Below are 288358 nucleotides of genomic sequence, written 5' to 3'. Positions count from 1 at the left end.
AGTGAAGGATTCGAAGTAAAAAAACGTTGAATTTCGAAGTATTTTTTGGGCTAATTCGACCATCGAATGGGCTACTTCGACCTTCGACTACAACTTCGAATCGAAGGATTCGAAGTAAAAATCGTTCGACTATTTGACCATTTGATAGTCGAAGTACTGTCTCTTCAAAAAAAACTTCGACCCCCTAGTTCGGCAGCTAAAAGCTACCGAAGTCAATGTTAGCCTATGGGGAAGGTCCCCATAGGCTTTCCTAAGTTTTTTTGATGGAAGGATATTCCTTCGATCGTTGGATTAAAATCCTTCGAATCGTTCGATTCGAAGGATTTAATCGTTCGATCGAAGGAATTATCCTTAGATCATACGATCGCAGAATTTGCGCTAAATCCTTCGACTTCGATATTCGAAGTCGAAGGATTTCAATTCCTAGTCAAATATAGAGGGTTAATTAACCCTCGATATTCGACCCTTAATGAATCAGCCCCTTAGTGTCCTTCTATTTGAGTATAGTATGTCCTATATAGACCAGCGCACTATGACCATCACAACTATGATGATTTTCATACCTCAGTAAGTCCTGTGCTTGTTAGGATTTGTTATCAGTTGCTCCCTATTGAGCTGATCTATTATGGGAAGAAACAGCACTAAGTGTGAATTGAAAAGCTGCTTCTCTGATCCAGCTGAAAGAGAACATCATCTCATGTATCTGCCAGTAAGCAGGGCTGTCTGTATAAAAAAGCTGTAAGAAATGCTTCATCCAAGAGTAACTTGCATCTCACACTTAGGGTTATATTTATGGAAAGGGTAAGCCGAAAGCTGAAAAAGTCTGACAAAGAAGTTGAACTCCAACTTTCATTAGCAGGGAAGAGGTATTGTGATTGGAGGCAGTTTGTCTTTTGTCAAAAAATAACTCCAATAAGACATAAGTACACTGGATGGGATGCACCACTATCAAGCTGGCAAAGTACATAAATAATGAGGAATTTAGATTCATTTCAAAAGTGCTTAGAATGGCACCCTCATCAATTTCTCATTCACTTTATTTTAAGGTTTACTTATCCTTTAAACGTTGCACTATTTATTTTAAATGAGACCCATGGAATACCAAGAAGGATCAATAGATGGACCTTTTTACTAAGAATGTCTCTCGCTAACACTGTCTGCAGTAAATGTTCTGTGCACAAAATCAGCTATGACTTTAGTCTCTATTTTATGCAAATAAATACAAGACATTTAGGTCTTATGAGCAGGAGCATGTATAAACAAGAGTTCCATTATCACCTGCATTTTGGTAGAGCGGCCGGAAGTTACATTTCTTTATACTGCACACTTTATGGTCATAAGGGAGCTAAGTTGCCATGGAAATGTGAAGCAGGCGGGTGAAATGAGAATAGCAACCTCCATCTGGCACAGGCTAAGTATAACTGCTGTCAGGGTATTTGTGGGCACAAGTTTTACTGTATATGAAGATAAGAGGAAATATTAGGAGTTAGTAGACTCTACAGTATATAGTAAAAGGAGGATCAAGGGACAGCCTCTATGTTCAGTGCGAGCACCAAAGCAAAATGATTAGAGGTTTTCAATATAATCTCCACATGCTGGTGGTTAGGGTCGGACTGGGCCGGCCCAGATCCACACCCTGTTTTTTTTCCTGGCGCAATCGTTTGCAGAAAAAAAGCAGTGCGAGTGCGCAGACTAATGTGTGCTAATGTACATGCGTGAGTGCGCACTGAAGCACATGCTCACACGCGTGGCGGTAAGGTTGCCGGATGGGAGGCCCCGAGGCAGAAGCTCCAGTGGGCCCCGGGCCCCCCCAGTCCAACCCTGCTGGTGGTGCCAGTAGCGTAACTACACCTTAAAGGGGAACTATCCCAAAAATGAAATAAGAAACTTTCTAAATACAATCAATTAAATATTCTGCATAGTTTCTGAAATAATCAATTTATCTTCACTATCCCTCTCACAGCATCTGTTTCTCTTCATTCTCTCTTCATGCAGCAGTTGGGTGTCAGATATTCATTGACAGTTAGATCCAATATATCTTATAGGGAGGCTCCTTTCCTAGCAGATGTAGTAGAGCTCAGTCAAATAACTGATTCCAGTACAAACAAAATCTAACAAAATAACTGCCTTTTGCACAAATTCTGCATGTAGAGAGACATGATGTCTGGTGATTTTAATAGAGTGAGCTCTAATACATCTTCTAGGCAAAAGGAACCCCCCTATAAGATATATTGGATCTAACTGTCAATGAATATCTGACATCCAGGGCCGGATTTTCTTTTTTGGTGCCCCGAGGCTGTCTGGGTCCTAGCACCCGCTGGGAACACACACAGCCGCGCACCCCCCCCCTCTCTGTGAGCGCATGCGGCGGACCCCTAGCACCCGCGAACATGCGCACATCATGGCTCCCAAGCGCTCCTCTAAATGTCATTGGGCGTGCCGCCCCTCAAAATTTGCCACCCTAGGCCAAGGCCTTTGTGGCCTCGCCACAAATCCGGGCCTGCTGACACCCAACTCCTGAATGAAGACAGAATGAGGCGAAACAGATGTTGAGAGAGGAATAGTGAAGATAAACAGTACAGAATTTTTTAATGTATTTACAACGTTTCTTATTTCACTATGCAGAAGCTTATATTAAATTTTCCCCTTTAATGGGCCCTACAGCAAATTATTTTTCAGGCCACCAAAATGTCTAGAGGTTGACTTGTTATACAAATTTGTATAAAATTTGTATATAAATTAGGGCCTCGCGGGGCCCTATAACTCCTGGGCCCCCCCTGCAGCTGCAGGGTCTGCTTCCTCTATAGTTACTACTTTGTGCAATGCCCACGGAGCACCTGCAAAATGACATTATTGAACAGAGATGCAGTGGCTCTATGACGTGTGTTACCTGAACTCCAAAGATGAGAGAGCGTTTGCTGGTAAGTTATCTCCAATGGAGGAACACATAAAAAAATCCACTTTCTCAAATGATCCCAAATCAAGGTTCTGAGTGCTGGAGTCGGCTATGGAACAGACATGGGATAAGAGCTTTTGTGTCATGGCCAGCTGGGAGGGGCGGACATGGTGCCATTCAGTGTTATAACCTGCAATAAAGAAAATGATAATTTGTTTTTAATCAAAGCAGCCAAATGCAATGAACACACAGGGGCTGAAATATGACATTTTGATCTGCAAATTCTGCAGGTTTCTAGCAGGGTTTCCAGATATTAGAAAGAACTTTGATGGAATTTTCAGGAATCAAAAGTTCCCTCCAGTTAAAACTGACGAATACTGATCGAATACTTATCATTGTCTGAACTTTCAAGATCCCAAAACAGACAAAATAAAGACTGGTGCAGGAGGCTGAATATTGTAGAAGTCTACGGACAGTGATCAACTTTTTTTTTTTCTTTAGAACTCTATATACAGGTATGGGTCAATTATCTGGAAACCAGTTATCCAGAAAGCTCAGAATAACGGAAAGGCTGTCTCCCATAGACTCAAATAATTCAAATTTTAAAAAATTATTTCCTTTTTCTCTGTAATAATAAAACAGTAGCTTGTACTTGATCCCAACTAAGATATAATTAATCCTCATTGGAAGCAAAACCAGCCTGTTGGGTTTATTTAATGTTTACATGATTTTATTGTAGACTTAAGGTATGAAGATCCAAATTAAAGAAAGATCCATTATCTGGAAAACCCAAGGTCCCGAGCATTCTGGATAACAGGTCCCATACCTGTATATCAATATTGATCAATATTTATCAGATTAATGCTTCCATGGTAGATAGATCACACTTAAATCAAATCAGTACAGATTAATCGAAATTAAGTTGTGTTTAGGTATTTGACCATTTTTAAGGCAATGGCATTTTGCAGCCATTTCATTTCTTAAAGGATAAGTAAACCTTAAAAACAAGTGAATTTAAAATTGATGAGGGTTCTATGCTAAGCACTTTTGCAATGTACATTCATTATTTATTTATTTTTAATTCTAAGATATTAAGGGCTACATGCTCTGTCAACATGAATGAATTTTGTTACAACAGCGCCACCTGCTGGTCTTTTCCCCACCAGTTGTCAGGAGAACGAAAGAGACTGCTCTGATGTGCTTCTGGTTAGGAAAAAAATTAGAAACCTTTCTCAAGTCTTTCCTAAGCAGAAGAACATCAGAGCAGCCTCCTGACAACTTTCTTGACTACTTGGTGGTCAGACTGGTCTGAAAATGACCTGCAGGTGGCGCTGTTGTAATAGAATTTATTTATGTTAACAGTACATGTATCCTTAAATATCTTGGAATTAAAAATATATCAATAATGAATGTAAATGACAAAAGCGCTTAGCATAGCACCCTCATCCATTTTGCATTCACTTATTTTTAAGGGTTAAAGGGTTTAAGGGTTTCCATATAAAACCATACTGTAATCAGAAAAGACAGTCCTTGTATAGATGTGTGTATCTTGCTGTAAACCCTGGAGAATGGGTAGCTGGTAATTAATTCATTAATAATTAATAATTGACTACCTGGGGTAAACCTTTGTTCAAACATTCAGTAATAATCACGCTTTCTCCCCCACCTTCCCCAAATTTTACTTTATTTACATTTTTTGATGATTCTCTATTTACATTTTTCTACTCTTTTACATATATATTTGTATATTTGTATGTTTAAATATTTAAATATTCATATATCTATTATCTATATATTTGAACAAAGGTTTACCCCAGGTAGTCAATTATTAATTATTAATGAATTAATTACCAGCTACCCATTCTCCAGGGTTTACAGCAAGATACACACATCTATACAAGGACTGTCTTTTCTGATTACAGTATGGTTTTATATGGAAAACGAGGTTTTTACCTTTAGTAGACTGTTTTTATAATGATAATAAAGTATGTGTGTTTTAACTGTATTACTATATTGTGCCCAGCAGGGGCCGCTATCTACGTTTTGTATATAACCTGTCTGTTTGGCTCAGGATGCATGCCTATGATTAAGGGAGTGATTCGCGAAACGCGTAGGGCGTTGGATCCTTGTATGAATCTGGAATAAAAGCATATTCCATGTACCGGAGTGCCGTCCTTCTTTTTTGATGTCTAAGTAATATATATATATATATATATATATATATATATATATATATATATATATATATATATATATATATATATATATATATATATATATATTCCACGGGGCTACCAGCACTCACAACAAAGTTAGTAAGTATGCCTGGGTGCAGAAACGACAAAATTTCCACAATACCTTCAAAAGAATCCGCACTTTCAGGACTTATAGATGAATAAAATTGGTCTTTATTTGCAGAACTTCAGTCTGACGTTTCGGCCCTATCCAAGGCCTTTCTCTTTCTTTGAGAAAGGCCTTGGATAGGCAATAGGCCACAATAGTGCAAGCTATAACACTTTTTATTCTGCAGAATGCCTTACCATACCTGAGTAAACAGATACAGAAGATCTGTCTGTTTGTTTAGGATAGCAGCTGCAGTATTAGCTTGGTGTGACATCACTTCCTTCCTGAGTCTCTCCCTGCTCACTCATAGCTCTGGGCTCAGATTACAGCAGGAATGGGGGAAAGGGAGGGGGAGAGGGAGAGAGGAGCAAACTGAGCATGCTCAAGCCCAAGCCCTGGAGGTTTATTCTGAAAACAGGAAGTTGTTTACGAAATAATTTGAATGTCTAAAATATGATCGAATAGGAGCGACCCAAAAATTTGTTGAGGTGTGATAAATCTCACATTTTAATTTACATTTACATTCGAATGTACATTTTGCAAAGTACATTCATTATTTATTTATTTTTAATTCCAAGATATTAAAGGATTCATTTACTTTTAATGTCATTGAGTTTTTTTACAACAGCGCCATCTGCTGGTCATTTTCCAACCAGTCTGACCACCAAGTAGTCAAGGAAGTTGTCAGGAGAAAGAAAGAGGCTGCTCTGATGTTCTTCTGCTTAGAAAAGATTTGAGAAAGGTTTCTAATTTTTTTTCCTAACCAGAAGACGATCAGAGCAGTCTCTTTCTTTCTCCTGACAACTTCCTTGACTACTTGGTGGTCAGACTGGTTGAAAATGACCAGCAGGTGGCGCTGTTGTAACAAAATTCATTGACATCAGTACATGTATCCTTTAATACCTTAGAATTAAAAAAAAAAACAATGAATACACATTACAAAACTGCTTAGAATTAGGGATGCACCGAATCCAGGATTCGGTTCGGGATTCACCCAGGATTTGGCCTTTTTAAGCAGGATTCAGATTCGGCCGAATCCTTCTGCCCGGCCTAACCAAATCTGAATCCTTATTTGCATATGCAAATTAGGAGTGGGCGTGATTTTTTGTCATAAAACAAGGAAGTAAAAAATGTTTCCCCCTTCCCACCCATAATTTGCATATGCAAATTAGGATTCGGATTTGGTTCAGTATTCGGTCAAATCTTTCGTAAAGGATTCGGGGGTTCAGCCGAATCCAAAATACTGGATTCAGTGCATCCCTACTTAGAATAGCACCCTCATCAATGTCACATTCAATTATGTTTAAGGTTTACTTATCCTTTAAAGGCAGCTGTTGGAAATGTTACAATAATTCCCACAGATGCTGCTGAGAAATGGATCGACTAATTGTATCAACTAAATGTAACAAATTGTAACAGTTCAAAATCTGCTCCTGGATCACTGAGCTGCCAGACTGAAACACCAGAGACATGAACATTAAATTTTACATTTACATTTTGGAAAAATGGTAATAAATAAAACAAGGAAAGCGGTTGAAAAAAAGTCTTTATTTCTGCTGAACTTTTTTAAAACGTGTTTGAAAGGTGAATAACCCCTTTATTGGCTGATCCAGCTGGCAATGCTCCTTTTTATTTAATTATTCTGTAATTAAAGTAGGGATGCACCGAATTCACTTTTTCGGATTCGGCAGAATCCCCGAATCCTTTATGAAAGATTAGACCGAATCCGAATCCTGGATTCGGTGCATCCCCAAATTAAAGGAATTCTCTCATCACTAAATTCTATTTTTCATGGTTTCATTTTGTATACAAATTTGCTGTGCTACCTTCTCTCTCAACAGTGACGCATCTCATACATTTCTGTATTTTTAAAGTTCATTTGTTGTATTTGTTCTGCTTCAGGTAAAGGTGAATAGCAAAGGCAAGGCAGGTCAATTTGCAAGTATGGTCACATTAATCCCTTTCAGAAATCACAAGCATCTTCTTCCATTATTAATGGATTGTCACAGAACTTTCAGATAACATGTCCCTAGGCAAATTGAGATTATTGTCCTCCTTTCATGACCCTACGGAGTCATTTAAAGACACAGAGGGGCAAATTTACTTATAGTCGAATATCGAGGGTTAATTAACCCTCGATATTCGACTGTCGAAGTTAAATCCTTCGACTTCGAATATCGAAGTCGAAGGATTTACCGCAATTCGTTCGATCGAACGAAAAATCCATTCGATTCGAAGGATTTTAATCCATCGATCGAATGATTTTTCTTCGACCCAAAAAAAGATAGCAAAGCCTATGGGGACCTTCCCCATAGACTAACACTGACTTCGGTAGGTTTTAGGGGGTCGAAGTTTTTTTTTTTAAAGAGACAGTACTTCGACTATCGAATGGTCGAATAGTCGAATGATTTTTAGTTCGAATCGTTCGATTCAAAGTCGTAGTCGAAGGTCGAAGTAGCCAATTCGATGGTCAAAGTAGCCAAAAGAAACAAAAAAGTTCTATTCCTTCACTCGAACTAAGTAAATGGGCCCCAGAGTGTATCCAGTCTTCCAATGACCCTATTCTACTTCTCTCCATGCTAATAACCGTACTCTAATCATGACTAACTACCTTTTCCACAGTTACTTGAGTTAATAAAATTGCTCTGTGCAAAGCTGGCCTCTGTCGACGTTGGTGACTCTGGAGACCATCCTTTGTGACGTTTTTTGGGGGGCCCAGAATTTGTCAAATTTCCTATTAAGGAAAAAAAAAAAACCACAAATTTAGAAGCAGCCAGTCACCTAAATGTAATCAGTATGTGTGATGTATATGCCCTTCTATTGTACACCGCTGCAGAATATGTTGGCTTTGTCAATATATTATATTAATGATAATAATATACAGCTGTGCAATTAGTTATAACAATCAAACAACTCTAAGCGAACGGGACCTGAACTGATCAAAACTAATTGCTTATAGGCAATGAAATCATTTCTGTGAGACAGACTTTCCTGCTGGATGTGTGTCCTTCCAAAAGGGAGCTCTAAATTTATAAAGTGCATTAGTTCAGCTCTTTTATAATGAAAAAAAGTATAAAGGTGGCCATACACAGAGAGATCCACTCGCTTGGTGATGTCGCCAAACGAATATCTTCCCAGTATGGGCGATATTGCACTTATCCGATCGTGAGCCCAACGATCGGATCATAATGCAGGAGTACGGGTGGTCGGATCGTGGAAACGCATCAACAAACAGATGCGGTCTGTGATCCGACGGGAATTTTAATCCTGCCCGATCTACATCTGGACGTTTTCGGCCAGATATCAATCGGGGAAGCCCATCGGAGGGCCTCATACACGGGCCAATAAGCTGCCAACTCGGTATGTCGGCAGCTTTTACCGGTAGATGTTTGGCCACCTTAAGAGATTCCCAAATGTTAACAGAAGGACAGATAGTGTGGAAGAGTGTGCCCACCCCAGATATTCAGGGCTGAAATGGGCATCCTGCACAACTGTCATTTTGTGCAGAGACAAAAAAAAACAATTTTAAAAATATCAACTTTTCTTGATATTTTTTCCCCTTAAACAGACAATTAAGTCTTGTGTACTTATTGTGTACACTGAACATTCCTCATCTGCCTCTTTGCATTTAGGTGGAAGCTGTCCTATTGTTTGCCTCCTTGAGACTTACTTTTAATCATATGTTTGCCAAATTACAAATGACAGCAGCAATATACATGGCAGGCTTTACGTCCCCTTTGAAAGAAAACACATTTTTCAAGCGTACCTAAAACAGGGGCTCTCGCTGGTGCTGAAGGATTCCTCTTTGTGGATTGTTGGGGACACATTTATATTCTGGTATGAGGAGCTGACTTGTGAGTGCAAGTAGCAATTATCTACTGTAAAATAAAAATACATGTTATAAATACAATAGTTACATAGTTACATAGTTAAATTGGGTTGAAAAAAGACAAAGTCCATCAAGTTCAACCCCTCCAAATGAAAACCCAGCATCCATACACACACCCCTCCCTACTTTTAATTAAAATTCTATATACCCATACCTATATTAACTATAGAGTTTAGTATCACAATAGCCTTTGATATTATGTCTGTCCAAAAAATCATCCAAGCCATTCTTAAAGGCATTAACTGAATCAGCATCACAACATCACCCGGCAGTGCATTCCACAACCTCACTGTCCTGACTGTGAAGAACCCTCTACGTTGCTTCAAATGAAAGTTCTTTTCTTCTAGTCTAAAGGGGAGGCCTCTGGTACGGTGATCCACTTTATGGGTAAAAAGGTCCCCTGCCATTTGTCTATAATGTCCTCTAATGTACTTGTAAAGTGTAATCATGTCCCCTCCCAAGCGCCTTTTTTCCAGAGAAAACAACCCCAACCTTGACAGTCTCCCCTCATAATTTAAGTCTTCCGTCCCTCTAACCAATTTAGTTGCACTTAGTCTCTGCACTCTCTCCAGCTCATTTATATCCCTCTTAAGGACTGGTGTCCAAAACTGAACTGCATACTCCAGATGAGGCCTCACCAGGGACCTATAAAGAGACATAATTATGTTTTCATCCCTTGAGTTAATGCCCTTTTTTATACAAGACAGAACTTTATTTGCTTTAGTAGCCACAGAATGACACTGCCCAGAATTAGACAACTTGTTATCTACAAAGACCCCTAGATCCTTTTCATTTAAGGAAACTCCCAACACACTGCCATTTAGTGTATAACTTGCATTTATATTATTTTTGCCAAAGTGCATAACCTGCATTTATCAACATTAAACCTCATTTTCCAGTTTGCTGCCCAGTTTTCCAGTTTAGACAAATCACTCTGCAAAGTGTCAGCATCCTGCATGGAACCTATAGCTCTGCACAATTTAGTATCATCTGCACAAATAGAAACAGTATTTTCAATGCCCACCTCCAGGTCATTAATAAACAAGTTGAAAAGCAAGGGACCTAGTACAGAGTCCTGCGGTACTCCACTAACAACACTGGTCCAATTAGAAAATGTTCCATTTACCACCACTCTTTGTAGTGATCAAGTTTTGCTCATGTTTTACTATTCATTTAAGGTAACTTAAATGTTTGTATATTTTTTTTTTCCTAAATTTGCCAAATGTAATATTGAAATGCCACAATTTTGTTTCCACTGTTTTTCCAGAGAATAGGTGTGACTACTTACATACTGACAAACAGGACCCCTTATCAGGAATCGTGGGGCTCCATAAAACTAAGTTTAGCAAACATGGGCCCCTGCCAACAAGTGGAATCGGTCCCTAATGAAAACAAAATTACCTGCAGTCATATAGCCATTTTGTGACTGAGGGTGGGTTATTCCCATAATATCCCTTATGCTAAAACAACACCCATGGCCATCCCTAATCCCCGTCCCCACAAGCATTGCTCCCTTAGCAACCCACATATCCCACTTATGTATCTTGGAGCCACTAACTGTAGCACCCCCTGTCCCACCCTTGCTGACAAAACTATGTGTGTATAAATGTGATAGGGACCTTTGATTGTAAGCTTCACAGGACAGGGGCCAATTCGCAAAATGTAGTGATGGGGATATTTCGCATCACCGAAAACTTTGCAAATTTCCCGCAATATTAGTGAAACGGCGAAAAATTCACGAATTTCCCGCAATATTTGTGAAATGGCAAAAAATTCACAAGACACATTGAAGTCAATGGGCGTCAAAATGATTTAACGCGTGTCAATTTCAACACCGCAACAATTGTTATACGGGCGCCTATTTTTGGCAAATGCATTAAAGTCAATGGGAGTCCGAATAATTTTGACGCACAACAATGTTTCTGTTTCTGCTCCCAAATTTCTTCAACGCAGCGGATTTCTCACCAGCCAATTCTCACGGCAGTTTCTCTAATTTATTCATTGGCGGCAAAACGTGTAAATTCGCCGTGAATTTGCATCTGGCGAATTTATTCGCCAATCACTAGTAAAATGGAAAGGATTATGGATTGTTTCAGTGCTGTATAAAGACTTATAATATTATTATTTACCCACCAGAGAGCAGTAAAAAAACACTTTTTTAGAAAAGACTATAAAGACAAACAGGCCTATGAATCAGTTCAGGTTCTCTTCACAATGTTAGTTACGCCAGCGTTATTTATGTTGTTTTACAGTACATCCATATGTCTGGCAGACTTAGCAATTCAACAATAACAACATTAGGATGCAGATAAGAAAAGAACATAGACTTCTAATTGTTGTGGCTTTTCCTCCATACCATTTTGGACTCTGTTCATATACGGATTGGGGGCAGTGGTTGGGTCTCTTGACTTGTTCATGGATCCAGGTCCATCATGAATAGCAGCAGGTACAGTACTTGAGCACAAGTTAGCGGAAAGGTTCCGACTTCTCACCTCTGAAAACAAAACAAAGGGACTTGTTACAAGTACTGATATAGACGCTGGTCTATTTAGCTGCAAACTAAGAATATCAGGATTATTTTATCATTTAATTAACTGAAAAAAACCTGTAAGTTCTGAGCGAATTGGGGGCGGGCCAAGGGCTTTTTTTTAAGGGTATTACAAATTTACATTGCCGGTAAATTTGTAATACTGGCCCTGGCAGGTGTTTTACCAGCTAGGCTGTTAAAATACCGGCCAGGTGGCAGCCCTAGTTCCAGTGACCTACAAGGAATCCACAACCCCTGGCAAATTATGATTCAAATGAATGCTACTCAATGTAACTAAATGAGTCGCAGTGGGACATGGGTTTTTACTACTGATCATGTTCACATATCAACCAGGAAGCTGTTATTTGGTTACCTTCCAATTGTTTTGTTGTTAGGCTGCTGGGAGGAAAGGGGTGATATCACTCCAACTTGCAGTACAGCAGTAAAGAGTGACTGGAGTTTATCAGAGCACAAGTCACATGACTGGGGGCACCTAGGAAACTGTCAATATGTCTAGCCCAATGTCATATATCAAAATTAAATGTAAAAAAATCAGTTTGCTCTTTTGAAAAACGGGTTTTCAGTCCAGAAGTCTGCTGTAGCAGCATTATTAAGGCATGTTTTTCCATGACGTATCCCTTTAAGCAAGCTGCTAATCAGAGTTACTTTGAATTTACAGCTGTGTAGACTATGTGCCATACCCATATAGTATCCATCCAATATAGTAGCCATAGTCAAACAGTATCAAATCTATAAAGTAAATATATTTAAATCAATTTAGATACCGATCGCTGCACTTTGTTTTCCGAAACTTCGGGCAACTTCGGAAAACGAATCGCTCCGAGTGCCACCCCGCTGGAGTTTTACATTCTAGCCGACGGGAGGCAGTTTGGGGAGATTAGTCGTCCCAAAGAAGAGGAGGTTTGTTCGCCAGGCAACTAAATCTCCCAGAATCTGAGCGTGTGTCTCTGCCCTTATATGTGAGTAAAAAGGCAAGTAAATATAATAATATTGTAGAAAACAGGCCAAAGATTGGATTACCCATAAGCCACAGATAGCTTCTACAACCTGATGAGGAGCTGACCAGCAGCATTTTCCAACCTGCTCAATAGATATCTAAAAAGTCCTGGGCAGTACGTGCAGGGACCAATAGTTTGCACCTTTAGAACTTCCCATGCCCAAGAGGAAGTATAGAGGATAAAAAGTAAGGGCAACTCTTGGCGCTTTAAACAGTGTCTTCCTTAGAAGCAGCCCTTAGAGTTATGGAGGACACCAAATATTGCTGGAAACCTATTTGCCAGGGTGGTTTAGCCCACACACAAAACGTTGGTGCCCACCTGGAGTGGAAGCATTTGGTAATACCAGCACAGTGATTCTGAGCTTGATAGGCGCCTAGGGCCACATTTCTCTATGTACTCACCAGAGCCTTTCCAAGATATCAGTGCTCCCTTTGTCAGGTTCCCCTGTGTATTCCTGATGAGGTAATATTTCAAGTATTTCTGTGGAGTGGTGAGCTTCAGGTTGATATGATTGGAAAACTCTGTGAAATAGCGGAAGCCTTTTTCTCCACAGCCAACACAGTTGCCAGAAAACCCTTAAAGGAGAAGGAATGGCTAAAATGACATAAGCTTTATCAGAAAGGTCTATATAAATACACCAATAAACCCTAAAAGTAATGGTGCTCTGAGTCCTCTGTCAAAATAAACACAGCATTTCTTTCCTTCTATTGTGTACTCATGGGCTTCTGTATCAGACTTCCTGTTTTCAGCTTAAACCTCCAGGGCTTGGGCTTGAGCATGCTCAGTTTGTTCCTCTCTCTCCCTGCCTCCCCCCGTCCTCCCCTCCCTGCTGTAATCTGAACTCAGAGCTATGAGTGAGCAGGGAGAGACTCAGGCAGGAAGTGATGTCACACCAAGCTAATATGGCAGCTGCTATCCTAAACAAACAGAGAGCTTCTAGAGCTGTTTACTCAGGTATGGAAAAGCATTCAGAATAAATATAGTGTTATAGATTGCAATATTGTGGTTTATCTATTGGCAATGAACTACTTCTGTAGCTTTCCTTATCCTTTAAAGAGGATACAGTCAAAGATTTATTTAAACGCTAAAGTATTCTTTACATGTTCTTCTTCACTTCATCTATTCTGTTCAAGTTGTCAGTCATGGTTTAGGCCATGGTTACCTTGTTACTCTATGTCCTAAATGGGGGATATATTAGAGAAGATAATGGCCATATTGAACCTTCATCGTGACCTACACTATTGCATGGCTTGTGCCTAGCAACGGATGCTGCATTTTGTGGAAAGTCCAATGGCCGTAGAGTTCGGGTTACAAGTACATGCTGAACTGCTCCAATTTTTGTATTTTGCCTGCCCTTGTTGCACAAAATCAGTACTGACAACTTGAATAAATAATCTGTATCACAAATGTGCAACCTGCAGCTGCTCTGGTACACCTAGGGGATTATTTATTAAAGTCCAAATTGATCTCAATATTTCTGCTTATTTATACTTATTTATTATTACATTTTCCCAAAAATTTGATTTGCTGTCAAAAATCAGATTTTCATTATTTTTTCGGATTTTTTCATCCGATTTTTATGTTTTTTTTGGAATTTTCATCCTGAAAACTCCGAAAACTTTGGGGTATTGCACAAAACCCAGGGCACATCAAAAAATCATTGGGACTTCTCCCATTGACTTATATGCAACCTCAACAGGTCTGAGATGCCGGATTTTCATATTCAGATTTTTCCATCCTAGGGGTTTAATAAATTCCAAACATTTTAAAAGTCTGATTTTATTAAAAAAAAATTTTCGTGATTTTTGCATTCGGAGTTTAGTCAATAACCCCCCTAAACGTACCTAGTAGTGCATTGCATCCGTTATCATCCGGCAAAAAGCTCTTGTCCACTGCACACACTAATATGTGATCAGGTAAACTGGGAGACTTGACTCCAACCAATAAAAATCCAGGCGGCACATCAAAGTAGTCAGCAGATAGTGAGGAGAGTCTCAGATTCCTCCCAGCCTGACAAAATCCTACAAATCATGATTAAAAGATACATTTTTCACTCAACACTGATCAAACTCAACTGAGACACATCTTGAATTGTATTTATCTCATGGTGTCATAGAACATGCTTGGAATTCTCTGATGAGGCAGAGATTAATTAGTATAGTGGGGGCTAATAATTGGCAAATTTTCTCACCGGCTGCAAAATTCCACATTTTGCCATCTGCAAATTTTTTTCATGAAACTGCAGTAAAAATTTGTAGAGTCAAAAAAGTATCCATAAGAAAAAATGCCCATTGACTTTAATTTTTCACCGTTTGGAGAATTTTTTCGCAGTTTCGCAAATTTTTCTGCAAAGCGAAACAGCAGGACAGATTCACTCATCACTCAAGTGGGGGCATTAGCGAAAAGCTTAGCTGTATATTACAAGAGGGCAGGCAGAACAGTTACAGATACTATTGTACATTATACCCTAACCCCCATATGTAATATAAGGTGCTAAGTTTGCCCAGGAGCAGTAATGTATAGCAACCAATAAGATGTTTGCATATAAACAGGTGACCTGTAAATGCTTCCTGCTGATTGGTTGCTATGGGTTACTGCCCCTGGGCAAACTTAGTGCCTTTTATTACATATCCTGTTTTTGAGACAACTTCTAGTTCTTCAGTGTCAAGCTTTATTACCATAGTGTAATGTTAGACCATGGTGTTGAAAAGCAAGGCCATAACTACAGAGGAAGCAGACCCTGCAGCTGCTGGGGGGCAGGAGGTATTTGGGGAACCACGAGGCCCTAATTTCAACACATATTGGCAAAACAGGTCAACCTCTGGATATGTTGGGAGCCCTAAAAGTAATTTGAGAAAAACAATTGGTCAGGTCGAGATCACAGGTACATTAGAACAAACTGTCAGTGACCTTCAGGGTGGGAATATACAGCCTACAGTTAGGGGGTTATTTATCCAGCTCAGAATATCCAAACCTCGAATAATTCATAGTTTTCAGAGGGAAAAAAAAACTACGAATTTTTCGAGATTTATTAAAGTGCGATGGTCTAAAAACTCCGAATCTGAAACCCCAGCATCTAAAATCTCTCGAGGTCCTTTGTAAGTCAATGGGGACGGTCCCAGTGTCTGCGCTGATGTCAGTACCGATATCCGTCGAGTTTGTGGTTTCTGCGCCAAAAAACTCAGAAAACTACGGTAGTTTTCTGAATTTTTTACGCAGAAACCATGAACAATTCGGAGTTTTCGGGGAAAGCTCTGGAATTTGCCCAACCCTATTTTTTCAGGCTTTTTTCTTCATAAATAAGGTCCATTCTGGCAATCGCAGTTGGTCGGATTTCTAACTTAGAAATACTGGGATAAATTCATTAATAAATTATTATGTTCCTAAACCATTCCTTCCTTTTATATAAATGATCTGGAGCTTAAGCTGAGCATTCATTAAGACATACTGTATCCAGCTTTATGCCTTTTAGGATCATAAATTGCAGACAAGATATTTAGTTTGTAAACATATTATGAATATCTTTGCATGTAGTGAGGTTGGGTGCAATAGGATTCATTCATCCCATCAATTAATCTTCCAGTATTCTGAGTCTTACCATTGGTGGTACAACAGCCTTCTGGGGGTGGTTTACTCTGGTAGGAAAGGGATGGGCTGCTGGATCCAGATCCATCATCCTCATCATCATCTTCATTGTCTGCTCGACCACCTGTAGAAGAAACCCTATGTTGAGACCCAGATCCAAACAGTAAAAAAGATGGAAGGCAATGGCAGATTACGTGTTTTTCACACAGACAGACAAATGGCAGTTTGATGGGATCTCCCGAATACCCCTCATAATTTGGGACACTGTCATTGTAACCCATGCCCTACCATTAGAAGACATTGGGGTCTTAAAGGAGAACTAAACCCTAAAAATGAATATGGCTAAAAAAAATTTTATATACTGAACTTATTGCACCAGCCTAAAGTTTCAGCTTGTCAATAGCAGCAATGATCCAGGACTTCAAACTTGTCACAGGGGGTCACCATCTTGGAAAGTGTCTGTGACACTCACATGCTCAGTGGGCTCTGAGCAGCTGTTGAGAAGCTAAGCTTAGGGCTCGTCACTAATTATCCAGCAGAAAATGAGCTTCCCCTGTAATATAAGCGGATGCTACAGGTTTGCTGATTATTAAATTCTGATGCTAATTGCACTGGTTTCTGTGCTGCCATGTAGTAATTATCTGTATTAATTACTAATCAGCCTTATATTGTGACATTTCTATTCTATGTGTACTGTATATTGTGAGTGGGTCCCTAAGCTCAGTACGTGACAGCAGCACAGAGCATGTGCAGTGAATCCGCAGAAAAGAAGATGGAGAGCTACTGGGGCATCTTTGGAGACACAGATCTTTACTGCTAAAGGGCTGTGGTTGCCTTGGGCTGGTACAGAAGCACAAAACATAATGTACAACATTTCTACCTACTTCTTTAGTTTAACTTTCCTTGTCCTTTAATAATCTCTGTGTAACCAAGAAATGGACACAGTTAATTACTCAGAACTGGGCAGGTGGAAAGAGTTCCTTTGTCCCCAGCACAGGCCTGCCATCAGGGGGGTATTGGGGGTACTGCAGCCAGTGGCCTGTGGAAGAAAAGTCTCCAGAAGTAAACGTGCTTGCTGTTTATGGGTTGTAAAGAGGCTGGAGCTTGTGGGAGACAGGGTCGATTTTTAGTATAATGGCCATGACTGGGGCAGATCAGGTGCTTGGCCATGCATCAGTGAGAAATGTTATTTTCATTAGGGTCCCATGCTACTTCTTGGTAGGGCCCGATCAGGGGCCCAAGTGACCCATCAGTTAATAACTGGGGGTTGCACTCCCCCTCAACATTCTATCATGGTCACCATGATTCCTGATGATTACAAAGTATTGGAAGACTACTCTGAATAAAAGTCTGAAGTTCTAACCAGTGTTTACAAAATAACACAGAAGGCGCACACTCATTTGCAGGTTCGAGGTGCTGATCCAGCAGGAGGCTGCCCAACCAAGTCTCCAATATATATACTTAAAAATTATGAAAGTGGATCGCACACTCTATATCAAAAAAAGGTTTTATTTGCCAAAGCGGTTACAAAACCAAAGCATTTGCCCAACGCGTTTCGACTGTAAAACGTTCTTCATCAGGCAGACTTTTACTTGCTTTATTTTCATTTCCTGTGACCATGATGAAGACAGTTTTATCATCAACCGTTTTACGGGTGAAACGCATTGGTCAAATGCTTTGATTTTGTAACCACTTTTCTTTTTTGGCAAATAAAACATTTTTTATTGATATAGAGAGTGCAATCCACCATGATTCCTGATGGTAGCCCTGCCTCAGACGCTAACCGTGTAAGCTACATATGTTCCTTTTGTTTTCAGAAGAGTTTTCCCCTGAGAAGCAGATGCCTGAGCTAAGCTGTTAGACACCTTGTGGAATTTATTGTATGACAGAGTTGTGTTGGCAGCCATTGTTATCACATCCACATCAGTATGTCTGGATGCACGTGTCCCAGGCTGTGAAAGAGAAAATTTCACTTAACTGCTCCTCCTGCCGTCTCTTGGGGAGAAGACAAAAAAAAGGATTTCTAAAGGCACACGAGAACAACATACATTTCTATAACAGCTTATTCCTACTAGATTTAACAGGAAAAAGTTTCCAGCAAACCACCAGAGCCCAGATATCACACTCACGCTGCCATTAGACTTTAAATCATTATTTCCTATAGGATATTCCTGTTCCAGTGTAAATCCTAATGTTCGCTGAGAAGAAATACAGTAATAATGAGACACTAGGCACTATGGGGTTCTTGAGAAAAATGGCTTCAGTTAAGGTGGCCATACACGGGCCGATAAAAGCTGCCGACAGACCGTGTCAGCAGCTTATTGGCTCGTGTATGGGGCCCCCCGATGGGCTTCCCCGATCGAGATCTGGCTGAAAGTCGGCCAGATCTCGATCGGATGGGACGAAAAATCCCGTTGGATCGCGGACGCATCTGTTCGTTGATGCGGTCCCGTGATCCGACCGCCCATTACTATTCGTTAGGATCCGATCGTTGGGCCCTAGGGCCCACGATCGGATCAGCCCGATATTGCCCACCTCAAGGTGGGCATATCGGGGAGAGATCCGCTCGTTTGGCAGCATCGCCAAACAAGCGTATCTCTCCGTGTATGGCCACCTTTAGTTAAATTAAATACAACTCAATTCTGGGCTAGAGATGTCTAAAGGTCGAGATAAAGCAGTGATCCCTTTAATCAGAGGCTTGTGACTCGTGAGCAACATGTTCATTATTGATCCATTTAATGTTGCTCCCAGGGGCCTCAAAGTAGGTGCTTATTTCTGAATTCCTGGTTTGTAGGAAAGTTTTTAAGGTACAAAAATCATGTGCACTACCAAACAGAGCCTTCTGCAGACTGCCAGCCCACATAGTGCTACCAAATAGCTAATCAATGGCCATATTCTGCACCCCTATGAGCTTTTGTTCATGCTTGTGTTGCTCCCCAACTCTTTTTACATTTTAATGTGACTCACCAGTATAAAAGGTTGGGGATTCTGAGTTAGAGAATGCCTGGGGCAAAGTCTGTGCTTTATGTATATAATTAGAAATAAGTTCCATAGGATTAGGAATCACATAGATAGATAGACAGACAGACAGACAGACAGTCTATGGGAGATGACCTTCCTGCAGTTTGGAGCTTTCTGGATAACGGGTTTCCGAATAACAGGTCCTGTACTTATTAAAAGGGAATTCCTTACCTTCCAGGGATGAGAACTTTGGTTCAGCTTCCAAATACAACTGGGAAAACACAGGTCTGGGCACCAGGGTATTGGATCTCAGAGAAGTCTCAATGGAATTGTGCAGAACTTCTTCAAATCTCCTTGTCTTCAATTGCCCTGCATATGAATTTCCCATCTTCACCGCAAAGTAGGAACAGAAATTAAAAAAAGTTTAATTTTCAGTGAAAAGTGAACAGTAGCCCCCTAAACTCGGGGAATTTCATGGGGTTATTTTTTATGGTGTTCCAATTATCCTAATCAGTGATCTGATTCTTGGCACCAGGATTAAGTCTGCACTGCTAAAGGTAAGTCAGTGAGTCAGTGAGAAGGCTGAATATTCCTCCTCCTCCTCCTCCTCCAGAGAGATGAGACCCTGTTATAGATTGCACAAAACAATCCAGTCAGCTGCCTTTCCCCAATCTCAACACTGGCCAGGGTCTGACACCTTATAAAAGAACTTCCCAGCTCTCTGACCCTTATTGCTTTGCTCCCCATGGTTTACAAGCTGTCCAAGAACATCACAGCATGTGTAACAAGCCAGTCCTTACATTCCCTGCCCATTATTCAGGACACTGAGTCTATGGGGGGCAGTCACCTCCACTGCAAATAGTCTGTGGATTAAAGGGGCAGTTCACCTTCACAAAACGGTATTAGTTTCAGAGAGTACACCATAAAAAGATCTGCTTTTCATTTTTATTTTCCTAAAATGCAAATGCTTCAATGAACTGGTTTAATTTCTCCTGTTCGCATGTTTCCCAGTGGCAGCTCTTTAAGGGGCAGATTTACTAAAGTGACTAACGTTGGCAAAAATTCGCCAACGATAGAGACAGACGCTATCGGTCATTCGCACTCTATCGCCAGGCAAATTTTTGCGAATTACCCTGCAAATTCACTAAGATGCGGTTTTTACCTCTTTCGCCAGACTTGCCTTCGCCAGCTCAGACCAGGCAAAGTGCATTGGAATGCATAGATGTTCCTCAATTTTTAATGGGAAAAAGTCCCAAAAAAGGCTGGCGTCTTTTCCTTTTTTCAGAGTGATGGCCTGCAAAAGTCTGTAAAAATTTTTTTGGGTAACCGAGTTCTCCCATACATTTTCTAACATATGGAATATTAACTATACACTGGGCATTATAACAACTCTATTGTCTTTATTAAAGGGATACTGTCATCAGAAAACATGTTTTTTTAAAAAACGCATCAGTTAATAGTGCTGCTCCAGCAGAATTCTGCACTGAAATCCATTTCTCAAAAGAGCAAACAGATTTTTTTATATTCAATTTTGAAATCTGACATGGGGTTAGACATTTTGTCAATTTCCCAGCTGCCCCCAGTCATGTGACTTGTGCCTGCACTTTAGGAGAGAAATGCTTTCTGGCAGGCTGCTGTTTTTCCTTCTCAATGTAACAAGAATTGGAGTGAGGTCCAGTTAGTACAAGTCCATTACGAATATCTAATTGCATCTATTGCCTCCCTAAAGCTGAAGGTCTGGGGCTTGTGCACTTGGACCCCCCATCATCAATGGTAAGTCAACCCTGCTGTATACTATACCTGCTGTATAACAACACTTTGGGTTGCCACCTTTTCTGGAAAATATACTGGCCTTCCTATATTCTTGCCGTTTTTTCCCATTAATCAAGCATCATTGTGAAATTATGAGTGGTAAAATACCGGCCAGGTGGCAACCCTATCAACACTGGATACCAATTGAAATTTGTAATTCACCTAACTTTACCAAATGAACATTCCCAGCCAAAATAACCCCAACCCATGATCCAGGAACCCCAAACTTATAAACATTATCCTATCAGCATTATCCTACATTACAGTTATAAGGTATGATCTTATAAAAAGTCATCTGAAAGGGCTGCCTGGCAGTAGGCTCCCCCATATCTACCTGCTATGTGGCTTCATTTAAACCTACAGACAAACCCCTAAGGGTCAATAAAGAAATGAAGGTACAGTTGCTCTTTAATGCCATTTCTTTGCCCAGGTTATTGACAATCAGAGTAGATCAGTCTGTTTGGCTCGCCTCTAGGTACCATGGCTGCAATCATGTAATGCCGCTTGCTTAGCAGAATGAGCTGCTAAATGTACACTCAGGTCCAGGGCCACCATCAGGGGGGACAAGTGTCACTTTTGAAAGAGCCGGGCCCCCCTTCCGAGAGCCAAAGATTTGCGGCCATTTTTTAATCTGAACAGCCGAAAATGTGGAAGTGCCGAACAGCCGAAGTCCCAAAGCGGCGAAAAGACCCGAAGCGGCGAAAAGACCCGAAGCCACGAAAAGCCGAAGCCGAAGTCCCAAATCGACGAAAAGACCCGAGCAGCGAAAAAAGACCCAAAGTCACGAAAGGAGGCGAAGTTGAAGTCCTGAAGCCATGAGTGGGTGGGGCTTGGGCGCCAGGGTGGGCTGGGCCCCCGAATATGTTGTTGTAAGGGGCACCGTGATTTCTAATGGTGGCCCTGCTCAGGTCACCATGACATGAACGGATTCCATGCACAACAGGAGGCATTTTCAAAGCTTTCTATTCAGTGGGAAGAGCAACAACAAGAAATGCGCTGCATTCAGGCGACCCAATGTTTTCTATAAATGTGAATATGTGCCTTTTTGTCTAATTAGGGGATTTAATAACTCCACAGCGCTGAAGCAGTTGCCTGGGTCAAGTTGCCCTCAATCATTCACCTGTAACAATGTCATTGTGCTGGACAGTGGAACCCAGGATTGTTTTTCTTAATGGAGACTTGTCTGGATAAATGATAAAGGCATAGACTGAAATACTGTGTGTGTACCATGGAAGAATGCTACTAGGGCTTTAGTAGCATCAGCAGGCAGGGGCCACAGAAAAACTACATCACCCCACTGACTGCATTCAAGTTCCCTCTAGAGCTGGGGCCTCCATGTCCGACCCTAAAACCACCCATGTGTAACATGATGCATCAGAAAGCTTTAGCATCACCATGTTTATGTTTATCACACCAGATGGGATGAATAGGGGAGACAGTTTCCCCCAATTTCCATTGTCCGAACATCAATTCTGAGCATTTAACAGCTCCACTGGCAGCCAACACAATTTTCTGAATTGTTTATCTTTTGCTTGAAGCCATGTTTATCCATTAAAATGAATATAAAGCAATTCCAGGTGTTTGATTGCTGGCCAAAATTCCCAGAATATTTTCACGTGCCATTGCCCTACGACAGTGGCTTTCAGATATGTTGGGTTCAAACCTAGCTTTATCATTCCAGCTTTGAACCCTTATTTTATCGTTATATGTATACATACTGTATGTACATATACATTGTTATTAAAGTCATCCTTGTTCTTTCCAGGACAGTAAAAAAAGTTTTAAGCCAAAATCTTACTCAATCTGGCAGTCAGACTGGTCTTCCACCCACATCTAAATTCACCCAAAATCTAAATCAGCCCCATAGCCTGGCATTCATTAAGCTAAAGAGACTGTACTATTAAATTTGCCTGTACATTAAGGGGGTTATTTATTAAAGTACATTGATTGCCAAAAACTCAAAGAATTCAAGTTTTTTTTTACTATAAAATCTGAATTTTTACTGGAAAAGAGCTCAAATTTTTCAAGGTTTATGAAACCCAGAGGATGGAAAAAGTCTTAATCCGCAAATTCGGCATCTCAGACCTGCCCAGGTTGTATATAAGTCAATGGGAGAGGTCCCTATCCTACTTGGAAGTTTCTGAGGTCTGTGTTGGAATTAGCAGAAAATCTGACTATTTTGGACTTTTGGGGAAAAATCCGGAAAATTCAGGCTTTTTGGGAAAAAGCCAGAAAAAATAGAGTGATTTGGAAAAAACCTCGTAGATCTCGTACGATTCATATTTTTTGATAGATTTGTTCGAGTTTGTCCTCAATCTGATTAAATCTTGATTTTTTTAAAGGGGTGGTTCACCTTTAAATTAACTCTTAGTATGTTATAGAACGACCAATTCTAAGCACTTTTTAATTGATTTTCATTATTTATTTTTTATAGTTATTTGTCTTTTTCTTCTGATTCTTTCGCTTTCAAACGGGTGTCGCCGTCCCCTTCTAAACAAACAAATGCTCTGTAAGGCTACAAATTTATTGTTATGGCTACTTTTTATTACTGATCCTTCTCTTTAAGGTGGCCATACACGGATAGATCCGCTCGTTTGGCGATGTCGCCAAACGAGCGGATCTCCCTCCGATATGCCCACCTTGAGGTGGGCAATATCGGGCAGATCCGATCGTGGGCCCTAGGGCCCAACGATCGGATCCTAGCATTCACAAACGGGCGGTCGGATCGCGGGACCGCATTAACTAACAGATGCGGCCGCGATCCGACGGGGTTTTTAAACCCATCCGATCGAGATCTGGCCGACTTTCGGCCAGATCTCGATCGGGGAAGCCCGTCGGGGGCCCCCATACACGGGCCAATAAGCTGCCGACACGGTATGTCGGCAGCTTTTATCGGCCCGTGTATGGCCACCTTAAGACTCTCTCCTATTCATATTCCAGTCTCTAATTCAAATCAATGCATGGTTGCTAAGGTAATTTGGGCCCTAGTTACCAGATTGCTTAAAATGCAAATTCAAGAGTTGTTGAATAAAAAGCTAAATAACTCAAAAACCTTCAATAATAAAAAATGAAAACCAATTGCAAATTATCTCAGAATATCACTCTCTACATCATACTAAAAGTTATCTCAAAGGTAAAAAAACCCTTTATTAATAAATAAGGTCCAATTGTGGATTCTAGTTTGGTCAGACAACCTTTTTTATTATATATTTTATTTTGATAAATATGCCCCCCCATCAATCATCTGTTACTGCACAGACTAACTAACATGAACAGGACAAGATCTTTAAAATATTATTAGTTAGCTTTTCTCACCTGTACTAGGAGCTGTTGCCCTAGCAACTAGAAGGTAATTAACTAGTAATATAAGCAGAACAGAAACAAACGTACCAAAAATTTAAAATAGAAACGGCATAAGAAAGTTATTAATTTCCCCGTTAAATGAATTAGAGGTCGTAACCTCTGTCTTGCCCAGAATAGTGAAGGGCATTGAAGATGTCAAAAAGGTCATCCATTTATTGTAGGCATAGGAGATTCCCTTCTTTGCTTATTTATAGATTTAACCTACAAGAGGGTGCAATCTTAGGGGAAGTGAAATTCATGGTGTATTTCCAAAAAAAAATTTTTTTCAACCTTTTCAAGCATGTATTGTTTCAGACTTAACTACAGGTATAAGATCAATTATCCGGAAACCAGTTATCCAGAAAACACCGAAATACGGGAAGGCCATCACCCATTGACTACATTTTAATCAAATAATCCGAATTTTTAAAAATAATTTCCTTTTTCTCTGTAATAATAAAACAGGACCTTGCACTCGATCCAAACTAAGATATAATTAATCCTTATTGGAAACAAAAACAGCCTATTGGGTTTATTAAATATTTAAATTTTTAAAAAAGTAGACTTTACCTTTAAATTAACTTTTAGTATGTTATAGACTGGCAAATTTTAAGCAACTTTTCAGTTAGTTTTCATTACTTATTTTTTATAGTTTTTTCATTATTTGCCTTTTTCTTCTGCCTCTTTCCAGCTTTGAAATGAGGGTCACTGACCCCATCTAAGGCTACACATGTATTGTTGTTACTTTCAATTACTCATCTTTCTATTCAGGCCCTTTCCTATTTATATGCCAGTCTCTTATGCAAATCAATGCATGGTTTCTAGGGTAATTTGGAGCCTAGCAACTAGATTGCTGAAATTGCAAACTGGAGAGCTGCTGAATAAAAAGCTATATGACTCAAAAACCACAAATTATAAAAAATTAAATCCAAAGTAAATTGTCTCAGAATATCTCTCTTTACATCATACTAAAAGTTAACTCAAACATGAACAACCCCTCTAAGGTATGAAGATCCAGAGTACTGGAAGATCTGTTATCAAGAAAACCCCAGGTCCTGAGCATTCTGGATAACAGGTCCCATACCTGTACTATGTGAGCTCTGCAATGGCCTTAAGGGTCAGGGCACACGCTCAGATTCGGGGAGATTAGTCGCCAGGTGACAAATCTCCTCTTCTTTGGGGCGACTAATCTCCCCGAACTGCCTCCGGCAGCTAGAATGTAAATCGCCGGCGGGATGGCACTCGAAGCGATTCAATTTCTGGAGTCACTTACAAGGAAACTTCGGGCGACTTAGGAAAACAAATCGCTCCGAGTTCCATCCCGTTGGCGATTTACATTCTAGCCAGCGGGAGGCAGTTCGGGGAGATTAGTCACCCGAAGAAGAGGAGATTTGTCACCGGGCGACTAATCTCCCCGAATCTGTCCGTGTGCGTTGAAGGGGATATATGATCAAATGAGCATAGAGAGTGTGGGAATGTGATAAGGACCTTAAAAAACTAATGACTACATAACTAATAATTGTCAGACTGAGCAGGTTTGAGTGGTAAATATCCAGGGCTGTGTGGTTTCTATCAATCCAAACCAGAAAGGACAGATTTGTTCCATGGAGCATTAGATCACTTATCACGTTCAGTTTTGGAACACAACAGCTGACCCTGAGGCAAGGGAAGGGTCACTCTAACCCTGGAACAACACAGGGAGAATAGGAGCAGACTGCGGGGCTCTAATTAAAGGGATACTGTCATGGGAAAACATGTTTTTTTCAAAACGCATCAGTTAATAGTGCTGCTCCAGCAGAATTCTGCACTGAAATCCATTTTTCAAAAGAGCAAACAGATTTTTTTATGTTCAATTGTGAAATCTGACATAGGGCTAGACAGTGCTGGGCCAAGTCAGCCGGGCGCCCAAGGCAACCCAGCTGACTACGTAGCCCTCTTCTCAAGTGTGTGCGCGCGCATGATGGGAATTCCAGACTCAAGCGTGTGTGTGCACTTGCGCAGCCACATGACTGGGAGCAGCTGGGAAACTGACAATATGTCTAGCCCCATGTCAGATTTCAAAATTGAATATAAAAAAATCAGTTTACTCTTTTGAGAATTGGTTTTCAGTGCAGAATTTTGCTGGAGCAGCACTATTAACTGATGCATTTTGAAAAAAACATGCTAGACCCCTTCCACTTGAAATCTGAGCCCCTTGGCCTGGAGAATTTATCCCAAACAAAATGAAGCTGAGCATTAGCATGAGAAAAGCAGCAAGGTCTCAGCCAGGCGTCCACATAGACCTGACCCCGGAGAGTTGATCTTCTAATGTCACTGCTAGCAGAATACTCTGTATAATAAGTCACTAGGGAAGGCTAGCATTAGAAAGTCAGTGCTATTTGCTCTGGTTAATATGAGTATCAGATTGATGACCCTCCCTAACAAATAAATTATCAATGTAATGGGGATAACTAAAGAAGAAGAGTCATGTGACTGCTGGGGGGACCCAGGAATATAGGAGGGGACTGACTTATAAGAAGTTTCAGTACAGGTTTGGGACCTGTTATTCAGAATGCCCGGGACCTGGAGCTTTCCAGATAATGGATCTTTCCGTAGTTTTTATCTTCATACCTTGAGTCCGTTAGAAAATTATATAAACATTAAATAAACCCAATGGGCTGGTTCTGCGTTCAATAAGGATTAATTGTATCTTAGTTTGGATCAAGTACAGGTATGGGACCTGTTATCCAGAATTCTCGGGACCTGGGGCTTTCCGGATAACGGATCTTACCATAATTTGGATCTTCATACCTTAAGTCTACTAGAAAATCATGTAAACATTAAATAAACCCAATGGGCTGGTTCTGCGTTCAATAAGGATTAATTATATCTTAGTGTGGATCAAGTACAAGCGACTGTTTTATTAAAATAGAGAAAAAGGTAATAATTTTTAAAAATTTGGATAAAATGGAGTCTATGGGAGACAGTCTTTCTGTATTTCGAAACTTTCTGGATAATGGGTTTCCAGATCATTTATCTTTGATCTCCTGCACTTAAAGGGGTTGTTTACCTTTGAGTTAACTTTTAGGGGCACATTTACTTAGCTCGAGTGAAGGATTAGAATGAAAAATACTTTGAATTTCGAAGTATTTTTTTGGCTACTTTGACCATCGAATTGGCTAGTTTGACCTTTGACTACGACTTTGAATCGAACGATTCAAACTAAAAATCGTTCGAATATTCGACCATTCGATAGTCGAAGTACTGTCTCTTTAAAAAAAACTTTGACCACCTACTTCGCCACCTAAAACCTACCGAGCATCAATGTTAGCCTATGGGGAAGGTCCCCATAGGCTTTCTAAGTAATTTCTGATCGAAGGAAAATCGTTCGATCGATGGATTAAAATCCTTTGAATCGTTCGATCCGAAGGATTTAATCGTTCGATATATGATTTTTCCTTCGAAATGCGGTAAATCCTTTGACTTTGATATTCGAAGTCGAATTAACCCTCGATATTCGACCCATAGTAAATGTGCCCCTTAGTATGATGCAGAGAGTGATACCCTGAGACAATTTACAATTGCTTTTAATTTTTTATTTGTGGTTTTTGAGTTATTTAACTTTTTGTTTTGCTCTCCAGTTTGCAGTGTCAGCAATCTGGTTGCTAGGGTCCAAATTACCCAAGCAATCATGCATTGATCTGAATAAGAATATGGAATATTAATATGGGAGGGTTGGAACAGAAAGTTGAGTAGTAAAAAGTAGTAACAAAAAAAATTCTAGCTTTATGGAGCATTTGTTTTTAGATGGGGTCAGTGACCCCCTTGTGAAAGCTGGAAAGAGTCAGGACAAGAAGGCAAATAATTCATAAACTATAAAAAATAAATAATGAAGACCGGGTGAAAAGTTGCTTAGAATTGGCCATTCTATAACATACTGAAAGTTAACCTGAAGGTGAACCACCCCTTTAACACCCATAAAAAAATTAATTGGCAGGTGCACGTCAATACATTTGTTACAATTTAAGATAAGCAAAGAAACAATTGTAACAATTTAATATATGCAGGTCTCTTGGGTAAACTGTGACTTGCAGGTTAAAGGGCAATTCACCTTCATTAGCAAAACTGTAATAACACATATAAATACCGAAATGTGTTCAAACTTTCACATTTTGTAAAATGATCATGGCAATTAGGGGGTGTGACCACAAATATGTGTGTGGTCAAAATAAATGTCACCATGCTGCGTGCGGCAAATCTTTTTATTCCTCTTTCTATTTACCAAATGTCAACAATGAGCCCCCGTGCAGCCCAAATACTGCTCCAATTAGTCATTTGGTCCCAGCTCCTGTTCACTGCAGGAGAAAGTCGTGACATTTCTGTAACAATCCGGGACTGTGGGTTGAGCTGTCAAAATCGGGACTGTCCAGTGGGAGGGATGCAGTAGATTGCATAAATATGCTATAGGGGTTATAAAATGTAATAAACGGCATTAAGTTTGCCCGGGGCAGTAACCCATAGCAACCAATCAGCTGGTGGAGTTTACCAGTCACCTGTTTAAATGCAAACATCTCTTTGGTTGTTATGGGTAACTGCTCTGGGGCAAACTTAGTGAGTTATATTACATATGGGGGTATATGTTTAATGCAATGCATGCATGAAAAATAAGTGTGTTGCCTTATACATGTATTTTAGGACTTGTACGACTTCATACAAAGAAATAATGTGTGCAAGCATCAGGCATGACAAGTGACCCCCGCAGACAATAGATGAATTGGGAACACTCCCATTATTCTCACCAATCTTTCCAATATGCAGAGATTTCTCTAGGGCGACCTCTAGTCTCTCGCACAAACTTCTTCTCCAGCGCCCACAGTGTCAGAGGTCCTCTCCAGTCTGGCCAGCACAGAAAGATGGATCTTTTGGGAAAATGGTAGCGATCGACCAAGCTAACAAAAGGCAAGCTTCAAATCTGAATTTCATTAACAAAGGCTAAAAGCAGAAATCAATAAAAAGTCACCAGTTTTATTCTGCTCTCATGGCAGATACGGAAAGTTTCGCTCAGGTTTATTGTGGAGAAGAGACTGCTATGACTTTGCATGGAGAGTCTTTATAAAGCCTCTGCTTTACTTAGTAGCCTGTTACTTTTTTATGGATAGAACAGGCCACAAGTTGGATAACACTACAAATATACAATATAGTATGCCATTGGTTCTTTAAAATCATTACCCTAGGTGCTGGGGGCTAATGGCAAATGAGCAGGGAAGGGAAATTCTGTATGCTGCCAATGCAAAGGGAGTATTAGTCAGAAACTGACACTTTGAAAGCAACATTCAGCCATTGGAAAGAGCAATTTTGCCTTCTCTCATCAAAAGCCATAATGAATTATTTACTAAGTGCAGGGCCGGATGCAAAGTGCAAAACAGGGGCACAATCTGCAATGTTTTTCAGTCATTGCTCCATGCAATGCACATGTCTAAATTTCCGCAGGACTGTGTTAACCCCCCATGATTACAGAGCTGCCTGTGTTCAGCAGCATTACATACATGTGGACAGGCAGAATGTACAGTACTGTATGTGCAAAATCAGTGGCGTAACTAGCGTGCGAACCTTCAGATGGACCTGGCGCAGTCCTATCCCCATCCTCCCACCCACTTCCCGTCCACACCCACCCATGCCTGCCCCGAACTCCGCCCATGTCCCGCCCCAAGTTGCGTCGACTTTTTTTTCCAGTAAGAGAGTGGCTGGGGAGGAGGTGGTTTTCTTATTAGCTATAGAGCAGGGATCCCCAACCTTTTTTGGACCGGGGACCGATGCCAAATTTTTTTTCCTGTGAGAACCAGGGGGTGGGGTCGGGGATGGGGTCAGCAGGGTCGGTTTGAGGTCGGGGGAAGGGTCGGCGAGGGTCAGCGGGATTGGCAGCAAATTTGGATGCGCCAGTGTCCAATTTTGGCGTGCCGGTGTCCAATTCAGACACCGGCGTGCCAAGGTTTTTGCGCACTGGGCTCAGCAGCCCAGTATGAGAGTGTCCGCGGCCCGGCGGGTGGGGACCCCTGCTATAGAGGAAGCAGACACGCCTACCCCACGCCTGCCCCTACTCCGCCCATGTCCTGCCCCAACTTGCGTCGCCTTTCTTGCCGGTAAGAGAGTGGCTGGGGAGGAGGGGGTTTTCTTATTAGCTATAGAGGAAGCAGATCCCACAGTCCAGGCCCCCCCTGCAACTGCAGGGTCTGCTTCCTCTATAGTTACACCACTGTGCAAGATGCAGACTGCAGTGATGCTCCAGACGCAAATGCTTTTAGAACGAACTAAGGAGAGTGCTTTTGTGCCCCTTAGTGCTCCAGCGTCATAACCTATGCAGTCAAAATACAGTCAGTCTGTGGATAGCAGTACATGTAGTGGTTGCTTTTTCCAAGGCCACTACAGAAGATGGGAACCCCCTTAGCTTTTGCGATAATACGCCATCAATATATTCAAACTCCGCACAAGTCTCCCATTACTGATCTACCATAAAATCTCAAATCTATCTTAATATGATATGTAAAAATCCACAGTAACTCCTGCCACCCCATATGGCAAATACATCCATGTCAACAGGTGGTAGAAGAGTGGTGTTTAGGTTATCCTGTCTTAAAGGAAAACTATACACCCAAAATGAACACTTAAGCAACAGATACTTTGTATCAAATAAAGTTGCATATTAAAGAATCTTACCAAACTGGAATATATATTTATATAAATATTGCCCTTTTTACACTCTTGCCATGAACCACCATTTAGTGATGGTCTGTGTGCTGTATCACCTGACCAGAAATACTGCAGCTCTAACTGTAACAGGAAGAAGTGTGGAAGATAAGACAGAACTCTGTCTGTTAATTGGCTCATGTGACCTAACAAGTATAGTTTGTTTGGTATGTTTGTGTGCACCGTGAATCATACGATCCCAGGGGGCGGGCCTTATTTTTTAAAACGGCAGTTTTCTATTTATGATTACTCAATGGCACATTCTACTAAAAAAGTATATTATTATAAAAATGGTTTATTTACATAAAACAGGGTTTTACACATGAGCTTTTTTTTTCTCTTTTTATAGAGGTGTATATAATTTTCCTTTAACCAATGTGAGCTGTAAAAGTGAGCTGCTAGTTTGTCTCTATATAAATATATATCAACAGGCTTGGTAATTTGTAAATGAGCCATGTGCCCTTCAGTACCCAAGACACCCCCCAATGTACCATTCCAGTTATCAGGGTCCTAAAGCTACTGAGAAATAGAGAGAGAGGGGAGTTATAAAGGGACGTGTTAGTTAGAAGTTCAGCACCTTTCTGCAGCCCTTCAGTACTCTTCCTAAAGTTGGGATAGTGATTAGCAGGACGTGGGAGGAGAAGGATGAATAGACCCCAGGCCCTTCTGTCTGGGAATTACAATGCAGCTTCCATGTTTACTTCTGCATTTTAATAGCATGTCTGCATCCTGGAATGCTCATTTATACATAAACAAGGGACCTGCAGTCTTGGGGGGTGCATTTATGTTGGGCAGGCATTGTTATTGTATTTATATAATAAACATATTATGGAGTGATGTATATAGTTTGTATATTGAGCTTATTTTCCAACATTGGGCAAATTTACACCGGGCAAGGCAACCAATAACATTTTTGCTACCATTGTTCTGCTCAACAAAGCTCATTGTTGATTGGTTGCTATGGGATACAGCCCAGGTCCAACATTGCAAAGTGTTGGTAAATAAGAACATCACGAGTCTTTGCCTTACGGATGTTTTAGTCTAATCACAGTCATACTAATGATGGCGCAAGCATGGGCAACTGTTCAAAAGCACAAATTGTAGGGCAGAGTCACAAGCATGCAGTAAAGCAGGTAATCAGCCCTACACACAAGTTGGACAACAATGGTTTAAGAATCTGAAGCCTAGATAGAATATTGCATATGAAGGAATATAACTAAAGCAAAGCTGCAAAAACCACAGTACTATGGTTGCCTTGGGCTGCTACAGAAGCCCAAAACATCTGCAGCATTTCTACCCTACTTCTTTGTTAAGCTTTAGTTGTCCTTTAAAGTAAAATGAAAGCTACAAGCCCCTAGTAAGGAATCTCCAGTGATTCTAGTCACAATTTTGAAACTCGGGCCAGTAGTTGTCTTCATTCATATCTGTTGTCTGCTGCTCCACCATATGGTTCCAGTGTCCCAGGCATCGCTGGGGTGAAGATAACCTTAAAGTACATTCATTTTTTTTTTAATTACACTGTTTATACTGCAAATAATCCTTCGCTGATCTGTAAGTACAAGCTGAGGTGGAATAATCAGTGCAGACCAGACTGATGACTAAACGGAACCAATGTATTTAACAGGGCACAAACTGCTGAACTTAGGTACATGAGATAGTGGATAATGTACCCCCTAGTGTAATTTATAAAGATATTATTAGTCACCGAGGAGTTATGTGTCCATATAAAAGCACAAGCTTTTATACAGATCACATAATTCTTCGGTGACTAATAATGCTGATGCAGAATGATTTGGAACGGAATGTTTATCGAAGTGAAATACTATAGTAAAGGTGGCCATAGACGTAAAGATCACAATCTTTGCCGGAAGATCGTCACATATATAGGTAGAAACAATACAATTCTACCTGTATCTGACGATTCAGCACTAACAATGGCTGATGTTCAGGTGCCTTCAAAGGTGCCCCGAACAATATTTTCCGGCCAATGACAAGCCAACCGATATCCAAGTCTTCTGCAGATATCGGTCGGCTCGACTCCTACCATTCATGCAGCGAATATTGTATGAAAATTAGTTTTGTATATTATCAGTGCATCTATGGCCACCTTAAGATAACGTCAAACTCACATAAACCCTGTAAAACTATTTTTACAACTCGGATAAATTGAATCGACCCGATAAAATGGAATCTAATTTGATTTGAATTTTAAAAACTCGATGCGATTTTTTTTCTACCAGGAATGTCAGGAAGGCTGCAAACAACTCCAAATTGATCCCTGGACATCTCCTATTGACTTAAACAGGAATTCGGCAGGTTTTAGGTGGCGAATAGTCAAATTCGAGTTGTTAAAGAGCCAGAGTATGATAAATCATTCAAATTCAAATTTTTTTAAAAATCTTGAACTAGTCAAATGTGACAGTTTTAACCATAAAAAAAATTCTAAAATTTTAATTTCGAATTTTCAATTCGACCCTTGATAAATCTGCCCCCTAATGTCAATCCACCTGCATGACCTGGAGATTAGATTGTTAGCTCCACTGGGGTAAGGACTGTGGTATATGTTGGTGATATATATTAATAATGCATGCATGCTTTAATAATAATGCATGCTTTAATAACAATACTGATATAAATATCATACCTCCTAACATTTTGTAAATCAAAAGAGGTCAAAAAAGTTGGTGCATGTAGCACGGTGAATTTTTCCGACCACACCCATTTTGTGGCCAGACCCCCTAATTACCATGTTCATTTTACAAAATTTGGCAGGTTATGAAAGTTTGAAAATATTTTTTTTTTCATATTTGCTAATGAAGGTGAATTGCCCTTTAAGCTGTGAGTCTAACTTTTCCCAAGGGGCCTGTTATCTTATATTGTTACAATTACTTATCTCCTTATCTTGAAATTGTTATAAAAGTATCTTATAAGTAGCTGTGGCTGTTCTGGGCTCTCTGCCAAAAGCCAATTAAGTTAGAAACATTGTTTCTTTTTGTGGCTGTTCAGTGCAGAGAAAAACTGGACCAGTACAAATGAGGGACTGCAGGTTGAGCTGCCAAAAGAGGGACTGTCCCTCTTAAAAACAGGACAGTTGGGAGGTATGTATATGTTTATTTATATAGATATATATATGTCCCTGTGAGGACCGAAACGTTGATCCAATAAATAAGTTATTTTTTGCAAAATCCTGGTGAGCAGCATTTTTCTATGAACATGTATTTTTTCTGAATTTATAAGTGTGTGCCTAAGCTCTCCAGAGCGCATATATATATATATATATAGATATATATATATATATATATATATATAGATATATATATATATATATAGATATATATATATATAGATATATATATTTATATATAGATATATATATATATATATAGATATATAGATATATAGATATATATATATATATATATATATATATATATATATAGATAGATATATATATATATATAGATATATATATATATATATATATATATATGAAAGTGAATGGCAAAATAATGAATGAAAGCTGCCCTGAAGAGCTTCTAATCTAGCATGTGTGCAAACAGCTCAGTGCAGAACTGTTGGATCCTATAGATATATTTGTATCCATCATGTGGTGACTGACACATGCCATCATCCTGAACTCAGGTCTCCATGGAAAGTGCCTTATTGCCTACATCAAATCCCTTTCACCCACCCTGCAGGTCAGAAGGAAGGGTGGTGCAACTTACCTCACCTCTGGGTGCCCCGGCCGGATGGATCCCTTAGGAGAGAGTTGGAAAAGCTGCAGGAGGCAGTGTAGGGGATGAGAGCTGTCTGCTCACTTGAGGCTTTTGCTCTCCTTTTGCTGTGTTGCTCCCCTCCCCCTGCCCTGTTGCTCCTGCAGACACATCCCCTCCTTGCAATGGGCTCCCCCTCCAAAGCCAACAGCCTGTTTGCTTTTTAAGAGACAGCAGTTCTCCAGAGGAGTGCATGAGAAAGGGGGCTGGGTATCACTTGAGGAGAGAATAGGTGTTAAGAGGGCATAAAAGGGAGCAGAGCTGCTGGAGGGGGACCTTACAGCCAGAGGTCAGGAGAATTCTGACAGATTCCTACAGTCCCATCACTCTCTCACACACTGTGACAATAGCCCAGCCAGAGACATTCAGCCATTCCCACCATTAGGAAGCCATAGGGGTCTTGTCATTAAAAAGATGGTATATAGAGTGACCACCTGGCCCCCCACTGCTAGGGAACAGACGCTTCATACTGATCACATCACTTCTGTGCAAGCTAAGCATTACCTTGGGGCTGTGCATCACTTTCCTATTCAGAGCTGCCTTTCATGGGGTGCAAATAGGGGCAGTTATCCTGAGTCCAGCACAGCAGCTGTTGTGGAAAGAGTAGGAAGTAAAACAAGGCAACAAGATGGTGAAAAAGAAAAGCTGGAAATACACATGAAAATCCTCGGCCCCCGAGCCAGAGATCACATCATATGATGACCACTATAGCCCTTGTTTGAAGGGTTTTTCTAAGCTACCAGATATATACATTTTCTTTTTAGTATTAAAGGGATACTGTCATCAGAAAACATGTTTTTTTCAAAACGCATCATATAATAGTACTGCTCCAGCAGAATTCTGCTCTGAAATCCATTTCTCAAAAGAGCAAACAGATTTTTTTATGTTTAATTTTATAATCTGACATGGGGCTAGACATATTGTCAGTTTCGCAGCTGCCCCAGTCATGTGACTTGTGCTCTGATAAACATCAGTCACTCTTTATTGCAAGTTGGAGTGATATCACTCCCTCCTTTTCCCCCCCAGCAGCCAAACAAAAGAACAATGGGAAGGTAAACAAATAACAGGTCCCTAACACAAGATAACAGCTGCCTGGTAGATCTAAGAACAGCACTCAATAGTAAAATCCAGGTCCCACTGCAACGTCTCCACAGCTACAGATAGGGTTGCCACCTTTTCTGAAAATTTTTACCCGCTGGTGGAGGGGCAGAAACAAAAGGGGGTGGAGCAGCATTGCGCGATGGCAAGAAAGCTGAAAAAAAGGTAAGTTTTGACCAAATTGGGGCGGGCCAAGGGCTTTTTTTAAGGGTATTACAAATTAGCTGCAACTACATCCGGCTACGCCCGTCAAATATTGGGCAGGTGGCAACCCTACTTACAGACAGCTTGCAGGAACTACATAAAAAAAACAATGCATTGCACTGTGATCTTCTGTTCCTTACTGATATCACGTGTGCAGGGAATTGTGGGGTTTGGAGGATGCAGGCTGTTGATACAAAGTAACAGGCGTAGGGAACTCTCAGAAACCATTAAAAATCATGAAAAGTCTGCATATTTTTTGCAAAGTTGCTTGAAATCATGTTTACTTTTAAAAAAGCTTAAGTTATGTTTTTATGGAGTTCCCCTTTAAATGGGATCCTTTACTAAGGTTAATACGGTGGGAGATGCTAGCCAGTATTTTTCATATAATCAGGGGACAGTTACGGAATAAAAGAAATACTTTGTACACTATTCACTCCAGTCATCACCCTCAACATGTTGGCACTGAACTTGCAAAAACAGTAAGTTAAAGTGTCCAGTCCTTGCCCTGCTCTGAATTGTCTCTTTCCTTAACTGGCACCAAGTCTGCCTAAATGACGTACCTTCCTAGCCTTGGCTTTAAAAAATATTCCAGTCCAAGTTCTACTTGTATCTTTTCACTCCTAAGCCTCAACTCTCCTGAATCGTTTCTTTAGCCCAAATACTAGGCTGAAAGAAACACTTTAGGTAGGGTTGCCTTTCTATTCGGTTTTCAGCCTTATGAAACCCAAACAATAATCTGGCCAATTCATGAAAAGCATTTAAATACTAAGATACTCATCTCAACATGGCTTAGTTACTAACAAGTACAGTTCATTTTTATTATTACAGAGACAAAAAAAAAGCAAATCAATCAAAAATAAGTGGGTTTTTTTTTCTAAATTAGCATTGCTGTATTTCAGACTTTTCTGGATAACTGATTTCTGTATAATAGATATCTCATACCTGTAACTAAAGAATTGGGCTTAATCCTCAAGCAGAATATAGGGTTGCCACCTGCGTGGTTTTGAACTGGGCATCAACACATTGGATAGAAATCCAGCCAGTTGTATCTAAGTGATGCAATAACCTTGTCCTGGTGTCATAACTGCACCAGCATCATTGTGCCCACCTCTGATGTCATCATGCCTACCTCTGATGTCATCATGCCTCTTCCTACATCACTGCCCCACCCCCAATGTTATCTTCCCCATCCCCCGTGTTCGGGTTTAGTTATCAGCAAAGGTGGCAACCCTAAATTTAGGCCTCAGAGCTACATTATTACTATATACAGTAGGAGCTTTTTTTGGATTATGTACAGTATCATCCACCACATGTCTCTTTAACACATCATTCCCTCCAGCAGCATGTCTGATCCTTGAGCAGTATATCTTTGTATAAGTATTCTAGAGTCCTGCACGGAACAAATATTTGAAATATATTGGACCCACTAACCTTTCAGATACGTCCCAGCTTGTAAGAGCTTTATCCACAACTTGCTGACCACCATTAAAAAGTAAATGCTGTTGCTGTAAACCAGAAGTGACATCATCAGAAGTGGATGGGTAGAAAAAAAACATTCTAAACATTTTTTAAAGGTGTAAAATATAGATAATATAAGATAAGAAATATAGATAAGCCTTGCAACTTCCAATAGTCCTACCTGCAATCAACGGGGTATCCATTTTTTTTTTACAGGTAACCTGCAGGGCTCTAAACTGTACCCCGTTCTTGCTCTCTCTCTAAGAGTATGTGCCCTTTTTTTCAAAGTCTCTACACAGCAGTTTATTAATCCTTGGAGCAGTATGCCTGTTCCCCTAGCAGTGGGTCTCTCCTCTCCAGTAATATGTATCTCTCACCAGCAGACTGCTTGTTCATCTAGTTGGTATGTATGCCCTATCAATGTACCATGGCACAAACTTCATTTTATGTTAATTGATTCCTATTTTCATACCTCCCAACTGTCCCTTTTTCGGAGGGACAGTCCCTCTTTTGACAGCTCAACCCGCAGTCCCTCATTTGTAGTGGAAAGTCCCTCTTTTCTCTGCACTGAACAGCCAGAAAAAGAAACAAAGCTTCTCACTTACCGTATATACTCGAGTATAAGCCGAGTTTTTCAGCATCCAAAATGTGCTGAAAAAGTCTACCTCGGCTTATACTCGGGTCAGCGGGCAGTTGCCGATATTGCAGTCACTTTTAATCATTCCTATACCAACAGTTCACTTGGGGAGAGACTGCAATATCCCACAATGCCCTCTGTTGGTTTTATGAAAGAATAACAGTGCGCCAAACTGCAATAACACACAGCGCCATCTGTTGGTTGTATCAAAGAATAACAGTGACTGCAATATCACACAGCGCCATCTGTTGGTTGTATCAAAGAATAACAGTGACTGCAATATCACACAGCGCCATCTGTTGGTTGTATCAAAGAATAACAGTGACTGCAATATCACACAGCGCCATCTGTTGGTTATATGAAAGAATAACAGTGACTGCAATATCACACAGCGCCCTCTGTTGGTTATATCAAAGAATAACAGTGACTGCAATATCACACAGCGCCATCTGTTGGTTATATCAAAGAATAACAGTAACTGCAATATCACACAGCGCCATCTGTTGGTTGAATAAAGGATTAACAGTGATGGCAATATCACACAGCGCCATCTGTTGGTTATACGAAAGATCAGTGATGGTTTTATGACACACAGCACTCTCTGCACAATTCTCTGTCACCATCAACTTTGCAAAGAAGTCCGGTCGATCGCTGGGGGAGTCTCTTTGGCGGAAGGTGCGCTGCTGGGAGACAGGGCTGTAGTTGTGTCTAGGCTTATACTAGAGTCAATAAGTTTTCCCAGTTTTCGTAGGTAAAATTAGGTACCTCGGCTTATACTCGGATCGGCTTATACTCGAGTATATACGGTAATTGGCTTTTAGCAGAGAGCCCAGAATAGCTAACAGGTGCAAATAAGATACTTTGTAACAATTTTGAGACACAAAAACACAGTTTAGATAAGGAGAAATATTTTTAAACTTTCATAATCTGCCAAATTTTGTAAAACAAACATGGTAATTAGGGGGTGTGGTCAAAAAATTGCTCCGCTACATGCGGAAAAAAATTTTTTGTCCCTCTTTTTACTTCCAAAATGTTGGGAGGTATGCTATATTCCTAATTCGCATATCCTTGATTGGTCCAGTCAAAAACACAATGGATCTGCTGAACAGTTTGTCCTTGAGCAGGTTTATAATATATTCATTCCTTGCTTCTAAGCTTTCAGTAAAAGGAACCAGTAAGTTGTGGTTTTATAATGTAAAAAAGGAAACGTAAACCCTCAAAACAAATGATATACAACTGCTCAGAGTGCATGTTTTCAGCTTTAAGATATTTTTTCTTGAAAGCTAAAAACATAGTATAATATACTATAATGAATTGAAACCACAGTGCCACCTGCTGGGTATTTCAGTCATTAGAAAATTTGAGAGTGAAAGAATAAAGTTGAGATGTTGCTCTGCTCTGAAAATTTTCACAAATATCACAAGACTTTCCACTGCTCGCTAACTAAATACTGACACTTTCCTTTGAAAATCCAAAGGAACTTGCCAGTATGTTTTAAAGTACTATAATAAAATTGCCAGTACTATGGAAGATGGTAGGGCTCATTTATAAATACTGGGCAAATTTGCACATGGGCAGTAACCCATGGAAACCAATCAGATGTTGCTTTCACTGTTCAACCTACAGCTGGCTGAAAAAAGCTCATCACTGATTGGGTGCTATGGGTTACTGCCCGGATGCAAATTTGCCCAGTGGTTATAAATAAGCCCCGGTGAGTCTTATTTGACTGGGAAAGAAGCTGCACTAAAAGGCCATAGATCACTTTTCCACTGCATAGAGTAGATTTGGCCACACACACAGATATATGATTAACCATTGATGTACTGTATACAGTAAAATCTTGAGCTCTGACATGTTTCAGAGTAGCAGCACTATAGATTTTACATTTATGGTTTATAGTTTATTCAAAGTGCAGGGTTGTGACTTGCCTGTTTGTCGGTTCCTTCTACATACACATGTTCCAAAATTCCAAGCAACAATATCTGTACATGTGCCAAATAATCTGCTGCTATTGGCCAAAACATGGAAAGCATTTTTGCTCTTTTATATGCTGATCGTGCAATGGAAAATACCTGTGGCAATTCTCATTGTTTACTCTTCTGATGGGGAGTAGCAATCATTAAATATTCTGTGTGCCATAGATATGAGATAATATTGTTCAGGATACAGAAATGTTGCGTTTAAACAACTTTTTGTTTCATTTTACAAATGGCTATCCTGCCAACTAGTGACATTCTACAGCCTAGACAGAAGTATAATACTAACAAATTTCTATGCAACTCTAAGGGCTCTTACACACGGCCAGTCAGTTGCATTAAAGGACCAGTAACATCAAATTTTTTTAAAAAAAAATTCGTTAGTAAACATCAAAAAATAAACACCAAGACAAATAAAATTTTAAAATTGCAAAGCCTTTATTAAGAAATAACTTACCGAAAATGCACTTCCTGTCCTCTACAGAAAAGGCGACCATCCATGGTGCGGCGCTGGATTTCTCCTCCTTGGCTCTGTCTCATGCTGTATTGACAGCATGTGAAGCGGCTGCTGCATCAGGGAGCGTGGTTTCATTAACCGAGGATTGCTGGCTCATCGGCGCATCTGTAGAGTGGGGAAGCTGTTAAGAGAGGAGCTGGGCCACATCGTGGATGTTTGTAATTCCAGGCTGATCGGAGTTCCCAGTCACGTAGCCACTCTCAACATGCGCTGCTTTCCGTATCGAGCGCTTCTTACCGACCTGAATTCAATGCGCTGCTTTCTTAAACACGTGTGCACAGAAAGCAGCGCATCTGAGAGTGGCTGCGTGCTATCGAGCGCTAAACTGCAAGCGGACACACAGTGCGGGTTAGCACAGAAAGCAGCGCATTGAATTCGGGTCGGTAAAAAGCGCTCGATATGGAAAGCAGCGCATGTTGAGAGTGGCTACGTGACTGGGAACTCCGATCAGCCTGGAATTACAAACATCCACGATGTGGCCCAGCTCCTCTCTTAGCAGCTTCCCCACTCTACAGATGCGCCGATGAGCCAGCAATCCTCGATTATGGAAACCACGCTCCCTGATGCAGCAGCCGCTTCACATGCTGTCAATACAGCATGAGACAGAGCCAAGGAGGAGAAATCCAGCGCCGCACCATGGATGGTCGCCGTGTCACCTTTTCTGTAGAGGACAGGAAGTGGAGTTTCGGTAAGTTATTTCTTAATAAAGGCTTTGCAATTTTAAAATTTTATTTGTCTTGGTGTTTATTTTTTGATGTTTACTAACGAATTTTGTTTAAAAAAAATTTGATGTTACTGGTCCTTTAAATGTACGCCACTAGCGATGGATTCACAATAAAAAAAATCACCAAGACCAAATTGTTGCTTAGACAAAAAAGTCACCATATGAAAAAAAATGCTCATTAAATTTAATGCCTTTGGTCAAAAAAGATGCCACAAAAAAAAAAAACGCCCATTGACATTTATGCATTTGAAGTGAGAAAAAATTGTTCTGCTCGAAAAACATTTTGATGGTTATTTACCCATGCGTTTATTTATTTTTTTGGCGAACTAAAACAGGACGGATTCGCTCATCACTCACCGACATAAAAACTACATTACCCAGCATGCATTGGGAGACACAGGGTTCGGCAACAGAGAACTTTGGCTGGTTTCCAAAGTACAAACCAGCCACAGGCCCAAAAAGTAGCCCAAACCCGTACCTTGGCTAGTGTGTACTTTCAAAACCAGCCTGTGCTTTAAATTAGTAGCCCAATTTGGCTGGAACCGCGCCAACCCGGCATGGCAACCTTGCTTCAGTCCCACCAACACAAGTACAAGTTTCAGCGCGCACTACAAGAACCAATAGAAATCGCCAACCCAACCTCGTGACGTCATAAACACTCGCCCGCAGCCGCTGATTGGGCGGACACTCGTGTCGCCATGATTGAGCGACGCAGAACGTGAGTGGCCCACTCTTCTCCGTGTGTGTAGGAGATTCCTGCGGGTTTATGTTTAACATGTCTTCCACGACGCCGGAACTGTTCACCCTGCTGCCCAAAGCCACGACGAGTGACCTGGTAGAAGCCGAGGAGGCGGTAAAGGTAAGAACCGTGATCTCTCGCTGATTTACAGCTGCCGCTCTCAGCCAGTCCGGCTATGGGAAAGGATTTAGCCATTTACTAGTCTTTAATGTCAGTTGTGTTTGTCACAGATCTCTGTGTTTCTATTACTTCCCTTTCTTGTCAGACTCTTACAGCTGGGTGGGCAGCTCTTATATATAGATATATATAGAGAGAGAGAGAGAGAGAGAGAGAGAGATATTCTCATGAGCCTCCACCCTGCATCATATCTCCCAACATTTTGGAAATAAAAAGAGGGACAAATAAAGTGCTGCGAAATGTTTGCGTCCATGCCCCTTTTTTGGACACACCCCCTGATTACCATATTCATTTTACTGAATTTGTCAGGTTATTAAAGTTTGAACATATTTCTGTGTTTTTCTTTGCTATTACAGTTTTGCTAATGAAGGTGAATTGCCCTTTAAGCTGTGAGTCTAACTTTTCCCTAGGGACCTCCTTATCTAAAATGTACAAATGAATTAATAGTATAAATAGTCATGCACCATGAATCCACCCCCTTAATTGTCGCGACCCGTCCCTTTGCAGCCATCTCTCTCTCTCTCTCCCTCCCCCCCCCTTATGTGCTTCAGAACCTGTTTTTATTTGGGCTGATTGGGTTTGTTTCATGTGTGACTATAAAAGATAAGTAATGCAGTAACTCACACACGTGTCGCAGTAACTCACGCACACAGAAGAGCTCTCTCTAAGTTGCACGGCATCCTCCTCCCCAAATCCACCCCCACTCCCACGCAGGAAGGAGTAACGTTACTCACAGACACACAGTTCCATTCCAGCACAAAGCAGGCTTACTATTTCCACTCCTTTACCGAAGCGGCGGAGCCCCTGGCACTACATTGTGACTAACTCAAACTGCAGGGGGGGGGGAGTTTAGGACTAAAACGAAGAGCCCATCTGGGCACGCCTCCCTGAAAGCACGCCTCCCAAACACTGAAGCACCACCCGGAAGGTTCTGCCATTAAAAATTGTTCTACCGTTTCTGAAATAATCAAGTTTAACTTGGCTGTTCCTCTCTCCGCATCTTTTTCTCTTCATGCAGGATTGGGTGTCAGATATTCATTGACGATTTGATCCATTATATATTTTTCTGGGGACGAGGACTCTCTTTCCTAGCAGATGTGTTACTGATAATAGCACCAAAAAAAAAATATGTACAGGTATGGGATCCGTTATCTGGAAACCTGTTATCTAGAAAGCTCCGAATTAGGGGATGACTATCTCGCATGATTCCTTTTTTCTCTGTAATAATAAACCAGTATGTTGTATATGATCCAAAGTTAGATATAATTAATCCTTATTGGGAGCAAAGCCAGCCTATTGGGTTTATTTAATGTTTACATGTTTTTAAGTACACTTAAAGAATGAAGATCCAAATTACAGAATGAACCCTTATCTGAAAAACCCCAATTCCCGATCATTCTGGATAACATGTACCATACCTGTATAACAAAATAACTAATTTTGGCACAAACCCTGCATGGACATGATTTCTAGTGTGTTCGAAAGAATGAGCTCTATACACCTTTTAGGCAAAAGGAGCCTCCTCCCCAAGAGATATATTGGATCTGTCATTCCTGCATGAAGATAGAATGAAGACCGATGCTATATTGAAGAGTAACTGGATCATTTAAAAAACAGGTCAGATTTATTAATTAATTATATTTTAAAAAAAATCTTATTTCTGTATGACAAAGCTTCATTTTTTCAATTATTTCCCCTTTACGTAACTTCTACGATGGAATAGCCTATTCTCTGCAGCATTTTATTTGATCTTAATTTCTGAGTTATTTGCCTTCCTCTTCTGCCTTCAGGTGGTCGCTGACCCTAGAAGCCTAAAAATAATTGCTCTTTGAGGTTAGAATTCTATTATTTCTCATTCTATTTCAGTCCCGAGCTGCTAAACAAAACCCAAAATAATTCAAAAATCACAAAAGAAAAGTATATACGAAGTATATATTAAAAATAAAGGCATGTGTCTTTTCCTTATTTAATAATGCATTACTACAGACCCACACATACGTTGGATTGTTTGATTTATATTTTTGCTCAGCTCCTGCGCTCGCTGACAAAAACTGTAAATCCAGAGCGAGCGCAGGAGCTTCAAAGCTTCCCTGTGTCTCCAAGCAACAAGCAGGAGCGCGATTGGTGTCTGAATAAATGAGGTGGGGGCATAGAGGACAGCGATAACGAATGGAGGTATTACACGACCTCAACGTCATCGATTCGCAGGGAACACACAGGAGCCTAGTGCGCCTGCGCAGGGCACGGCAGAGAAGTACTGCGCATGCAGGTGCCCTATTGAGCAAGATTTCTTGACTGCAGCATAGCTATGTCTTTATATACATGTTTAAACTTTTGTAAAAAAAAAAAAAAAAATTGCAGCACAAAGATTGATGTAAAAAATTGAGGGAATGCATGGTGGTAAGGGTATTTGTTTTTCATGGTCAACACTTAGAGATTAACTTTATTTTATCCTTTCCTTCTCCTTTAAGGCCAAGGAAGCAATGCAGGACACAGGCCCAAAGAAAACTTACTTAATTATGTTGATTTGTTTTGCAGATAAAGACAGAAATACAACTTGAAGCAATAAAGATACCGACTAAAAGTATGTTAATTTTACTTTTTTTTTAGCCCACCTGTTGTCCCTTTATGGTGTAGGGCAGCACTTGGTTACTGATCCCTGCAGCCAGGAAGTAATCATAAAATCCTAGTGTTGCAGGCAGCGAGCGTTTCAGTTGGTGACCTTAGCCAGAAACTGGTTACATTTATTATTATATATTATAAAAACTATAACAAAAGACCAGATGCCTGGAATAGGTTACACTGTATACACTGTAATAAAAGTGAGAAACTACAGCTTAAACTACATTTTAATGAGACCGCATATTTGGGACAGAGGTTTTTAAAGGTGAGATTCAACAAGTGGCATTTTCTTCTGTCCTGTCCTAGTAGCTGTTAAAGTTTAATATTTAAAGGGGAACTCCACACAAACACAACTTGAGCTTTTTTTAAAGGTAAACATAATTTCAAGCACCATTGCAATATACATCAACTAAAAAATATGCAGACTTTTCATGATTTTTAATGGTTTCGAACAGTTACCTAAGCCTAGCCCCCTGCTCTCCTGCTGATCTGTCTGACTACTTTGCTGAGCTGTCTGACTACTGTTACTTTGTATCAACAGCCAGCTGTCCTCAGCCTGCCTCCTCCAAACCCCACAATTCCCTGCACACGTGATTTCAATAAGGAACAGAACATCACAGTGCAATGCATTATGGGTTATGTAGTTCCTGCATTCTGTCTGTAAGCTGTGGAGAGGTTGTTATAATTTGTAACATCAGTGTTTAGTCCCTCCTTCCCTGCCAGGATTTCAAATGATGCAGAAAGAGAAGAACCGCTGGATTTCAACATAGAAAACGGCATTTATTTGTACTTTTTAAAGAAACGGGTAATTGTTATGGGTATATTAGGGGTGTCTGTGTTATGTGGGCCTCTTTATCACATTTTGGTTTGGAAGCTGTAGTTCCCCTTTAAAGGAGAACTAAACCATAAAAACAAATATGGATACAAATTTGGTATTTTATATAGCGAACTTAGCCTAAAGTTTCAGCATATGTACAACCGTAATTATCCAAGCCTTCAATTTTGCATTAAGGAGCTCCCCATCTTGCATTTTATTAGGATTGCCAGTGACTCTGCACAGGCTCAGTGTGCTCCGAACAGCTTTTCAAAGCTAAGCGAAACCTCACAAATCATCAAGCTGAAAATTAGGGTTATCCTTCATAGAAGATGATGACACGGGGCTGATTATAATTTAAATTCTGATTCAAATGGTTTCTGTGCTGTCCTGTAATGAGAATTAATTACTAATCCACTTTGGGTCATGACTTTTCTTTATATACAGTATATTGTGACAAGCCACAGCCACTGCAAACCTTCAAACTGACCAATATGCTCTGACAGACAGTATAGTCAACTTGGCTAAACTTCTTGATCAAACTTGGGCATGTTTATCCAGCTTTTCTTCAAGTAAAGAATATATTCTACTGACAAATGTCCTTGATTGTGAGTAGGGATGGGCGAATTTGACCCGTTTCGCCAAAAATTCGCCGCGGGCGAAATGTTGCCAACGCCAATTAAAGTCTGTGGGCGTTAAAAAAAAAAAATTGTCACGCGGCGAAATTTTTTGACGCTCGTCTTTTTATTTTGACACACAACGCCATACAAGTCTATGGGTGTAATTTTTTCAGCGAAAAAAATTTGCCCATCCCTAATTGTGAGCCCTGAAAAGATCTAAGACACCGGTTAATGTCCTATAAAACAAGCTTCATTCAAATTGAGATGTGAAAAATGAAAAGCATATAAAGCATTACACTTTTTATACAGGTATGGGACCTGTTATCCAGAATGCTCAGGACCTGGGGTTTTCCAGGTAACCGATCTTTGTGTAATTTGGATCTTCATACCTTAAAGGGGTTGTTCACCTTGCTCTGAGCAGCTGTTGAGAAGCTAAGCTTAGGGCTCGTCACTAATTATCCAGCAGAAAATGAGGTTGGTCTATAATATAAGCTGATGCTACAGGTTTGCTGATTATTAAATTCTGATGCTAATTGCACTGGTTTCTGTGCTGCCATGTAGTAATTATCTGTATTAATTACTAATCAGCCTTATATTGTGACATTTCTATTCTATGTGTACTGTATATTGTGAGTGGGTCCCTAAGCTCAGTAAGTGACAGCAGCACAGAGCATGTGCAGTGAATCAGCAGAAAAGAAGATGGGGAGCTACTGGGGCATCTTTGGAGACACAGATCTTTACTGCTAAAGGGCTGTGGTTGCCTTGGGCTGGTACAGAAGCACAAACATAATGTACAACTTTTCTAGCTACTTCTTTAGTTACTGGGGTAGTTTGTCTTTAAAGGCGAACTAAAACTTTACGTCTACTAGAAAATCATGTAAACCTTAAATAAACCCAATAGGTTGGGTTTGCTTCCAATAAGGATTAATGATGAAACCAGTGTCTAATTTAAAAGCATACAATTCCAGCACCATGGCTGTAGTCCCATAATTCTATTACAGCCTATTTGACACTATACAGATGCCACTAAATCAGCCAGATCAGTGTCCAGAACATCAGGGATAAGTGTTGTTGAGTGCAATGGCTTCTGCTCTGTTCCAAGCAACTAGATAAGAGTGACAAGGGGCATAACAAATAAATCCAGCTTGCGTCATATGAATGCCTTCTTTAGAATTATCTCTGGGCAGTTGCCTTCTCATCAATGTCACGGCATTGTTCTAAAAAGATTTATTGGATAGAGGTGATCTGCAGTGCTGTAACAGGGACACTGAAACTTTAATTGAATTCGTTAAAGGGGTGGTTCACTTTTAAATTAACTTTTAGTATGTTCTAGAATGGCTAAATCAAATCAATTCATGGTTGCTAGGGGAATTTGGACCCTAGCAACCAGATGGCTGAAATTGCAAACTGCTGAATAAAAAGCTAAATAACTCCTAAACCACAAATAATAAAAAATGAAAACCAATTGCAAGTAGTCTCAGAATATCACTCTCTACATCCTACTAAAAGTAAATGCAAAGGTGAACAACCACTGTAAATGAATTGCAAGTGGGAGCTCAGTGGTTTCAAGTAACTTCCACTGGTTTTTCTGTGATGGTATCTCAATGGTTTAAAAAGGTTTTGAAGTGAATTCATTATTTTACTTCTCATGAACAGAGGTCCTCATTTTATATAAGATACACTATATGGGTGTGTGGACGCTTGCTTGCCTGCCCAACATCTCCTTCCAAAACCAAAGGAATTCCTATGACATTGGCTTCTTGACATTGGTTTTTTTTTTTTAAAGTAATTAAAATATCATGGACTGTTGCCCTGGACTAGTAAAACTGACGTGTTTGCTTCGTTTTGCTTCAGAAACACTACTATAGTTTACCGGTATATAAACAAGCTGCTGTGTAGCAATGGCAGAAATTTAATAAAGTCTATATGCCACAGGATAAATAATGGATAACAGATAACACCATTATGTTCTACAGAGTTTATCTGCTGTGTAACCTGAGCCTTTTCTCCTTTGAATGGCTGCCCCCATTGCTACACAGCAGCTTATTTATATAAACTATAGTAGTGTTTCTCAAGCAAACACACCAGTTTTACCAGTGCAGGGCAACACTGCATTATATTGTTATTGCTTAAAAACAATTAAATTTCTTGATGTAACTGGTCCTTTAAATCCTCTCCTTTTGCATTCTGCAGAGTCGCTGAAATTGCCGCGGCCTCGCTTCGACGTCTCCTTGTTCTACTTGACTCGGAAGTTCATGGACATAATCAAAGCTGCTCCGGACGGAATTGTGGATCTAAATGACGTCGCTAGTATGTTGGGGGTGCGGAAAAGGAGAGTATATGACATTACCAATGTACTTGATGGGATCAACCTAATTCAGAAGAGGTCGAAAAACCAAGTCCAGTGGATGTAAGTGAATGATCAAGGTCATTAAAGGACCAGTAACAATTTTTTTTTTTTTTTTTAAAAATTGTTCATATAGAACGAAAAAAAAACAAACAAAGACAAATGAAACTTTTAAATCGCTAAGTCTTTATTAAGAAATAACTTACCGAAACTCCACTTGTGCTCCTCTTCAGAAAAGACGATCCTGTGATCCATCGTGCGGCGCTCGATTTCTCTTCCCTGCCTTCCTTATAGGAGATAGCCAGGGAGGAGGAATCGATCGCTGCATGATGGATCGCCTTTTATGAAGAGGAGCGCAAGCGGAGTTTCGGGAAGTTATTTCTTAATAAAGACTTAGCGATTTAAAAGTTTTATTTGTCTTTGTGTGTTTTTTTTTTTTTTTGTTTTTTTTTTAAATGTATTACTGATCCTTTAAAGTGATGGCTGCATAAAACTCTTCACCAATTTTTTAACTGCTTTTACAAGTTAAAAGACCCAATTAATTTTGGAACACAACACCTGCGCTTACCTCACAAATACAGCGCTACCTGCATTAGTCAGAGCTGAATTGGGGAGGACGGGTGGTAGGAGGCACTTGGGTTTCAACCCCTGTCCTGCCAGGAATAGAGTGAAATGCTGGATGCGAATGCTTGTTAAGTAAGCATTAAAGGGGTGGTTCTCCTTCAAGTTTACTTTTAGTATATTATAGAATGGCTAATTCTAAGCAACTTTTCAATTAGTCATTTTTTTTATAGGCTTTTAATTATTTGCCCTTTTCCTCTGATTCTTTCCAGCTTTCAAATGGGGATCACTGACCCCATCTAAAAAACAAATGCTCTGTAAGGCTACACATTTATTGTTATTGCTATTTTTTATTCCTCATCTTTCTATTCAGGCCTCTCCTATTCATATTCCAGTCTCCTATTCAAATCAATGCGTGGTTGCTAGGGTCATTTGAACTCTAGCAACCAGACTGCGAAAATTGCAAACCGCGGAGCTGCTGAATAAAAAGTGAAATAATAAAAACCACAAATCATAAAAAAAATGAAAACCAATTGCAAAAAGCCTAAGCGCTCTGACTGCCATCCTGCCAGCGATTTACATTATAGGCGGCGGGAAGGCAGTTCGGTGAGATCAGTCACCCGAAGAAGAAGCGATTTGTCGCTGGGCAACTAATCTCCTAAAACATCAGCGTATGCCCTGGCCCTAAATCTACAAATGTATTGTAATTGCTACTTTTTATTACTCAGACCCTCTCCTATTCACATTTCAGTTTAATTAAATCCGTGCACTGCCGCTAGGGTAATTTTTTACCCTAGCAAACAGATTGCAGAAATTGTAAACTGGAGAGCTTCTGAATAAAAAGCCACATAAAAAAAAAAAAACACAATGAAAATTAAAAATGAAAAACAATTGCAAATTGCCTCAGAATATCACACTCTACATCATACTAAAAGTTCATTTAAAGGTGAACAACCCCTTTAAGGGCTTCCCTGTTGTGCCCCTGAAATGACCCTCTAGCAATTTTCCCCCGTAAATGATACACAACGTGTGCCTGTGTCCCTTCAATATGCATGTTGTAGTGAAATAAGGCATGCTATAATAGTCTTCTCAACCTACACTATAATAGGCAGCTCGTCTAAGCCCACCTGCACATATCTTATAGCTCACTTAAAGGAGAACTAAACCATAAAAATTAATGACTGAAAATGCCTTATTTTATATACTGAATTTATTGCACCAGCCTAAAGTTTCAGCTTGTCAATAGCAGCAATGATCCAGGACTTCAAACTTGTCACAGGGGGTCACCATCTTGGAAAGTGTCTGTGGGCTCTGAGCAGCTGTTGAGAAGCTAAGCTTAGGGGTCGTCACTAATTATCCAGCAGAAAATGAGGTTCCCCTGTAGTATAAGCTGATGCTTCAGGGCTGATTATTAAATTCTGATGCTAATTGCACTGGTTTCTGTGCTGCCATGTAGTAATTATCTGTATTAATTACTAATCAGCCTTATATTGTGACATTTCTATTCTATGTGTACTGTATATTGTGAGTGGCTCCCTAAGCTCAGTAAGTGACAGCAGCACAGAGCATGTGCAGTGAATCAGCAGAAAAGAAGATGGGGAGCTACTGGGGCATCTTTGGAGACACAGATCTTTATTGCTAAAGGGCTGTGGTTGCCTTGGGCTGGTACAGAAGCACAAAACATAATGTACAACATTTCTAGCTACTTCTTTAGTTAAGCTTTATTCTCCTTTAAGAAATAGACCCCCATCAGCAGACTTATTGCTGCTGCATTGACCGCTGTTACTGCATTGTGACCTCTTTATTTTATTTAGAGATTTGCCCCGTGTATAATGCCTTGGCACAAAGAGAAAGTTGCTCTCCTTTAATATTGTATACTGATCTAAAGGTACAGCCAATCTACCTTCTACTTCTTGTAATATGGTACATGTATTATTATAGGGGTACTGACCTGAATCACTCCGGAACAAAGATCCCTGAAGAACAGCAACTGCGCAACGACATTAGTGATCTCGCCGCTATGGAAGAGGCACTGGATGATTTAATCAAGGACTGTGCGCATCAGTTGTTCAAACTAACAGAGGATCGTACCAACAAAAAATATCCTTTTTATTGTAATGCCAGTAGTGAAAGCTGAACTGCAGCAACCTAGGTCCCCCAGAGGAACAGGTTCTGTCTAATAGATTTGCAGATTTAGTTGCTTACACACTATATAATTATCATTAGCTGCAAATATGTATGCTCACCAACTATTCCCCTTAATAAGTCAACGCTGGCGTATGTAACTTATCAGGATATACACAGCATTGAGGAATATCATGAGCAGATAGTGATTGCAGTGAAATCCCCTGAAGAAACAAAACTGGAAGTGCCAGCGCCCAAAGAGGTGAGTCAATAGAGATAAACGGATACTTCAGTGAATTATTAATGCTTCTTTATATCAAGGTTTTCTGACTTTTTTTTTTTTTTTTTTTTTTTTTGTTACTCAAGACCTTTTTGAGGTCCGGCATTTGATCTGGGTTCCCCCTTCGCTAACGGATACTGGGCAACTCTTAAAGCTTTAATTGTAGGGAAACTCCCTATCACATGTTTGAACTGAAGAAACCACTTGAATGTGCGTTACTTTAAACTTAATTCTACTAGATACTGTATTTGGTAGAAATTATATTTCTACATGCAAATAATTTACTAGTAGGTGTAGTAGAGTAATAGAAACCAGCAGTCATGACATGCTACTGATTCTGTGTCATTAATTGGGGCTTGTTCAAAATAATAGTTTGTAGTGTGGTTTTCAATTAGTGAGCTTATTCGTTCTCGGAAAATAAAAAGTGTAAATAATGGCCCTTATTTAAAAGGATAATGTTTTGGTTTTTTTTCAAAACACATCAGTTAATAGTGCTACTCCAGCAGAAGTCTGCACTGAAATCCATTTCTCAAAAGAGCAAACAGATTTTTTTTATATTCAATTTTGAAATCTGACATGGGGCTAGACATATTGCCAGTTTCCCAGCTGCCCCCAGTCATGTGACTTGTGCTCTGATAAACTTCAATCACTCTTTACTGCTGTACTTAGGGTTGCCACCTTTTCTGGAAAAAAAAATACCGGTCTTCCTATATATTTATCTTTTTTTCCCTATTATTAATATTGGGATCAACCATCATTTTTACCAGCCAGGCCTGTAAAATGCCGGTCAGGTGGCAACCCTAGCTGTACTGCAAGTTGGAGTGATATCACCCCCTCTCTTTCCCCCCCCCTCAGCAGCCTAACAAAAGAACAATGGGAAGGTGACCAGATAACAGCTCCCTAACAGTGCATTTCTCTCTGGAAATACAAGTAAAATTGCTAGTTCCAGACATTGTTCAGAAGAACAGCATTCTTTAATTAAAAAGTTGATTGGAATGGGGAAAACATGAGAAGTTTAAAAAAAGATTGGCTGCTCAGCTAAAATGATCTCAAATGCTTTAAAATGGCAACCAAAACCTGAAAGACATGGAAGACAACGAAAAACTGCCATTCGAATGTATAGAATAACAAGAATAGCAAACAAAAACCTGAATTTACACTGTGAAGCTGGTGGCACAAGCATCATGATATGGGGATGTTTCTCATACTATGGTGTTGGGACTATTTATCTCATACCAGGGATCATGGATCAGTTTCAATACATCAAAATACTTGAAGAGGTCATGTTGCCTTATGCCAAAGAGAAAATGCCCTTGAAATGTGGGTTTTAACAAGACAACGACCCCAAACACACCAGTAAATGAGTAACTTCTTGGTTAAACACCAACAAGATTGATGTTATGGAGTGACCAGCACAATCCCTGGACCTTAATCCAATAGAAAACTTGTGGGTGACATCAAAAATGCTGATTGTGAGGCAAAAGCAATAAATGTAGAAGAATTGTGGAATGTAACAGGTGCCAGAAGTTGGTGGACTCCATTTAACACAGATGTGCAGCAGAAACACTGATTATACAACTCAATATTAGTTCAGTCATTCAAAGGAAAGCAAAATCTTGAAACATTTGTCAGTCTATACAGTGAATGAGTTTGTAAAGAAGAATGCAGACACTGATATTTTTTTGGAACAGCCTAAAATTCCCTTTTTTCACTTGCTCTAATGGAATTACACAGATTTGATAAATTTTTCTTCGTGTTTTTTGATTTGGAATAGAATGTGCAGTGTTCCCAATGCATTTGAGAGTATGGAAATAAAAGCGATTATAAGGATTTTGAGCTTTATTCATTTTTTCTTTTAAACACACTGCTATTATATAATGACCTGGACGAATGAAAGTCTTTATAGCACTACTGTGTAGGTCATTCAGTAAACGGAGTTCAAAATATCTAGAGCAGCAAAAAAGTTTCCACTCTTATACTAATGGAACCATATAAATAGGCAAATCCCCCAATCTCATTCTAACAAGCCATCAGACATATCCCTCCTAAGGGACTAATCACACAATATGCAAGCCCCTGGCTTATACCCATGTGTACTTTGAGCATTTACAAACTGTTCCCTTTATTGAATAGTGCTTCCAGGAAACTTCAGCTTTTATTTGTCACTAAATTTAATTCTGTGGGGAGGCAGAAGTCAAGTGTCACTATATCGGTGCAATTCTTTTTTCTGGTAATTGATATGCCACAAACTACCGCTGTTTTAGGTGTAAAGATGTATATTAAACAAATCCTGTTTCAATGTCGAATTAACTTAGCACTTTTTCCTTCCTGAAAGTTTTAATGAGTTACCGTATTTGGCAGGATTGTATAGAAATCCATATCAAAAGCACTAAGGGACCCATCGACGTGTACTTGTGTGAAGTGGAACAGGAGATCACTGCGAAGAAGTCTTTTGAACGCTTGACCAAGACACTCAAGTTGGAACCGGAGCCGATTCTGATTGATGATGGTAAGAAGGATTGGGAGTAGTGATGGGTGAATCTGTCCTGTTTTGCTTTGCCAAATATTTGTGAAAAGAAGTGAAGAATTGTAGGGATGCACCGAATCCACTATTTTGGATTTGGCCAAATCCTTCACGAACGATTCGGCCGAATACTGAACCGAATCCTAATCTGCATGTGCAAATTACTGGTGGGAAGGGGAAAACATTCTTTACTTCCTTGTTTTGTGACAAAAAGTGACGCGATTTCCCTCCCCGCCCCCTAATTCGCGTATGCAGATTCAGTTCGGCCGGATACGAATCCTGCTGAAAGGCCGAATCCTGGATTGGGTGCATCCCTAAAAAATTGCAATGTAAATGTCACTTTCTGAGTGTCATATTTTAACACTTGAGCTATGTGGTCAGGGTGAAATCATTTTTACCCTGGCAGACTTTGCTTTTAATTTAAAGGAAGTATTGAGTATAAAAACTGGGTAAATAGGCTGTGCAAAATTAAAAAATGTTTCTAAATAGTTTGGCAAAAATGTAATGTATAAAGGCTGGAGTGAGTGTAACATAGTAGCCAGAACACTACTTCCTGCTTTTCAGCTCTCTTGTTTACCACTGATTGGTAGGGTTGCCACCCGGCCGTTATTTTACCGGCCTAGCCGGTAAAATACCTGCCGGGGCCGGTATTACAAATTTACCGGCAATGTAGCTGCCGGTAAATTTGTAATACAATTAAAAGGAGCCCTCGGCCAGCCCCCAATCCCCTGGAACTTACCTTTTGTTTACTTCTTCAAGCGTCTGTGGCGTGGCCCCGTCCCCTTTTGACGTCATGGCCCACCCCTTTGTGTCCCCGCCCCCCAGCAGCCGGTAAAAAAAATTTAAAAAGGTGGCAACCCTACTGATTGGTTACCAGGAAATAAACAATCAGTGACTTGAGGGGGGCACATGGGTCATAACTGTTGCTTTTGAATCTGAGCTGAATGCGGAGGATCAATTGCAAAGTCACTGGACTGTTATGTCCCATGTGGCCCCCCTTATAGTCACTGACTAACTCAGAGTTAGAGAGCTGGAAAGCAGGAAGTAGTGTTCTGGCTATTATTTTACACATCTAGTCACTACACTGAAATTTTAAAGAAACACACCAGCCTGGGGTACTCTCCTTCAGAGCAATGTGCTGCCCTTTTGTCCTTTCTCACAGCAGATTAAAATCCTGCAAAAAACAAAAACATGTATTGCTCATTCAGCCATGCAGGTCAGCATAAAGTTAACCTGGAAGTGTGTATAAAATAGTGGTGCGGCTCTCTGAAGGAAAATACCCTGGGCTGAAAAATAACCGCTGACCCCAAGGCCCTCCAACTGGCTAGCTGTTCTGCCCGGTAACAATTTCGTCACTAGGGCGTGCCTAACATTGCCACTCACTATTCGCTTTTCATGAATGGCACTATATTAAATAAAACTATACTATAATGTGAGACCTCTGAGGGTTTTATGCTACAAGAGAGCTGAATAAACACTCTGTTTGAAAAGCAAAAACGTGATCTAGCTTACCTTGTCCATTAAATATCCAGGTGCATTGTATATATTCCATTGTATTTAACATGTTGTTTTCTGCTATATTTCAGACTGATCTTCCTGAGTTTTCTGTTCCTCACTGGACAATGTGACTGATTTTCAATGCAGACGACTTTTGCACAGACACTTTAGTTTCCGGTTCTTTTCCATTACGGAGAATCCTATTGGCATTCTGGAATTAGTGCCACCCTAACTTCAGTCTCCCCAATCAGAATCCATTGATCCAAGATCCTTTAAATGAGAGAATGGCATTATCTGGATTTGGGAAGAAAGCGCTCATAGCCTGGAATGGTGGGACACAGTCCTCGCAACGACCCTCCAGCTGTAGGCAGAGGATACTAAACGTTGTTAGACGACCATGGTTTGTCCAACTTGTCTTGCTATTGTTTGTTAAAGGAGAACTAAACCCTAAAAATGAATGTGGCTAAAAATGCCATATCTTAAATACTGAAGTTATTGCACCAGCCTAAAGTTTCAGCTTGTCAATAGCAGCAATGATCCAGATCTTCACACTTTAAAAATATAAAGGCTGCCCCTTGGGATTGTGGGATTCACGGTGCACCCAAACAAACTATCCATGTTAGGTCACATGAGCCAATTAACAGACAGAGTTGTGTCTTTTGCTTCCCACACTTCTTCCTGTTCCAGTTAGTATTTCTGGTCAGGTGATCTGAGGCAACACCGAGAATATCATAAAATGGAGGCTCAGGGGAAATAACTAAAAGGTCAATATTTACTTAAATATGTTTTCCCTTTGGGTAAGATTCTTTAACATGCCACTTAATAGGATATAAATCTGTTCAGGATATGTAGAAGAGACAGGGTCGACTGTCACTCAGACAGATCCACAGGACCAGAGAAAATAGTTTAAAATAATATTTTTATTAGTACAAAGTTTATAAAATATATATTTGCATCTCCATCCGCCCTAGCCCATGACTAAGTGCCCTGAGTGGGTGCGAAACGCGTAGCGTGGATGGAGATGCAAATATACATTTTCTAAACTTTGTACTAATAAAAATATTATTTTAAACGGTTTTCTCTGGTCCTGTGGATCCGTCTAAGTGCCGGTCGACCCTGTCTCTTCTACATATCCTATGCTGTACCGCTCCCTAAAGCTGGGGGTCTGGAGCACCCGGACCACATTTACTATTTGGTGAGACACTTACAATTTATCCTGGAGCACCGCGTTTTTCCAAACTATCTGTCACTTGTGTTCATTTTGAGGGTAAAGTTTTCCTTTAAATTGAGGTTTGGAATTGGCACTAGATTTAGTTTGCCTTGATTTGCCAGTGCATATATTGAGCCTGACACTGTTAGAAGGATCGATTATTGTACCTTGTTTATTATGTGGAGGCTCTAAAACTGGATATAATAGTCTTCTCTTTATTTAGAAGCAGCACCCCAATCTGGTATCCGTGAAAGTATTTACAAATCGCACAGTCAGAAGTGGGTATGATTAAGTGCAGCTCTGGAAGTAAGGCAGAAAATGACTGTATATATGTGTATAAATTGTAGATGGAGCAGTAGAGATTATAATCATGTTTTTGGCTTATGATTCCCGCGGCTTCAGTACAAACTGGCCAATGTATTTGTATACAAATCTGCTGTACATTTGCTCTGAAAACTTTTTTTTTTTTTTATATATTTTTTTTTTTTGTAATTTAGATTTGAATATATATTGGGCAATTGGTGGGTTTCTATATGTTATCTATAGCTGCTAGAATGAATGCTGAGAGTTGTAGTTGGCCACATGCTGGTTAACATTCAATGCTGTGCAGGCGGCACAGCATTGAATGTTAACCAGCATGTGGCCAACTACAACTCTCAGCATTCATTCTAGCAGCTGCTCAATGTAAGTGGATATTAGCATCTCTGTCTGGCTTGTGATGTCCAATGGCAGAGCTTGGAGACTCTTCTATCCATCTTACAGGGAATATCTGTCTTTTTAATTATCTTAAAGGGGAACTCCGCACAAATATAACTTGAGCTTTTTGAAAAGTAAACATAATTTCAAGCAACTTTGCAATATACATGAATTAAAAAAAATATGCAGACTTTTCATGATTTTTAATGGTTTCTGACAGCCTAGCCTCTGATCTCCTGTTGATCTGTCGGACTACTTTGCTAAGCTGGCTGACTACTGTTACTTTGTATCAACAGCCATCTACATCCTCCAAACCCCACAATTCCCTGCACACGTGATTTCAATAAGGAAAGGAACATCACAGTGCAATGCATTGTGGGTTATGTAGTTCCTGCATTCTATCTGTAAGGGCAGAGACATACGATCAGATTCGAGGAGATTTAGTCGCCTGCCAATTAATAGTCTCTTCTTCGGGCAACTAATCTCCCCGAACTGCCTTGCCGCCGGCTAGAATGTATATCGCCAGCGGAATGGCTTTGTTTTCTGACTTTGCCCTAAGTTTCCTCGTGAGGCGACTTCGGGAAAACGAAGCGATCAGAGTGCCATCCCGGCGATTTACATTCTAGCCAGCGGGAAGGCAGTGTCGGGAGATGAGTCACCCGAAAAAGAGATTTGTCGCTGGGCGACTAATCTCCCCGAATCTGAGCGTCTGTCTCTGCTCCAAGCTGTGGAGAAGTTGTTACAATTTGTAACATCAGTGTTTAGTCCCTCCTTCCCTGCCAGGATTTCAAATGATGCAGAAAGAGAAGAACTGTTACACAGCTGGATTTCAGCATAGAAAATGACATTTATTTATACTTTCTGAAGAAACAGGTAACAGTGATGGGTATATTAGGGGTGTATGTGTTATGTGGCCTCTTTATCAAATTTTGGTTTGGAAACTGGAGTTCCCCTTTAAGTCCTTTACATGAACTGTTAGTATGATGTAGAGGGATATTCTGAGACAATTTGCATTTGGTTTAATTTTTTTATTATTTTAGCTTTTTATTCATCAGCTCTCCAGCAATTTCATCAGTCTGGTGGCTAGGGTCCAAATACCCCTAGCAACCATGCACTGATTTGAATACGAGACTGGAATATGAATAGGAGAGGTCTGAATAGAAAGATGAGTAATACAAAGTAGCAATAACAATACATTTGTAGCCTTACAAAGCATTTTTTTTTTTTTTTAAGATGGGGTCAGTGACCCCCATTTGAAAGCTGGAAAGAGTCGGAAGAAGAAGGCAAATAATTCTAAAACTATAACAAAAAGAAAAAAATTAAAAGTTGCTTAGAATTAGCCATTCTCTAACACTAAATGTTACTGTAAAGGTGAACCACCCCTTTAAATGTCTTTAACTGAACGGGAGCTTATTATAATAATACATTGGGGAAAAAATATGCCTTCTGCTACAATTCGCTTCATGGGAGGGAGTTCCCCCTTTATAGCCCTTTATGTATCCCAAAATGCAGGCAACTACCGGCAACCAATAAAAAGTACTGATTGGACATCCCTATGCTCTGTTTATCTTTGTCCAATCACTTTCCGGTAGCTTCACTGTCTGTACTACAGCTCCCAGCATCCTCAGCAGCTGCAGACATGCGCTTGATACTGTTACTACTGGTCTCTAACCTGTGGCAGTTGCATTACTAGAGTTCTGGGGCATATGCTGGGAGCTGTAGTTAAACAAGCGGAAATCTCTCTAGTGGTCCTATTTGATGTTATTTAGTTTCATGTGCTGGCAGTTGCACACGGTAACTTTCAATGCCTCTGTACAGCTTTTTGTATTTTGTTATTAAACTATTCTTTCCAGAAACCTGCCTTGTTGGTTTGTTTTTCACCCTCTACCCCACGTACATGATGGATTCCCTGAGAAAACAGTAAATATTTAGATATTCGATTTTCAGATCATAAGTTGAATCAGAAATGTAACCAGAGGAGAAGACTGGCGATTGGATCTTAGACACAATGTAACAGTATAAGTGACAGTTTAATCAATATTTAATGTAATAAATGTATAGTTTGTGTTACAACCAATAATCCAATCTGCCAGATTCCTGTGGGTCCATTAACATAGAGTCCAGCAAGAGATCAATGCCCAGACTGCCTACAGGTGCAACTGCCAGCTGCTCCTGAAAAATATTCTTGATTATAACAATACAACTGTAGCCTTGCAGTAACAATAACTCTGCTGAGTGCTTGGGTCAGTGACCCCATCTGAAAGCTTGAAAGAGGCAGGGCAAGAGGAGCTGGAAAACCGAATTGACATTTAGCTTGAAATTCTGCCTTTTTTTTTATTGGCAAAACTGTCACATTAGACAAATTCAATTCAAATTTTTTTCAAAAAATTTCATTTTCACAATTTATCCTACACTGGCTCTTTAAGAACTGGAATTTCACTATTGGCCACCTTAAACCTGCCGAATTGTTTAACTCAATGGGCGACATCCAGGGATCAATTTGGAGTTCTTTGCAGCCTTCCTGACATAATTTGAATTCGATTGAAGTTTTCAGGTCGATTACATTCATCTGAATTGAAAAAAATTAGATTTTTTTTTTTTTCAATAAATTTCAAATTTATGGGAGCTTAGTCTTAAAAAACTGGCATGATTTTGAAACTTGACCTTTGATAAATGTGCCTCTATGGAACAGTATAAGTGATAGTTTAATGAATATTAATGTATTTTATGTGTTACAGCCAATAATCTGTTCTGCCAGATCCCTGTGAGTCCATTAACATAGAGATCAATGCCCAGACTGCCTATAGGTGCAACTGCCAGCTGCTCCTGAAAAATATGCTTGATTATAACAATAAAATTGTAGCCTCGTAGTCACACAATAACCCTCCTGGGTGCTTGGGTCAGTGACCCCCATCTGAAAGCTTGAAAGAGGAGCTGGACCACTGAATTGACAATTAGCTTTCATTGCATTAAGGGGCACATTTATCAAGGGTCGAAATTTGAATGTTGGAGGTTTTTTATGGTCAAAACTGTCAAATTATACTAGAGAGTAGGGTTGCCACCTGGCCGGTAATTTAAAAAATTATGCTTGATGCCAATGTTATTAATAGAGAAAAACGGCATGAATATAGGAAGGCCGGTATTTTTTTTCCATAAAAGGTGGCAACCCTACTGGGGAGTTACACAAATTCGATTCGAGTGTTTCCGAAAATATGATTTTCAAGATTTATCATACACTGGCCCTTTAAAAACTGGAATTTGACTATTCGCCACCTAAAACCGTTTAGGTTTTAAAAATTCAAATCTAATTTGAATTCGATTCAAGTTTTCGGGTCTATTACATTCATCAAGTTTCATCAAAAACTTGATATTTTTATTTTTTTTTCAATAAATTTCGATAAAATTCACCAGCGTTCAGCTCCCAGGACGAAACTCGGCATGCCAGTGAATTAGCGTTGTCTTGGCGAATTTTTCATCTGGCAAAGTGTTGTGATGGGTGTGAAGTGGTCGCTGGTGACCGAATCTGCCTCTATGGGGTATATTTATCAAAGAGTGAAGTGAAGAGATCACCACAGTCCTCTAGAGCAGGGGTGTCCAAACTTTTAACAACGAGGGCCAGATTTGATGGGGTGAAAATGTGCGGGGGCCGACCATTTTAGCCTGACATTCTTTGACTCGAACCATTAAGTTTATTTTCATGAAGCTGCTGGGCTGCTGGATCCAGGCAAAATTAAATGTGAAGCTACTATGAAATGTTAGTGCCCTACTGCACTGATCTCCTTCTTTCCCCATAGCCAGCAGGCCCGGGCTGGCAATCTATGGGTTCTGCAAATGCCAGAGGGGCTGCTGTATGGTTCCATTGAAAGTTACCATAGAGTGGGCTGGTAGGGGGCTGTTTGGGCCTCTGTGTACTTGGAATGGCAGGGCCTATTTTGACTCCCAGTCCAGGCCTGATAGCCAGCCCCCACCCACCCCCGAATCCAGCCTCTGTAATCTTGTAATTTTTTATTCAACTGTTCATTCTCTCTCCGTTACACACTCACCTTCTGTAACTCCCCCTCCCTCTCAGAAACCAGGCATGAAAAAAAAGCTACACTACTAAAAAACCCTTTCTATCCCCTGACTCAAACCTCCCCCCCCCCCTCCTCGATAGTTTTACAACTCCGGTCTCCGTTACTCACAAGCTCCTCTCCTTCTGGAGCTGCCAGCTCCCCCCTCCCTCTCAGAAACTAAAGGTGGACTGGACTCCTTGACTGTCTTCCCTGCAGCTGCTGCACATTCATTTCTATGTGATCACTGAGACACTTGTTAGATAAGCAGGATCAAGCTGCAGCAGCACATTCACTTCTCACGTGTCTCAGTGATCACATAGAAATGAATGTGCAGCAGCTGCAGGGAAGTAAGTCACAGTCAAGGAGTCCAGTCCACCTTTAGTTTCTGAGAGGGAGGGGGAGTGACAGAAGTTTAGTGTTTATGTAACGGAGAGAGAACAGAGCTTTAAAAACTCACGGAGGCTGCTGGCTGCTGCAGTGGGAATGGGGAGGCGGGTTGGTGTGCCTGTGCTGTGGCATGTAAGGAGAGGTGGAATCCCAGTCGGCAGCAGTTTTCTCAAGTGCAGCAGGTGCGCGTGTGACGTGCTGCTGCGACGTTCTGCTCCTCTTCCAGCTCCCTCTCTGGCACTGCAGCAGACTTCCTGTTCACCGCTGGCCACTTCCACTGCACCGACTGGGGAGGGGGGTGGTGTGAAATGCTGCTGCCTGCGGGCCAATTAAAAATGAGTCGCGGGCCGCAGTTGGCCCGCGGGCCGTAGTTTGGACACCCCTGCTCTAGAGTGAAATTCCGCCACTCTCCATTCATTTCTATTGGATTTTTAAAAGAGTATTTATCAATGAGGGAAAGTTCGCATTCTTCTTCTTCTCCCTCTTCTTCTTCTGTCTCTTCTTTCACCTCCTCATATAAACAAACCTATGTAAAAAAAAAAGTTGCTAAAACCTCAAAAATTGTTAATGATAATAATTAATTAAAAAAGACCGTTAAAGTTTGTCCTTTGATAAATATGCCCTTCAAAATCCCATAGAAATGAATGGAGAGTGGTGGAATTTCATGGTAGAGGACTGTGGTGATCTCTAACTTCACTCTTTGATAAATATACCCCTATGCCTTTTCCACAGGTTCCTGTAGCATGCTCTGTTACCCACAGTAGTCCGTATGATCCAACCCACCTAAACTCAATGATCTACAACATATATTAAGTTTGCTTCACACTCCTTTCCTTCAAAAATTGTCAGACCTTCCTTGGCTTCTACAAGTGTTCAGTACAGAGAACAGGGTCTGTACTCGGCCGATTGTCAGATCCCAAATTAGTTATGTTCCTAGGAGAAGAATTAAAGTCTATGGGCATCAGAAAAAAATCGTCAATGTCAAGAAGGCTTCAAACAACTCTAAACTGATCCCTGGACCTATTCCATTGACTTAAACAGCAATTCGGCAGGTTTTAGGTAGCGAATAGTCAAATTCGAGTTCATAAAGGGTAAGGGTATGATAAATCTCGAAAATCAAATTCAAATTTTTTTGAAAAACTCTTATTTGAATAACTCCCTAGTCGAATGTGAATGTTTTGACCTTAAAAAAAAACTCGAAAATTCCAATTTTCAATTCGACCCTTGATAAATCTGCCCCTTAATATAGCCAGTGTTATACTGAGTCAATTTAAAATTGGTTTTGTTTTAATATTTTTGTTTTTTTTAATGAATTATTAACTAAATATTAAGGGGCAGATTTATCAAAGGTCGAGGTGAATTTTCGAATGAAAAAAATTTGAATTTCAAGCTATTTTTTGTATACTAAATTCTAATTCGGGCGAAAACTAACCTATTCGACAAAAAAAAGTAAGACTTAATTTCGGTTGGCCTTTTTGAATTCGAATTTCGCAGTTTTTTCAATTCGAAGTTTGACTCTTGATCAATATGCCCCGTACTGTCTCTTTAAAAATTCGACTTTCGCCATCTAAAACCCGCTGAATTGCAGTTTTAGCGTATGGGGGACCTCCTAGAACCCATTTGGAGTCAATTGGTGGGCTTTGAAAAATCTAAGTTTTTTTGGGGGAAAAACTTCAAATCGAATTCGATCAAATGCGCTATTCGTACGATTCAAATTCGGCGGAATATGGACCTATTCGATAGAAAACGGAACTATTCAACCAAAAAGAAAAAAACTTTGACTAGCGTCTATTTTGTTCAATTGCACTAAAGTCAATGGGAGTGCGTTTAGTTGTCGGCGGTGATGATATTGTTGCGGGCATCGGAACTGTCACTGGTGTCTAAAAACTTTTTAGCTGCAATTTTGCGAATTTATTCGATGGCGGAGAAACGCGGAAATTTGTTGCGAGTTCGCCCCATGGCGAATAAATTCGCCCGTCACTAATTCTCAATGATGTGCATTGGCTGCAGCTCAGTTGTTCCTAAAACTGGGAGCAAAGTACATGTGCTGCTATAGTATCTCCAGCCCACAGGTGGCGCTGTGTCATTTAATTTAAATGCAAAATGAATGGAGAAGTAATTGGATCTCAGCTCTGGGCCCTAGTTCAGTGGCCCTGCTGCTCAGTGGGGAGCTGACTGACGAGGGTTCCTCCCTTGAATAAGAGGAAAAGAATGCTTGGGCTAAAAATAGAGCCGGCCCAATCTCTCCACACCTGGGATAGGAAACAGATACGAGGGCAGAGGTCTCTGTCTACTCAATGTGCCGAGACCCACACATAGTATAATACTATTACCCCCTAATGTAATAAAAGGCTTTAAGTTTGCCCAGGGGCAGTAACCCATAACAACCAATAATATAGTTGCTTTTAAACAGGTGACCAGTAAATGCTGCCTGCTGATTGGTTGCTATGTGTTACTGCCCATGGGCAAACGTAGTGCCTTTTATTACATTACCCCCTTAGTATTGTATCTCAGACTCACCCCCATCTCTGGGCTGCTGTACAGCACTCACATTACTACTGCTGCACATTCTCCCCAGTCACACAGATTTATACCATTTCTTCCCTGGATTTCAGGCCATAAGAACAGCTCTTTGTGCTGAAAGTCCTGGAAATAGCCTGTCGTTCTATTATATATATATATATATAATATATAAGCAGGAAAATAAGGCCTTGTTTCTCCCACAGAAGGAAAATGAGGAAAAACTTATTTTTGAACCTCCTTTTATGGGAATGGCTTGCAACAGTCTCTTTAGTACTGAACAATAGCGAAGGGCTGTAACTATGGAGTAGTGTGCTAGTAAATAGTTAGGCCAGATGGTGCTGTTAGGAGAAGGTGCTGTAACCATGGTATATTATGCCTACAAGCAGAACTAGAGGAGTATATTATGCCTACAAGCAGGAGTAGAGGAGTATATTATGCCTACAAGCAGGACTAGAGGAGTATATGATGCCTACAAGCAGGACTAGAGGAGTATATTATGCCTACAAGCAGGACTAGAGGAGTATATTATGCCTACAAGCAGGACTAGAGGAGTATATTATGCCTACAAGCAGGACTAGAGGAGTATATTATGCCTACAAGCAGGACTAGAGGAGTATATTATGCCTACAAGCAGAACTAGAGGAGTATATTATGCCTACAAGCAGGGCTACAGGAGTATATTATGCCTACAAGCAGAACTAGAGGAGTATATTATGCCTACAAGCAGAACTAGAGGAGTATATTATGCCTACAAGCAGGACTAGAGGAGTATATTATGCCAAGCAGAACTAGAGGAGTATATTATGCCTACAAGCAGGACTAGAGGAGTATATTATGCCTACAAGCAGGACTAGAGGAGTATATTATGCCTACAAGCAGAACTAGAGGAGTATATTATGCCTACAAGCAGGACTAGAGGAGTATATTATGCCTATAAGCAGAACTAGAGGAGTATATTATGCCAAGCAGAACTAGAAGAGTATATTATGCCTACAACCAGGACTACAGGAGTATATTATGCCTACAAGCAGAACTAGAGGAGTATATTATGCCTACAACCAGGACAAGAGGGGTACAGGGGTATTGCAGTCAGGCACCCCCCTGGTTTATAGATTGCAAGTTAGATCAAACAGTACTAATCTCTGCTTGTTAAACACCCCTTTATATATGTAAAAAGCACCACTCCAGAACTGAGTACTAATACTAATGGAGGCTGCAGTGGTTTCTCTATGCAATGCAGAACTAATTACTACTCAGCCCATAAGGGTAAGGGCACACCTGGTGATTCGGGGAGATTTAGTCTCGGAACTAATCGCTTCTTCTTTGTGGCGACTAATATATTATTATATTATAATATTCGTATTCCGAAGTCGCCCGAAGTTTCCTCGTGAGGCAACTTCGGAATACGAAGTGCCGCGTGTGCCATGCCGCAGGCGACTTTTTATTACAGCCGGCGCAAGACCGGGGGAAGGCGTCCAGGGAGATTAGTCGCCCCAAAGAAGAGGTGATTAGTCTCCAGTCTCCAGTCTCCCTGAATAGCCAGGTGTGCCCTTACCCTAAAGAGAAAAGCCCCCCAAGCTAAAATGAAAAGCTGCAATCCAGACACTCTTACATTGATACCTGTGAGCTTGCAAGCATTTTGCTGTACTGTTTAGTAAAGGCCAAATCTGACCCATTTCACTTTACCAAAAATATGCCAAATGCATTTGTCTATAGGCAACTTTTTTTTTTTTTACATGTGACAATTTTTTCACCCATTGAAGTCTATGGGCATCTTTTTCACAAATTTCGCTCTTCTCTGCAGTGTTCCTTTAAATCTGAGCTGTTGGAGAATGGTAAGGCAACAGTCAGTCACCCGCAAAGTAAATGTGAGTGAGTGACATTACAAAAATGTTTTTCAGTCGGCTGGGAGACAAGTGTAACCTCACACTCCTACAGTCACCAATTGGGCAAGATCAAGGGGAAATCTTTTTTTATCCGCCCTGAAATAATGCTCAGTTATTCAGCATTACTTGGAATGGGAACCAGGGGGAGGCATGTGCCTGGGGTGCAGCGGTGGAGGGTGCTGGGACCCTAGACTTGTACCTGTGCTGCCACTAATAGTACAGGTATGGGATCCATTATCTGGAATCCCATTATCCAGAAAGCTCAGAATTAGTAGAAGGCCATCTCCCATAGACTCAATTTTAATCACATAATTAATGTTTTTTTTTTAATTATTTCTTACTTATTTTACCTGTAATAAAAAGACACTACCTTGATCCAAATTAAGATATAATTAATCCTTATTGGAGGCAAACATTTCTGTTGGTTTTAACAAATGTTTAAATGATTTTGGAGGAGACATAAGGTTATGAAGATCCAAATTACAGAAAGACCCCTTATCCGGAAACCCCAGGTCCTGAGCATTCAGGATAACAGGTATGGGACCCCTGTTATTGACAAGAATAAGATGCTTTTTCATCCAGCTTCCAGGACTGACTTACTCTAACTAGATTGTGTAGTGGCACAGTGTCAGACAGGGACACCAGGGGCCCACCCTCAGTATTATTTTTCTTCTCCTTACTCAACCTCTATTCTGCTATTCTCTTTTCTTTACATACTATAATCTATTATTCCATCTATTTAGCCACTTTATTCTCATAGAAATAGGGAATGGCCATGAAATAGGCCAAATGTTTAGAAGCAGGAGGGACCACTGACACCTGGGCCCACCGGGACTTTTCCTGGTATCCCAATGGGCCAGTCCAACACTGTGCAGCAGGGCCAGACTGAGACTGAAAATCGACCCTGGCATTCCAAATACACAGAGGCCCAAGAAAAGCCTACCGGCCCAATAAATATGTCATTTTACAGCAGCATTAGCCAGAATCTACAGAGGGCACAAAGTGACTATGCAGATATAGCAGCGTGTGGCATCATACAGTAAGTAGCCCTATGAGGATCCCTCTCTCTTGCTGTAAATGCTTTTCATTGCAGAATAATCGCTAGCAGAGCATTTAACAGGCAGCGAGTTGGAAATGGAAGACCACAAAAACCAGCGAGGGAGCCGCACTGTTCCTAAGCATGATTGATAGATTCCCATTTCATATATTAGCTCTGAAGTGTATTGATTCACTGTAGCCAACTAGTGTGGTTAAATGGCTTTGTGTTAATGGAATAATGTTATATCCATGGCCAGTGGCGTAACTACCGGGGGAGCAGGGGGTGCGATTGGGCCAGGGCCCGCACCCCCTTAGGGCCCCCCAGCAGCTCGCGCACCACTGTGTTTTTAGGCAAATGCGGCTGTATATGGGGCCGTTTCCCTTTAGTTGCGCTGCATGGCCTTCTCCCTGTTATGATGAATGAGATGTTAGAGGATATAAAGGGTGATGGTCTTTCTACAGAATGCCTAACTTACTCCAAATCAGACACAAGTGTGTATAGGGGAAACCATGGATTATTGTGGAAATAATGGTGGTATGGGCAGGGCTGGGTCCCCCACTGCTGTGACGCGATATGCGCATGCATGCGTACTGTGTTCTACGGGCCTCGGGCCGGTCGTGGCAGGAAGAGGAGCCATAGGGTGCCGTCCCAGTCCGACCCTACGTGCACACGCAGCACACACCACAAGAGCCAGCCAGTAGTCATGTTAGAATGACAGGGTCCCCTCCACTATCACTTGCCAGGCTGTGTGCAGAGTGAAGGTGGACAGACTGGCTGTCAAGCAGGCGGTTGGGTGGGCAGGGAGCCAGTGGACCACTGGTACTCACGCAGCAGCTGGCTCTGGCACAAGATGTACTGCGCCACCAATGCCGGCGCCCACCAGGTTTTTACCCAGTACCCCGACAGGCCAGTCCAACCCTGGGTATGGGCAGTATTGGACTGGGATGCCAGGGGCCCACCAGAAAACCTTACACCGTGGCCCAACTTTCCAACTATTATTCCTCCTCTCCTCACTCAACCTCTTTATTCTCCTAGTCTTTTATATCTACTTACTATAGTCTTCCATTATTATGCATTTTTTCCCCATAAAGAAATAAGGAATGACCATGAAAAATGCTAAATGTTTAGAAGCAAGAGGCCCACTGACACCTGGGCCCACTGGGCCACTTATCCACTTCTTCATTGAATTACTGCCTAACCAACTGGGCAGGCCTTCGAGGAGGTGACAACTTGTCTGTTCAAACTGGAAATCATATCTGCAGATACCCCTGCTTTACAGGTCCATAAAGAGGATTCCTTTGGATACTGAAGCTACAAATCCCAAGCACACCAAACTAGTGCTCAGGCTTTAACTGAACAATAAATCACATGCATATCAAACTCTAGTCCTCAACCTATAACTAAACTACAAATACATTGCATAACAAATCCTAGAACCCAGGCTGGAAGTGAACTACAAATCCCATGCACAGCAAACTCTAGTTCCTGAGAACTACAAAACCCTGTGAACACCAAATTCTAGAAGCTGTAATTTAACTTCACACCACCTTTCACAACACAATATCCCATATGTAAAATGTCAAGAATGATTTTTCAAGATGGTGAAAACTGACATAAATATGCGTTCATTGTAAAGGGTGATAAAGGGTTTGTTAACCTTTGAGTTCACATTTAAGAGTATGTAGGGAGTGATATTCTAAGCGAATTAGCAATTGTTTTTCATTTTTTATTATTTGTGGTTTTTGAGTTATTCAGCTTTTTATTCAGCAGCTCTCCAGTTTACAATTCAAGCAATTTGGGTCCAAATTATCCAATCACCCATACATTGATTTGAAAATGAGAATATGATTAGGAGATGTCTGAATTGTAAGATTAGTAATAAAAAATAGCAATAACAAAAATAGTGTAGCCTTGCAGAGCATTTGTTTTTTAGATGGGGTCAGTGACCCCCATTTGAAAGATGGGAAGAGTGAGAAAAAGGCAAATAAGTAAAAAAATATATAACAAATTAATAATGAAGGCCAGTTGCTTAGTTTTAATAATAATGATTAATATTGAGGGCCAGTTGCTATATTGGTACCGTACTCCAACTGTGACAATTCTGGAAGGACCAATATGAGTTACACAGTTAAGGTGGCCATACACGGGCCGATAAAAGCTGCCGACAGACCGAGTCGGCAGCTTATTGGCCCGTGTATGGCGGCCAGATCTCGATCGGATGGGGTTAAAAATCCCGTCGGATCGCGGCCGCATCTATTCGTTGATGCGGTCCCGCGATCCGACCGCCCGTTTGCGAACGTGAAGGATCCGATCGTTGGGCCCTAGGGCCCACGATCGGATCAGCCCGATATTGCCCACCTCAAGGTGGGCATATCGGAGGGAGATCCGCTCGTTTGGCGACATCGCCAAACGAGCGGATCTATCCGTGTATGGCCACCTTAAGGGTAATATGCGCTGAGAACTACTCACAGGCGGTTCGTAGAGTATCTGACAGTTTGGAAACCGTGATCGCTTCAGTGTTCTGTCGGAGTTGGTCTCATCTGCTGTGTAGCGTGCGGGGGAGGACAGAAAGATTTAGGCTTACCGGACGAAGGTAGTCAAACGAGGTTTATCCTCTGCTGGTAGCGGTCCAATAGTGCAGTCCTCCTAGGTTGATTAGCCAGTCTGCTCTATCGGACTGCACTATCGGACCGCTACCAGCAGAGGATAAGCCTAAATCTTTCTGTCCTCCCCCGCACGCTAGCCGACTGTTCTGCACTATCCTGAGATTTTCCCCGCTAGGTACACAGCTGATGAGACCAACTCCGACAGAACACTGAAGCGATGACGGTTTCCAAACTGTCAGATACTCTACGAACCGCCTGTGAGTAGTTCTCAGCGCATATTACCCTTAACTTAAAGGTTAATACACTATCGAGGTTTTTCTTCTTTTCTAGGTATATGTCATTCTAAAATATAGCGCACCTCACTCAGATTTACGATTATTTATATGTGGATTAGTGGATCCATAATTTTGGTGCAGCTGTAATCCCCCCATCCTAGCTAGCGCGGACTTTAATCCCCTTTACCTAATGAGTTACACAGGTTTTTCTCACTTTATCAGCATCTGTTTTCTCTAAACACAAGGGCGTTCTCTCATCTACCTACTGTATTTCCTGCACTGTGGCTTCACATCATTTCACTTTATCTTCCTTCATGTCAGTGTGCTGAGTGCAAAATGATGCATCTCCGTTAGAAAAGGGTGGTTGCAAAGGCATTGTAATGCCCATAGTTCGCCAAAAATGTAATGTATAAAGGCTGGAGTAACCGGATGTGTAACATAATAGCCAGAACACCACTTCCTGCTTTGCAGCTCTCTTGGTTTCCACTGATTGATTACCAGGCATTAACCAATCAGTGACTTCAATTGGTTGACGTGGGTCTGTTATGTTACACATCCAGTCACTCCAGCCTTTATACATTACATTTTTGGCTAACTAACTATATTAGAAACATTTTTTATTTTGCACAGCCTATCGATTTACCCAGTTTTTATTTTTACACTGAACTGTTCCTTTAACATGGCTAAACAGAACACAACTTCCTGCTTTTCAGCTCTCTAACTTGGAGTTAGTCAGTGACTTTTAAGGAGAAACAAAGCCCTTATTAAAGGGATACTTTATCAGTTGTTCTTTTCAGTTGATCTACCAGGGAGCTGTTATCTTGTGTTAGGGAGCTGCTATCTGGTTACCTTCCCATTGTTCTTTTGTTTGGCTGCTGGGGGGGAAAAGGGAGGGGGTGATATCACTCCAACTTGCAGTACAGCAGTAAAGAGTGATTGAAGTTTATCAGAGCACAAGTCACATGACTGGGGGCAGCTGGGAAACTGACAATATGTCTAGCCCCATGTTAGATTTCGAAATTGAATATAAAAAAATCTGTTTGCTCTTTTGAAAAATCGACTTCTGTGCAGAATTCTACTGGAGCAGCACTATTAACTGATGCGTTGTGGGAAAAAAAAGCCCTTGGCCTGCCCCAATCTGCTGAAAACTCACCTTTTTTCCGGCGTCTGTCCAATTGTGTGTCGTGGCTCCACCCCCTTTGACATCACAGCACACCCCTTTGACGTCACAACACGCCCCCTCCTGCCTGCACCACGGCCAGTGGAAATCTTTTTGAAAGGTGGCAACCCTAACAAAGACCCAGAAGATGGCTGCCATGAACTCCAATCCCTCAATATTTTTTTTGTTTAACCAATTTATCACTCGTAGGATGTCAAACTGCATAACAGCCTCTGTCCAGGCCACAAAATAAATATTGACTGCAATCACTACATATATATTGCCATTTTATCGCATGCTCAGGCAAAACAAACATATGAAGCAAATATCTCGCATAAGTCATATGACTATGTGCTGCCCTTTGAAAGTATAAGGAGAAAAAACAGGTTTGAACAGCACAGTTTTATGGCTGCGGGATTGTGAGGGCTGTGTTTATGGGCAGATAAGAGCTCTACATAGACAGGCTGGGTATAGAGATCATTGGTCTGTTGGAGAATAGGAAGTATCCAGGTGCTCTTTCAGGATCAAAGGTCTGGAGAAAAAGTATGTGCTAAAACCCATGGCTTGGAGATAAAGATAAACCTTATTTGTTACTGTATCTAGTTTAATTGCTCCACTAAGTATAATGATGTAGAAATCAGACTTCATAGAAGAGAGTATAGAGTTAATGTAATAAGAACACGCCAATATTATCATCCATGTTTTTCCTACAGTATGACTATGCAGTTTATTGTGTCCATGGTGTATTTATACACAGGAGGGTTGGTTGATATGTTGGTTGCCTGGTGCATTATCACAAAACTGCTGCGTCGCTCTTGCACAGATCCACCGACTTGATGCAACTTTCCATGGCATGTAAATGGCCTTCAGCCTGACCACGGGTTTCCAAGACTTCTTGGTATTATTTGGATTCAATATAAGCCCTTTAATATACTGCACATTGCTCAGGTGGCCCTCTACGTGGCACTGAATTTTATGGTTTAATTAAATCCAGTCTGTAGTAGTATCGTATGTGGCTGGCCAGACTATGATGCCAATCCTAATGAATATATCCTTCAGTGGGGCTGCGGTGGAATTAGAAACATGTGCATTGCGGATTCCAAGACTGACAAGTACTTCTAGCAGGACCTTGAGGCACCCAGTAGGGCAGTTACCATTTCAGATTGCTTAGAGGCTTATTAGTTGACACATTGGCTCTTCTGGAACAAATCAAAGGAGCATGATACCCAAGAGCCAATATGTGTGTTACTCTTGCTACTGACTCCAATTACTCAATAGTCAACTAGGGCAACCACTATTTACTTCCTGAGCCTAGAGTAAAATCCATGTGCCTTGAGGCACCGAGGGTACAGCAAGGTACAGAAATCAGCTCAATGACCCATCTCCCCCTCCAATGCAGTTTTTTTTTCTCCAGCTTCATTAGCTTAAAGGAGAACTATACACCCAAAATGAATACTTAAATATAGTTTATATCAAATGAAGTGGCATATTAAAGAATCTTGCCAAACTGTAATATATATTGAAGTAAATATTGCCCTTTTACATATTTTGCCTTGAACCCCTATTATGTGTGCTGCCTCAGAGATCACCTGACCAGAAATACTGCAGCTCTAAGGGTAAGGCCACACAAGGAAATTCAGGGAGATTTTGTCGCCTGGCAACTAATCACCTCGTCTTCTGAGCGACAATCTCCCCGAATGACCTCAGCTTGTTTTCCCATAGGCTACAATGAAAAGTCACCTGCGCTAATGCACACGCGGCGATGCGTTTTCAATAGTCACCCCGAACTTGCCTCTGTGTCATTGTAGCCTATGGGAAAACACGCTGAGGCAGTTTGGGGAGATTATCGCTCAGAAGACGAGGCGATTAGTCGCTAGGCAACAAAATCTCCCCGAATCTCCTTGTGTGGACTAGCCCTAACTGTAACAGGAAGAAGTGTGGGAGCAATAGACAGAACTCTGTCTGTTAATTGGCTCATGTGACCTAACATGTATGGTTTGTTTGTGTGCACTGTGAATCATAGGATCCCAGGGGGTGGCCCTTATTTTTTAAAATGGCAATTTTCTATTTAGGATTCCCCAATGGTACATACTACTAAAGAAACTATATTATTATTAATAAATGGTTTATTTACATGAAGCAGGGTTTTACCTATGAGCTGTTTTATTCAATATATTTTTATAGAGACCTACATTGTTCGGAGGTATAGTTTTCCTTTAATGTTAGGGTCAAACAATTACACATTTAGTGCCTCTATGCAGTTGAGCATAAATTATGCCACTGCAAATATGGATGTTATGGGCATTTTTGAGGCTTTTTAATGCCCCATTTTAGATGCTATAAAAAATAAATAAAATAAAGTAGCAGATAGGCAATTCTGTACCTATTCCTGGACAGTGGTAGGTGACCCAAAGCACTGGAACCTTGAGCCTGACGAGTAGTTTTAAGTTGAGTACAGGACCTTGATGCACCCAGTAGGACAGTTAGAGGCTTATTAGCCTAATAGCTAGAGCTGTGTTAGTTGACACATTGGGGCTCATTTATAAACACTGGGCAAATTTGCACCTGGGCAGTAACCCGTAGCAACCAATCACTGATTAGCTTTTTACAGTCAGCTGCATGGAGAACGCTAAAGCAATCCTCTGATCGGTTGCTATGGGTTACTGCCCAGGTGCAAATTTGTCCCGTGTTTATAAATGAGCCCCACTAGGTCTTTTGGAACAAATCAGAGGCAGTGTGTCAGATGAATCAGTGTGTCAGATGAATGCTTTTTCAGTAATGCCATATTTCAAGGATTTTAGCAAATACTTTTTCTCTGCTGTTAGATTTCATTAGCAGCTCCACCTAGTGGCAGAAATGGGTTTGTATGACAATTTGCAATTGCTATTTACTTTTTATCTGTGTGTTTTAACTGTTTAATTGGACAAAAAAAAATGACAGCATATAAGATGGCTGAGCACCTCAGGGCTGATAGCAAACACCAGGGCTCCTGAGGGCAAATAACACAAATAAATTAAAAAAGGGCAAATAACACAAATAAATTAAAAAAGGGCAAATAAATTAAAAAAGGGCAAATAACACAAATAAATTAAAGTGACATATAATATTTTGCAGATATTGTCTACTTATTCTGCAAGTCTGAAAAGAATAAATGGTAGTTTTACTGGTAGGGAGTTTGGGTGCAGTTAATCAATGAATATGTTATCTAAAGTTCCACTGAACACAACCGACTGGGTGTGGTTTTGTTTAGACAACGGATAAATATGGCTGAACACAGCAGAGCTAATTATAAACACACTGCAATAAAAACAGGACTTCTACCTCCTAACATATACAGCGTAGAAATGAACAGCATGCCAGGTCAAAGTCATCATTTTCATATTGGTAGTTCTGTTTAATACATACATCTATCTGCCTTTATGGCCTGTCTCCTTGATTGGAATGCTGCATGTTTTCAGAATTTAAAGTGAAACATTTCATAGTGTGTATTCCCCAACAGGGATTCAGCAGACATAAGGCCAAGTGTTATCAGTTATCTCTGTTGTCTGTGGAATGTCCAATGGGATGTAATGAGGTGTGACACTACATTTTTTGGTGTTATTGCAGAACAAAACATGACTTTGTAAAGTCCACGCATCATTACACAAGTACCGATAATGTGACGAGTTTGCCCTTATACATAACAGCATATTAATGGAATTACCTCTGGTAAAGAGCACAGAATGGAACTCAGGATTGTTATCGATGGATCTGGTAAAGTTTTACATTGGGAAATTGAATCCAGCACTGTGCAGTCTTTATTAAGGCAGAATGACTACTTAATCATAAAGCTTACAATCTAGATTTTGTTACCTTCTTTGACATACCGTATATACTCGAGTATAAGCCGACCCAAGTATAAGCCGAGGTACCTAATTTTCCTACGAAAACTGGGAAAACTTATTGACTCTAGTATAAGCCTAGACACAACTACAGCCCTGTCTCCCAGCAGCGCACATTCCGCCAAAACGACCCCCCCATCGATCAACCGGACTTCTTTGCAAAGTTGATGGTGACAGAGAATTGCCAAACGGATTCTCTGGAGGGTGCTGTGTGATATTGCCATCACTGTTAATCTTTCGTATAACCAACAGAGGGTGCTGTGTGATATTGCCAACACTGTTAATCCTTCATATAACCAACAGAGGGCGCTGTGTGATATTGCCATCACTGTTAATCTTTCGTATAACCAACAGAGGGCGCTGTGTGATATTGCAGTCACTGTTATTCTTTCATATAACCAACAGATGGCGCTGTGTGATATTGCAGTCACTGTTATTCTTTCATATAACCAACAGAGAGCGCACTGTTATTCTTTCATATAATCAACAGAGGGTGCTGTGTGATATTGCAGTCTCTCCCCAAGCGAACTGTTGGTATAGGAATGATTAAAAGTGACTGCAATCTCAGCTACTGCCCGCTGACTTGAGCATAAGCTGAGGTAGATTTTTTCAGCACATTTTGGATGCTGAAAAACTCGTCTTATACTCGAGTATATACGGAACTGAAAATGTTCTCTTTAGGTTTGTTTGATTGCCATGTTAAGATAGGGAGATCTGTAGGGAAATCAGCTGCTTCTGAGGATACAAGCACTCACCCTGGCCCTTAAAGGAGAACTAAAGTGTAACTAAAAAAGAAGCTAGAAATGTTGTACCAGCCCAAGGCAACCCACAGCCCATTAGCAGTAAAGATCTGTGTCTCCAAAGATGCCCCAGTAGCTCCCCATCTTCTTTTCTGCTGATTCACTCTGCACATGCTCTGTGCTGCTGTCACTTACTGAGCTTAGGGAGCCACTCACAATATACAGTACACATAGAATAGAAATGTCACAATATAAGGCTGATTAGTAATTAATACAGATAATTACTACATGGCAGCACAGAAACCAGTGCAATTAGCATCAGAATTTAATAATCAGCCCTGTAGCATCAGCTTATATTACAGGGGAAGCTCATTTTCTGCTGGATAATTAGTGACGAGCCCTAAGCTTAGCTTCTCAACAGCCAATCAGAGCCCACTGAGCATGTGAGTGTCACAGACACTTTCCAAGATGGTGACCCCCTGTAACAAGTTTGAAGTCCTGGATCATTGCTGCTATTGACAAGCTGAAACTTTAGGCTGCTGCAATAAGTTCTGTATATAATAACCAACATTTTTAACCACATTAATTTGTAGGCATTAGTTCTCCACTCACAATACTATGAGTAATCTTCAAATGTGGCTTGACTATCATGTCCTAGAAAGAAGCCAAAAATTGGTATGGCTTAGAACTCCATGGAGTTTTGTCTGACAATGTTGATTTTGTGGTAAAATGAACAGGCCACCAATGGAACTCTCCATAGCAGGGTGACAGGGTCAGCAGCCAAGGTGGGATGCTGTAAAAAACGACACAGTACTGAAATAAGGTAAATACTGTGCAAATATCTGAGTATTTTTACTGTTACTGATATGAACTGGAATGCAAAATGCCAAATAATGCACTTTATATGTTCTTTTCTAGAGTGTCCATTGTGTCATTGCGTGTGGGTAAAACTCAGGACATTCACCTGAAGAGGTGTTATCTTGAGATATTTATACTATATACCCCATAGAATTAGATTTGTGTGCCATTTGCATGTTACCCCTGCTACTGATACTGAATACAAGTATTTGCTCCCCAAGCCAAGACTGAATTCCCTGTGCAGTGAGACACTGAGGGTGCAGTAAGGTGCAAAAATCAGCTCAATTTTCCATTTATCCCCCCAATGCAGTGTTTATTTCTAATGCAAAAATGTTGTGCCTCTTTGTAGTTGAGCATAAATGACACCAGTGCAAATATGCTTTTTAATGTCCCATTTCAGATGCTGTTAAACAAAAAAGATCAGGAAGGCAATTCTGTACTTAACTCTCGGCCAGTAGTAGGTGCACCCAAAGCACTGTGGACTTGTACCTGAGTTACAATTTATACGCACAATGGAATGGGCATGCTAGGAGTTATAATATTGCTGCTTAACTCTATAGAGGCATGGAGTGCTTCTCAGTTTAAAAATGTCTGATAATTATATTTTTTGGCAACAAAACATCAGCAGTGTAGTGCAGCTATTAATGTAAGCCCAGTCAATTTACAATAGATTTTGTAAAACAACAAGCCCATAACTTGTTAAAGGGGTGGTTCACCTTAAAGTTAACTTTTAGTATGTTATAGAATGGCCTGTTCCTAGTTACAATGCAGTTGGCTTTCATTATTTATTTTCTACAGTTATAGTATGAATTATTTGCCCTCCTCTCCTGACTTGACTCTTTCCGGCTTTCAAATAAGCCAAGAATTATTGCCCCATCACGCTACAATTTTATTGCTATTGTTACTTTTTATTACTTACTGTTCAATGCAGGCCCGCTCCTATTCATATTCCTATCTCTCATTCAAACCACTGCATAATTGCTAGGATAAATAAGACCCTAGCAACCAGATAGCTGCTGAAATTGCAAACTGGAGAGCTGCTGAACAAAAAGCGAAATAACTTAAAAACCATAAAGAATAAAAAATGAAGAGTAATTGCAAATGGTCTTAAAATATCATTGTCTACATCATACTTAAAGTTAATTTAAAGATGAATAACCCATTTAATTATGTATGTATGTATCTAACATCCACCTGTCTTTCTGTCTGTCTATATGAATAGGGATGAGGCTTATTATAAATACTGGCTACTGGCCACAGGAATTGGTACGCAGCCCTGTGCCCTAATCCTGTATTTAAACTGGGATTTTCTTGTTCCAATTAAGAATATTGTTTTCTTGCATGCAATATCAAACACAGTATATAGTATATCACATATTGTTTATTTAAAGATACTTGTACAGTATGTGCATAGCAGACATTGTTCAAAAATAACTGCCATACAATCGAGTGGTGTTTAAAGGGGAACTATCGCTAAAATTAAAATTTAATATAAGCGTCATCATGTTGAAATAAGAAACTTTGTAAATACAATCAATTAAATATTCTGCATCATTTCTGAAATAATCAAGTTTATTTTCACTGTTCCTTTCTCAGCATCCGTTTCTCTTCATTCTCATGCAGGAGTTGGGTGTCAGATATTCATTGACAGTTAGATCAAATATGTCTAATAGGGGGGCTTCCTTTCCTAGCAGATGAATTAGAGCTCATTCAAATAACAAAATAACTGCCTTTTGCACAAAGTCTGCATGTAGAGAGACATGATGTCTGGTGATTTTAATAGAGTGAGCTCTAATACATCTTCTAGGCAAAAGGAGCCCCCCTATAAGATATATTGGATCTAACTGTCAATGATTATCTGACACCCAACTGCTGCATGAAGACAGAATGAAGAGAAACAGACGCTGAGAGAGGAATAGTGAAGATAAACTTGATTATTTGAGAAACATTACAGAATTTATAATTAGTTGTATTTAGAATGTTTCTTATATCATTATGATGAAGCTTATACTTAATTTTCATTTTCACAATAGTTCCCTTTTAAAGTATGGAATACTGGGCAACACTGCATGGAAATATGACGTGGACAGGTCAGTTATAGGGCAGATTGGGCCCCAGCATCAGCTCAGGGGATATTGGAACATGAAGTCCATGAACAGCTGAAGAGCTTCAGGCTGGATATCCCTGATACATGCCAATGCCCTCTCAGTTTCCCTAAAGACTTTCTAGGGATGCCCCCCACTCACTGACCATGGCCAACAACAATATTTATTAGCCAACAGCAATTATATTTCCATAGTAACACTCCCTCCTGACAGTGCCTTATGGCATTTCAATTGGACGTTTCATTTATTTAACTCAACCCCGTATGCCAAATGGGACTGAGTGATCTGCGTGGCTTCCAGCAGTTATTTTTGGAGATGACGATGTGTATGAGGCTTACAACTCCTGGCTGTTAAATGACTTCACTGCAGTTGGAATTCTGTTCTCTTAGTAATGAGTCATCAGGTGCAAATGGCATCTACTCCTTCCATTCATCATACCAGGAGACCCACAGGTAAGTGCGCACCCTAAAGGGGATGTTCACCTTTAAATTAACTTTTAATATGATGTAGATAGTGGTATTCTGAGACAATTTGCAATTGGTTTATTATTTGTGTTTTTTTTAGTTATTTATCTTTATCCAGCAGCTTCCCAGTTTGCAATTTCAGCAATCTGGTTGCTATGGCCCATGTAACCCTAGCGACCATGCACTGATTTGAATAAGAGACTGGAATATGAATAGGAGAGGCCTGAATAGAAAGACGAGTAATAAAAAGTAGCGATATCAATACATTTGTAGCCTTACAGAGCATTTGTTTTTTAGATGGGGTTAGTGACCTCCATTTGAAAGCTGGAAAGAATCAGAAGAAGAAGGCAAATAATAAAAAAGGTATACCAATTGAAAGGTTTCTTGGAATTAGCCATTCTATAACATACTAAAAGTTAACTTAAAGATGAATCGCCCCTTTAACCTCCCACTGGTTGTCATTGGTGAGACAGAGATCCGCTGGAATGTACAAGGAATAATATGCACCTTCCTGCCAGCTACAATGTAAATCGCTGGCGGGATGACAGTTGGATCACTTCAGCTTTCCGAAGTCGTCCGAAGTTTCCTCGTGAGACAATGGCGGGCAACTTCGAAAAACAAAGTATTCTGAGTGCCATCCCGCCGGCAATTTAGATTTCCAAAGAAGAAGCGATTTGTTGCTGGCGACTAATCTCCCAAAATAGCGGTGCGTGCCCTTACCCTTACATAGCATCCTTTTCTTAGATAGATCTGAAAGCTGGAAATAGTCAGAAGAAGGCAAATATTTCAAAAACTATAAAAAAAGAAAAAATGATGGCCAGCTGAAAAGTTGCCTAGAATTGACCATTCTATAACATACTAAAAGTGAACTTAAAGGTGAACCACCCCTTTAACTGATGATCTGACATCACTAATCTCTGATCATGTTCTATACATGGCTTTGGATTATGCATATGTAAAACTTTGTGTATCATTTTTAATGGTTTCCTAAACAAAGTTCAAACATGTCTCTGAAAGTACAAACTAGCCAAGATACGCATTTACGATTTTTCGTTCAACATTTGTCAGAAAATTGATTGGCAAGGTTAAAAAAAATGTATCGGTACGGAGGGCAGCAGGAGAGAGAGTGGGGAGAGAGAGAGTGGGCAGAGAGAGAGAGAGTGGGCAAAGAGAGAGAGTGGTTATAGAGAGCGGGCAGAGAGAAAGAGAGAGAGGGTGGGCAGAGAGAGAGTGGGCAAAGAGAGAGCGTGGGCAGAGAGAGAGAGAGCTTAGAGAGAGAGCCGGCAGAGAGAAAGAGAGAGTGGGCAGAGAGAAAGAGAGTGGTTAGAGAGAGAGTGGGCAGAGAGAGAGTGGACAGAGAGAGAGAGAGTGGGCAAAGAGAGAGAGATAGTGGTTAGAGAGAGAGTGGACAGAGAGAAAGAGAGAGTGGTTAGAGAGAGTGTGGGCAAAGAGAGAGAGAGTGGTTAGAGAGAGCGGGCAGAGAGAGAGGGTGGGCAGAGAGAGAGTGAGTGGGCAAAGAGAGACGGAGAGAGTGATTAGAGAGAGAGAGTGGGCAGAGAGAGAGAGAGTGGTTAGAGAGAGAGTGGTTAGAGAGAGAGTGGTTAGAGAGAGAGTGGGCAGAGAGAAAGAGAGAGTGGTTAGAGAGAGAGTCGGCAAAGAGAAAGAGATAGTGGTTAGAGAGAGAGTGGTTAGAGAGGGTGGGCAGAGAGAGAGTGGGCAAAGAGAGAGAGAGTGGGCAAAGAGAGAGAATAGTTAGAGAGAGAGTGGACAAAGAGAGAAAAAGAGAGTGGTTAGAGAGAGAATGGGCAAAGAGAGAGAGAGTGGGCAGAGAGAGAGGGCAAAGAGAGAGAATAGTTAGAGAGAGAGTGGACAAAGAGAGAAAAAGAGAGTGGTTAGAGAGAGAATGGGCAAAGAGAGAGAGAGTGGGCAGAGAGAGAGAATGGGCAAAGAGAGAGAGAGAGAGAGAGTGTGCAGAGAGAGAGCGAGGGCAGAGAGAGAGAGAGAGAGAAAGTGGGCAAAGAAGAAGTAAGCAGAGAGAGAATGGGCAGAGAGTGGGCAAAGAGAGAGAAAGAGTGGTTAGAGAGAGAGAGAGAGTGGGGGAGAGAGAGAGAGAGGGAACAGAGTGAGAGAGAGAAAGGACAGGCAGCTGCAGCAGGAGGAAGGAGGGGCAGGGATCGCGCACAGGGCGGGAGGGGGAGGCAGTTCCAGCCCCCGGAGGAAGAGGAGGGGGCAGCAGTGTGAGAGGAAGGAGACGGGCCAGTGCGGGAGCAGCGCATTCACACGGCAAGAGGAATTGTTTGGCGGATAGGGGAAAAGCCGCCTGGAACAGCGGATACTTTGGTGAAGCAGCAGCCACCCCTGCCGGGAGCTCACATTGGCCGGACCCACTGCCGGAACTTCCCTTTCTCCTGGCGCGAGACCTGTGGATGTACAAGTTACCTGGAGGGAAGGACCTATCAGCCTCCCCGGATAGTTGTGTCTGTGAGACAGAGAGGGAGAGAGAAAGAGAGAGCAGGCACGGGGGGCAGTGGCCCCCTCTTCTCACTAACATACACATGGGGACCCCCTTTAGCTGCCCACGCCTTCTCAGGGGGTAGGGACCTGTCCCTGTAACCACTACTCCTCCAGAACATCCTGAACTCCCTATACACACACACTATTGCTATTCTCTATCCCACATACACACACTATTGCTTTTCTCTACCCCAGATAGACTCACCTCTGTCCTTACTCCCACACTCACTCCTATCCCTGCACACTCATAGCTAGAAGGGCTACTTTGTTTATGGAAAGCTGCTGTACCACTTTAGGGGCCCTAAAGTTTAGCCATATCAAAGTGGCCCCATACACCCCCCACATCCCTACACTGACTCGATATCCTACAGGACTTACCCTTAGATCAGCTCAGTATCGGGGGCAGGCAAGGGGGACATCACATGGGATACAGACCTTTTGCACCTGGAGATAAAGAAGTGGCGAGAAGAGGCTGAAGGATAAAAAGCCTGTTACCCTTGAAAACAAGCCAAGGATTATTGTACCCCAGAGCAGAAATGTCTCCCCCGCAGGACGAGTACATGGGCACCCGGTGGCAGACGCTGGAAGCCATTCTACGAGACCCCCGCTCCCCTATCAATGTCGAGGGCTTGTTGGTAAGTGGGCACTTTAGTATCAAACGAGAGACTGCCGGCATGTCTGTGTTTACAAGCTGCAATGTGTGTATTGTCTAAGTTGATGTCCTTGGTTTGCAGCAGTTAAGCAGCACAAGGGTTAATGACTTGTCCCCTTTCCTTATGCTGAGCCTTAGCTTGAGCCTGATAAAGGATGCTGGGAGATGTAGTCCAGCATTAAAGCCTCAACACCTCTATGATGTGGTTTTCTAATGCACCGACAAGTCAATTTCTTGTTCTGCTCCTTAACAAGAAAACTGTCCCAAAGGCCAAACTAAATTTCTGCAGGGCCACTGAGGGGGCTAGCTGCTAGTGGTGGTCCTTTCTCAGCAAAGAATTCAGTATATTGTTTATTTAATGGGCCTGCAGGGTGATGCATTAGGCTGCTATTTACCTTGTATTGGGATGTGATGCAATGCAGGCAGCATAATGTTTATTTTTGGGGCTGATGTGTGTAGGTTGACAAGGGGCACATTCCCTTGAGTTCAACATTAGCCCCCTACTTGTAATGTGATTTTGCATCCTTATGAAAGTAAGGGCTCAATAGACTGTATGAACAAATGCTAACCCTTTTTATTTATTTTTTTTTTACTAAAGAAATGGGAAATACTCCAGCAAGCAAACTTTTACTTATAAAAATAAAATACTAACGATAAAATGATACAAATGAAGCCTGACATTGTAACAGTTTATAAAAAGGTAGAATAGATAGAGGAAAAAATAAAGAAACCCAATCCTGTTTTGCTGAAGGCTGGCCTTGCCTAGGCGAGTGGTATGGCAGCACCTACTCTAATGTATAAATATGCCAAAGAGGAATGTTTTGTTAATAAGCCCTGAGCTATGTTCTCATTCATAACTATATAAGGAATTCACTATTTATAATTCGGGTGTATTTTCTCTGTAAGGCTGGTACACATCAGTGCCCATGTCGGGCCCATAACCACATGCCCAAAAAAACATTGTATTTCCAGTCAGTTGGCAATAGCATGCTTCACAGTGATATACTGAGGTGTCACTTAATCAGCCAATATGCGAGTATTTTAATTTCCTTAATTTTTATTCTAACTCCCATTGCAGCTGTTCTGCACTCATTCATGAGTACAAGGAATCTGTGGGATGCATATGCAGAGCATGACTGAACTGCTGTATCCATTCAGGGTCAGAAACAGTGTCCGAGCTGTGTAGTGAGGCAAGTAGGACAAACTACCCCCTCATTTACTGTGTGTCAACAGGCCAGCAGTTTTAGGTAGTTAGAGCTTGGTAAACTACAATAACACACAACACATTCATGTTCTTACTATGTTGGCAGCTCCAATAGTAGCAGTGGTGTGCTGTGGATAGGGGTATAGTAGGAGGAGATGGTTCCTATAGTAGCAGTGGCTACTAGTCTCTGGGAAGGGGCTGTGGGATAGCAGGTATAGTAGGGAGAGATGGTGCCTATAGTAACAGTGGGATAATAGTCTCTGGGAAGGGAGTGTGGCTGTGGGATAGCAGGTATAGTAGGGAGAGATGATGCCTATAGTAACAGTGGCATAATAGTCTCTGGGAAGGGAGTGTGACTGTGGGATAGCAGGTATAGTAGGGAGAGATGGTGCCTATAGTAACAGTGAGATAATAGTCTCTGGGAAGGGAGTGTGACTGTGGGATAGCAGGTATAGTAGGGAGAGATGGTGCCTATAGTAACAGTGGGATAATAGTCTCTGGGAAGGGAGTGTGACTGTGGGATAGCAGGTATAGTAGGGAGAGATGGTGCCTATAGTAACAGTGGGATAATAGTCTCTGGGAAGGGAGTGTGGCTGTGGGATAGCAGGTATAGTAGGGAGAGATGGTGCCTATAGTAACAGTGGGATAATAGTCTCTGGGAAGGGAGTGTGGCTGTGGGATAGCAGGTATAGTAGGGAGAGATGGTGTCTATAGTAACAGTGGATAATAGTCTCTGGGAAGGGAGTGTGGCTGTGGGATAGCAGGTATAGTAGGGAGAGATGGTGCCTATAGTAACACTGGGATAATAGTCTCTGGGAAGGGAGTGTGACTGTGAGATAGCAGGTATAGTAGGGAGAGATGGTGTCTATAGTAACAGTGGGATAATAGTCTCTGGGAAGGGAGTGTGACTGTGGGATAGCAGGTATAGTAGGGAGAGATGGTGCCTATAGTAACAGTGGATAATAGTCTCTGGGAAGGGAGTGTGACTGTGGGATAGCAGGTATAGTAGGGAGAGATGGTGCCTATAGTAACAGTGGGATAATAGTCTCTGGGAAGGGAGTGTGACTGTGGGATAGCAGGTATAGTAGGGAGAGATGGTGTCTATAGTAACAGTGGATAATAGTCTCTGGGAAGGGAGTGTGTGTGGCTGTGGGATAGCAGGTATACAGTAGTAGGGAGAGATGATGACTATAGTACAGTAGAGGTTTATAGGTTACATTTCCCATCAAACTCTTATACTTTATATCGTGTGTGTGTGTGTGTGATTTTATACAGAATTATAGTCTCATACACTTCCTAAGCAGACATGTGACAACCCCCCCCTCCCCATGCTAAAAGCTGCTGGCACATTACTTTGGTACGCATCTGTATGTCTAAAAGCGCAAATGCTCATCTTTCCATTGCCCAGGGAAAAGGTTCCATGTTCTCCCACAGCAGAGGAGTTACACTGCCAAGATTGTGTCGGTTTCAGAAGAAATGAGCCAACTTCCTTTGCCTCTGGACTGCAGAGCGATCATGCAGTTTCCCATGCTTTTTCCTTCCCTCTGCACAGCTAGATGACAGTTTAGTCACAGTCACATCAGCTATTGACTTGGCTGCTTGTTTATTTCCCTTGTTCATCTGGAAGAGGACGTCACTTCTGATGCTTGGGATCGGCTGAGACTGGGCCTTTTACAAGGGCCACAGTGAGTGCCATGGGGTGGCGGGAGAAATCAGTACAGGTATGGGATCTGTTATACAGAATACTTGGGACCTGGGGCTTTCTGGATAATGGATATCTCTGTAATTTGGATTTTCACACCTTAGGTGTGGTGTGTGAGCGGTGTGTCCCCCTTCAGTCTGATATTTTTTCATTGTTCTATATGTTTATTTTTTTCATTATTTTGTATGTGTTTGATTTCCTTATGCTGTCTATTTCCACCCTAAAAATGCTGTCTGGTTGTTGGGGGTCACTGACCTCTGCAACCAAACAGCAGATTTACTGTGAGACCTCGGTTTTTATTTTTTAGATAGTTATACTTAGTTTTGTTTTCGGGCCTTCTACTATGCTTGATATCTCAGGTATATTAGGGAAAACAGTGTTTTTATATGGGCTCTTGGCACCATTTAGCCTTATTTGGCCAGCGTTCCTGTCTACAGTGCCCAAAGGCCTCATATTATCAGGGCTATGCCAGAGATGTATCCACTTGGGCTTTCTTTAATCAATTTGCTTTCGTATAGATTAATTCACTTCTTATCTGCCTGCGGTTCTGCCTTTTTTATATATGAGACATACACACCTATTCTACTGTATATCTGGAATAGGGTTTCTGATCAAGCTTTTTCCCTGCAGCACAACTATTCACAGACTTTGAGTTAACATAAGTCTTAGCCAGTACAGGTATGGGATCTGTTATCCGGAAACCCGTTATCCAGAAAGCTCAGAATTACGGAAAGGCCATCTCCTATAGACCCTATTTTAAAATATATAATTTCAAAAAATGACTTCCTTTTTCTCTGTAATAATAAAACAGTAGCTTGTACTTGATCCCAACTGAGATATAATTAATTCTTATTGGAAGCAAAACCAGACTATTGTTTATGCCTATGTTTACATTATTTTCTAGTAGACTTGAGGTATGAAGATCCAAATTACGGAAAGATCCATTATCCGGAATGCCCCAGGTCCCGAGCATTCTGGATAACAGGTCCCATACCTGTACTATGATACAGTCATGGTTATGACTAGGCAAAATCAGGGCATTTATCTCCCATTTTAATCCAATAATTATTTTTTTTTTTTAAAACCTATCCCCCTTTTCTCTGTAATAATAAACTTTAATAATAAAACAGTACTTTGTAAGTTCTAATCAACCCTTATTCAAGGAAAAACAATCCGGTTGGGTTCAATGTTTACATTTTAATTTTTTTTTAGTAGGCAAGCATGTTAAAGGAGAAGGAAAGTTTAATGTCTATATAAATACACCAGTAAACCCTCAAAGTAATGCTGCTCTGAGTCCTCTGTCAAAAGAAATGCAGCATTTCTTTCCTTCTATTGTGTACTCATGGGCTTCTGTATCAGACTTCCTGTTTCACCTTAAACCTCCAGGGCTAGGGCTTGAGCATGCTCAGTTTGCTTCTCTCTTCCCCTCCCTCCGCCCCTCCCTGCTGTATTCTGAGCCCAGAGCTATGAGTGAGCAGTGAGAGACTCAGGCAGAAAGTGATGTCTCACCAAGCTAATACTGCAGCTGCTATCCTAAACAAATAGAGAGATTTTAGAGCTGTTTAATCCGGTATGATAAAGCATTCTGCAGAATAAATATAGTGTTATAGCTTGCAGTATTGTGGCTATTCTATTAACTGCTTCAGAACTTTCCTTCTCCTTTAAACCTAAGTACAGAAAAACCCTTTATCGGTAAAACCTAAGGTCTGTAGCATTCTGGATAACAGATCCCATGTCTAATTGTTTTATTATCGGCACTGCTAATGGGTTGTGGTGGCCATGGGCTGCTACAGAATCCCGAAGCATAAGGCGGAACATTTCTAGTTTTCTAGCTTAATTCTTTGTTGTGTTTTTGTTTTAAACATGGGCCTAGATATATGTTTCATAATGGTTATTTGTTCAATTCAGGCCTTCTCCCATTAATCCTGATATTGACGAAGGTCAGATTGGATGGGTCAGTTTCTTACAATAATAAAGATGGCTAACTGATAGTTGGTTCCTTTTTTCTTTATTGACTTACAACCTGTTGACTTATAAAGGATGTAATATAAATTGCCTGGTGTATAATCCAAATGGTAAAGAAGAGTGTGTGCTGCGTAATTGAGATGGCAGATTCTGTGCAGGTATTGCGTGAAGTTATGTAACACTGTTTATGGAATAGAAACTCCTTAAATGGGTTGTTCTCCTTCCATAAACTTTTTTCCAGTTCAGTGGTTTTCAGATTGTTCACCATAAACAAAGACTTTTTTCAATTGCTTTCCATCTTTTATTTTTTACCGTTTTTTCCGAAATGTAAGTTTAAAGTTGAAAGTTGGTGTCTCTAGTGTCTCTGTCTGGCAGCTCAGTGATCCAGCAGAGCAGATTCTGAACTGTTACAATTTGCTCCATTTAGTTGAAACATTTAGTTGATACATTTAGTTGATACATTTAGTTGATACATTTCTCAGCAGCATCTCTGTAGTATTAGCAACTATTGTATCAATTCTAACAGCTGCCTGTAATGAAACTCAGGGATTCTGCTCAGCAAGGACAAAGATAACAGATGTATCAACTAAATGTATCAATTTAGAACATTTATAGAGTCAGCGACCCCCCCCCCTCCCAGAGCTGCTTTAGAAGCTGAAAAATGAAACTTTACACTTCTAATATAAGAAAAATGGTCACTAACAGAAAATAAAAAGTAATTGGAAAAAGTATTTGTTTCTGGTGAACTGTCTGAAACCAACTGAAAAAAGTGTTTGAAGGCGATCAACCCCTTTAAGATGGGAGGAATCATAGTGTGCAGCATAAATGTTTGACGTTGGGGCCCTGGGTAGTGTAGTATTTAGTGGGAGGAGTAAGTACTTACCTCTCTGTAATGTTGCCTTTCTAGTTTTCCTGCTCTCATAAACTGACCTTTCTTTGTTAATATAGGCCTAATGCACCCACGCAGCAATGCACAGAAATGTTCTGCCACGTGTCGCATGAAAACTGAGGGAAGATGAACTGTGAGGGATTCCTGGGAACCCATGCATCTGATGATGTTGTGATTATTGGCTCCTTACTGCTGTTTTATGTGACTAAACATGGCATGAGCAAGGATAGGGTTCACCCGCCAAGCCAGGGCACTTGGTATTGGTCTATATTTAATTGAAAATGCGCCTTAGTGACAAGTAGGCTGCGGTGTAGCTTTCCTGCGTGGGATATCACCGGGTCAGGACATATTTAATTGGCCTGAAGATGAATATTTGCATGTATGCTTTGTAGAGGAAGATGTTATGTTGTCAACATGCAAGTGCACCAGTCTCCATACTTTCACTCAAAGATCAGTGTTTCATGGGGTGTTTTGAATTGCCGCTGCCTGATCTCCTATACAAAATAAATACATGCCATTACCCTTGATGTAAATTGGTCTGATTTAAAGGGATAATTCACTTTAAAATGATCATTTAGTGCAAATTATACATCATTCACGCCAGCCCCTGCTCAGTGTAGGTCTAAAGGTGGCCATACATGGGCAGATTTTAGTTTCCGGTTCAGCACCTTCAATCCAAGTCAGCAGCTAATTTGCCAGTGCCCTCCGACAGGCCTAACTACCCAACTAGGGAAAGATCCACTCTTTTGGTGACCTCATTGTATGGCCAGTTTAAGGTCTCCATCCCAGTCTTAAGGTGGCCATACACGATAAGATCCGCTTGTTTGGCGATGTCACCCAACGAGCGGATCTATATGCCCACCAACGGCAGGGCGATATCGGGTTAATCCGAACGTTTGGCCCTAGGGCTAAAAGTTCGGATTATACAAAGGAAATGGGCGGTGATGGGTCAAAGGACAGTATCAACTATCTGATGTGGTCCTCGTTAGCAGGAAAAATCAAACCTGCCCGATCAATATCAGGCCAAGATTGATTGGGGAGACCCGTCGGGCACCCCCACACATGGGCAGTGTCTAAAGGACTGATATTGGCAGCTTTAATCTGCCCGTGTATGGCCACCTTTACAGTGGATTAAATAACTAAATAATCTCCCAGGTCAGAATTGAACTCAGGACCCCAACGCTGCAAGGCAGAAGCTCTATAACAAATTAATTTAAAGGGGGAAATGCAGTCCTACCAAATGTGAATGGAAAATGAACTAAAATGCTTGTAGTTACTGTAATGCCCCAGTGGTGGTCTTCTTTTAATCCCTCCCAGCTAGTATTTAAAGGGAATCGACTGTTCCTATGGTACATTAGCAGCCGTTGGATTACTCATGATACAGATTGCACTGGGAGTGACATAGTCATTCATCATGCCTTTAATGATTGCAAGTCTACCATAGTTTGAGAACTGTGCCGATTCCTTTAGTTTCCCACTTTCCTCCTCCTCCTCCTCAGCACATTCTAAATTGTTTGTGTAATTCCATACATTTCTGGGAATTTTCTTCCTGTCGGGGCTGCTGTTTTCTGTAAAATGCATTGGAATCCTGTGCTAGCTATGCACCAGGCTGTAGAGCCTCTGCGGCATCTAAAGGCAAAGTTGCCATGTTATATTTGTTGTTTTTTTCTCATATCCCTGAGTCATTTATGTTTGAAATTTATTATTCTGTTTTAGAAAAAAAAACAAGTATGGCATTAAAGTGCTGTGGTCACAGATATTTAATTTAATCTACAATAGAAGACTTTATACAAGGATGGAACCTTTTATCTAGAATGTTCGGGACCTGGTTTTTTTTGTTGTGGATAATGGATCTTTCCGTAATTTGGATCTTCCTACCTTCTACTTGAAAATCATGTAAACATTAAAAGAACCCAAATAGGCTGGTTCTGCTTCCAGTAACGATGAATTATAAGTTTTGATCAAGTACAAGCTACTGTACTACAGAGAAAAAGGAAATCATTTTTGGATTATTTGGATAAAATGGAGTTTATGTAAGACGGCATTTCTGTAATTCAGAGCTTTCTGGATAATGGGTTTCTGGATAATGGATCCCATACCTGGACTACGTCTATGTGGTTGTGTCCTAAGACCTTAAAGGGCTAGCATATTCATACCCGACAAAAGTCAAATGCTCGGATCATTGTCTTGTTAGGAGCTGATTTGTGTTGATCCAAGCAGATCAGCTACTAATTCTTATCTCTATTAGTATTTACAGCTCCATAATTAACTTATTAAGAGTCTTATTGGCAGCGAGCTAATGACTTGTGATTGTTCAGCACGTTGGTGTGAGTGACGTCTCCTTGAGCTGTGGGTTTATGTGCATGCACTTTTGATGATTTTATTTATTGGCCTGTGGCACCTGACTCCAAATTCTTGCCTGGCTAAGGGCTGTAACAGACGAGCGTTTTTACCTGCGCTCCGGTTTCATGCGTTCAGCCGCAGGAGTCGACGAACTGAATTCTTTTCAATGTGGCTGTACTCACACAGACGCATGTAAGCGCCGAACGCAAGTAAAATGCAACATGCTGCGTCCCAAACTGTGTTCGGCGCTTACATGCGTCTGTGTGAGTACAGCCACATTGAAAAGAATTCAGTGCGTCTACTCCTGCGGCTGAACGCATGAAACCGGAACGCAGGTAGAAACGCTCGTCTGTAAAAGCCCTAAATCACTAGATATGCTGCGTAAATTAGCATGCATGAAAAGGCAGGGAGCTGAAAGTGTGTGTAGAGTAAGGACTTGTACAGACAAGAGGGTTTCCCTGTGCTCCCTTGCATTCAGTTTTAATGCATTCAGCCTCAGGGGAGCACAGGAAGAAATGCAGCTTTCCTAGGCATGTACTTACACAGGCACATGTAAGCACCGTACACGGATGAAACGCAACATGCTATGTTCTACATGTGTTCTTGCTTACATACGCCTGTATGATTACGGGCCCCTTTAAAGGAATTCTTAAGTATAAGAATAAAAACTAGGTAAAAAGTTCTAATTTAGGCTAAAAATGTAATGTACAAAGACTGGAGTGACTGGATATCTAACATAATTGCCAGAACACTACTTCCTGCTTTTCAGCTCTCTTGGTTTACACTGATTGGTTACCAGGCAATAACCAATCAGTGACTTGAGGGGGGGCATATCTGCCATAACTGTTGCTTTTGAATCTGAGCTGAATGCTGAGGATCAATTGCAAACTCACTGAACATTTATGTCCCATGTGGCCCACTTTAAAGAGATACTGTCATGGGAAAACATGTTTTTTTAAGAAACACATCAGTTAATAGTGCTGCTCCAGCAGAATTATGCACTGAAATCCATTTCTCAAAAGAGCAAACAAATGTTTTTATATTTAATTTTTAAATCTGACATGAGACATATTAGCAGTTTTCCAGCTGCCCCCAGTCATTCACTCTTTACTGCTGTACTGCAAGTTGGAGTGATATTGCCCCCTCCCTCCCCAGCAGTTTAACAACAACAATGGGAAGGTAACCAGATAGCAGATCCCTAACACAATATTACAGCTGCCTTGTAGATCTAAGAACAACACTCAATAGTAAAATCCAGGTCCCACTGCGACACATTCAGTTACATTGTAACTAAAGTGCTGGCTTTTTCTGAAAGCACATGACCAGGCAAAATGATCTGAGATGCACCTACACACCAATATTACATCTGAAAAAAAATACACTTGCTGGTTCAGGAATGAAATCATATATTGTAGAGTGAATTATTTGCAGCGTAAACAGTGTCATTTAGAAATAAAAACGACACCATAAATATCATGACATAATCTCTTTAAAGTCACTGACTAACTCAGAGTTAAAGAGCTAAAAAGCAGGAAGTAGTGTTCTGGCTATTATGTTAGACATTCAGTCACTCCAGCCTTTATACATTACATTTTTGAATAACTAACTATATTAGAAACATTTTTTATTTTGCACAGCCTATCTATTTACCCAGTTTTCACTTTTACACGGAACTGTTCCAAACGAATAGAGTGTGATTCTAACTGCGGCTAAATGCAGAGAAAATCCATTTTTAAGGAAAAGTCGTTGCAGTAGATGGCTAAAAAAGGCCAAGTCAGCAGAATTCCGGTTATAGTAAGAGAGAGGAGGAAATTGGTGTAGCAGCTGATGAGGACCGGGAAGGCATGACTGGGCTCCTGTCTCTCTGGCTCGGGGAAATAGCAGGAAGAAGCCACGCCTGAGCCAAAAATGTCCCTGGGAGGTAGACAGTGGGCTCTGTCTGAGAACACCAGGATTCCACAACAGCCCCATTCTTCCTTATCCACGCTGCATTTGGGGTGGAGCGGCTGTACAAATACACTTTATCTGGGGTCTCGCTTGTCCTGACAGGCTACTTAATGTCTGGAAACAAGTTGCTTTTATGTAAAAGGTCCTTTTACTTGTCATTGAAGGCGACTGGGGCTGTTTGGCTGCCTTCCAGGGGAACTGCTAGGGGTTTTGCTTGTCAGAAAAGGTGTTATGTTCCTGCTGAACTGTAACTGTTGTTTTTGCCTTTATAGAGATGCAATCATGCACACGTTTCCCTTCTTTTCAGCATTTCTATTCTTATTATGTGCAATTCCAGCTGGGCTACTTTAATTCTAAATATATCCATAAAATGACATTGCAGAACTGCTTTTGAGTTGTTTCCTTTGCTATGCTAAGCTTTCTTATCTCAGTTTGCTTGTTAGTCTTATTAGTCTTATGCCTATTGCACACAGGGCATTTTGACTGCATTTTGGTTGGGGTGTTCCCTATCCTCCTCTCATAGTTATGAGGGGTTGCCACCTGGCCTGTATCCAGAATGCTCAGGACCTGGGGTTTTCCAGATAATGGATATTTCTGTAATTAGGTTCTCCATACCTTAAGTATTGTGTAAACATTACATAAACCCAATAGGCTGGTTAATAAGGATTAATTATATCTTAGATTGGATCACGTACAAGCTACTGTTTTATTATTACAGATTAAAAGGAAATCATATTTAAAAATTTGGATTATTTGTATAAAATGTAGTCTGTGGGAGACCGACTTTCCCTAATTCCGCACTTTCTGGATTACGGGTTTGGGGATAACAGATCCCAAACCTGTATTAATGTTATTTATAGAGAGAGAAAAAATATATGAAGGCTGGCATATTTTTTTTCCAGAAAAGGTGGCAATCTTAAAAGGATACTATTATGGGAATTTTTTTTTTTTTTCTCCAAAACGCATCAGTTAATAGTGTTGCTCCAGCAGAATTCTGCACTGAAATCTGTTTCACAAAAGAGCAAACAGATATTTTTATATTTAATTTTGAAATCTGACATGGGGCTAGACATATTGTCAGTTTCCCAGCTGCCCCCAGTCACTTGACTTGTGCTCTGATAAACTTCAATCACTCTTTACTGCTGCACTGCATGTTGAATTGATATCACCCCCCAGCAGTTGAACAACAATACAATGGTAACCAGATAGCAGCTCACTAACACATGATAAAAGCTGCCTGGTAGATCTAAGAACAGCATTTAATAGTAAAATCCAGGTCCCAGTGCAACACATTCAGTTACATTGAGTACAAGAAACAACAGCCTGCCAGAAAGCAGTTCCATCCTAAAGTGCTGGCTCTTTCTGAAAGCACATGACCAGGCAAAATGACCTGAGATGCACCTACACACCAATATTACAACTAAATACACTTGCTGGTTCAGGAATGATATTTTATATTGTAGAGTGAATTATTTGCAGTGTAAACAGTGTAATTTAGAAATAAAAACAACATCATAAAAATAATGACAGAACCCCTTTAAATGGATAAATACCCCAGAGCTGGCAATATTCAAGCCATACATGTCTGAGGCCCATGGTGCTCACAGTAATCCCTGAGAATGTGGAAAGTGCTGAGATTGCTGGAGTGCATGAGCCCTACGGGCGCAGGGAGCAGATGTTACACCTGTAATCATGGCTAGTGGAACAGGAAAGGGGCACATTTGTTTCCTTCCTGTCTATCCGGTTGGACCGCACTTTAACCTCTCATTTATCTCTGCCTCCTCCTTTTTTTCCCTTAATGGTTCTATTCACAGTCTTACGTTTTTTTTTTAAATTTTCAATTAGAGGAACGCTACCGCAATCCATTACCTTTGTAGCACAAATGCCATTGTACATAACTCTCAGTACATTGGGTATATGGTATTATTGTAGATTTGCTTTGAACTAACTTTTCATACACAGTAATCTCTACCCTTGATAGTGGCAGATGGGACACTTTGTCTTTCTTAATCTCCTCCAGAACCTCATTTTCCTGCTTGTCGATTTCCAACGACCCCTAAGCTTAGTTTCTCAGCAGCAACCCAGAGCACACTGAGCATGTGCAGTGTCACTGGCATTCTATATCAGATCCAAGATGGCGGTTTGCTGTGGGCAAATTTGAAGCCATGGATCATTACTGTTACAGACCTGCTGAACCTCTGGGCTGGTAAAGCGAGTTCAGCATGTGAAATACAGCATTTCTAGATGTATTTTTCTAAAACATTAAATTAAATCTTAAATGATTTTAAGACACAGATACGTTTAATGGTAGCTTATAGGACTTAAGTTAACCAATGGCCCTAGTAGAGCCCAAGTGCCTACCTTAATCATTTATATTTAAAGGCATACTGTCATGGGAAATTTTTTTTTTTTTTCAAAATGAATCAGTTAATAGTGCTGCTCCAGCAGAATTCTGCACTGAAATCCATTTCTCAAAAGAGCAAACAGATTTTTTTATATTCAATTTTTAAATCTGACATGGGGCTAGACATATTGTGAATTTCCCAGCTGCCCCAAGTCATGTGACTTGTGCTCTGATAAACTTCAATCACTCTTTACTGCTGTACTGCAAGTTGGAGTGATATCACCTCCCTCCCTCCCCCCCCCAGCAGCCAAACAAAAGAACAATGGGAAGGTAACCAGATAACAGCTCCCTAACACAAGATAACAGCTTCCTGGTAGATCTAAAAACAACACTCAATAGTAAAAACCCATGTCCCACTGAGACACATTCAGTTACATTGAGAAGGAAAAACAGCAGCCTGCCAGAAAGCATTTCTCTCCTAAAGTGCAGGCACAAGTCACATGACCAGGGGCAGCTGGGAAATTGACAAAATGTCTAGCCCCATGTCAGATTTCAAAATTGAATATACAAAAATCTCTTTTGAGAAATGGATTTCAGTGCAGAATTCTGCTGGAGTAGAATTAACTGATGTGTTTGGAAAAAAACATGTTTTCCGATGACAGGATCCCTTTAAATGTATGTCTGCTTCTTACGTTCTAGTGTAGCATTACTTTCCCTTAATAAGTGCTGGCTTGATCTTTAGTCGCTCCTGGCTGTGTGGAGTAGAAATAAAATCCTGGTATATGAGTCGGGCTTTAGCATAGAGACTTTGCTCCTGCTTGGGAAGTGGTGAGTTTTTATGGAGCAGACAGAAATATGTTATATGTATATGATCTTTGGTCCGGCCTTTAACAGAATGGAAGATAAGGGTGATACTTTTTTTTATTAAAGGATAGCGTAGTTCCATTCTGTGCCTGGGAGTGGCACTTAGTTCTGGTTAAATACCTGTGTTGTTGGACCTACAGTAGTATGTTGCTGCTACTTGTGCTGATGCAACTTTGAAAATACAACATTAGTAAGTGCCACCCAAGAATATCCGCTCCAAGGGTAACATTCCTGCAGTATTTGGAAACAGGGAATCACCGAATCCACTATTTTGGATTCGGCCAAACCCCCGAATCCTTTGCAAGAGATTTGTCTGAATACCGTACCGAATCCAAATTTACATATGCAAATCAGGGATGGGAAGTGGAAAAACATTTTTTATTTCCTTGTTTTGTGACAAAGTCATGCAATTTCCCTTCCGCCCCTAATTTGTATATGCAAATTAGAATTCGTTTGGCCAGGTAGAAGGATTCAGCCAATGCGAATCCTGCAGAAACCTGACCGTATCCTGGATTCGGTGCATCCCTAATTGGAAAGTCAATATGGAGTTGCCAGTACAGGTATGGGATCCATTATCCGGAAACCCGTTATCCAGAAAGTTCCGAATTATGGAAAGGCCGTCTCCCATAGACTCCATTATAATAAAATAATCCAAAATTTTAAAATGATTTCCTTTTTCTCTGTAGAAAGAAAACAGTTGCTTGTACTTGATCCCAACTAAGATATAATTAATCCTTATTGGAAGTAAAACCAGCCTATTGGGTTTATTTAATGTTTAATTGATTTTCTAGTAGTCTTAAGGTGTGAAGATCCAAATTACAGAAAGACCCGTTATCCGGAAAGCCCCTGGTCCCGATGATTCCGGATAATAGGTCCAATACCTGTATCATTATTTGTTATGTGACAATGTAGTTAGCTTTATTGAACACACTTCTCCAAATGTGTTACTTACTCTTGTGTGTGGAGTAGAGTGCCAGCTTTTTTTTTTTTTTTTTTTATCAAGTACAGCCGTTTCCTTTCCATTCCTATGAGTAATGTTTAACCACATGTTCTATACATTGACAAGGAGGCTACTTCTGCTTTTTTGTAGCTGAAACACTTAATTTGAGTACATTGTGGTGCTTATTAGTCCAGCAATGCTTGGTTGTTGCTGCTAGGACAATTCTGCACTCCAATTCTCCTTACTATAGGGCCACTGCCGGGACTTTAGTGGTAGACTGATATGGATGATAATTTTGTTGTAGGCAGTCTCATTCATCTTGACCTGGGTGCGGCTTCAAGGTAGATCAGGAGTGCCCATACTTTACTAATGCGAGGTCTACTTTTAGCGTTGTTGTCCCATTATGATCTACATCCATAATAGCATTGTTAGCATTTTGTATTACTTAAATACTATATTGACTTATGGGAAAGTTATATTGCAGTATTTAAGAATTTAATCATTTATAATGTATTATTATATTATTATGATAAATATCTGAATGAAAAAAATAAAACAGAAGGGTGATTTAGACAAGTCTACAGGTAGATCCCGATCTACCTTTTGGGCACCCCTGATGTAGATCATCTGCTGAGGCCTCCATGCTTGCTCACAGCAACCTACATCCAAGTGTGTGTTTGTGAACCCTTTAAAATCTTCCACATTTTTATAGAATATGAATGTGACCTAAAGGAATTGAAGAAAACTTTTCTTCAAAACTGATTATATTTGGTGATGTATTTATTGAAAGAAATTATCCAATTACATATCTGCTTGTGGCAAAAGTAAGTGAATGGTGCTCTCAGTACTTGATGTGACCCCCTTGTGCACTAATAACTGCAATTAAACGTTTGCGGGAACTGTTGATCAGTCCTGCATATCGACTTGGATGAATTTAAGCCTATTCCTCCGTATAGAACAGCTTCAGCTCTTGGATCTTAGAGGGTTTCTTCGCTTTAGGTCTTTCCACAACATTTCAATTGGATTAAGGCCTTTGACTTGGCCATTCCAGAACATTCACTTTATTCTTCTTCAACCATTCTTTGGTAGAACGACTTGTTTAGGATCGTTGTCTCGCTGAATGACCCCCTATCTCTTGATATTCAGTTCACCGACAGATGTCTTGACATTTTCCTTTTGAATTTTCTGGTATAGTTCAGAATTCCTTGTTCTATCAATGATAGCAAACCGTCCAGGTCCAGATGCAGCAAAACAAGTCTAAGCCAGAACACTCCTACCACCATGTTTCACAGATGGGATAATGCTGAAATGTAGTGTTTTTCTTTCTCCAAATGTAATGCTCCTCATTTAAAGGAAAACTTTAACCCCAAAATGAATACTTAAGCAACAGATTTATAGTTTATATCATATTAAGTGGCATATTAAAGAATTTTACCAAATTTTACCAAACTGGTATAAATATTTAAGTAAATATTTTACATCTCTATCCTTGAACCACCATTTCGTGATGGTCTGTGTGCTGCCTCAGAGATCACCTGACCAGAAATACTGCAGCTCTAACTGTAACAGGAAGAAGTGTGGAAGCAAAAGACACAACACTGTCTGTTAATTGGCTCATGTGACCTAACAAGTATAGTTTGTTTGGTTTGTTTGTGTGCAGCATGAATCATATGATCCCAGGGGGCTGCCCTTATTTTTTTTCCCATTTGTACACAATCTGTCGGACTGTTGGATGGTAGAGACCAAACTGTTTATAGATAGTATTGTAAGCTTTTCCAGTTTTATGGGCATCAACGACTCTTTTTCTGAGGTCCTCGGTCACCTCCTGAGCTGTGATACAAATCTGCTAATGTGTTGTATGTGTGATCAGGCTTTGCTGGATACCTATTCTTTAAATAAAACAGGGTCTCTCGCTCACACCATCCCTGACTAAAACCACCAGACTCTGATTTCACCTTCAAATTACATGATAATCCTAAGGATTCAATTACTTTTGCAACACACAGATGTCTTATTGGATAATTTTTTTTCAATAAATACATGACCAAATATAATAATTTTTGTTTAATTTCTTTAACTAGGTATTTTTCATCTACTTTTAGGATTTGTTTCGAAATCAGATGATGTTTTAGGTCACATTCATATAAAAATATAGACAAATTTGAAGATTTCACAAATTTTTACGCACAACGTACATGTGGGCGGGTACAGTGGCATAGCTAGATGTTACCAGGCCCGCAACAAATTAGAATAATTTTAGAACATACTAAAGTTTGTGGTTTTTATGAATACAGGTATGGGACCTGTTATCCAGAATGCTCGGATCCTGGGGTTGTCCGAATAACCGATCTTTCCGTAATTTGTATCTTCATACCTTAAGTCTACTAGAAAATCATGTAAACATAAAATACTGTAAATCCAATTTCCTGGTTTTGCTTCCAATAAGGATTGATTATATCTTAGTTGGGATCAAGTACAAGCTACTGTTTTATTATTACAGCGAAAAAGGAAATCATTTTAAAGAATTTGGATTATTTGATTATAATGGAGTCTATGGGAAATGGCCTTTCTGTAATTCAGAGATTTCTGGATCCCATACCTGTATACACTTTTTAGTCTGTGTCCTCCTGGGCACCCTTACCTCTTGGGGCTCCCAGCAGTTATGCTCCTGGGAGGGTAGTTGTATAAAGATTACATGGATATGCCACACTTTAACAGGGGCATTCCTAATTGACAATTTCTTTATTTTCTTAAATTATTCATCTTTGTTCTTGGGTTGTTCATGCCCCACAATGCAGATGCTTTCAAACAGAATAAAAATTTAATGTTGCTGCAACCTTCACTAGAATCTAATAGTTGTCATGTACATAGGGACACATGTAAGGAAATTAACTGTGTAGGTTTTTTTAATTGACTCTGCTGTTTTCTCTTACCCCTGGAATCCCATGGGTCCAACTTTTCCACTGATGAGGTTGCTACAGGCAGCACCTACTCCTCTGTGACTTATAAAGTCCAGGTTGTGCTTTTATGCTGCTGTTGCTTAATTTAAATGAATACCAGATCATTACAGGTATGGGATCTGTTATCTGGAAACCAGTTATCTAGAAAGCTCTGAATTACGGAAAGGCCACCTCCCATAGACTCCATTTTATCCAAATAATCCAAATTTTTGAAAATGATTTCCTTTTTCTTTGTAATAATAAAACGGTACCTTGTACTTGATCCTAACTAAGATATAATTAATCCTTATTGGAAACAAAACCAGCCTATTGGGTTTATTTAATGTTTCCATGATTTTTTAGTAGACTTAAAGGAATTGTTCAGTGTAAAAATAAAAACTGGGTAAATAGGCTGTGCAAGATAAAAAATGTTTCTAATATAGTTAGTCACAAATGTAATGTATAAAGGCTGGAGTGACTGGATGTGTAACATAATAGCCAGAACACTACTTCCTGCTTTTCAGCTCTCTTGGTTTCCACTGATTGGTTACCAGGCAGTAACCAATCAGAGACTTGAGGGGGGCCACATAGGTCATAACTGTTGCTTTTGAATCTGAGCTGAATGCCGAGGATCAATTGCAAACTCACTGAATAGTTATGTCCCATGTGGCCCCCCTTCAAGTCACTGACTAACTCAGAGTTAGAGAGCTGAAAAGCAGGAAGTAGTGTTCTAGCTACTATATTACATATCTAGTCACTCCAGCGTTTATGAATTAAATTTTTGGATAACTATATTAGAAACATTTTTATTTTGCACAGGCTATCTATATGCCCAGTTTTTATTTTCACACCGAACTGTTCCTTTAAGGCGGAAAGATCTGTTATTCGGAAAACCCCAGGTCCCGAGCATTCTGGATAACCGGTCCCATATCTGTACTAGGAAAACTGTGTTTTACTGGACCAGGGCAACATTATAGGACATTGTATTTACAGACATTTCATACAACAGACAAGTTAGGGATAACTGCTAATGGGTTGGTAGGTATCATACTTTGCACCCCATTACATGCCATATTGGATCATTATTTGGAGTAATCCCTGCCTTTGTGAATCCCATAACTTGCCGAACCCAGAGTTAGAACTGACTATTTCTGCCTGCCAGGCTTTGGAACTATGCAGGTGTCTCCAACTGAGTAAATAACGTTTAGAGAAATATGCACGTGGATATGAGGGTTCAATTACAGTAGTGCCATATGGGGACCAATTTCAGCCCCTGCACATGCAGCAGCCGCCTATTCTTTTTGCATCCAGCTGTGTTGGCTTTGGCCCAAACACACTCAGATGATTTTGTTGCGAAATTGCAAGGTCTTGTTTTTCTTTGTCGAAATCAGCTGAGTGTGTCTGCTAGAGTTCTGCGTGGAATCAATTTGTAAAACGCGACCCGCAACCCAGACCCGCAACCTGCATAAGTGCTGTCATTGTAAACCGGAAGTGACATCATCAGAAGTAGGCGTGATCAGAAAAAAAGGAGTAAAGCAGGAAGTGCTCAGAAAAAAAAGGAGTAACACTCGCTATTGAGACGACCCACGACCCGACCCGTGACGCGCAAAACCGGAGAACCGCTGACCCACGTCTATACCCGCTATACCCGCTCCCAAAACTTCTACCTGCAACCTGCAGGGTACCACAGGTTTTTGCGGGTAACCCGCGGGTCCCCGACCCGCTGCAGGACTCTAGTGTCTGCCCTGGAGCCGACACAACAGTTCTGGATACTAAAAGAAGAGGAGGCTACTGCTCTAGGGAATAAAATTGGCCTGTTTTTTCAGCAGGCTGATTTCTGTCCCTGTATGGCCATGGATCTTCAGAAGAAGCAGCTTCTCCAAAGGAGTTTCAGTGAGTTTTTGGTTACCTGTTTTTTTTTTTTTTTGTAATGCCACAGCTGTGGCTGCTGAAAAGAAAAAGAAGTGAAAGTGCCCAAAGCCCCACTTCTTTTTGCCTCTCCTTGTGACCTCATAAAGATAAAAACCGACATAGAGGAAATATCTCAGATCTGTCTTGTTTGGTTGCTGTTTATAGTTGCTAGAGTAATATTAGTGACTTGGGATGTTTATAGCAACTTTTAAAGGAGACATATAGGATAAATGAAAAAAAAAAACTAATTTTGTAGGCAATTATGAGTAATATATGGCGTTGCTTTAACATGGTGCTAAAAATGAATACTTTCTTTAAAAATAGCTCCTTTATTAGAGCTCCCTATATATGTTCACCGGTCCCTGTCTGTGTTTCAAATGAGGGGTGGGTGTGTCCTAACAGTCTCTGCTACGAGCACAGTAGGAGGGGGACAGCCAATCACAGCCCTGCAGTCACACAAGCAAAGACAGTCTTCAGTTCCCTATCAGGTCCTGCTAGCTGCTGATTGGTTCCTGTCCTACAGTGCAGTGAGCTGAGAGCTGCCGGCTCCCCTGCACAGCCTGGGAGGGATTATTAAAGGGATGGATCGCCTTTAAAGTAACTTTTATTATGTTATAGAACGGCCAATTCTAAGCAACTTTTCAATTGGTTTTCATTATTTATTTTTTATAGTATTATAGTTATTTGTCTGTTTCTTCTGATTCTCTCTGTAAGGCTACAAATGTATTGTTATTGTTACTTTTTATTACCGATCCTTCTATTCAGACTCTCTCCTATTCATGTTCCAGTCTCTTATTCAAATCAATGCATGTTTGCTAGGGTAATTTGGACCCTAGTTACCAGAAGGCTTAAAATGCAAACTGAAGAGCTGCTGAATAAATACCGAAATAACTCAAAAACCATCAATAATAAAAAATTAAAACAAATTGAAAATTATCTCAGTATATCATTCTCTACATCATACTAAAAGTTATCTCAAAGGTGAACAACCCCTTTAAGGCTTTTGCAGAAATTTTCAATAAATCAGCCTGAAACACTACTTTTTTAAGCACAATTCTTCTATATTTAATTGAGTAAAATGCACTGGCACATTCTTATTTTTCACACAAAATGTCACCTTTAAGTAAATTCCTAAAATTAGTTATTTGGGACAATTTATAGCCATTTTCAACTTCTTTAAATAAACGCCTAGTAACAGTTAATTTCAGATTTGGTGTGGTGCCCATGAGTACAGGGCATGCATTTGGATTATGAACCTTGCAGCCAGTGGTAGCGTGATGCTTACAGAAGGAAGGCTGCAAAAAATCTTTATTATATGACTAGATACTATGAAAACTATAACCCCAAAATGAACACTTAAGCAACAGATAGTTTACATCATATTAAGTGGCATATTAAAGAATCTTGCCAAACTGTTATATATATATTTAAGTAAATTTCGCCCTTTTACATCTCTTGCCTTGAACCACCATTTCGTGATGGTCTGTGTGCTGCCTCAGAGATCACCTGACCAGAAATACTGCAGCTCTAACTGTAACAGGAAGATGTGTTGAAGCAAAAGACAGAACTGTCTGTTAATTGGCTCATGTGACCTAACAAGTATGGTTTGTTGGTATGTTTGTGTGCACAGTGAATCCTACGATCCCAGCTGACGGCCCCTTTTCATTTTCTATTTATGATTACCCAATGGCACATACTACTAGAAAAGTATATTATTATGAATATTATGAAAATGGTTTACATGAAGCAGGGTTTTACATATGAGCTGTTTTATGCAATATCTTTTTATAGAGACCTACATTGTTTGGTGGGGGGGGTATAGTTTTCCTTTAAAGGGGTCGTTCACCTTTAAGTAAACTTTTAGTATGTGATAGAATGGCCAGTTCGAAGAAACTTTTCATTTGTTTTCCTTTTTTAATTTTTTAATATTATTTGCCTCTTTCCAGCTTTCAAATGGGCAACCCTGACCCCATCTAAAAAGCAAATGCTCTGTAAGGCTACAAATTTATCGTTATTGCTAATTTTTTTTATTTCTCATCTTTCTAGTAAGGTCCTCTCCTATTCATATTTCAGTCTCTTATTCAAATGAATGTATGGTTGCTAGGGTAAATTGGACCCTTTGATTGTTCAGAAGGAAAATAGAGGAGCTGCTGAATAAAAAAGCGAAATAAAAAAATTAAAAGCAAAATAACTCAAAAACCGTAAATAATAAAAAAATGAAAACCAATTGCAAATTGTCTCAGAATATCATTCCCTGTCATAAAAAAAGTTAACACAAGGTGAAAAACCCCTTTAAAATAGCCTTTCAATGCCACAGGGTTAAGTTATCCTTTAACACCAGCCCAATGATACAGATCTTACTAAGAGAACATGGGCATCAGGACTATGGGAGAAATATGCACTCTGTGTTGGAAACCTGGTCTCTCCCTCCAAGTGTTTTGCTCTGTGGATTATGAATTATAATGTATTTATTTGAGTTACAATTTAGCTCCAGGCTTTTTGCTTCCCATCCTCTGTCTGTTCCAAGGTGTCTGGGCTCACTTATCACTGCTCTTGCCAAAGACTTTTGTTCTGTTTGTTTTTTCGTTGCTGTTTTGTTTTTGTGGGGTCTCGGTATAATTTGTATCAACATGATCATATCTGATGTTGTTTATGTGTTTTCTTTCCACTGAAGCCCATAATTTAAACAAGTGACCCTATCCATGTTTTTGCTTATCTTCTGTACTTGCCTGGGGATTTGTCCTGTATATTTTATTCTCAAATAAGTTCATGTTTGACAGGGACCAGTTACATTGCACCATGTCTTCCCCGCGCCCTGAGAAATGCTTTTTTCAAAGGTTATTGCTCTGTATTACAAGCAAGCTTTCTACCCACTGAACACACTGCCCCTTTGTATATTGCACCTTGGCAGATGAAGCCAGCTTGTAAGCATCTCCAGGACATATATGCCTTTAAAGGGGAAGTAAAGTCTAAGAATAAGGCTAGACACTTGCCCGGATTTGTGGGAAGGCCACCTAGGCCCGGGCCTAGGGTGGCAAGATTTTAGGGGGGCGGCATGCTGCCCAACCACACCCACATTGGTTCAAAAACACTGGGGATGCACAGGAGATACAATCTCCATGAAAATTTGCACGAATAAAGGGGAGGGGACAGGGGCGACAAATTGCAGTGGGCCTAGGGGCGTCCGCTATGTAAATCCGGCCCTGGCTAGACATGCTGTATTTTGTATACTAAACATAAACATGAACTTACTGCACCACAGGACTAATCAAACAAATGATTTATGCTTTCAATGTTCGCAACAGGGCGTCACCATCTTGTAACATCTTTGCAAGACCAAGACTGTGCACATGATCAGTGTGGTCTGGGCTGCTTAGGGATCGTCATAAAATATCAAAACAGCACAAGTCAACTAATATCTGCCAGAAGCCAATACAGAATAGACAGACTACACTGGGTCCTGTGTTGTCATGTGATCTAATGTGGATTTTATAGTTTTTGTATTGTTTAATACTTGGAACGTTTCGTTTTCCAAAGTCGCCCTGAAGTTGCATCACAAGGAAACTTCGGGCTACTTTGGTAAGCCGAAGCGATTCAAGTGCCATCCAGCCAGCGGTTTACATTCTAGCCGGTGGGAAGGCAGTTCAGGGAGATTTGTCGATGGGCGACTAATCTCCCGAAATAGCAGCATGTTTCTCTGCCCTAAAAGGGTTGTAAAGCCAAAATAAATCCAATACAAATCTCTACACAGTTGCCGACTGCTCTAAAGGGAAACAAACAAAACTACTTGAGTTCTGCATGGCTGGGAAGTAAGGCGGGGGCCCCCCCTGCTGTTCATTTTTTAATTAAAGTATATTGGAGATAGGTTATTTTTTTGGGTTTACATGTCCTTTAAATTAGACTCTTTGCAATATACCCCAACTCAACATTTCACAAACTTTGGTGCTGTTCCCCTAGCAGAGCTCAAAGCAGTGTAACTTTAAGGTCAAACATCTCTGTAACATTCATGAATTCATACACCTGGAACTTTATTATGAGCTATGGTGGTGTTTTGTTTGGTGGGGGGCAAACAGAAAAAGCCTTATTAATCTCCGTAGTAAACCCATTGCGGGTATGGAACCTGTTATTAAGAATGCTTAGGGCCTGGGGTTTCTGGATAACAGATCTTTGTAATTTGGATATTCATATATTAAGCCTATGAGAAAATCATGTAAACATTAATTAAACCCAAAAGGCTAGTTTTGCTTCCAATAAGGATTCAATATATCTTAGTTTGGGTCAAGTACAAGCTTATGTTTTATTATTATAGAGGAAAAGGAAATACTTTTTTTAAATCTAAAATTATTTGAATAAAATTGAGTCTATGGGTGACCGCTTTTCACTAATTCTGAGCTTTTGAGATAACGGATCCCATACCTGTACCTTAAAGGAGAAGGAAAGCTACTGAAACAGTTTAGCCACAATAGTGCAAGCTATAACATTATATTTATTCTGCAGAATGCTTTACCATACCTGAGTAAACAGCTGTAGAAGCGCTCTGTTTGTTTAGAATAGCAGCTGCCATATTAGCTTAATTTGACATTACTTCCTGCCTGAGTTTCTCCCTGCTCTCTCATAGCTCTGGGTTCAGATTACAGCAGGAGGGAGAGAGGAGCAAACTGAGCATGCTCAAGCCCTAGCCCTGGAGGTTTAAGCTGAAAGTAGGAAGTCTGATACAGAAGCCCATGTGTACACAATAGAAGGAAAGAAATACTGTGTTTCTGTTGACCGAGGACTCGGTTGACCGAAGCATCTCTTTGAGAGTTTACTGGTGTATTTATATAGACCTTTCTGATAAAGCTTACTTAATTTTAGCCTTTGCTTCTCCTTAAATATTCACAGAAATAGAGAGTAATTATAATGAAAAGTAGGAGTATACATAAGGCTTGTTCCTATGGCTTTTAGCTGATAAAGGCCAGACTGTGTGTGTGTTTATACTGCTGGGGCTTGGAGGAGTTAAAGGTAAAGAATTTATTAGTCATTTTGTCCTTGTGAGTCTGTGATTCATTGGGCCCATGCAGAGCCTTCCAACACAAATAGTCGCTGGCCGTTTAATCCACAAAAATGCAGCACCCTCATCCACCCAATGGCTGCGCTTCCCAAGTGCTGGAGGGACACAGAGTTTGCATTCCTGTTATGACTGTGCATTCTAGGCATATCTTTTCCCAAATGCTATATATTTCCATGCCTTATAGTGCCAATACATTTTTGACTTTTCAATAGTGAATTCGGTAAGAAGAGAGTATTTAGAAGTATTCTTATTTCTGCAGGACTGTGAGAATTTCTATAAATGATCAAAGAACCTAGCCTGGTTAAGGTGAGATGGGCTAAAAGGAGCTAAAAAGCCCTTTGCGTGCAAAATATGCAGCAAAAATGTGGCCATAGACTCACCGATAATATCCTATGAAACTAATTTTCATACGATAAACAGTGTATTTATGGTGGGAGATGAGATCACAGATATCGGCAGAAAACTTGTTGACTCGTCTATCAGACTTTTTTTGGAAAATTTTGATCGGGCACCTTTGAAGGCACCATTGTTAGTGCTGAATCCTCAGATACAATTCTATTGTTTCTATCTGTATATCTGACAATTCAGCTCTACACGTGTGTGTATTTAAATAAATCAGCTTATATTACAGACCAACCTCATTTTCTGCTGGATAATTAGTGACGAGCCCTAAGCTTAGCTTCTCAACAGCCAATCAGAGCCCACTGAGCATGTGAGTGTCACAGACACTTTCCAAGATGGTGACCCCCTGTGACAAGTTTGAAGTCCTGGATCATTGCTGCTATTGACAAGCTGAAACTTTAGGCTGGTACAATACGTTCAATATATGAAATATGGCATTTTTAGCCACATTCATTTTAAGGGGTTCGCTCTCCTGTAAGGCCTTTTGAAAACAGAAAGTATTTACTTGCCTCGTGCCATCTGTATAGCACTGCCTTAATACCAAAAATGAGAGTTTAACACTCCCATAAGGCATGGGCAGAGACATGCAAATCACTCCTTTATGTCCCTTTGGCCAACTATGCATCCAGAACTGCTCATTTATAGCACAGATCTGATAGTTCATAGCCAAAGGGACATAAAGGAGTAGCCATCCCGCTGGTGATTTGCATTTTAGCCTGCGGGAACGCAGGGCGGCAGTACGGGGAGATTAGTCGCCCCGAAGAAGAGGAGATTTGTCACCAGGAGACTAATCTCCCTGAATCTGCCTGTGTGCCCTGACCCTTAAGGTGGCCATACACGGAAAGATCCGCTCGATTGGCGATGTCGCCAATCGAGCAGATCTCTCCCCAATATGCCCACCTTGAGGTGGGCAATATCGGGCTGATCCGATAGTGGGCCCTAGGGCCCAACAATCAGATCCTAACGATTAGTAATGGGCGGTCGGATCACGGGACCGCATTAACGAATAGATGCGGCCGCAATCCAACGGGATTTTTCGTCCCATCCGATCGAGATCTGGCCGACTTTCGGCCAGATCTCGATCGGTGAAGCCCGTCGGGGTGTCCAATACACGGGCCAATAAGCTGCCGACACGGTCTGCCGGCAGCTTTTATCGTGTATGGCCACCTTTAAGGTGGCCATAGATGCAAAGATCCGCTCGTTTGGCAATGTTGCCAAACGAGCGGATCTTTCCCCGATATGCCATTATCAGGCATGGTTATATCAGGGGTAATTTGATTGTTCGGCCGGGTCAAAATCAAACCTGACCGATCGACCAAACGACCGATCTCCGCCGGATGAAAGATGTTGGCACACGCCACACACGATCCGAAAATCGTACGAATCCTCGATTCGTACGATCGGATCTGTGTGTCTATGGCCACCTTTACTCAGGAGAAATCAAGCACTAGCCTTCCCTGTTGCTGAAAGAGATGGTTTCTGACAGTACTCCTGTACCTTCTTTTATTTTTCTTTTACATTTATAATAACATAATGAAAATAAATAGGGCCGATGTACATTACCCTATTGCAGATTTTCTCTCTAGTTTCTATAAAGAAACTGATCATTCTAACATTGCTTCTCATGCTGGTCACCTCTTGTATCCTCCTATTGTGTTCCACTCCGATTTAGGATAGGATCTGATGCCTAGGACTTTTCCTACCATAACAGTATGGAAGCTTTACACTCCCTTTTACTTAGCACAGTTCTTAGTGGCTTTATTAGAAAATTCACCCTGAATGAGAGGTAGGGTTTACATTTACTTTCTTTTGTCTAATTGTTTTGTTAAAGATATTTACGTACGTTATTCTGTGCAGAACGGCTTATTTATTTACTTTTTTAAGGGACAATTACCTTTCTCAAAGCGTAAAATCTCCAGAGAGTATGCCGCAAATATTTTTTCAGTTGCCTTTAACTTTTTTTTGCTTCTCCCATTGGCTCCATTTTATCCAAATTATCGAATTTTTTTAAAAAATTCATTCCTTTTTTTTCTGCAATAATTAAACAGTACTTTGTACTTGATCCCAACTAAGATATAATTAATCCTTATTGGAAGCAGAACCAGCCTGTTGAGCTTATTTAATGTTTCTAGTAGACTTAAGGTATGAAGATCCAAATTACGGAAAGACCCGTTATACGGAAAACTGCAGGTCTAATACCTGTATTTAAGTAGTGTCTTAAAAAAGTTGGGCATTTCTAAGGTTGCCTAATGAAGCTATTCTTGCATTGGCATTCCATAGGCTGAAGGGCAGATGGGGCCAACTTTTGGGCTTTTAGATGTGCCATTGGCTAAGCAACAAGTTCCGACTGGTATATAAAGGGGATGTTCACCTTTAAATCAACTTGCAGAGAGTAATATTTGAAGTTAATCTGATTTTGGGTTTTAATTTTTTATTTGTGGTTTTCGAGTCATTTAGCTTTTTATGCTGCAGCTTTCCAATTTTCATTTTCAGCAATCTGGTTGCTAGGGTCCAAATTACCCTAGCGACCATGCGCTGATTTGAATGAGAGACTGGAATATGAATATATGAGAGCCCACATACAAAGGTAGCAACAGCAATACATTTGTAGCCTCACATAGTATTTGTTTTTGTTTAGATGGGGTCAGTGAATCCCATTTGAAAGCTAATAAGAGTTGAAGACAAAAAACATTTTTTTTTTTTCAGTTCGGTTGTTTTCAGATTGTTCCCCAGAAATAAAGAATTTTTTCAAGTACTTTATATTTTTTTATTCTTTACCATTATTACAAAATCTAAGTTTAATGTCCCTGTCTCTAGTGTCTCAGACTGGCAGCTCAGTGATCCAGGAGCAGATTCTGAACTGTTACAATTTGCTCCATTTAGTTGATACATTTAGTTGATACATTTAGTTGATACATTTCTCAGCTGTATCTGTGGAATATCAGCAACTATTGTTCTATCAATTCTAACAGCTGCCTTTAATGAAACCCAGACTCTTCTCAGCAGGGACAAAGATAACAAATGTATCAACTAAATGTATCAATTTAGAACTGCTTAATGGGTCGGCGACCCCCACTTCCCAGAGCTGCTTTAGAAGGTGAAAAATGACACTTTGCACTTATTTAATATTCTAAAAATATTAGAAAAACTGTCACAGAAAATAGTGATTGGAAAAAGTCTTTATTTCTGATGAACAATCTGAAACCAACTGAACTGAAAAAAGTGTTGGAAGATGAACAACCCCTTTAAAGGTGAACTTTTTTTTAAGGCGATTTTGTGGGGGCTCCCTGATGTATCATCTTGTGCTTCTCAAAAGCAATGTCATGAGTTGTCATGGTAGTGTTCTGGGAGAGATATTCGCTCCCTAGCTGGGAGTATAACTGGCTGAACCAGAACTCTGAAAAATTCTACAATCCAGTGGTCCTACTGACTTCATTGCAAGGGGGTTGGCCTTAAAAAAGAAAAAAAGAGAGTGCAGAGCATACACCGCTGCTGTGTATCTGCTATGTGCTTCCATAGGTAAGGTCCAGAGATGCACCAAACAAACATGTACTAAAGAATACTGTCATACCTCCTATTGTGCAAACCAGAGGCCTTTGTTTTATCATGGGCTTTATTGACCATTCAAGAAACAATGCAAGTGCAGCAGACAGACACACACACACGCGCACACGCACACGCACACGCACACACACACACAAAAATACAGATATGTACAGGACCTGGGGTTTTCCTGATGACTGATCTTTTTGTTGTTTGGATCTTCATACCTTAAGTTTACTAGAAAATAATTTAAACATTAAATAAACCCAATGGGCTGGTTTTACTTCCAATCAGGATTAATTATATCTTAGTTGGGATCAAGTACAAGCTACAGTTTTATTATTACAGAGAAAATGGAAATAATTTTTTAAATTTGGGAGACGGTCTTTCCGTAATACGGTGCTTTCTGTATAATGGGTTTCCGTTAAACCCGCGAGTGCATCCAAGTGAACAGATGTAATAAGCCATAATTCCTTTCCCCATGTAAATAGTACCGCCTTTTTTTACGCAAAAAGTTACAATGACAGTGTTCCCAAAATAGTCTGACTTACACACAGGATCTTTATTTGGCTAACGGATATATAGATCAGCTATTTGGCACCTTATCTGCACATAACCTAGGCTAGGGATGCACCGAATTCAGGATTCGGTTCGAGATTCGGCCTTTTTCAGCAGGATTCGGATTCGGCCGAATCCTTCTGCTTGGCTGAACCGAATCCTAATTTGCATATGCAAATTAGGGTTAGGGAGGGAAATCATGTGACTTTTGTCACAAAACAAAGAATTAAAAAATGTTTTCCCCTTCCCACCCCTAATTTGCATATGCAAATTAGAATTCGGTTCGGTACTCTCTTGTATGAACTATTTCCTTTCTTTTTCTGACTCTTTTCAGCTTTCAAATGGGGGTCACTGACCCCATCTAAAAAAACAAATGCTCTGTAAAGCTACAAATGTATTGCTACTTTTTATTAATCATCTTTCTAGTCAGGCCTCTCCTATTCATATTCCAGTATCTTATTCACATCAATGCATGGTTGCTAGGGTAATGTGGACCCTAGCAACCAAATTGCTGAAAGAAAGCTGCTGAATGAATAAAAATCTAAATAACTCAAAAACCAGAAATAATAAAAAAAATCAAACCAATTGCAAATTTTCTCAGAATATTACTATATAATATATCATATTAATAGTTATCCCAAAGGTGAACAACCGCTTTAAGGGGACGGCCCATATATAATTTTTTTCCCCAGAAAAGTAAAAGACCTTCTTAAGAGAGTGCCTGAATCAAACCGGAGCTGGGGGCATTGAGGGGGCAGCCATCAAACGTTGGTTGCTGACACGTCACTCAGTGTAAGTGACATTGCACGCAGCCATGTACATCAATGGGCAGATTTATCAAAGGCCGTATTTCGAATTCATGTGAGTTTTTAAAAACTACCCTAAACTCCCATAGATTCGAAATTCGACCAATCGAAATAAAATCGAATTTACAACTCTGATTAATTGAATCAACCTGAAAACTCGAATCGAATCCGAAGCGAATTCAATTTGAATTTTAAAAACTCGATTTGAGGTGTTTTTCACAGAAAAAATCTTGAATGTCAGGAAGGCTGCAAACAACTCCAAATTGATCCCTGGACCTCTCCCATTGACTTAAACAGCAATGTGGCAGGTTTTAGGTGGCAAATAGTCGAATTCGAGGGTCAGAGTATGATAAATCTCAAAAAACTCGAATCGAATTTGAATAACTCCCTAGTCTAATTTGACATTTTTGAACATAAAAAAACCTTGAAAATTCACATTTTCAGTACGACCCATGATAAATCTGCCCCCAAGTGTTTCGTGGCTCACTTCAGCTTCTGCTAAAGATCATTTCTTTTAATTATGACTGATTTTTATGTTCCTTAATTACATTATGTACGGATATTGATCTCTTGTTGAAAGACTAACAATAGACGACTCGTCGCCAGTTCCAAATTGAACGAGTGATCGTGTAAAAGGCAAATTTAATTTTAATGTTTAACATGATGTAGTGGCACCTTGTGTGATTGGACATTACTTTGAGGCCAGGCTGTTCCTTAGAGTAATTGGCTGCATATGCCCTTTTGTTTATTATGGAAAGCACTGCCATTACTAGAGGAAAGAAGAGAGAGTGTCATAATTATGTAGAACTAATAGGAATAAATTCTCCTAGATACACCTGAATGCTCAGATTGAAGTCAGTTATGATGTGATTGTTGTTGAAAATCTGCTTTCTGCCGTAGATATTATTATAATCTATATTTTATTATACAGGTATGGGTTATCTGGAAACCCGTTATCCAGAAAGTTCCGAATTACGTCTCCCGTAGACTCCATTTTTTTTTTTTTTACAAATAATCCAAATTTTTTAAAAAATTATTTCCTTTTTCTCTGTAATAATAAAAGAGTCGCTTGTACTTGATCCAAACTACGATTTAATTAATCATTATTGGAAGCAAAACCAGTCTATTGGGTTTATTTAATGTTTACATGATTTTCTAGTAGACTTAAGGTATGAAGATCCAAATTATGGAAAGAAACGTTATCAGGAAAACTCCAGGTCCCGAGCATTCTGGATAACAGATCCCATACCTGTATCTGCAACATACAAGGTGAGCCTTAAAGGAGAACTAAACCCCCTTGCTAATAAAAACCCCTACCCTCCATAGTCCACCCTCCCTGCTCCCCCCCGCACAGGAGCCGGGGGGCGTAGGCGACCCTGGCCAACATCATTGGGCAGATTTATCAAAGGTGCAATTTCGAATTCATGTGAGTTTTCAAAAACTTCCCTAAACTCCCTTAAATTCGAAAATCGACCAATCGAAATTTATTAATAAAATCTAAGTTTTACAACTCTGATTAATTGAATCGACCCAAAAACTCTTAATAGAATTTGATTTGAATTTTAAAAACTCGATTTTTCACAGAAAAAAAGTCGAGTGTTAGGAAGGCTGCAAACAACTCCAAATTGATCCTTGGATGCCTCCCAATGACTTAAACAACAATTCAGAAGGTTTTAGGTGGCGAATAGTCGAATTCGAGGGCCAGAGTATGATGAATCACGAAAAATCAGATTCTGATTTTTTTTTTAAAACCTCTAATTGAATTTGAATAACTCCCTAGTCGACGTTTTGACCATAAAAAATCTCAAAAATTCTAATTTCAAATTCGACTCTTAATAAATCTGTGAGTGAGCTCCGCTGCCCTGAATCTGATTTATGTGGTGTTTATCCAAGAGCATACAAGGTTTCTAGAAATTAAAGTCAATATATGCACGGGATATGGGGAGTACATAATGGAGAAAAAAAGCAACACTGAAGTTGTGCTCTAATTGGAGGAGACTTTGAGGCTTTTGATTGGGTGTGCCTTGCACGTAGGTATGGTCAGAACCTGTGTAGCCCAAGTAGCAAGCAAGAATAGGATCGGTTATCCAGAAAGCTCTGAATTACGGGAAGGCCATTTCCCATACTCTCAATTTTGTGATTAAATATAATAATATTTGTACAAAATAAATAAACAGTAGCTTGTACTTGAAGCAAACTAAGACATAATTAATCCTTATTGGAGGCAAAACAATCGTACTGGGTTTATGTAATGTTTACATGGTTTGTCAGTAGCCTTAAGGTATGAAGATCCAAATTACGGAAAGATCCTGGATTCTGGATAACAGGTCCCATACCTGTACTTTGATTAGTACACATAATAAAGCTAGTAATTGATATGATTTTAAATGTGTATCCATTTAACTTCTGCCCTTTTTCATTCTGTCGGCACCATAATTCGGGCATAAATATTTGGACTTTTCACTATAGCCATCCTGGTACATCCCGCGTGCTGATGAGATAAAGCTCCACTGTTTATAGGAATCAATAAGCCAAGGAAAGTTCCAAAATGCTCTTAATTAAATATTGCAACCCCACTCCGAAACCTACATTGTTTGAGGGGTATAGTTTTCCTTTAACAACAAATTTCATACCTCCCAATGGTCCCCTTTTCTGGAGAACAGTCAACATTTGTGATCTCTAAAAGGATTGGGACTATTGGAGAATGAGCTGAGTTTCAGCCTGATTGGAGACTTTAGGGCATCTCCTAAGTCTCTTTCAGAGTATGTGAATGTCCCACTATTTTAAGAAATATGGAGTCACAGCACTCATTCTGGTTTTCATTCCGGGGCAAATAGGTTGGTTTTTCCATGGAAGCGGCATGGAAACCCTGAGGCACTGTGTATAACTAATATACATTACTTTATATATCAGAGCTGGAATATAAATGTGTAATGTATATTCAACTACTGGCTGCTTCCACTTGTTTTAAAAATGTTTATAACTGCATAGTTTCCTCTCTGGAAAACCATATAGGAATCCTGGTCCTTTTGTCAATTTTTTTTCCAGGCCTGGCAATTAAAAGGCCATTAGGATTCAATAAAAGTATTTAACACCTATAAACAATAAAGTGCACTGTTCAGTTCATTAGATTGATTTAGAATATATTGAAAATGATATGGCCATTTGTTTTAGCTGTGTGAAGGAATATACTGTATAATTTAGCTTTCATTTAGCCTTCGAGTACAGCACACATGGGAAATGAGCAACGACCTTTATTTAAATCGCTAATTATTGTTTTTAAGTCCAGCAGCCACATGTAAATCCTATAATTTGTTTTGCATGGGTAGATCAGCCCAGACGTGCCAAGGAATAAACAGAAGTGGCTGTAAGTTCTCAAACCTTGATTCTTAACCACTTTTAGGGTAAGGCCACACGAGGTGATTCAGAGATATTTTGTCGTCTGGCGACTAATCGCCTCATCTTTTGCGCGACTATCTCCCCGAACTGCCTCAGCGGTTTTCCCCATAGGCTACAATGCAAAGTCGCCTGCGCTAATGCATACACGGTGATGCGTTTTCTATAGTCGCCCAAAGTTGCCAGGCGACAAAATCTCCCCGAATCTTCTCGTGTGGACTAGCCCTTATAGGATGAATACTTCAGATGTTGTATTCAATTGTCTTTATTTTCAAAGGGGAACTCCACACAAACATAACTTAAGCTTTTTGAAAAGTGAACATAATTTCAAGCAACTTACATAAATTATGAAAAATATATGCAGACTTTTCATGATTTTTAATGGTTTGACAGTTCCCTAAGCTAGAGTACTGTGCGGGTCCATTTTTTGGAACCCGTTCCCGACCTGTATCTGCAAACCGGACCCGCATTCTTACCACTTGGCCCGACCCGACCCGCAAGTACCTTATCCGCAACCCGGACCCACAACCCGGACCCACAACCCGCTGACCATCAAGAATCAGAAAGTGCTGTCATTGTAAACCGGAAGTGACATCATCAGAAGTAGGCGTGATCAGAAAAAAGGAGTAAAACTCGCCATTGAGAATACCCGCGGCCCAACACGCAGACCCGCAGACCCGCATCTATACCCACACCCCGAACTTCTACCCGCAACCCGCAGGGTACCCGACCCGCTGCAGGACTCTACCCTAAGCCTAGCCCCCTGCTCTCCTGCTGATCTGTCTGACTACTTTGCTGAGCTGACTGACTACTGCTACTTTGTATCAACAGCCATCTGTCCTCAGCCTGCTTCCTCCAAACCCCACAATTCCCTGCACACAGGAACAGAACATCACAGTGCAATGCATTGTGGGTTATGTAGTTCCTGCATGCTGTCTGTAAGCTGTGGAGAAGTTGTTGCAATTTGTAACATCAGTGTTTAGTCCCTCCTTCCCTGCCAGGATTTCAAATGATGCAGGAAGAGAAGAACTGTTAAACAGCTGGATTTCAGCATAGAAAATGGCATTAATTCATCATTTTTGAAGAAACAGGTAACTGTGATGGGTATATTAGGGGTTTCTGTGTTATGTGGCTTCTTTATCAAATTTTGTTTTGGAAGCCGGAGTTCCCCTTTAAATTAAAATATAAATGGCAAATGATAACCCTATTGTAGACTCCAGCACATTCCCTTTCTTCATATGTATTTTTATAACATAAGAATTGGGCTGCTGTGTTGGCAATGGGCAGAAACATTATTTTGAATGAAAAAGTCAAGCTATTAGACTAATGGAGGTGTTGGTAAAGGGAGATGTTTTCTAATAAGGTACAGATATCCAGAATGCTTAGGACCTGAAATTTGATTTTTAAATCTGTCATATTGATATCTATACAAACTGGCAGCTACAATCTTCCTAAACTGTAGGGCACTGTAGGGCACCTCCATGGGGTGTTCTTCAGGGGCCAGGCAGGATTCAAGCTTAAAGGAATGGTTCAACGTGAAAATAAAAACTGGGTAAATAAATAGGCTGTGCAAAATAAAAAATGTTTCTTATATAGTTAGTTAGGCAAAAATCTAATGTATAAAGGCTGGAGTGACTGGATGTGTAACATAATAGCCAGAACACTACTTCCTGCTTTTCAGCTCTCTAACTCTGAGTTAGTCAGCGACTTGAAGGGGGGCCACATAGGACATAACTGTTCAGTGAGTTTGTAATTGATACTCAGCATTCAGCTCAGATTCAAAAGCAACAGCTATGACCTATGTGGCCCCCCTTCAAGTTTCTGATTTATTATTTTTACACTGAATAATTCCTTTAAAGGGATTGTTCACCATTGAGATGACTTTTAGTATGATGCAGAGAGAAATTCTGAGACAATTTGCAATTGATTTCCATTTTTTTATTTGTGGTTTTTGAGTTTAACTTTTCATTCAGAAGCTCTGCAGTTTCAGCTGTCTGGTTGCTAGGGTTTAAATTACCCTAGCAACCATGCTTTGATTAGAATAAGAGACTGGAATATGAATAGTAGAGGCCTGAATAGAAAGATGAATAATACAAAGTAGCAACAGCAATACATTTGTAGCCTTAAAAAGCATTTTTCATATGGGGTCAGTTCATTTGAAAGCTGGAAAGGGTCAGAAGAAGGCAAAAAATTAAAAAACTATAAAAAAAAAATGTATAAAATTATTATTATTATTATTATGTATTTATATAGCACCAACATATTGCGTATATGAAGACCAGTTGAAAAGTTAATTAGAACTGACCATTCTATAGCATACTAGAATCGAATCACCACTTTAAAGAAGATTTGTTGTTGTCATAGTCTATAAACTATTACAGAATGACTGATATCATACCTCCCAACTGTCCTGTTTTTCATGGGACAGTCCCAATTTTGACAGCTCAACCTGTCCCGACTTTCTCTTTGATCTCCTGCACTGAACAGACAGAAAAAGATACAAAGTTTCTAACTTAATTGATTCTTCGCAGAAATCCCCGAATACTCGGCAGGTGCACTTAAATACTTTTGTAACAATTTAAGATAAGCAAAGAAACAATTGTAAAAATTTAAGATACGCAGGTCTCTTGGGGAAACTGTAACTTGCAGTTTAAAGGGCAATTCACCTCCATTAGTATAACTGTATTAACACTCCCTGTATGTAAAAAGTCATTTAATTATATCCAGGTTTGTCCTTTTTATCGTAGCTCTAGAAATGTGTTCAGACTTTCATAACCTGCCAAATTTTGTAAAATGAACATGATAATTAGGGGGCGTGGCCACAAAATAATGTGCAAGGCCAATTTTTTTTTGTAAATCTTTTTGTCCCTTTCTGTTTTCAAAATGCTGGGAGGTATGTGATACCTCAATATTATCCTATGGATGTCCTCATTTCTTGAGCTAATCTGAACCCAAAGGTTGGACCTTCTTGGAGGGGCTTCAACTGAAAAAGTCTGACCTCAATCCTTTACAATGTAAAGATCAAAGGCTCAGGGCTCTCCTCTGTCTCTTTATCACTGGCCCAACATACATGTGCTGGAATACCCTGCAGCAGTCCTGTAAATATTGTTGTACTATAACTTCCACTACCTCACCATCGGCTTTTGGCTGTAAAATAGTTGCTGGTGCAAGTGATATGGCAGCTCCGTCTCCTATGTAAAAAATATAAACAAAAAGATGGGTAATATTAATGCTTAATGAGGTGGTTCACATTTAAGGTAGCTTTTAGTATGTTATAGAATTTAATATTTTACAGAATTCTAAGCAATTTCTCAATTGGTTTTCTTTATTTATTTTTTATAGTTTTTGAATTATTTACCTTTTTCTTCCGACCCTTTGCAGCTTTCAAATGGGCGTCGCTGACCCCTTCTAAAAAAGCAAATGCTCTGTAAGGCTACAAATGTATTGTTATTGCTACTTTTTATTACTGATCCTTCTATTCAAGCCTCTTCTATTCATATTCCATTCTCTTATTCAAATCAATGCATGGTTGCTTTGGTAATTTGGACCCTAATTAACAGATAGCTTAAAATGCAATTTGAAGAGCTGCTGAATAAAAAGCTAAATAACTCAAAAACCTTAAATAATAAAAAATGAAAAATAATTGCAAATTGTCTCAGAATATCACTCTCTACATCATACTAAAAGTATTCTCAAAGGTGAACAACCCCTTTAAGATGAAAGGATTCCTGTATATGTTATCGTGTGAAAGAAAATAAAGTGCATACTTGTTCCCATTAGTGGTAGCATTTACTGCCCATTCCTGGGTGAGTTGTCAGGCTTTCCCTTTCTGGCTGCCAAATCATTTGATTCCAGACATAAGGTGGCCATAGTCGCACAGATAATATTGTACGATACGGATTTTCGGACGATTCGCTGCGTGTATGATGGGAAAAGAGCCGACTGATATTGGCAGAAGACTTGGATATCCGTCGGCTCGTCGATCAGGCTGGACGGATCATGTTGACCGGGCACCTTTGAAGCCACCCAAATAACCATTGTTACTGCTGAATCGTTTCTACTTGTATATCTGACCATTCAGCTCTTCACGTATGTATTGAAACAAACGATCTTTCTTGGAAAGATCTTGTTCAAGAAAGAACGCAATTGTTACGTCTATGGCCACCTTAACTCTGAGTGGAAAGTTTCGCTACTCAGAGCCTGAAGCAGCTTCACCTTTGCTGGTGATTTGGGATGAGTTCATGTAGGGTAAGAGCTCCCAGTATCCTCCCAGGAGAGAAGCACTGACAGCTGATAAAGTACTTTATAGAGGCGGCAGAAAGCAGAGCCACATTTGTAGCATATTTGAGGTGAATGAGCATAAAACCATGAATGTGCCTTGCTCCTTATTGAACTGGAGAGGTGAAGCCTTCGTGGAGTCGGCAGCTGCAGCGCATCTGGGATATTGGGTATCCAATAATGGGGCAAATTCACTAAAGGGCAAATTTTTGCCAGTGACCGCTTCGGCATTCTCCGCGCCACCACTAAATACCACCAAGCTAACCCACTACAATGCAAAGTTGCGTCTCAGCAGCCGGACACTGGCAAATTTACGCTAGGCTGTGCAAGCATTTCATATAGAATTTTCACTTAGGGAAACTTCGCTAGCACTCTTGCGCTTAGGTCAGTTTGAATAAGGCGGGTACATATAGGTCATATATATGTCCTTATTAGAGATGTTGTGCAAATGCTTGAAGTGGTCACTTATTATTACACATGTCCAAGGAAGCAAATAAAGAAAAAAAGAGATCCTCTAATGTTCTAGACATGAGCCCATCCTTATATAAATGTGGCATGCTCCTCAAATTGTTCACATATAAGTCTTTAATAGGACTTTTGAAGGCAATCCTGCTTTAAAAATAGAAAATTCGCCAGCGTTTTTTTACAACCTTAATACATTTCCGGCATACAGTAAATGATGTCTCTGACATAAGATTGAGGAGGATGAAGCTTCTTCTTATCAGTCGCCTGGTCTGAGGTGGCGAAGTAACTCTGGTGAAAGAGGTAACGTTCAGTAAAATTCGCACTAAACTGAATAATTACCATTCACCAGAGCGAAAAGTCGTCTGGCGATAGAGTACAAAAGTCGTCTGGAGTTAGAGTGCAAAGGTTGTCTGGCGATAGAGTGCAAAGGTCGTCTGGCGATAGAGTGCTAGCGTCGGTCTCGTTCTCTAGCGAATTGTCCTCTACCCCTGTTAGTGAATTTAGCAATGTCCCTGCGGAATGGGATTTCTGGTGAATTGACGCTAGCGACGGCCACTTCGCACTTTAGTGAATCTGCCCCAATGTCTTTTCCCTTTAGGGTCGGGGCATACAGGCAGATTCGGGGAGATTAGTCGCCTCACAAAGAAACTTGGGGCGACTTCGGAAAATGGATCATTTCGATTGCCATCCTGCCGGTGATTTACATTTTAACTGGCGGGAATGCAGGGGAGGGAGTTCGGGGAGATTAGTCGCCCCGAAGAAGAGGAGATTTGTCGTCGGGCGACTAATCTCCCCGAATCTGCCTGTGTGCCCTGACCCTTAGCAGTCAGACCCCCGCATCCCCTGCTGGGTAGCAGACTCCTATATCTGTGCTCCTGGGCAATTGATCAACTGTTTGTCATCGTTCAGAGTAATGGAGCGATAATTGGTGTTATTGATATAGAAATAAGGCTGTTTAATTTCACATATGCATGATGCAAAGCCCTTGTTCCTTTATTGCCAATGTTCTTGTGTGTTTGTATAATGAATTAAGAAGTGATTGTGTCATTATTTACCTTTTTCACAACTTCCCCCCAGCTTCTATGATGGTGTTACTTGCTTAGATACCTAACTGCCATTATCTACCACATGTCAAAGCCTTCCTGTTATGTTACAATCATCTTTCCCAAAGCAATTGGCAGCATGGCCATAAGTACCCAGAGATTGTTCTAAGTCATCAGCAAGACATGCACATTGAATGGAGCTCTCCATAGCAGCTTCATTTCTCTAGGATGTCTCCATACAAAGGCCAGTACTAGTCAGTATGACTGATTGCCCTGTGGCTGGTCAAACTGATACAACATGGAACAGCTACTTTTTTATTGTTCATTCTTTCAATCTGACACCCCAAAAAAACAGGAACATCCGGAAAGGAAATTAAGAAATTGCTCCTCTTCAATTCTTCAACAGACAAAGCACCATAAACTGGATGACATGCATTGACATAAATGAAACTACAATTTGCCCATTCGATGAACTGATTAATATCTTTGGCAGTAAGTTATTGGCTAGGATCACTGCCCTATCCATACTTGTACTAACCATTGCACAATAGTTTCAAATGCCATGGCATCCTAATTAATTTATTAGAAAATGGGTCCTGCTGAGTAATGAAGTAAACCTCATTGACCAAATGAGGAGCCTTGTCATTTCTAAATACACCAGCAGGTACAGGTAAAGGATCCATTATCCAAGATCCCATTATCCAGAAAACTTAGACTTATAGGAAGCTCTTCTCCCATAGACTCAATTTTGATAAAATAATTACAAATTTTAAAACCTACTGTATTTCCCTTTTCTCTGTAATAAAAACACTACATTGCACTTGAACCCATCTAAGATATAATTAATCCTTATTGGTGGGAAAACAATCATTGGGTTTATTTAAAGGGATAGTGTCATGGGACATGTTTATTTCGAAACAATTTAGTTAATAGTGCTGCTCCAGCACACTTCTGCACTGAAGTCCATTTTTCAAAAGACCAAACTTTTGTTTTTTTTTTGGAATTTTTTTATATTTAATTTTGAAATCTGACATGGGGCTAGATATATTGTCAGTTTCCCAGCTGCCCCCAGTCATGTGACTTGTGCTCTGATAAACTGCAGTTACTGCTGCACTGCAAATTGGAGTGATATGACCCCCCTCCTTTCCCCCCCACAGCAGCCTATCAGCAGAACAATGAGAAGGTAACCAGTTAACAGCTCCCTAGTATATATAAGAACAGCACTCCATAGTAAAATTCCATGTCCCACTGCGACTCCTTCAGTTACATTGAGTAGGAGAAACAACACCCTGCCAGAAAGCAGTTCCATCCTAAAGTGCTGGCTCTTTCTGAAAGCACATGACCAGGCAAAATGACCTGAGATGCACCTACACACCAATATTACAACTAAAGAAAAATATATACTTGCTGGTTGAGGAATAAAATTTAATATGTGAGAGTGAATTATTTGCAGTGTAAACAGTGTAATTTAGAAATAAAAACTACACAATAAAAATCATGACAGAATACCTTTAATGTTTTTTCTAGGGTATGAAGTTCCAAGGTATAAAAAAAACTATTATCCAGAAAACCCCAAGTCCTGAGCATTCTGGCTAACAGGTCCCTTTCCTGTATTAGACCTCCAGAATGAAAATTTTTAGAAAAAGAAAAAGCCAGTGTCAGGGATGGAAGCTTCTGTCCGCCCTGTTCTACTCTCATTAGGATTAAGACTCTGGGACAGAGAGAGAGATTTTGCTTTCGGCTCAGTTTCCTTTTAGGTGGGATCATTAGTCCATACATTGGATTAACAGAAAATATTGTTTTAGGAAAACATGGTTATTTTTTTAGATCTAATTAATGTGACTATAGTTCCAGTGTATAGTTGTGATCAGAGTTCCATCTTGCACCAGTGGGACTCTGTTGACATATGACCTAATTGCTGGAAATGACATCACAAGCTTTATTCTGACCTCACATGGCATACCATAACAAACCACAGGATTCATTTCAGTGTGAAAAGTTTTGATAAAGATCTAAACATGGTATCTGAGCCAGAGGTGTACAATGCAGGATTATTGACCTACCAATTTAATAAGTTCGAAAAATTATGTTGTTCATTTTATAGGTTACAGTCCTTGGTTGTGTTGCTACCAAGCATTGGATGCAGCAAAGTTCTTATTGTGTCCCTTGCATTCCATGGTCTGTGGCTTCTCTGCGTGTGGCCCACTCTGGTTATTGTACGCTTAAAGGTAGCCATACATGGGCAGATAAAGCTGTCGATATCGGTCCTTTAGAGCAATTCGGCAGCTTATCTGCCCATGTGTGGGGCTCCCGACGCATCTTCCCGATTGATATCTGGCCACGATATCGATCGGGAAGGTTTAATTTTTCCGACGATCGACCCGCCACAGCCCATTGCTTCTCGTTGTGATCCGAATATTCGGCCCTGCCGTTGGTGGGCATATCGGGCAAAGATCCGGTCGTTTGTCAATGTCGCCAAACGAGCGGATCTCTTCGCGTATGGCCAGCTTTAAGAAGAGGAACTTGAAGAGATACTGGACCACAGTGTATGAAATTATCTACTCAATAACAGGAATAAACTTAAATAAGAAACCAGACCAGGCACTATAACGAAATAGAATCCCAAACATAAATACAAATATAAGAAAACGTATTACCCGCATATTTACAGCGGTTAAATCAGGGGTGCCCAAAGGTAGATAGGGATCTACCAGTAGACCTTTAGCTGGGGATCAGTAGATCTCAAGACTCTCAACAAACAGCCTGTCCAAATTACCCCCCTATTTCATGCTTTTGATTCCGATATTTATTATATTAAGGTTATGCAAGAAATAGTTGTTGAATATAGCAATATCATTTCTCTCATAAATCAATATAATATTTAAGAAATCACCATGTTATAAAGGGAATACAACGGTATAATTGGATGTCAGACGCCTGTAAAATACAGTCCCCAACTCCTTCTCCCCTCTTTCCCTTTTCACCAATAACAAAACAAAAATTGTCAATTTTGGAATGTATATTTACGCATTGATTCAAGAGTCTTGAAACACTCTGTTATTTACTAAACAATTTCAATATATAAAATAAAATAAATCTTAAAAAAAAAAGAAAAAAAAAGAAGGGGAACTCAGAGACCTCTATCATCTCCAAAGGCCTGTTCCTTGCCATGGCCACGTTCCTTTCATTCCATCTCTTTAGAATGACAAGATTCAAGCTGGGTGCTTGTGAGACGGCAGCTGTATTCCAAAGTACAGGTCGCATAGAGACTTCCGTCCAAGTGACCTGCAGTTTAAACACACCCAAGAGAGGCATTCCAGCTGTTCCGGATCAGATACCACATATGTAAATATTATTTTGGCTCAGTGCTTCATGGCAGCTTTTATTGCCACGCTTAATGGTTTGTTTGCTCAGAATAATACGTAGTTAAATTAAGAAAAGCTGGAAGCTACCTCTGTTTTGCATGACTAAGGTGTAATGTTTGGATTAATGTAGCATTTTTAGTTGGCAGCCATCAGTTACATGTAATGTCAATCCCTTGTCTTCTGGTTGTTGCTCCAACATTGTCAGCCTCAAAAAGTTATGATGGGGATGTTTCCCTCCTCTTGTTAGATTTCCTTGTTTAATAGTGATGCTCCAACCAGGGTCGGACTGGGTCAGCGGGACACCGGGTCAAAACCCGGTAGGCCTCGCTGGCCCAACCTAATCCCCACAGCAGCTCCTGCGCTTCCTAACCTCCCTCACCGATGATCGGAAGAAGAAATAATGTGTAGGTTCACGTTGGTGGGGGGAAGGGGAAAGAGGAAGCGTTTCAGTCTACAGTTGGCGGATATGCATCGGTGGTGGGGCCCCAAGTTGATTTTTGGCTGGTGCAGGGGGCCCACTGGTATTATTAGCTGGGGACCTGGGGTGGGGGCAGGGGGCCCTGATGTGGCAACCCGGTGGGCTAAGATCCCCCGAGTCCAATGATGGCTCCAACAAGCATTTAGTTAAAGGTCTAGGTCCTGGGTAGGGTATTTGCTCTCCAGTTGAGTGACAGTGTTGGGCTTTATAGTGAAGAGGAATACGAGAAATTATGAGAATACAGTGGAACCCCCATTTTACGTTTTTCAGGAGACCAGGAAAAAATGATGTAAAATCCGGGAAAATGTAAAACTAACTCGGAAATGTGTTAAACTAACTTTTTCTTCAAGTACTGAAAGGATATAAGCACAGGAGTCTGTTTTACCGTATATACTCGAGTATAAGCCGAGTTTTTCAGCACCCAAAATGTGCTGAAAAAGGCTACCTCGGCTTATACTCGAGTCAGTATACGGAGTTGCTGTGCTACTGACCGGAGTCCCGTGCCACTGCACCCCTGATGGGGCCCGCAACCCAACCGATGATTAAAACAGACCGCAGGTTCTCCATGGCGCTTTGCGAATGATGTTGCCGGCTGCGCATCATGTGACGTCACCGCCCAGCGCCAGCCAGCGCAGCGTTTCAAATTGACCGCACGCACATCCAGGTAAGCCCTGCCCCACATCTCTTCGGGTCGGCGTATCTGTCCAAATACTACGGTACATCTTAAGAACAGATCCCTATATTGAACCGCCAGGATTCTAAGCGCTTCTAATTTAACTGCGGGGTAAGTGCAGTCACTAGCTGCTCACAGTGAGCGCACCTACGATCCTGCTCTATTTCAGTTTTTTCCGATTAGGTACAACCTCTGACGTTCTAAATACCCTTTGTGTTGTGAGATTAATACATTATCGGTATTGCTTTCTGTTAGGCACAGGGAACCTAATTACCATACCATACTCCCTTTGATTGTAAGTATAGTTGCACTGTCCCATCAATCACCTCCACCACCCATGCTTAATAAAACATACCTTACTGTTATTGTATTACCATACTGGTAAAACACCATGTCCAACTGGCATTGTTATTAAAATAAAGGTAGCATAGAAGGCAGGGGGACGCACTGATAAGAGGCACCGACTGGCGGTAGATTTACTGGAGGCTAACTCTGCTAATTACAATTGTGCCTCAGGCAACGATCAGTAGCGGATTGTTATGGTCATGAAAAATCAATCTGACATTCGGATCCACCAAAACATCCAACCCCTTCACCCACGAGAGTCCCAAAATAAATTTTCAAAATTTTTTAACCCACTCATGCCTCATTTTTGATTATTAAAACTTACTAGTAGCTGCTGCATTTCTCACCCTAGGCTTATACTCGAGTCAATAAGTTTCCCCAGTTTTTGTAGGTAAAATTAGGTACCTCGGCTTATACTCGGGTCGGCTTATACTCGAGTATATACGGTACTTTGAGATACAATATTTACTGTGTTAATAACAAGGGTTAAACATTGCAGCGTCAATGTTACACTATGGGGGGCATGGGCAAGACTCTCTGTCACTCACATACACAACCTAAAGCAATAAGTGATTAGTGCAGGACTGTATAAGGGGCAGACTAATTGGAATTGACCATTTACAGGCAGAACCATGGCAAAATATACATCTGGTTAATATTTTAAACCTCTTTATTTCACAAATAATAACATTCATAGAGGAAAAAAAGCAAGGACAAAATTTTGATGTAAAATCCAGGAAAACATTACTTAAAATCAGCGAAATGCATCCATATAAATGCATTATAAATTGGTTGGACCACAAATAAAAAAATGTAAAATCCAGGAAAACTTGGGGGCAAAATCACTAACCTCCGAAAATTTGCCAGCAACGGCTTCGCTCACAGCGCAACACTTTGGCAGGTGTAGATTCGCATGGACAACGCTAATTCACGAAAATCCAAAGTTGCGTCCAGGGTGCCGAACGCTGGTTGCGCTAGCGTTAATTCGGCAAGCAAAGCGAAGTTGCGCTAGCGTTGGCTAATTTGCATATGGAGGGAAGTTAAAGTTGAATGGACGTATATGTTGCAGATTACATTACACAAGCCCGGGAAACCTTAATAAAAGAAAAAAGATTTGTTATATTGCCCTACACATGAGATCAGTGTATAGTTTATGTGCCATATGTAAGGAAATGTAGGGGGGAAGCCTGGTACCCCAGAAAAAATTTACGATCTTTTGCAGCCTATGACCCTGAAAAATGAAAAGTCGCCAGCGTTTTTTGGGACTTAGACTTTTTGAGGAACTCCTATTTACTCTATTGCACTTTGCCTGGTCTGAGGTGGCGAAGGGAAGTCTGACGCAAGAGGTAACGTTCAGTATCTTAGTGAATTTGCGAAGTAACACTCTTTCGCCAGAGCGAAACTTTGCCTGCGAAGTAGCGCTATAGTCTATCCCCTTCGCTAGCGAAGTTACGCCTGCGACCATTAGTAAATTGGCGAAGTATCAAAATGACGTCACGCGGATTTTTTCCAGCGTTAGTCACTTCGTCCTTTAGTAAATTTGCCCCTTTAAAATCATGGTACTTAAAATTGAGCTTTCACTGTACCTGAATAAGGGACCCCAGAACATAATTTTTACTTATCTGCTTGCAACTTGTGGTGCTCTTGCTTACCTAGGTACAATAATGTTTCTCTTAAATGAAACATCATAGATGCACCTATTCTAAGCTACTCTTTAATTGTTACATGTTGTACATTCGATTCCTATTCTGCCTTCATACGATATTCTGGGGGGTGTATGGCAGAAGACTCGGACATTGGTCGGCTTGTCACACTTTTGAAGGCACCTGAACATTGGCCACTGTTAGTGCTGAATCATCAGATACAGGTAGAATTCTATTGTTTCTATCTGTAAATCCGATGATTCAGTTCTACACGTGTGTATTGAAACAAACAATCTTTCTTTGAAAGATCTTCTCCATGAAAATATATATACTGTTTTATAAGGGATGCACCGAATCCAGAATTCGGTGTGGGATTCGGCCTTTTTCAGCAGGATTTGGATTCAGGCGAATCCTTCTCCCCGGCCTAACCGAATCCTAATTTGCATATGCAAATAGGGACAGAAGTGAAATTGCATGACTTTTTGTCACAAAACAAGGAAGTAACAATTTTTTCCCCTTCCCACCCTTATTTGCATATGCAAATTAAGATTTGGATTTGGTTAGGTATTCGGCTGAATCTTTCACAAAGGATTCGGGGGTTCGGCCAAGTCGAAAATAGTGGATTTGGTGCATCCCTACTGTATATACAACGTTGCAATGATTCAGCGGGGGGAATTGTAAAGCTGGCCATAGATGTAAAGGTTTTTAAAAGATCTTTTCGTTATTGTAAGACCAAGCTTATCTTGAAAGATCGTTTCAATTGTATGATTTGTCCATCAACTAAAAAGACCATTTCAAGCGATGTTGTCTTGTTGAAGTCAAGAAAACTGAGGGAAGCTGCCTGCTTGGCCCTGCAAACACAGATAGATGTCACTGGGGTCGATGAAATTTTTTTAACCTGGCCGATCAATTTTCTGATTTCTGATGTTGGACGAAAAATCGCTAGATGCACAATCGTTCGATTCCCACTAACCTCACGATAATTTGACAAATTGTTTGGATTGCACTAAAATCAGTCGTTCACCAAAGAAAAATCTTTGCGTCTAGTCTTGACAACCACTGCCCTAGTGCTTTCCCTTTACTGTATAGAGATATTTGCATTAAAACAGGCGACCAATGAGGCCCATAGCACAAGGGACATGTTCTTGCCAGAATTTTTTCAGCCAGAATGTGGTATTTCAGCCTTTTATTTATTGGTATAAAGTCCGTCTCTCACTCTTGCCCAAAAGTTCCATGGCCATCAAAGTGACCATCTATGCATTTAGAAAACATGATTCAACATAGCAATAAAATCCACTCCCCCCCACCCTATTTCACACGCTTAAAAACTATATTTTCTTTCCACTCAGATTCATAATTTCCTTTTCAATCCAAAACAGAGAATTTGTGCAGCATGTAAAGAGCAGCTTTTAGAGGCTAGTAGTGCTCTTCATGCAGGAGCTGAAGTATTTTGTTTGATTTAGTGGATCGCACAGCGCCATTACTTCACTATATCCCCGTCTCTTGTATAAACGCTTAAGGCTGCTGTATCATTACAGTTTATGTACAATCCGCTCTGCTAAAGAGTCTCTTAGGGGCTGCAACGCGGCGCCTGTTTTATATCAAAGCCAACGTATTGTTCTCTCAGAGACCAGGCCTCCTCGCTCATGATGACTGGAGGCCCTACAAACAGTCTGGTCTCTGAAGAGCCTTTTTTCCAGGCAATAGCTTGTATAAAGTAGCCTCTTACAAAAACACAAGGCTGAAGGTGCCATTAGTCTCGGCTCTAATCTCCCCAGGTTAGCACAGCAGATATCTGCCTGCATGTTTACAGTAACACATTCCTATAGGGGAATAAACAGAAGTCACTTGTTCTCTATACACATTCCTGACTGACTGAAATAAGCAGCCTTTGTAGCTACCCATTCCTTCTGATTTTATTGACAGGGATTCGGTGGGGTTTAAGAAAAGCAACGTGATGGGGGCACAAAGTTTAATTTGTTTAGCGACCCAAACACTGGCAGTATAATGCTCACAACTTCTTCACAACTTAAGGAAATTGTTCAGAATTAAAATAAAAACTGGGTAAATAGGATGTGCAAAAAACATTTTTTCATATAGTTGGTTATCCGAAAATGCATACCTCCCAACATTTTGAAAATTAAAATGTTTGACCACGCCCATTTTTTGTGACCACACCCCCTAATTACCATGTTCATTTTACAAAATTTGGCAGTTTTTTTTAGTTTTTACAGTTTTGCTAATGAAGGTGAATTGACTTTGAAGGGGAATTGACTCCCAAGGGACCTGTTATCTTATATTGTTACAATTACTTAATTGCTTATCTAAAAAATTGCTACAAAATTATCTTATCTGCTGCTGTGGCAGTTTTGGGCTCTCTGCCAAAAGCCAATTAAGTTAGAAACGTATCTTTTTCTGGCTGTTCAGTGCTGAGAAAAACGTGACTTTCCAGTACAAACGAGGGACTGCAGGTTGAGCTGTCCAAAGAGGGACTGTCCCTCTGAAAACGGGACAGTTGGGAGTTATGAAAAATGTAATGTATAAAGGCTGGAGTGACTGAATGTCTAACAATACAGAACACTACTTCCTGCTTTTCAGCTCACTTGGTTTCCACTGATTGGTTACCAGGCAGCAACCAATCAGAGATTTGAGGAAGGAGCACATGGGCCATAACTGTTGCTTTTGAATCTGAGCTGAATGCTGAGGATCAATTGCAAACTTGCTGACCCGTTATGTCCCATGTGGCCCCCCCTTAAAGTCACTGACTAACTCAGAGTTAGAGCTGAATAGCAGGAAGTAGTTTTTTGTTCTGTTAAATAAGACATCCGCTCACTCTGGCCTTTATACATTACATTTTTGGTTAACTAATCATATTAGATTTTTTATTTTATTTCGCACTGCTATTTACCCAGTTTTTATTTTTACACTGAACTGGTTCTATAATGGGTACTGTATTGTTAGAGCCATACACAGGCCACCATTTGCTCGTGTACAGGGGACAAAAAAAAAAGATGGCTGCCCTAAATTATATCTGACATAAGCTCCCTCCGCCCTTCCCTCCACTCTGCCCCTGCCCTTTGCTGCTTCCCCTCTCCTCTCTGGCCCTCCCCTCTGCCGCTTCCCCTCTCCTCTCTGGCCCTCCTCTCTGCCGCTTCCCCTCTCCACTCTGGCCCTGCCCTCTGCCGCATCCTCTCTGCCCCTGCCTTTTGCCGCTTCCCCTCTCCTCTCTGGCCCTCCCCTCTGCCGCTCCCCTCTCCTCTTTGGCCCTCCCTTCTGCCACTTCCCCTCTCCTCTCTGACAATTCCCCTCTCCTCTCTGGCCCTCCCCTCTGCCGCTTCCCCTCACCTCTCTGGCCCTCCCCTCTGCCGCTCTGACATGGGGCTAGACATTTTGTGAATTTCCCAGCTGCCCCATGTCATGTGACTTGTGCCTGCACTTTAGGAGAGAACTGCTTTCTGGTAGGCTGCTGTTTTTCCTTATCAATGCAACTGAATGTGTCTCAATGAGACATGGATTTTTATTATTGAGTGTTGTCCTTAGATCTACCAGGCAGCTGTTATCTTGTGTTAGGGAGCTGCTATCTGGTTAACTTCCCATTGTTCTTTTGTTTGGCTGCTGGGAAAAGGGAGAGGGTGATATCACTCTAACTTGCAGTACAGCAGTAAAGAGTGACTGAAGTTTATCAGAGCACAAGTCACATGACTGGGGGCAGCTGGGAAATTGACAATATGTCTACTAGCCCCATGCCAGATTTCAAAATTGAATATAAAAAAAATCTGTTTGCTCTTTTGAGAAATGGATTTCAGTGCAAAATTCTGCTGGACCAGCACTATTAACTGATTCATTTTGAATTTTTTTTTTCCCATGACAGTATCCCTTTAAGTGTGCCCTGGTGAGGTCTGTTTGACCCCTGTTCCCATACCACTATAATGCACAATATTATCTGCCCCTATAATTTAGGACAGTTACTTAAAATGACTTTCTGTTCTACTTATTGGTTCACAGTAGAATAGTGTTCTCTGTAAATATAACCAAGCTTGTGTGTGTTCCCACTGTGCCACAATTATTTGGGCAAGCATACATGTAGTATTTCTGCATGGAACATCTCATTAATCCAGAAGAAAACCCCTATACTGCAATTTGATGTACATGGACCTTTCAAGGACAACTGTTCCTCACAGAGCTTACAATCTTATTTTGTTGCTTGCAATGGCCAAAGATTTCTCAGAGCCTTCAGTGTTTCCTTGATTCCTGTATCTTTGTTGAGCCAGCAGCTTTCTCCAATAGATGCAGTTACTAAATAGAGAATGCTATAAACCTCAGCTCTGTCACGTTTTGCTTAAAAGGCACAAAAAAGTCCAATTGCAGCTGTTTCCATTTCTGCAGTACAAAATACATCACACTCTAGAAATAATATTTTTGAAAAGCGGTAAAAGGAGAAGCAGCTATTTCAAAGGCAAAACAGTGGCAGGATTAGTTCATTAGACTTGATTAACTTTTTAACAATATTTGCTTTTCTGAAGTGCAGATTCCATTGACGTGTACGGGCCACTTCCTTTTATTTATCTGGTAGGGTTTGTGAGAGAGGTGCAAATTGACATAGATGGTTTGATTCTTTTTTTTTGTTGTTGCCAGAAGGGCAGTGGTTGCCAAACATTTTCAGTTGAAACTCCACGTTAAGGTCATACCTCCCAACAAGGTCCAACCTTTGGTCGGGGGCCCTCCTTGAAGGTCCAACTTCTGGTCAGGGTCCCAATAGCTCATGGAATGAAAACAGATATAGAAAACTATTGGTGTATCAGCCATTCACAATATTTAGGACAGCAAGTATATATTTACCTTAAAAGGGGAACTATCGCAAGCATGAAAATTTAATATAAGATGTATTAGAGCTCACTCTATTAAAATCACCAGACATCATGTCTCTCTACATGCAGGATTTGTGCAAAAGGCAGTTATTTTGTTACATTTTGTTTGTACTGGAATCAATTTGAGTGAGTGATATCGGGGAAGCCTGTCGGAGGACCCCACACACGGGCCAATAAGCTGCCTACTCTGTCTGTCGACCGCTTTTATTGGTCCGTGTATGGCCAGCTTTAGTGTGCCCTTGTGAGGTCTGTTCGACCCCTGTTCCCATACCACTATATTTCAATATTCTCTGCCCTATCATATAGGGTGTGTGTATAATAGACTGTGGGATGGTATGGGTGGTTGGTGTACAACAGTATCTTTAGACAGTGGGTTGCACTGCTGCACATGGTTTCTTAAGATCTTGCCACCTAAATTGTTTCCAGACATGCTGTCTCCTAGATTTGCATTGGGGAAATAACCAAAACACGGCCAGATCTACTGATATTCCAAACCAGCAGCAGCAGAGATGGCGAGTTGTTGGGAGAGATGAAGGAAATAGTTAGAATTTCTTGGATCAAGATCAAAAAGTAATGCACAGCGTCTGGAGGGAAGGCTGATGGAAGGTAACGTGGGTGGGGGCAGCAGAGAGGAACATGGCTACTGTGCTCAGTACTGTACCCTCCCTATGTGAGCTCCCTTCTCATAGAGACACTATAACCAGTTTCTTAGCAGTGCTTAAAGGGATACTGTTATGGGAAAAAAATATTTTTCAAAATGAATCAGTTAATAGTGCTGCTCCAGCAGAATTCTGCACTGAAATCCATTTCTCAAAATAGCAAACAGATTTTTTTATATTCAGTTTTGAAATCTGACATGGGGCTAGACATATTGTCAATTTCCCAGCTGCCCCAAGTCATGTGACTTGTGCTCTGATAAACTTCAATCACTCTTTACTGCTGTACTGCAAGTTGGAGTGATATCACCCCCCCCCCAGCAGCCTAACAACAGAACAATGGGAAGGTAACCAGATAGCAGCTCCCTAACACAAGATAACAGCTGCCTGGTAGATCTAAGAACAACACTCAATAGTAAAATCCCATGTCCCACTGAGACACATTCAGTTACATTGAGAAGGAAAAACAGCAGCCTGCCAGAAAGCATTTCTCTCCAGGCACAAGTCACATGACCAGGGGCAGCTGGGAAATTGACAAAATGTCTAGCCCCATGTCAGATTTCAAAATTGAATATAAAAAAATCTGTTTGCTCTTTTGAGAAATCGATTTCAGTGCAGAATTCTGCCATTCATACTTACACAAGAATAGCAGCTTCAGCTTCTTCTTCGACCAGTGGAACATGGAGCATGTTGACGTGTTTTGTCGCCCCTGCTTTTTGTGGAACCATGGGCATCGGCTCCAAAACACCCATTCTTTAAAGGGATGGTTCACCTTTGAGTTAACTTTTAGTATGTTATAGAATGGACAATTATAAGCAGCTTTTCAATTGGTTATTTATTTTTTTTATATAGTTTTTAAATGGTTTGCCTTCTTCTTATGACTCTTTCCAGTTTTCACACGGGGGTCACGCACCTGTCTAAAAAACAAATGCTCTGTAAGGCTACACATTTATTGTTATTGCTTCTTTTTATTACTCATCGTTCTGTTCAGCCGTCTCCTATTTATATTCCAGTCTCTTATTCAAATCAGTGCATGGTTGCTAGGGTAATGTGGACCCTAGCAACCAGATGGCTGAAACTGCAAACTGGAGAGCTGCTGAACAAAAAGCTAAATAACCCAAAAACAAGTAATAGAAAATGAAAAACAATTGCAAATTGTCTCAATATCTTTCTCCATCATAAAAAAGTTAATTTAAAGTTCCAGTTGACCGAGAGCAGTGCAGTTTTATGCATTTTTTAAACTGACAAGGGCACTTTGTCCCCAATCCTCCACGCATCAGAACACCAATCTGCCATTGCTGAGCTGAATTGCAGAGTTCACCCCACTGAACTCTCTAAACCACCCACCGAGTCCAATAATCACCAGACTATGTAGGAAAAATATATTTGTTAGTGTAGGATATTTATATCCTATTGGGACGAAACTGGGCATTTATAGCTCATCAGGTTAAGAAGTGCTGTCTCATACTGTTCCCTTTTTCCTGCAAAATTCTCTAATTTTAGGTAATGTCCTGATTTAGGTTTACATTTGCAGCATCCCAATTACTGGAGAGTTGATTTTTTTTTTGGAAGTGTGGAAACTAAATGGCATATGATCCGAGAATGTGGGACAAGTTATTCTGCCTTTCCTTCTTTATTATTTATTAGCTTATTTTTATGTATTCTTACTTCGCTTTATATGTCCTTAGTTTTTCACCAGGCCCGGTTACCCATAGCAACCAGTTAGCATTTCCTGGTCTGCTGCAGTAAGCAAGCATCTGATTGGTTGCTGTGAGGGACTGACTGCAGCAAACTTTCGATTATTACATTTCTCCACAAGTGTTCTAAAAAAAATATTCCCCAGGGCAGTTTTCCCCTAGCCAACACATTCATTCTCACTGCGAGTAAGTACTCTGCCCGTGGCCAGTGCATTCATCCTCATTACCATTTAGTACTCATTGCCCCTAGCTGGTGGGTTACAGGTTGGATATTCACAATTTACAAAAAAAAGATGCTCTCAGTGCACACAATACACTATGCTCTCTTCGGTTGTGGTGCTAATTTTACCCTTTTGAGCATCTGCTAAAGGAGATTGTTTTGCTTTTCTGGCATGTTCTTACTCCAGTCGGCAGAATGGAGCACCCCCTCTGTGCTTTCTTGCATAATGCACCGGGACTGTGTGTGGTTTGCATAAAGATAGCCGTGTTATTGTACTGTTGGCGTGTGCTGGCACTCTCCCAACCACAGGACAAACACACAGTGGCATGCAGAGAACCCGTTTGTCTGTTTAAAGGCTTACCGCGTCAGCAGAGCACTGTGAGCCAAATGTAATCAAGAATAATTTATACAATGCGCTGGCAGCCTCCTCATTAAATCTTCAGCCATGCTCTTTGTGTTCTCTGCTAATTTATGCTGTTATTCTGATGGCCGGACCACCAGCCATGGTCCACTTTGTTAAGCTCTGATTGGGATCAGAGCTAATGTGTCTCTTGGTACGTCTATTTACCTTTTTCATAAGTTCTACACTTTTTGTACTTAAAGAAATACTGTCATGGCAAAACATGTTTTTTTTCAAATAATAGTGTTGCTCCAGCACAATTCTGCACTGAAATCCATTTCTCAAAAGAGCAAACTGATTTTTTTTATATTCTATTTTGAAATCTGACATGGGGCTAGAACTATTGTCAGTTTCCCAGCTGCTCCCAGTCATGTGACTTGTGCCTGCAAGTTAGGATGGAACTACTTTCTGGCAGGCTGTTATTTCTCCTACTCAATGTAACTGAATCAGTCTCAGTGGGACTTGGCTTTTACTATTGAATGTTGGTTTTATATCTACCAGACAGCGGTTATCTTGTGTTAAGGTGGCCATACATGGATAGATCCACTCGTTTGGCGATGTCGCCAAACGAGCGGTTCTCCCTCCGATATGCCCACCTTGAGGTGGGCAATATCGGGCAGATCCGATCGTGGGCCCTAGGGCCCAACGATCGGATCCTAGCATTCGGCAAACGGGCGGTCGGATCGCGGGACCGCATCAACGAACAGATGCGGCCGCGATCCGACGGGATTTTCTGTCCCATCCTATCGAGATCTGGCCGACTTTCTGCCAGATCTCGATCGGGGAAGCCCGTCGGGGGCCCCCATACACGGGCCAATGAGCTGCCGACACAGTCTTTTGAGAAATGGATTTCAGTGCAGAAGTCTGCTGGAGCATCACTATTAACTGATGTGTTTTGAAAAAACGTGTTTTCCCATGACAGTATCCCTTTAATGGTTACTGAGTGCAAAACTTGTTTTGATAAAACAAAGCTCCTCTTCTTCGGGGCGACTAATCTCCCCGAACTGCCTTCCCGCCGGCTAAAATGCAAATCGCACCCGGGGGCCATTTGTTTTCCGAAGTTGTCTGACGAAGAAACTTCAGACGACTTCGGAAAACGAATCGCTCCGAGTGCCATGCCGCCGGTGATTTACATTTTGGAAGGCAGGGGAAGCAGTTCGGGGAGATAAGTCGCCCCGAAGAACAGGACATTTGTCGCTGGGCGACTAATCTCCCTGAATCTGCTTGTGTGCCCTGACCCTTAAGGGGGCATACATGGTCTGACATTAGCAGCCTAATTGACTACTTTTAGAGGCCCATTAATCAAAGGTCGAATTTCGAATTCATGTGAGTTTTTTAAAACTCTCAAACTCCCATGAACTCGAAATTCGACCAATCAAAATTTTTTAAGGTCGGTGTTTAGAATCGACCCAAAAACTCGAATCGAATACTAATCTAACAAAAAAAACTCGATTCGAGTTTTTATCTCCGAAAAAACTCGAAAGTCAGAAAGGCTGCAAATAACTTATAATTGATCCCTGGACATCTCCCATTGACTTAAACAGCAGTTTGGCAGGTTTTAGGTGGCGCATTGTCAAATTTGAGAATTCAAGGGCCAGAGTATGATAAATCTCAAAAATCTAATTCTAATTATAAAAAAAACTTGAATGGAATTTGAATAACTCCATAGTGGAATTCAACAGTTTTGACCATTAAAAAACTCAAAAATTTTCAATTCGACCCTTGATAAATCTGCACCTTAATGGAGTCAGCACTTATTGGCCCCTTTATTGTTCCATGTTGTACTGTCTGCCCAGTATCCTGCCAGGGAGCATCCAGATATCCGTGCAAGAAATACTGCAAAATGATGCAAGGGTTAGTAACTGTATCATGTCAGTGAGATGCGACTGCTCCTCGCTGGATGGATAAGGCTTTATATTAAAGAAAGCAGAGCTGCTATTCCTACAAGTGCTGTTCCCTGTGTTAGTGCTAGCCATATAGAACTGGAGCAATCTGCTTTTTATTGCCCCAAGTGACTAGTCGGAGCTCTTTTGGCTTCTGCCAGAAGCACAGTATATACCTACACAGGACATTCTCCCCTGTTTATCATTCTGATTTGTACATTGACTTAAGACGCTGTAACTCGGCAAGCAGTGCTTGTTGTCTTGGCTGAATAGTGCCGGGTATATAACCTTACAGGCAGTTGGGGATTCTCAAATGCAGACTATAAATTAAACCAGTTGTACATTGTAGCAACAAAGAAGTATTTCTTTGTTATCTATGGAGTCAGATATTTTAGAAGTTCAATGCTGGGGCAGCAGTAGGTGGTTTGGGACGTGTGTCTGTAGTTTGTGTGTGTGCTGTCTGTGTGTGTGTGCGTGTGTGTGTGTCTGTCTGTCTGTGTGTGTCTGTGTGTCTGTCTGTCTGTCTGTGTGTGTCTGTGTGTCTGTCTGTCTGTCTGTGTGTCTGTCTGTCTGTCTGTGTGTGTGTGTGTCTGTCTGTGTGTCTGTCTGTCTGTCTGTGTGTCTGTCTGTCTGTGTGTTTGTCTGTGTGTGTGTGTGTCTGTCTGTGTGTGTGTGCGTGTCTGTCTGTGTGTGTGTGCGTGTCTGTCTGTGTGTGTGTGCGTGTCTGTCTGTGTGTGTCTGTCTGTGTGTGTCTGTGTGTGTGTGTGTGTGTTATAATCTCACCCAGTAAGGACCAAAAGTCTCACCAAAAACCATCTTTGTGGAAGGCAGACAGGGATGTTTTTCCATGTTTCCCTATTAGCTGTATCTAGGCCATTTATCTAGATGAATGTGGCATAACGTATGTTTTAGGAAATTATTATAGTAAAGAATGTTCTCCTACAGAGACTAGGGGATTATTCTAATTAAAGGGGTGCTTTACGTTTAGTATGTTCTCGGCAGCTACAGTCTTCATTATTTATTTATTTATTTTTACAGTTTTTTTCAATTTGATTATTTGCCTTTTTCTTCTGACTTTTTCCAGCTTTCAAATAGGGGTCATTGACCTCATCTAAAAAAAAAAAAATACACTGTAAGGCTACAAAATATTTATTACTTTTTACTACTCATCTTTCTCTTCAGTCCATCTCCTATTCATATTCCAGACTCTTATTTAAATCAGTGCATGGTTGCTAGGGTAATTTGAATCCTAGCAACCAGATTGCTGAAATAGTTGCAGAGCTGTTGAATGAAAAGCTGAATAACTAAAAAAAAAAAAAAAAACCCAAAAAGAATACAAAAAAATTAAAGCCAATTTCAAATCATACCAAAAGTTATTTTAAAGGTAAACAACCCCTTTAAGCTCTGCAAACTGAGGGGAAGACTTTGCTGAGGGGAAGAGGCTAGTTTTCCTGTACTAGAGACGGGCACATTTTTTTGCCATGAAAAAGCACCCATGATGCCAATGCATTATAAAAAATAAAAAAAAGTTCCACAGCTTGAAAACGCCCCATGACCTCAATGTGTTTTGGGATTTTTGTCTGTTTCATATATTTTTAAGGACAGAGTTGCCCATTGCTATTCTCTACCCATACACTTCAGCTAATTCTAGGGGATGAACAATTTGCTGAGCACACTGCCCCACTACACAAGTGATCCTGCACCCCCTCGCCCCAGACTGACCAGCATGGAGTATACCACTGTAGCTCCACTTACAAACTCCACTTCTAAACCTCCTTCAGGATTCCCCAAACGTTTGTCAATTCTACTTTGGTTTTTCCCTTTTGTGCTTGGTTGTTTTTTCTTTCTATAGCGTTTATTGATGACAACTTACAATAGTTTTTTTAAATCTGTAGCTGCAGGGAGGCGGAGCTACAAGTTGGGCCTCCCCTTTTACACCCTTTCTGTCCCGTGTTCAACCTCTTCTTAAAGGGGAACTCTGGCTTCCAAACCAAAATTTGATAGAAGCCCACAAAACACAGACACCCCTAATATATCCATCACAGTTACCTGTTTCGTCAAAAAGTATGAATAAATGCCATTCTCTATGCTGAAATCCAGCTGGGACAGTTCTTCTCATTCTGCTTCATTTGAAATCCGGGCAGGGAAGGAGGAACTAAACACTGATGTTACAAATTGTAACAACCTCTCCACAGCTTACAGACAGCATGCAGGAACTACATAACCCACAATGCATTGCACTATGATGTTCAGTTCCTTATTGAAATCACATGTGCAGGGAATTGTGGGTTTTGGAGGATGCAGGCTAAGGACAGATGGCTGTTGATACAAAGTAACAGTAGTCAGCCAGGTTAGCAAAGTAGTCAGAGAGATCAGCAGAAGAGCAGGGGGCTAGGCTAATGGAACTTCCAAACCATTAAAAATAATGAAAAGTCTGCATATTTTTTAATTGATGTATATTGCAAAGTTTACTTTTCAAAAAGCTCAATTTATGTTTGTATGGAGATCCCCTTTAAAAACCCTTTTGCCATGGCTGCTGTGATCCTGCCGGCGTGCTTTCGCTTTTCCTTTTCTAGACACGGCACATGGGTTAACATAAACTAGACGGGTGGGGATGCTATAAAAAGCCCTTGCCTGGAGCAGTTTAGTATTATCTAATGATTACAGGTAGGGCAGCGTGCCTAAGGCGTAACCTTGACAAACATTGCTATAGTTTCATTACACAACTGCCGTTTAACTCCTAGTGGTTATTAAATGTCATTTCTGTGAGACAGTGACAAGTCTGCGGAACAAATGACATTTCTGTTTCTTAGACAGGAAAATTGTAAGGTGGAGCCGCTATTGTGGGAGCAGAAGTGGGTTTGTAGCGGAGCCATACCACAGAGGAAGTAACGTGTGAAATCATTCATTTCTGTGCAGCTGTAGGACCTTGTCTTTCCTGCTCTGGGACAGTACAACACCACTCATATTTTCCTTTAATGCCTATATTATCTCTAACCATTACACACAGTTTCTTTTGGCTCTTGTACAAGTGAAAACCTTCTTGTAGCAGAAGCAATTCACGCACTGCATGCACATAGCATAGATGAGAGATTTTAATCTTCACTTAAAGGAAAACTATACCTCCAAAATGAATACTTAAGCAACAGATATCAAATTAAGTGGCATATTAAAGAATCTTACCAAACTGGAGTATATATTTAAGTAAATATTGTCCTTTAAAATCTGTTGCCTTGAACCCCCATTTTGTGATGGTCTGTGTGCTGCCTCAGAGATCACCTGACCAGAAATACTGCAGCTCTATCTGTAACAGGAAGAAGTGTGGAAGCAAAAGACAGAACTCTGTCTGTTAATTGGCTCATTTTTGATACATTAGTTGTTACATTTTTCAGCAGCTTCAGCCACTGCTGAGCACCCTCTGCATGCTTTGTCAATGCAAGCTTTGTTATAGGAACAGTAAGACCACAAAATAAGTGTTTTAAAGTAATGAAAATATCATGTACTGTTGCAATTTTTACATGTGTATATATACTCGTATTCATATAGTGTTTTTTACATTACAATGTGTCCTGATCAGAGACTAGATATCTGTCTGGAGGCACCTGAGCATTTCTTGCCTTCAGCAGAGCAAATGACTAAGCCCTGAAAGTGCTAGTAAACCTGCATGGGAGATAGAAAAGAAGATGACAGTTGGCATAGACATCTAACATTTGGTCTGTGAAGGAAGATTGCTCTCAGTGAGAGTGGACGTGTACAGCTGTCCTAGCTTTGGAAGTAGTTAGATGCCTCCAAGTCTCTTGGAGCCACCTATATGTAATAACTAAATATACAAATTTATTTTTATGAAATAACATTTAATGAGCTATGGGTATTGATATGGTAAAGAAATTAAACAAGTCAGCATCAGCCGAAGGGTTTCTATGTAATTAAGTAATTGTTATTGTGAAACTGTACCAACTGTACATTCTTTACATTATGTTTAAATTTGTTTTTTTGCAGGATGGCCTTAACTCAATCGTCCTGGACCTTGATTTCCCTGCACTACGAAAGAACAAGAATATAGATAACTTTTTAAATAGATGTAAGTAGATTTTTATACGATTGCCCATTGTCATTAAAGGAGAGCTAAAGCCTAAAAATGAACATGGCTATAAATACTGTATTGTATATAAGGAACTTACTGTAGCAGAAGACCTTTTCATGAATCTCTCATCCAGACCTTGTATAGAAACATGCGGACGAGTGCATGTTATTTATCTCAGTTGAACCCTTCCCCTTAGTGTTTAGAGAGTGAAAGGGTACAGATAAGTAAAATGGCAAGGGTATCTAACTGGTGGTCTGTAGGTCAGATTCAGCCCTTAAAGAGATTTCTGTCCCCTCCTCCTTTTATTTTATTACATTGTTGTATTTTAATAAGTCACACCCCTAACAAGTCAAATAATTGTCCCATGGGCGACTACTGTCCTATTGTAGGAAGGGAAGTATTTTTTGTGCACAGAATAAGCAGTGTCTGGGGACATTAAAGGAAAACTATACCCCCAAAATGAATACTTAAGCAACAGATAGTTTATATCAAATTGAATGACATATTAAAGAATCTTACCAAACTGGAATATATATTTACATAAATATTGCCCTTTTACATCTCTTGCCTTGAACCACCATTTCGTGACTCTATCTGTGCTGCCTTAGAGATCACCTGACCAGAAATACTACAACACTAACTGTAACAGGAAGAAGTGAGGAAGCAAAAGGCAGAACTCTGTCTGTTAATTGGCTCATGTGACCGTACATGTGGTTTGTATGTGTGCACAGTGAATCTTACGATCTCTGGGGGCGGCCCTTATTTTTTAAAATGGCAATTTTCTATTTATGATTACCCAATGGCACATACTACTAAAAAAGTATATTATTATGATAATGGTTAATTTGCATGAAGCAGGGTTTTACACATGAGTTGTTTTACTCAGTATCTTTTAATATAGACCTACATTGTTTGGGGGGTATAGTTTTCCTTTAAAGGGATTCCGTCATGATTTTTATGGTGTATTTTTTATTTTTAAATTATACTGTTTACACTGCAAATAATTCATTCTACCATATTACATTTGTAACCCAACAAGTGTATTTTTTTTTTAGTTGTAATATTGGTGTGTTGGCGCAATCTCAGGTCATTTTGCCTGGTCATGTGCTTTCAGAAAGAGCCAGCACTTTAGGATGGAACTGCTTTCTGGCAGGCTGTTGTTTCTCCTACTCAATGTAGTCACAGTGGGATATGGATTTTTACTATTGAGTGATGTTCTTATATCTGCCAGGGAGCTGTTATCTGATTACCTTCCCATTGCTCTGCTGAAGTTTCAGAGCACAAATCACGTGACTGGTGGCACCTGGGAAACTGACAATATGTCTAGCCCCATGTCAGATTTCAAAACTAAATATAAGAAAACCTGTTTGCTCTTTTGGATGGATTTCAGTGCAGAATTCTGCTGGACTATTAACTGAGGCATTTTGAAGAAAAAAAAACATGGTTTCCCATAACGGTATCCCTTTAAGCTTCATTTTTAGCCTCTATTATTATAAGTTTCTATGTCTTTGCCCACACTTATTCCTTGGTTTAAGCTATCTTTTCCTCATCACCCTTTTCACTGTATATTTGCATTTTGCTGCCTTGAGGTTCAGGGTGATTGCTGGGCATTTGTGCTAATACCCTGTACCCTGGGGCTGTATCCTTCTGTGAAACAGCAGGGTGCAGAGCATCTCTAGGTTAGCCTGTCCATAGTCATAATCTGTTTTTAACTTCACAAGAAAGGGTGCCATTCTTAATCTAGGTTTAATAATGATTCTGACAGCAGTGACCCCTTTAGCATTTAATTTGTTAATTTTTCAGATGAAAAAATTGTCAGGGAAGTCCGCAAGCTTCAGATGAAAGCCGAAGACTATGACGTTGTCAAAGTCATTGGAAGAGGTGCCTTTGGGGAAGTCCAGTTGGTAAGACTTTAACATTTTATTGGAGTAAAATGAGTCACTTGTTTTATTGCTATAATTTCACAAACCAATCTGTATGCATTGTATCCAACAAATCCTCAGACTAAATTCAGAATTTTGCTTATTACTTCCTTTTTTCTCTCAAGCCTTCTGAATTCCCCTTTGATGGGCATCAGATATCTGATTTAGATCTCCTTAAAGAAATTGTTCAGTATAAAAAAAAACTAGGTAAATAGATAATAAAAAACGTTTCTAATATAGTTAGTTAACCAAAAATGTAATGTATAAAGGCTGCAGTGACTGGATGTGTAACATAATAGCCAGAACTCTACTTCCTGCATTGGAGCTCTCTTGGTTTCCAATGATTGGTTACCAAGCAGTAACCAATCAATGACTTGAGGGGGGGCCACATGGGTCATAACTGTTTCTTTTGAATCTGAGCTGAATGCTGAGGATCAATTGCAAACTCACTGAACTGTTATGTCCCACGTGTCCCCCCTTATAGTCGCTGAGTCTGACTAACTCAGAGTTAGTGAGTTGAAAAGCAGGAAGTAGTGCTCTGTTCTGTTATGTTAAACATCCAGTTACTCCAGCCTTTATAGTTTACATTTGTTGATAACTTACTATATTAGAATTTTTTTTATTTTGCACAACCTATCTATTTACCCAGTTTTATTTTTACACTGAACTGTTCCTTTAAGCATTAGAAACCTGTTTATAAAATGCTTGGCTATGCAGAAACATGCTGCAGGTGGCTTCTGTTAGTACAACTCACACTAAAACCCGCTTAGCCTGGTATCTTTATATCAGGGCTGTATGGAGGTCTTCAAGGCTCTAATGAGAATCAGGTCGCCAGCAAAAATACATTTATCTATTCTTAGGCTTCAGTGTAAATGTATATATATATTATAATAAAGGGTAGCTATCATGGTAAATATATAAAAATGCTTATGGGTAATTCTACATTTTAATTCAAAATTATATATATATATATATATATATATATATATATATATATATATATATATATATATATATATATATATATATGGATTCCAATGGTTCCAGCACGCCGATGCTGAGGTATAATATACCCAGGTGCTATATATATATATATATATATATATATATTTAGAATTACTTATAAGCATATTTATATGTTTTCCTTTAAATAAGTAGTTTCCTGCTTAGCTTCTCTGCAGTCAGGCAGATTGTCTTGGCCAGCGCCTTGTATGTGTATATTGGACACTACCTCGTCTGAGGTTCCAGGGTTGCCCTGATGTAATTGCTACGTAACCCTACCCATAGGGTGAAAGAATGAGCTGCTTGCAGGTGTATTGCCTGTACCCAACTATATATAGTTTTTTTTTTTTCTTTTGCTGGCAAATTATATACATTTTTCATGTAGTTTAACAATAGAACAAATGTCATTGACAAGTGGGGCCTCTCAGGAAGCTCTGTGTTTACCATCCGGCCTGGCTCTGCTAGCTGTCACTCTGCTAGCTGTCACTCTCTCAGTGAGCTGCGACACATGGAGTCATTGTGGTGGTGTGTTCTGCAGTTTCAGATTTGTAGATTTTTTTCTCAGGGCTCATAACTGGTTATTCTGTAGGGCTAATTGTGATTCAACATACTTGTTGTAGCTTGTGGGTGGACATAACATCCTTCTATAGTCCCACCATACAGAAACAGTGCTGTAAAATATAGGAAATTGCCAACACAACTTGCTGCAATGCAACTGCCAGCTTCTTCTAAAATGGAGCTGTTCAACTCTCTAAATGGAATGGGCTGATTGTTTGTTGTGCCACATTTTCAGAGGCTATGTTAAAATGTTAATGGAATACAAATAATTCTATTGAGCCCTTGAACTGTCTGGAGAGCCATTCCATTTCCTTGCAGGGTCACGCCCAAAGCATGCTGGGTAGTGGTATTTACAGTAACTTCAATAGAATCCTAACAACAAAGGTAATAGGTAGCACCTCCCATTGATAGAGAGATATAACATATAATGGTGTGCAGGGTCACATGATATATAGAGCAGAAATACAGGAGAAAAAAGTGTGTCCCATATACTTGCACCATCCCATTATTAAGTCTGAAATCCCAACAATATAAGTTAAAACTTAACTTTTATTAAATCAACTAATTCAACACAAGAAAGAGAAAAAAAGAAGAATTAAAAACAAGGTTAGGTAGGGTAGCTATATCGACACAAGGTCATTAGCTAGTATACGATACAAAATGTCGAGAATGTAGCGTGGGTTTATGCTACAATAGCAACTATTGCCCACCATCAGTCTCGACTGCTGTCATGCTGGCATACCTCTGTGCATGTAAGGGGTAAATGGCATTTGGAGTTAAATAGGCGGGGGTATATGCACCTGGTCCCTTTTCTCGGAAGGGATAGTAAAGCTTGAGAGGCGGAAGCAACCTTCCGATATCGAGAGCCCTCGTATCCTCCCACACCACCCTTCCTTTGTGATCAGTTCCCCAGTATAGGACGCAAGTAGCCGATCGGCAAAGTGCCTTAAAAGTTTTGGTCGGCAATTTTACGGTGCCCTTTTCCAACCCTTCCGCCCTTCCTCCCTTCCTCCCTTCCTCCCTTCCACAGAGCCGCCCCAGCAATTGATCGTCCCTGCCTAACGGTTTTAAAATTAGATGCGCCTAAGGCTCATCTAATTTTAAAACCGTTAGGCAGGGACGATCAATTGCTGGGGCGGCTCTGTGGAAGGGAGGAAGGGAGGAAGGGAGGAAGGGAGGAAGGGCGGAAGGGTTGGAAAAGGGCACCGTAAAATTGCCGACCAAAACTTTTAAGGCACTTTGCCGATCGGCTACTTGCGTCCTATACTGGGGAACTGATCACAAAGGAAGGGTGGTGTGGGAGGATACGAGGGCTCTCGATATCGGAAGGTTGCTTCCGCCTCTCAAGCTTTACTATCCCTTCCGAGAAAAGGGACCAGGTGCATATACCCCCGCCTATTTAACTCCAAATGCCATTTACCCCTTACATGCACAGAGGTATGCCAGCATGACAGCAGTCGAGACTGATGGTGGGCAATAGTTGCTATTGTAGCATAAACCCACGCTACATTCTCGACATTTTGTATCGTATACTAGCTAATGACCTTGTGTCGATATAGCTACCCTACCTAACCTTGTTTTTAATTCTTCTTTTTTTCTCTTTCTTGTGTTGAATTAGTTGATTTAATAAAAGTTAAGTTTTAACTTATATTGTTGGGATTTCAGACTTAATAATGGGATGGTGCAAGTATATGGGACACACTTTTTTCTCCTGTATTTCTGTTCAATAGAATCCTACCTCCATGGGTTAAATACTGTGGTGCTCTATCTGGGAACTTTGCTGCTCTTCAGTTCCATACATGTAGCAATAACAAAGAGAAATCAGATGGCACTCACCAAGCAAAATGTGCTGAATTTTTATGATTTATTCAGATCTCTGCACAAGGTTTCAGGGGATCAACCCCCTTTCTCAAGTGCTCTTACTGTATTTACAGTAATAACTAGAAATCCAGTGTTTAGAACAGAGCTCTGCAGTTGAAGGACTGGGGCTGAAAATATCATGTGCTTCCCCTCCCAATCTTACATCTTTACAGGATTATTTGTACAGGTATGGGACCTGTTATCCAGACCTGAGGCTTTCCGGATAACAGATCTTTGCGTACTTTGGATCTTCATAAATTATGAAATAATGTAAACATTAAATAAACCCAATAGGCTGGTTTTGCTTCCAATAAGGAATAATTATATCTTAGTTGCTGTTATTACAGAGAAAAAGGAAATAATTTTTATAAATCTGAATTAATTGGATAAAATGGAATTCAGAGCTTTCTAGATAACGGGTTTGCAGATAATGTATCCGATACCTGTATGATAATCATCCCAGAAAATGGTAAAAGTTGGGTAGCACTGGTTTAGGCTGTGTAGCAAGTTTGTAGGCCATGTAAAGAGCACCTCTCCATTTTATAGTGAATAAAGTACCCCCTCTTTTAAAATACAAGGAAATTATAAGTTACCGATGAGTTTCATGACCATATAAAAACATGAGGCCAAAGGCAGAGTGTTTTTATATAGGTCATGGAACTCCGAGGTAACTTCTAATATCCTCATATTTTGCAACTGGGGGTACTTTATTGTTATATACACGTTTCAGTGAGTCATGTGACAGAAATGACATCAGAACTCACCGTTTATAACTGATGACATCAGAACTCACTGTTTATAAGGATATCATTTACAAGATATTCATGGCTTTTGTGTATTATAAGGATATTAATGATTTGGAAACTATTTAGAGGGCAATTTACCTTTAAATATATTATTTAGAGGGCAATGTACCTTTAAATATAATTTATAAGGGTATCATAGAAGCATCAAGACTGTAAAGCTACCTAGATACAGAAATCCTCATTCTGTGAGCTCACTAATAGATGCCATGATCTGTGGAGGATCACATTCATGGCCTGATGCTGTTAAAAAGGAAAAGTTGTAGGAACCTTGCTAATTAGCAAATTCACTTCCTGGAAAGAGGGAGGTGTGAAATGCTTAGGCAAATTCAATTTATAACAGAAGAAAAAGAAGTAAAACACCCCTCTTTTCTAACACCCAACCGATAATATACTGACCAGTGATTTTATACAATGTAACTCATATTTATTATCAGGTGTAATAAATTATCAGCTGCCCAATTAATTGTGTGTATGATTTAAAGTGCTTTTGCTTCCGCTTAATTGCGTATGCAACCTCTTAAAAGTGCTGCGTGCTGAATGAATAAATATAATAGTTCATTAATTTAAGCAACCATGAATAAATCACTTTATAAATGAATCCAATTAAAGTGCTAGTGCTGAAAAATTTATTGCAATCTCAGATTGCCCTTGTGCAAAAAATAAATTTTTAATTTTAAAAAATAGCAAAAGTTGTTGGGTGTTGGTAAATGAATTAAAAGTAATTTATGAATTAAAAATCAAAACCAGCATTTGAGAAATAAAAGTAGGAATATGGAAAATAGAATAGAGGTGGATGCTGTCCCTGCTTATTCAGATTTTCCAGTCTTCCAAGTCGATATCTGACTAACCTCTGATATCAGCATTGCCTTTATATGAGGGCAGCCAATACCAGCCACTGTATGGTTTACTTAAAGGGCAAGTAAAGTCTAAAATAGAATAAGGCTAGAAATGCTGTATTTTGTATACTAAATATAAATATGAACTTACTGCACCACAAGCCTAATCAAACAAATAATTTATGCTTTCAAAGTTGGCTACAGGGGGTCACCATCTTGTAACTTTGTTAAACATCTTTGCAAGACTAAAGGTGGCCATACACGGATAGATCCGCTCGTTTGGCGATGTCGCCAAACGAGCGGATCTCCCTCCGATATGCCCACCTTGAGGTGGGCAATATCGGGCTGATCCGATCGTGGGCCCTAGGGCCCAACGATCGGATCCTAGCGTTCGCCAAACGGGCGGTCGGATCGCGGGACCGCATCAACGAACAGATGCGGCCGCGATCCGACGGGATTTTTAACCCCATCCGATCGAGATCTGGCCGACTTTCGGCCAGATCTCGATCGGGGAAGCCCGTCGGGGGCCCCCATACACGGGCCAATAAGCTGCCGACTTGGTCTGTCGGCAGCTTTTATCGGCCCGTGTATGGCCACCTTAAGACTGTGCACATGCTCAGTATGGTCTGGGCTGCTTAGGGATCTTCATAAACAAAGCTGCTTGAGTTCTGCATGGCTGGGAAGTAAGTCGGGGGCTCCCCCTGCTGTTAATAAGTATGATTGTTTCCCTGCTCAGCAGTTAGGGACCATCTGACAATTTCTATCCACATCAGTAAATGAAGGGAGAATTTCACTGCATACAGTCAGGTTTCTGATAAAAACGGTACATATTTTTTAATTAAAGTATATTGGAGATAGGTTTCTTTTTCATTAAAGAAGGTAAAAATGGGATTTTATACATGCCCTTTAAAGGGCCATCATACTTACTTTTCAGCATTAGTTCCTTAAATAGGGTTTTTGCTTAGCATAATGTATGCCTTAGCATAATTTATATCTTTACAGGGAAAAATCTGAAACTGAAAGTAAAGTTACATTCTGTTTTCTAGCTTTACAAGAACAATCCAAACTAACCACAGAAAAGCCGTCTGTGTAACCAAACCCCTCCCTTCCCTAAGCTAAAGCCTTTGAGATACAACACAACTTGTGAGATATGGACAGGGGTACAATGTGACTTTATAGCAAGTAACAAAAATCATTGATATTTCTTGATTAAAACAAGTCTACACAAGCCCTTTTCACTGTACTACTGTTGAAATGGCAGCATTCTTCTATAATAAAATTATTATTATTAATTTGGAACAAAAGGTCCTGCAGACCCTTATACATTAATATAAAGAATATGGAACAGGATTTTATATAGAAGAGTTTACGTTTTAATTTTAGTATGATGAAGAGAGTGATATTCTCAGATAATTTGCAGTTGGTTTTTATTTTTTTATTATTTGTGGTTTTTAGCTTTTTATTCAGCAGCTCTCCAGCTTGCAGTTTCAGCAATCTGGTTGCTAGGGTCCAAATTAATGTGCAAAAAAATAGTAGTACATGTATAGGATTCCTTATCCGGAAACCCAATATCCAGAAAGAATGTCTTCCATAGACTCCATTTTATCCAAATAATCCACATTTTTAAAAATGTTTTCCTTTTTCTCTGTAATAAAACAGTAGCTTGTAATTGATCCAAACCAATATATAATGAATCCTTATTGGAAGCAAAACCAGCCTATTGGGTTTATTTAATGTTTAAATGAATTTCTTGTAGACATAAGGCATGAAGACCCAAATTACGGAAAGATCCATTATCCGGAAAACCCCAGGTCCCGAGCATTCTGGATAACAGGTCCCATACCTGTAATAACAATACATTTGTAGCCTTATAGAGCATTTGTTTTTAGATGGGGTCAGTGACCCCCATTTGAAAGCTGGAAAGAGTCAGAAGAAAAGAATAATAAAGACCAATTGAAAAGTTGCTTAGAATTAGCCATTTTAGATATTACATATTAAAAGTTTAATTCTGTTTACACCAGGTTCGCCACAAAAGTTCTCAGAAGGTTTACGCTATGAAACTCCTCAGTAAATTGGAAATGATCAAACGATCTGACTCTGCCTTTTTTTGGGAAGAAAGAGATATCATGGCCTTCGCTAATAGCCCTTGGGTAGTTCAGGTAAGGTGTTTGCTTATTGATACTCCTGGGTTGTTTATTGGTTGCATTAATATATGCTCATGTTCATGCCTCCTTTCACAAATCTGTACTTTTTGCTGCTTAAAGGAGAAGGAAACCCCCTGGGCGCAAAAACCCTCCCCCCTCCCCTGTGTTGCTTCCCCTCCCTCCTCCCCCTGGCCTACCTGTCCCGCTGGGCAAATGCCCCTAACTTGTTACTTACCCCTCTGCGCAGGTCCAGTCCACGGAGTTCACAGACGCCATCTTCTTCCACGCGATCTTCTTCCTGCTTTGACCGGCGTTTTGGCCAAAAGTCACTAAGTTTTCCGATTTCACTTTGTGACTTTTGGCGCATGCGCAGTAGATTCGGACCGATGAAATGCTCCTACTGCGCATGCGCCGGTCAAAGCAGGAAGAAGATCGCTTGGAAGAAGATGGCGTCGGTGAACTCCGTAGACTGGACCTGCGCAGAAGGGTAAGTAACAAGTTAGGGGCATTTGCCCAGCGGGACAGGTAGGCCAGGGGGGAGGAGGGAGGGGATGCAACACAGGTGAGGGTTTTTGCGCTCAGGGGGTTTCCTTCTCCTTTAAGGTGGCCATAGACGCAAAGATCCACTCGCATCGCCAAACGAGCCGCTCTTTCCCCGATATGCCGCTAACGGGCATGGCTATATCGGGGGCGGGACGGTCACAACAAAATCAAACCTGTCCAATCGACCAAACGACCGATTTCCGCCGGATGAAAAATGTTGGGACTCTCCACACACGGTCCGAAAATCGTACGAATCCTCGATTCGTACGATAGGATCTTTGCGTCTATGGCCACCATAACATGAAAGGGTTTTGAGATGTTGTACCATGTACATGAAAGGGTTATAAGTATACATACTGCAGAACATAATATTCCAGCTTAATCTGTTTCCCCTGTTCTTCCACAGCTCTCTTGTGCCTTTCAAGATGAGAAGCACCTGTATATGGTGATGGAGTACATGCCAGGGGGCGACCTGGTAAATCTTATGAGTAATTATGACATGCCTGAGAAATGGGCTAAGTTCTACACAGCAGAGGTTGTCCTTGCTCTGAATGCCATTCACTCCATGGGTTTGATACACAGGGATGTCAAACCTGACAACATGCTCTTGGATAAGTACGGGCACCTGAAGCTGGCAGACTTTGGCACGTGCATGAAGATGGACCAAGTAAGTATAACAGACAGCTGCTTCTTAGCTGCAGGGATCACCAACATGAAAATTTAATATAAACCTCAGCATACTGAAATAAGAAACTTTCTAAATACAATCAAGTAAAAATTCTGTACGGTTTCTGAAATAATCAAGTTTATTTTCACTATTCCTTTCTCAGCATCTGTTTCTCTTCATTCCGTCTTCATGCAGCAGTTGGGTGTCAGATGAATGCTCCAATATATCTTGGGGATAGGATCCGTTATCCAGAAACCCATTGTCCAGAAATCTCAGAATTCCAGAATTGCCATCTCCCATAGACTCCATTTTATCAAAATAATCCAGATTTTTAAAAATGATTCCCAACTTGATCCCAACTAAGATATAATTAATCCTTATTGGAAGCAAAACCAGCCTATTGGGTTTATTTAATGTTTACATGATTTTCTAGTAGACTTAATGTAAGAAGATCTAAATTACAGAAAGATCAATTATACGGAAAACCTCAGGTCCTGAGCATTCTGGATAACAGGTCCCCTACCTGTATAAAACAATAACTTCCTTTTTGAATTTTTAATATGATGTAGAGAGGGATATTCTGAGACAGTTTGTAAATGGTTTTAATTTTTTTATTATTATTTGTGGTTTAAAGAAGTAGCAAAAACCTTAAGTGGCCAATTTATCAAGGGTTGAATAGTCAATTAGAAAAGAATTACCCCAAAACATTGCGTTTGTTGACGTTAGTAATTAGATGGCTATGCTTGTTATGGCCTGATGCTGTTTGATGTACCTCAAAAATATCAGATTGCTTGATTTATATAAGTTTTGGGCCTAATTTACGAGGACCAATAATAATAGAACCATATATTTAATATGTCCTATACTAGTGAATATAAAGGGGAACTATCGCAAAAATGAATATTTATATATAAGCTTCAGCATAGTGAAATAAGAAGTTTTCTAAATATAATCAATTAAATATTCTGCATTGTTTCTGAAATATTCAACTATCCCTCTCTCAGCATCTGTTTCTCTTCATTCATTCTGTCTTCATGCAGGAGTTGGGTGTCATATAATCATTGACAGTTAGATCCAATATATCTTACAGGGGGGGGGCTTCTTTTGCCTAGAAGATGTATTAGAGCTCACTCTATTAAAATCACCAGACATCATGTCTCTCTACATGCAGGATTTGTGCGAAAGGCAGTTATTTTGTTTGTACTGGAATCCGTTATTTGAGTGAGCTCTAATTCATCTGATAGGAAAGTAAGCTCCCTTAGGGTCTGGCCACATGGGCAGATTCGGGGAGATTAGTCGCCAGCGACAAAACTCGTCTTCTTCGTGGCCACTAATCTCCCAGATTTGCCTTCTGCCGGCTAAAATGTAAATTGCCTGGGGGCAGGTATATGGAATGCTTCGTTTTCCGAAGGCGCCTGTAATTGCCTCACGAGGAAACTTCGGGCGACATCGGAAAACGAAGCACTTCGTGTGCCTGCCCCCAGGCTTTTTACATTTTAGCCGGCGGAAGGCAGGGAAAGGGAGATTAGTCGCCGCGAAGAAGAGGAGATTTGTCGCCTGGCGACTAATCTCCCCGAATCTGCCTGTGTGGGTAGACCCTTATAAGATATATAGATAGATAAATCTTACTGTCAATCTGACACCCAACTGCTGCATGAAGAGAGAATGAAGAGAAACAGATGCTGAGAGTGTGCCTCACAGTTGGGTACACGGATAAAATGTAAGACCGAAGTGGAGCTGCACAGACAGTTATTGTGTGAGGTGAAGAAAGGGGAAACATGCCTGCACTGCTGCTATGTGACCGGACAGCTTTTTTGAGCTGCACCTTCCTGTAAATAATTCTGAGATGTTTAGGAGCTTCCAGCAAGCCTGGCTGAGGATCTTGGGATTTGGAGCTGAGTCAGCAGCTGTAGAAGGGCATGCTGGGTATTAGTACTGCCAGACTGGATGGCTGCCTATACTGCACAGCCAGGAGCTGTTGATATAATCGTCTTTGTTACATTTCTACAAGGATGTCTCTCAGGCTCCATTTATGGTAATGCTGGCACCTTCATGCTAATGGCAGTGGTTTTAGTTCTCTGTGCTGGGATTGCCTCATTTTATGGGTGCATTCTGGGTAGAGACAGATATCAGCCCTGTTATATTTTTCCCGGAGTTCCCTTTGTACTGGCTGATGACTGCTCTCTAGTCTATGGACCCGGCTGACACTAGTAGCAGCAGAACTTTTATTCCTCCCCCTTCCCTGGTCAAGCTCTAATGTCCCATACATATCATACATATCATACATATCATACATATCATACATGAAGCCTTAAGTTTGCCCAGGTGCAGTAAACTATAGCAACCAATTACCAGGTAGCATTTACTGGTCACCTGTTTAAAAGCAAACATTTTATTGGTTGCCATTGGTTACTACTCCTGGGAAACATTGTGCATTATATTACATATGGGGGTAGACCCTTAATGCTTTCATTTCACTGCAGGAAGAGTTTATCTGTTCTGCGCATTTGTTTGAGCAACTGCCACCAATTCTGTCTCTTACAGCGCCATCTACCGTCAAACATTTGGTAATACTTTTTGAAGACTATTGTAATTAAAGGGAAATATGCCAGAACCCTGGAGGTGTTCTTGCACAAAAATCAATCAGACACAACACGCTTACACTGACAGCTGTACTTTGCTATTTATAAGTACCATTGTAGACGTGTACATTTTTCACCTGAAGGTAATAGCCCTGGAAGGGTACCAAAGGCACTAGCAGTGATGCCAGTGTTTATGGAAGCCAGATTTGCAGCAGTAGCATGTTTCACTTACATGTATTTCCATTCTTATTCCTGTATAGATAACCAAGATTGTGCCCTTTAGTATCCTTCTTCATCTGAACTTCGTACCACTGCCATTTTAACCAGCAAAACTGTCAGGTTAGAAAATACTTCTGGCTTTCCTGACAGGTCTGCATAGGCCTAAGTTATAATCGTTGGCCTTAAAGGAACAGTAACGTCAAAAAATAAAATTGTTTTAAAGTAATGAAAATATAATGCAGTGTTGCCCTGCACTGGTAAAACTGCTGTGTTTGCTTCAGAAACACTACTTTTGTTTATATAAATAAGCTGCTGTGTAGCAATGGGGGCAGCCATTCAAAGGAGAAAAGGCTCAGGTTACACAGCAGATAACAGATAAGCTCTGAAGAACATAAGGCTAGGGGCACACGGCGCGATTTCGCCGCGATTCTGCGCTGGGCGAGTTGTCGCTGCGTTTTTTAAGCCGAAATAGCTTTGCTAACTTTGGCGCTGGCGTCAATGCAAATCGCGGCGAAATCGCTGCGCTAATTCACACGCGGCGATTCTTTTTCTACTGTCGCCCGGAAACGCCCAGCGAGGCAACTTCGGACGACAATAGAAAACGAATCGCTGCGTGTGAATTAGCGCAGCGATTTCGCCGCGATTTGCATTGACGCCAGCGCCAAAGTTAGCAAAGCTATTTCGGCTTAAAAAACGCAGCGACAACTCGCTTAGCGCAGAATCGCGGCGAAATCGCGCCGTGTGCCCCTACCCTAATGGTGTTATCTGTTCCCACTATTTATCCTGTACCATATAGCCTTTTTTCAATTTGCGCCATTGCTACACGGCAGCTTGTAAATCAACTATAGTAGTGTTTCTGAAGCAAACACATCAGTTTTACCAGTGCAGGGCAACCGTACATGATATTTTCATTACATTAAAACACTTACATTTTTTGGTGTTACTGTTCCTTTAAAGTCAGCAAGTGGGTGGCCAAATGGGGGCAAAGACCTGCTTGTTTTGCAATCTTTGTGTATGCCCATTTTAAGCCTTAGGGTTTAGGCTTAAGGCATGAGCTGGACATACAAATTTTCGTACAGTATTCATTGTGTGTATGGTGGGAATAGAGCCGACTGATATCAGAAGAAGACTTGGATATCAGTCGGCTCGTCGATCGAGCTTGACAGAAAATTTTGATTGAGTGCCTTTGAAGTCACTCAAACATCGGCCGTTGTTAGTGCTGAATCATCAGATACAGGTAGAATTCTATTGTTTCTGTCTGTATATCTGACTATTTAGTTCTACACGTGTGTATTGAAACGAACGATCTTACTTGGAAAGATCTTTTCCAATAAAGATCGTAATTGTTACATCTATGGCCACGTTTAGACAGTAAAAAAAAAGTCTCACTTGGCTTCAATATTCCAGCGCTCTGGGGGCAGTGGTTTGGGTGCAACTGAAATAGGGTCTTCCATGAAAACCTTGAATTTAAGGAGGAGTTCCTCCCCAGATTTGCAGACATATGAGTTAGGCTTTTGTCCCTCGGGAAATTGATGCTCCTTCAATAACACAGATGAAGCCACCATGCTTTACAGTATATGAATAATGTCCCACATGGGCTCTATGCACGGGAACTGTCTTTAGAGGTGCTGGGTGACTTATGGCAAATAACATACAAAAAGTGCTTCTTAAAGGAGAAGGAAAGGCTAAAATTAAGTAAGCTTTATCAGAAAGGTCTATATAAATACACCAGTAAACCCTGAAAGTAATGCTGCTCTGAGTCCTCTGTCAAAGAAACACCACATTTGTTTGCTTTTATTGTGTACTCATGCGCTTCTGTATCAGACTTCCTGTTTTCAGCTTAAAGATCCAGGGCACGGCCTTGAGCATGCTCAGTTTGCTTCTCTCCCCCTCCCTCCTCCCATCCCTGCTGTAATCTGAGCTCAGAGCTGTTAGTGAGCAGGGAGAGACTCAGGCAGGAAGTGATGTCACACCAGGCTTATATGGCAGCTTCTATCCTGAACAAACAGAGTCAGTGTCTAGAGCTGTTTACTCAGGTATGGTAAAGCATTCTGCAGAATAAATATAGTGTTATAGTTTGCACTATTGTGGCTAATCTATTGGCAATAAACTGTCGTGGAGCTTTCCTTCTCCTTTAAAGGGGACCTGTCACCCAGACATAAAAAGCTGTATAATAAAAGTCCTTTTCAAATTAATCATGAAATCCAAATTCTTTTTATTAAAACATCCATAACAGTTATAAATGTGTTTAAATGTATCAGCTGTCAATCATATATTGCCTGCCCCTCCTCTAAGACTTAGGCATAGGGGCGGGGCAGGCAATTACTTTAACTTTCCATTCTACACTTCCTAGACATCACTGCAATCCCACATTCCCACTCGCTCCTCACCATCTAATTGTGTAGCCAGTGCATAGGCATGTACATCATGTTCCCTATTCTGATGCATAAACAAGATTTTGGCATGATGCAAAGCTTGCATTAATAGCATTGTCTACAAAATGGCACCTGTCTGCTTGCCATGACTGTAAATTCCAAGACTAAACAAAACAGGTTTGAAATCATTTTTATAGTGTAAGTGATGTTTATTTTGCTAGACTAACATCATAAAATAGGATTTGGAATTATTTCTTAGGTTGACAGGTCTCCTTTAATAAGATTCCAGTTTGGAATTGTGAGAAAATGTTGCTGGTTTTTGGAAAGAATGTTTGAAATTGGAATCCTTCTTGGCCTTTCTTATCTGCCATACAGCTTCCACCTCCATTAGCCCCTAATTCTCCTGCCAGCAGTGCTGATAAGTGCATATTCAGTGACACAAGGAAGACTTGGGCTGAGAGATGACAGAGGCAGGCAAATATAGAACTGGCAGTTGTGACTCACAACAGACTAAGACAACTCATATGAGACAGATAAGCAGAGCATAGGGGCTGTTCTTTATAATCCTACTCTTTTTTTTTTCCCAGCAGTTACAGCCCTTGGTATTCAGGAAATTCTGCATAAAAACCCAGTGTACATGTATATGTCTGTAATCTGGACTTAATCATACTTTTGCATAACCAAGGCAGGATTTTGCACTCACCAGAGGGTTTGCTGTAGCAATAATCAGGTGTTGCAGCTTCTATAGAAAGCTACGGTAAATGCGACAATGTCTCTGGCTGTTATTTTGGGTAGGGATGCAACGAAATCCAGGATTTGGTCTGGGACTCGGCCTTTTAAAGCAGGATTCGGATTCAGCCGAATCCTTCTGCCCACCCGAACCAAATCCCAATTAGCATATGCAAAGTAGGGGTGGGGAGGGAAATCGTGTGACTTTTTTTCACAAAACAAGGAAGTAGAAAATGTTTCCCCTTACCACCCCTAATTTGCATATGCAAATTAGTATGTGGTTCAGTATTCAGCAGAATCTTTCGCAACGGATTCGAGGGTTCGGCTGGATCCAAAATAGTGGATTTGGTGCATCTCTAATTTTTAGTTTCCATTTGCTCAATCTACCTGGTGACTCCAGTAACACCAAAAAATAACAATATAATGTACTGTTGCTCTCCACTGGTCAAAATGTTATGTTTGCTTCGACAAGCTGCTGTGTAGCTATGGGGGCAGCCATTCAAGCACAGGATATAAAGTAGATAACAGATAAGTTCTGAAGAATCCCATTGTATACTATAGCGCTATACTATAGATCTGCTATCTGCTGTGTATCCTGTGTCGTTTCTCCTTTTTCAGCCTTGAATGAATGCCCCCAATGCTATACAGCAGCTTGTTTATATAAACTATAGTAGTACTTATCTGTTATCTACTGTGTATCCTGTGCTTGAATGGCTGCCCCCATGGCTACACAGCAGCTTGTTTATATAAACTATAGTAGTACTTATCTGTTATCTACTGTGTATCCTGTGCTTGAATGGCTGCCCCCATGGCTACACAACAGATTGTTTATATAAACTATAGTAGTACTTATCTGTTATCTACTGTGTATCCTGTGCTTGAATGGCTGCCCCCATGGCTACACAGCAGCTTGTTTATATAAACTATAATAGAGTTTCTGAGGCAAACACACCAGTTTTACCAGTGCAGGGTAACCGGACATGATATTTTCATTTTTTTGGTGTTACTGTTCCTTTAATAATGGAAGAGACATCAGACCAAGAGCCCAATTGGGTTTCTTCTTTTTTTTTTTATAATTCAGCTGTAGGCACGAGGGATCTGGTAAAATACTTCTTGCTGCAGTAATAAGAACACCCTGGATCACTTCTGATTGGCAGCTATTGAAAGCAGCAGCAGGCAGAGCAGTGAAGGGGTCCGATTGCAGCCAATGTTTGGCACCCAGACCCCAAGTACTCTCTATAAAAACAATATTAACCCTGTAGGAAGCAAGTAAAACATATTCACTTTATAAATAGTTTTTTTAGTTTATTTTGTGCTGTCTTGGTTTCTGATTCCTGACATGTGCCTTCTTCCTCTAGACAGGCATGGTGCGCTGTGATACTGCTGTTGGGACCCCGGATTACATATCTCCTGAAGTTCTGAAATCTCAGGGAGGTGATGGATACTATGGCAGGGAGTGTGACTGGTGGTCTGTGGGGGTCTTCCTATTTGAGATGCTGGTTGGTAAGTGATTCCACTTTATATTTGGATCCTTTATGTTTATTAATGATGATTATTCACTATCTCATGCAGTTGCCTTTTTACTGTTACTTTCTGTATGTTGAGTGTGACCAGCAGCATGTGTTTGTGTATGTCTCCGGTTTGATTGACAGTTTGTATTAAGTACATACAGAAAACCTGCCTGCTTGGCCAGCCTTAATGTATTTGTTTTTTTTTTGTTTTAGCCCACACCCATAGGTTCAGACCACAGCCCTCCTGCATTGCCATGACCACCCTCATAATTAACACTTTTCCTAGTTTTCTTTTTGTGATGGCTGTTTCTAAGTAGAATTTATCTGATTCTTATAGGAGAAGAAAAGCTACCAAAGCAGTTTATTGCCAATAGATTAGCCTCAATCTATAACATATTTATTCTGCCGAATGCTTTACCACACCTAAGTAAACAGCTCTAGAAGCTCGCTCTGTTTGTTTAGGATAGCAGCTGCCATATTAGCTTGGTTTGACATCACTTCCTGTCTCTCCCTGCTCACTCATAGCTCTGGGCTGAGATTACAGCAGGGAGGGGAGGGAGAGAGGAGCAAACTGAGCATGCTCAAGCCCTAGCCCTGGAGGGTTAAGCTGAAAACAGGAAGTCTGATACAGAAGCCCATGAGTACACAATAAAAGGAAAGAAATGTTGTGTTTCTTTTGACAGAGGACTCAGAGCAGCATTACTTTGAGGGTTTACTGGTGTATTTATATAGAGCTTTCTGATAAAGCTTACTTAATTTTAATCTTTCCTTCTCCTTTTACAACTCCTGTTGGAAGGTTTCTCATACAGAATCCAGCATTACTATACAGATATCTTCTGCCCATGCTCAATAACTATTAAATAAAGGAAAAAAGAAAAAGCTTCAGATTCCTGCTGTGTTGGTGCAAGGTTATTAAATCATGTTGCTAAGGTGCCAAGCTATGTTAACTAGTGTGCCTTGGCACTGATCATAGAAGGTCAATATTGTCCTTGCAGTTGGTTGAGCAGATTAAATGGATTAGTGCTTTGCTGAGCTGGAAGTTACTGTTGACAGGTGTGTGCTAGGCTGGTGAGTCGGAAGTGCCTATTATCCAAGGCAAATGGCCTCTGTCAGGTTTGGGTCATGCTTATCTCATTCCCAGTCCCTCGTGCTTATTGTGCTTACCTGTCTGTATCCCTATTCAGGCATTGCCCTCACTCCCTGCATTCTTACACTGGCGTTGCCCTCACAAGGGATAAATGTCAAAAATTGCTGTATGTGCCATATGCATTAACGGAATCGTTTAGTATAAAAACAAAAACTGGGTAAATCGATAGGCTGTGCAAAATAAAAAATATTTGTAATATAGTTAGTTATCCAAAAATGTAATGTATAAAAGCTGGAGTGACTGGATGTGTAACATAATAGCCAGAACATTACTTCCTGCTTTTCAGCTCTCTTGGTTTCAACTGATTGGTTACTGCCTGGTAACCAATCAGTTACTTGAGGGGGGGGGGACACATGGGTCATAACTGTTTCTTTTAAATCTGAGCTTAATGCTAAGGTTCACTTACAAACTCACTGAACATTTATGTCCCATGTGGCCCCCCCTTAAAGTCACTGCTTAACTCAGAGTTAGAGAGCTGAAAAGCAGGAAGTAGTGTTCTGCTCAACATCTGTTCACTCCAGCCTTTATACATTTTTGCCTAACTATATTAGAAATATGTTTTATTTTGCACAGCCTATCTATTTACCCAGTTTTTATTTTTACACTGAACTGTTCCATTAAAAGGCATTCTAAATTACCAGGTTGCAGCTACCTGGGTATATTATAACAGTCACTGTCATCAGATCACCCCCTTGGAGATAAATTACACTTAAAAGTGCCAGCGATTTAAGGAGGCCATACATGGGCAGATTTAAGATACTAATTCAAGTCCTTTAGTCAGCAGATTCTCTGCCCATGTATGAGGTCCTCCGACGGGACTACCCAACTGTCACCTGGCCCAAAAGCAGCTAGATGTTGATTGGACGGGTTTGATTTACATGTAGTAATATAAAGGACTGCATCAATGAGCTGCCTCTTTTCTGGTTGCCTAGGGCCAAACGATCAGATTAGCCCAATGTCACCCATCTTTGGTGGGCATATTGGGCGAACGGTCCTCTTGTTTTATGTTATTGTGTTATATGTATGGCGTATTCCTGGAAATATTATAATCTGCATGGTGATAGGTTAATTGTAGCCTTGCTCATTTTAAAGGTGCATGCACACAGATACATGGTGGATCAGGTGATAAAAATCACAAAGTTTCATCTGGTCCAATCCAAACCAACCAACCAACCAATCAGCAGACTATATGTGGAGCAAACACTGCCATTTTCATTGTGTTTTTCTAACAGATCAAAAAAATTGTTACAGCACTTACAGTAATATATTGTTTTTATATTTTTTCCAGGGGACACCCCATTTTATGCTGATTCTCTGGTTGGAACCTACAGTAAAATTATGGACCATAAGAACTCACTAAATTTCACTGATGATGTGGAGATCTCCACGCACGCCAAGAACCTCATCTGTGCCTTTTTGACTGACAGGTAACCATAGAAAACGGGATCTAGCTGCATGGAGAGGGAAGTGGCACTCTTTTCTGTGATCGGCAAACCAATACCTTCTAAATTCCATTATTGTGTGTGTGTGTGTGTGTGTGTGTGTGTGTGTGTGTGTGTGTGTGTATATATATATATATATATATATACATATATATATATATGAAACTTAGTGAGGTCATCATTTAGGGGCAGATTTTTTAAGGGTCGAATTAATTTTTTTTATGGTCAAAACTGTTAAATTTGACTAGGCAATTATCCAAACTCAATTTGAGTTTTTTTAAGAAAAACCCTCAAATTTGATTTTTGAGATTTATCATTCTCTGGCCATTTAAGAATTTGAATTTGACTATCTGCTGCTTTAAACCTGCCAAATTCATGTATAAGTCAATGGGAGAGGTCTGGTGACTAATTTAGATGTTTGTAGCCTTCCTGACATTCAAGGTTTTTTCTGAGAAAGGACTCAAATTGAGTTCGGTCTAATTTGATTAGAGATCTCTGGTCGGTAAAATTTGTCCGAGTTTTAGATATTCGGTTTTCTTAACAAATAACAAGAAAATCAAATTTAAAGAGCTTAAAAAAAACTTGAATTTAAAATTTGAACCTTGGTAAATCTGCTTCCCCATTATACATAGTACTTAGTGATGCCACTTTTACACACATCAGACTTATCTGTCCCTAACATTAAAATAAAAAATTGTGGTATCAATTTATCGGAATCACTATTGAGTTAGCAGGGCCTTCCCCAAGGGGCCTCAATTGCCTACAATTAGTAACCCATTGGTCACATAGGCCCTTCAAACAATGTAACCCCAATGCATGCATGATCACATATCTGATTTATGCCTATGATTAAGTGTCATCGCAAAATGTGTAAGGCTCAAGATGATTGTTTAAATTTCTTCTTTTTAACTACTTGTAACTTTTTACTTTTTGGTCTGATTTATACATGGCTTCCCATAGATTAATGCCCTAAACCCATCTTGCTTTTGTATACATATATTTGATCTGCCACAGTCACACCCATTATGCTGAAGCCCTGCCCATAATTCACCCAAGCGCAGGCCACCAATCTTTTTTGAGGACCTTTCTGCTGTTGGGCCCCTGACCCCCCTTATGATGACCCTGATAAAAGCACTCAATATTCTTTTTATTCTTATTGGGGGGGGGGGTACATTATTTCCTGTATTAATTTGTAGGGGTGTTGTCTTAAAAAGAAGAACCTGGAAATTAGTGGGATTCGGGATCCCTCTGACACTATTATCTCACCAATCGGCCAGCTGGCAGAGCAGACTGATATTGGATCAGTGGCTGTATGTGTTAGAGTCCTGCAGCGGGTCGGTTACCCGCAAAAACCTGCGGTACCCTGCGGGTTGCGGGTAGAAGTTCCAGGTGCAGCTATAGACGCGGGTCGGAGGTTTTCCAGGTCGCAGGTTGGGTCTTCTCAATAGTGATTTTTACTCCTTTTTTCTGACCACGCCTACGTCCGTTGATGTCACGTCCGATTTACAATGACAGCACTTCCTGTTTTACTCCTTTTTTCCCCCCTGAGCATGCCTACTTCCGATGATGTCACTTCCGGTCTACAATGACAGCACTTCCTGATATTTTATGATTAGTGGGTTGTGGGTCCGGGTAGCTGATAAGGTACTTGCGGGTCGGTAGCAGGTCCAAGTGCGTAAGAATGCCAGGTTGCGGATTGCAGGTTGCGGGTATGGGTTGGGTTAAGGGTTCCCACGCAGGACTCTAGTACGTGTTATGGCCGATAGTCCAACCAATCGATACTGCAGAAGAGGAGCTGATCATGTGTCAATGTATGATGCATTGGCCAACATTACATCAGCAGATAACATCTTCAAACCCGCACGATCTGCAAATCTGCCAATATCATACATGTATAAAATATACATGACACAAAATGATACATGTATGATTGGATTTTGGCAGGTTAGATCCAAGTGCCTCAAGATGTATCTTCATGACTTCTTTCGTTGTTTACTTTCAACTTGGCTTTAAAACCAGAAAATCAAGAACAGCAAGTGATTTCCAGTTGGCAGCAGTAGCAAGAACAGGCCATTCACAGGGCTTACCAGAATTAGCAGTAGGTGTAACAAAACAGTTTGTGGCTGGCACGTGGCTCTGTACATACAATTAAATTCCCAGTATTCAGTATTCATGCTGCCGTCTAAAAGCTTCATCCTACTATTTGACAGAAAAAGAATCGAGTCAGCATTGTGACAATTTTTTTCCCCCCCCTCATTGGATTGGTGAACCTGTTCTGCAGAAAACACAGAGGCTGCACTCATTGATTCTCTCCCTCATTTATTTATTTAGCTTCACAATTCCAAAGAATAGGGTATTTTATACATCCTTAATAAATAATATATCATATACAGGTATGGGATCTGTTATCCGGAAACCCATTATCCAGAAAGTTCCAAATTACATAAAGGCTGTCTCCCATAGACTCCATTTTATCCAAATAATCCACATTTTTCAAAATGATTTCCTTTTTGTCTGTAAAAATAAAACAGTTCCTTGGACTTGAACCAAACTAAGATATAATTAAGCCGTATTATAAGCAAAACCAGCCTGATTATTTAATGATTTTCTAGTAGACATAAAGGGAAACTATTGCAAAAATTGAAATTTAATATAAGCTTCAGCATACTGAAATAAGAAACTTTCTAAATACAATGAATTATTAATTCTGTACCGTTTCAGAAATGATCGTTTATCTTCACTATTCCTCACTCAGCATCCGTTTTTCTTCATTCTGTCTTCATGTTGGTTGTAAGATATTTATTGACAGTTAAGCTCCCCATAGACGCGACGATTCTTCTTGCCGAACGACCGATTTTAGGTAAATCCGACCAATCCATCGAAATTATCGTGCGGTTAGTGGGATTCGAACGATCGTATATCTTATATTTTTCATCCGACATCTGTCAGGAAATAGATCGGCCAGGTCAAAAAATCTTTGTCGGTCCCAGTGCAATCTATCTATGTTTTCAGGGCCAAGCAGGCAGCTCCCCTTTGTTTTCCTGGCAAATTGGTCTTTTTAGTTGATGGTTAATTCGTACGATCGTTCCGAGAAAATCGTGGTCTCACGATGAGGATCTGATCTTTTAAAAATCTCAACATCTATGGCCAGCTTTAGATCCAATATATCTTATAGGGGGGCTCCTTTTGCCTAGAAGATGTATTAGAGCTCACTCTATTAAAATCACTAGAAATCATGTCCCTCTACATGCAGAATTTGTGCAAAAGGCAGTTATTTTGTTTGTACTGGAATCAGTTATTTGAGTGAGCTCTAATTCATCTGCTAGGAAAAGAAGTCCCCCTATAAGATATATTGGATCTAACTGTCAATGAATATCTGACACCCGACTGCTGCATGAAGAGAGAAAGAAGAAAAACCAATGCTGAGAGAGGAATAGTGAAGATAAACTTGATTATTTCAGAAACAATGCAAAATATTTCATTGATTGTATTTAGAAACTTTCTTATTTCAGTATGATGAAGCTTATATTTAATTTTCATCTTCGCGATAGTTCCCCTTTAAGGTATGAAGATCCAAATTGCGGAAAGATCCGTTATCTGGGAAGCCCCAGGTCCTAAGCATCCAGGATAACAGATCCCAAAACTAAGCATTCAGGATAACAGTTCCCAAAACTGTATTTGTCCCTGTTATAGCTGTTAGGCCAGTAGAAGGGAACACAGAGAAGTGACAAGATCATGATCAAACAGCAAAGCATTAAAAGAGCTTTTGAGTGTCGGATATGCAGTGACTTTCATAGATTTTAAGGTGGAATATTATTAATACATGCTGTTCAAAGCCCACACAGGATTGACAGGAAGGGGAATTACTGCTTTGCCGGCACAATTTTGCAAGCCTGTCAGCACTTTCTCTTTTTAGATACTTCTTTTTTATTTCCCAAAGTGGAGCTGGAAGCTACAGCCTGACACAGATTTGCAGCTTTGCTGATTTTGCTGTGTGTTAACCCTCACTACCTGGAAATATCTAAATTGCCCAGTGATTAATTCCCTGCCCACATATAAAATCCGTGCACCTATTGTCCTTTTGCCATATTGTCTCTTTTCTGTTCAGTATGACTTTAATCAGTTTACGACATCAAAGTGCATTAAGAAGGGCTGAGTTTAACGTTGTCCAAGAGAGACACTTCACTTTATAAGACTTTTGCAATATATCTACAAACTACAGAAAACAAAAAAAAGTGTATATTTTAATGTTGCATAGTAAGCACTACCCGTTCGACATGGGGCATGTAGTTGGGCATTGCAGGTGTTGTTGAAGCAACAAATGCAGCTGCCCCAATTTTTATTATTGCATAATGTTAGCAATTTGGTGTTAAAGGAGAAGCAAAGTTCCGAAGAAGTTTATTGCCAATAGATTAGCCACAATAGTGCAATCTATGACACTATATTTATGTAATGGAGTCTGAGTCAGGATTCCAAAATGGTGACCAAGATGGCGTCCAAGATGGTGGCTTCCTGGTTCCTCGCGGACGCAGCCGGATGACACCCTCCTCTTCCCGCACTCTGGTCGCCGGCGACGGAATGGGCGTCGGCATCAATAATCGGCGCCGGCGTCGGTCGCACACGTCAGCGCGTCCACGCACACGTTATGACGCCGATGCGTCCAAAATTGGCGCCAAACCTGGGCCTATAAGAAGGAACTCTGGGAAGTCATCAGTGCCCAATTATAGGTCTTAGCTTGCTATTCCTGGGTGTGTTCGTCTGATATTCTTGCTTATTGTGTACCGACCTCTTGCCTGGATTCCTCGACTTTGAACCTCTTCTGCCTGGACTGATATCATTGCCTGTTTGACCATTCTTTTGTCTCATCCCTATCTGTACTGCGAACTTGGACTTTTGCTACCTCCTCCCTTGGTCCTCACTACCTCTGAGGCCTTTGGCCTTACAATTTATTCTGCAGAATACTTTATTATACCTGATTAAACAGCTCTAGAAGCTCTCATTGTATGTTTAGGATAGCAGCTGCCATATTAGCTTGGTGTGACATCACTTCCTGCCTGAGTCTCTCCCTGCTCACTCATAAGTCTGGGCTCAGATTATAGCAGGGAGGGAGGGGGGGAACAGGAGGGGTAGTGAGGAGCAAACTGAGCATGCTCAAGTCCAAGCCCTGGAGGTTTATGTTGAAAACAATAAGTCTGATACAGAAGCCCATGTGTACACAATAGAAGGAAAGAAATATGGTGTCTCGGCAGCATTACTTTGAGGGTTTACTGGTGTATTTAACCCTTAAAAGGGATACTGTCATGGGAAAAAACATTGTTTTCTGACAGGCTGCTGTTTTTCCTTCTCAATGTAACTGAATGTGTCTCAGTGGGACATGGGTTTTTACTATTGAGTGTTGTTCTTAGATCTACCAGGCAGCTGTTATCTTTTGTTAGGGAGCTTCTGTCTAGTTACCTTCCCATTGTTCTTTTGTTTGGCTGCTGGGGGGGGTGGAAAGGGAGGGGGTAATATCACTCCAACTTGCAGTACAGCAGTAAAGAGTGATTGAAGTTTATCAGAGCACTAGTCACATGACTTGGGGTAGCTGGGAAATTGACAATATGTCTAGCCCCATGTCAGATTTCAAAATTGAATATAAAAAAATCTGTTTGCTCTTTTGAGAAATGGATTTCAGTGCATAATTCTGCTGGAGCAGCACTATTAACTGATTCATTTTGAAAAAAATGTTTTTTCCCATGACAGTATCCCTTTAACTCTACTAGAAAATCTTATAAACATTAAATAAACCCAACAGGCTGGTTTTGCCTCCGATGCGTATTAATTATATCTTAGTTTGGATCAAGTGCAAGCTACTGTTTTATTATTACAGAGAAGAATTACATCATTTTTAAAAATGTGGATTTTGTAGATACAGTGGAGTCTATCAGAGATGACCTTCTCGTTATTCAGAGCTTTCTGGATAACTGGTTTCCACATAGTGGATCCCTTAACTGTGCTTCAAAGTGGCAAGCCTACCTGCTGTCATTAACACGTGGATACACCTGCAAATATTCACTTCCATTGTTATAAACAAGGGAATCAACAAGTGCTAATTGCTGATTGGCTGTTGGGATATTGGAAAAAAAAGTTTGCCTCTTTATTAACAGTGCCAGTAACACCAAAAATGTGTTTTATGTGCACGGTTAAGGTGGCCCATGTCACCAATCTTTCCTCTGACAGGCCCAAACGTGGGCAATATCGTGGTAATGCAATTGTTTGGCCCTAGGGGGGGTATGAAAAGTAGGAGCATCAATTAGCCAATGTAGTCCTCGATCTGACAGAAAAATCCAGTCTGCCCAATCAAGATCTAGCCAATTCTTTGCCAGATATCGACCAGAGAAGCCAGTTAACTTCCGAATCGGTCTAAAGGACCCGAATTGGCAAATTAAATCTGCCTGTGGATGACCACCTTTAATCTGCACTGGATAAAAAATGTATTTGCTTCAAGAGTTTATTTAAAGGAGAAGGAAAGGCTAAAATTAAGTAAGCTTTATCAGAAAGGTCTATATAAATACACCAGTTAACCCTCAAAGTAATGCTGCTCTGAGTCCTCTGTCAAAAGAAACAGCATTTCTTTCCTTCAATTGTGTACACATGGGCTTCTGTATTAGACTTCCTGTTTTCAGCATAACCTCGAGGGCAGGGCTTGAGCATGCTCAGTTTGCTCCTCTCCCCCTCCCTCCTCCCATCCGTGCTGTAATCTGAGCTCAGAGCTATCAGTGAGCAGGGAGAGACTAAGGCAGGAAGTGATGTCACACACCAAGCTTATATGGCAGCTTCTATCCTAAACAAACAGAGACAGTGTCTAGGGCTGTTTACCCAGGTATGGTAAAGCATTCTGCAGAATAAATATAGCGTTCTAGCTTGCACTATTATGGCTAATCTGTTGGCAATAAACTGTCTTGGAGCTTTCCTTCTCCTTTAAACCAGCTGATATGTGACCGTATGGACATATAGAAAGTTCCAATAGGGCTGTAGTGGCACACAGATGTAAGAGCAGATGGATGGATGTAAAACCGAAGGTAAACAGGGGTCAAATGTAAGTTTTGGCAGTCTACACATCTGCAGAATAAAAGCCTATCTCATATAACATAGAACTGCTGCTCTTCTATACGTTACTGGCCTTTTTAATTTGGGCTGGCAGTGGAAAATGTATCATCCTGAGGGGGGCCATTTTGAAGGGATTTGGAAGCTGACCGGGATCTGTGGCAAGGACATCACAAAGCTATGTCACTGAGCAACGACTGCACAAAAATACAGAACTATTCTTCCTGTCATTTATCTTGGGCTTCATAGAAAAAAATTAAATAAACACCAGATGGTTCCGCACCATGCAGACAGGTACTTAGTGCTGCTGGTCTAATGAAGGGCAGATTTGTGTCGTAGCCATGCCAGGAAGGAAGAGATTTTTGTGTGGAAATGACCTGCTGCACTAACCACTTCCTGGTTTTGGTCCCATGATGTGACTCATTTCAGGGACCAAAATATCTATGTCTAAACTGAGGCGTCTGTGTTGGAGCAGCCATTTTACTTCAGGGCTGATGCTGGTACAGGTGCACTGGTGACAGTATACCCCCACCTTGTTAGGCTGACGGTGATCTATCCCCTCCCTCACCTTGTTGCCTTGGGAAGTGATGGATTCTGGGACTTTGCATTCCTCTTCTTTCAAGAGAATCTGGGCAATTACTGTGAAAATCCCAGAATCCACCACTTTGCAGTGGAACAAGGTAAGGGAGGAGTTTATTACTCGTTCAGCGGGGGATGTTTTCCTACAGTCTGTGGGATCAGCTATGTTTGAGTAAATATTTTTGGAAGTTCAGGTAGTGTTTATGCACTTTTTCTACATAAGCCAAACTGAATGAGCTCATGTCAAAAAAAAGGGGTGGTTCTCTTTAAAGGGATACTGTCATGGGAAAACATTTTCAAAACACATCATCAGTTAGTGCTGCTCCAGCAGAATTCTGCACTGAAATCCGTTTCTCGAAAGAGCAAACAGATTTTTTTATATTTAATTTTGAAATGTGACATGGGGCTAGATATATTGTCAATTTCCCTGCTGCCCCCAGTCATGTGACTTGTGCTCTGACAAACTTCAGTGGCTCTTTACTGCTGTACTGCAAGTTGGAGTGATATCACCCCCCTCCCTTTACCACCCAGCAGCCTAACAACAGAACAATGGGAATGTAAACAGCTCCCTGATACAAGATAACAGCTGACTGGTAGATCTAAGAACAACGCTCAATAGTAAAATCCAGGTCCCACTGAGACACATTCAGTTACATTGAGTAGGAGAAACAACAGCCTGCCAGAAAGCAGTTCCATCCTGAAGTGCTGGCTCTTTCTGAAAGCACATGACCAGGCAAAATTACCTGAGATGCACCTACACACCAATATTACAGCTAAAAAAAATACACTTGCTGGTTCAGGAATTAATTTTAATATTGTAGAGAGAATTATTTGCAGTGTAAACAGTGTCATTTCGAAATTAAAACGACATCATAAAAATCATGACAGAATCCCTTTAAGGTGGAGCTCCACCTAAAAATAGTTGAAAGAAAATTCTAAGCAGCTTTCTAATATGCATGGTTTTTCTAAGTGTTTCTAATTGCAGCTGAGAGCAGTATCTGTTTATTCCGTTTCTGTCCTAATCTCATTCTTGAAACCATGTAGTAGAAGTCACATGCCCTCCAGTTTTGTTACTGAGCTTCTGCTATATTGTTTCAGGAGTCAGAAGCAGCAGTGCAGAGAATACAAACATCCAGACACTGCTTTTAGTAGCAGTTACATTTGCAGGCCTGTTTTGAAAGCATTTAACTTACTTTACTAAATGTATATAGGAACGTTGCTTAGAATTAGAATTTTTCATTGTATGTATTTTTGGTGGAGTTCTTTAAAGGAAAACTATACCCTTCAAACAATGTAGATCTCTATAAAATATATTGCATAAAACAGCTCATATGTAAAACCCTGCTTCATGTAAATAAACAATTTTCATAATGATATCCTTTTTTAGTAGTATGTGCCATTGGGTAATCCTAAATAGAAAACTGCAATTTAAAAAAAATAAGGGCTGCCCCCTGGGATCGTATGATTCACGGTGCACACAATCAAAGCAAACACACCATACATGTTAGGTCACATGAGCCAATTAACAGACAGAGTTCTGTCTTTTGCTTCCACACTTCTTCCTGTTACAGTTAGAGCTGCAGTATTTCTGGTCAGGTGATCTCTGAGGCAGCACACAGACCATCACTAAATGGTGGATTGAGGCAAGAGATGTAAAAGGGCAATATTTACTTAAATATATATTCCAGTTTGGTGAGATTCTTTAATATGTCACTTAATTTGATATAAACTATCTGTTGCTCATGTATTCATTTTGGGGGTATAGTTTTCCTTTAAAATATTAAATTAGAAATCTCCTTGGATTTTCACTTTAAAATACTAGTAATTCCCCCCCCAAGTAATTAATAAGCCGTTTCAAATTAGAAAACTACTGATTTGTTTGTAAGTAAATTTCCTCTTTAATTCAGTGAAATAAATGGATTTTTTAAATAAAACTGGCTACATTGCTCTTTTCATGTATTTCTCAGAGAGACATCTAGTACATAGGAGGGAGCTCATTTCATCCCCACCGTAGCCTGTAGATGCCTAGAGAATTCTGATTTCTTTAGCTCAAATAAGGGACCCTGTGTATAGGACACCCTTGCACCCCCACAGATCACTGCCAGGCCTGTTTCCCTGACTCTCCTGAGACTCCCTGCGGCCAATGAAAATATTGACAGTGAGCCGAATTCAAGGAATCCAACGTTACTTTGCAGAAGCCGTTGATCGATTTGTTCTCTGGAACTGTTTGTTTATACATCGCTTTTTAGAACTTGAAGGGGGTTTGTGCATTAACCCGTAAGGAAGGTAGAAGAGATTCCTTTGGATTTTCTGCCGCCAAGGGGTTAATGAATATTGGCAGTGCAAGTGCAAACTTCCATATGCCTCCCTTGTCATATGGCTTGGCAGCAGCCTCTGAAAGGATCCTTTTTAATTTAAATGCTGGCCGATATTGGCTGAGCTTCCCTTTGCACACAGAATCGGGGTGGAAAACGGCTTCATTCTACACGTGGCATTTTAACAGGCTGCCTGTTTTCCCCCCGCTTGCTCTCATGTATTAATCGCATGCTGCAGGATCAGAAGAGGTGGGCTGAAGCCCACTCTATGGGATTGATATATAGTGCTTGGGGGATAGCTGCCTGGGAAGGCTCCTAGCCCTTTCGTACAATAATAAGACCTTCATTTGCACAAATGGATAAGTCGCCTTTTGCAAATGTAACCTTTTCATTGCTTTGCTATGTACAGAGAGGTACGACTTGGCAGGAACGGAATTGAAGACATAAAGCAGCACCCTTTCTTCAAGAACGACCAGTGGAACTGGGACAACATTCGGGAAAGTAAGTATGTGCGCCTCAGTCAGGTGGGTGATGCTGTGCTGTGGGTGGTCCTGATCTAACCTTGTATTTCCATCCACAGCCCCTAAGCTCAGCTTGTACAGGTTGAAATTGGAATCACACACCTATACTACTCTAGATCCCAGCACTCCCTGAAAGGCATATTGTAGTTCACTAGCTCAGTAAATTGGGCATTCGTGTATGCGTTATGCATGTCATGTTCATGAATATGCAATAAAAATCACATACCGCAGGCAGATATATATATATATATATATGTATATATGTGTATATATGTATATATGTGTATATGTGTATATGTATATATGTATATGTGTATATGTATATATGTATATATATATGTATATGTATATATGTATATATATATGTATATATGTATATATATATGTATATATGTATATATATATGTATATATGTATATATATATGTATATATGTATATATGTGTATATGTATATATGTATATATATATATATGTATGTATATATATATGTATATATGTATATATGTGTATATATATAGATATGTACATATATGTATATATATGTATATATGTATGTATATATATATATATATATATATGTGTATATATATATATATATATATATATATATATATGTGTATATATATATATATATATATATATATATATATATATATATATATATATACACAGTATATACATACTATATATACATACTATATATATTGAAGACCAGCAACACCAGGATTCCTTATGATTAAAACAAGTGTATTAAACAGTGCATATATATATACACATATATATGCACACACACAAATTATTAAATTATAAATAGGATGGCTTCTCTAATTCCTTGACTAAGTACTCATGTTAAAGTGAGTTTTTAAATAGTCTATGCCGCAGCCTGTGTAGTGGATCTGCAGGAAGAAGAAAAATGTTTGTGGTACGTGGAGGGAGATGGCAAGGGCTCTGACTAGTATTTAGCAATAGGAGGACAAAGATTCCAGTATTTTGGCTTATCAATGTCACCGTTGTGTAGCATTACTCCGCTGTCTGAATGCTGGGTACCTGTGCAGCATGACTTAAAGGGACACTATCACTAAAATTTGAAAAGAGAAAAAAAAATGTCTGTTTCCGTAATATATAGGAATGTATATAGGAATGTCTGATCTGTAGTTTTTCTGTTTTCTCTAACTAATTTCTAGTTCTGTCTTTGGTCATAAGAACTGGTTTAGAAACTTACGTCTGCCGCTCAGAACTCCTCCTTGTAAACAGTAGGGATGCAATGAATCCAGTATTCGGCCTTTTTCAGCAGGATTCTTATTCGGCCGAATCCTTCTTCCTGGCCGAACTGAATCCTAATTTGCATATGCAAATTAGGGGCGGGCGGGAAATCGCATCACTTTTTGTCACAAAACAAGGAAGTAAAAAAAGGAGACTTATCTCCTGGACTATGACTGGTCTAGTCACCTGACGCTTTTCATGCCTCATTCTGGCACTTCATCAGAGGCTTTGATTAAGTTCCATAACGAGGCATGAAACACGTCAGGTGACTGCACATGTCAGCTGTTTTTAATACAAGCTTGGTAATAAAGTTTTTTCAATTTTAACTCATTAGAACTGGAACCCCACCCCCAGTGTTCTACAACATATAAACCATTTCTCAAGCATATTGATACAGATACGGTGTTTTAGCATAAAGCTGAACAGGCATGTTCCCCATTGACTCTGCAAATGTATAACTGGATTATACGGAACCAATCTTTCCTGTGCTGTGGGTCACTTTAGCCGTTCATTATCCCTGGACCTCTAAGTTCTAGGCTGGAGCCAAATGTTTTTTCGAGAAGTAACTCATGCCAAGCTTTCTTTTCTCCCTGCTTCCAGCGGTTGCTCCTGTTGTGCCTGAGTTGACTAGTGACATTGACACCAGTAATTTTGACGACATCGAAGATGACAAGGGAGATGTGGAAACCTTTCCTATCCCGAAAGCCTTTGCAGGAAACCAATTGCCTTTCGTAGGTTTCACCTACTACCGTGAAAATCTGTAAGTCTGCCCGCAGTACGTAGTCATAAAAGCAGTGGCAAATATCAACATTGTGTACAGTGAAGCCTCGATTTTAAGTCCCCTGATTTGAAGTCATGTTTTTCCAGATTTGACATCAAAATTTTGTCCTGATGTTCCCAAAAACTGCTTTTTTCACCTCTATGAATGTTATTATTTGTGAAATAAAGAGGTTTAAAATACTAACCAGATGTATATTTTGCCATGGTTCTGCCTGTAAATGGTCAATTCAATTAGTATGCCCCCCTATACAGTCCTGCACCAATCATTTATGGCACTTATTTCCCTGATTTTTCATTTCCCCGGATTTTACATCATTTTTTCCTGGTCCCCTGAAAAATGTAAAATGGGGGTTCTATTGTATTTCATTTAGGTTGATAAAAGGGCAAGCATTTGTGATAGCTGTCCTTTGTGTAACCTTGTCATAGCTTTTCTAGAAGAGCTTAATTGACGATACCAATTCTGTGGCTCAGACAAGGCAAGCACTATAGCAGTGCACTGACTTATCTGTCATTTGGGAGATTACTTGAAGGTATTGTAATAAGATCCCATTTTCAGCCAAGTCAGATCACTATATAGTACAAGCAGGCAGTTGGAGAGAGGACTTCATCCATGAGCCAATGTGTTCCTCACCTCAACAGGATTTTTAAGCCTGCCTGATCAACATCTGACCAATTTTCAGCCAGATATCGAGTGGGGAAGGTTCCATACACTGGCCAATAAGCTTCCAACATGCTCTGTAGGCAGCTTTAATCGGCCCATATATGGCTACCTTTACTGACTTGACACCCCCAGACTGATTTGTATTGTAGTTATGCATAAATGCTGGTCAGCACAAGGCCTAAAGGTGACCATACACATAGAGATCCGCTCAGCACTAGTCAGTGCTACTTCTTCCAAGGTCTGTTCTGGAAGCAAAAAATGTCATTTTGGTGAGATAAGAATATGGAAGGCAGACATGGGTTTAACCCTTAGCTGTGCATTGTGTTTGCATCTTAACATGACATCATTGTTTAGCGACTAAACCATAATATAAATACTTGAAAGTCTGACATTGTTTAGGAATCTTGTTCTTTGACCAAGAATTTTTATGAGAGAGAGAGCTGTTTCATGTCTACTTCTTAACATTTTCTTTTAGATTGTTAAGCGAGTCTTCCCAAAATTGTAAGGCGAAAAATTCCTCTGTCCAACCAATGAAAGAGGTGAGTACGACAGCAGCACCTGGCGAGGAAAGACTTGCATTAAAAAGATTGCGCTAAGCGATGAGCATGCATAAAATAATTTGTAAGGTTGGATAACATAGAGAAATGGGCACAGGAGATGCGTGCAACATATCCACAGCTATGCCCACTCAGTTAAGGTGACCATATACATAGAGATTCACTCGTTTGTCGATTTCGCCAAACGAGCGGATCTCTCCCCCATATGCCCACATTGAGGTGGGCGATATCGGGCTGATCCGATTGTGGTCCCTAGGGCCCAACGATCAGATCATAATGTATGGCATAGGGGCAGTCGAATCGTGGGACGAACAGATGCAGCCGCGATGGATTTTTTAGCCCTGCCCGATCGACATCTGGCCGACTTTCCGAGCGCCCCACACGGGCCAATAAGCTGGTGACTCAGTCTGTCGGCAGCTTTTATCGGCCCCTGTTTGGCCAGCTTTAGTTAGTATGCTCGCTTCCTTGGTGGTGAGCTGGGGACTTACAGAGCTACAATCAATGCAATGAGCTGTCATCCTCTGCATCATTCTCTGTTTAATGGGCATATTTGCATATGTTGAAAGAAAAGAATGCCTATGCAGCCCAATGAGTTTTTTTGCTAGGAGTATGTGTAGAAGGGATACATACAGTATGTCACTGAACAACAAAACCATCCGCATAAATAAACTGTCACAGTCTCAAACTTATAACACAATGAGCAATTAAATAGATTCCCCAATACACAAGAGGGGGTGATACCACTCCAATATGCAGTACAGCAGTAAAGAGTGATTAAAGTTTATCAGAGCACAAGTCACATGACTGTGGCAGCTGGAAAACTGACAATATGTCTAGCACAATGTCAGATTTCAAAATTTAATATAAAAAAAATGGATTTCAGTGCAGAATTCTGCTGGAACACTATTAATTGATGCGTTTTGAATTTTTTTTTCCCCCATTACAGTATCCCTTTAATATTTGCTTAGTCGTAGCCTAGGCGCCAGTAAATGCATTACTTGCCATTATCTGGCACTTTTCCCAGTTGGGTGCTATGAAATGACAAAACTTCATGCTTAGCCCAATCTGATAGCCGCCAGCCTTTTGCAGTGACATTGTGACATTTCTCCCTCTCGCTGGCTCATTTTATCAGAAAATAGAATCATATTTACTCCCTCGGCAGAGCGTGGCTCTGTGTGTGTGTGTTTTGGATTAGCTTGGATCTGATTTCCTTTAAAAGCCCCCTCCCCTTTGCCTCGAGCGTCGGATTTTGGCATTTTTATGGCTGTCAGATCCTAACAAAAACCGAACTGATTAAAGATTAAAGCTGTTTAGGAGAAGAAAAGCGCCAGATGTCCGTGATTAGAGGGTGTCTGATTTTCTGGAATGCGAGAATTGTACTTGGTGTCCAGAGTAGTTTGGGAATATACCAGCTTTCATATCACGCTAAAAGCATAGGGTTTAATTCATAAACGTCCAACCTGCAGATAAGCAGCTGTCACAACTGACTGAGTTTGACTTGCAGGGGCCAATAACAGCCAATAGGTCCATTTTTTTTTTTTAAAGAATGCTTTTTATTGAATTTTAACAATTAAGTAAAGGAAGGAGAGGGGATAGGGTAGAAGGGGGGTGGAGGGAAGCGTTTTAATTAGCTCCTAAGAAGTTGGAGATACATAAACTCTTAGGGGCAGATTTATCAAGGGTCAAATTTCAAGTTTATGGGAGTTTCTATAAACTCCCATAAACTCAAAATTCGTAAAAGAAACTACCAATCAAAATCTATTTTAAAAAAAAAAAAAAGGATTTTTTTTTAGGATGGAGCTGCAAATTAGAATCAAATTCGATTCAAATTTTTTCACCAAATTTTTTTTTAATTTTTTTTTTAAAAAGTCCACCAAACAACTTCAAATTGATTGCATGAGGTCCCCCGTAGCCTAAAACACAAATTCAGCAGGTTTTAGATGGCAAATAGTCGAATTCTAATTCTTAAAGGGACAGTACATGATACATTTTGAATTTTTTTTAAGTTCAAATCAAATTTGGACTATTCCCTTGTCGAATTACACTAAAATAAACTCTAAATTCGAATTTTCAATTCTACCCTTGATAAATCTGCCCCTTAATGTATCTAGTAGAATAAAGTCAGACAACTGGACTTTTAGGGGCAGATTTATCAAGGTTTGAATTTCAAATTTGAAATACTTCAAAATTTGAATTCAAGTTTTTTTTTTTTTTTTTTTTTGATCGAATAGGTCCATTTTCGATCGAATTCAAATCGTATGAATCGAAGTAATCCCAAAAAAACCTTTGATTTTTCAAAGTCCACTAATTGACTCCAAATGGGTTCTAGGAGGTCCCCCATAGGCTAAAACAGCGATTTGGCACGTTTTAGATGTCGATTGATCGAAGCAGAATTTTTAAAGAGACAGTACATGATAAATTTAGAATTTTCAAATATTTTTAAAATCACAATTGAATTTGGACTACTCCCTGGTCGAAGTAAACAAAAATTAGCTCAAAATTCGAATTTTTTTAATTCAATTTTTCACTTCGACCTTTGATAAAACTGCCCCTTAGAGTATTTCTTGAAAAATTTTCACCACTCATCCAAGTGGCTTCTTCAGTTCAACTGAAGTGGTAGTGAAATTCCCCGTCATTTAAACCCTTGATATTAGTAAACTAACGGATATCCAATCACAATGGTTCCATTGAAGTTCAGTCAGCCAACCCCTTACTGAAGTTCAATAGAACCATTGTGATTGGATATTTGTGAGTTTGCTTACCTCTATGACTTCAGGTGAACTAAAGAAGCCAACTGGATGAGTGGTGAAACGTTTTACAAGAAAAAATCTAAATGTCCAGTTGACTTTGACTTATTCTACTAGATACTATATATCATGACCTGGATAAATTAGAATCTTCATAGACATAAACTCTTAATAATGGCTGCCTTGCTGCTAGAATATCCCAAACCACATATTGGCACCAAATGTAATTAAAGGAGAAGGAAAGGCTAAAACTAAGTAAGCTTTATCAGAAAGGTCTATATAAATACATCAGTAAACCCTCAAATTAATGCTGCTCTGAGTCCTCTGTCAAAAGAAACAGCATTTCTTTCCTTCTATTGTGTACACATGGGCTTCTGTATCGGACTTCCTGTTTTCAGCATAAACCTCCAGGGCTAGGGATTGAGCATGCTCAGTTTGCTCCTCTCCACCTCACTTCTCCCATCCCTGCTGTAATCTGAGCCCAGAGCTATGAGTGAGCAGGGAGAGACTCAGACAGGAAGTGATGTCACACTAAGTGAACATGGCAGCTATCCTAACAAACAGAGAGAGCTTCTAAAGCTGTTTACTCCGGTATGGTAAAGCATTTTGCAGAAGAAATATAGCATTCTAGTTTGCACTATTGTGGCTAATCTGTTAGCATTAACTGTCTTGGAGCTTTTCTTCTCCTTTAAGGTTTCTTGTCTGGATCAGATGTCCTTGAACTGCATTTAGCCTCACAGTTTGGAAACCTCTTCTGAAAGAGGTCAGATACAGTCATTTATTGAACAGATGGTTGGCGCCAGTAGATTTTTCTAATACCAATGCAACCTCTGTACTTCCAGATCCTCCTCCTTCCTTGTGCCCCTGTTGTGTTGTGTTGGGTTTGGTAATGGGTGCTAGCTGGATCAATATGCTGGTTTGGGTGTGAGTTGCAAATAATAAGTGCTGGTCTTAAAGCAATAAATGTTTTATTAACAATTAATGTCTTGAAATTAATTTATATCTTCCATACCCTAATTGCAGCAGTCAGCGCATTTGCAAAAAGTCATTAACAAGCTGGAGGAGCAGCTCCACAATGAGATGCAAACCAAAGATGAGCTGGAGCAAAAATTCAGGTAATTGGCCAGTGTCCCTGCAGTGAAGAACTATATGATTTGGTTTGAAAATAATTCTCTTTTCCTGCTGATGTGGGTGGGTGCAGGAACATTTCTTGCATTTGCCAAGAAAGTAAAGAGAGTAAATACTAGGTATAGGTAGTACTAGTAATGCATTAGTATTGGTATTGTTTTACTGCTCGTTACACACTCCATGTTTGAATGACCCAATGTGGGGTTTGCTTCATGTCATAGCTTTATAAAATGGGAACAGCTTAAAGTACCATTTAGTAACTAATGGTCAGTATGACTTAATGACTAGCTAGTCAGCTTAACTGCAACTAGGAAATATTCAAAAATATTCCAAAGCCTATTGGGAACTGTTCCTAGCCATGCTGTTTGTCGGTAACCAGTTTGTCAGCTGTTAATAAAAAAAAACATTTGAGGTAACGTTTAGTATGTTATAGAATGTCCAATTCCTAGCTACTTTGCAATTGGTCTTTATTATTTATATGTTACACTTTTTGATTTATTTCCCTTTTTCTTCTGATCCTTTCAAGCTTTCAAATGGGGGTTACTGATCCCATCTAAAACCAAATGCTCTGTAAGGCTACACATTTTTGTTATTGCTACTTTTTATTACTCATCTTTCTATTTAGACCCTCTCATATTCATATTCCAGTCTCTTATTCAAATCAATGCATGGTTGCTAGGGTAATTTGGACCCTAGCAGCAAGATTGCTGAAATTACAAACTGGAGAGCTGCTGCATAAAAACTAAATAACTCAAAAGCCACAAATAATCAAAAATGAAAACCAAAAGCAAATTGTCTCAAAATATCACTGTCTACAACATATTAAAAGTTAATTTAAAGGTGAACAACCCCTTTAAGTAGGCTCCATATGGCTGGACCAATTTCTGTAAAACACATGATCATAATATGTCAGTCTGATTCTGTCCCATTAGTACCAAAATTGACTAATCAATCATTTTGAGGTGGTTATACATACTCCTAGTGGGATAAAAGATGTGTTCTGCAGGTTTGTGATCTCTGATTATGACATATTTTGGAATGTTAGTGGACAGCAGATATTGGCAAACTTAATATTCATGGTAATGGTTCAAATCTTCGAATGTTTCCTAGAGCTGTAAATTTACGTTTGGAGAAGATCGTAAAGGAGCTGGATGAAGAGGTGAGTGCTGTGTACAGGGTAAAGCAATAAAAGATGCAAAGTTATTATCAAGTAGCTTGTTATTAAATTCCACCTGCTAATCAGTTTATATGGGTTACTAGACTAGTAGCAAACTTTTTATAACCATGTTCTGTATTCCTTTGTTGCATGTGAGGTCCTTCTTATGGTACATCTAGCATTTGGGCAACCCAGAATCTCTCGCAGCCTAGTTGAAACTGGAGCCATTTTTGGAATGGCAAAGAGCTTATTGCACATCCAATATCTACATGGCGAAATATGGATCTGAGCTGTCATTTTGTATTGTGGCTTTCAGGCAAAAGCTAGGAAGAGCATAGAGTCGACAACCAGGCAGCTTGAGCGGGAGAAGGCTCTTCTGCAGCACAAGAGCACAGAGTACCAAAGAAAAGCCGAGAATGATGCTGACAAGAAGCGGAGCTTGGAAAATGAAGGTCCGTATGGTATTGTGGAAAGTACTGAAACACTATTTACTACTGGAATAATAAACAAGGCCTGATGTGTAAGCACCACTGGGTACACCTAAATCAAGGAAGGGCTTAGTGAGAGATCAGAAAGGAAGAGAGGTCTGGGGGATTGCTCAGTAGGTGATTTCTATGTACCTTCAGTGCTAAAGCCTTTAAAGTATTAGGACACACATTCTTTAAAGGGGAAGGAAAGCTACCAAGGCAGTTTATTGTCAATAGAGTAGCTAAAACAATGCAAGTTAAAAAGCCATTTTGATTCTTTAGAATGTTTTTCCATACCTGAGTAAACAGCTTTAGACACTGTCTCTGTTAGTTTAGGAAAGCAGCTGCCATATTAGCTTGGTATGACATCACTTACTGCTTGAGCCTCTCCCTCCTCACTCATAGCTCTGAGCTCAGAGCTCAGATTACAAGAATGAGGGGGGGGGGAGGTAGAGAGGAACAAACTGAGCCTCACCCTGGATGTGCAAATGTAGATAAAAGTGAAAGGACATAGATTATGTAAACATATTAATGAGTGGTTGGTGAAATGGCTGGATGTAAATGTTACAGCTGTGGGGCCACAGGATGGGCACCTGAGATTTAGGTATCCCCCCTGTACCATTTGTCATGGGAAAAAATATTTTTTCAAAATACATCAGTTAATAGTGCTGCTCCAGCAGTATTCCACACTGAAATCCGTTATTCAAAAGAGCAAAAAGCTTTTTTTCTATTTAATTTTGAAATCTGACATGCGGCTAGATATATTGTCAGTTTCCCAGCTGCCCCCAGTCATGTGACTTGTGCTCTGATAAACTTCAGTCACTCTTTACTGCTGTACTGCAAGATGGAGTGATATCACCCCCCTCCCTTTCACTCTCCCCCCTCCAGCAGCCTAACAACAGAACAATAGGAAGGTAATCAGATAGCAGCTCCTTGACACAAGATAACAGCTGCCTGGTACATCTAAGAACAACACTCAATAGTAAAATCCAGGTCCCACTGCGACACATTCAGTTACATTGAGTAGAGAAACAACAGCCTGCCAGAAAGCAGTTCCATCCAAAGTTAGAAATAAAAACTACATCACAAAAATCATGACAGAATCCCTTTAAGCATTGTCCTTATTAACTAAAGTTATAAACGTTTAGGGAACACCGTGTTCCTTGCAGGATCAAATAAAGAACTTGTATTTTGCAGTGAACAGTTTAAAGGATCAACTTGAAGATTTGAAAAGGAGAAACCAAAACTCCCAAATATCGAACGAGAAGATGAATCAGCTACAAAGACAGGTGGGCAAGAGCTGCTTTAACAATATTGCAAACCCATCCAGCCCAGTACCTTTCTTATTATTATCCTTCTTCTGTGGCAGCTGGATGAAGCCAATGCGCAGCTCCGCACAGAGTCTGATGCAGCTGCCCGGCTGAGGAAGACTCAGACTGAGATGTCCAAGCAGATACAGCAGCTAGAAACCAACAACCGTGAGCTTCAGGATAAGACCTGCATGTTGGAGAATGCTAAGCTGAAACTAGAAAAGGATTTTATTAACCTGCAGTCTGCTTTGGAGTCAGAACGTAGGGACCGCAATCAGGGGTCAGAAGTAATAAGTGACCTTCAAGGTATGTGTTCTGCCAGTTATGTGTAATTGCTTGCTCACCTTGACTGTGTATTGTGTAGTTCAAAAAAACTACAAATATACCTTTCTCTAAATCAGGGGTCCCCAAACTTTTTTTACCTGTGAAACACATTCAAATGTAAAAAAAGTTGGGGAGCAACACCAGCATCCAAAACATCCAAGCCTGGAATTCAAAAATAAGCAACTGCTTTGAGAGATCAGTGTTCTAAATCATCTCTGCTTACAAGCAGAGGACCATGGAACAAGTAATTTAGTTCTCGAGTGGTTTGTCTAATCTAAATACTGAGAGGCAGTGCCATATTCATTTTCCTGTTGAAGCGTTTTCCCTAGTTCTAGAAACTGGTTACCTGCCTCTATATTCCGCTTGTTTCGGCATTTTATTTGGCTACAGCCTTCCTTAGTTCTTCCCAAAGAAGAATGTAATATTACCCTAATATGAAACCATCTGGTGTGCAGGCTATTGACCTGGGGGTTGGCGAGCATAGTCAGTCAGAATCCTATGCCTAGCATAGCTATAGTCCATTATGAATAATAAATATGTATAAAGTTTTGTGTATGTTAGAAGTATATATGTGAGACAATGGCAGAAGGGCAGTGCCTTCTGTGACACTGGCATCCTTTTTGTGATATAAGTCATGCCGTTAAAGCTTGGCAAGACCTGAGTCACCCTCCATTTTGTTTCTGTTGATAGGGAGAATATGTGTCTTGGAAGAGGAACTAAAGAAAGGCAAAGAGCTGCTGGCAAGAGCAGAAGCAGAAAAGCAGAAATTGCACGAAAGGCTAGCCATTTTGGAGAAGGTAAGAAGTTTGGGATTCATATGAAATATATGGGTGGGGCTGCCATTTACATAAAAAAGAGCATCTGTTTATAAAACCTAGCATTCTTGTTGCTGCTTTTGCAGTAGGCATGCACCAAATCCAGGATTCTGTTTGGGATTTGACCTTTTTCAGCAGGATATGGCTGAATCCAAGTGCCTGGCCGAACCAAATCTGAATCCCTAAAATCACATGACTTTTCATCATAAAAACAAAGACGTTAAAAAAAAAAAAAAAAGTCCTCTAATTTGTTTACTGCCATGGTGTTAAACTTGCCACAATATAGGATGGAATGGTTGTTAGTCCTTACACCTCTCCTGTTCTTTTACCTGTAGGAAAAGAGCAATATGGAAATAGATATGACCTACAAACTGAAAGCACTACAGCAAAGCGTTGAGAAAGAGGAATCTGAACATAAAGCCACAAAGGCCCGCCTGGCTGACAAGAACAAAATCTACCAGTCCATTGAGGAGACCAAATCAGAAGCAATGAAAGGTACAATATGATTGGTTAAAGGGGTGCTTCACCTTTAAGTAAACTTTTAGTATGTTATAGAATGGCCAATTCTAAGCAACTTTTCAATTGGTCTTCATTATTTATTTTTATAATTTTTTAATTATTTGTCTTTTATCTTCTGATTCTTTCCAGCTTTCAAATGGGGGTCACTGACCCCATCTAAAAACAAAAGCTTTGTAAAGCTACACATTTATTGTTACTGCTACTTTTTATTACTCCTCTTTCTATTCACGAGCTCTCTTATTCATATTCCAGTCTCTTATTCAAATCAATACGTTTGCTTGGGTAATTTGTACCCTAGCCACCAGACTGCTAAAATGGCAAACTGGAGAGCTGCTGAATAAAAAGCTAAATAACTCAAAAACCACAAATAATAAAAAATAGAAACCATTTGCCACTGGTAACTTACATCCGTCTGCACTGCCTATGATAACCTGTCTAAATTTTGATACGTATATATTGCATTTGTTTGTAAAACAATAAAAATATTGATGAAAAAAAAAAATAGAAACCAATTGCAAATTGTCTCATCATGCTAACAGTTTGTTTAAATGTGAACAACCCCTTTAATTCTTCTCGGTTGGTTTAATTTGGAACCAAATCTCACATGCCAGAAGCAGTGGCTTGTTAAAGTGATACTGTCATGGGAAAAAAATTTTTTTCAAAATGAATCAGTTAATAGTGCTGCTCCGGCAGAATTCAGCACTGAAATCCATTTCTCAAAAGAGCAAACAGATTCTTTAATATTCAATTTTGAATTCTGTCATGGGGCTAGACATATTATCAATTTCCCAGCTGCCCCAAGTCATGTGACTTGTGCTCTGATAAACTTCAATCACTCTTTACTGCTGTACTGCAAGTTAGAATATCATCCCCCTCCCTTTTTCCCCCTAGCATCCAAACAAAAGAACAACGGGAAGGTAACCAGATAACAGCTCCCTAACACAAGATAACAGCTGCCTGGTAGATCTAAGAACAACACTCAATAGTAAAAACCCATGTCCCACTGAGACACATTCAGTTACATTGAGAAGGAAAAACAGCAGCCTGCCAGAAAGCATTTCCTTCCTAAAGTGCAGGCACAAGTCACATGACCAGGGGCAGCTGGAAAATTGACAATATGTCGAGCCCCATGTCAGATTTCAAAATTGAATATAAAAAAATCTGTTTGCTCTTTTGAGAAATGGATTTCAATGCAGAATTCTGCTGGAGCAGCACTATTAACTGATTCATTTTGAAAAAAATAATTTTTTCCCTTGACCGTATCCCTTTAATGATTGTAATGGTTAAAGCTTTCGTCAACAAAATAACCCGTTCCACTAGTTTAATTGAGAATTAATTTACCCGTATCTGTTTTGTGGGATGTAGCAAAGAGATTACAGTTGTATTCTAGAAATCTCCATTGGCTTTTGAGTAGCTGCTGATGTGAAATTAAGAAGATGACGCACTACATGGCAATGCTATAAACGTTTAAGCTGTGCGACCGCAAGAGTCACGAGCAGCAAAACGTAGCTTTTTAAGAGGTCACATAGTGTCACGGTACATTCCTGCCTGCGAGGTGTGCAAAGAGCTCTATCTGAGAGTCTCTGGGAAAGCTGGACCTCACACATATAGAAGTACAGACATAAAGCTCTTGGTATATCTGTGCCAAAGTAAACACACTGAGCCATATGCAGGCCTTGGCATCTCTGAATAAAGCCAAGTAGTCTTACACTGCCATTAGATTATACTGCTGGAATGCAGCCTCATTTCTCAGGAGGCATTGGGATCCTTCTATCCTCTTAACTCCTTATGGCTTGTTTTGAGATCCAGTGTCACATCTGTGTTGCATTTTGTCAAACATTTTCGCTAGTTATTAACCAACGGAGGAGATCTCTACGACTGTTCTCTTGTTGGCGAACAGCCACTTTAAGAAATAACTGCCCCACTTCCTTTCAAGAAAATATGATACACTTGTGAAGGGCCCATTACTTTACTATGCAGTTAAACATTAAAGGAATTGTTCAGTATAAAAATAAAAACTGGGTAAATAGAGAGGCTGTGCAAAATAAAAAATGTTTTCAAGATAGTTAGTTAGCCAAAAATGTAATGTATAAAGGCTGGAGTGACTGGATGTGTAACATAATAGCCAGAACACTACTTCCTGCTTTTCAGCTCTCTTGCTTTCCACTGATTGGTTACCAGGCAATAACCAATCAGAGACTTGAGGGGGCCACATGGGTCATAACTGTTGCTTTTGAATCTGAGCTGAATGCTGAGGATCAATTGCAAACTCACTGAACAGTTTTATCCCATGTGGCCCCCCTTATAGTCTAACTCAGAATTATAGAGCTGAAAAGCAGGAAGTTGGTTTCTGTTCTGTTATGTTAGACATCCAGTCACTCCAGCCTTTATACATTACATTTTGTGGCTAACTAACTATATTAGAAACATTTTTATTTTGCACAGCCTATCTATTTAACCAGTTATTATTTTGACACTGAACTGCTCCTTTAAGGGAGACTAGTAATTAGTATTTAGTGATATGTTTCTTGTGGTATAGTTAGTGCGCTTGGATTCAGTTTCATATAAGACTATTTAACATGAAGGTGACTGTTTTGCGGTGTCCCCACAGACATGGAGAAGAAGCTGCAAGAGGAACGCATTGCCAAGCAGAGGCTGGAGAATATCTTGCTGGAGACAGAAAAACAATACTCCATGTTGGACTGTGACCTCAAACAAGCCAAACAAAAGATCAATGAGTTGGAGGCAATCAAAGACAAACTCAATGAGGACGTAAGTACTTGTATAACATACATAGTAAAGGAATTGTGTCTCTTAATATGAGGTAAATATATAATAGACTGTGGGGGCAGTTGGCTGAATAAGGTACAATGTAATGGAATAGTCCCATGATCTATTAATACAACAAAGCAATTTTGTTAGAATTATGTCATAACTTGCAGGGATTACAAGGCTTTTATGGTAAAAAAAAATAGAGGCAAAAAAACAACACATTGTGACATCAACAGGGCTCCATAGGATACACCATAATTACACAGTACCTAGCAGCAGTAATGCATTGCTGCACAAGAATTTTAGTAGAACAGGGCCCTTAGCATAGATTCCGTTGTAAAAGAACTGGGCCCCATTATAAGAATCATGAGCCAAGAACTTTGGCTCAATATGGCTGCATAGAACAGAAGCCTTATGATTAGGCTCTTGAAGAATGGTATGGTTTGAATCGGTGAATTCAGTGAATTTTGGGCCAATACAGTTACATATTGTTTTTGCTTCTCTGCTGAGTGTGCTTGGTTTTATGTTTTTTGCCTGCCAAATGGTATGATCGTTGTGGTGCAGCAGTGTGCTCACTCACGGAATTTAATATGGTATCCTCACTTCATATTTTAGTTTATTTCCTTAGTTGTAAAGGTTATGAGAGTTGGGGAGGATGTATTTTGCACCCCTTGTTGTAAACACACACTCACATACACATTGTGCATTATTTCAGGTTAAAAACTTAACGCTTAAAACTGAACAAGAGACACAAAAGCGCAGCCTGTCGCAGAACGATCTGAAGATGCAAATGCAGCAAGTAAATAGCCTGAAGATGTCTGAGAAGCAGCTGAAGCAAGAGATCAACCATCTGACAGAGATCAAACTGAACCTGGAAAAGCAGAACAACGAGTTGCGCAAGTATGAGAAACCAAACTGCTGCTGTAAATAGCAATAGAGGTCTCTTGAACAAGTAGAGAGTCTATCAAAGCACATATAAAGGGATTTACTAAGTTATAAGGGGGCAATCTGTGACCACAAAGCCCTTGATATCTGTCATTCAGCATTTCTGTCACAAGGCACTAGAGTTAATCATAACATTACGATTTGTTTCACTATTGGGAGACATTGAAACAATAGTCTTGTACTCATACACAGCAATAATACCAGGTTATGTGTAATTGTACTGTATCCGTATAGTTTTCTGTTTTGTTCTTGTGCAGAGAAAGAGTAGATGCGGATGGACAGATGAAGGAGCTTCAAGACCAGTTGGAGGCTGAGCAGTATTTCTCAGTATGTATAAACCGTTTTTCTGTCTGCTGTGATACCGTGCTTCATACATAGAACATTTTCTTCCATGCATAATTATCGATGGACAAGGCTAGTTAGCGCTCATTCCCAAGCTCTGCTTCATCTTGCAGTAATCTGAGTGGTTATCGATGTCTCCATTAGTTCTAGTTCATAGTGCACGTTTCCAGATACAATATCAGCTCCAGAAGTTTTCTGACCTGCAAAATTAAAGCTGGTGGTGATAAGGCTTCTCCTGTTGTCATGTTTTTGTTTTCGGCCTAAAGAGTGGCTTTTGAATAAATAGTTCAATGAATTGCAGTTTCTTGGATCCTTAAAGGGGAACTTGTCTAAAATGAAAATTGAATATAAGCTTCCTCATACTGAAATAAGAAACCTTATAAATACAATCAATTAAATATTCTGCATCGTTTGTGAAATAATCAAGTTTATCTTCACTATTCCCCTCTCAGCATCTGTTTCTCTTCATTCTCTCTTCATGGAGCAGTTGGGTGTCAGATGAATGATCCAATATATCTTATGGGGGGCTCCCTTTACCAGCAGAAGAATTAGAGCTCCCTCAAATACCTGATTCCAGTACAAACAAAATAACTGCCTTTTGCACAAATTCTACATGTAGACAGAGCAGATTTAATAGAGTGAGCTCTAATACATCTTCTAGGCAAAAGGAACCCCCTTATAAGATATATTTAATTATTAATCTGACACCCGATTCTTGCATGAAGAGAGAAGGAGGAAAACCGATGCTGAGAGAGAAATAGTGAAGATAAACTTGATTATTTCAGAAACAGTACAGAATTTTTAATTGAATGTATTTACAAAGTTTCTTATTTCATTGTGCTGTAGCTAATATTACGATAGCTCCCCCTTTAATATAGCTAAATAGAAAAGTTACATGCTGCCCCCCTTTTATTTAGCTTGAGTTTGCTTTCCCCTTTATAGACGCTGTACAAGACTCAGGTTCGGGAGCTGAAAGAGGAGTGTGATGACAAGGGCAAACTGTGCAAAGAGGTTCAGCAAAAAGTTCAAGAGCTCCAGGATGAGAGGTGAGTAATGATCCTTTGTGCTTGGGTTTAAGAACAGAGTTCATTGTGGCTTGGAAAATACCCTGCTGCCCACATCTGAGCAATAATAAGATTTCCTTTTTTGTCTTAGATCATGTCATCCAGCTTTTTTCCATTTTAATATATGGGAGGCCATATTCCTCATAAACCATTCCTCATCATTCTCTCGAGCAGTAATTCTAATGTATTACTGTCTTTGTGCCATTCCATATACCTCATTTTTATTTCTCAGCATCTCATGCCTGGCATCTTAGTTTTATGTATCTGACTAGATATCATGGAGCAGGTATGAGTCTATAAATGCAGATGTCCGGTGGAAGAGGAAGTGGGACATAGTAAGGTGGCAGATGGGGTGGCAGAAGGAAGAGTTTGACCGGAACCTGCCCATGGATACTGTGTGGATACTGGCTGTACCTGCGGATTTCGGGCCAGACCACACATCACTGCTGCCTGTATGTTCTTGGAGTGTGGGAGGAAACCCACACAGACATGAGCAGAATATACAGGCTGCGTACAGGCCATAATAAAGCTCGAGCTCACTGCTGCAGGGTAGAAGTGCTATCCACTGAGCATGATAATTAAAGGGATACTGTCATGGGAAAAAATAACTTTCAAAACGCATCAGTTAATAGAATTCTTCACTGAATCCATTTCTCAAAGGAGCAAACAGATTTTTTTATATTTAATTTTGAAATCTGACATGGGGCTAGACATATTGTCAGTTACCCAGCTGCCCCCAGTCATGTGACTTGTGCTCTAATAAACTTCATTCACTCTTTACTGCTGCACTGCAAGTTGGACTAATACCTTCAGCCCCCCCAGCAGCCTAACAACAGAACAATGAGAAGGTAACCAGATAGCAGCTCCCTGACATATGATAACAGCTGACTGGTAGATCTAAGAACAGGACTCAGTAGTAAAATCCAGGTCCCACTGCAACACCTTCAGTAATATTGAGTAGGAGAAACAACAGCCTGCCAGAAAGCAGTTCCATCCTAAAGTGCTGGCTCTTTCTGAAAGCACATGACCAGGCAAAATAACCTTAGATGGCGCCTACACACCAATATTACAACTAAAAAAAATAAAATACACTTGCTGGTTCAGGAATGAAATTTTATATTGTAGGGAGAATTATTTGCAGTGTAAACAGTGTAATTTAGAAATAAAAACAACATCATAATAACCATGACAGAATCCCTTTAATGCTGGGGATCAAAATCTTAACAGCAGCTGGAGGACACTCCTTTATGTCCTCAGACATTTTCTGTGGGGATACAGTATTCCTTATAATATAGAAGTAATGCCATGAATATCATGTAAATTGTTTCTTTATAATCAGTGTTTACTCATTTGTATCTCATAACCACGCACTGATTCTTGTGTATCAGCGTTCCATTACCTGTTTAAAACATATATATTCATAGAACTTGTCAGTGAATTATAATATCCTTATATTGTGGTCAGACCCGGACTGGCAATCTGTGGGTTCTGGCAAATGCCAGAGGGGCTGCTGTATGGTTCCATAGAAAGTTACCATATAGTGGGCTGGTAGGGGGCTGTTTGGGCTGGTAGGGGTCTGTTTGGGCCTCTGTGTACTTGGAATGGCAGGGCCTATTTTGATTTCCAGTCCAGGCCTGATTGTGGTACATTATACCCTATTATATTTACTGACCATAATAAGTATTTCATATATAGCAGATCTGGCAGTAGCTTAAATCTTCTAATATAGGATTCACAATACAGTTAGGGTCCTGAAAGCACCAAATTTAAATAATTCAGTGATCATCAATATTTCCCTTTAACAGAGACTCACTGGCAGCTCAGCTGGAGATCACATTGACCAAGGCTGACTCCGAGCAACTGGCGCGTTCCATCGCAGAGGAACAGTACTCCGACCTGGAGAAAGAGAAGATCATGAAAGAACTAGAGATTAAGGAGATGATGGCACGGCACAAGCAGGAGCTGGCGGAAAAATATGCTACAATTGGTTCTGTACGTAGAGAGGGTTTAGCTGTGTTTATGGCTGTCTTATCCTTGTAACTATAGCCATTCAACCTGCAGAGAGGCATATTAGGTTTACGTAGCTCTTATACAATAAAACCATTTCCTGATCTGGTTTGTTATTGGCCAGTGTCAAGTTTTCTGGCAGCAAAATAGTGATATCACGGAATGCAATCCAGATTTATTATATAATTGCAGTTTTATTTAAGGAATATATTCAACTACCTCTTTTAGTCAAATGTTGATGACGTGGGCCAGACAGGGATTGTTTTAAGGTAAGGAAAGGGCTTGACACCACTTTCTGCTTCTGTCTCTTAATTAGGGTTGCCAAGTGGCTGGTATTTTACCGGCCTGGCTGGTAAAAATTATGGTTGATCCCAATGTTACTAATAGGGAGAAAAGATAAATATATAGGAAGACCGGTATTTTTTTCCAGAAAAGGTGGCAACCCTACTCTTAAAGGAACAGTAACATGGAAAAATGAAAGTGTTTTAAAGTAATACAAATATAATACAGTGTTGCCCTGCACTTGTAAAACTGGTGTGTTTGCTTCAGAAACACTACTATAGTTTATATAAATAAGCTGCTGTGTAGCAATGGGGGCAGTCAGCAAAGGAGAAAAGGCTCAGGTTACACAGCAGATAACAGATAAGCTCTGTAGAACATAATGGTGTTATCTGTTATCCACTATTTATCCTGTGCCATATAGCCTTTTTTCAATTTCTGCCATTGCTACACAGCAGCTTGCAAATCAACTATAGTAGTGTTTCTGAAGCAAACACATCAGTTTTACCAGTGCAGGGCAACACTACATGATATTTTCATTACTTTAAAACACTTTTATTTAAGAAAGCCATGCAACATCTGACAGGTAATGGTAGTTTGAAATTACTACTAGCAGTACCTTGCAAAATATAGGGAATAGAGATAATATGTGAGCAGTAACTCAACAAAGAAAGTGAAATATGTCAGTGTCTTATGGTGAGTATCTTTCTCTCTCTCTCTGCAGTTGGAGGAAGCTAACAAAACACTGACTATCGATGTGGGTAATTTGGCTAATGAGAAGGAGGACTTAAACAACAAGCTGAAAGAATCCCAGGAACGTGAGTATCTCCTATATTGCAGAAAAGAAACTTTTTTTAATACTCCAGACCTTATATAGACATTGCCTGGAATAACATTGCTACTTGGTTACATTTGTGCCGTTATACATAGTAGCCATGTTAATGTCTTTCCATACAGAAATTCAGAAATTGAAAGAGGAAGAAAGCAGCATTGTTACCGTCAAGGCACAGTTTGAGAAGCAGCTGTTGACTGAGAGGACTTTGAAGACACAGGTAAGGGACACAGCAGGGAAGTAGGGAAGAGACTGCTGGGGCGGGGAAGAAGGTAAAAAGGTTCCAGTACAGCACTAACTGATAAACAGTTTGGTAAAGTTAGTTAGTTCCTAGAGAGCCTAAAATAATTTTGCTGCAGGGGATAGTATTTTCTAGTTCCACTCCTGTGACATAGGGTCAGGGAACTGTGTCCAGCAATGATGATCATTCTGCCCCTAAATCACTGGTGTGCTTTAAAGGCATTGTTCAATATAAATAATAAAACTGGGTAAATAGATAGGCTGTGCAAAATAAAAATGTTTCTAATATAGTTAGTTAGCCATAAATGTAATATATAAAGGCTGGAGTGACTGGATGTGTAACATAATAGCCAGAACACTACTTCCTGCTTTTCAGCTCTCTTGGTTTCCACTGATTGATTACCAGGCAGTAACCAATCAGAGACTTGAGGGGGGGCCACATGGGTCATAACTGTTTGCTTTTGAATCTGAGCTGAATGCTAAGGATCAATTACAAACTCACTGAACAGTTATGTCCCATGTGGCCCCCCTTCAAGTCACTGACTAACTCAGAAATAGAGAGCTGAAAAGCAGGAAGTAGTGTTCTGGCTATTATGTTAGACATCCAGTCACTCCAGCCTTTATACATTACATTTTTGGCTAACTAACTATATTAGAAACATTTTTTCTTTTGCACAGCCTATCTATTTACCCAGTTTTTATTTTTACACTGAACTGCTTTAAAACACACCTGAAGATTACATTTGACCACCAATGAGAATACAAGATCAGCAGAATAATCGAGTGTGACTTAGGGCCTGGGAAGTGTGTCCCACCAGCATTCCATATAGCCTATCATCTGTAGCACAGGCAGTGATATCTGACTGCAATGCATTGACTGCCTTCTCTAGAACTTGCTAGTTACATAAAACAAGGGAATTCTGTGTGACTAAAGAGTGAGTAAATATGTAAGCCATGGGACTGTCTCAGACCTGCAGCAAGTATAAACGTTATGCTGTAACATGTTGTAATGTATACTAGTGACATAGGGCCATCCCGTGAACTGGAACTGTGACTATAAAGAGAGTGAAAACACTTTCACTTCTTCACGTTGCCTATCTGGATATTGCATAAAACTTTGCTAACAGGACTCCGTCTTATTTTATACATAGAGATATGATAACTGTGTTTTTATCCCCTTTATAGGCTGTGAACAAGCTAGCTGAGATCATGAACCGCAAATTACCCACAAAGCGAGGGCCGGACACAGACGTACGAAGAAAGGAAAAGGAGAACCGCAAACTGCAGTTGGACCTGAAATCAGAGCGTGAGAACTTCTCCCAGCTTGTCATCAAGTACCAGAGGGAGATGAATGACATGCAGGCGGTAAGAACCCATTTCTATATCGATTATGCCAAACTATTTAAAAAAAAAAGAAAAATAATACGTATATTCATATATTCAATTAGAGATCCAGTGTTAAGACTAAACCGCTAGACATTGTGGTGACTTGATATGGTTTCTCAACAGCAAATAGCAGAAGAGAGCCAAGTCCGAATTGAACTGCAAATGGCGCTAGATAGCAAAGACAGTGACATAGAGCAGCTCCGGTCGCAAATGCAGTCTTTGAACCTCGGACTCGACAGCACAAGTATCGGCAGTGGACACGGTGACACCGATGCTGAAGATGGCTTTCCAGGTAATGTTGTTTTCTCCAAAATGGAAGGAACAGACAGGGAGCCAGGGATCAGGATTGGTGTAAGGCTAATTCTACATGGGGCTGATTCTCGGCCTCTGTTTTCTACTGTGTCTCACAGGCACTGCTTCTGCTTGGGTGCAGACATACGGAATGAATTTTGCCTTGTAAATGTGTGATTTTGCTTTTTCACAACAAAATCTGCTCCTTCTGTCTGAACCCAGTCCAACCCAAGTGCCTGTAAGTTCAGGCACGGTAGTAAGCGAAGCCAGGAGATTCGCTGATTATTGGCCTGTGTATAAACAATACAATGTGGTTAGAGTTCAAAGGTTCCTATGCAGTAAAGGGTCAGTGTTAAAATAAAAACTGAGTAAATAGATAGGCTGTGCAAAGTAAAAAATGTTTCTAATATAGTAAATTAGTCAGTGACTATAAGGGGAGCCACATGGGACATAAATGTTCAGGGAGTTTGCAATTGATCCTCAGCATTCAGCTCAGATTCAAAAGCAACAGTTATGATCCATGTGGCCCCCCTCAAACTGAAAATCAAAATAACAATGCTTCAAGCCCCGTGAGTTTTCTTTTATTTGGTGCTCAAGGCACACACATACAAAAAAAGTAACTCAGTATGGGAATTTTGTCTGAAGTTTAAATACTTATTCTCCACCGAACATTCCAATAGGCAGAAGAATAAAAAATAATCAACCACTCTGTGCAGTTCTTTTCAGCTTTTAACCTATTTAAATTTTTTTCGGATTTATTGTATTTGAGGCCAGAGGAATACTGTATTTTAAAACTGTTATTAATATTATTATTATTATTATTATTATTACACAAAGCCAACAGTGCAGAGATGTAACACAGTGTGTGTGCACAATAAGCCACATCCTCACACAATACAGGCATAGGGCATATAACTACTACTCGGAAATACAGGCTCCTTCCTGACTAATGTCCCTCCATATCACAAACGTCAAAAGAGTAATTGACTTTTCTGACGCTAGAACTCGCTTTTAAAAATCGCGGGCGACTAATCTCCCCGTGTGCCCCTACCCTAAGTCAGATGTCTTTTTTTATGTTGAATTCTTTACTTTGATAAATTTTAACATCTCCTTTGCCCTTTCCTCCCATCATTGCTCGGTTTCCAGTTCACATCACACAGTCCTGTACTACGGAGTCCATGTCCTTTACCTATCAGAGTTCTTCTACCTCTCTCACCATTGGCACTAAGCCCTTCCATTCTCGCTTGCTTCCCGACATTGACTCTGATTCAGATGTGGAACCCTTCCCTTGTGCACAAATCATTACTGAGCCCGATAGTGCTGATAGTGAAGGTGACGTCCCTGTGCACCAGTGTGTTTGTGATAACTCCTTTGATATTTTCTGCCCCCACTTAACACCAGCAGTGATACTGTGCCTCTGAAGTGACAATTTATTAACATTGAAAAGTGGATCCCAGGAGCTTGGCATGATTGCTGACCGTGCATGAAGCTGGGTTTGGCTGTTAAATGTTAAACTTGATGTTAAATGAGAAATGCAACTATGAAATTAAATAATTCTGCAAATGAAAGTCATCTAAGCAACTTTGCAACTGGGTTGTATGTTCTACCTGTAGCCCAATACCTGTACTGTAAATTTACTCAAAGAAAATTAGGTGTGTGGCCTGTGTTCAGTGGTTCCACCAACCTGAGAGCAGATATGTTGTGAGGCTATAGTAAGTGCTTCCACTAACCAGCGAGTAAATCGGTTGTGAGTCTATAGTAAGTAGTTTCACTAACCAGAGAGCAGATAGGTTGTGAGGCTATAGTAAGTGCTTCCACCAACCAGAGAGCAGATGGGTTGTGAGGCTATAGTAAGTGCTTCCACCAACCAGACAGCAACTAGGTTGTTAGGCTATAGTAAGTGCTTCCACTAACCAGCGAGTAAATCGGTTGTGAGTAGGGATGCACTGAATCCAGGATTCGGTTCGGGATTCGGCCAGGATTCGGCCTTTTTCAGCAGGATTCGGATTCGGCCGAATCCTTCTGCCCAGCCGAACCGAATCCGAATCCTAATTTGCATATGCAAATTAGGGACGGGAGGGAAATTGCATGACTTTTTGTCAGAAAACAAGGAAGTAAAAAATGTTTTCCCCTTACCACCCCTAATTTGCATATGCAAATTAGGGTTCGGATTCGGTTCGGTATTCGGCCGAATCTTTCACGAAGGATTCGGGGTTCGGCCGAATCCAAAAAAGTGGATTCGGTGCATCCCTAGTTGTGAGGGTATAGTAAGTAGTTTCACCAACCAGAGAGCAGATAGGTTGTGGGGCTATAGTAAGTGCTTCCACTAACCAGAGAGCAGATAGGTTGTGAGGCTATAGTAAGTGCTTCCACCAACCAGAGAGCAGATAGGTTGTAAGGCTATAGTAAGTGATTCCACCAATCAGAAAACAGATAGGTTGTGAGGCTATAGTAAGTGCTTCCACCAACCAGAGAGCAGATAGGTTGTGAGGCTATAGTAAGTGCTTCCACCAACCAGAGAGCAGATAGGTTGTGAGGCTATAGTAAGTGATTCCACCAACCAGAGGAGATGGGTCGTGAGGCTATTGGAAGTGCTCCCACCAACCAGAGAGCAAATCAGTTTTGAGATCTATGGTCAGTGATTCAGCTAAGCAAAACCACTGCAAATGATCTTCCAACACCACATTACAATCCAGTCTTCTACATAAGAAAATATTGTACATTACTCTGGTGCTTGACTGGTTGAAGCAATTATATGCTAGTCAGTGCCAATATTCCATTCTCCTCATTGTTTGGGGTCTGTTGTTTCTACTGGGAAATCCTATTTTATCTTCCCATAAGACTGGACTATTACAAGTTGGCATTGTTGTAGCAATGTAGATGGTACAATGCTGTATGCATTCAATGCATACATTAAAAGGAATATATGAAATGTCTACAACTCAGTTAAGCAGAGCCTGCGTGACATAGAGGATAAATATATATATAAATATATACAAGCTGGATCCCGATATTTCTGTGCCGTGCCGTTTTTGCTTTTCTGTTCTTTAACCACGGTTATGGACTTGGCTTGGGCATCACATCGAGTTAAGAAAATATAACATTGGAGGAAACATTTCCTAAGTTAAATCACAGAATCACTTGGTGTCCCCGCTTTGCCTGGATTTGCTTGTGCCTTGAATTATGTGCTGTGTAGAGTCATGTGTTTGGGATAAGCTGATCCGTTGAATTAACTGACAACAGACTGTCAGTCACTGACTTTTGCCCCTGTCTCCACAGAATCCAGGTTGGAAGGATGGTTGTCGCTTCCCTTGCGCAACGCCAAAAAGTTTGGTTGGAATAAGAAGGTAAGACTTTGGCGAGTAATATACATAAAATGGCGAACACTTCAGCTAATGCTGATCTACAGCTCTCATCACCCTTAGCTGGCCACAATATTGAATCTGTAGTTAAACAACAGGTGGGCATTTACTAGTGTCATTCCTATATTTTTATTATTCAGAGATTTCCTTATCGGCCCTACAAAAACAATCACAGATGAATTCATTGTAATGACTGTTGGTGCAGACTGATTGAGAATACTAACCTACTAACCATGTCACTGCTTTATTTAACTCTCTCCTTTTTGATGCAGTATGTAGTGGTGAGCAGCAGGAAGATCTTGTTTTATGACAGTGAGCAGGATAAGGAGCTGTCAAACCCATCCATGGTGCTGGATATTGAGTAAGTATGGAGTGAACCAAGGTACTTTGTACATCACCGGTGATGTTGCCCACAGCAGCCAATAAGAGCTTTGCTTTGTTTTCTAATGTGTAGCTGACTGTTGAAATCTAATTGCTGATAGGTTGCTATGGGCAACATCACCGGTGATGTTTTTTTTAACAATATTTTACAATGTTTTTAGCATGATAATAGGCCCCTGAATGTAGCCATCTGTAATATGTTATCCATTGCTCACTTAAGGGTATATAACTGAAATGTTAGTAAAGGGATTCTGTCATGATGTAGTTTTTATTTCTAAATCACACTGTTTACACTGCAAATAATTCACTCTACCATATAAAATTGAATTCCTGAACCAGCAAGTGTATTTTTTTAGTCGTAATATTGGTGCGTAGTTACTTACAGTGTTGAATGCTGTTCTACCAGGAAGATGTTATCTGTTTACCTTACCATTGTTCTGCTGATGGGCTGCTGGGGGGGGGGGTGATACCACTCAAATCTGCAGTACAGCAGTAAAGAGTGACTAATGTTTTATCAAAACACAAGTTGCATGATTAGGGGCACCTGGGAAACTAACAATATGTCTAGCCCCGTGTCAGATTTCAAAATGAAATATAAAAAAATCGGTTTGTTCTTTTGAGAAATGGACTTCAGTGCTGGAGCAGCACTATTAACTGATGATTTTTGGGAAAAAAATTCCCGTGACAGTATCCCTTTAGGGAGCTTGTTATTAAGCTGGGGTGGTGGTTTCTCTAGACTGAATGGCAGCTGTTTCAAGTTCATTATGTTAGCTGCTAATATCTTGAAAACTAGAAAACAATGTAAGTGGCAATAGTGCTTACAAGAGCAGTCTGAGCAATTGTATATCATTTGTCTTGCAGTTATACTTTTCCTTTATGTGAACAGGGTGCATGTTCTGGCAGCTGTATCTGTATAATAGAAAACTCCAGGGCCATATCTGTGACTGTTTCTGTCCCCGTTACTGGCTAAAGTTACCAGAGGTGGCTTTTTGACACCCCTGCTAATAGGCCGCTCACTCCCAATGACACCAATTATACTGGTACATACCGTATTATAAGTTGAGGAGCAGTTGAGGAGTATCTTAGCAGTCGGATACTGCTTGACAGAGCACCTGGAAAAGTACTTGTGGGGAGCAGTAGCGGTCCTTTTCTTGTTTCCTATCTTCTACATACCGTATTAGCCTAATGTCAGAAATTGTGTGTTTTTGAGACAAAATCTCAATCACGGCACTTGTTGCATCAAAAAATTGGGGTATTTTGACCCAGATCTCCATAGAATTCAATCAAATGTTTGCTTTCAAACAGCAGACCCGTAAATGCAACATTTCTTGCAGACCTGTATCTCACTCAGTCCCTTGTATATTATATGCTGTTACTGGCACTAACCTGGCTGCTGTCTCCATATTTTAATAATGTTGCGCTTTCTATTTGCAGTAAGTTGTTCCATGTGCGACCTGTTACTCAGACAGATGTATATCGAGCTGATGCCAAAGAGATTCCACGGATATTCCAGGCAAGTGTCTGTTTTACTTTTAATGAATGGTTGAAAAGAGAGTTTTGCATTTCTGATCATTTTTATAGTCCAAACAAAACCTATGGATCATTTATCAACTTAAAGGCCACAGATTAAAGGGGATGTAAAGGCAAAAAAATAAAATCCCATTTTTACTTTCTTTAATGAAAAAGAAACCTATCTCCAATATACTTTATTGAAAAAATGTGTACTGTTTTTATAAGAAACCTGACTGTATGCAGTGAAATTCACCCTTCGTTTTACTTGCTCTGACAGCTGCAGAAACTTCAGACAGTCCCTAACTGCTGTGCAGGGAAATGATCATACTTTCAAACAACAGAGAGACCCCCCCCCCCCACCTTACTTCCCAGAACTCGAGTAGCTTTGTTTGTTTCCCTGTAACAACTGTGTAGATTTGTATCCACAGACCCAGTGCAGTCTGTATATTCTGATTATTAATCAGTCTGGCTGTATCGGCTTCTGGCAGATATTATTTGACCTGTGCTGTTTTGATCATTTCTGACCTAAGCTTAACCTCCCAACTGAAGCCCAGACAACACTGAACATGTGCGTAGTCTTGGTCTTGCAAAGATGTTTAACAAAGTTACAAGATGACAGCCCCCTGCGCCAACTTTAAAAGCATAAATCATTTGTTTAATTAGGCTTCTGGTGCAGTAAGTTCATGTTTATATTTAATATACAAAATACACCATTTCTAACATTATTCTATTTTAGACTTTAGTTGTCCTTTAAGGGTGTTCTTGCCATTTTCCCTCCCTCCTTCTACACATAGTACCACCACACTTTCCTACTTTTTTTTGCCATACAAGACCTAATTATGTAGAGCAGTTGAACCTATTTATGCCCCCTAGAGGTTTTTCATACATTGCTCCTAGGCTTTTGAGCTGTGTATTTGTCTGACAAATATTGCCACACACCTCACTTATTCATTAATGCTTTACTCCTGCCATCAATGTGCTTTTCTCAGTTGCCTAAATGCCAAGAAACTAATGAAAGCTTTTCCCTTTAGATTCTATACGCCAATGAAGGAGAAAGCAAGAAAGAACAAGAGTTCCAAGTGGATCCGCTAGAGAAGTCCAATTACATATGTCACAAAGGACATGAGTTTATCCCCACTCTCTACCATTTTCCCACTAGCTGTGACGCTTGTATGAAGCCCCTGTGGCACATGTTTAAACCCCCTGCTGCTCTGGAGTGCCGGCGCTGCCATATCAAGTGCCACAAGGATCACATGGACAAGAAAGAAGAGATAATAGCACCGTGCAAAGGTTGGTGCAACAAGACCCTGATCTACAAAAGACATTCAGCCATTTCTGGGGGTCTGGATAATACATGTTTATCCAGGGGCATCTATCTTATACATGTATATCAGGGGGTATACCACAAATCTTTTATAAAGAGCATTGGGCTACTATTTGAAGTTGCATGTGTTTTGCACTACAACCTTTCCTTTTGCAATTGTAATTTTCGTACCATATTTCAATTCTGGGTCCCATCCTCTACTGACTCAATTGTCCGTGTATATATCATAACAATGAAACTCACTTTGTCTTCTATTGCAATTTGATACAAGTCCCATTGTGCAGCTAGAGCATATGTTCTATTCTCATTGTGCTTGTCTCCATCCATATTTATCTAGAACCTTATTTTTATTGCAGTAAACTATGATATTTCCACTGCAAAGAACCTACTATTATTAGCCAACTCCACAGAAGAACAGCAGAAGTGGGTGAGTCGACTGGTGAAAAAGATCCCCAAGAAGCCCCCAGCCTCTGACCCTCAAGCCCGGTCCTCTCCACGGCCTCCTGCTAAGGCTCCGCTAAACCAATCCATGAGGCGGCCAAGCCGACAGCTTCCTTCTAATAAACCCAGGTAACTTGGCATGTATTAACCTCCCCTCCTCTAATGATTACATTTCTGTAGCATCAACAACAAGGACAAAAATGGCATCTGATCTTTTGAATAAGACTCATTGTACAGAGCGATGTTGCAAAACTGTAAAAATAATGGCAATAAGAATTGGAGATTTGTCTCTGTAGATCAGGAATAAGCATAAGCTTGGGCACTACATTATCCCAAGTGTTTTGGTTTCCAAACACCCCCCATGCCCGTAGGTTTCCCTTAACCTAGTTAGAGTGTAAGCTCTTTAAAACAGAGAAATTATTTTTCCTTTCTGGGGTTTAACAAGTTGAAAGCTATTGTATATGATAGACCCTTCGCGATGGATAGTGAACACTGTAATCCTGGAAATGCTGTGAGTGTAGTTTGTACACATAAAGACTCTTCACCACTGTAAGGGGCACCACTCGGTGGGAAATCTTTATTCTAAAATGTTTGCTTATACTGTTGATAAACCATTTATGATCCTGTAAAGATTTTAGACAGAGCTTGGGCTTTAGTTACATACAAATCACATGATCCCTAGACCACCAAACACAGCCCTGTCACCAACCAAGGTAAAGAATTTGAAATGTTTTCTAGCCAGCAGTATGTGTTTTGTTTGAATGTGATGATTTGGGCAGCAGAACCAAGTGCATGTGTATGTGTAGAACATACCGGCTAGAGCATATGCAGTATGTCTCTTGTGTCTTGTGTCTCTTGCATATGCAGTATGTCTCTTGTACTACTCAATTGCATTGAGTAGTACAGTGCCATCATAACATTGTCCGTACATTACTGCATTATTTTAGTACATTGTCCGTGCATTACTGCATTATTTTAGTACATTGTCCATGCATTACTGCATTATTTTAGTACATTGTCCGTGCATTACTGCATTATTTTAGTACATTGTCCGTGCATTACTGCATTATTTTAGTACATTGTCCGTGCATTACTGCATTATTTTAGTACATTGTCCGTGCATTACTGCATTATTTTAGTACATTGTCCGTGCATTACTGCATTATTTTAGTACATTGTCCGTGCATTACTGCACTATTTTAGTACATTGTCCATGCATTACTGCATTATTTTAGTACATTGTCCGTGCATTACTGCATTATTTTAGTACATTGTCCGTGCATTACTGCATTATTTTAGTACATTGTCCGTGCATTACTGCATTATTTTAGTACATTGTCCGTGCATTACTGCATTATTTTAGTACATTGTCTGTGCATTACTGCATTATTTTAGTACATTGTCCATGCATTACTGCATTATTTTAGTACATTGTCCATGCATTACTGCATTATTTTAGTACATTGTCCATGCATTACTGCATTATTTTAGGTAGAAACCATACATTCACTTCTCTTCCTATCATGTTTTATGAGAGCAGCCACCAAAGGGCAACCAAGCCAATGGGGCTCATTTATAAACACTGGGCAAATTTGCACCTGGCCAGTAACCCATAGCAGCCAATCAGTGATTATCTTTTTCAGCCAGCTGCAGGTTGAACACCTGATCTGATTGGTTGCCATGGGTTACTGCCCTGGTGCAAATTTGCCCAGTGTTTATAAATGACCCCGGATACATTCCCTTGTTCTTAGAAGTTTTGCTTGCTTACCTGTAACTAATGATCCTGTCGCCCTGTGTTCATTCACCCACGGGCTAACTTATCAGCTTCAGTGCTCACCTTCCCACTCCCCCAATCATTTCATTCTGTTCTGTTACTAATTTTCTTTCTAGCCCTGGTCCTGCCCTCCAAATAATTCTCCATTGACTTTCTTTAACTCTTTCCATATACACAACTAAGTAAAAGGCTGGGTAGCGACCCATGCTGCCTTCACCCTGTGCTTTTCTTGTGAGTCTAATAATCTGTTCAGTGGTGCCTCATCTCTATTGCACCCAAGCTACTGCTGCTCCCTAAATACATGGGTGTTCCCATGTGTGTGTATGTATGTATGTATGTATGTATGTATGTATGTGTGTATGTATGTATGTATGTATGTGTGTATGTATGTATAAGCTTCAGTTTACTGATGTCTTCATTTTGTAACAGGTAATGCCTGTAGGCACAATACCTACTTAAAGGGGAACTATTGCGAAAATGAAAATTTAATATAAGCTTCCTCATATTGAAGTAAGAAATTTTCTATATACAATCAAGTAAAAAGTCTGCATCGTTTCTGAAATAATCAAGTTCATCTTCACTATTTCTCCCTCAGCATCTGTTTCTCTTCATTCAGGAGTTGGGTGTCAGCTGAATGATCCAATATATCTTATAGGGGGGCTCCCTTTCCTAGCAGATGTATTAGAGCTCATTTAAATAACTGATTCCAGTACAAACAAAATCTAACTGCCTTTTGCACAAATTCTGCATGTAGAGAGACATGATGTCTGGTGATTTTAATAGAGTGAGCTCTAATACATCTTATATGTTCCCTATAAGATATATTGGATCTAACTGTTTATGAATATCTGACACCCAACTGCTCCATGAAGACAGAATGAAGAGAAACAGATGCTGAGAGAGGAATAGTGAAGATAAAACTTGATTATTTCAGAAATGGTACAGAATATTTAATTGATGGTGTTTAGAAAGTTTCTTATTTCAGTATGATGAAGCTTATATTAAATTTACATTTTAGTGATAGTTCCCTTTTAAAGTGCAGCAGCCAGATAAGGACATGTGGCCAGTGCTAAGACAGGCCACACAAAGCTAATTAAGCTGAGCCTGTTAGAACAAGGGTGGTGTGCTGATGATATACTGTTCAGCTGCACTCACCTCCCTTAGTTCAGAGCGAGTTTGGAGCAGGAGTTTTGATCTTTTTCCCAGGATGACATTAGTAGTTAAAATGCTATATGTGTGAGAAAGGAAGAATCTGTCTCAGATGTGTATTTCCTTATTTAAGAGAATGCAATTCTAAAAACTTTCCTATATGCTGCACATTTGTAATTGTTTCAATGTTATTTGTAATCACTACTATATCAAGGAAGCGTTTGCCTGGAAGTCTTCCCCTGTGGTTCATTAGACAAAGTGGAAACACAACGTGCCACATCTGATGAAGAGTCACGCTTCTGAAACGTTGTGATTCCACTGCAGGGCAGTAACTACTGTTATTTGCATTGCTGCCATCAGAAAGCTCCCAAGCTCAAAAATAAACTTTATCTCAGGGTTTAGAATCAATGTAGACAAGTCAGAGCTGCTATAGCTATGCACATCAAACATAACAGAAGTAATAGAAAAAGCCGTGCAAGACTTTCAAAGTTGGGAAAACCTGCCGATTAACTACATTGGTAGACTTAACCTTTTCAAAATGGTCACCTTCCCAAGAATATACTATTAAATGCAAGTGTTACCGCTCATAATAAAAGCAACGGACATACAGGCCCGGATTTGTGGAAAGGCCACCAAGGCCCGGGCCTAGGGCAGCAGGATTTTAGGGGGGCGGCATGCTGCCCAATCACACCCAAATTGGTTCAAAAACACTGGGGATGCGCTGGAGATACAATATTTTTTTTAAATTTCCCATGCGCCAATCCCCATTGCTCCTGTCCCCCTGGAGGGTAGAGGGGCGACAAACGGCAGTGGGCCTAGGGGTGCCCATTATGTAAATCCGGCCCTGCGGACATAAATAAAATTAACAAAAAAACTACAAACGTTTGTATGGAAACACAAAAAACCAAAGATAGCACTATCCAAACTAGCACAAACCAAAAGCTTTCGTGTCACTTCTCAATCCTACCACCGGCACAATATACAAATTCCCGGAACTACAATCCAAACATGAACTTCCTAATAGTGATAAGCGACTACCACTGCAAATCGAGTACAAACACATACAACGCAGATGTGTTCATAATGTTACAACAAACAGACACTGCATGGTCCTTGGTATGTCACCTCTGTTATATCAATGTATTTTATTCTTATTTTTGAAAATACAATAAAACAGTTATATTAAAAAAAAAAAACTTTATTGTTACAAGAGAGTAGAAAGAAAACCCTAACTCTGTATTGTTTGTCTGCTCCCCCTCTTGAAGTCAATAATAATAATGCGTAACCCTTAGGTGAATACTAAAATGACTGTATTGTCACATTTTCCTTACACCGGGACACTCCTGTTGCAGATTGCTTGATCTGGCCTTTAAAGACTGGGACTGGTCTCTTGATGATGTAGAGGATGATGATGAGGATGTTTTTGATTTCTGAAGAGCAAAATTGGGTAAAATCAGGGGGTTTGCACAAAAAATCCTCTCTGGTCCCTGAGTTTGTAGTGAGTGTGTGTGTGTGTTTGTGCTGTGCAATCGCATAACTTAACCCTTTCTCTTTCAGCTGTCCCATGGCTCATGAGCAGCTGTTAAAGGGGAACTATTGTCTGAGTTTGTAGATTAAAGGGGAACTTTTGCAAAAATGAGAATTTAATATAAGCTTCATCATACTGAAATAAGGAACTTTCTAAATACAATCAATTAAATATTCTGCATGATTTCTGAAATAATCAAGTTCATCTTTACTATTCCTCTCTCAGCATCTGTTTCTCTTCATTCTGTCTTCATGCAGCAGTTGGGTGTCAGATATTCATTGACAGTTAGATCCAATATATTTTCCTAGCAGATTAACTAGAGCTCACTCAAACTGGTTTCAGTACAAACAAAATATAACAAAATAACTGCCCTTTGCACAAATTCTGCATGTAGAGAGACATGATTTCTGGTGAGTTTAATAGAGTGAGCTCTAATACATCTTCTAGGCAAAAGATATATTGGATCTAGCTGTCAATGAATATCTGACAACCAACTGCTGAATGAAGACAGAATGAAGAGAAACAGATGCTGAGAGAGGAATAGTGAAGATAAACTTGATTAATTCAGAAACGAGGCAGAATATTTAAGTGATTTTTTAAGAAAGTTTCTTATTTCAGTATGCTGAAGCTTGTATTAAATTTTCATTTACGCAAAAGCTCCCCTTTAAACTACAAACTCCGAGCATTGTGAAAGCAAATGCTTCCTGGATGATGGGAATTGTAGTGCAACAATTGCCAGTTTTTTTACATTTCCAGTTTGATATGGGGATAAATCTAACTGCATTGTCCCTCCATTACAGTGCCCTGTGCATTACCGCATGATTTTTTTGTTCTTGCTGTGGTGTAAAACAAGCCCCATACTGAATCTCCAGAAGCGACTGCCAGGTTTGATTCCTGGTTACCTGGCTCTGATCTCTAACCAGTAACGTGCAGTGACAGCCAGGGCCTGATCTTACCGTGCATTCTCTTGGTCTCCTTTTTTTTGGAGATTCAGTACTGGGCAGCAGTGTTGGATATGAGAGTGCTTTTGGGGTGGTTTGGGTGAAAGCAGTAAAGGACTGGCACAAATAGTTTAAAGGAGAAGGAAAGCTACCAGAGCAGTTATTAGCCTCAATAGTGCAAGCTATAACACTGAGCAAACTGAGCATGCTCAAGCCCTAGCCCTGGAGGTTTAAGCTGAAAACAGCCCATGAGTACACAATAGAAGGAAAGAAATGTTGTGTTTCTTTTGACAGAGGACTCTGAGCAACGTTACTTTGAGGGTTTACTGGAATATGTATATAGACCTTTCTGATACAGCTTACTTAATTTTAGCCTTTCCTTCTCCTTTAATGCATGCAGGGATTTACATCTCTTTAATGTTTTTCTATTATACTGACTAATTATCAACACTTGTTTATGATATATTTTCCTGGGTATGGCCAAGCAAAATTTCCACCGCTTTCGTGATCACTGGGTCAGGAGAGGGGTACCCTATCAAAATAATCCTGGCTGCTTCCAGTTATATAAATAGAAGCAGGGAAACAGATCATTAGAAATTAACTACGGGATTTTTTGTAACGCACAAGGAAAGGCTAAATCACTGGGGAGGGATGCTAGTTTGTTAGGCACCACCCCCAGTTATTATGATCAATAACCACAGACCCTGGGCTCGTGCTCCTCTCCACGGAAAACTGCATTGAACTGTGGGAGCACGGTGCTGTCATTCTGCTTCCAGTCCTTTGATCCTCACTTCTGCCTTTGTCGAAGCAATAGAACAAAATCAAGACTTGGAAACAACCTGCGCCATAGCGAGGATCTCAACATGGTGTCGGGCACCTCCTGCAGTGGTAGCCCAGACCAGTAATGGGGACTAGCAACTTCTCTGGGCTCCAGTAATGGGGACTGGCAACTTCTCTGGGCTCCAGTAATGGGGACTGACAACTTCTCTGGGCTCCAGTAATGGAAACTGGCAACTTCTCTGGGCTCCAGTAATGGGGACTGACAACTTCTCTGGGCTCCAGTAATGGAAACTGGCAACTTATCTGGGCTCCAGTAATGGAAACTGGCAACTTATCTGGGCTCCAGTAAGGGGAAACCAACCAGACCAGTAATGGGGACTGGCAACTTCTCTGGGCTCCAGTAATGGGGACTGGCAACTTATCTGGGCTCCAGTAATGGGGACTGGCAACTTATCTGGGCTCCAGTAATGGGGACTGGCAACTTCTCTGGGCTCCAGTAATGGGTACTGGCAACTTCTCTGGGCTCCAGTAAGGGGAAACCAACTTGCAGGATTTATTGTGGAGTACCACAGCCATAGGAAGACCCTGCAGCGCATTTTTTGAAGACTTGCTTCATGTCAGACGGCCCTTTAGGGCTTCACTGTTCCTCTAGATACATCCCAGCTGGAACCCACCCTTGCTACTTTCTGTTTATAGGGGCATGCAAATCCAGTACCCAGACTCTGGCCAGGGCATGGTGTGTCCTTCTAAGTTCTGCCAGGTGTGGTGATTTACATGATTTATGTGCCTTATCTCTTAAAGGGTTTATTGTTCTTTGCAATCCTGTTGTTAAAGGAACATTAACATAAAAAAATAAACGTGCTTTAAAGTAATAAAAATATACTGCAGCGTTGCCCTGCACTGGTAAAACTGCTGTGTTTGCTTCAGAAACATTACTATTGTTTATATAAATAAGCTGCTGTGTAGCCATGGGGGCAGCCATTCAAAGGAGAAAAGGCTCAGGTTACACAGCAGATAAGCTCTGTAGAACATAATGGTGTTATCTGTTATTAACTATTTAACCTGTGCCATATAGCCTTTTTTCAATTTCCACCGTTGCGACACAGCAGCAGAGAATCCATATCGTCGGCCCTGGCCTATAGTCTTACTGACACTTATAAGGTTAAAAGACAACTAAAGCCTATAAATAATACGGATATAAATGCTGAACTTACTGCACGTTAGCAGAAAGTGAGGTTCCATTTCACACACACTTTATACAGTATATTTAGAATGTACATTGTAAGTTGGTCCTTAAAGGACCATTAACTTAAAAAAAAAAAATAGTTTGTATATAACGAAAAAAAAACCCACCAATGCATATTTAACTGTAAAATCGCAAAGTCTTTATTAAAAAATAACTTGCCAAAACTAGGGATGCACTGAATCCTGGATTCGGTTCGAGATTTGGCCTTTTTCAGCAGGATTCGATTCGCCGAATCCTTGTGCCTGGCCAAAAGGAATCTGAATCCTAATTTGCTTATGTAAATTAGGGGCGAGTAGGGAAATCACGTGACTTTTCATCACAAAAGAAGAATTTGTTTGACTTTTTCCTTTCCTGCCCCTAATTTGCATATGCGGGTTCGGTATTTGGCTGAATCTTTCACCGGGATTCGGGCAAATCCCAAATAGTGTATTCGGTGCATCCCTAACCGAAACTCCGCGTGCGGAGAAAAGGCAATTTCTCCTCCCTGCCTTCTATAGGAGATAGCCAGGGAGGAGAAATCGTCGCCGCGTCACCTTTTCTGAAGAGGATCGCAAGCGGAGTTTCACTAAGTTATTTTTTAATAAAGATTTTAAAGTTAAATATGTCTTGGTTTTTTTTTTCGTTATATACAAACAATTACTGGTCCTTTAAGCTTGAGGTGCACGTGCAGTATGAAGTATTACTAAACACACAGGATTGGATAAAAAACACTAACCGATATATTTTCCCTCTTGCCTTTCAGCTAACCTTGCGTGAATGCAGTCCCCGTTTCAAGACGTTCGTTTCTTCCAGCTTAAATAAGACTGAAAGCCTTCAACAAATAGTGTCTATTAAAGAAAAAAAAACTAAATATATATATTTTTTTTCCTAAGAAACTGTGCTATATATAAAACAAAGGTTTACAAAATTGTTGCTGCAATATATAAATTTATATAGATATATATATATATATATATAAATAATAGAATAATGTATGATCTGACCCCGGCTTGCCAGAGAGCCCAGGGTGGGTCGGCTTTTTATCACACTGGGATAGTCGATCATCACTCCGGAATTTGATTGGTCGGCAGCAGATATACCAGCACCTTCCCTATGAATAGTAAAAGCAGGTCTGCGCCCCCCCAGTTTTGCCTGAGCATCGGAAGCTGTTCCACAAAGCAAACACTACATTCAGCCTAATGGACAAAGCTACTGATCCATCGCATTCAATTGACCTGCACATGGAAAGGCCAAGCCGGAGCCCCCTGCATTTAAATGACCGCTATACTGTGTGTGTATATATATATATATATATATGTATATCCTGTACTGTACACCACCAAGAGGCTTTGTGACAATGGCACAGTTTATTTTTGTATGCAACGACAGATGCAGTGAACTACTGCAGCTGCACCTATGCATGCGTTTGAAGCCATAGGGGGTTATGGAATAAAAGGCACTCAGTTTGCCCAGGGGCAGTAACCCATAGCAACCAATCAGCGGGAAGCATTTACTCGTCACCTGTTCAACATCTTATTGGTTGCTATGGGTTACTGCTCCTGGGCAAGCTTAGTGCCTTTTATTACATGTGGGGGATAGTGTTTATTAGGAACCCTCCCCACCCCCTTAAAGGAGAACTGAACCCTAAAAATGCCATATTCTATATACCGAACTTATTGCACCAGCCTAAAGTTTCAGCTTGTCAATAGCAGCAATGATCCAGGACTTCAAACTTGTCACAGGGGGTCACCATCTTGGAAAGTGTCTGTGACACTCACATGCTCAGTGGGCTCTGATTGGCTGTTGAGAAGCCAAGCTTAGGGCTCGTCACTAATTATCCAGCAGAAAATGAGCTTCCCCTGTAATATAAGCTGATGCTACAGGTTTGCTGATTATTAAATTCTGATGCTAATTGCACTGGTTTCTGTGCTGCCATGTAGTAATTATCTGTATTAATTACTAATCAGCCTTATATTGTGACATTTCTATTCTATGTGTACTGTATATTGTGAGTGGCTCCCTAAACTCAGTAAGTGACAGCAGCACAGAGCATGTGCAGTGAATCAGCAGAAAAGAAGATGGGGAGCTACTGGGGCATCTTTGGAGACACAGATCTTTACTGCTTAAGGGCTGTGGTTGCCTTGGGCTGGTACAGAAGCACAAAACATAATGTACAACAGTTCTAGCTACTTCTTTATTTAAGCTTTAGTTCTCCTTTAATTCTTCTTTTATTAGGAACACAAAAAAGCAAAAGTAACTGCATGCAAGTGCCTGGCAGCTTATCTCTGGTTTGATACAACCTGAAGCCTTTAACTGCAAGGAACCCTATCCGAATGCCTTAATTAATGTCTGTTTTTTTTTAACCATTCCATCACTACCTTCTCTCTGGGTTACACGAGATATTGTGCTGAGAGGGGAGCGGGATAGTGCACTATTTTTACACGTACTATAACATATACGATTGCTAGCCTATTGTTTTGAATGTATTTTAAAAAAGCAATTTTTGTGGGTTTTGTTCTGAAAACTGCTAGTTTGGCTGCAAACACATGATCAGAGCTTCCATGTTTTTTATGAGTACACCCCCCAACTACTTCTGTTCTTCAGATCCTCCGTATTAGTCACAGTTCTATTATAGAATATATAAGTGCTATGGCCTCATTCGCGTCCCTCCCTTTAATATGTTTTTATTCTTCGAAACAAAAAAATCTGATTTGTCGTCTTTTTTTTTTTTTAATCGTCCATAGCACATGCGCACAAGAGCTAACACACCTTATTCATACTGTAGATGTATTTTAATACTTTGGGAACTGTTCTGCATCACAGAGCTCTAGATAGAGAATGGCAATTCAAAAATGACTATTTGGCGGTTGTGTAGCTGGGATAAGTAAACCAATAAGGACTGAAGAATTATCTTTACACTGTCTTATAATTAAAGAATTAATTTATAGGGGATGGTTCACACTGTACTCCTGCCCCCTCCAAAGTGCATGTTTTATACAGAAACAGTAGGATACAATGTTCACCATATTGACAATAAAATATGTAGCCTTCAGCCCAGCCCCATGTTTATATACAGTGTCTTGACTGGTCCTTCTTCTCCCATGCCGTTTCTGTGAATGCTCACCGTTGCCTATTAACAAATATATCTGTATCATTGAATAAAGTAACTTTTTAATGTCATTTTCCTAATGAATCCTATACTTTCCTGCTTTGTTTCCATCGCCCCCATTTCTGACATCATAGCCTCAGCGCAGCAATTTTTTGACCACACCCCTTTCTGTGGCCTCACCCCCTAATTACCATGTTTGTTTTACAAAATATGGCAGGTTATGAAAGTTTGAAAATATTTCTCCTTATCTAAACTGTGTTTTTGTGTCTCAAAATTGTTACAAAGTATCTTATTTGCACCTGTTATCTGTTCTGGGCTCTCTGCTAAAAGCCAATTAAGTGAGAAACTTTGTTTCTTTTTCTGGCTGTTCAGTGCAGAGAAAAGAGGGACTTTCCAGTACAAATGAGGGACTGCGGGTTGAGCTGTCAAAAGAGGGACTGTCCCTCCGAAAAAGGGACAGTTGGGAGGTATATGATAGAATGTGCCATTTCAGAGGCCTGTGATGTCACAAATCACTTTTTTTTTTTTGTAAAATACTGAGTTTTGAAAATTGCCCTTGATCTGTCTTGTTACCCGTTCCTGTAAAACAGAGATTGTTGTTGCTGACGTTCACATGGTGCTGGTCGAATGCTATTCTGTAGTTATGCCTGAGTTCAAGTCAAATGTTGTCCATCCCCTACAGATACTTAAGTGCTCAGAATATCAAATACAAGTATGGGACCTGTTATCCGAAATGCTCGGGACCTGGGGCTTTCCAGATAACGGATCTTTCCGTAATGTGGATCTTCATACCTTAAAGAAGACATTTTGTGTAAAAAAAAAAGAACTTACCAGTGCGTTTTACTCATTTAGATATAGAAGAATTGTGCTTTAAAAAAGTAGTGTTTTATTGAATATTTCTGCAAAAACCCTAATAATCCCTCCCTTCTCTTCCACTTCCTGCTCCCTGAATTCCCAGGCTGTGCAGGGGAGCCGACGGCTCTCAGCTCACTGCACTGTAGGACAGGAACCAATCAGCAGCTAGCAGGACCTGGTAGGTAACTGAAGCCTGTCTGTGCTTGTGTGCCTGCTGGGCTGTGATTGGCTGTCCCTCTCCTACTTTGCATCTTGCAGGGACCGTTAGGACACGCCCACCCCTCATTTGAAACAGGGACCAGAGAGCATCTATAGGGAGCTCTAATAAATGTAATTCAAAATTCAAATTTTCGAATTTTTTTATGGTCAAAACTGTCAAATTCAACTAGGGAGTTTAAATTTGAATTCGATTTTTGAGATTTATCATGCACTGGCCCTTTAAAGGACAAGGAAAGTCTAAAATAGAATAAGGCTAGAAATGCTGTATTTTGTATATCAAACATAAACTTACTGCACCACAAGCCTAATCAAACAAATAATTTATGCTTTCAAAGTTGCCCACAGGGGGCTGACATCTTGTAACTTTGTTAAACATCTTTGCCTGACCCTGCACAAGCTCACTGTGGTTTGGGCTGCTTAGGGATCGTTATAAACAAAGTTGCTTGAGTTCTGCATGGCTGGGAAGTAAGGTGGGGCTCCCCCTGCTGTTCATAAGTATGATTGTTTCCCTGCTCAGCAGTTAGGGACCGTCTGACAATTCCTATCCACAGCAGTAAATGAAGGGAGAATTTCACTGCATACAGTCAGGTTTCTTATAAAAACGTGACACATTTTTTAATTAAAGTATATTGGAGAAATGTTTCTTTTTCATTAAAGTAAGAATGGGATTTAATTTTTTTGCCTTTCCTTGTCCTTTAAAGGAAGCAGAATGCAACGTATGCCTCCAGACAGGCTTGTAAACATTCAAGGATGTTTATTGAAGTACAAGAAGCAGAGACAGCCTTTTGTGTTCTTACAACTAGGGATGCACCAAATCCACTATTTTGGATTTTGCCGAACCCCTGAATCCTTTGCGAAAGATTCGGCCGAACAGAATCCTAATTTGCATATGCAAATTAGGAGTTGAAAGGGGAAAACATTTTTTACTTCCTTGTTTTGTGACAAAAAGTCACGTGATTACCCTCCCCACCCCTAATTTGCATATGCAAATTAGGATTCAGATTTGGTTCGGCCGAATCCTGCTGAAAAAGGCTGAATCCAGAACCAAATCCTGGATTTGGTGCATCCCTACTTACAACACCTACTCATAGAGAGCCTGGGTTTACCCGTGTCCAATTGTGGCCTGATACGGCACATGGCAATCACCATACCAATATTGATTTACACAGAATAACAGACCTTACATACATACATACATAGTAACACAGTAAGTCCGGTTGAAAAAAGACACACGTCCATCAAATTCAACCTTTTAACCTGTCTAACTGGCAAGTTGATCCAGAGGAAGGAAAAACCCAACTGAAGTCTCTCCAATTTGCCTCAGAGGGGGAAAAAATTCCTTCCTGACTCCAAAATGGCAATGGGACCAGTCCCTGGATCAACTTGTACTATGAGCTATCTCCCATAACCCTGTATTCCCTCACTTGCTAAACACCATCCAACCCCTTCTTAAAGCTATCTAATGTATCAGCCTGTACCACTGATCCAGGGAGACAATTCCACATCTTCACAGCTACAGTGGGGTCCACGTGTAACAGGGCTGCCAGGTCTAATTTTCCAAACCAGCTACAAAACCAGCCCAAAACTAGTCAAGAGGCACTTCAAAAGTAGTCCAAAAATAGCACAAATATGTGCACTGAAAAAAAAATCAAAAAAATAAATGAATGTGAAAATATGCCTTTTTCAAATTTCGCATATTTTTCCATGAAGCAAAATGGGACAGATTTGTCTGTCACCAGGGATGTAACTACAGAGGAGGGCCCAGGAGGTATAGGGGCCACATAAGGCCTTAATACATAAACAGTTTCAATAAATATTGATAAAAATTAGTGGCCAGCAGATTTTTGTCCCAAAATTTTCTGAAATTGAGGAAAGTCCCGGAAAATGTGAGAATGTTTAAGAGAGACTGGGAGCCCAAAATCTGGTAACTTCCGCCTTCTACACAAATCAGTCCCATTGCATGCTGGGTATTGTAGTCTTACACTAAACTTGACAGTCTGCAAATTGTTAAACAAAAACTACATTACCCAACATGCATTGGGAGACACAGGACTGGCCCATTAGGGCAAGAAAAAAAACTTTGGCTGGTTTTCAAAGTACAAACCAGCCAAAGGCCTAAAAAGAAGGCCAAATCTGTACCTTGGCTAGTTTGTACTTTCAAAACCCACTGGGCTTTAAATTAGTAGCCCAATTTGGATGGAAAACCGCCAACCTGGCAATCTTGTCTATCCTGGTCACGGGGGGCCGGAATGGCCACATTAGCTCCTCCCCAACAGAAGCCGGGTAGTATTTAGGAATGGGGAGGGGCATAGCTGGTCGCCTTATAAAAGGAACCAGGACAATTGTTTAGGGGGCAGGAAGGGGCAGAGCTCACCTGGAGTGATGGAATAGAGGGGCGGGTGCATAGGATGTTAGGGAATGTGGGAAGCTGCGCCCTGAGGTTGGGCGGAGACAGTAGCGGGGGGCGAGTCTTTGTTAAAGTGCGATGTAGTATAAGGAAACAGGCAGGTCTGGACTGGGAATCAAAACAGGTCAGAGTTATAGAAGAGGTTGCCACTGCCTTAGAAATGTGGGGCCTCCACTTGAGGGGGGTAAATACATAACAATAACACCTTATTAATTGCTGTCCAAAATGCAGCTGTTTTTGAAACACAACTCCCAGCAGCCTTGCCGACAGTAACTGCAGTATCCCCAAGCCTGACTTAGATGACAAATGATGTCTATACAATTGAATGAAACAAAACTTGCCTAATGAAACAAAATGTTATTTTAAGCAATGCTTCCATGTCCATTCATGAACCAAATGTAGATCATTTTGGACATATGTTAACGTAATTGCGAAATCGCAGCCCTACGCTCCTCCAGCCTAAATTCCATTTTCCACAAGGCTTCTGTGATTCTCTTTCTTCTCAATTCTGTTAATGTAGCAGTTGTCAGGATGAGCAGTGCAGGGAATAACAGAGGATAGACAGATACTACTTTCAACAGCCACATTTTTATTTTGTTTTATTTGGGTGGAGTTCCCTTTAATCACCTCCTGATTTGCATCCCTTGTCCCAGAGAAGAAGGAAGACTCTCCTGGGTGATCGAGGGCCTGTATCACTGCACTGTCCCACTCATTTGTGTATAATACTAAGGCAGAGTCCAAGGTGTCTGTCAGTGGGTTCCTAGCTGGGCAGCAGTTCACTTCCAAGCTTCTTCTTTTGGTTTCCCCCTGTGAGAAAATAATTCATATAGACCAGAGTCTTCCCCAGCTCCGTGTTCATCCGACTCCCAATAGTCTGGTTTGTGGTGTTGGGTATTCGGTCAGAAAAAAGAGGCACTTCTTTTGGTAACTCTTCCACTTCCTTCTTATTTCCCTGTGAGAAGAGGAGGAGGGAAGGTACAAGTGTAACATTTAGGGTCAGGGCACACGCTCCTCAGATTCAGAGATATTAGTCGTCCGGCGACAAATCTCCTCTTCTTTGGGGGCGACTAATCTCCCCGAACTGCCTCCCGTCAGCTAGAATGTAAATTGCCGGCAGAATGGAACTTGGAACATTTCGTTTTCCAAAGTCGCCCAAAGTTTCCTCGCGAGGCAACTTTGGAAAACGAAGCACTCCGAGTGCCATCCCACCGGCGATTTACATTCTAGCTGACGAGAGTTAGTTCAGGGAGATTAGTCGCCCCAAAGAAGTGACTAATTTCCCTGAATCTGAGGAGCGTGTGTCTCTGCCCCTTAGGTTTCCTTACACTCTGCGATGCATCAGATTGTTGGTTACTAGACCAGGGCAAACATTGCACCTGTAATTACATGTCCCATTGAGTCATACAGGAATATGTCATAAATGATGCAAAGTTTGTCCGTGTCTATTAATCCTTAGCAACCAGATGTTTACTTTAAATAGATAACCAGTGCATACTGCCTGCTAATTGGTTGCTAGCCCAGCAACAAACATTGCACCTTTTATTATGTGAGTGCATAGATGCATATATTTATAGAATGCTATTTGTATTTACAATTCAGTATATTCTTATAATACATTGATAGTCCAAGCTGGGGGAAAGGAAAGAAGTCTCTTACCCCTAAGAGCTTGCAATCTAAGCAATACATTTTGGGCTGCATTTGCTGGTCATATTTCTTGCAAGAGTCTCAATCTCATAATAACCCGGTCATTCACTCCTCATATCCAGTCAATTATTCAATCATGTCAGTTCCACCTAAGCAACATATCCAAAATACCATCATTTATTTATCACTCAAGATGCTGCAAAAAATCATATTCACTCTCTCGACATATCACGTCTACACTACTGTAACCCTCTTTTAATTGGCCTTCCCCTCCAGAGACTGTCACCTCTCCAGTCCATAATGAACACTGCTGCGAGGCTCATACACCTCAGCAACCGCTCCTCCTCTGCCTCGCCATTCTGCCAATCCCTGCACTGGCTTCCACTAGCTTTCAGAATAAATTTCAAATTAATGACCCTGACATTCAAAGCACTTCATTACTCTGCCCCACCCTACATTTCTGAACTCATCTCTATATACTCACCCAACTATGCTCCTCTACTGACCTGCTCCTCAACTCTTCTCTCATTACCTCCTCACATGCTCACATTCAAGACTTTGCAAGGGCTGCCCCCCCTCCTCTGGAACTCTCTCCCACGGACTGTCTGACTTTCTCCCAACCTTTCTGCTTTCAAAAGATCTCTTAAAAACACACTTTTTTTTAGAGAAGCCTACCCTCACTCTGCTTAACTACCAAATGCAACACCACATACTTAATTCTGGTCCTGTGAACTCCCATACCTTGTGTCTTATTCCCTTCCCTTTAGATTGTAAGCTCTTTTGCAAAGCGCCTTCCTCACCTTTGTACTGGTATTGGTTGTGATGTATGTAACTCCATATGTTCTATGTATGTAATTCATGTGATTTAGTTGTATAATCACATTTACTTTACAGCGCTGCAAAATATGTTGGCGCTATATAAATACACGTTAATAATAATCATCATCATCATCTTGTATTTCTAAAGTGCCGGTCAGTTACCCAGCTGTTTATATTAAAGGGAAACAAAAGGCATAATCAATGGAGGGTGCAAGTTCTTAGGCCTCCCCGATTATTTTAGTTCCTTCCTACCAGGAGTTGGTGCTCCTCTACTTTAAAATAAATGCGTTGGCCCAAAGTAGTTTTGCTATGATCACTACACTTGCATTCTGTATCTCAGGCACCACCTGTGCCTATTGAATCTGGATGCAGAATTTGGGGAAGAAGTTCTGTACTTTACATGCACTCCCCAAGGGCAGCACAGAGGATTCCTGGGACACTGAGCAGTATGGTGGTGTGACACTCACAAGCTTAGTACCGTAGGTCGGTGAATTATTTCAAGAAAAGGAGCACTGGTCTGGGATAGGAATCAAACAACTATAACCATTGAGGGTAGCTAACTCTTTGGCACCCCCAGTGATGTTACCCTTTGTTCTACATTAACAGCAAACAGGAGACTTGCAATAGACAGACAGTTGCAATCATGTGATACATTATAATCTCGAAAAGTTGCTGCAACATTTGTACATTTGTGACAAAAAGGGCGTGTAGGCAACTTGCTAACTAGGGTTTTCTCAGAACAGGAAAACAAAGATGGCGGCTGTGCAGTTGCCGGAAGCGCCCAGACTAAGATGTTTTTTAGAAAAGGTGAGAATATACCCTGGCTAGCAGGTGAGCAATTTGCATCACTGGTGGTTGCCTAACAAACTGGCCCCCTCAATGATTTTTACTGCTGTATGATTAAAGGGCCAGCAGGTGTGTGTGTCTTACCAGGGAATCATACTCTTTCAGGAACCCCCAGTTCTCATGCCTGCAAGAAACAAGAACAATCCAAATGACTGGCTGTTTAACAGCAGTAAATATTGATACTATTATACGTTTAGAGATAACACCGGGGCCCCAGCACTTGTAATGACCAATGAATCCACCTATTGCTTCTTCCCATGGAAAAGCATAAAGAAAGCTCCGCACTCACTGGCACCAACCAGCAGTCAGAACGTGTGAAAGTGTTTGCCATTGTCATATGATTTCTCATGCTTTGTTTTCTGTGTGTCAGTGTTGTGTTGTGCACTAGACCTGTAGTTATTGTGTATTACAGGCTTTGTTTGCTGTGCATCCATTAAGTTACAGGAAAGTTACCAACAGAAACGCTAGAATTTGTCGACAATTATAAATTGGCACTGTTCTATGTGAGGACTACAGTATGTAGGGAATACAGTGCCTCATACAGTACATGGGACCATAATTTAATAATACTTTTCTGGCACAGCCTCTGGCCCTGATAATACCTACGATTCTTGTCCCTGTTTTAGCAGATTGTCAGGCTGTTGGGTGCCGGGACATAAACACTGTTCTACCAGTGGCTCCTGGTGACTAGGGATGCGCCTCCATTTCTCTTGAGATTCTGCTCAACAGTAATGATTCTATACATGTGTGCGGCTGTATCATGCAATCTTATTTATTGTATATATAGTGAATAAAGTACCCCCTCTTGTAAAATATAAGGATATTATAAGTTACCGAGGAGTTTAATGACCATATAAAAACACGAGGCCGAAGGCCGAGTGTTTTTATACAGGTCATGGAGCGCCGAGGTAACTTCTAATATCCTCATATTTTAGAACTGGGGGTACTTTATTTATTATAATACACACATTTCAGTGAGTCATGTGACAGAAATGATATCAGAACTCACCGTTTATAAGGATATAATTTACAAGATATTCATGGCTTTGTGTATTATATATTTATATAATCTACAGTCTGGTCATTTCCCTATGGGACCAGACTGTAAATTATATCCTTATAAACGGCGCGTTCATGCGTCAGAACGCGCCGATTATAAGCTTAAAGAGACAGCACTCGCAGCTGCTGCCTTGCTTCCCACCGCTATAGCTTTCGGGGCTCCCCATCTAATCACTTCCCACAATGGATTTACCCGTTTTATGCGATGAAGGGCTTCTCTTTCCTTCATCGCATCTCTCACTCCTGTCACAAGTCTCCCTGCAGCTGCCTCCCTGGTGTCGCTTTCCTCACAGGATTCGGCTCCATTTTCACTCCCCCTCCCGTCCAGTGTCTGAAGTCTCGCTCCGCCTCCCTTACGCTGCCTAAATCTCGCTCTGCCTCCCTTACACTACAAAGTCTCGCTCTGCCTCCCGTCCACTCGCTCCCCCTCCTTCCCTGCATGACCGGTAAAAGAAAATGATGTGACACAGAGGGGGAGTGAAAATGTAGAGGAATCCTGTGAGGAAAAGAGCGAGACCAGGGAGGCAGCTGCAGGAGACGTGTGCCATTTAGAAAGCAAGAATAAAATACAGGTACCTAAAAGAGCTGCAGTTAAAGATAAAAATCAACTTGTAGAGACACTTCAAAAAAAGTAAAACTGAACCCAGAAACTGTAGATTATAATAGATAATGTACCCCCCACTTAAAATTTATAAAGATATTAATAGTCACCTCTGAGTTATGTGACCTGTATAAAAGCACTCGGCCTGCGGCCTCGTGCTTTTATATGGTCACATAACTCCTCGGTAACATAATATCTTTATAAATTACAGTAGGGGGTACATTATCCACTATATAACCAGAGGAGCAGCTGATTATACCTTGTGGGGTTGGCTCCTGTAGGGGAGGCCAGAGATGTGGGGTGGGTCCAATGTGAAGTCCACCTAGGGCGATATCTGGCATAATGTGTATTTGTCCTTGAAAGCCCTGGGAGCCTACACTGAGGGGCAGATTTACTAAGCTAGAGTGAATAATTTGAATGGAAAAATATTCGAATTTCGAAGTATTTTTTTGGGTACTTCGACCATCGAATTGGTCAAATTCGATCGAAGCGAATGATTCGAACGATTCGAAGTAAAAATCGGTCGACTATTCGACCATTCGATAATCAAAGTACTTTCTCTTCATACTTTACTTCAAACCTACCCGAGGTGCAATGTTAGCCTATGGGGACCTTCCCCAGCACTTTTCTAAGTTTTTTTTTGGTCGGATAAAAATCCTTTGATCGATCGCTTAAAATCGTTCGAGCTTTTGCGCTAAAATCCTTCGAATTCGATATTCGAATTCGAAGGGTTTTACTTCGAGGGTTTTTTAACCCTCGAAATTGGACCCTTGATAAATCTGCCTCTGAATGTCAAATAGAGTGAAACATGAAGACGTAATGGCTGATACTTAATCATAAAGTAAAAGGGGCCCTTGAACCAAAAAAGTCCTATAATTTGAGGTCTGTCCCTGAGCTCTGTTATGTAGGAAAAGACTTTGCAGCGATTCCTGACAGAGTTCATGTAGGACACACTGCCAGGGACTCACCAGCGTTTCCCGCCTCTTCTCTCAGCTTCCACAAATTCCCGCCAAACTTGGTCGTGCCTCACTGTATCCTCCCAGCAGCGATTCTCCTTCTCTTTGGTACTCGGCTGAGAGGTGGGCTGGGCCCCTGTAACAGACTTGTTAAAGGAGACAGAGGAGGTTGAGGCAAGTTGCTGTGCCGTCCGTCTGTCTGGCAGTCTGTACCCCGCTGAGGTGCTCCTTTGTATAGTGTCGTGCCGGCTGCCCATCTCCACTCTGTGTTACCACTGGAGCACAAGAAAGTAAATTGTGCCCCCCAGGGCCGATTTACCCAGATTCTCTGACTCTTTGCAAAGTCCTGGCTGAGTTGCGACTTCTAGTCTTGAGTTTGTTGTGTTGCTGGAGGTGCAGTGAGTAGAAGAGAAGGAGGCACACACACTTATCCCCAGTCTGTTTACTATCTCCCTTGGAAACCAGATCTAGGGCTGAGCTCATGAATATTCCGCTTTACAACGAGCCCAGGCAGCAGCCCGTAGTGATAAGGAATCCACCCAAGGAACCAATCTGCCCATGACTTCTGCTGCCACAGATATTGGGAAGAGAATTGACAATACCTGCAAAACAAATGGACAAAAAACAGATGAGTTCTGGTCAATTATGAGAAATGAAAAAGTATAAATGATACAAGATCAGACCTGATCATGATATATCATCTTGGCGTCTAAAAGCAGACAAGCAACTCTCTTTGGGGTAAATTTACTAACCTGCGAAAAATTCGCCAGTTACGACTTTGCACCCATCGATACATTATGCCAGGCGTACATTCTCTCAGAAAACGCTAATTTACTAAAATGCAAAGTTGCGTCCAGGGCGCAAACGCTGGCGAATTTTTGCTAGCGTTACTTCGGCAACTAAAGCGAAGATACTCTAGCATTCAATTATGCCTAGGGCAAATTCGTTAGAGGTCTTCGCTCAGGCTAATTAGCATACGGCTGGAAATTTAAAGTTGAATGGACGTATATGTTGCAGCAAATACATTACATTACACAAGTCAGGGAACCTTTGTTATAATGCCCTACACATGAGCCCACTGTATAGTTTGTGTTCTATAAGTTAGAAAATGTATGGGGGAACCCAGTTACCCCCAAGAAATTTAAAGCACTTTTGCAGGCATCAAGGAAAAGACGCCAGTTTTTTTCCACTAAAAATATGATGTAAGTAACAGAGGATTGAGGAAGATCTATGCACTCCTGGCACTTCACCTGGTCTGAGCTGGCAAAGGCAAGTCGGTCGAAAGAGGTAAAATTCAGTAAAATCCGCATCTTAGTGAATTTGCCGAGTAACGTCCATTTGCCAGAGCGAAAATTCGCCTGGCGATAGAGTTCAAATGAGGGCTAGCGTTGTCTATTTCACTAGTATTTCGCCTGTTAGTAAATCAGCAAAGTACGTAAAAACAGTAACGCCGGCGAATCGTCGCCATCGCTAGTCACTTCGCCCTTTAGTAAAATCTGCCCCTTTGTCTTCACGGACATCGGAATGATAAGTATACATATTACTCAGCATTTGGATATGGAGAACTTTTTCTTTGTGTGAACAATGTGTTTATGACACAGTCCAGATTTAGACATCGGAGTCTGCATTTTTAACAACCATACAACATCATAATTAATTTGAGCTCACTGCATTTGGGAATGGAGTTTTTCTAATTTCTCTATCAATCACAGCCTAAGAGACGGGTCGACTCACATTATCTGGTATTGGCAGATGGAGTGTTGGTGGATTACATACTTATCATTACAATACTTTAACGAATTTAGACACCAAGACTTAAGCTGGCCATAGACGGGCAGATTTACTTTCATATCAGACGAACGATCAGTGCCATCTCCCGACTTGCCACTAACCATTCAGATCAAATAAAGTACAAAAGAACAGATGAGCCGATGTTCTGCCCCTGACAGTAATCATATGAAAGTTATGTCTGACAAAAGCTGGTGACAGTCTCCCACTGATATCGTCAGATCGGCAATACACACAGAGAAATTATAGGTAGCCAACATAAATTTTCTAACCTGTCCTATTGTCTGAACAAACTCTGTACAAGATCACGTGCACACTCAGGCCCTTTCTCAAATGGTTCCGCTCGGTGCACAGCTCCTAAGAGAGACGGCCCTCCCAATTTCAACTGTAAAAAGCAATACAGGCTGGCACTCAAAGCGATTCAAACCAGGGTGCAACCCCTGTTACGTTTATTGTGTCACAACGTTTCCCCCTTCGTCAGGTGATACAGAACCCAACGTGCATACCCATTATATAGCAAAAAAAAACCTCCCCCATTTCAGCAATCAATATAAAAAAAAGTGTCCAAAAAAGTGTACAAATGTTGTTGCCAATTATTGTCAGTCCCACAAAAGTAACCAAAAAAAGGCTTGAAAAAAGGTAACTTGTTAACCTCACACAGTTATACAAAGTATTTAAATACAAAGCAATTATGTTAGTTTCAAGAAGATAAACAGATAACATCACAGGGTTATACTATGCTAAACTATTAGCTCTCCTTAAAAATGGTACAAATTTTTTTTTACCTCACCCTGGATGTGTTTTCGTTTTGTTCAATTAATATCTGCAAAGTAAGAAAAAGTGGTTTAATAACAAAACAATAATTCTATAAAAAGCATGATAAACTGAATTCCTCATTTAACCCTCTGGGGGTCTGTGTTTGTAAAGTCCATATCCAATAACTTTCTCGTTGTAAAAGTTTTTGCTTAAAGTCTAGTCCCTGTTTCTCATATATTTTTTCCAAAATTTGCCAACGAATTTGTGAGATCCTGTGTTTATTTTCAAAAAAATGTTTGGCCAAAGTTGTTTCCTGTTTTTTCTTATTAGTTTTGTCCTCAATCCCTGGTTGATAATTCCTTATTACTGATTTGTGTTCATTTAGACGGATTTTAATTGTTCTTTGTGTCTGACCCACGTATGCCATGCCACACGGGCATTTAATGCAATAAATGACTTCCTTTGAGCTGCAAGTGTGGAAACCCCTGGTCTTGTATGGTATACCTTTTAGTAGGTGCATTACATTTTCCCCTTTGATAATGCCTTTACAGTGGCCACAGTTATGGCATCGATATTGTCTGAACAAACGCCATGGCGCAAAAAATGTCGGGACAGTCGGGACACTCCACACACGGCACGAAAATCGTACGAAACAGAGATTCGTACGATCAAATCATTGCGTCTATGGCCAACTTTAAATAACTCGATATTAAATCCTTACTACATATGCACATTTATCTTTCAATCTAATGGACTACGTTCATCTGCAGAGTTATTTATGCTAAGGGGCCCCTTGATTCAATCTTCACTGTTTTTGTTTGTTTTTATGGGTTAGGGTACTTTTTTAATGATGCTGGTCAAAAATAAATTGATAAATTTGATAAAAATTAAACCCCCAGATGCTTGACCAGATTTTTAAGTCCTTAACAGAGTGGTGGTGTTTAATACAGATTATATAACTGGACACCCCAGATCCTTGTAGTACAGCATTTATTCCCCAACAGGGATTGAATACTTTATTTGTATTTCAAAGTATAAATGATCTTTCTCGATAAGAAAAAATGTAGTTCTTTTCTGCTCATCTTACCACTATGGGCACAAAAATGCATCTATGGGGAGAAATCAGATTTTCCATCAGCAGAATTGGTATGGCAGCTCCCACTGATATTACTAAACACAAACTAATAACTAAGGCTCTCTGTATACTGATCATTTAAAGTTATGATTGTAAAATTGATAAAGTGTATGATCTTTAAAATGATCTGATAACAAAATGATGACAGCTTTATATTTATATTTAACAGTGAATGGAGAAATCATCCTGATCAATGATGGTAAAATAACTATAGCAAGATCTTTTTATGTTTGGCAAGCCTGATGGTTACTAAATATCCTCAAAGGATGCTGGGAGCTGTTGTTCACCTTTGTAAAAATTGTTGCGCATCAAAATAATCTTGACACCCTTTGACTTCAATGCGTTTCTTGAACATTTCTCCATTTCGCGTTTTTTTTCGGACAGGACAGATTCGCCCATCACTATAAATAATATCTTTCTGGATCCATATCCATGTCCTTTTCTGCATTTAACCCTGTGGTGTTTATACAAATGGCCTGCGGGTGTCACTGTGCACAGGACTTTCTGTACAGCTTGAAAGTGAAAGATACTGTTGTGTAATGCCTGCATGACTCTGCTAATAAAGCTCTGTTATACTCTACTCATCTTCGGCTACCCAAAACATAACAAACCCTTTTTTGGTCTCACCAGTTTATAAGCTTTTCAATAGGTTTTACATAGGTTTCCTGGATTTTACACCTGCATTGTGTCCCGTTGTTCCCAAAAATGTTATAAGTGTATAAGTGAACTTAAGAGGTCTAAAATATTTGCCGTGGTTCTGTCTGTAAATAGTTCATTGCAAATAGTTTCCACCTACAGTCAGGTACAAGTCACTTATTGCTTTTGCTTGTACATGTGATGTAACTTGCAGAGAGACCTTGCCCATGCCGCCCAGTTATTTGCCTTCTCAATTGTTCCGCTTTCAAATGGGGGTCACTGACCCCATCTACTTTTTAATGTATTCCTTATCTTTCTGTTCAGTCAGTCTGTTGAAATCATTGCATGGTTGCTATGGTAATTTGGACCATAGCAACTGGACTGTTGAAATTGCATACGGCGTGCAGTTTGAAAAGCTAAATCACTCAAAGTACACTACATTTTTTTGTTGGTCCCTATACACCAGCAGAATTATTCATATCTATTGTGTGTGTCTGTAGTGTAGGTGGAGCAGGAACATTATCCATTAATATTATTGTCAGAAATATTGTCTCAGTGCCACTATTTATTGTCCAAAGTTGCATGAAAACATTCTCTTCATAAGACTAATGTTGCTGTGGACTAATATGATTGTGGACATGCATGAACTAGTATTCAGAATAGATTGGAATATGTAGTATGTATGTGATTAGCAAGCACATTAATCTTATATGTGTTAACTGAAACAGTTGCACTGCAGGCACATATTTACCCATTGCCCTTAGGCTAAGGGCACAAGGGGAGATTCGGGGAGATTTAGTTGGCCAGCGATTAATCGCCACTTCTTCTGGGTGACAATCTCCCCAAATTGCCTTCCCCTGCCTTCCCGCCGGCTATAATGAAAAATCACCAGCAGGACGGCACTCGCAGCTCTTCATTTTCCGAAGTCGCCCAAAGTTGCCGGACGAGGAAACTTCGGGCGACTTTGGAAAATGAAGCGCCTCAAGTGCCATACCGCTGGTGATTTTTCATTATAGCCGGCGGGAAGGTAGTTTGAGGAGATTGTCGCCCAGAAGAAAAGGCGATTAGTTGCAGGTGACTAAATCTCCCCAAATCTCCCGGTGTGCCCCTTACCCTTATGCACTTTTTCCCCAAGGTTCCTGCATGTAGAGTCCTGTTACATTTAAAGGCTATCTGTCCCTCTGACTTTATAAAAAGACAACCAACTTTGATGCTGTACCAGTTTCAGTAAGTAAAAAGAATTATTTAAATCCATTCCTATGGAATTTGGTCAGTAATGCTGTGTTCCAGCCCAATGCGTGGGGGTTAGGGGGGCCCAGTTGTAAATTTCTATACCAGGGCCCCAAGGGGTCAATTTACGCCACTGTTACAACACAATTATCACTAAATGGAGTTCTAAAAGGGGATGTAATTTCTTGGCACCACACTATGTTCTGCACATTTTTATAGGACCAAAAAGTCTAATATTTGCTATATTTTGTTGTCAGCCCTGCCCTTTTTTTTTTATTACTAAAGTATATTCATGTATAATGAAGTTTACTTTAGTTACCTCTCCAAGTGTTTTGCTGCGTGTGTTAATATTCTATAACCCAATGCCATTCCGGATTGTACTACGGCAGCTTACCTGTGGGGGTGTATGGGTAGGAAGGGGTTAATTTACCAGCGTTACCACGGTTACCACAGTTTCCTCCAAGGATGGAAGTCCACAATAATAAAGAAATATTTATTTGGTACACCTCGGTTCACTTCACACTCAGGGCAACAGTCACTCACATCACAGTAACATTCCAATTCTCCTTTTCTGGCTAAGCCGACATTTCCAATTGTACAGAGGTTTTACCCAAGACCGTTTTTCAGGACATCCCTTTCCAGGGTTACTCACCACCTCCCGGACTTGACATCCCAACATATACGCTTCGCCCCCTTGTCCTTCTCCGGGTAGGAATTTCCTGTGACACCTTCCGGTCCTATCAGTCCGGCATATGACCTATGCCCCTCTGGCCTACTCCGGCTAGGAATTTCTTACCCCTCCTTCAGGATGTCCTTTCACTACTACTTCCACCCTAACTGGCTTAGCCTTGGCACATATGCCACTACCTCCCTGTTGGGGTCTCAACTACCCGTACTAACTTTGCCCTGACTACCTGAAGTACCTAGTACTTCACACTGGTGTCCTATGACTGTATATATCCAAAATATGTGTACATACCTTTGGGTGTGTCTCCCCTTTAAATACCTTTCCTGTCTCAACTTCTGCTATAACATCTTCTCTACATGTGTTGTTCCCCAACCTGTACATCAGCACATGAGACTTTTCCCCAAACCATTTGCTTGACAACACTACCATCTAGTGGTGACACATGCAAATTACACTTTCGCATTTTAAAACATTTTCAATCACTCAATATTTACAACTTTCCATTTTACACAATTCACATACATTTAGCAGACAACATCCAATCACCCTCTTACACGGGAGCCTTGCAATTATTCCTTGCTGTCATCACTTAGTGCGTGTTCTGACTCTAATTTTAACTGTTTTGCTTCAGACAGTTACCAGAGAAACGAACCCAGAGCAAGAATAACGAGTTATTGTCCTTGTCGATTTCTCTAGCAAACTCCTACAAACAGAATCACGTTATAATTATTTAATTTTGCTTCCGCCGTGCCTGCCCGACTCCTGCTTAGTTGTGTCAATAGGAGGCTTCAGTGGAACAGGGCTTGTTATAACTTATGTTTGTTTAACCCAACACTTGTCATTTCCTCTCATTCACCACTAATTGTTGTCAGTATACAAAGCAAAGCTCTTGTGTGCAAACATGGCATTATTAATAGGGAAAGTATTTCCCTCTTTCTTTCCCTCTTTCTCTCCTTTCCCTCTTTCTTTCCTTTCTTCTTTCCCTCCTTTATTCTTTCTTTCTTTCTTTCTTTCTTTCTTTCTTTCTTTCTTTCTTTCTTTCTTTCTTTCTTTCTTTCTTTCTTTCTTTCTTTCTTTCTTTCTTTCTTTCTTTCTTTCTCTCTCTCTCTCTCTCTCTCTCTCTCTCTCTCTTTCTTTCTTTCTTTCTTTCTTTCTTTCTTTCTTTCTTTCTTTCTTTCTAGTGGTGGGTGTTTTAAAGGGGTAGTTCACCTTTAAATTAACTTTTAGTATGATATATACCAGGAAAAGTCCCGGTGAGCCCAGGTGTCAATGGGCCCTCATGCTTTTATACATTTGGCCTATTTCATGGCCATTCCTTATTTATATGAGAACAAACAGTCTCGATAGATGGAATAATAGATTATAGGATGTAAAGAAAAGAGACTAGGAGAATAGAGGTTGAGTGAAAAGAGGAATAATAATAGTACTGAGAGTGGGCCCCTGGTCTAAGGTTTTTGTGTGGCCCCTGATGTCCCAGTTTAACACTGCCCAAACCCATTCTTACCTGCTCCCTTTAAATGCATAGATGTTTGTAAAACAAGAAGGAAACTAAGAATGATACAGCTATGGGATCCAGAATACTCGGGACCTGTGGTCTTCCACATAAGGGGTATTTCTGTAATTTGGATCGTCTTACTGCGAAAAAAAATGTAAGTATTAAATAAACAAAATAGGATTGTATGGACTCATGCAGTTTAGTTTGGATCAAGTAGAAGGATTTAAAAATGACAATTATTTGCTTAAAATAAAGTCTATGGGAGAGGGTTTCCCCATAAATCTGAGCTTTCTGGATAAACGGTTTCCAGATATTGGATACCATACCTGTATAAAAAAAAATGTAACCAATGATATTGCTGGTGTGGGAAAAGGAACAGGAGAGAGAAGGGGAGAAAAGAGATTAGAGTAGAAAAGCATAGAGGAAAACCGAGGAAAATAAGTGGAACCCTGCTAATGAAGCAATTATACCATTATTCCGTTTATAACTAAAGGAAGTCATTGGGTGACAGCAGTATCCCTTTAATTGGAACAGTTACTTGGCCTGTGATATTTATTTCAGCAATAGCAGAGCTATAATTCCAAGCAAGAACCAGACAATAGGATTTGTGCTGCATTTCTGTTATTTATTATTCTTTATTCTTTGGGAACATTGTAATAAAAATGTATTTACAGAATAGGAAGATATCTTCAGAAGCCTGGCTGAGATACAGGCCGGCCAATTCATTATCTCCAGACACAGCAATAGGGAGAGCCGTGGGGTGTATTGTGTTGAACCTCACAGCACTTAGCGACTGATATATCTGTACGGAGCGTTTGTGTACCGGATGCTGGACAATTATATACAGCGCTAACACTAAATGCCTTTTCAATTCACTGGCTTGGGAAAATGGCTTTTATTCATGACTGACTCAGGCTGCATTCAATTTAACAGAAAGTTGGAAATAAGACTGCCAAAGTAATAGAATCTTTTCCTGGGTACAGCAAATTACTGATAAATGGAACAGTGTGGGTTTATTAGCTGCATATAATATTCTGTAATATAGTCCTATTCTCCGGGCAGGGTCTTGGTGTGCCCTGGGCAAAGACCCAACTGTCAGGCCTCTAATATCCTGCCCTCATTTACCAGGCCATCTTTTGCACATACACCTAACACCAACTAAACACCTTGTGCCTATATAATCACTACAGAATAAGAATAGTGAATATATTAACCACAGACATGCCAATATTATTACTAAAGAAAATGAATAACCCCAGCTGTGCCGGTATAATCACTACAGAAATAGCCAATGAGCACTTCATTAACTCCATTCATGTCAGTAAGATCAGTGGATAGATTAAAAAGCATTACCCTACACTTGCACAAGCAGAATACCAGTCGTGAACCTTTCTTCTTTCCCTGTGTCCCACACTCTCTCTTTCCCACAGCCTGCCTGGCTAGCTTAAAGGGAAAGTAAAGTCTAAAATAGAATAAGGCTAGAAATGCTGTATTTTGTATACTAAGTATAAACATGAACTTACTGCACCACAAACCTAATCAAACAAATGATTTATGCTTTCAAAGTTGGCTACATGGGGTCACCATCTTGTAACTTTGTTGAACATCTTTGCAAGACTAAGACTGTGCACATGCTCAGTGTGGTCTGGGCTGCTTAGGGATCGTCATAAACAAAGCTGCTTGAGTTCTGTATGGCTGGGAAGTAAGGCGGGGCTCCCCCTGCTGTTCATAAGTATGATTGTTTCCCTGCAGAGCAGTTAGGGACCGTCTGACAATTCCTATCCACAGCAGTAAATGAAGGGAGAATTTCACTGCATACTGTCAGGTTTCTTCTGAAAACAGTACAGATTTTTTAATTAAAGTATTTTGGAGATAGGTTTCTTTTTCATTAAAGAAAGTAAAAATGGGATTTTATTTTTTTGCCTTTACATGTCCTTTAAACACCTGTGTAAAAATCCAAGATGTCTGTGTGTAGTCACAATGGAATGCCTGTCCTTGGATCTTCTCCAAACAGAAGATGGTGTGTGTGTCTGGGTGAGGAGGGCAGCGGTGGTGGCAGCAGTATGGGGAACTATTTTTACAAAATAAATAGTGGCACAATAGGCCCCCAAATCAGTGGGCCCTAGACAGATGCCCCATTTACCCATTTAGTTATAGTAAAATTAGGGATGCACTGAATCCAGGATTCGGTGCAGGGATTCTGCCTTTTTTCAGCAGGATTCAGATTCAGCGGAATCCTTCTGCCCGGCGAATGCATATGCAAATTAGGATTCGGATTGGTATTCGGCCAAGTCTTTCGCGAAGGGTTCAGTCGAATCCAAAATAGTGGATTTGGAGTATCCCTAAGGAAAATCCATTTCAATTACACCTGCCAAATGACCTTTCTACAACAATGTACAGCATGATTAATGAAGCCCAGTATGTGTCTTCCCCAAACCCACCTTACTCAAATTTCCTACCTTGACCTCCCCTTCTCTCGCTTGTGTGCCTGCCCACTCTGACATACACTTGCCTTCTCAATACCTAATTGTGGCAGAATTTTAAAGGGGAACTATCGAGAAAATAAAAATTTAATTTAGGCCTCCTCATACTGGTAAAAGATATAAAAAAAAAAAAGATAAAAAACAAGAAACTTTCTAAATACAATCAACATTGTTTCTGAAATATTATATTCACTATTCCGTTCTCAGCATCGGTTTCTCTTCATTCTGTCTTCATGCAGCAGTTGGGTGTCAGATATTCATTGACAGTTAGATCCAATATATCTTATAGGGGGGCTTCCTTTCCTAGCAGATGAATTAGAGCTCACTCAAATAACTGATTCCAATACAAACAAAATCTAACAAAATAACCGCCTTTTGCACAAATCCTGCATGTAGAGAGACATGATGTCTCGTGATTTTAATAAATTGAGCTCTAATACATCTTCTAGGCAAAAGGAGCCCCCCCCTAAGATAACATCTCTTCTACCTGTACAACATTGCCAAACTATGAACTACAACATTATCCACATGAAAAATAAAAGTTATTTTTCTCCTCCTTACAAACTACTGTGGATTTCTCTAAGAACCACTGGTGCCTAATTCTTTTTCATGCATATAAATGTAGAGATGTATAGCTTAGCAGCATCAAAACTTTTCTCGAACACCCCTGGAAGGCCCAGCTAAGGGAGCCGATGTGAGTGTTCCATTGGTTAGCAGCTGTGGTACAGGAGGCCATTCATTATATGTATCTTCTGCCTCTTATAATTCTTAACTATAATAAACTCATTTCAGTGAGTCACATGACACAAGCCAAATCATTAAGCTCCACGTAGAGCTGTTGAAGTCACCAAGACCTCCTTAAGGATATTTTTTATAGGCTATGAAATATATAAAGTTGTGTTCAGAATAATAGCAGAGTGTTAAAAAAAATTGAATAAAGCTCAAAATCCTTATAATCGCTTTTATTGCCATACACACAAATACATTGGGAACACTGCACATTCTATTCCAAAGCAAAAAATGAAGAAAACGGTATCAAATTTGTGTTATTCCTTTACAGAAAGTGAAGAAAAGGGAATATTAGGCTGTTCCAAAAAAATATCAGTGTCTGCATTCTTCTTTACAAACTCATTCACTGCATAAACTGACAAATGTTTCAAGATTTTTCTTTCCTTTGAATGACTGAACTAATATTGAGTTGTATAATCAGTGTTTCTGCTGCACATCTGTGTTACATGGAGTCCACCAACTTCTGGCACCTGTTACATTCCACTATTCTTCTACATTTATTGCTTTTGCCTCACAAACAGCATTTTTAAAGGAGAAGGAAAGCTATGGAAGCATTTTATTGCCAATAGATTAGCTGCAATAGTGCAAGCTAGAATGCTATATTTATTCTGTAGAATGCTTTATCATACCTGAGTAAAAACCTCTAGAAACTCTCTGTTTGTTTAGGATAGGAGCTGCAGTATTAACATGGTGTGACATCACTTCCTGCCTGAGTCTCTCCCTGCTCTGGGCTCAGATTACAGTAGAGAAGGGAGGGGTGGGGGGAGAGGAGCAAACTGAGCATGCTCTTGCCCAGGGCAATGAGGTTAAAGCTGAAGGCAGGAAGTCTGATACAGAAGCCCATGAGTACACAATAGAAGGAAAGAAATGTAGTGTTTCTTTTGACAGGGGACTCAGAGCAGCACTTCTTTGGGGGTTTACCGGTATATTTAGATGGGCCTTTCTGATAAGGCTTACTTAGTTTTAACCTTTCCTTCTCCTTTAATGTCACCCACAAGTTTTCTATTGGATTAAGGTCCAGGGATTGGGCTGGTCACTAAATAACATCAATAAGGGCCGGAATTGACACCTGTTTTTTCACAGCATGAATGAGCTCACTAATTGAACTCCACACTGTTATTATTTGGAACAAACCTTAATGAATGATTCAATGACACAGAATCAGCACCATGTTATGATTGTTGGGTCTGTTGGTTTCTATTACTCTACTACACCTACTAGTAAACTATTTGCCATGTAGAAATATAATTTCTACCAAAAACTGTGATTGATCAGGTTAGTGAAAAATAGAGATGGCAATGATTGGGTCAAAGGCAGACCTTCTGAACATTTGGTTTGAAGACCTTTCTCTTTTTCACTCATAGCTATACCTTTTGAATTAAAATTCAGCACTTTTTTAATTGAATGCTTCTAAGATTAAGAGACAAGGTAAGAGACAGCAGCCCAAATGCCTGCTGAGAGGCCTAACATTATACAGGTACGGGGATGTTCTTGACCAATGATGATCAATCATTCTATCGAAGATTCTTCTGTCTAAGATCTGTAGGGTTGAAAAAAAAAAACACCCTACGTTTTTTTTGGTCCATTAATGTGTCACTTAAGACTAGTATAAATGCCAGGAGTAAGCAGAAGACATAAGGACCAGGATGAACCTTGAACAGAAGCCAACACTGCATACACTTTTTGCGTAGATATATATATATATATACTATGGCATGGAACCACAAACCACTGACAATCTAATTTGGCCTTTTGTCCAGAGGGGCCAAAATCCATCTAAACCTTGACCTTGACAGGTCTATATTGAAATTTCACACCACTGTACTATAGCTCCATACCAGACATAACTCCATGCAATAACTCATAGGTCACCAGCTGAACTTTAAAATAAGTGTCACAAAGGGGAGGAAAATGGCTTGGGATGAAAGAAACCAGAACATCTATTCTTCTGCACTATTAAATGAAAATACCAACCTCTGTGGGTGGGATTCCTTGGACAATAATCATGTCTGCTGAAAATCATGTGGAGCTGCCATTCTCCACTCAGGGAAAACACAACAAAAGACCTTTAAAAGAACCACGATGAAGCTTTTTCCAGTTTTTGAAAAGGAACTCTCTTTGCAATATAGAAAATACATCAGTAAGATGATAGACCGACACCTCTGATGAATTCAAAGAAATTTGGTAAAAGTTGCAAAATTGCACATAATACTGGGTAAAGGGTGTAGGACACTTTTAGGCCCAATTGCAGAGGCGTGAGCACCTACTGTAACTGTTGAAATTCAGACTTTAAATGGACAAGGTTATATAATGTTTAGCAAACCAATAATTACAATAGAGACAGCAGCAGAAATATAAATGTTTAATGCTAGGGGCATCCAACTCTTGTTGTGTGCAGAATGTATCTTCATTCTCCAACAGCAACATCATTTCATCAACCTCAAACAATGGAGAATGCCACAATGTTGTCTTCTCACACCCATATGGAAAAGTGCTGATTCCCTAGCAAACATTTCCCCTTTAAATCACATTAGGTCTTAAAGGAGAAGGAAAGGTTAAAACTAAGTAAGCCTTATCAGAAAGGTCCATCTAAATACACCAGTAAACCCCCAAAGTAATGTTGCTCTGAGTCCTGTGTCAAAAGAAACACAGCATTTCTTTCCTTCTATTGTCTACACATGGGCTTCTGTATCAGACTTCCTGCCTTCAGCTTAAACCTCATTGCCCTGGGCAAGAGCATGCTCAGTTTGCTCCTCTCCCCCCCTTCTCTGCTGTAATCTGAGCCCAGAGCAGGGAGAGTCTCAGGCAGGAAGTGATGTCACACCACATTAATACTGCAGCTCCTATCCTTAACAAACAGAGAGTTTCTAGAGCTTTTTACTCAGGTATGGTAAAACATTCTACAGAATAAATATAGCATTCTAGCTTGCACTATTGCAGCTAATCTATTGGCAATAAAATGCCTCCGTAGCTTTCCTTCTCCTTTAAGACATCAACAGTGAAAAATGTACATTATTCCATCAATAACTTCTAGACATCCTCAGCCAAGTTTCAGAGCTCTGTAAGGAATATTTCACACTGTTTTCTGAAAATTGTGGCCTAATTATTCCTTCAAAGAGAAACATGTATTATTTGCCAATGGGGAATGTGCTCGGGTATGTTGTTAACAGATGTACATTTTTTGCATTTTTAAATACAAATGTATAATTAATATGCCCAGTCTTTAAATGCATTTGGCTGAAATAATTTAAATTAACTTTTAATGAGAATGTGTTAAAAAAAACCGCAGATCTTACAAGACGCTCAGTATTGGTTGTTTTTATAGACCTATAACTAACAAAAGATGTTCATAACCGTGCCCAGCAGTGGTATAAGACTTGTTTCTAGAATGCTGGAACGGGATTGTAACATTTAAACATTTTCAGCTGCTCAAATTCCCACTCTGTACAAATCCTGAGCTTGTCACATAAACGAAAGGTAAAATATTTAATTGGGGTGGTTAAATGATGTCAAATATCTTTTTTTCATTGTATTACCTGACATGGAGTGAAGGTTAAAGGAAATTCTGTCCTGATTATTTTCTATAGTTTTTATAACTAAAGTACACTGTGTATATTGCAATTCAGTTTACCATTTAAAATCGTATTCTTGAAACAACAAATTTAGTTTTTGTGGTGTGTAGGCAGCCATCTTTTTGTGCCAGATTCTGTGTTCACAGAAATAGCCAGCACTTTCCAATGGAACTGCTTTCTGATAAGCTATTGCTTCTGCTACTTAATGTGACTAAAGGAGTCATGACTTAAGTCATGCCTTGGCTTTCATTTTGAGTGCTGTTATACCCCAATGTGGGGCATATGAGCATATTTAGCAATGCAAGTGTCAAGAAGGTATTATCTTGTTACACTTCCCTTGTTCTGTTGATGGGCTGCTTGCTCTGCAGCAGTTAAGGATGATTGAAGTTTATCAGAGCACAAGTCAGATGGCTTAGAGGCCAACTAGTTTTCTAGTTTTTTTTACTATAGAATCCAAATTTTTTGTGAAAAAAACTAAAATTTACTGGATTTATTAAATTTATATAAAACTTAGACCTGCCGAGGTTGAATATAAGTCAACGGAAGAGGTCCCTATCCTATTTGGAAGTTTCTGTGATCTGTGCTGGAATTAACCTGAAAATCCAAATATTTTGGATTTTTCAGGGAAAAAATCCGGGCATTTCGGGAAAAAGCCTGAAAAAATCGACAATTTGGAGAAAAAAAATCATTTTTTGTTAATAATAATAAGGTCCAATCGTGGATTCTAGTTTGATTGGACTTTTTTATTTAAATACTCGGATTTAAATAATTTGGATTTAAATAAATAAGCCCCTAAGAAATGGCCAGTGGTTGGCCATCCCCAAGCTTAATATAAATGGAATAGGGTAAGTAAAAGGTGACACCATCATATTAAATAGGGGCTTATTAATATACCCTACAAATATTGTAGGTTTGACGAAGTGGGATACATTTTAAAATTTCATTTATAATATGAATTAACTGAACAACTCACCTTTAGTTATAGTCAGATTTGACTTACAAAGCCGATGCCCAGGAGGGTTTAATGGTCCCTGGTCCAGAAATCCTTTCAAAACATCCAAAGCAGATGTATGAAAGCAATCACTGAAGTGCTTAATCAGTTTAAATAATTCTTCATCATTGTAAAATTTTGTAAAAATATGCTCCATAATTAAAAATAATAGCCGTCAAGAAAATGCAATCTCAATCACTTGAAACCACTTCAAAGTTTAAATTAGTAGAGGAACAAAGTTTCTCATTTTTGCCTCAAATGCTTCACATTTTTTTCAGACGTACAGTAAGCAATGTTCCGCTATTCGGAAATCCGTTATCCAGGAAGTTCCAAATAACGGAAAGGCTTTCTCCTATAGACTCCATTTTATCCAAATAAAACAAATTTTTAAATGTTTTCCTTTTTCTCTGTAATAATAAAACAGTAGCTTGTACTTGATCCCAACTAAGATATAATTAATCCTTATTGGAAGCAGAACCAGCCTATTGGGTTTAGTTCATGTTTATATGATTTTCCAGTAGACTTTGGGGCAGATTTCGAGATATTTTTGTGTATTTCGACTATCGAATAGGACAAAATTTGATTCAAGTTTGAAAAAAAAATGTACTATTCGAAAATCAAAATTGATCATGTTCTGTCTCTTTATAACTTCGACTTTGACCATTCGCCATCTAAAATCTGCAGAATTGCCGAAACCTATTTGGAGTCATTTGGTGGACTTTGAATTTTTTTTTCGAATTTCAAAGTTATGGTAGTTCAAAAAAATTCCCATTACTTCAAATTCGACGCTTGATAAATCTGCCACTTAAGGTATGGAGATCCAAATTACAGAAAAGCCCAAGGTCCCGAGCATTCTGGATAACAAGTCCCATAGCTGTACATCCTTCCAACACAACTGTAAAATAAAAATCATAGGTTATAAATGTATTTCCCTCTTCCCTTTAGATATATATACAGAGTATTAACAAAAAAATATCATTATACCAGTCACTATCGAAAACTATGGGGCCGATTCACCAAGCTCGAGTGAAGGATTCGAAGTAAAAAAACTTCGAATTTCGAAGTGTTTTTTGGGCTACTTCAACCATCGAATGAGCTACTTCGACCTTCAACTACGACTTCGAATCGAACGGTTCGAACTAAAAATCGTTCGACTATTCGAACATTCCATAGTCGAAGTACTGTCTCTTTAAGAAAAAACTTCGACCCCCTGGTTCGCCATCTAAAAGCTACCAAACTCAATGTTAGCCTATGGGGAATGTCCCCATAGGCTTTCCTAAGTTTTTTTGATCGAAGGATATTCCTTCGATCGTTGGATTAAAACCCTTCGAATCGTTCGATTCGAAGGATTCAACTGTTCGATCGAAGGAATAATCCTTCGATCGTTCGATCGCACTATTTGCACTAAAATCCTTTGACTTCGATATTCGAAGTCGAAGGATTTTAATTCCCAGTCTAATATCGAGGGTTAATTAACCCTCGATATTCGACCCTTGGTGAATTGGCCCCTATATGTGTGTAGCCCTTAACATAAGTTTCTGCTTTGTGTGACTAAAGACGCCTAACGTTTGTTGGCCAGGCAAACTAAGGACTCCTCTACAATGTAATTAGGAAGACTTGAAACTCAATTGTTGGTGCTTACTTAATATTCAACAAAAACAAATTGCCTGCCTTCTTCATATACGACCTGCCCTCCTTAGGTAAGAGATAATATCTTATCTTTGTCAAAAAAAAAAGTCCACTTCATGAGTTTGCACCTTTGAGAAGAAATTACTCCTCCGTAGAAGGTGCAAACATTAAACTGTTCTTTAAAGAGTTTTTTGCAATAAATACCTTAATGCTCTATAATATATTGATATGGGTGACTGTAAGAGATCTATTTTTCTGTTTGTTTGAATTAAGTGGCCACACACACATTGCACCCACATTTGCCTTGTTGTAGCTGTTCATCATTCCCAACAAGTGTCAGATGATCCCTTTGGTGTCCAGTAGTAAAGGGGAGCCAACCTGAAGTTCTAACCTTGAAAATCAAGCTTCAGGTGCAGCTTACTCTACTTTATTCTATTATTTATCAAAGTCCAAATTTATCTCAATACTTTCTGCTACAAACTCCAATCAAATCCGCTTGGGTTTTTTATGCTTATTTATTATTACATTTTCTCGAAAATTTGCTTTGCGAAATCTGATACGATTTTCATGGGGTATTGCACGAAACCCAGCGCAAATCAAAAAATCATTGTGATTTATATGCAATCTGGACAGATCTGAGATGCCAGATTTTCAGATTCTGACTTTTTCATCCTCGGGGTTTAATACATTCTGAAAAATGTGTTATTTTTTTAAAAGTCTGATTTTATAAAAAAAAATTTTTTGTGATTTTTTGGTTTGAAGTTTAGTAAATAACCCCCTACGTTTGCTTCAGTAGATGAACAACAAGGTCAAATCCAGTTAGGAGAAAATAGCAGAACAGAACCTAGGCTTCCTAAACCCAGGAGACATAAACCCAAAAACATACTGTAGCTGAAAAGTAGCCCAAGGAATTGTACTGTCTATTTGTAGTTCTATTTTTAAGATGTTATTTTTATCTTTAAAAGCCAACAGAAAAAGCATAGTGGAAAAAAAACAACTTAAAATTGATTGAAATATTTCCAGTGGGGTTCAGAGAAATTAACTCATTTATTTCTGGTTTTACACTAAATAATAGATACAGAAAACAGCAGGCCAGCCTTATTTATATTACAGAATAGGGCATGATGAGTACAAAAATGTAAATGAACATGTAAATGTGTGTTTATGTCAAATTCAAATGTCGATAACAGAACAATATTAAAGAAGTGAAAAAAAACCTGCAAAACGAATGTTTCAAAACGAATCTAATTGATGCAATATTAAATATTGTTTTCAGATGTTATTACATTTTTTACCACAATATTATCCCTTTAGACATACTTTTGTACATGCCCTTACTAATACACTGACCTTTATGGTATAGCATTTTGACCTTTATGAAAGAACAGTCGTCAAACCCAAGTCTAGAAGATACTGATAGAAAAGTAGGACTTGCGTATCATGCCATACATGTATGGGATCTGTTATAAGGAAATATGTTATCGATAAAGCTCCAAATTACGGGAAGGCCATCTCCCATAGACTACATTTTAATCTAATAATTCTCTATAATTCTCTATAATGTCAAAACCCTGTTTAATATAGGGATGCACCAAATCCACTTTTTTAGATTCGGCCGAACCCCCTAATCCTTTGCAAAAGATTTGGCCAAATACCGAACCGAATCCGAACCCTAATTTGCATATGCAGGGGAAAGGGGAAAGCAATTTTTACTTCCTTGAAGTCACGTGATTTCCCTCCCCATCTAATTTACATATGCAAATTAGGATTCAGATTCGGTTCGGCTTGGCAGAAGGATTCGGCCAAATCCGAATCGTGCTTAAAAAGGCCGAATCCTGGCCGAATCCCGAACCGAATCCTGGATTCTGTGCATCCCTATTTTAATATATACACTGTACCCTGTGCTTGATCCCAACTAAGATATAATTAATCCTTACTGGAGAAAAACATACCTCCCAACATTTTGGAAGTAAAAAGAGGGAAAAAAAAAATTTCCGCACGTAGCGCAGCAATTTTTTGACCACACCCCTTTCTGTGGCCACACCCCCTAATTACCATGTTTGTTTTACAAAATTTGGCAGGTTATGAAATTTTGAAAATATTTCTCCTTATCTAAACTGTGTTTTTGTGTCTCAAAATTGTTACAAAGTATCTTATTTGCACCTGTTAGTTGTTCTGGGCTCTCTGCTAAAAGCCAATTAGAAACTTTGATTCTTTTTCTGGCTGTTCAGTGCAGAGAAAAGAGGGACTTTCCAGTACAAATGAGGGACAGAGGATTGAGCTGTCAAAAGAGGGACTGTCCCTCCGAAAAAGGGACAGTTGTCAGGTATGGAAAAAAAACAATCTTATTGGGTTTAATATTGAAATTAATTTTTGTAGACTTGAGCTATGCAGATCTAAATTACAGAAAGATCCCTCATCCAGAATGCCCGAAGTCCCAAGCATTTGGGAAAACAGGTCCCATTTCTGTATAATAGAACCAGTAGTAGGATTCCAGGTTGCAGAGAATTTCTTATTCTTTAAAAAGTATTTGCCATTCTGGCGAGGAGACTCCCTATTTTCCATTCATGGCAGGAACAGCTTGGCTCCTAAATCATGCTTTTTTAAAGAATTCTAAGTCAAAATATTTTCTTTTTACTTTTAATTTAAAAAAAAAATTGCATTCCAATGGTTCTATAAAAATCTATATTCTAATCTACAGCATTGTTTGTGCGACACCTGTAACGCTAAGCGCTCATATAAATGGGGTTGACCTTGATTGACTTGATTATTTTCTTCTTTCCACCCAAATTAACTATTTAACCCCTAGCTATAATTTCAGTGCTGATGTTTCTAAAGACTCAGGCGACGATTATGAAGCCTTGGTGATAAATGAGCCTCTAGGCTACAGTGGAAGCAAAGAGGATCAAGTCAGTATGAATCCACACTATAAATACATTTACAGAATAGAAAGAAGGGCAATTCATTCTGTCTCCAGGGTGGAGCTACATTTTTACAAATGTTTTTTTTAAAAAAATCCATAGTTGTACAATTCTCATAGCTCACAGGAAGAAAAGGAATGTTTTTTTATACTAATGGTGGGAAAGGTAAGTCCTACAAAAATATTTAAAACAAATTGTGGCTAAATCATACCTATTATATGAGTTCTGAAGAAGGAAATAATCTTTCAATGTGATGCAAGCTCCTTTATCCTTAACTTACAATTTCACAGGTTGAGAAAAGAAAATCCCAAATACATCTTGGCCCAGAGTTGATTCTCGCTGCTTTGAAGAAGAAATGCGCTGGATTTTAATTTAATTAGAATTAGCATATGTAAGAACGCGCATCTTTTTTCCTAGTGGTGAATGTTATTAGCAGCTTATATGAAAACAGGTTTTCTTTAATTAGATTTTGGATAATATTGCTCATATGTACCTAAAAAATATGCCTAAAACTAGTGGCTTTTAATTACTCTGTAATATTTAATCTGTAAATATATTTATTGATTAAAATGTATTTCAACCTCACAATTTTTTCCTGCGTGACGTCTCTTATGTTCCCAGATTGATTTACTTGGCCTAGAAATCTATTCCAGCTGAAAGCCATAATTCCAGCACATGACATAATGCTAATTTCTTTGTCTCCTTACTGTCATGGGAAAACATGTTTTTTTCAAAACGCATCAGTTAATAGTGCTGCTCCAGTAGAATTCTGCACTGAAATCCATTTCTCAAAAGAGCAAACAGATTGTTTTATATTCAATTTTAAAATCTGACATGGGGCTAGACATTTTGTCAGTTTCCCAGCTGCCCCCAGTCATGTGACTTGTGCTCTAATAAACTTTAGTCACTCTTTACTGCTGTACTGTAAATTGGAGTGATATCACCCCCCCCCCCAGCAGCCTAACAACAGAACAATGGGAAGGTAACGAGATAGCAGCTCCCTAACACAAGATAACAGCTGCCTGGTAGATCTGAAAACAACACTCAACAGTAAAAGCCAAGTCCCACTGAGACACATTCAGTTAAACTGGAGAAATAGCAGACTGCCAGAAAGTAGTACCATCCTAAAGTGCAGGCACAAGTCACATGACTGGGGCGGCTGGGAAACTGACAATATGTCTAGCCCCATGTCAGATTTCAAAATTGAATATAAAAAATTATTTTGCTCTTTTGAGAATTGGATTTCAGTCTGCTGGAGAAGCACTATTAACTGATGCGTTTTGAAAACGTTTTCCCATGTTTTCCCATGACAGTATCCCTTCAAACACAGGGCGCAGCCTTTGAACTTGTCGTTGGCCATAAGGACCATTATATTGGCACATGAGGATGTTTAGGATTCTTGACACACTTAGGTATTCACATAGCTCCATGGGTAGTAAGCATGCAGTAAATGGACAATTTGTTTTTGTGCCAAAAATCTGACAATTTCCAAAAATAGTAAAAAAAAAAAAAAGTATCATCTTTGCCAAAATACTATATCGTTTTATGCTGTGTCCCAGGTACAGCATTGTTGTTAGTGAGGTTGCTAAACGAGTAGAATTTGCTCCGATATGCCCCTTGGGCACAATGATCAGATCACAGCACTATGAATGGAGGCCAATGGGGGCAGTGCCATATCAACAAACTGATGCAATCCTCTTCCCAATGGGGATTTAAACTTTGTCTGATCAATATCTGCCCAATTTCTGGCAGACCCATGTACGACTACCTTTAGTTACATGCACATTCTAATTGTGAATTTCCCAAGAAACGGGGAAAAATTTGTGAAACATGAATTTTAAGGCCCGTGTCAATTTGACTCTAGCTTAAAGTCAATGGATGTCCAAATAGTGTTGACGCACAACAGTTTTGAAGCAAGCGACTTTTTCGGCGCGCGTCCAAATATTTTTGACGCAGAAAATTTTCACAGTGGTTTAGTGAAACGCGGAAATTCACCACCAAATTCGGCCCTGGCGAATTTATTCACCCATCATTACTTATGGCGAAATGGTTATGGAGAAAAAACTCCTAGGGAACTATATACACTATATATATATTATAAGCTTTTGCTATACCGTATATACTCGAGTATAAGCCGATCCGAGTATAAGCCGAGGTACCTAATTTTACCTACGAAAACTGGGAAAACTTATTGACTCTAGTATAAGCCTAGACACAACTACAGCCCTGTCTCCCAGCAGAGCACCTTCCGCCAAAGAGACTCCCCCAGCGATCGACCGGACTTCTTTGCAAAGTTGATGGTGACAGAGAATTGTGCAGAGAGTGCTGTGTGTCATAAAACCATCACTGATCTTTCGTATAACCAACAGATGGCGCTGTGTGATATTGCCATCACTGTTAATCCTTTATTCAACCAACAGATGGCGCTGTGTGATATTGCAGTTACTGTTATTCTTTGATATAACCAACAGATGGCGCTGTGTGATATTGCAGTCACTGTTATTCTTTGATACAACCAACAGATGGTGCTGTGTGATATTGCAGTTACTGTTATTCTTTGATATAACCAACAGATGGCGCTGTGTGATATTGCAGTCACTGTTATTCTTTGATATAACCAACAGATGGTGCTGTGTGATATTGCAGTCACTGTTATTCTTTGATACAACCAACAGATGGCGCTGTGTGATATTGCAGTCACTGTTATTCTTTGATACAACCAACAGATGGCGCTGTGTGATATTGCAGTCACTGTTATTCTTTGATATAACCAACAGATGGCGCTGTGTGATATTGCAGTCACTGTTATTCTTTGATACAACCAACAGATGGCGCTGTGTGATATTGCAGTTACTGTTATTCTTTGATATAACCAACAGATGGCGCTGTGTGATATTGCAGTCACTGTTATTCTTTCATATAACCAACAGAGGGCGCACTATTATTCTTTCATACAACCAACAGAGGGCATTGTGGGATATTGCAGTCTCTCCCCAAGTGAACTGTTGGTATAGGAATGATTAAAAGTGACTGCAATCTCGGCTACTGCCTGCTGACCCGAGTATAAGCCGAGGTAGACTTTTTCAGCACATTTTGGATGCTGAAAAACTCGGTACATTGTAGATGTCTAGAGTGTTTTATTCTCAATCTAAAAAAAACATGAATATTCAACGCTATAGAAATATATAGCGAACAAGCCAGGTTGTCCCCATGAGAAATGGTCAGGTATCATCTTTGCTTACTAAAGTCCACTCAACAACAAACAAACCAAAATAGTTATAAAGTCTTATTGAATCACAGGATTCCAGGTTTGATTCCAGGTTTGTATCTCTCCCAACACACCAAGATTCCTCCATGTATTCTGGTTACCCCTCCAAAGTTTTCCCCTACTTTCCTCCAGGTACTCTGGTTTCCTCCCACACAAACAGACAAGTCAACTGGCTCCTTATAATAATGACCATGGTGTGTGAGATAGGGACCTTAAAGGAGAAGGAAAGGCTAAAATTAAGTAAGCTTTATCAGAAAGGTCTGTATAAATACACCAGAAAACCCTAAAAGTAATGCTGATCTGAGCCCTCTGTCAAAAGAAACACAGTATTTCTTTCCTTCTATTGTGTACTCATGGGCTTCTGTATTAGACTTCCTGTTTTCAGCATAAACCTCCAGGGCTAGGGCTTGAGCATGCTCAGTTTGCTCCTCTCCCCCTCCCTCCTCCCCTCTCTGCTGTAATCTGAGCCCAGAGCTATGAATGAGCAGGGAAACTCAGGCAGGAAGTGATGTCACACCAAGTGAATATGGCAGCTGCTATCCTAAATAAACAGAGAGAGCTTCTAGAGCTGTTTACTCAGGTATGGTAAAGAATTCCGCAGAATAACTAGTGTTATAGCTTGCACTATTGTGGCTAATCGATTAACAATAAACTGCTTCGGTACCTTTCCTTCTCCTTTAAATTGTAAGCTCCACTGGATCGGGAACTGAAGTGAATGATGTAAGCTCTGTGGCAGTGTCAGACTGAGATGCCAGGGGCTGGTACAGTATGTTGCTGAACTCTGGACTGTGTCTCCTGGGGTTTGGACTGGGTCTCTCAGGGCCCATCAGAGAACCAGACCTTGGTCCTGTACTCACAGCAATTAGCTACTATTAGTATATGAGAAAGAAAGAAGAATGAGGACCGCACTAGCTCACCGTTTTCCCCGCGATTCAGGTGCTCAGTCTCACAGTGTCCCCACTGTGGAAGTAGTAAAGATGCGAAGAAACAGACGATAGACGGCACTTCTGAAATGGGGTTTATTGGAGTAACTGCTGATGACACCTTACGCGAAACGCGTAAGGTGTCATCAGCAGTTACTCCAATAAACCCCATTTCAGAAGTGCCGTCTATCGTCTGTTTCTTCGCATCTTTACTACTATTAGTATATATTTTTTTATATAGGCTCTCTGTGAAAATAAAAGTGGGCTGAGAGCAATTCTCCAAGCCTTGGGCCCACCAGGAGATCCTCGGGCAGACCGGTCCAACATTGGCCCTGTAGGAGCTAAACCTCCAGATCAGCACAACGTCTAACAAGTTCATAACTTACCATTCAGTCATAGTTCCACAATTATCTAGGAGAGAAAATAAGTATTCACCTGAGATTTTACCCTTCAAGCTGGACTCTCAGGTGGATCCAGGAGAGAAAATGACCACTCTCCTCTATTGTCACCCAAATTGGCCTTCAAGTGGTTGAGCCCCATTACCACTGCTCCAGCCCAAACCATGGGTCAACCCATGCTTTGGAAACAACTAACCTAGATGCTGCTGCCAGCCAGAAGGATTTTATAGATCATTCGTTCTGTCCTATAACAGGAGATATAAAATTATAATTATCCATGGTGAGCCCAAGTTTGTTAGATATTTAAATGAATGGCTTATATAATGGTAAAAATTGTGTTATTACAATTAAACAGCACATTACATGTTTTCTGTATAAATAAACAGGTGCAATATTCGATTTTATAAGTGTGTTTGCGGTTTCGGCTCTAGTCTAGGATCTACAGTTACACGATTCCCCAGCTAAGGAAGCAGGTGGCCGGCACATGAATCATAACGGAGTAGGAGGCTTGGAAATAACATTATTAACAGAGGATTTAATTACCATGTTTGTTTTTATTTGATGTACTGATACTTGTTACTTTGCAAGTTCCCATTCTTTTCTAGGTGACCTTAGTCATCTCAGCTCCGTAAAAATAACATGGAAAAAGCATATTACAGGGCTACAGGCTTCTTTGGAATGCATTGAGTGTGGCCCTGTAGTATGCATTTTCATACAGCAGCTGTATACCATGCTGTTTATACAAAGAAGAGGTGGTAGGACATGAATTTCAAATTAGCCTTGAATATATGTCAGCAGACAATGAGTGTACCCCTATGAGTTAGAGAGCAACATTAGAAGCACCCCTCCTTCCTCTACTATATGGGGATTAGTCCTTGCTTTTAAAGGGTTCAACATTTGCCCTTTAAACCACCACTCCTATACAATCTGCATACGAAATTGGCAATTAGGAATGAATGTCGATGCAGGGTGCGTGTCATCCGATTAATCAGTGCAGCCTGCAGCGTGAGTTTGGATGAATACTCCTTTTGCCTGAGAGGATGAAGAGTTTAGATGTATTCACATTCAAATGGTAATTTGGCAACTTTACTGTATGAAATTTTAATTTATGCCACTGGTGATGTTTAAAGGAGAACTAAACCCCACATTAATCAAAAATCCCCACCCCCTTCTGTCCATTGGCCCTCCTCATTGCTTTCTCCCTCCTTAGTAACTCAGTGGAAAAAGCGTCCCTGTCATGTCCCTTGGCATATTCATGCAGAGTAGAGCAGCGGTGCTCTCCGGCGCCGTCTTCTGTATCTTCTGGTTCCTTGAGGAAGTGAGTGCCGGCACGGAGTTTTTTTGAGCATGCGCAGTTGGGACCATTCTGGTATTCGTGTCTACTGCGCATACGTGGAAAGCTTTAAAGATTGCCAAAGGAAAAGAAGAGCATCCAAAGATACAGAAGATGGTGCTGAAGAGCTCCACAGCGCTAGGGGGTTTAGTTCTCCTTTAATTAAGTATTGTTTAATGACAGTTACTATCCTTCTATGAATAGTATGAATTATGTTGAATGTACACTGTAGGGAAAGCTGACGTTTCTTTCCCCCATAGAATTAGACATGCAGCGTTTTATTAAGAAGCCAAGTTGGAAGGGTTATGTACAATTTTGGGATTATTTTTAAGGCTGTTGCTTTCTAAGGGCACTGGCACAATGGGAGATTGTGAGCATTTGCTGCCCACGTGATCTCCAGTTTGACAGCAAACTCTCACAATTGCCCCTCTATTAGCCTACGAGTAATATCCAGGAATCTGCTGATGCACTTGGGGCTGGGAAACGCTCACTGCTTTAGCAGCATTATATGGACAGGGCTGAGTAACTGAGCCGCCGTATGCTCCACCGCTATAAAGAGTAAAAGCCCAGTGTGATGCCCAACTGTACAAGTAACTGAGGCTTTAATAATACTGATAGTGGCTGAGAAATCCCTCTAAATGAAGACAGAGTGCACATCCAGAATTTAATACTAATGGGAGTACTGCTTACTCGTCTTACTAAACTGGTATTTTATACTGCATTATTTTTCAATACGTTATTAAATGGGCAATTCATCTTCTTTCAGCATAAGTAAAACATACTGATACTATTTTACCTGACTTCATTAATAACTTCAGCCAGAGTGTCCTCCTTCCTATCCAAAGAGAATTTTAATACGAGGCCCCGCAGCTTAAAGGGCCCTACTTATGGTGGACACATCCTTGATGCCCAAAACCTGATGCTGAGAAGAGCCTCTGAGTTGTCTTGTATGTGGGCTCTTTTACTAACACTGACCATTTTATCTTTTTTGTTTTTTAAACAGATTATCTATTGCTGGTGTTTGCAAGCATTGGTGAGAGAGGCATTGCATGAGGCGAGGCAAGAACCAAGGCCATCTATTCTAACCCCTACCATGAAAGGGGTTGGGGCACCAGGCATTGAGACAATAGAGGATTTTCTGAAGTCTGAAGTATGTTAAGCTGAGCCCTAAAATATATAAGAATATACAGTCAGGCCCATAAATCTTTGGACAGACACAACTTTTTTTTCTAATTTTGGTTCTGTACATTACCACAATGAATTTTAAATGAAACAAGTTGAACTGCAGACTTTCAGCTTTAATTCAGTGGGTTGAACAAAAAGATTGCAGACAATGTGAGGAACTAAAGCCTTTTTATAAAACCATCACTTCATTTCAGGGGCTCAAAAGTAATTGGACAAATGAAAAAACTGAAAATAAAAGGTTCTTTTCTAATACTTGGTTGAAAACCCTTTGCTGGCAATGACAGCCTGAAGTCTTGAACTCAAGGACATCACCAGATTCTGGGTTTCCTCCTGTTTAATGCTCTGCCAGGCCTTTACTGCAGCGAGGAAATTGTAAACTGCAACTGCCATTCCCTTTGATTTTTTTTTTGCAAGGAATATGGTTTATTGCCTTGCTATTTATTAGCGGCTTGACTGTTCCTGCCTTCCATTGTTGAATAAAAGAGAGGAATCCCTAAGGTGAGCATCTGAAATGGCACAGTCAGCTGTGAGTTGCATCAATCAGGAGAATGGAGCAGAGATCTGACCCTTAAAATTGTAACATTAATTAAGTCCATGTTTTGCCTGGCTTCAGATCATGTTTTTTTTTGTTATTTTGTATACTTAGAACGGTTGCTTTGCAGCTAAATTGTACTTATACTTAATCTCCCACACTTTAAAAATGGGGGAGGAATGTACAAGCGCCCACATCACTCTTTTATATGAGTGTAGCACTGGCTATTACAGAGGTGACAATGCAGGGGTCAATGCAAAAGAAAAACAGCCCTACTTGGATATCCCCAAAGATAGTTGAAATGGATGTGGGCTGTAATGCAGCCTGACCAATTCTGCAGCACTAGGAATACTAACAGTGGCTACCTTCCTTCATCCCAAATCATGCGTGAATTCTCATTTTCAGCAGCGTCAATCAAAGACTCTTCCGGAGCTGTAATTACCTATAGATTTCCCATAGATCAGGCAGTGTATGTCAGTTTGTTAGCAAGTGAGTAGAAAGAAATCCCCAGCCTCTCTACATCTAATGCCGACTTCTGAATAAAAAATCAAGTCTCTGTGATGCAGAACGTCGGGCCCTTTATGGAGCACCTTAACGCAATGATAGCAAATAATGCAGACTCGACATTAGTTTGACAGCAGTGAAGCACTTATGCAAATGGCTGCGTAGGTTTGCACTCACAGCGTCTCTGCTGAGCAGGGATCCCTTATTTTTAACGCATCTTAACAGTCGCCCACAAAACAAGGACACAAAACGTAAATTAGAAGTTTTAGAAGTTTTCCATTTTTTTTAAAATGGCATGTAAAGTATAACATTTATGTAAAGCTTTGGAACAAATATATGAAACTGCCACAAATAAAGCAAAAGAAATTTGATTTTGCATAGGAAAGGATGGAGGGGGATTATGATATCATACAGCACATCATTATAGAGCTGAACAGATGACATCACACCTGCCATTAAAAGAAATGGGGAATGGTACTTACCGATCACTTGGGGATGTCAAGTCAGTGTAAGTGTTGCTGGTTATTGATCTACCTGGAAGGTGATGCTCATTGTCTATTTTATCAGATTGCTTTTGCTTATAGTTACACTAGGGAACAGTTTTTCAGGCTGGATTTATGGCAAGACAATTGCCCAGGCCTAGATCGGGCCATGCCTCCCAGCCGCCCTGTTAGTTAGCCTAAGAGCCTAGTGTGATCTTGTAGGAAAGAGAGAGACATTGGCCTCCGTTCACCCTTGGGGTGAAATCCAGCCCTGGTGGTTGTTGAACCCAAAACAAGACTGTATCTGCATAAAATGTTTCTGATTTTGACATTCAGACATAGTTCCACGAATATCTAGGACATTCACCCCAGAACTTGTTCACGCCTTCAGGCTGGGTCTGTTCAGCCCAAGTCTCTGAGCCTTCCTAGTTGGGCAGCCTCACAATTTTGTAAACAAAGCTCAAGTGGGAGACAGAAACTAAGGATTATGCCCTCAAAAACAGAAAAAGCACATCAATTTTTTATGTTTTCACATAAACATGCACATATACTTTGCTATACATAAAGAGAAGATACAGCTACAGTATATACATGGAGGACAATGCAAATAAACATCCACATACCCACAGCTAGGCTCAGCAATACATCCAAGGTAGAGTTTTCACTTCTCCTTGAAATAACTTCCAATAACCTTCCAATATCGGAAGGTCCATGGTGCCCTCTTAACCCCCCACAAAAGGCGGCAAACATAACTATAAACCAAACAAACTTTGGCTTAGACTTTTGCAAAAGCAGATTCGTATTGTTAAAATTGTCTCTAGAAGTTATTATACTCCTAAATTAAGCAAAATTGATACAAAAAAAAATACAGCTGATCATTGTTGGAGATGTAAGAATGAAAGAGGATGCCATGCTTCACATTTTTCTGTTGTGCCATCTCGTTAGAACTTTTTGGGAGGATGTTAGGAAGTTGGCTAACCTAATACTGGGTTATGAGATCCCAGATGACCTATTATATGTCTTATTGTTCCCTGTTGATGTGTCACTCTCCACTTTTTTGAGCAAAGGAGAGACCCATTTGCATAAAGGAGAAGGAAAGTGATCGCATTTTCTTACCTGACACCCTGGGCCGGTGCTCCTATTAGAAGAAAACTGCACGGGCCGGGATTCTTCCAGTGAGCACCATGGAGCAATTGTTTTCCTGCTGCTTTCTTCAAATTTCCCAAGGCGATGCATGCGCAGTAGAAAGAAATAGCCGACTTTTTCGTTTGTTTTTCTTTTCTACTCTACTGCGCATGCAGAAAGGAAGAAGCCGCAAGACTATTGCTCCGTGGTGCTCACTCGAATAACCCTGGGCCGGTGTAGTTTTCTGCTGATAGGAGTACCGGGCCTGGGTGTCAGGTAAGTAAACGTGCTAACTTGGGGGTGCCTAACTTTTGGTATAACCGGTCTTTTCTTTTAATACTGCTAAATTACTGATTCCCCAACAGCAACACCAACTTTAAGGTCTAGCTCAATGCTGACTAGTATTGGAATAGTTTCATGGGGTTACCCCTCCCTTTCCTTTCATTTTCTTCTTCTTTTTTTTTTTTTTACTCTACTCTACTTTTTTTTAATTTTATTTATTTTTTTAGGCTGCTCTTTTTTATTTTTTTATGCTAACTGTCAACCGTATGTGGTTCCGTTTGTCCCAAATACATTCTGTATACAAAACTGTCCCTAATACACAGAATCAATGTCTCTCACTGTGTATTTGTGACCATACACAGATAAAAAAATATACAAAAGACTTAATTCTATTAAAGAATGAGAACAAAATCTGGTTAGTGCACAAAAGGATGTCGTTATATTACGAACTCCATTCTGTACAGTTTAACAAGCAATCTGTCGCACAAATGTATAACCTCCATGTAACAGACGCACTTATGTGCAAAGTTACTTACAGAATGAATTATGTAGAAAAAAACGTGGACATAATATATAATAGTGTAACTAACTAGTGCATGTCAAGCTAGATTTTAATGACAAAATAGATATTTGTGATAGAAAGCAACATTTTATAGTACAGGATTCATTCTTTCCAGAAAATGAAAGCTCAGTTTCACAAAACAGATAAAATATCCATTCTGTGAAGCAATACTGTCACATTCCTGAACCAATAAGAACAAAGCTTATTGCCATATGAAAAGTCGCCAGCTCTGCTCCACATGGCTCCATCATCCCTAAGGCATAGGATACTAGATATTTTTGTATACAGAATGGATTTGGGACAAACGGAACCCCAATTGCAATAACAATGTACATGCTGCTTTGGACAGGTACATACATGTAAATTCCTGTTGCTTTTGCGTTATTTTAGTTTGTAAATTTTTTAAAAACTATAATAAAAATGGAAAAAAAAGTAACACAATAAAAAAAAAATCTCTAAAGGTCTCAGTGTTTTTTGAACATTATTACGTCAAACAAAATTGATAAAGTTGTAAAACACAGGTAATGACTCTAACCACCCTAGTCAAATACTGTCATGTCAACTGTTTGTGCCACTTGTTCTTCCCGGAACCTTCAGCCTAGGGCTACATGGTAACTGGAAACGATACAGGCACCAAAATGTTGGTACTCTATGAATGGTGTATATTCAAACAAGGAGTGTGTCTAACTTGTACGGCTACAATGGCACTTAGCAATTGTAAATAACTTGTGCAGTGTGAGGAACATGTGTTGATAAATAGTTTTATTCAAAGCATAATGTACAAATGAGGGGATAGCAATTTTAATGGACACATTACTCCTTCTCTGGATATTCATATGAATATATTTTCGTGTGAGGAGTCATATTGCATATCACAGCTGCCCCTTGTGCTCAAACATTGTTGTCTTTGAATTATCCCTTAGCCGAGGCAAGGATTACAGCAGGGCCTGTGCATGTCTAAATCCCTGTATGTTGAAAAAGGATTAACCAATTATTTATCGGCAGTACCCCCACAGGCTATGGGGGATGTCATAAAAATCTGTTTTGTGGTCCTCCAATTGGACAACCCTAAATCATCTTATTCTAACTGGATCTCTTGTTTTTCCCGTCTCTCCACTTTTAAATGACCCTTCAGTGGGATGAGGGCAACCGTTTAGGAATTGACAGGCTTCACAGACAGAATATTGGGTGACTCTTGTACTTGATGGCACCCTGATTTATATAGTGAATAAAGTAGCCCCTCTTGTAAAATATAAGGATATTATAAGTTACCGAGGAGTTTCATGACCATATAAAAACACGAGGCCGAAGGCCGAGTGTTTTTATACAGGTCATGGAACTCCAAGGTAACTTATAATATCCTCATATTTTACAACTGGGGGTATTTTATTAATTATAATACACAAATTTTAGTGAGTCATGTGACAGAAATTACATCACTACTCACCGTTTATAACTGATGACATCACTACTCACCGTTTATAAGGATATAATTTACAAGATATTCATGGCTTTTGTGTATTATAACACAATATCTGGCATTGTACAATAGGAGAGACATGTTAGGATTAAGTCACAACACCTTATTTAAACCCCATCATTTCTTTCTACCCTTTTACCACTTTATGTTGCAACGCTATACTTTTTATTTAGACTGTAAGCTCTTGTATCTCATTGTGTTATCCCTGATTATGGATGTTTTTGAAAGGTCTGCACTTTTCTTATTCAAGTATCTTATTGTGCTAATGTGCATTATTGAAGATCAATAAACAGAGGGTCTCTTATTTAAAGAAAATCTACAGCTGAACACATGCGTGTTGGGGTCATTTGGAAATTGCATAAATATTTATTTAACATTTTTCATGTTGTTATTGATAACCAGTGATGTTAACAAGTGCTGTTTGTAACTAGACTTATTTTGCTCTGATGAGCCTCTGATCCCTGCTGGGCTCCACAATAGCCTTACAATAAGAGGCCAGGAGAAGTGAGGAGTACAAAAGGAATTTGCATCCCTAAGAACAAACTAGAGGGGGCTTAAACTATTGTGTTGCAATGGGGTCTCCCACATTACACGTTACCTCTGCAGGCCCATGGTAGTGGTTGTTCCATGGTTCCCCAGTAACGACAAAATTCATACTAGCAGACACTCCTAGCAACTATGCTGAAGTGCAAGGAAGAACCTTTAATAAATAAGCAATAAGCACACAGCCTTGTATCAATTTTGGCTTGGGTAAGCTTGCACTTGCAACTATAAATGAACCCTATTATATAATATAATTTTAAGTGCATCCTTATGAACCTTTGGAAGTGCATAAATGTGTGCCATGACTGGGTATTCATGCCAAATGAAATTATATTCTGTATCATCAAGGATGTTACATTCCTTTGCATACAGTAGCATTCCTTTCATTCTCTTTAATGCACTTCCAAAGGATTTTGCTTCAAGCATTCATAGGTATTTTCATCATTCAGAATACTCTCTACCATTTCAATATAAGAATTTTTATCTACAATGACCACTTTCCCACCCTTATCTGCTCTTTTTATGCAAATTTGATCATTATTCTGCAACTTACACAATTCTTTTTTTTTGATTACTGTTGATATTTCCCTTCTATACGTGATTCTGCCGTTTCTCTGAGAAAATTTTAATCTAATCTTGTTCAATTGCTTTTCTATACATCAGAATACCACTTCCTGGGGGCACATTGGGTTAGAACACTGAATTATGTTTTAGATCACTGTGTATTATCAAATCTCCATTGTTTTTCTCTATCTTCTTATCCACTGGCTGATATAGTTCACCTTCTTTCTGGCATTGTGCCATAAAATTAACAATCTCCTGCGTGTGTTAAAATCAAAAAGCATATCTCCCTCTTTAGATGAATCATCAGTACACATTACATCCTTTTTTTGTTTTTATCTGCAAAGAATGTTTTTTAATGCAATTTTTCTGATAAATTTCTGCACATCCATATAAGCATTAAATTGGCTCATTTCAGCAGTAGGGCAGAAATGTAATCCCTTTTTTAGAACTTCAATTTCGTCTTGATGTAGAACATAATGGGATAAATTCATAATCTATTGCCCATGCACAGTTATTAAATCATTTTCAGTTGATTCGTTTCTATCCACTTCATTTCGATCTTTTTTTTAAAATAAGTCAGTTCCAGATTTCATCAGATTTGTCTCTACATTATTATTTGTATCCATCACAATAGGCTTTTCATTTTTGTTAATTGTTTGTTTCTGTATTGCCTTTAGTTCATCACCTTGATATTCATTTTCCGCTCTGCATTCTGGGTAGAAATCTCCCGCTGGTGTTCGCGGGTCCCCGTTGCGTCACAGTCTCAAAATCTTTCCCCCCTTCCACCATCTTTGCTTGTGCAGGGGACGCCGCGTCCTCGTGGCTTTCTAAAAAACTAGCAGAACTGGTAAATGATGTATCACTATGAACAGCTACAGTATCATCTTTATCATTTCTGTTTTTCTTGTTTTGATGTTTAAGTGATGTTTAATAGTGATGGGCGAATTTATTCGCGATTCGCCGCCAGCGAATATATTCGCGAAACTCCCGCGAAAATTCGCGGAAAAAATTCGCCGGCGTCAAAATTTTTTTTTCGAAAAACAGACGCCGGCGTCAAAAACGGGCGCCGGCGTCAAAAATGGGCGCCGGCGTCAAAAATAAGACGCCGGCGCTGTTTCGCGAATTTTTCGCCGTTTCGCGAACTTCGCGCGAAATTCGCGAATTTTTCGGCGAAGCGAAACGGCGCAAATTCGCCCATCACTAATGTTTAAGCTCGATTCAGTACGTTCTATTGCTCGTTTAAGGTATCGAACAGTTCACTGGCTTTAAATTGGGACAAGTCTTTTTGTATTTCATTGATTTCAACATTTATATCTTTCAACTCTTTCTCTTTCTGTTTAACTATTAATGCTATAAGGTTCATGGAACAATTCTGCAAAATCTTTTTCCACTCCAGCATGAAATCGGCATCATCTCTGCTGAAGGTCGGCCATTTCTTTGTGATTCTTAGGCCCCTCGGTACTATCCCTTCAGCTGCATATTGTAAAAGAGTTTCTTTCTGCCACCAAGCCTTAATTTCTTTTTCTCTATAATTTTGTAAATTTCGAAAATGATTTCTTATATCTTCCTCATCTCCAAAATGAACCTTTCCTGGGTATATAAATAGTTTTGTCACTCTTTTCCTTACATCACTTAACATAGGGTCTGACAGACAAAAAGGTTGACTTTCTGCCATTGTGGTGATTAAAGGCTAAAATTAACCTGTTATTGAATTATATTATTACTCAATTTATTTCATTTATTTCAATGTAGTACTTTCCATAAAAATGTCTTTAATGCACAAAGGAATGTATTTGATAGCACCAGCCCATAGCCTGGATCTCCCGCAATTGGCCCCCGGGCTGCACTTTGGACATGCCTGATCTATCTCTATCTATCTATCTATATATCTATCTATCTATCTATCTATCATCTATCATCTATCTATCTATCTTTCTTTCTTTCTTTCTTTCTTTCTTTCTTTCTTTCTTTCTTTCTATGTATGTAACGCCAATCTGGGCTATCCAGACCACAGATAGTTAAAGTGTCCAGCTATTGGTATGAGCATGGGTTACATTGGACTCAAGGTGTAGTGCAACACTCACTCAAATGATTGGGTGCCAGAAGGTTCTTATGGTGCAAACAAAGTAACTGTTTATTAGTCAGAGACAATGACCTCAGGCTTACTCACATCACCAGAGGTTAGCGGAAAAAGGCACAGGCACATAACATTAAGCTTTCTCTGGGCCTTGCTGTACTCTGGCTCCCCTGGGCACACCCAGCCAGATCAGCATCCAGCAGCCAAAGAGGAAGAGACCACTCCTTACACACACTATAGTGCAGTGTGGCAGGAAGTTGTCATATCACCTCTTGGCCAATAACACTGAGCTACACAGGATTTTGCCTGGTAACTGAGAAAAGGGTAGGACCTTAAAGCCATAGGGGCAGATTAACCCCTATGGACCTCTACATCTATATAGGATTATTATTTACTGTATGCTTCTAGGGACACCGAAGGCTTTAAAAAGAGTCATTACATATTTGAATAATGTGCAAAAAATTGTAGCCTGTCTGAAGTAATGGCTTGAAGAAATACAATAATGAAAAAAGAGACAACAATTGCCTAATAATATTCCAAGGAAAATGTTTACATTTCAAAGTAAAGGGGTTTTTAGTTACAAGTTTATGATCATAAAATTGCCACTATAAATAGAAATCTATAAGCATTTAGCTACAATTATATGATCACAAAATTGCCAAGCCACCATACCACGGCAAGGTAACCCCCATATGGTGGATTTTTTTTTTTTTTTTTTTTATTTATTATTTTATTACTTAGAAATATTTAATTTGTGGGTGATTGAACCTTTTTCTCAGACTGATGAGATTTGATGACTCGAAGCAAATCTTTTATTTTCATCCTTTGTGCTCTTTCCTTCACTCGTGCCCCGAATACTGAACTGGGTGGAAATATATCATCTGATGCACACTCTTCCTTTCCTTCTATTTTCTGTGCATCTGCTTTTCTCTCTAAGGCTTTGGGATGTACCTTAGGTCCTTTGCCCAATCTCAGCCTGAAACACTTGGGGTTCCATAAAGCTGCATCTTCTGAGTTGGTGTCCAACTTTCGCTTTCTGGTTTCAGGAATTGGGTTCCTGAATAGAGGGCAATTTTCCTGTACTGAAAATGGTGACTCTCTCAGATGTTTCATTTGCTTCTGTAGAGCCACCTGCTGCTGATGTGCACGAGTGGCACGTTCCATGTCACTTAAAGTTATGTATTCATATATTCCCCTGGTTGTAGTAGAGGGAACATGACATTATTTTGAAGATTCCACTGATTAAATTGCATAAAATTATATTGTTGTTGTGTAGAATTGCCTTTCTGTGCCATGGAATAACTAATATTAGGCATCATTGTGTTACCAGTTGCTGGTAATGAAATTCCACCAACGTTCCCAGTGTTATTTGCATTGTGCTGTTCAAATCCACCTTTCTTCATCACCAAAGAGCTAGTACTTGGTATAGCGTTAGTATCTTTGGCTATAGTCATTGTTGGTGGAGCAGATGTTTGACTAGTGACAACACTAGTGTTTGCTGCACTGCTAGTACTTGGTATAGCGTTAGTATCTTTGGCTATAGTCATTGTTGGTTGGAGCAGATGTTTGACTAGGGACAACACTAGTGTTTGCTGCACTTGTAGATATTACAAGAGCTTTGGCAAACGCATCCTGTAATGCTTCTAAATCAGACTGTTGCTGAGTAGATGAACTGGGCTGTGAGATTTTCCTATGCCTCGTAGGTTTTTTAGGTTTTTTGCTTCTCTTTCTACTCTTCTTTTTAGCCTTTTTGTCTTCTCTATGTTTTTTCTCATTTGTTGGCTCTTCGTCACTGGAAGAAGCAGTTCTTTTTCTCACAGAGGAGCTGGTACTCTGAGCCTCTTGCCCCTGGGTCCTAGCAATGCTTTGCTTGTGCCAAGTGCGTCTTTTTATTTTTTTATCTTTTCTTTTCACCTTTTGCGCTGCAGCATTTTGTTTTGATACTGGGGACCATGATATGATATGAGGGACCGTGGAACTGGTCTTATCATCTTTATCAATTCTTCGAGATTTATTACTGCTAGTCTGGTCTTCAGCAGAATGAACTCTTTTCCTTACAGAAGAGGTGGTACTTGGTCCTGCAGTTGAACTGCTGGCCAAGTTTGTACTGGCTGATTGTCCAGTTACATTGCCAGAGTTTGCTCCAATTGGAGCCCCAACTGAGCTAGAATTAGATGAAATGCCAGGGGCTTTTTCAATGGCATTCAAAGCTGCTTCTCTTTTTTTTTAAATTATTTTATTACTTAGAAATATTTAATTTGTCGGTGATTCATCCTTTTTCTCAGACTGATGAGATTTGATGACTCGAAGCAAATCTTTTATTTTCATCCTTTGTGCTCTTTCCTTCACTCGTGCCCTGAATACTGAACTGGGTGGAAATATATCATCTGATGCACACTCTTCCTTTCCTTCTATTTTCTGTGCATCTGGTTTTCTCTCTAAGGCTTTGGGATGTACCTTAGGTCCTTTGCCCAATCTCAGCCTGAAACGCTTGGGGTTCCATAAAGCTGCATCTTCTGAGTTGGTGTCCAACTTTCGCTTTCTTGTTTCAGGAATTGGGTTCCTGAATAGAGGGCAATTTTCCTGTACTGAAAATGGTGACTCTCTCAGATGTTTCATTTGCTTCTGTAGAGCCACCTGCTGCTGATGTGCACGAGTGGCACGTTCCATGTCACTTAAAGTTATGTGTTCAAATATTCCCCTGGTTGTAGTAGAGGGATTCTGAGGGAACATGACATTATTTTGAAGATTCCACTGATTAAATTGCATAAAATTATATTGTTGTTGTGTAGAATTGCCTTTCTGTGCCATGGAATAACTAATATTAGGCATCATTGTGTTACCAGTTGCTGGTAATGAAATTCCACCAACGTTCCCAGTGTTATTTGCATTGTGCTGTTCAAATCCACCTTTCTTCATCACCAAAGAGCTAGGACTTGGTATAGAGTTAGTATCTTTGGCTACAATTATTGTTGGTGGAGCAGATGTTTGACTAGTGACAACACTAGTGTTTGCTGCACTGCTAGTACTTGGTATAGCGTTAGTATCTTTGGCTACAGTCATTGTTGGTGGGGCAGATGTTTGACTAGTGACAACACTAGTATTTGCTGCACTTGTAGATATTACAAGAGCTTTGGCAAACGCATCCTGTAATGCTTCTAAATCAGACTGTTTCTGAGTAGATGTACTGGGCTGTGAGATTTTCCTATGCCTTGTAGGTTTTTTAGTTTTTTTGCTTCTCTTTCTACGCTTCTTTATAGCCTTTTTCTCTATGCCTCTATGTTTTTTCTTATTTGTTGGCTCATCGTCACTGGAAGAAGAAGCAGTTCTTTTTCTCACTGTGGAGCTGGTACTTTGAGCCCCTTGCTCCTGGGTCCTAGCAATGCTTTGCTTGTGCCGAGTGCGTCTTTTTATCTTTTTATATTTTCTTTTCACCTTTTGCGCTGTGGCATTTTGTTGTGATACTGGGGACCATGATATGATATAAGGGACTGTGGAACTGGTCTTATTATCTTTATCAATTCTTTGAGATTTATTACTGCTAGTCTGGTCTTCAGCAGAAGAGGTGGTACTTGGACCTGTAGTGGAACTGCTGGCCAAGTTTGTACTGGCTGATTGTCCAGGTACAATGCCAGAGTTTGCTCCAACTGGAGCTGCAACTGGAGCTCCAACTGAGCTAGAATTAGATGAAGTGCCAGGGGCATTCAAAGCTGCTGTCTCTGATTCTCTTTTTCTCTTCCCCAAAAGGGAACTAGTGGGTTTTTTTGGATCCATATCACCAATGTTAATTGCAAGAGATGGAAAAGCTGCAAAAACAATGTACAGTAACTATAAAGTATGTAACATGCAAACTATTCCATCAGCTCGCTGAAAAGGTGACTGCATCCATCGATATCTAAAGATCAAATGACAGCTGTCGAAGCTACGACCGTCCTTTATATAGCCGTGGAAACTGACGCTATATGCCCATATATGGTCATGTCACTGTAAACGTTCTCACTGTGTCCATATATGGTCATATGTCATTGTACAAGTTCTCATCACAGCAGAACAGCTGGACACAATATGTCCATATATGGTCATGTCATTGTACATGTTCTCACTATGTCCATATATGGTCATGTCATTGTACACATTCTCATAATAGCAACTGGGCACTGTGTCCATATATGGTCATTTGTCATTGTAAACATTCTTATGAAAGCTTTGATGTCTAGTGATGAGAGAATTTGTCCCGTTTCGCTTCGATGCAAACTGGCGAAAAATTTCGAATCATTGATTTTGCCGCCTGTGACAATTCGCCGATGCCCATTAAAGTCAAAGGGCATCCATTTATCAGCTGTAGCGTCAAATTTGGTGCCGGTGTTGGAACCGTTGCCGGTGTCAAAAAACTTGGATGCCGGCGTCGAAACCATCGCAGGCGTCAAATGTTTTTTCTACGCTGTCGAATTTTCGCCAGCGGAGTGTTGCAGCAAATTTGCTAATTTATTCGCCGGTGGCAAAATGGGCAAATTCACCGCAAATTCACGCCTGATGAATAAATTCGCCCATCACTAGTGATGTCATTATTTTCAGCAGTGATGTCACAATACCACAGATATACAAAACAACAATATATGTTTTAACATGATTTGTATTTGTTTCTCACATGTAATCATACAAAATAAATTAAAAGATTTAGAACACTGCTGTGTGCCTTTTTATATGGTGTATCTGATATATTATAAAACAATCGAGACATACTTTGAACTGAGTCAGGGTTAAATTAAATGTAGAACAAGTGAATTAAAAACACAATAGAAATGAAACTATAAAATAAAAGCAATAAAACTATTGACATAAAATGGTATTTTCTTTACATAAGAGTGCTCTACACTATAGTAACAGTCCCTTGATGAAATATGAATTCATTCTATAACAGATTTTGCTGCTATTAAACCTGAATAATCACTTCAGAAAGCTACATTGTTCTAGTTAAAACAATCTTTGCATCTTCATCTTGACCAAAATACTATGCAGACAATAAAATACTTTACTCAGCCTTCTCCTCCAACCTTTTCTGTGAAGAATTCCATATTCTTTTAAAGCTGTAGATTTCAACACTTGTACAAAGTCCCCTGTTGATGAAGGGTCCCATCTGGTCAGATAAGTTCAACTGGCCTATGGCTGATACTGCTTGTAAGGCCTTAAATGATCATTGTTAGGACTGGGGTTTTAGAAAAGGGGGACCCCAGACAGTTTTATCTGTCGATTCAGCTCCTTCTGTCTGAGTCGGCAGCTTCTCTGCCCAGGCATGGGGAACTCCAATAGGCCTACCCAACAGCTATCTGGAGCAAAATTGAGGAGATATGGTTCAGACTGGTTAAAAAATCTATTTGGTCATTGCCCCAGTGGCCTGTATCCAATTGTTTGGTCCTAGGCCCAAATGAACAGATCAATCTGATATTGCCCACCTATTGGGGAAAGGTCCACTCATTCGGTGATCTTGACAAAACGCAAATTTATTAATATATGGCCAGCTTAAGTTTTGGACTTTTTCTGTACAAGTCCCACTTTACAGTCTGAAATTTTTGTTTACTGTCATCTTTGCATCAAGATGTATGAAAAAGATGTATGAAAGTACTGGCATATTTGTCATCCTACTGCATTTTTGAGAATATGTAGAAGAGTAAATACATTTTCACCTTAAACCTTTAACCGCCAAGCACATACGCCGTACGCGCTGGCGGTTCAGGGCTCAGGCTACCAAGAAGGTACCTCGTACGTTCTCCTGCAGCTGAGCCCTTCTCTCTGCATTGGTGGCTTTTTGCCCTGGGCAACGAGGCTGGGGGAATGTCAAGTCAGATCTGCGACATGATTGTCGGAGATCCGACTTCAAAGTGGCAAATACGCTGCAAATGGCTGTATGCTGCTACATACTCACCTCTTCCTTCCTGCACAGCCGCCCACACACTTCCTGCTGTGCATTGACTCTGCAGACTCGCTGTCCAGGTTGCCTCCATCGGTTCCAGCGATCCTCCTGCTACAAAAACGGTAAGTGCACGTTTTTTTACATACTTACCTGCACTTAGTTACATAGTTACATAGTTAAATTGGGTTGAAAAAAGACAAAGTACATCAAGTTCAACTCCTCCAAATGAAAACCCAGCATTCATACACACACCCCTCTCTACTTTTAATTAAATTCTATATACCCATATCTATACTAACTATAGAGCTTAGTATCACAATAACCTCTGATATTATGTCTGTCCAAAAAACCATCCAAGCCATTCTTATAGTCATTAACTGAATCAGCATCACAACATCACCCGGCAGTGCATTCCACAACCTCACTGTCCTGACTGTGAAGAACCACCTACGTTGCTTCAAATGAAAGTTCTTTTCTTCTAGTCTAAAGGGGAGGCCTCTGGTACGGTGATCCTCTTTATGGGTAAAAAGGTCCCCTGCTATTTGTCTATAATGTCCTCTAATGTACTTGTAAAGTGTAATCATGTCCGCTCGCAAGCGCCTTTTTTCCAGAGAAAACAACCCGCAACCTTGACAGTCTCCCCTCATAATTTAAGTCTTCCATCCCTCTAACCAGTTTAGTTGCAGTTAGTCTCTGCACTCTCTCCAGCTCATTTATGTCCCGCTTAAGGACTGGAGTCCAAAACTGCACTGCATACTCCAGATGAGGCCTCACCAGGGACCTATAAAGAGACATAATTATGTTTTCATCCCTTGAGTTAATGCCCTTTTTTATACAAGACAGAACTTTATTTGCTTTAGTAGCCACAGAATGACACTGCCCAGAATTAGACAACTTTTTATCTATAAAAACTCCTAGATCCTTCTCATTTAAGGAAACTCCCAACACACTGCCATTTAGTGTATAACTTGCATTTATATTATTTTTGCCAAAGTGCATAACCTGCATTTATCAACATTGAACCTCATTTTCCAGTTTGCTGCTAAGTTTTCCAATCTAGACAAATCACTCTGCAAAGTGGCAGCAAAACTTGCAGATACTTACAGTACATTTATACACTTACACACATTTTAGTAAAGATTGGTATTTTTTATTTTAGCACACTTGGTCCCTTTTGTACACTTATTTACACTTATTTACGTGTATTTGCACACTCTTTTAGAAGTGCACAAATATGTATACACAAAAACTCACAAACAGGTGTTTTTTGTTTCTTTTTTACTTATTCATCGTACCGTTTATTTTGCCTAAAAACATGTTATTTTGACAGCGTGACTATTAGATAATCGATTTCGGCCACTAATTATGCTGTCGGATCAATTATTTTGTTATTTCATTGATTTACGCTATTTTTGTGGTTTTGTTGCAATTTTATCCCTGCATTATTGTTCCTTATGTATATTTAGTATAGTTTTGCTGTTTGGTGCTTTGGTATAGAAAGATTTATTTTACTTTGCTTGAGTCGCCAGAATATATGCTTTCCAGTTTGGGGGTCTTACAGCACATAACGCACAATTGGGGCTCCCTTTTCTGCAGCTTAGTTGGCTAGCGTGAAAATTCATATGCATGTTTTTCATTTGGGGTCTGTACACACCACATACTTTGGTAAATCTATGCATATTGGGCATCAAACTATTCAGTAGACCTCTGAGGTCCATATTTAGGGTGATTTTTCTTTATACGTAAAACATTGTGTGCAATAAATGCGGCAAACTGCAACAATTTTAGACGATTTTCAGAAATGTTGTAAAAACCTCTACGTTTAGAAAAGCTTTGCAGTTTGGTAGTTTGGTGTAGAAAGACGTTTTTATCTTTGTTGGATTCGTCAGAATGTGTACTTTCCAAAAATATATGGTTTTGGGGAGTCTTTGCTGTTAGGAGGGTCTTGAGGCACATAATATGAAGTCATAATATGTTCACAGAAGGTGAATCGGCAGCAGAGAAAAATCATATGCACTATTTTCATTTGAGGTCCGCACATGCCAGCTGCCTTGGTATATCAATGCATATTGGGCATCAAATGGTTCAGTAGACCCTTGGCATCAGTATTTATGATGTTTTACAATTGTATGTAAGAAATTGGGTGAGATAAATGCGGCCAATTGCAATATTTTTAGGCAATTTTCAGAAATGTAAAAACTGTTGCTTTTATCGCCAGATTTAGGAAAGGCTTGTGACTTGGTACTTTGGAGTAAAAAGACATGCAGACCCAATTTGGATACATGGGAATGTGGACTTTCCGAAAATATCTGGTTTTCTGGGGTGAAAGTACTTTTTTCTACCTTTGCTCTCCCCCAAAACTATGTATATGTGTTGATTTTGCAGTACCTGAAATGACAGACTATATGGGGGTCTTTTTTGGGGCCCCTATATGCCTCGTGCTTGGGTACACCTATACATATTGGGCATCACACTGTTTAGAAGACCCTAGGCTTTCATATTTGTTTTTTTTTCTCTTGATACCTAAAAGTATGTGGGTAATACGATGTTGCAGGGTAGACATTTTGAAGTGATTTTTGGAAATGTCACCAAAATCACCAAATTTAGGAATGGTTTGCGGCTTGGTACTTTGTAGTACAAAGACATGCATACCCAATTTAGATTAGTGGGAACTTTCCGAAAATATATGGCTTTCTGCGGTGAACTTACTTTTTTCTACATTTGCCCCCAGGGGTGCTTCGCCAATGTGGCGAGTTGAGGCTGTCGCCTCAGGCAGCAGCGCCCCGCTAGGTACCAGGGGGCAGCAAAAATGCTGCTCCTGGTACTTTAAGAGCGAATTTCCAGGGGCGGGGGGCAGCAGCAACTGCTGCTGACTCAGGCAACAGAGGGGCCAGGATCGTCCCTGTTTGCCCCCCTCAAAACAATGTAAATGTGTTAATTTTGCAGTATCTGAAATGACAGACCACATGGGGGTCTCTGTTTTGGGGCCCCTATATGCCACGTGCTTGGGTACACCTATACATATTGGGCATCAAACTGTTCAGAGGACCCTTGGCTTTCATATTTGGGGTGACTTCTCTTGATACCTAAAAGTATGTGGGAAATACGATGCTGCAGGATGGAAATTTTGAGGTAATTTTTGGAAATGTCACCTTTAAATTGGGACAAGTCTTTTTGTATTTCATTGATTTCAACATTTATATCTTTCAACTCTTTCTCTTTCTGTTTAACTATTAATGCTATAAGGTTCATGGAACAATTCTGCAAAATCTTTTTCCACTCCAGCATGAAATCGGCATCATCTCTGCTGAAGGTCGGCCATTTCTTTGTGATTCTTAGGCCCCTCAGTACTATCCCTTCAGCTGCATATTGTAAAAGAGTTTCTTTCTGCCACCAAGCCTTAATTTCTTTTTCTCTATAATTTTGTAAACTTCGAAATGATTTCTTATATCTTCCTCATCTCCAAATTGAACCTTTCCTGGGTATATAAATAGTTTTGTCACTCTTTTCCTTACATCACTTAACATAGGGTCTGACAGACAAAAAGGTTGACTTTCTGCCATTGTGGTGATTAAAGGCTAAAATAAACCTGTTATTGAATTATATTATTACTTAATTTATTTAATTTATTTCACTGTAGTACTTTCCATAAAAATGTCTTTAATGCACAAAGGAATGTATTTGATAGCACCAGCCCATAGCCTGGATCTCCCGCAATTGGCTGCACTTTGGACATGCCTGATCTATCTCTATCTATCTCTCTATCTCTCTATCTGTCTGTCTGTCTGTCTGTCTGTCTGTCTGTCTGTCTCTCTCTCTCTCTCTCTCTCTCTCTCTCTCTATCTATCTATCTATCTCTCTATCTATCTATCTCTCTATCTATCCAACTATTAAAATACTATCACTATTAAAATCCCTTTCACAAAATAAAACACATGAAAATTTAAATATCTATTTATCTATCATCTATCTATCTATCTATCGGTTGTCTATCCATCTATCATCTATCAAATCTATCTATCGTTCTTTCTTTCTTTCTATGTATGTAACGCCAATCTGGGCTATCCAGACCACAGATAGTTAAAGTGTCCAGCTATTGGTATGAGCATGGGTTACATTGGACTCAAGGTGTAGTGCAACACTCACTCAAATGATTGGGCGCCAGAAGGTTCTTATGGTGCAAACAAAGTAACTGTTTATTAGTCAGAGACAATGACCTCAGGCTTACTCAAATCACCAGAGGTTAGCGGAAAAAGGCACAGGCACATAACATTCAGCTTTCTCTGGGCCTTGCTGTACTCTGGCTCCCCTGGGCACACCCAGCCAGATCAGCATCCAGCAGCCAAAGAGGAAGAGACCACTCCTTACACACACTATAGTGCAGTGTGGCAGGAAGTTGTCATATCACCTCTTGGCCAATAACTGAGCTACACAGGATTTTGCCTGGTAACTGAGAAAAGGGTAGGACCTTAAAGCCATAGGGGCAGATTAACCCCTATGGACCTCTACATCTATATAGGATTATTATTTACAGTATGCTTCTAGGGACACCGAAGGCTTTAAAAAGTCATTACATATTTGAATAATGTGCAAAAAATTGTAGCCTGTCTGAAGTAATGGCTTGAAGAAATACAATAATGAAAAAAGAGACAACAATTGCCTAATAATATTCCATGGAAAATGTTAACATTTCAAAGTAAAGGGGTTTTTAGTTACAAGTTTATGATCATAAAATTGCCACCATAAATAGAAATCTATAAGCATTTAGCTACAATTATATGATCACAAAATTTCCAAGCCACCATACCACGGCAAGGTAACCCCCATATGGTGGATTTTTTTTTTTTTTTTTTTTTTATTATTTTATTACTTAGAAATATTTAATTTGTGGGTGATTCAACCTTTTTCTCAGACTGATGAGATTTGATGACTCGAAGCAAATCTTTTATTTTCATCCTTTGTGCTCTTTCCTTCACTCGTGCCCTGAATACTGAACTGGGTGGAAATATATCATCTGATGCGCACTCTTCCTTTCCTTCTATTTTCTGTGCATCTGCTTTTCCCTCGAAGGCTTTGGGATGTACCTTAGGTCCTTTGCCTAATCTCAGCCTGAAACACTTGGGGTTCCATAAAGCTGAATCTTCTGAGTTGGTGTCCAACTTTCGCTTTCTGGTTTCAGGAATTGGGTTCCTGAATAGAGGGCAATTTTCCTGTACTGAAAATGGTGACTCTCTCAGATGTTTCATTTGCTTCTGTAGAGCCACCTGCTGCTGATGTGCACGAGTGGCATGTTCCATGTCACTTAAAGTTATGTATTCATATATTCCCCTGGTTGTAGTAGAGGGAACATGACATTATTTTGAAGATTCCACTGATTAAATTGCATAAAATTATATTGTTGTTGTGTAGAATTGCCTTTCTGTGCCATGGAATAACTAATATTAGGCACTATTGTGTTACCAGTTGCTGGTAATGAAATTCCACCAACGTTCCCAGTGTTATTTGCATTGTGCTGTTCAAATCCACCTTTCTTCATCACCAAAGAGCTAGTACTTGGTATAGCGTTAGTATCTTTGGCTATAGTCATTGTTGGTGGAGCAGATGTTTGACTAGTGACAACACTAGTGTTTGCTGCACTGCTAGTACTTGGTATATCATTAGTATCTTTGGCTACAGTCATTGTTGGTGGAGCAGATGTTTGACTAGTGACAACACTAGTGTTTGCTGCACTGCTAGTACTTGGTATAGCGTTAGTATCTTTGGCTACAGTCATTGTTGGTGGGGCAGATGTTTGACTAGTGACAACACTAGTATTTGCTGCACTGCTAGTACTTGGTATAGCGTTAGTATCTTTGGCTACAGTCATTGTTGGTGGGGCAGATGTTTGACTAGTGACAACACTAGTGTTTGCTGCACTGCTAGTACTTGGTATAGCGTTAGTATCTTTGGCTACAGTCATTGTGGGTGGAGCAGATGTTTGACTAGTGACAACACTAGTGTTTGCTGCACTGCTAGTACTTGGTATAGCGTTAGTATCTTTGGCTATAGTCATTGTTGGTGGAGCAGATGTTTGACTAGTGACAACACTAGTCTTTGCTGCACTGCTAGTACTTGGTATATCGTTAGTATCTTTGGCTACAGTCATTGTTGGTGGAGCAGATGTTTGACTAGGGACAACACTAGTGTTTGCTACACTGCTAGTACTTGGTATAGCGTTAGTATCTTTGGCTATAGTCATTGTTGGTTGGAGCAGATGTTTGACTAGGGACAACACTAGTGTTTGCTGCACTTGTAGATATTACAAGAGCTTTGGCAAACGCATCCTGTAATGCTTCTAAATCAGACTGTTGCTGAGTAGATGAACTGGGCTGTGAGATTTTCCTATGCCTCGTAGGTTTTTTAGGTTTTTTGCTTCTCTTTCTACTCTTCTTTTTAGCCTTTTTGTCTTCTCTATGTTTTTTCTTATTTGTTGGCTCTTCGTCACTGGAAGAAGCAGTTCTTTTTCTCACAGAGGAGCTGGTACTCTGAGCCTCTTGCCCCTGGGTCCTAGCAATGCTTTGCTTGTGCCAAGTGCGTCTTTTTATTTTTTTATCTTTTCTTTTCACCTTTTGCGCTGCAGCATTTTGTTTTGATACTGGGGACCATGATATGATATGAGGGACCGTGGAACTGGTCTTATCATCTTTATCAATTCTTCGAGATTTATTACTGCTAGTCTGGTCTTCAGCAGAATGAACTCTTTTCCTTACAGAAGAGGTGGTACTTGGTCCTGCAGTTGAACTGCTGGCCAAGTTTGTACTGGCTGATTGTCCAGTTACATTGCCAGAGTTTGCTCCAACTGGAGCTCCAACTGAGCTAGAATTAGATGAAATGCCAGGGGCTTTTTCAATGGCATTCAAAGCTGCTGTCTCTGATTCTCTTTTTTTTAAAATTATTTTATTACTTAGAAATATTTAATTTGTCGGTGATTCATCCTTTTTCTCAGACTGATGAGATTTGATGACTCGAAGCAAATCTTTTATTTTCATCCTTTGTGCTCTTTCCTTCACTCGTGCCCTGAATACTGAACTGGGTGGAAATATATCATCTGATGCACACTCTTCCTTTCCTTCTATTTTCTGTGCATCTGGTTTTCTCTCTAAGGCTTTGGGATGTACCTTAGGTCCTTTGCCCAATCTCAGCCGGAAACGCTTGGGGTTCCATAAAGCTGCATCTTCTGAGTTGGTGTCCAACTTTCGCTTTCTTGTTTCAGGAATTGGGTTCCTGAATAGAGGGCAATTTTCCTGTACTGAAAATGGTGACTCTCTCAGATGTTTCATTTGCTTCTGTAGAGCCACCTGCTGCTGATGTGCACGAGTGGCACGTTCCATGTCACTTAAAGTTATGTGTTCAAATATTCCCCTGGTTGTAGTAGAGGGATTCTGAGGGAACATGACATTATTTTGAAGATTCCACTGATTAAATTGCATAAAATTATATTGTTGTTGTGTAGAATTGCCTTTCTGTGCCATGGAATAACTAATATTAGGCATCATTGTGTTACCAGTTGCTGGTAATGAAATTCCACCAACGTTCCCAGTGTTACTTGCATTGTGCTGTTCAAATCCACCTTTCTTCATCACCAAAGAGCTAGTACTTGGTATAGCGTTAGTATCTTTGGCTACAATTATTGTTGGTGGAGCAGATGTTTGACTAGTGACAACACTAGTGTTTGCTGCACTGCTAGTACTTGGTATAGCGTTAGTATCTTTGGCTACAGTCATTGTTGGTGGGGCAGATGTTTGACTAGTGACAACACTAGTATTTGCTGCACTGCTAGTACTTGGTATAGCGTTAGTATCTTTGGCTACAGTCATTGTTGGTGGGGCAGATGTTTGACTAGTGACAACACTAGTATTTGCTGCACTTGTAGATATTACAAGAGCTTTGGCAAACGCATCCTGTAATGCTTCTAAATCAGACTGTTTCTGAGTAGATGTACTGGGCTGTGAGATTTTCCTATGCCTTGTAGGTTTTTTAGTTTTTTTGCTTCTCTTTCTACGCTTCTTTATAGCCTTTTTCTCTATGCCTCTATGTTTTTTCTTATTTGTTGGCTCATCGTCACTGGAAGAAGAAGCAGTTCTTTTTCTCACTGTGGAGCTGGTACTTTGAGCCCCTTGCTCCTGGGTCCTAGCAATGCTTTGCTTGTGCCGAGTGCGTCTTTTTATCTTTTTATATTTTCTTTTCACCTTTTGCGCTGTGGCATTTTGTTGTGATACTGGGGACCATGATATGATATAAGGGACTGTGGAACTGGTCTTATTATCTTTATCAATTCTTTGAGATTTATTACTGCTAGTCTGGTCTTCAGCAGAAGAGGTGGTACTTGGACCTGTAGTGGAACTGCTGGCCAAGTTTGTACTGGCTGATTGTCCAGGTACAATGCCAGAGTTTGCTCCAACTGGAGCTGCAACTGGAGCTCCAACTGAGCTAGAATTAGATGAAGTGCCAGGGGCATTCAAAGCTGCTGTCTCTGATTCTCTTTTTCTCTTCCCCAAAAGGGAACTAGTGGGTTTTTTTGGATCCATATCGCCAATGTTAATTGCAAGAGATGGAAAAGCTGCAAAAACAATGTACAGTAACTATAAAGTATGTAACATGCAAACTATTCCATCAGCTCGCTGAAAAGGTGACTGCATCCATCGATATCTAAAGATCAAATGACAGCTGTCGAAGCTACGACCGTCCTTTATATAGCCGTGGAAACTGACGCTATATGCCCATATATGGTCATGTCACTGTAAACGTTCTCACTGTGTCCATATATGGTCATATGTCATTGTGCAAGTTCTCATCACTGCAGAACAGCTGGACACAATATGTCCATATATGGTCATGTCATTGTACATGTTCTCACTATGTCCATATATGGTCATGTCATTGTACACATTCTCATAATAGCAACTGGGCACTGTGTCCATATATGGTCATTTGTCATTGTAAACGTTCTTATGAAAGCTTTGATGTCTAGTGATGAGAGAATTTGTCCCGTTTCGCTTCGATGGAAACTGGCGAAAAATTTCGAATCATTGATTTTGCCGCCTGTGACAATCCGCCGATGCCCATTAAAGTCAAAGGGCATCCATTTATCAGCTGTAGCGTCAAATTTGGTGCCGGTGTTGGAACCGTTGCCGGTGTCAAAAAACTTGGATGCCGGCGTCGAAACCATCGCAGGCGTCAAATTTTTTTCTACGCTGTCGAATTTTCGCCAGCGGAGTGTTGCAGCAAATTTGCTAATTTATTCGCCGGTGGCAAAATGGGCAAATTCACCGCAAATTCGCGCCTGATGTATAAATTCGCCCATCACTAGTGATGTCATTATTTTCAGCAGTGTAGTCACAATACCACAGATATACAAAACAACAATATATGTTTTAACATGATTTGTATTTGTTTCTCACATGTAATCATACAAAATAAATTAAAAGATTTAGAACACTGCTGTGTGCCTTTTTATATGGTGTATCTGATATATTATAAAACAATCGAGACATACTTTGAACTGAGCCAGGGTTAAATTAAATGTAGAACAAGTGAATTAAAAACACAATAGAAATGAAACTATAAAATAAAAGCAATAAAACTATTGACATAAAATGGTATTTTCTTTACATAAGAGTGCTCTACACTATAGTAACAGTCCCTTGATGAAATATGAATTCATTCTATAACAGATTTTGCTGCTATTAAACCTGAATAATCACTTCAGAAAGCTACATTGTTCTAGTTAAAACAATCTTTGCATCTTCATCTTGACCAAAATACTATGCAGACAATAAAATACTTTACTCAGCCTTCTCCTCCAACCTATTCTGTGAAGAATTCCATATTCTTTTAAAGCTGTAGATTTCAACACTTGTACAAAGTCCCCTGTTGATGAAGGGTCCCATCTGGTCAGATAAGTTCAACTGGCCTATGGCTGATACTGCTTGTAAGGCCTTAAATGATCATTGTTAGGACTGGGGTTTTAGAAAAGGGGGACCCCAGACAGTTTTATCTGTCGATTCAGCTCCTTCTGTCTGAGTCGGCAGCTTCTCTGCCCAGGCATGGGGAACTCCAATAGGCCTACCCAACAGGAGCAAAATTGAGGAGATATGGTTCAGACTGGTTAAAAAATCTATTTGGTCATTGCCCCAGTGGCCTGTATCCAATTGTTTGGTCCTAGGCCCAAATGAACAGATCAATCTGATATTGCCCACCTATTGGGGAAAGGTCCACTCATTCGGTGATCTTGACAAAACGCAAATTTATTAATATATGGCCAGCTTAAGTTTTGGACTTTTTCTGTACAAGTCCCACTTTACAGTCTGAAATTTTTGTTTACTGTCATCTTTGCATCAAGATGTATGAAAAAGATGTATGAAAGTACTGGCATATTTGTCATCCTACTGCATTTTTGAGAATATGTAGAAGAGTAAATACATTTTCACCTTAAACCTTTAACCGCCAAGCACATACGCCGTACGCGCTGGCGGTTCCGGGCTCAGGCTACCAAGAAGGTACCTCGTACGTTCTCCTGCAGCTGAGCCCTTCTCTCTGCTTTGGTGGCTTTTTGCCCTGGGCAACGAGGCTGGGGGAATGTCAAGTCAGATCTGCGACATGATTGTCGGAGATCCGACTTCAAAGTGGAAAATACGCTGCAAATGGCTGTATGCTGCTACATACTCACCTCTTCCTTCCTGCACAGCCGCCCACACACTTCCTGCTGTGCATTGACTCTGCAGACTCGCTGTCCAGGCTGCCTCCATTGGTTCCAGCGATCCTCCTGCTACAAAAACGGTAAGTGCACGTTTTTTTACATACTTACCTGCACTTAGTTACATAGTTACATAGTTAAATTGGGTTGAAAAAAGACAAAGTACATCAAGTTCAACCCCTCCAAATGAAAACCCAGCATTCATACACACACCCCTCTCTACTTTTAATTAAATTCTATATACCCATATCTATACTAACTATAGAGCTTAGTATCACAATAACCTCTGATATTATGTCTGTCCAAAAAACCATCCAAGCCATTCTTATAGTCATTAACTGAATCAGCATCACAACATCACCCGGCAGTGCATTCCACAACCTCACTGTCCTGACTGTGAAGAACCCCCTACGTTGCTTCAAATGAAAGTTCTTTTCTTCTAGTCTAAAGGGGTGACCTCTGGTACGGTGATCCACTTTATGGGTAAAAAGGTCCCCTGCTATTTGTCTATAATGTCCTCTAATGTACTTGTAAAGTGTAATCATGTCCGCTCGCAAGCGCCTTTTTTCCAGAGAAAACATCCCCAACCTTGACAGTCTCCCCTCATAATTTAAGTCTTCCGTCCCTCTAACCAGTTTAGTTGCACTTAGTCTCTGCACTCTCTTTAAGAGTGAATTTCCAGGGGCGGGGGGCAGCAGCAACTGCTGCTGACTCAGGCAACAGAGGGGCCAGGATCGTCCCTGTTTGCCCCCCTCAAAACAATGTAAATGTGTTAATTTTGCAGTATCTGAAATGACAGACCACATGGGGGTCTCTGTTTTGGGGCCCCTATATGCCACGTGCTTGGGTACACCTATACATATTGAGCATCAAACTGTTCAGAGGACCCTTGGCTTTCATATTTGGGGTGACTTCTCTTGATACCTAAAAGTATGTGGGAAATACGATGCTGCAGGATGGAAATTTTGAGGTAATTTTTGGAAATGTCACCTTTAAATTGGGACAAGTCTTTTTGTATTTCATTGATTTCAACATTTATATCTTTCAACTCTTTCTCTTTCTGTTTAACTATTAATGCTATAAGGTTCATGGAACAATTCTGCAAAATCTTTTTCCACTCCAGCATGAAATCGGCATCATCTCTGCTGAAGGTCGGCCATTTCTTTGTGATTCTTAGGCCCCTCAGTACTATCCCTTCAGCTGCATATTGTAAAAGAGTTTCTTTCTGCCACCAAGCCTTAATTTCTTTTTCTCTATAATTTTGTAAATTTCGAAAATGATTTCTTATATCTTCCTCATCTCCAAATTGAACCTTTCCTGGGTATATAAATAGTTTTGTCACTCTTTTCCTTACATCACTTAACATAGGGTCTGACAGACAAAAAGGTTGACTTTCTGCCATTGTGGTGATTAAAGGCTAAAATAAACCTGTTATTGAATTATATTATTACTTAATTTATTTAATTTATTTCAATGTAGTACTTTCCATAAAAATGTCTTTAATGCACAAAGGAATGTATTTGATAGCACCAGCCCATAGCCTGGATCTCCCGCAATTGGCTGCACTTTGGACATGCCTGATCTATCTCTATCTATCTCTCTATCTATCTATCTATCTGTCTGTCTGTCTGTCTGTCTGTCTGTCTGTCTATCTATCTATCTATCTATCTATCTCTCTCTCTCTCTCTCTCTCTCTATCTATCTATCTATCTATCTATCTATCTATCTATCTATCTATCTCTCTCTCTCTATCTATCTATCTATCTATCTATCTCTCTCTCTCTATCTATCTATCTATCTATCTATCTATCTATCTATCTATCTATCTCTCTATCTATCTATCTATCTCTCTATCTATCCAACTATTAAAATACTATCACTATTAAAATCCCTTTCACAAAAAATAACACATGCAAATTTAAATATCTATTTATCTATCATCTATCTATCTATCGGTTGTCTATCCATCTATCATCTATCAAATCTATCTATCGTTCTTTCTTTCTTTCTATGTATGTAACGCCAATCTGGGCTATCCAGACCACAGATAGTTAAAGTGTCCAGCTATTGGTATGAGCATGGGTTACATTGGACTCAAGGTGTAGTGCAACACTCACTCAAATGATTGGGCGCCAGAAGGTTCTTATGGTGCAAACAAAGTAACTGTTTATTAGTCAGAGACAATGACCTCAGGCTTACTCACATCACCAGAGGTTAGCGGAAAAAGGCACAGGCACATAACATTCAGCTTTCTCTGGGCCTTGCTGTACTCTGGCTCCCCTGGGCACACCCAGCCAGATCAGCATCCAGCAGCCAAAGAGGAAGAGGCCACTCCTTACACACACTATAGTGCAGTGTGGCAGGAAGTTGTCATATCACCTCTTGGCCAATAACACTGAGCTACACAGGATTTTGCCTGGTAACTGTGAAAAGGGTAGGACCTTAAAGCCATAGGGGCAGATTAACCCCTATGGACCTCTACATCTATATAGGATTAATATTTACAGTATGCTTCTAGGGACACCGAAGGCTTTAAAAAGTCATTACATATTTGAATAATGTGCAAAAAATTGTAGCCTGTCTGAAGTAATGGCTTGAAGAAATACAATAATGAAAAAAGAGACAACAATTGCCTAATAATATTCCATGGAAAATGTTAACATTTCAAAGTAAAGGGGTTTTTAGTTACAAGTTTATGATCATAAAATTGCCACCATAAATAGAAATCTATAAGCATTTAGCTACAATTATATGATCACAAAATTTCCAAGCCACCATACCACGGCAAGGTAACCCCCATATGGTGGATTTTTTTTTTTTTTTTTTATTATTTTATTACTTAGAAATATTTAATTTGTGGGTGATTCAACCTTTTTCTCAGACTGATGAGATTTGATGACTCGAAGCAAATCTTTTATTTTCATCCTTTGTGCTCTTTCCTTCACTTGTGCCCCGAATACTGAACTGGGTGGAAATATATCATCTGATGCGCACTCTTCCTTTCCTTCTATTTTCTGTGCATCTGCTTTTCTCTCTAAGGCTTTGGGATGTACCTTAGGTCCTTTGCCCAATCTCAGCCTGAAACACTTGGGGTTCCATAAAGCTGCATCTTCTGAGTTGGTGTCCAACTTTCGCTTTCTGGTTTCAGGAATTGGGTTCCTGAATAGAGGGCAATTTTCCTGTACTGAAAATGGTGACTTTCTCAGATGTTTCATTTGCTTCTGTAGAGCCACCTGCTGCTGATGTGCACGAGTGGCACGTTCCATGTCACTTAAAGTTATGTATTCATATATTCCCCTGGTTGTAGTAGAAGGAACATGACATTATTTTGAAGATTCCACTGATTAAATTGCATAAAATTATATTGTTGTTGTGTAGAATTGCCTTTCTGTGCCATGGAATAACTAATATTAGGCATCATTGTGTTACCAGTTGCTGGTAATGAAATTCCACCAACGTTCCCAGTGTTATTTGCATTGTGCTGTTCAAATCCACCTTTCTTTATCACCAAAGAGCTAGTACTTGGTATAGCGTTAGTATCTTTGGCTATAGTCATTGTTGGTGGAGCAGATGTTTGACTAGTGACAACACTAGTGTTTGCTGCACTGCTAGTACTTGGTATATCGTTAGTATCTTTGGCTACAGTCATTGTTGGTGGAGCAGATGTTTGACTAGTGACAACACTAGTGTTTGCTGCACTGCTAGTACTTGGTATAGCGTTAGTATCTTTGGCTACAGTCATTGTTGGTGGGGCAGATGTTTGACTAGTGACAACACTAGTGTTTGCTGCACTGCTAGTACTTGGTATATCGTTAGTATCTTTGGCTACAGTCATTGTTGGTGGAGCAGATGTTTGACTAGGGACAACACTAGTGTTTGCTACACTGCTAGTACTTGGTATAGCGTTAGTATCTTTGGCTATAGTCATTGTTGGTTGGAGCAGATGTTTGACTAGTGACAACACTAGTGTTTGCTGCACTGCTAGTACTTGGTATAGCGTTAGTATCTTTGGCTATAGTCATTGTTGGTTGGAGCAGATGTTTGGCTAGGGACAACACTAGTGTTTGCTGCACTTGTAGATATTACAAGAGCTTTGGCAAACGCATCCTGTAATGCTTCTAAATCAGACTGTTGCTGAGTAGATGAACTGGGCTGTGAGATTTTCCTATGCCTCGTAGGTTTTTTAGGTTTTTTGCTTCTCTTTCTACTCTTCTTTTTAGCCTTTTTGTCTTCTCTATGTTTTTTCTTATTTGTTGGCTCTTCGTCACTGGAAGAAGCAGTTCTTTTTCTCACAGAGGAGCTGGTACTCTGAGCCTCTTGCCCCTGGGTCCTAGCAATGCTTTGCTTGTGCCAAGTGCGTCTTTTTATTTTTTTATCTTTTCTTTTCACCTTTTGCGCTGCAGCATTTTGTTTTGATACTGGGGACCATGATATGATATGAGGGACCGTGGAACTGGTCTTATCATCTTTATCAATTCTTCGAGATTTATTACTGCTAGTCTGGTCTTCAGCAGAATGAACTCTTTTCCTTACAGAAGAGGTGGTACTTGGTCCTGCAGTTGAACTGCTGGCCAAGTTTGTACTGGCTGATTGTCCAGTTACAATGCCAGAGTTTGCTCCAACTGGAGCTCCGACTGAGCTAGAATTAGATGAAATGCCAGGGGCTTTTTCAATGGCATTCAAAGCTGCTGTCTCTGATTCTCTTTTTTTTTAAATTATTTTATTACTTAGAAATATTTAATTTGTCGGTGATTCATCCTTTTTCTCAGACTGATGAGATTTGATGACTCGAAGCAAATCTTTTATTTTCATCCTTTGTGCTCTTTCCTTCACTCGTGCCCTGAATACTGAACTGGGTGGAAATATATCATCTGATGCGCACTCTTCCTTTCCTTCTATTTTCTGTGCATCTACTTTTCTCTCTAAGGCTTTGGGATGTACCTTAGGTCCTTTGCCCAATCTCAGCCTGAAACGCTTGGGGTTCCATAAAGCTGCATCTTCTGAGTTGGTGTCCAACTTTCGCTTTCTTGTTTCAGGAATTGGGTTCCTAAATAGAGGGCAATTTTCCTGTACTGAAAATGGTGACTCTCTCAGATGTTTAATTTGCTTCTGTAGAGCCACCTGCTGCTGATGTGCACGAGTGGCACGTTCCATGTCACTTAAAGTTATGTGTTCAAATATTCCCCTGGTTGTAGTAGAGGGATTCTGAGGGAACATGACATTATTTTGAAGATTCCACTGATTAAATTGCATAAAATTATATTGTTGTTGTGTAGAATTGCCTTTCTGTGCCATGGAATAACTAATATTAGGCATCATTGTGTTACCAGTTGCTGGTAATGAAATTCCACCAACGTTCCCAGTGTTACTTGCATTGTGCTGTTCAAATCCACCTTTCTTCATCACCAAAGAGCTAGTACTTGGTATAGCGTTAGTATCTTTGGCTACAATTATTGTTGGTGGAGCAGATGTTTGACTAGTGACAACACTAGTGTTTGCTGCACTGCTAGTACTTGGTATAGCGTTAGTATCTTTGGCTACAGTCATTGTTGGTGGGGCAGATGTTTGACTAGTGACAACACTAGTATTTGCTGCACTTGTAGATATTACAAGAGCTTTGGCAAACGCATCCTGTAATGCTTCTAAATCAGACTGTTTCTGAGTAGATGTACTGGGCTGTGAGATTTTCCTATGCCTTGTAGGTTTTTTAGTTTTTTTGCTTCTCTTTCTACGCTTCTTTATAGCCTTTTTCTCTATGCCTCTATGTTTTTTCTTATTTGTTGGCTCATCGTCACTGGAAGAAGAAGCAGTTCCTTTTCTCACTGTGGAGCTGGTACTTTGAGCCCCTTGCTCCTGGGTCCTAGCAATGCTTTGCTTGTGCCGAGTGCGTCTTTTTATCTTTTTATATTTTCTTTTCACCTTTTGCGCTGTGGCATTTTGTTGTGATACTGGGGACCATGATATGATATAAGGGACTGTGGAACTGGTCTTATTATCTTTATCAATTCTTTGAGATTTATTACTGCTAGTCTGGTCTTCAGCAGAAGAGGTGGTACTTGGACCTCTAGTGGAACTGCTGGCCAAGTTTGTACTGGCTGATTGTCCAGGTACAATGCCAGAGTTTGCTCCAACTGGAGCTGCAACTGGAGCTCCAACTGAGCTAGAATTAGATGAAGTGCCAGGGGCATTCAAAGCTGCTGTCTCTGATTCTCTTTTTCTCTTCCCCAAAAGGGAACTAGTGGGTTTTTTTGGATCCATATCACCAATGTTAATTGCAAGAGATGGAAAAGCTGCAAAAACAATGTACAGTAACTATAAAGTATGTAACATGCAAACTATTCCATCAGCTCGCTGAAAAGGTGACTGCATCCATCGATATCTAAAGATCAAATGACAGCTGTCGAAGCTACGACCGTCCTTTATATAGCCGTGGAAACTGACGCTATATGCCCATATATGGTCATGTCACTGTAACGTTCTCACTGTGTCCATATATGGTCATATGTCATTGTACAAGTTCTCATCACAGCAGAACAGCTGGACACAATATGTCCATATATGGTCATGTCATTGTACATGTTCTCACTATGTCCATATATGGTCATGTCATTGTACACATTCTCATAATAGCAACTGGGCACTGTGTCCATATATGGTCATGTCATTGTACACATTCTCATAATAGCAACTGGGCACTGTGTCCATATATGGTCATTTGTCATTGTAAACGTTCTTATGAAAGCTTTGATGTCTAGTGATGAGAGAATTTGTCCCGTTTCGCTTCGATGCAAACTGGCGAAAAATTTCGAATCATTGATTTTGCCGTCTGTGACAATTCGCCCGATGCCCATTAAAGTCAAAGGGCATCCATTTATCAGCTGTAGCGTCAAATTTGGTGCCGGTGTTGGAACCGTTGCCGGTGTCAAAAAACTTGGATGCCGGCGTCGAAACCATCGCAGGCGTCAAATTTTTTCTACGCTGTCGAATTTTCGCCAGCGGAGTGTTGCAGCAAATTTGCTAATTTATTCGCCGGTGGCAAATGGGCAAATTCACCGCAAATTCGCGCCTGATGAATAAATTCGCCCATCACTAGTGATGTCATTATTTTCAGCAGTGATGTCACAATACCACAGATATACAAAACAACAATATATGTTTTAACATGATTTGTATTTGTTTCTCACATGTAATCATACAAAATAAATTAAAAGATTTAGAACACTGCTGTGTGCCTTTTTATATGGTGTATCTGATATATTATAAAACAATCGAGACATACTTTGAACTGAGCCAGGGTTAAATTAAATGTAGAACAAGTGAATTAAAAACACAATAGAAATGAAACTATAAAATAAAAGCAATAAAACTATTGACATAAAATGGTATTTTCTTTACATAAGAGTGCTCTACACTATAGTAACAGTCCCTTGATGAAATATGAATTCATTCTATAACAGATTTTGCTGCTATTAAACCTGAATAATCACTTCAGAAAGCTACATTGTTCTAGTTAAAACAATCTTTGCATCTTCATCTTGACCAAAATACTATGCAGACAATAAAATACTTTACTCAGCCTTCTCCTCCAACCTTTTCTGTGAAGAATTCCATATTCTTTTAAAGCTGTAGATTTCAACACTTGTACAAAGTCCCCTGTTGATGAAGGGTCCCATCTGGTCAGATAAGTTCAACTGGCCTATGGCTGATACTGCTTGTAAGGCCTTAAATGATCATTGTTAGGACTGGGGTTTTAGAAAAGGGGGACCCCAGACAGTTTTATCTGTCGATTCAGCTCCTTCTGTCTGAGTCGGCAGCTTCTCTGCCCAGGCATGGGGAACTCCAATAGGCCTACCCAACAGCTATCTGGAGCAAAATTGAGGAGATATGGTTCAGACTGGTTAAAAAATCTATTTGGTCATTGCCCCAGTGGCCTGTATCCAATTGTTTGGTCCTAGGCCCAAATGAACAGATCAATCTGATATTGCCCACCTATTGGGGAAAGGTCCACTCATTCGGTGATCTTGACAAAACGCAAATTTATTAATATATGGCCAGCTTAAGTTTTGGACTTTTTCTGTACAAGTCCCACTTTACAGTCTGAAATTTTTGTTTACTGTCATCTTTGCATCAAGATGTATGAAAAAGATGTATGAAAGTACTGGCATATTTGTCATCCTACTGCATTTTTGAGAATATGTAGAAGAGTAAATACATTTTCACCTTAAACCTTTAACCGCCAAGCACATACGCCGTACGCGCTGGCGGTTCAGGGCTCAGGCTACCAAGAAGGTACCTCGTACGTTCTCCTGCAGCTGAGCCCTTCTCTCTGCATTGGTGGCTTTTTGCCCTGGGCAACGAGGCTGGGGGAATGTCAAGTCAGATCTGCGACATGATTGTCGGAGATCCGACTTCAAAGTGGCAAATACGCTGCAAATGGCTGTATGCTGCTACATACTCACCTCTTCCTTCCTGCACAGTCTAAGATAACTCCTAGAGAGTCTAAGATAACTCCTAGGCAGCGTGCCTGTGTGGTGGAATGAAAGGTGGTGTTGTTTACGGTGAGTGATATCTGAGGGACAGGGGAAGATCTTGGAGGAAATATGATGAGTTCTGTTTTAGAAAGGTTCAGTTTCAGGTGGCGCTGTGACATCCAGGAGGAGACAGCAGAAAGAAAGTCTGTGACTTGGGAAAGGACAGAATTAGAAAGATCAGGAGTAGACAAGTAGAGTTGGGTGTCATCAGCATAAAGGTGATACTGAAGTCCAAATGACTGAATGAGTTTTCCTAGTGAAGTTGTATAGAGCGAGAACAGCAGGGGGCCAAGAACAGAGCCTTGAGGAACTCCAACAGAGAGTAGGAAAGTAGTAGAAGTAGAGTTAGAGAAGGAAACTTTAAAGGAACGGTCAGACAGATAAGATGTAAACCATGAAAGAGCAGTGTCCCAAATGCCAGCTGAGTGTAGAATGTCAAGGAGGAGTGTGTGGTCAACTGTGTCAAAGGCTGCAGAGAGATCTAGTAGAATTAGAATGGAATAATGACCTTTAGACTTTGCCAATAGAAGATCATTGGTTACTTTGGTGAGGGCAGTTTCAGTCGAGTGTGATGGGCGGAAGCCAGATTGCAAGGGGTCGAGGAGGGAGTTGTGAGTGAGATGCTGGATCAGGCGTTTATAAACAAGCCTTTCTAGTAATTTGGAGGCGAATGGAAGAAGGGAGACCGGTCGATAGTTAGTGGGAGAGCTGGGATCAAGGGAAGGTTTTTTGAGGATAGGAGTGATTAGTGCTTGTTTGTATAATGATGGAAAGGTACCAGTAGAGAGTGAAAGATTGAATAGGTGGGTAAGTGCAGGAGAGAGTGTATCAGAGATTGGGTGGAGAAGGCGAGAGGGTATGGGGTCAAGGGAGCAGGTGGTGGGTTTTGAGCTGGCTAGAAGTTTGCTGACTTCATCTAGAGTTGCAGGGGTGAAGGAGTGCAAAGTAGATGTGAGTGGACTGCACGTTGGTCTGAGATTGTTGTCGGACGGTATGCTCAGCCTAATGAGATCGATTTTTTCATTAAAGAAATGAGCAAGGTCTTGGGCAGTAACATTAATAGGTGGAGGAGGTGGAGGGGGGCATAGGAGTGAGTTAAATGTGGCAAACAGCTGCTGTGGTTTGGAGGACATAGTAGATATTAGATAAGAGAAGTATTGTTCTTTGGCTAATGATAGAGCTCGGTTATAGCAGGAGAGCATGAATTTGAAGTGGATGAAATCAGGATCAGTTCAGGTCCCCTGCTATTTGTCTATAATGTCCTCTAATGTACTTGTCCGCTCGCAAGCGCCTTTTTTCCAGAGAAAACAACCCGCAACCTTGACAGTCTCCCCTCATAATTTAAGTCTTCCATCCCTCTAACCAGTTTAGTTGCACTTAGTCTCTGCACTCTCTCCAGCTCATTTATGTCCCGCTTAAGGACTGGAGTCCAAAACTGCACTGCATACTCCAGATGAGGCCTCACCAGGGACCTATAAAGAGACATAATTATGTTTTCATCCCTTGAGTTAATGCCCTTTTTTATACAAGACAGAACTTTATTTGCTTTAGTAGCCACAGAATGACACTGCCCAGAATTAGACAACTTTTTATCTATAAAAACCCCTAGATCCTTCTCATTTAAGGAAACTCCCAACACACTGCCATTTAGTGTATAACTTGCATTTATATTATTTTTGCCAAAGTGCATAACCTGCATTTATCAACATTGAACCTCATTTTCCAGTTTGCTGCTAAGTTTTCCAATCTAGACAAATCACTCTGCAAAGTGGCAGCAAAACTTGCAGATACTTACAGTACATTTATACACTTACACACATTTTAGTAAAGATTGGTATTTTTTATTTTAGCACACTTGGTCCCTTTTGTACACTTATTTACACTTATTTACGTGTATTTGCACACTCTTTTAGAAGTGCACAAATATGTATACACAAAAACTCACAAACAGGTGTTTTTTGTTTCTTTTTTACTTATTCATCGTACCGTTTATTTTGCCTAAAAACATGTTATTTTGACAGCGTGACTATTAGATAATCGATTTCGGCCACTAATTATGCTGTCGGATCAATTATTTTGTTATTTCATTGATTTACGCTATTTTTGTGGTTTTGTTGCAATTTTATCCCTGCATTATTGTTCCTTATGTATATTTAGTATAGTTTTGCTGTTTGGTGCTTTGGTATAGAAAGATTTATTTTACTTTGCTTGAGTCGCCAGAATATATGCTTTCCAGTTTGGGGGTCTTACAGCACATAACGCACAATTGGGGCTCCCTTTTCTGCAGCTTAGTTGGCTAGCGTGAAAATTCATATGCATGTTTTTCATTTGGGGTCTGTACACACCACATACTTTGGTAAATCTATGCATATTGGGCATCAAACTATTCAGTAGACCTCTGAGGTCCATATTTAGGGTGATTTTTCTTTATACGTAAAACATTGTGTGCAATAAATGCGGCAAACTGCAACAATTTTAGACGATTTTCAGAAATGTTGTAAAAACCTCTACGTTTAGAAAAGCTTTGCAGTTTGGTAGTTTGGTGTAGAAAGACGTTTTTATCTTTGTTGGATTCGTCAGAATGTGTACTTTCCAAAAATATATGGTTTTGGGGAGTCTTTGCTGTTAGGAGGGTCTTGAGGCACATAATATGAAGTCATAATATGTTCACAGAAGGTGAATCGGCAGCAGAGAAAAATCATATGCACTATTTTCATTTGAGGTCCGCACATGCCAGCTGCCTTGGTATATCAATGCATATTGGGCATCAAATGGTTCAGTAGACCCTTGGCATCAGTATTTATGATGTTTTACAATTGTATGTAAGAAATTGGGTGAGATAAATGCGGCCAATTGCAATATTTTTAGGCAATTTTCAGAAATGTAAAAACTGTTGCTTTCATCGCCAGATTTAGGAAAGGCTTGTGACTTGGTACTTTGGAGTACAAAGACATGCATACCCAATTTGGATACATGGGAATGTGTACTTTCCGAAAATATCTGGTTTTCTGGGGTGAAAGTACTTTTTTCTACCTTTGCTCTCCCCCAAAACTATGTATATGTGTTGATTTTGCAGTACCTGAAATGACAGACTATATGGGGGTCTTTTTTGGGGCCCCTATATGCCACGTGCTTGGGTACACCTATACATATTGGGCATCAAACTGTTTAGAAGACCCTAGGCTTTCATATTTGGTTTTTTTTCTCTTGATACCTAAAAGTATGTGGTAATACGACGCTGCAGGGTAGAAAGTTTGAGGTAATTTTTGGAAATGTCACCCTTAAATTGGGACAAGTCTTTTTGTATTTCATTGATTTCAACATTTATATCTTTCAACTCTTTCTCTTTCTGTTTAACTATTAATGCTATAAGGTTCATGGAACAATTCTGCAAAATCTTTTTCCACTCCAGCATGAAATCGGCATCATCTCTGCTGAAGGTCGGCCATTTCTTTGTGATTCTTAGGCCCCTCAGTACTATCCCTTCAGCTGCATATTGTAAAAGAGTTTCTTTCTGCCACCAAGCCTTAATTTCTTTTTCTCTATAATTTTGTAAATTTCGAAAATGATTTCTTATATCTTCCTCATCTCCAAATTGAACCTTTCCTGGGTATATAAATAGTTTTGTCACTCTTTTCCTTACATCACTTAACATAGGGTCTGACAGACAAAAAGGTTGACTTTCTGCCATTTTGGTGATTAAAGGCTAAAATAAACCTGTTATTGAATTATATTATTACTTAATTTATTTAATTTATTTCAATGTAGTACTTTCCATAAAAATGTCTTTAATGCACAAAGGAATGTATTTGATAGCACCAGCCCATAGCCTGGATCTCCCGCAATTGGCTGCACTTTGGACATGCCTGATCTAGCTCTATCTATCTATCTCTCTCTCTATCTCTCTATCTATCTATCTATCTCTCTATCTATCTATCTCTCTATCTATCCAACTATTAAAATACTATCACTATTAAAATCCCTTTCACAAAAAATAACACATGCAAATTTAAATATCTATTTATCTATCATCTATCTATCTATCTATCGGTTGTCTATCCATCTATCATCTATCAAATCTATCTATCGTTCTTTCTTTCTTTCTATGTATGTAACGCCAATCTGGGCTATCCAGACCACAGATAGTTAAAGTGTCCAGCTATTGGTATGAGCATGGGTTACATTGGACTCAAGGTGTAGTGCAACACTCACTCAAATGATTGGGCGCCAGAAGGTTCTTATGGTGCAAACAAAGTAACTGTTTATTAGTCAGAGACAATGACCTCAGGCTTACTCACATCACCAGAGGTTAGCGGAAAAAGGCACAGGCACATAACATTCAGCTTTCTCTGGGCCTTGCTGTACTCTGGCTCCCCTGGGCACACCCAGCCAGATCAGCATCCAGCAGCCAAAGAGGAAGAGGCCACTCCTTACACACACTATAGTGCAGTGTGGCAGGAAGTTGTCATATCACCTCTTGGCCAATAACACTGAGCTACACAGGATTTTGCCTGGTAACTGAGAAAAGGGTAGGACCTTAAAGCCATAGGGGCAGATTAACCCCTATGGACCTCTACATCTATATAGGATTATTATTTACAGTATGCTTCTAGGGACACCGAAGGCTTTAAAAAGTCATTACATATTTGAATAATGTGCAAAAAATTGTAGCCTGTCTGAAGTAATGGCTTGAAGAAATACAATAATGAAAAAAGAGACAACAATTGCCTAATAATATTCCATGGAAAATGTTAACATTTCAAAGTAAAGGGGTTTTTAGTTACAAGTTTATGATCATAAAATTGCCTCCATAAATAGAAATCTATAAGCATTTAGCTACAATTATATGATCACAAAATTTCCAAGCCACCATACCACGGCAAGGTAACCCCCATATGGTGGATTTTTTTTTTTTTTTTTATTATTTTATTACTTAGAAATATTTAATTTGTGGGTGATTCAACCTTTTTCTCAGACTGATGAGATTTGATGACTCCAAGCAAATCTTTTATTTTCATCCTTTGTGCTCTTTCCTTCACTCGTGCCCCGAATACTGAACTGGGTGGAAATATATCATCTGATGCACACTCTTCCTTTCCTTCTATTTTCTGTGCATCTGCTTTTCTCTCTAAGGCTTTGGGATGTACCTTAGGTCCTTTGCCCAATCTCAGCCTGAAACACTTGGGGTTCCATAAAGCTGCATCTTCTGAGTTGGTGTCCAACTTTCGCTTTCTGGTTTCAGGAATTGGGTTCCTGAATAGAGGGCAATTTTCCTGTACTGAAAATGGTGACTCTCTCAGATGTTTCATTTGCTTCTGTAGAGCCACCTGCTGCTGATGTGCACGAGTGGCACGTTCCATGTCACTTAAAGTTATGTATTCATATATTCCCCTGGTTGTAGTAGAGGGAACATGACATTATTTTGAAGATTCCACTGATTAAATTGCATAAAATTATATTGTTGTTGTGTAGAATTGCCTTTCTGTGCCATGGAATAACTAATATTAGGCATCATTGTGTTACCAGTTGCTGGTAATGAAATTCCACCAACGTTCCCAGTGTTATTTGCATTGTGCTGTTCAAATCCACCTTTCTTCATCACCAAAGAGCTAGTACTTGGTATAGCGTTAGTATCTTTGGCTATAGTCATTGTTGGTGGAGCAGATGTTTGACTAGTGACAACACTAGTGTTTGCTGCACTGCTAGTACTTGGTATATCGTTAGTATCTTTGGCTACAGTCATTGTTGGTGGAGCAGATGTTTGACTAGTGACAACACTAGTGTTTGCTGCACTGCTAGTACTTGGTATAGCGTTAGTATCTTTGGCTACAGTCATTGTTGGTGGGGTAGATGTTTGACTAGTGACAACACTAGTGTTTGCTGCACTGCTAGTACTTGGTATAGCGTTAGTATCTTTGGCTACAGTCATTGTTGGTGGAGCAGATGTTTGACTAGTGGCAACACTAGTGTTTGCTGCACTGCTAGTACTTGGTATAGCGTTAGTATCTTTGGCTATAGTCATTGTTGGTGGAGCAGATGTTTGACTAGTGACAACACTAGTGTTTGCTACACTGCTAGTACTTGGTATAGCGTTAGTATCTTTGGCTATAGTCATTGTTGGTTGGAGCAGATGTTTGACTAGTGACAACACTAGTGTTTGCTGCACTGCTAGTACTTGGTATAGCGTTAGTATCTTTGGCTATAGTCATTGTTGGTTGGAGCAGATGTTTGACTAGGGACAACACTAGTGTTTGCTGCACTTGTAGATATTACAAGAGCTTTGGCAAACGCATCCTGTAATGCTTCTAAATCAAGACTGTTGCTGAGTAGATGAACTGGGCTGTGAGATTTTCCTATGCCTCGTAGGTTTTTTAGGTTTTTTTGCTTCTCTTTCTACTCTTCTTTTTAGCC

The 288358-nt window shown here is 40.1% G+C and overlaps 4 protein-coding genes across 7 annotated transcripts; 2 read left to right on the top strand and 2 right to left on the bottom strand.

Annotated features, from left to right (window-relative positions):
• Positions 1-7650: 7650 nt before the first annotated feature.
• greb1.S (growth regulating estrogen receptor binding 1 S homeolog) lies at positions 7651-35310 on the bottom strand. Its single transcript, XM_018265944.2, has 8 exons — positions 34823-35310; positions 19452-19608; positions 16273-16383; positions 14519-14695; positions 13076-13249; positions 11485-11622; positions 9006-9117; positions 7651-7973 (listed from the first exon to the last, which is right to left on the bottom strand). The coding sequence occupies exons 2-8, from the start codon at positions 19606-19608 to the stop codon at positions 7871-7873; spliced, it is 972 nt and encodes a 323-aa protein (XP_018121433.1). The 5' UTR covers positions 34823-35310; the 3' UTR covers positions 7651-7870.
• A 6836-nt stretch (positions 35311-42146) lies between these two features.
• On the top strand, positions 42147-57783 carry e2f6.S (E2F transcription factor 6 S homeolog). The gene is made up of 7 exons (XM_018265943.2): positions 42147-42343; positions 44939-44984; positions 48650-48866; positions 51306-51464; positions 51636-51750; positions 54130-54277; positions 55879-57783. Exons 1-7 carry the CDS (start codon positions 42251-42253, stop codon positions 55881-55883), a joined length of 783 nt encoding a protein of 260 aa, XP_018121432.1. The 5' UTR covers positions 42147-42250; the 3' UTR covers positions 55884-57783.
• A 24052-nt stretch (positions 57784-81835) lies between these two features.
• Positions 81836-209805, top strand: rock2.S (Rho-associated, coiled-coil containing protein kinase 2 S homeolog). Of its 3 annotated transcripts, none has more exons than XM_018264207.2 (32): positions 81836-82819; positions 141653-141734; positions 143541-143641; positions 150743-150880; positions 151815-152075; positions 159339-159483; positions 161927-162065; positions 172470-172561; positions 174446-174605; positions 175762-175825; positions 179614-179705; positions 180829-180877; positions 181191-181326; positions 182539-182630; positions 182711-182957; positions 183666-183772; positions 184126-184285; positions 186921-187081; positions 187797-187981; positions 188284-188353; positions 189311-189414; positions 191238-191424; positions 192443-192536; positions 192676-192770; positions 193976-194155; positions 194300-194468; positions 197747-197814; positions 198102-198190; positions 199645-199723; positions 200754-201012; positions 201403-201616; positions 205763-205859. In XM_018264207.2, the coding sequence occupies exons 1-32, from the start codon at positions 82721-82723 to the stop codon at positions 205842-205844; spliced, it is 4200 nt and encodes a 1399-aa protein (XP_018119696.1). In that variant the 5' UTR covers positions 81836-82720; the 3' UTR covers positions 205845-205859.
• A 6237-nt stretch (positions 209806-216042) lies between these two features.
• On the bottom strand, positions 216043-221844 carry c2orf50.S (chromosome 2 open reading frame 50 S homeolog). Of its 2 annotated transcripts, none has more exons than XM_018265942.2 (3): positions 221412-221844; positions 218868-218907; positions 216043-216426 (listed from the first exon to the last, which is right to left on the bottom strand). In XM_018265942.2, the coding sequence occupies exons 1-3, from the start codon at positions 221654-221656 to the stop codon at positions 216235-216237; spliced, it is 477 nt and encodes a 158-aa protein (XP_018121431.1). In that variant the 5' UTR covers positions 221657-221844; the 3' UTR covers positions 216043-216234. The 2 variants fall into 2 exon arrangements, 1 of the variants encoding a protein (XP_018121431.1); XR_005961652.1 differs by lacking the exon at positions 221412-221844 and adding an exon at positions 220036-220313 and having other exon boundaries at positions 216375-216426.
• Between the last annotated feature and the right edge of the window lie 66514 nt (positions 221845-288358).

The sequence above is a fragment of the Xenopus laevis genome, chromosome 5S (genome assembly GCF_017654675.1).
Source record: "Xenopus laevis strain J_2021 chromosome 5S, Xenopus_laevis_v10.1, whole genome shotgun sequence".
NCBI classification, from domain to species: domain Eukaryota; kingdom Metazoa; phylum Chordata; class Amphibia; order Anura; family Pipidae; genus Xenopus; species Xenopus laevis.
This window is presented reverse-complemented; position numbering and strand designations above follow the sequence as displayed.

Excerpts from the sequence above, each read along its gene's own strand:
- c2orf50.S (XM_018265942.2), bottom strand. The coding sequence starts at position 221,656 with ATGGGCAGCCGGCACGACACTATACAAAGGAGCACCTCAGCGGGGTAC. Across the intron at positions 218,908-221,411 it reads AGAAGAGGCGGGAAACGCTG|GCATGAGAACTGGGGGTTCC; the intron begins GTGAGTCCCTGG and ends TGTTTCTTGCAG. Across the intron at positions 216,427-218,867 it reads TGAAAGAGTATGATTCCCTG|GGAAATAAGAAGGAAGTGGA; the intron begins GTAAGACACACA and ends CTCTTCTCACAG.
- greb1.S (XM_018265944.2), bottom strand. The coding sequence starts at position 19,608 with ATGGGAAATTCATATGCAGGGCAATTGAAGACAAGGAGATTTGAAGAA. Across the intron at positions 13,250-14,518 it reads CGGATGCAATGCACTACTAG|GGTTTTCTGGCAACTGTGTT; the intron begins GTACGTTTAGGG and ends TTCTCCTTTAAG. Across the intron at positions 9,118-11,484 it reads TATGAACAGAGTCCAAAATG|TAGATAATTGCTACTTGCAC; the intron begins GTATGGAGGAAA and ends TTTATTTTACAG.
- e2f6.S (XM_018265943.2), top strand. The coding sequence starts at position 42,251 with ATGTTTAACATGTCTTCCACGACGCCGGAACTGTTCACCCTGCTGCCC. Across the intron at positions 48,867-51,305 it reads AAAAACCAAGTCCAGTGGAT|GGGTACTGACCTGAATCACT; the intron begins GTAAGTGAATGA and ends GTATTATTATAG. Across the intron at positions 51,465-51,635 it reads GAGGATCGTACCAACAAAAA|GCTGGCGTATGTAACTTATC; the intron begins ATATCCTTTTTA and ends TAATAAGTCAAC.
- rock2.S (XM_018264207.2), top strand. The coding sequence starts at position 82,721 with ATGTCTCCCCCGCAGGACGAGTACATGGGCACCCGGTGGCAGACGCTG. Across the intron at positions 143,642-150,742 it reads CCTTTGGGGAAGTCCAGTTG|GTTCGCCACAAAAGTTCTCA; the intron begins GTAAGACTTTAA and ends TGTTTACACCAG. Across the intron at positions 175,826-179,613 it reads CTGTCCAACCAATGAAAGAG|CAGTCAGCGCATTTGCAAAA; the intron begins GTGAGTACGACA and ends CCCTAATTGCAG.